The 288,358-nt window shown below is 38.8% G+C and overlaps 5 protein-coding genes across 27 annotated transcripts in view; 4 read left to right on the plus strand and 1 right to left on the minus strand.

The window, feature by feature from the left end:
- The first annotated feature begins 7,142 nt into the window (after positions 1–7,142).
- Frg1 (FSHD region gene 1) lies at positions 7,143–26,888 on the plus strand. 2 transcript variants are annotated; one of them, XM_027391170.2, is made up of 9 exons: positions 7,143–7,284; positions 9,196–9,300; positions 12,551–12,676; positions 13,066–13,123; positions 15,486–15,600; positions 23,402–23,506; positions 24,713–24,804; positions 25,278–25,388; positions 26,757–26,888. In XM_027391170.2, the coding sequence occupies exons 2-9, from the start codon at positions 9,240–9,242 to the stop codon at positions 26,791–26,793; spliced, it is 705 nt and encodes a 234-aa protein (XP_027246971.1). In that variant the 5' UTR covers positions 7,143–7,284; positions 9,196–9,239; the 3' UTR covers positions 26,794–26,888. The 2 variants fall into 2 exon arrangements, with proteins under 2 accessions (XP_027246971.1, XP_027246970.1); XM_027391169.2 differs by having other exon boundaries at positions 7,149–7,284; positions 9,196–9,266.
- A 31,372-nt stretch (positions 26,889–58,260) lies between these two features.
- Positions 58,261–93,157, plus strand: Asah1 (N-acylsphingosine amidohydrolase 1). The gene is made up of 14 exons (XM_027391171.1): positions 58,261–58,518; positions 74,167–74,213; positions 78,635–78,725; positions 79,598–79,684; positions 82,574–82,652; positions 85,285–85,359; positions 86,145–86,190; positions 87,214–87,358; positions 88,271–88,325; positions 88,435–88,516; positions 90,223–90,354; positions 90,442–90,565; positions 90,979–91,035; positions 91,966–93,157. The coding sequence occupies exons 1-14, from the start codon at positions 58,276–58,278 to the stop codon at positions 92,053–92,055; spliced, it is 1,353 nt and encodes a 450-aa protein (XP_027246972.1). The 5' UTR covers positions 58,261–58,275; the 3' UTR covers positions 92,056–93,157.
- An 8,684-nt stretch (positions 93,158–101,841) lies between these two features.
- Positions 101,842–187,312, minus strand: Pcm1 (pericentriolar material 1). 19 transcript variants are annotated; one of them, XM_027391176.2, is made up of 41 exons: positions 186,985–187,312; positions 177,205–177,322; positions 175,293–175,538; positions 173,951–174,121; positions 172,023–172,193; positions 171,700–171,816; positions 169,749–169,937; positions 165,517–165,694; positions 165,265–165,354; positions 162,565–162,674; positions 161,128–161,344; positions 159,252–159,450; positions 158,367–158,540; positions 157,734–157,888; positions 157,399–157,628; positions 155,505–155,656; positions 155,247–155,376; positions 154,329–154,469; positions 153,328–153,518; positions 150,398–150,595; positions 148,569–148,788; positions 148,317–148,462; positions 147,615–147,805; positions 146,193–146,364; positions 142,554–142,912; positions 132,809–132,973; positions 126,029–126,201; positions 125,511–125,642; positions 123,234–123,354; positions 121,679–121,837; positions 121,148–121,287; positions 118,231–118,365; positions 114,775–114,972; positions 113,435–113,497; positions 113,046–113,181; positions 112,484–112,644; positions 110,014–110,086; positions 108,440–108,696; positions 105,287–105,379; positions 105,092–105,206; positions 101,842–103,838 (listed from the first exon to the last, which is right to left on the minus strand). In XM_027391176.2, exons 2-41 carry the CDS (start codon positions 177,298–177,300, stop codon positions 103,813–103,815), a joined length of 6,390 nt encoding a protein of 2,129 aa, XP_027246977.1. In that variant the 5' UTR covers positions 177,301–177,322; positions 186,985–187,312; the 3' UTR covers positions 101,842–103,812. The 19 variants fall into 19 exon arrangements, with proteins under 19 accessions (XP_027246977.1, XP_027246974.1, XP_027246975.1 ...); XM_027391173.2 differs by having other exon boundaries at positions 121,148–121,284; positions 173,951–174,220; XM_027391174.2 differs by having other exon boundaries at positions 110,020–110,086; positions 173,951–174,220.
- A 19,821-nt stretch (positions 187,313–207,133) lies between these two features.
- On the plus strand, positions 207,134–222,452 carry Fgl1 (fibrinogen like 1). The gene is made up of 7 exons (XM_035452350.1): positions 207,134–207,196; positions 207,721–207,907; positions 211,752–211,911; positions 212,149–212,246; positions 216,594–216,682; positions 216,851–217,038; positions 222,293–222,452. Exons 1-7 carry the CDS (start codon positions 207,134–207,136, stop codon positions 222,450–222,452), a joined length of 945 nt encoding a protein of 314 aa, XP_035308241.1.
- A 41,805-nt stretch (positions 222,453–264,257) lies between these two features.
- Mtus1 (microtubule associated scaffold protein 1) overlaps positions 264,258–288,358 on the plus strand; it is a 143,254-nt gene continuing 119,153 nt past the window's right edge. For 3 of the 4 annotated variants that reach the window (XM_027391193.2, XM_035452665.1, XM_027391196.2), the window contains exon 1: positions 264,258–264,582. The gene's annotated coding sequence lies outside the window, so the exon portion shown is untranslated. The remainder of the gene's footprint in view (positions 264,583–288,358) is intronic. The other variant, XM_027391195.2, reaches the window with a different exon arrangement.

A 288,358-nucleotide genomic window follows, 5' to 3' on the forward strand; every position in this document is an offset into this window, starting at 1 on the left:
GACAGGATCGCCTAGAGCTCTTGTTGCCTCAAACTTAAAGCAATCTGCCTGCCTCAGCCTCTGAGTGCTAGGTTTAAAGATGTGCGTAGCCACGCCTAGCCGATGCTCATTTTTAATGTACATCATTTTTTTCAGGATCCAAGTTAATTTTCTACAGTGGAATGAAGGTGGGAAGCAGGGGAATATGAGGGAGAGTAAGGTGACAGGAACACATTCTATAAACAGAGCCATGCAAGAAGACAGAACATTTGTTCCAGTAAAGTCGGTCATCCAGCAAATCATCTCACATGCCAAGTTAGTGTTTTGTGTTTGGGATCAAAATTCAATCACTCAGGGCAGTGTTTGTCAGAGGGTAATTCATCTTGCTTTCTTCAGAATTCCCTAGAGCAGTTATTGCAGTGAAACTCTAGGCCCAAGTCCCAGACTGATAAACTTCCATCCCCTAGGATGGACCTTGGGAATCTTCACTTTGAATCTGTTAACTAACTAGGTGAGTTTTAGACACATATTTGAACTACTGTTTGTTCTGGCAGACTGAGAGCTGGCAAAAGAAAGTTGCAGATGAAGGCTGAGGGCAAGTTTCACACCCTTGGCATTATGGGCAATTCTTCAGTAGGGAAGAGAGGTCCAGCATGTGGAGGGATATTAAGAAGCAACCCTCCCGCTCTTACTCTGCCTCCCAGTGTTTCAAATGAAAGCACATCTAGACACTGGAAAAGATACCTTGGGAAGTGGAAGAGTCCCCAGAACAGAAGGAGAGCCACTGTTTTGGGAGGTCATAGGAGTGAGGATGCTGCCAGCCCAAGAACTGGAAGGCAAAGTAAGATGGGAGAGCTTCCAAATATTGGAACTGCCAGCCCAGGCTAGGCTTGGACCTCCAGCAAGAGTTTTCGAATAAGCTTGAAGCTTATTGCTTATAGAGGGCCTGTTGACTGTGAGATTTTGTGATAGACACAATAGAAAGGATAAAACCATGCAGGGCCTAGCAGAACAGGCCAGGCCTGTATCCTCACTAACATCAAATTTTCATTTTCAGCTGGTGGAAGTAGAAGCAGACACCCACAACTAATCACTGAACTGAACTGGAATCCAGTTGCAGAGGAGGAGTGATGAGCAAAGGGGTCCAGACCAGGCTGGTGAAACCCACAGAAACAGCTGACCTGAACAACGGGGAGCTCTTGGTCCCCAGACTGATAGCTGGGAAACCATCATGGGACTGATCCAGACCTCAGGAATGTGGGTGTCAGTGAGGAGACCTCAGAAATCTATGGGGCCTCCTGTAATAGATCAGTACTTATCCCTAGCATAGATGTGGACTTTGGGAGCCCATTCCACATAAAGGGCTACTCCCTGAGCCAAGACACATAGGGGTGGGCCTAGGCCCTATACCAAAGGTTATGATAGACTCTGAAGATCCCCTATGGAAGGCCTCACCCTCCCTGGGGGCCAGAAAGAGTATGTAATAGGTAGGGTTTTAGTTGGGGGGTTGGTAGGGGAGAAGGGAGGAAGAGGGAACTGGGATTGACATGTAAAACAATCTTGTTTCTAATTCAAATAAAAAATGGAGAAAGAAAAAAGGAAAAACTTTGTTGGCCACAGCTAACATAATTAAATTTTGTAATTTCTTGCATATTTTATTTTATGTACACCTACACACGCACGTGCGCACACATGCACACGTGCACACACACACATACACACACACACACACACACACACACACACACACACACACACACACACACAATGGTGTACATGTGGAGGTCAGAGAACAACTTTCAGAAGACAGCTCTCTCCTTCCATCATGTGGGTCTCAAGGACTGAACTCAGACCAGCAGGAGTCACAACAAGCATCTTTACCCACTGAGCCATCTCTCCAGCCCCTGAGCCAGAATTTCCAGTGATAAAATCCCAAGCATCTGCTACAAAACCTGGATGGGGTGCAATCACTGAAATTAACATAAAACTGTGTCCAGAACTCAGCCACGATACAGGCTTGTGCAAAGTGGACCTCAGAAACCATTAGTGTCTGAACCTGTGGTAGCTCTCATTCCAAACTGTAAGTGAGGATGAGAGTATCACACACAAATCTGGTGTGGGTCCCAACCAAGGAATTTCTCCAACTTCCATATTCCAATAGTAATTTGAATTGTCTGATTTGGGAACAATTAAGGAGAGAAACAAAATCCTTATTAACGGATTGGATTAAGAGTTCCTGACTTCCTTCTAGAGGTACTTAGAAGGCTGAGCATCAATTGTAGCAATAGAAAGGACCCAGCAGTAAGACAGATGCCATGAGGATCACAGGAAGCAACAATTCTTAGAGTAGCACTTCGTGCTTTATGACAAACACACACATACACTCACACAAAGACACACACACGTACACACAAAAAGACAGTCACAAACATATACTCATACACACACACACACACAAAGACACTCATATACATACACTCACATACACACATTCACACATATACTCACACACTATATTCACACATGCACACATATACACACAAAGACACATTCACACACATACACTAACATACACACAAAAAGACGGTCACACACATATACTCACACACACACCCTCATATACACATACACACAGATGCTCATATACATACACTCATATCCACACAGTCACACACACACTCACACAGACACACACTCAGAAATACTCATTCACACACACCTACACTCTCATACACACACACACACACACACACACACACACACACACACACACACGCACACACACACACACAAAAGAAAGGGGGATTAAATTGAAAAATTAGTTACAGCTTCTCCATAGGGCTGGCTTGCCCTCCTGCTAATAAGTGAGTGTTTTATAAGTAGCAGCATGAGATGACTCGGTGCTCTAGAGGTGCTTGTCCATAACTTTTGTGGCATGCACTCCCTAGGGCAGGTAATACTGGCCCATTCCTGGCTGCCTAAAGGAAATCTGATTCCACAGAGCCATGGTCTTGAGCAACTTTACCAGGTATTACAATTCCACAATTGTCTGCTGTATTCTTTCACATGAGTAATGAACAGGTCCATTATGTAAGTATATAAAATAATTAAATAGGTACCACAAGTGCTACAGTAACTTTGGTGGCAATTGACCTTGAAGATTCATTCATGCAGTCTTTCTGCATAGGTTGTGACCTGCATAAAATGTATCAGAAACATGAATGAACACATTGTGCCTTTCCACAATGTCAGAATCTATGGAATAACAAATTCACAAACTGTAACCGTTTCATTGCCCACAATTTGTGAAGCAATCCCAGTCTTCCTTGATAGCTGTCAGCAAGCACAAGTTCCCTTTTTTTAAGAATAATGAAATAAAATACAATTATGATAAAACAAAAACTATCACATTGAAGTTGGACAAGACAAACAGAAGAGGAAGAGCCCAAAAAGGCTCAAGATTCAGAGGCCCACTCCTTGACACACTCAGGCATCTCATAAAAACACTAAACTGGAAGCCATAATGTAAACACAGAGGACCTCGCTCAGGTCCTGAAACACAGATTCTTTTATTTTAGTCTCAGGTTACACTTGTAGTCTTGGGGACTCGTGTGTGTGTGTGTGTGTGTGTGTGTGTGTGTGTGTGTGTGTGTGTGTGTGTATGTGTGTGTATGTGTGTGTAACTATGGTCAACAGTGTTAGACGGCAGCCCCTTCATGAGATCAATGTGGGTATCCTGCACCCTTCTTTTTCCTAGTGTGGCCCATAAATTATCAAGTCTGCTCTTTCCAGTATGGTTTTTATTGTGCCCATGTGTTTATGTAGTTCCAAGCTACTTAGATAACATCATGGGGTAGTTAGTATCTTTACTATAGGATTAAGTTATCTATTAGTTTGTGCATCGTGGATACCACTAGGCTGGTGATAGTGTCTACATGTGTAGCAAGGTGCAAAGTCATTCTGCCCCTGCATTTGCACTCAAAAATGGAGCCAAATGTTCCTTGTAAAATGGAAAAAGCATAGCCTGAAAGCTAATGTTTTGCGCAATTCAGAGCAGCTTAGAGCAGAGCACAGCCTGATCTCAACAAGCCAGCCTTGAGAGGCACTGTTCCAGAGGAAGTCACCTGATACCTGAAAGTCAGAGAAGGGGTGGGAATGCTCAGAAAGCTTGGCACCTTACACATGCTACTTGCAACCTTGCTCTGTATCACCTGGCTTTTAAACTTGTAGCAGAAGTATTCACACTCTTTCAATGTTCTCCTACCCCAGTCCACTCCTACTTTTATTCAATATATGGTTGTTCTGATAGCACTATGACCCTTTGTCCAAGTGTAAATATGACAGAAATATACAATGTACTATAGTACATATATAGACACATTTAGCTAGTCATACAACTCTCTTGTACAACTACATTTTTACTCTAAACAGGAAATCTGAAAGCTACCTTTAGCTGTCAGTAGTAAAAGAAGAAGTTCTCCCTGAGTATTTGCTTAAATGTAAGCATCTTTTAATCTTATAAAAAACTGCATATGCCCTGTTGTCTTCTAAGATGTGGATTCTCTCTAGGTGAGGAGCCTACCACTGGTGTCTACCATGATTCTTATCATCAACAAGCATTGAAAACTCCATTTGGATCCTTGTCACTAACAACCTTAAAAACTTGGAACAGTAACTGGGGAGAAAACAAAGATAAAGAACAGTGTTCTAGGCAGAAAAAGCAAAACTGGGCATTAAAATTTTCCCAATAACTGAGTGTAATGTCAAGGATTAAGCATGGGAAGAGAGGGGAATCACCCATACAGGCTGGAGAGAAATGGATCAACAGTTGAAAACATTGACTACTCTTCCAAAAGACCAACTCTCTATTCCCAGCATCCATATGGCAGCTCACAATCTCCTGTAACTCCACATCTAAGAAATCCAATGCCTTCTTCTGGCTTCTCCAAGCACCAAGCACATGATAAACAGACATGCATGTAGGCAAAACATCTATACATATAAGAATATTTTTAAAAAACTAAAAGATTACAATAGTTATTAACTAATAATAGGATTCCCTCCATATCTGTCCAAGGGAACAAGCTGCCTTGTATAAATAGGTAGGAGAACATCAATCTAGGAGAGAGATTAAGGTGCTTCAAAGCATTTTACAGAGCATAGTGTAACAAGACTCTGGGTATTCTCAAGGAGGCTGAGACACGGGCAGTTTTTACAAACAAAAACAACAAGGATAGGTGCCAGGGATTTAGCTCGATGGTAGGACACTGGTGTTACCAGAAATTTTGGGATGCTACCCAGTGAGTACCATAGGTTACAGGGGAAACTGATGTATCCTTTCAGGGTTCTCAGTCTCCATGATAAAAGCATGTAAGAACAAACTTAAACAAAAACTCGAGGACAATTTTTAAAAAGAAAAACCCCAAGGCAAGAAACATTACACTTCTTCATACATAACATCTCAGGAGAAGAGAAAAGAAAAAAAAAAACTATGTTGTTTGTAAACAGCCACATAATGGAAGTTGGGATAGTTTTAGAGGAAAACAATAAAGGGAAAAATTTTTAATTTTTTTTAAAAAGCACTGAGTGCCTGAAAAGCATGCCCTTGATTTTAGCCAGTAGCTGAAAGAAATGGGAAATTTGGAAATGTAAAGTTACCATTTTCTGAGAAAATCAGGTGGACCTCAGCATAGCCCGGACTGCAGCTCCATTAGTCAACTGCTCTTAGAATGCAGTTTACAGGAAGGAAAAATATAATGGGCTTCTATTCAGCTGTGATCAAGACTACTGTGGCATTTCCCTCCATGAAGCAATAACCCTAACATCATTGAGGAGATGGGCTAAAATTGGGGAAGAGATAAACCTATTCACACCGTGAGAATCCAGAGATCCAGTTCCGGAAGAGATCACTGTCTGCAGCTTTGATCACATCCTTAGGATCCTCTCCAGGCAAGGGTGCTCTTTTAGAAGGTGATAAGAAACCAGAGCTCCCTTCTGGTACTCTTGTGAAAACCAAGGACATTTCTGTTTGTGTGGTTCCCTGTTCTAAACTGCATGCCCAGTTCCTATCTCCCTTTCTTATTACAAGGCCAGCACCAGAAAAGACACATTTTCAATACTAATCCTTGGCTGTGTTAGCAATAATAGACCCCATATTTGCAGGATAGGGAGAACTCCTTGCAAAAGTGTTTCATGCATGAGGTTGTGGCAGCTTCTTTGCAAACTTGGGGTACACTCACTGCCTCACTGCCTTTCGTGATAGTTCCTCGCAAGCAACAACAGGTAAGAACCATTCCTTCATAAATGTACGGTTTTATGTTTGTAAACATTGACAAGGCCATTCCATTTTGATTATGACAGCATCCATGTTTCTTTTTACAGGACCAAAAGGGGGGTTGTTTTGTTTTGTTTAAGAAAAAAAAGTCATACAGAGGCTGTGCCTGCGGTGGGTGGTTTGGAATGGGAGAGAGTTATGACATCGTGGGAAAGATCGGAGGCAAAAGAAATATGTACCTTGCTGGATCAAGAATCTACACAGAAATGGATTACACGGATTACGGATTAAGTTAGTCTTCCATGTCAAGACCAAAGTTTCTACACCGCTTTTAGTAGGCGCCAGCATTTAACAACCATACGTTATGTCATTCCCTATTGTTTCCTGTGCATTACTCAAGGCTCCCTAGTGAAACAACACAATGAACAAACTGGAACTGAAGTGTTTTGACAAAGTTGCCTGAGGCTAAGGCTCTTACCCACGCCTCCATAGAACACAGATCCTGGTTCCTCTGCGCAGGCCCAGCCCTGGCCATCTACCTCGAGCATCGGGCTTTGTCCGCTGCAAAAAGTGTGGGCAAGCAATTTTAAAATTTCAACATTTGGCTCATCAAATCCCAAGCCCGCTCTTTGCAGCCTCGACGGCAGGAAGCTGTTAGACACCTCCTCGTCCACCAGGGGGCCGCCTCTGCCTGCTTTACCTGTTGGTTTGAAAAGCCCCAACATCCGGGACTTCGCCGCGAGAATTAAAGCACGCGGCGCGGTTGGACCTTCCGCGGCCGCCGTAGCGTCTCCACCACAGTAAACAGGAAGTAGGAGATTCGTGGCGCTGAGATGAAGAAGGCAGAGAGTTCGTGAGTGACTTTCAACTCGCGCCGTTAGAGCCACTCGCTGGCCTTCTCCACTTCCTCCCCCCGCCCCTCGGCCAACAGGAACTCCGCCGGACCCAGCTACCTCTGAGTGCGGAACCATGGCCGAATACTCCTTTGTAAAGTCCACCAAACTCGTGCTCAAGGGTTCGAAGGCCAAGAGGTGAGCGGGGCTTGGGCGGGAACCTCGCTTCTCGGCGCTTCCCCTCCCGATGATTGCTTGCTTTAGGACCTCGGTGTGGATGTGGGCTCAGATGTGGACCGCACCAGTGACGAAGACTGGTGGTTCATCTGCTCACTTTTTCAAAGCCCAGATATTTTTTTATGTTTCCTGTATCTCGAGACTGTCAACGAGTTAGGAGAATTGGAAGAGCCAACCAACGCGGACCCCTAACAGCCAAGTGAGGGCGAGCTGATAATGATCAGCGAGCTCGATCTTTAAAGAAAACTACCTGCCCATTCGTACCTCCGCCCTCCTTTGAAAGATTTGGCCAAAGTTGAGCACTTTTTTCCTGGATCACTGGTGAAGCAGTTTCAGTAGGTACTTGTTAGGGAGCTTCGTGCCTTTGAGAACCTTCTTTAATCCCACCCCCCGCTTGAGAGGGAGACGCCGCTGACATGTGTGCCATCGAGAATTTATCCTGATTGAAGCTGAAGCAGCTGCAGGGAGGACAGAATTAGCTTCTGAAAACTTTGTAGTTAAGATGCAAAGAATTCAAGACAGGGTTTCTCTTTGTAGCTCTGGCTGACCTGGAACTCGCTCTGTAAACCAGGCTGGCCTCGGACTCAAGAGATCTGCCTGCCTCTGCCTCCTAAATGCTGAGATTAAAGGCGTGTGCCACCATCGCCCAGCTCAGGATTTGTTCTAAGCACTTTGGATAATCACTTTTCCCCTAAGATCTATCTCCCTTTTTGTTTTTCGTTTATGAAGCTGTAATTCATATAACACAAACTCCTTCTTTTTATTAAAGTGTATAGCTAGTAGTTTTTAGTATATTTATGAGTTCACCACTATCTAGTTGGTAAGTATTTTCCAAAAGAAACCCCTTAACCATTAAATAACCATATCCATCTGTCCCTCTAGGTTTCTGTCACCTGCTTTCTGTCTACAAGGATTTGCTTACTATGATTATTTATGTCGTTGGAATTATACAATATATAACCTTTTGTGTTTGGCTTCTTTCACTTAGGTTGTTGAGACAGGGTCTCACTGTGTAACCCTGGCTAGCCTGGAACTCACAGAGATCCACCTGCCTCAGCCTCCCACGTGCTGGGGTTGAAGGCATATGTCACTATACCTGGCTTATTTGACTTAGTTTTGAGGAGCATCCGAAGTGTGGTACAATATAGTATTCATTCTGTTTTGTGGCCAAATGCTTTGCTTTTGTATGTTGTTAGCATCTTTTGTTCCTTCATTGAATGAACACTTTACACTAGTGATAACTGCTCTCAATAGTCTGGTTTTTGTGGACATACTTTTTTCATTTTTCTTGGAGCTGTATGGGAGTAGAGTCACCTAGGACTTATTTATAGTAACTCAGTATTTAGCTTTTTGAGAGATATTTTCCAAAGAGGTTGTGTGATAACACAACCTGACCAAAGGTGTGCGAGTGGAGAGAGGATTCGTTTCAGCTTACATCTTGTATCCATTCCATCATCCGGGAAAGTTCTGGAGGCAGGAACCAATGTAGAGGCCATGGAGAAATGCTGCTTTCTGGCTTGTCATTCTGCTTTATTACACAATGAGTTATGCCCACCTGTATCAATCACCAATCAAGGAAATGCCCCCACAGGCTTGCCCACAGGCCAAATCTGGTGGGAGCATTTATTCAATGGAAGTTCCCTCTGCCTCTATCTTGTGTTAACTTGACCAGAACACTAGCAAGCACAGAGGCTGTACCATTTTTCATCCGTCAGCAATAGAAGGTTCATAGTCACTCGTAGTAAATTTTTAAAAGTCATTTATCTATACATCAATATATAGCTTGAACAACTCCTGAGTGTTCATCTTGTCATTTTAAACACATATTTCAGTATTTCCAAACTCATATATGTATCTTTTTTTTTTCTTTAGTAAGAAGAAGAAAAGCAAAGATAAGAAGAGAAAACGTGAAGAAGATGAGGAAACCCAACTTGATATTGTGGGTGAGCCACTTCGGTTCACTTTATCGAATGACAAGTTAGTGTCTGTTGATGGTTGATGCCCCCGTTCGAAGAGTTGTCCTCATTAGAACTGATGACCTGCTTGTCAGATCCTTCACTTCAGAAGAAGCTCACTAGATGTCACTGTTGTTCTTACCATCAGAACTACTAAGTAGAACAAAAACTCCTTAGTCGCCAAAGCCTGGTCTATAACTTTAAATGCCTATCATACAAAAGTATTGCTTAACCAAGTACATGTTATTTTTCTTGGGAAGTGCATGAATTTTAGTGAAAAGTCCACAATTTTTGTTCCCAAAGGAAGTATAATCTAGTAAACTGATTGTTTTATATCCTGAAATGAATGAAAATTCTAAACAAAATTGTGCATCAAGCTTTCTCTATAAATGTTATAGAAATAGTCTCCCAAATGCATATCCAGATGTTGGGGGGGAGGGTTGTCCTTTGTATACCTATACTTTAAGTCAAATTTCTTGTCTGTCAAAATTAAGCAAGTTAAAATTTCAAACCTTGACAAAATAAAACAACAGGTAAAGGCATTTGTGGCCAAGCCTGACAACCTGATATAGATCCATGGATCCCAGGTGGTAGAAGGAGAGCAGTGACTCACACAAATTGTCCACTGACCTCTGCATGCATATGCATTTACACACACACACACACACACACACACACACACACACACACACACACACACAAAGGTAATAAAGGATTTAAAGAAAATAGGCAATGGTGCACAAATTATGTGGGAAACTTCACATCATTTGAAAAAGTAGTTCTAAAATAACAGAATTCTATTATTAGGGTCAGGATTAAGAGTGAGATGTATGAGTGTTGATTAGCAAATTCTTAGGATAGGTATTTAACAATATTAGAATGTGCCAAAATTTCCTAAATGTTCTTGCTGTTACACATCCGTGGTAGCAAGTAGCCCTTTCTCCCACCCTGGTGCTTTTGTTTTCTTTACAATGCTTTTCTGATGAGTTGGTCACTAGTTTTCTTCAGGCTTGTTAATTGTTTCTCACATAGTCACTGCCTTTGAGATCTTTATTTAGCTTATCCCAACATCATGAAAAACTTGCACTTTTCCTTTTAGACACTCTAGATTAGGGTTTCCTTTCTTCCTGGTTTTATCATCCACCTAAATTGGTTGTGCAATATTAGGTAGGATTCAGAGGTTGGATTTGCTTTTTTTTTTTCCTATTTACAACCAGTTCCAGCCTCTTTTTGAGTAGTTACCTTTTAATGTGAAATGGCTATTTAAAAAATAGTTTCTGTCTGTTGGTCAGTTTCCTGACTCCTGTTTCATGTACACATTTTTTCTGTTATTATATATTTGCCTTTATTACTTTCCCTTCATAAACTTTCCAGGTCCAATAACTGAGTCCTTCTACTTTGTATTTCTTTTGTCAAAATTAGCTGTTCTGAGTTTTTTTATATCCAAATTAATTTCCGAGTCAACTTACCATTTTATTTCATAAAGCCTGTTTAATTATCTGAGAGTATTGTATTGTTTCTGGATTATTTGGGAGATTTAATCTATTAATTGTATATAATTTATATTTCTGTATCAGCCTTATTCTTTGAGGTATTAACACTCGCTCATTGTCATCCTATTTTCATTTATATAAACATCTTCAGTCATGTTTTCTTTGACGATAGTTTTAATTTTCCTTTCTTCCTTGTGTCTTTTATTTCTTTTATCAGCGAGGACTTTGGAAATGTTGAACAGATATAGTGAGAATAACCATAGTTGTTGTTTCTAATCTTTAGCAAAAAGTCTGGAGTAGTCCCCCATATAGTGTAATTTTAGCTATAGGATCTTCATATAGGTGTTCTACCAAAATAAGGATTTTAATTGACAATTTTAAAAATAATTCTTAGTAAGTTGTAGAATTGGTCAAAGAGTAACAAAGATTTGAACATGTATCCCACTTGCCAATTGTTCTGACATAGAAAACAGTAACTGACAACTGCAGAATACATGGGTTTTTTAATTGTCCATAGAAATAAACCAAGAAAGTATGTTCTCCAGTCATACTGTAAATGAGACTGCACAGCAATACCTTTTGAAAGTATCAAAGTGTAGAATTTGATGTCCCTTGTTTTGTTTAAGAAAGAACAAAGTGTTGCAGAGGATCTCAGATTCCACTTTAGTGTCTGCAGCACTGACACCATAAAGCTGTAAGGGAGGTGGTGAGTTGGGTCCCCCAACCACCACCAAAACAAAACTGTGATTGGTTGGTGATGGCCGGCTTCAGTGAGCCCAGTCCATGGCACCTGCTGCTTTTTTGACAGCTTAGCCCTGGGGTGATCCTGTATCCATGAAACGTGTAAACATGCCTTTGAGTGGAGGCAACTTGAATCCCAAGAAGAAACATAAATGTACTGTGGATAACTTTTTAGGCAGTGAGGATTTCTAAAAGAAATGTATCATTTTCTCTACTTTGGCAAAGAATGAAAATTTTGTAGTTCATCAGAAATGTATTATTTTTCTGAAATCCACTATTGAGGTTCTATGTTAAAAGTATGTACTATTAAATGTAGACTTGGGTGTGGCTCAGTGATAGGGTAGTTGACTAGCATGTATGAAGCTTTAGCATGTTTGTGTGGGGAAAGCATTAGTGTGTGTAGGATTTGGCATTGGTCTCAGGCATCCTCTGAGGAAAATGAAAGGCTGTTGGCTGGAAAGCACCTCTGTCTGTGGGCCTACATTAGCTTGTGGTAGTCAGAGAAACTGCTCTCTTACCCTTTTGGTTTGGTTTTGTGGGGGTGTATTTGGTTGGTTGGTTGGTTGGTTTGGTTTGGTTTGGTTTGGTTTTGGTTTGGTTTGGTTTTTGGAGAGAGGATTTCTCTGTATCCCAGGCTGTCATGAAACTCACTCTGTAGACCAGGCTGGCCTCCAACTCACAGAGATCGTCCTGCCTCCGCTTTCCAAGTACTTTAAGTGCTGCCTGCCCTACCCTTTTGCATCTCTGCAAGTTTTAGAGTGATCGTCACTGTGATGTTAGTCACAGGAATCCACCCATATAAACAAACAAGTTTGTACAAAACTGCTAAAATATGAGTAAGGTTTGGGATTCTGTTAATGTTGACTGCTAAGGATTATACAGGAGTTATGCAGGTGGTACGATTAGGAGTAACTCAGTGAAGGGTTGATTCTTACAATTGTCAAATACAGGCTTTTAGAAATAAGTTATAGTAAAAACAACAGAAAACCTTAGGTAATGCTGAAATAGAATGGTTAAACCTTGATTTTTATCTTGTAGGAATCTGGTGGACTGTTTCCAACTTTGGGGAGATTTCGGGAACCATTGCCATTGAAATGGATAAAGGAGCCTATATCCATGCACTGGACAATGGCCTTTTTACACTGGGAGCTCCACACAGAGAAGGTTTGTGTGGGGGACAAACACTGATGGGGAGGCCCCGCCAAGTAAAACATTGCCAAGTTTGTGGATGAGTCTGAGGCGTGTTCCAAAGCAAGGCTGTCATCACAGAGCTCCTCCCCATTTTTCCTTCCTCATTCCCGCTATTGAGAACTATCTTTTCTGATTATATTGAAAGTGGCTAAATAAGTCATGCCGAACTGTCTTGCAAAACACATAAATTTACCATGTAACAATGTCTTGATAGTATAGATAGTGTGTATTACAGTGTGTTCAATTATCTTAATATCCTTACTTGGAATTTCAGGGAGGAAAAGCTAGTTTTTAAAGCATAACAGTCTTTGTGTATATGTTTCTAGCAAATGCTGTTTATTCTCCATTTTTGTTTCCGCTAGTTGATGAGGGCCCCAGTCCCCCAGAGCAGTTTACTGCTGTGAAACTGTCCGATTCCAGGTAAGCTGTAGTTGAACTGTATTTAAAAGCCTTAAATTTTAACTTTAGTTAACTATGCATGCTAATGCATGCCTTTCATACCAGCACATTGGAAACAGAATCAGGAGGAGCAGGTGTTCAAGGCTCTCTTGGCTATATAATGAGTTTGGGACCAGCCTGGACTACATGGAACCCTGTCTCAAAAAATAAAAATTTCACGTAACTTAAAAAAACAAACAAAAAAAAATCTACACTATTACTGAATACAAGATCAGAGAATAGTTTTAATTGAAAGACTATTTTGAAACAGAGTTTTGTCTTTTTGTTTTGTTTTTTGTTTTTTTGAGACAGGGTCTCCCTACAGAGTACTGGCTGTTCTAGAACTCAAATCTGTAGACCAGGCTGGCCTCAAACTCAGAGAGATATGCCTGCCACTGCCTCCTGAGTGCTGGGATTAAAGGTGTGCACCAACATGCCTGGCTTGAAAATGATATTTTTCTGGTGTTCAGAAAACATATTATTTATATTCAGAATTTTTTTTATTTCTGGTTTGGGGAATGTCTACATGTACATTAGTGAAGGGGCACATAATGTTTTATTTACATCAGATACATATTGTCCTGAGTGTGATTGTGAATAATCACATGCAGCCATCTGTAGCATTATCCACATGTGGCCTCATGTCTGTGCTCAGGAATTTGGGATTTTGGAGGTTTGGGGATTAGGGTTACTTAACCTGTACTACTCATGTAGATAATCCCAATATATATCACTTGTCTAGAAAAAAATAAGAGCATAACAATGAAAATTAATGTCAAGAGACCAAATTAAAAAGATCCTAAACAGCATGAGAAGAAAATAAACATGAAATAAGATCTGCCAGTGCTACTATAATATATGGATTTGCCATCAGAAGAGAAATTAGGCATGGTGGCAGACATTTGTCATTCCAACACTTGGGAGGCTCAGAAAGGAGATTACAAGTTCAGGCCAGCTAAGGTATGTAGTGGTGACAACCTATCTCAGAAAAAGTCAAGAAATAAAAAGGCAAAAGAAAAGAATATTGCTGAAACTAACAAAGTGTTCCATGATCACACAAAAAAAAAATTGACCATTTTTGTTTTTACAGTGCAAAAGTGCAGAATGATACTTTTGCGTAGTAGAGAAATTGAGTGTGGGTGTTTTAGTAGTAATTACAGCAATATAATAATGATTTATATTATCATCAACCCCCAACTGAGTATCAAGTCAGTTCAGCATCCCTGGAAATTGGTTGTCAAATAAAAATCAGAAATTGTTATTTTTTTAAATCACATTTAAATAATGGCTTTTATATTTCTTTGAAAGACTTAGGAGTAAAGCAAAGGAACAAATGTCAGTCAGTAAACTTTTTATAGTTACAGACAAAAATATTATGAGCAATAAAAATGAGGAAAGTATTTGCAACACTCTCCATATGCAGTGAGTGGTTACTTGATGGTGGTATATGTGCAAAGCATTCATAATGCTGATGACATCAGTAGAACTTGTTATGGAGATCAAGGTGGCCTCTGACTCACAGAGATTCACCTACTTTTGTCTCCTCGGTGCTAGAACTAAACATACATGCCATGTCCAGGGTATACTTCTTCAAAGTAAAGGATTAAAGTAACTTTTTTTAGCTAGGTGCATAGCTTAGGGCAGTGGTTCCCAACTTGGGGGTTGAACGATCCTTTCACAGGTGTCATATCGTCTGTCCTGCATATTATTACAGCTAACAACAGTAGCAAAATTACAGTTAGGAAATAGCAACAAACTATTTTTATGGTTGGGGGTTACCACAAAATGAGGAACTGTATTCAAGGGTCACAGCATTAGGGTGAGAATTGCTGGCTTCTCCTCAATAAAAATCTCTCTTGAGGTGAGAACCTAAGTTGTTCGAGCCTTTCCTTGAGAACATGTTAACAAACTGTAAAGTTTGAATATCTAGTAGGAGTCAGCATGGGCTATTAAAAAAGACCCTGTTTTAAAATCATAAGTTGATAACCTTCAATCCAGTGGTTTCCTCTTCTAAAGATGAATCAGCAGTTTTATGTATAACAGAAAAATCAGTAAGACTGTGTAATAGCATAAAAGGTGACTTTCATATATCTATGCTAGGACAGTAATGCATTTGGAAAATGATTGCTACATAATGTAAGATACTGTATAATAATATTAGAAAGCAAAATATAAGATTATAGGTAGAGTATATATAGTGTCCACTGTAAACATGTCTAGATTTTTTTAATGTATATGCATATATATGTGTATACACACACACAAATACATAAGTATACTCTTTATTTTATAGTTAAATTCTTATTCTCAGTTTTTAACATTTATCTTTTTTATTAAACCATAGAATTGCCCTGAAATCAGGCTATGGAAAATACCTTGGTATAAATTCAGATGGACTGGTTGTTGGGCGTTCAGATGCAATTGGGCCAAGAGAACAATGGGAACCGGTGTTTCAAGATGTAAGTACTATTTCTTGGAAGGGTACTCTGCCAGTTTCATTATCAGTGAAAGCACATTCTATAAAATTAGGAATAAAACAGTAAAGGGGTAGATTGTAATAGTGATATGAAAACAAATTAGAATGAACACATACACCTATAACAATGTCAAAACAGTGGAACAAAAAGTACCTTCCCTGTTCTGGTTTCTGTCCACCACTGAGGCCTTGTTACCTTATTTTTGTTGAGAAGATTTGGACTCTTACATTTAAGTGTTGGGTTTTTAAAAAGAAGCAAATCTCAGTGTTTCAGGAGCATTTTTTTTTCACATTAAGTTGGTTTAGAACCTTTAGAGACTGACAAGGGGACAATAGAGGAGGCTAATGCTGCATTGTGATAGTTTGTGCATAAAATAGTAAATCATGGTATGGTTCATTGAAATAAATACCCTTTGTAGAGCTCTAAGTTTCCGTTTATGAGAGAAAATCAGTAAACAAGTTTAATTAAAGATACATCAGGTTTAGTAAGTATTCAGTTGTAACATATCAAAAACTATAAAGAAAAACAGAACAACCCATAAGAGAAGTTCAGTAGCTGCCCAGCAACCGTGGTATGTACATTTCAGCATAGCATTAGGGCCAGAGAGGCAGCTCGTTAGAAAGAATATTTGCAGCATCAGTATGAGAACCTAAGTTCAGATTGCAGCAACCACGAAACAGCTGGATGAGGCTGTAACTTCAAGGCTGCAGCAGAGACTGCTGGCCGCCAGCCTGACTCCAGGTTCAGGGTTCCCTTTTTCAAAGGAATAAGACAGAGAGTAATGAGTAGAACATCCGGTGTCTGTTATTTTTAACAAACTTTCGATCGTTCAGTTTTACCAATAAAGAGTGGGAGCCAGCTGCTGGAATTAAAGCCTGATAGCCCAAAGAGGCAGGGCAAACACCCAGGTGATCTTCCTCTTCTGCTGACATCCCAGAAACCTCCCTCTATTCCTACTTCTCAAACCAGCCTCCTGAAACTGCATGTTCCTCCCTCCTATTTCCTGTGTGTGTCTCTAGCTGTCCTGATTCCTTCCTACTCTCTGGTTTAATAATCCTTTGTTCACTTCCTGTCAACTGGTTGCTTGCTCCACCTCTTGACATCTGGTTGACTTTATTTAACCCTGTTGACGATACTCAAGCTGAAAGCTCTTGGATTAAAGGTGTGTGCTAGGACTGAACCACACCACAGCTAGAAACAGGTTTTTCCAGTAAATAATGCAATCTGGGGGTTCATAGTGTGGTCAAATATCCTACAACAGGTACTCTCCAGCCTTTACATGTACTGGGGCACTCGTGCACGCACACACACACACACACACACACACACACACACACACACACAACACTTAAGCACAAACAGACCAAAAATAGTGACATAATAATAATACAATGCCTTGGTGCTTTCCAAGGTGATAAATTAGCTATTCTCCCAAGATGAGCTAATTTATCCTTTTCTTCATCCCCTAGGAATACAGTCTTGAGTTGGTAACTTGTAAAAAGTTATGTCCATATTGTTGTGAGAAACACATTTTGACATCTCATGAGCAAGAACTGTATTCAACAGTACTTATTTTTTTTTCTTTTGTTGGAAGTAGACTTCTTTTCATACAATATATTCTGATTATGGTTTCCCCTCCCCCTAGTCCTCCTAGTTCCTCTCTAGGTCCCCTTCCATCAGGATCCTTGCCCTTTCTGTATCTGCTTAGAAAACAAACATCTTGGGAGCAATAATAAAATATAATACAGTAAAAAACACCAAAAACAAACAAACCTCAGAATAGGACAAAACAAAAGAAGAAACAGAGCCAAAGAACAATCACAAGAAACATAATAGAGACACATGTTCACACACACAGTAATCCCAGGAAAACACAAAACCAGAATCCATAATATATAAGCATTGGATCCATAAGGTTGAGACAAAAATTCTCTGACTCAGCATTGTGAAACAAAGAACCTCCAAAGATGCCATTGAGTTTGTTTTGTGTTGCCATCTACTGCTGGGCATGTGACCTACCCTTAAGAGTGGATTGTTTCTCCCAGTGAGACTCCCTTGGAGAAAACTAATTTTTCATTTACAAGTGGTTACCAATTAGAGATAGCTTTTGGTTTAGGGATGGGGGCATGTGTCCATTCCACCTTTCAGCTCTAGGACCCCTGGTGCAGACCTCTGCAGGCCCTGTGCATGCTGCCAGTCTCTCTCAGTTCATATGTACATTGGTCATACTATGTTTAGAAGGCCTTGTTTTGTTGGTGTTCTCCCTCTGGCTCTTACACATTTTCCACTTCCTCTTCCATAGGGTTCACTGACCCCTAAAGGGAGGGATATAATATTTAATATTTAATATCCCATTGAGTATGTCAAGGTGTCTTGCTCTCTACATATTGTCTGTGGGTCTCTCTTTTTTCTTATCTGCTGCAGGAGGAAGCTTTCTCTGAGATGGCTCAGCAAGGCACTGATCCATGAATATAGCAGAATGTCATTAGGCATCATTATAATGCTATATCCCTTTAGCTGAACAATAGTATTTGGTTTTCCCCTAGGTACCTGGCCTATCTACTCTCAGGTTCTTGGCCACTAAACAGCATCGGGTATAGGTTCCAACTCATGGAGTAGGCCTTAAATTAAATCAGATATTGGTTGTTTACTACTCCCACAAGCTATGTGCCACTGTTGCACCAGTGTATCTTGTAGGCAGGTCACCATTGTAGATAAAGGGTTTGTAGGTGGGTTGGTGTTTACCTTTCTTCTTTGATAGCATACAGAGTGCCTTCCAGTACCATGAACACTGATCCACAGGAGATAAGGCGCAGTGAGTTATGTAGGTGTTGTCTTCAGTAATAAAGTCCTTCCTATCATTTTGTGAAGAGCCACCAATAACCCTGGTGCTAGCCTGACTTGTTTGGGGGTTCTCATGGAACCCCATTGACCAACAACTTGATTAGATATGTAACCCATTCCTGGTCTCAGAAGCTTTCTTTGATGATGAAAGATGTCCAATTGGAGTTTTGTCTCCCCTGTTGTTTGGTGATTTCATTTAGATCTCCTTCATATATGTGTGTTTTAGTAAGTTTCTATGGTATTAGGTTTCCATATGACCCTTCAAATGGCCCTTAGTTTTAGAAATCCCTCGCTGAATTCCCTCCTGTTCCCCATTCCAATCTCCCACCCCTCATCCATCCATAACTGTTCTGTTCTTAAGAGTCCATAACTATCCTGCCTAGGGAGATGTGTCTCTCCTCCCAGTCCCTTACTCCATACCTAACCTCTGTGGTTATATAGATCATAGCTTGCTTATCAATGAATTAATAGCTAACATCCATATGTAAAGGAATACTATGTTTTTCTTTCTAGGTCTGTATTACCTCATTCAGTATGATTTTTTTTTCTAGTTCCATCCATTTACCTGCAAATTTCATGATTGTATTTTTTCATTTTATTTATTTATTTATTTTGGTTTTTCAAGGCAGGGTTTCTCTGTGGCTTTGGAGCCTATCCTGGCACTTTCTCTGGAGACCAGGCTGACCTTGAACTCACAGAGATCTGCCTGCCTCTGCCTCCCGAGTGCTGGGATTAAAGGCGTGTGCCGCCAATGCCCAGCCATGCATGACTGTATTTTCTTAATGGCTGGGTAATACTCTATTGTGTAAATGTACCACATTCTTTTGTTGAGGGGCATTTGGCTGTTTGAACAGCAATGAATGTGGTTAAGTAGTGTGTCTGTAGTAGGATGAAGTGTCCCTTTGGGTATGTACCCAAGAATTACACAGCATGATCTTGAATTAGATTGATTTCTACCTTCCTGAAGAACCACCACACTGATTTCCATAGTGGCTGTACAGGTTTGCACTCCACCAGCAATGGGTGTTTCCCTTACTCCACATCCTCCCAAGCATGAACAGTCATTTGTTTTACTGATCATGGCCATTCTGACTGGTGTAAGATATACTATCTTTTGTGTTTGGGAAATACCTGCTAGTCCATTGAGTTTATGACTCAGCTAGCTCCAGCGATTCTGCTTAGTTTTTGTTTGGATGACCTGTCTTCCACAATCACTGTGTGAGGGTTAGTGTGTGATTTAAGCTATAGTAGTGTTTCTTTTATGAACTTGGGTGCCTTTGTATTTGGTGCATAGATGTTTAAACTGCCTTATCTTCTTAGTGGATTTTTCCTTTGACGTAGTGTCCTTCCCTCTCTTATCTGATTAGTTTTGTTCTGAAGTCTGTTTTGTCAGATATTAAAATGACTACTGTCTTGCTTCTTAGGCCCATTTGAAATGGCCTCAAATGAAATACTTTTTCTATCCTTTCACCCTGAGGTGATGTCTATCCTTGATATTAAGATATGTTTCTTAGACGCACCTTAATGGTGGATCCTGTTTTTTAATCTGTACTGTTACTGTGTGTTGTTTTACTGGGAAATTGAGACCATTGATGTTGAGTGTTATCAGTAAGCCATGTTTGTTGGTTCCCATTATTTTGTGTTGTGTTTTGGGGTTTTCATGCCATTCTTTTGATTTTCCTGGTTTGATTTATTTATTCTTTGTGTTTTCTTGAATGTGGCTAGCCTCTTCAGGTTGTAGTTTTCCTTCTAGAGCCTTCTGCTGTACTGAATTAATAGATAGATATTGCTTAAGTTTGGTTTTATCATGGGATTTCTTTCTTTCTCCATCTGTTGTAGTTGAAAAGTCTTGATGGGTATAGTTGTTTGTGTTGGCATCTGTGGTCTCTTGAAGTTTTACAACATCTGACTAGGCCCTTCTGGCTTTTAGAGTCTCTATTGAAAAGTCAGGTGTTCTTCTTATATGTCTGCTCTATATGTTACTTGGTCTTTTCCTCTTGTAGTTTTTAATATTCTTTCTTTGTTCTGTACATTCAATGTTTTGATTATTATGTGACATTAGGAATTTATTTTCTGGTCCAATTTATTTGGTGTTCTTTATGCATTCTGTACCTTGATGAACACTTCCTTTAACTTGGGGAAATTCTCTTGTATAATTTTGTTGAAAATGCTTTTCAGTGCCTTTGACCTGGGTTTCTTCTCCTCTTTTTCCCTTATTTGTAGATTTGGTCTATTCATAGCATCCCAGATTACCTGGATGGTTTGAATTTGGCTTTTTTTTTTTTTTTTTTTTTTTTAGATTTAACCATTTTCTTTGACCAAGGTATGCAATTTCTTCTATCTTGTCTTCAGTGCCTTCTTTCATATTCTGTTGTTGAGGCTTGCCTCTAAGATTTCTGTTCAAGTTCCAGTTATCCCTCAGTTTGGCTTTTCTATATTTCCACTTTCATGTCTTAAACTGTTTTCATTTCCTTCCACTACTTGATGTGCTTTTATAGATTGCTTTAATGGATATATTCATTTCCTCTCTAAGGAAGTGTAACATATTCAGAAAGACTATCTTGAAGTTCTTTTCTTGTGTTTCAGCTACATTGCATTTCTCAGGGCCTTCTGAGCTAGGGTTGCAGAGTGTGCCACCTGGATCTGCTTAGTCCTCTGGGAATAGGAGCAGTGAGGCAGAAAAGGCCACAACAGAGCTGGAGATAAGACTGGGGAATTTAGGGGCTGGAGAGATGGCTCAGAGGTTAAAAGCACTGGCTGCTTTTCCAGAGGCCCCAGGTTCAATTCCCGGCATCCACATGGCGGCTCACAACTGCCTGTAACTCCAGTTCCAGGAGTTCTGATACCTTCATACAAATACATATGCAGCCAAATTCCAATACATAAAATGTAAATAATGTTGTGACCGTAAATAAATAAAAAAAAATAGAAAAACAACTGTGGAAAAAAAGACTGGGGAATTTGATTTGGAGGAGAGGAGAGAGAATAGAGGTCTGAAGATTGATTGCCTACTTGCTTCCTTGGTGGGCATGAGGTTTCCAGAAAATGGCAATGGGAGTTGGGGCTAAGACAAAGAATAACAGTAATTATTTAAGCATGTATTATGCACTCTGGCATTTTCTTTGCTCTTCTACCTCTGTCTAGTTTGGGTGGTCTTGTTTTGCTTTTTTCCAAGACTGATTAAAAACAGTAGTTATACCAGGGCCTGTGAGGTTGCTCAGCACCCAATAGCCTACATTTGATTATCAAACCCATGTAAAAGTGGATGGAGAGCAGTGACTCCACAGAGCTGTCCTCTGACCTCTGCCCACACACACCATGACACGTGCACACATGCATGCATCTTATATCACAATAACTGGAAGTAAAATAAAAATTACACTAATAGGGAAGAACAATCTATCATATGTTAAAATGACAAAGTGCAAGACCATTATTTCATTTTACTTTTAGGAAGCTACTTCCCAGAGTTATCCACAGCACATGTGGATTTTGGTGGAGGGTGCGGCTGCATACAGTGAAATCCCTGCCACCTTGAATAAGACACCAAACAAAATCCACGTAATTCATACTGTTTCATACATACATATTCATACATACATATGAATCCATGTGTTCGTACTGGATATTTCAAGTTTATTCTGTAATTATTGTGTTTGTGAATTTTTTTCCTGAAAGTTTTCTAGAAGAATCATCCAAATAAAAATTATAACTAAACCTTACCATTATTAGGAAAACTTAACTATAATTCACATTCAGATCCACAAGAAAATTAGTTTTTGAGGTTTTATTTAAGAAATCAATACAATCATAAACATTCAACTTTTAAAAGTCTGTCATGCCAGTTTAGATTTTTCAGAGAAAAATGAGATTGGTAATAAGAAAATGGGACAGATTGTGAGATGGAATCATAAATCATAATATGTAAATGTCATCAGTCATAGACTACAGCACTCTTATGTATTGGTAGGGAACCATAAAAGTATTAGCAGTTCTGATTACATAGTGACTCAGCAGCAGGCCTGAAGCTTGGAACTAAAGTGGATGTGTCTGTACTCAGCAACTATCTGTTGAGTATTCGGACATTTATCTTCAACAACCCTTACTTTTAACATTTATCTGTCTGTCTGTCTGTCTGTTTATATATATTTATCTATCTATCCATCTATCTATCTATCTTTGAGATAGTGTCACTATGTAGCCCTGGCTGTTCTGGAACTCGCCATATAGCTGGGCTGGTCTTGAACTCAGGGATCCACCTGCCTCTGCTTTCTGAGTGTGGTGATTATAGTGTGTGCCATCCTGACTGACCCTCAACATTTATTTATTCCAAAGATATTTATTGCTGCTTATAGGACCCTGAAGAACGTATAACTGCAATTAAATTACCCTTTTCAGCTCATGTTGATTCAAAAAAAAAAAAAAAAAGTCTGTCATGCTACACAAAATTCTCTCTAGGCCAAAGGCCAGCTTTTTAATGCTTTTAATTATGGAGAAAAATTAATTTCACTTGAAATGCCAGTATTTCAATAAATTACTGCATGTTACTCATAAGTTTTATTTTCTTTAAAGATAATTTTTAGCTTAACTACTGAGTTGTATCTTCAGAGATAGGAATTAAAGAAAGAAATTAATTTTGTATAGGTAGAATGCTGTCCTGATAGAAGAAAGTAAAAGGTCATGTAAGTGCTCTACCACTGAGCAATAGTCTCCAGCCCAATAGAAAAACTCTAAAAATGTTTATTGTGATAAAGTTTTAATATCAAGATTTGGGGTGATTTTGGTTTCCCTTATGTATGCTTTTGTATTTTCCAGGATTTCTCTAAATTCTTTTTGATTTTAGAATTGGGGAGAAAATTTTAAATTAGATAATGACCTATGATTTCTCAAAGTATTCATAGTTTGATTTATTTTTTTCTTTTTTCTTTGTTTTATTTAGGGGAAAATGGCTTTATTGGCTTCAAATAGCTGTTTTATTAGATGTAATGAAGCAGGTGATATAGAAGCAAAGAATAAAACAGCAGGAGAAGAAGAAATGATAAAGGTAAACATCTCCTCCTGGCTAGTAGTGATGTCTGGACAGCTGCTGACTGTCACTTTACAGATGTAACACCATTTTCTATGCTGATCCAGGTGTGCCTTAGCTATCATAAATCCCGTGATGTCTTGTTTGTACAATGCAATTGAGAGATCACTGATCAGAGCTTCTCTACAGTTTTCCAAATACTTAATTTTTAAGATAGATAGGATGTTCACAGTAGAAACATACAAAGGCTTGTGTCTCCCAGCTGCACTGCTTACCTGGTTCCCATCCTTTCCCCTGTCGTTTGCTTCATTTGGTTTTACTTTGCTTGTTTGCTTGCTTGCTTTATTGTCTTATGTAAACATATCATATAAACTCCTTTCCTGCTTTTCTTTCCTGTTGTATCTTGGAGATCCCTATCAGTGTAAATCTATACTAAAAGTCTTCCCCTTCCTCACCTACATAGTGTTCTATTTTAGGGATGTCCCTTACTTTATTCAACCAGTCTCACATAAATTGAAATGTAGATTGTTTCCTGGCTTTTGTCCTTAGAAACAATGCTATAACTGACATGACCGAATCTGCAAAAGCAAAATTATAGGGCTAACCCTAACCCTTACCCTTTATGATTTGTTAGCTACTGTGAAGTTGCCTGACAGAAAGGCTGTATTCTTGTCAACAACTTCATTAGCACCCTTGATGGTAGTCACTAAGTAAACATAAACGTCTTAGAGCTTTTGGGTCTTTGGCCCTCAGATGTTGCTCTCTTAGTGAATATACACATGTTCTGTACATAAGGAAAAGCATGAAACTCATTAAACAATTGTTAGTGTTACTTTGATGTAAGTCACTAACTGGAAAGGGAAACCACCTTTTTCCTGACAGACTTCCTCAGTGCTACTCTTTGCTTTTACTTAATTGTAAAAGTTACACAGGTACCTATATATCACATTAAAATTCTCACTATACTGCCAGGATCATCAGGTGGCTAAGTAGAATCTAATGAAGCTTTGTTTCAACTTACATATAATTTCAGCTATTTCTGTAAATGATAAATGTATACGAAATCAAAACACATCACACGTCTTGAGCTTGTCTTTTCCTAAATCTTATTGCTAAGTTAATTGTTTTCTTGGCTTGCATAAAAAATCACGTGGAGTGCTCTTGCCTAGCAAGTGGGGAGAGGAAGATACATGTGTAACCTGTTGGGTCCTCATCAATATCTAGATTAGATCCTGTGCTGAAAGAGAAACCAAGAAGAAAGATGACATCCCAGAAGAAGACAAAGGAAATGTGAAGCAGTGTGAAATCAACTATGTGTATGTATTCTCCTTTCAGACTCCACTCTGACAGTAGGGTTTCTCAGGACACCTAATAGCAAAGTTTGTGAAGGACCGGAAAGCCAATAATGGGAACTCAAGGACACAGTGATGAGTTGAGAGCTTAAAGCTAAAGACACTTGGGTTAGTCAGCTCTCCCTTTCTTTAATAGAATTGCTATCACACCACCCAGGGGCCATTCATGTTCTAGACATGAGGACTGCAACCAGCCAACATCCTTAGAAGGAGGCTTGGCAGAGCTACCCAGATGATAGCCCTCTTGATGGATCATAAGAAATCATCTTTGTGAGATGAAAACTCAATTTTTATAGAAAATGTCAATTTTTGTAGAAATACAATTACGTTCGTTAAATAAATCAGTGGGGAAAACTTTTAATAGTATTTGGAATTTGGTAAGGAAACACAATAAAAGTTTGAAATTTGTTTTTTCAATGACAAATCTTTCTTCACAGAAAGAAATTTCAGAGCTTCCAAGACCACAAACTCAAAATAAGCAAAGAAGATAGTAAAATTCTTAAAAAAGCTCGGAAAGATGGATTTTTGCATGAGACACTTCTGGACAGGTAATTGTATACTTGCATAATTATAGCAGTTTTCAAAACTAGTGTATTTTTATATTACTATTGTTTTAGGATTTTTGCCTTCTTCTCTAATTTATATAGTAATATTACCTAAAGAAGACTTAAGTCTGGGGAAAGTATGCTAAAAACAAATTTATAAATTATAACCAGAATATAAATATTTAAATTCTTTTAGATTTTCAGGTTTGTTTGAAACTATTTCATAAATTTACTGAACCACCAGTGTAGTAATTATCATGCAACCACCAAGCCAGTTTCCATGATGTAGTAGTTACCATGCAGCCACCAGGTCGTTTCCATGGTGTAGAAGTTACCAAATTGGGGGTGGGGTGGGTGGTAGGGGAGGAAGGAAGGGAAAAGTGAACTGGGATTGTCATGTAAAACAATCTTGTTTCTATTTCAAATAAAAAAAAAAATCTGAAAAAAAAATAAACAAAAAAAGAAGTTACCAAATTTGCTTCCCATTATCTTCCCTTAAGAATTAGGAACAGAGCTAGAAAATTGCATGAGTAATACCAAGATTCTATGTGTTCTGTTTGAATAGTAGAGGTTCCTAAAACTAAGATAAAAATGTATGAATTTGTATCCAGACTAAAAGTTCAGTGAGGGAAATTGACCTATTTTAGTAAAGTTAGATTCAGCAGTGTGCAAGATATTTACAATAACATTATTGATATTTGTTCCAATTTTCTTTTATTTAAATAAGTAACAACCTACAGTTACTACCTGGAAAAGCAGGCAGTAAAGTTAGCTGCGGGCTTAAAGTGCCAAACTGAATAGGAATACACTGATAATCTCCTGTTAGTCATAAAGTCTTCTGTTGTAAATCACTCTTAAGCCTTCCCATTATCTGATAAAATAATACTTAATTGCTTACTTCCTGTTAAGTGTTTGGTAAAGATGAAATCAGTTAATGGGAGAGTTCTTTTCAAACTGGAAAAAGCATTATGTGTGTAGTTCTGAGAAGTCAGAAAAGGACATAAAATATAGTCGGACTGTGAACTCTAAAATAGAATAAGCAATTTGTCTAGTAACTTTAAAACCAGTTTAAAAAAAAAATTCACCATTGCCACCCTGTAGAATCTTAAGGCAGGCTTACGCCGATGAGTGACTAATGTTTCTCTTGTGACCTGAAAAAGCCCTTAAGCCACCTCTGTTAAATACTACAAAATAAGTTTCCTAAGACTAGAATCCATTTTACATGGGTAAAGCTTTAATAAAAATCTTTTAAAATAAATGTTTAATACAGTAATGAAAATAGAAGAATTTCCAAGCATAAATTTTCTACTTAGTAGCAATTGACTCTATATGATATGTTTTACATTGTTCCGTTCTTTATGTCTTAAACAGGAGAGCCAAATTGAAAGCTGACCGATACTGCAAGTGATGGAGACAGTTTTGTGTTGTTTTGGTTTTTTGTTGTTTTGCTGGGACCATTTGTTTTTGTCTTGAATAAAAATATTCATTATAACTCGTCTTTTAGTTCATTAGTCCTTTTGAAATTCTTGCTTAAATTATCTAGTTTGACCAAGACTGATCAAATTTAATCCAGGTTTTTCATGGGATTTACTTTTAAGGTAAGTGTACCCACTTAAAGAATCACAGAACTTCTTATTCTCTGAATTCCCTGTCATGTTCCTCCAGAAGAGGCAATACCTCCCCACTCCCCACCCCCACTGCTGTGGGCTCTTGCTGTACTGCCTCTCTTTATCTTGGTCCCAGCTTGATCTCTACATTGAGAGGACAGTAGAGCCTTAGTAAAGCTTTGCTACTCTTTTCTTTCTTTCTTCCTTTCTCTTTCTCTCTTGTTTGTTGTATATTTTGGTTTTTTTATGATTACGTTTTCTCTATATTTATTTTCTTTTTTTCATTTTAATTAGAAAGAGGATTATTTTACATGTTAATCCCAGGACCCTCTTCCCCCTCCCCCACCCCAGCTTACACCCTACCTATCCCATACCCTTTCTGCTCCCCAAGAAGGGTAAGGCCTTCCTTAGGGAGTCTTCAAAGTCTGCCATATCCTTTGGGATAGTGCCTAGGCCAACCCTCTTGTGTCTAGGCTCAGGGGGTATCCCTCCATGTGGGATGGGCTCCCAGAGTCCATTCCTATGCTAGGGATATGTACTGATCTACTACAGGAGGCCCCATAGATTTCCGAGGTCTCCTCACTGACACCCACGTTCCTGGGGTCTGGATCAGTCCCAGGATGGTTTCCCAGCTATCAGTCTGGGGACCAAGAGCTCCCCATTGTTCAGATCAGCTGTTTCTGTGGGTTTCATCAGCCTGGTATGGACCCCTATGCTCATCCGTCCACCCTCTCTGCAACTGGAATCCAGTTCAGTTCAAGGTTTACCTGTGGGTATCTGCTTCTACTTCCACCAGCTGCTGGATGAAGGCTATAATGGCATATGAGACAGTCATCAATCTCATTATCAGGGGAGGGCATTTAAGGTAGCCTCTCCTTTGTTGCTTAGATTGTTAGTTGGTGTCATCTTTGTAGCTCTCCAGACATTTCCATAGTACCTGATCTCTTTAAACCTATAATGTCTCCCTCTATTATATATCTATTATCATGCTCTCTTCTGTTCTTCCCCAACTCAACCTCCCTCACCCCTCCTCTTCCTCCCTTCTCATTATCCTAATTCCCTCTCCCCTCCGCCCATGCTCCCAATTTGCTCAGGAGATCTTGTCCCTTTTCCCTTCTCCAGGAGACCATGTATGTCTCTCTTAGGGTCCTTTTTGTTTACTAGCTTCTCTGGCAGTGTGCATTGTAGGCTGGTAATCCTTTACTCTATGTCTAAAATCCATATATGAGTTTGTCTTTTTGTGCCTGGGTTACCAGAATGGTTTATTCTACGACCATCCATTTGCCTGCAAAGTTCAAGATTCCATTGTTTTTTTTGTTTTTTTCCACTGAGTAGTACTCCATTGTGTAAATGTACAACATTTTCTCTATCCATTCTTTAGTTGAGGAGCATCTAGGTTGTTTCCAAGTTCTGGCTACTTATTACAAATAATGCTGCTATGAACATAGTTGAACAGATGTCCTTGTAAAATGAATGTGTTTCTATTGGATATATGCCTAAGAATGGAATTGCTGGACCTTGTGGTAGACTGATTCCCATTTTCCTGAGGAATCTCCATACTGATTTCCAAAGTGCCTGTACTAGTTGGCACTCTCACCAACAGTGGAGTAGTGTTCCCCTTTCTCCACATCCTTTCCAGCATAAACTGCCATTGGTGTTTGTTATTTTAGCCATTCTGACAGGTATAAGATGGTATCTCAGAGTTGTTTTGATTTGCATTTCCTTGATGGATAGGGATGTTGAACACTTTCTTTTGTGTCTTTCAGGAATTTTAGATTCCTCTATTGAGAATTGTCTATTGAGTTCTGTATCCCACTTTTTAATTGGATTGTTTGGTGTTTTGGAGACTAGCTTCTTGAGTTCTTTGTAAGTTTTGGAGATCAGCCCTCTGTTAGATGTGGGGTTGGTGAATATCTTTTCCCAATCCGTGGGCTGTCGTTTTGTCTTGTTGACTGTGTCCTTTGCCTTACAGAAGCTTCTCAGTTTCAGGAAGTCCCATTTATCAATTGTTGATATCAGTGTCTGTGCTACTGGTTCAGGAAGCAGTCTCCTGTACCAATTCGTTCAAGGGTATTTCCTACTTTCTCTTTTAATAGGTTCAGTGTGGCTGGATTTATGTTGAGGTCTTTGATACATTTGGACTTAAGTATTGTGCATGGCAATAGACATGGATCTGTCCAAAGCCTTCTACAGGCTAGCATCCAGTTATGCCAGCACCATTTGTTGAAGATGCCTTCTTTATTCCATTGTATAGCTTTAGTTGCTTTTGTCAAAAATCAGGTGTTCATAGGTGTGTAGGTTAATGCCAGGATTTTCAACTAGATTCCATTGGTCTACCTGTCTATTTTTGTGCCAATTCCAAGCTGTTTTCAGGACTACAGCTCTATAATAGAGCTTGAAATCAGGGTTGGTGATGCCTCTGGAAGTTCTTTTATTGTAAAGGGTTGTTTTGGCTATCCTGGGTCTTTTGTTTTTCTATATGAAGTTGAGAATTGTTTTTTCAAGGTCTGTGAAGAATTGGGCTGGGATTTTGATGGGGATTGCATTGAATTTGTAGATTGCTTTTGGCAAGATTGTCATTTTTACTGTTTTGATCCTACCTATGCAAGAACATGGGAGATCCTTCCATTTTCTGGTATCTTCTTTAATTTCTTTCTTTAAAGACTCAAAATTCTTTTTTTATATAAAGGAATTTTTTTTTATTTGAGTTACAAACATGATTGAATTACATGACAATCCCAGTTCCCTTCTCCCTCCCCAAGACTCAAAATTCTTATGATACAGGTTTTTTACTTTTTTGGTTAGCATTACCCCAAGGTATTTTATGTTGTTTGTGGCAATTGTAAAGGGTGGTGTTTCTCTGATTTCTTTCTCAGCACATTTATCATCTATATATAGTAGGGCTACTGATTTTTTTTTTTTGAGTTAATCTTGTATCCTGCCACTTTGCTAAAGGTTTTTATCAACTGTAGTAGTTCCCTGGTAGAGTTTTTCAGTTCACTTATGTAGACTATCATATCATATGCAAACAGTGAAAGCTTGACTTCTTCCTTTCCAATTTGTATCTCCTTGATCTCCTTTTGTCGTCTTATTGCTCTAGCTAGAACTTCAAGGACAATATTGAAGAGCTAAGGAGAGAGTGGACAGCCTTGTCTTGTCCCTGATTTTAGAGGAATTGCATTGAGTTTCTCTCCATTTAGTTTGATGTTGGCTGTTGGCTTACTGGATATTGTTTTTATTATGTTCAGGTATGTTCCTGTTATTCCTGATCTCTCCAAGACCTTTATCATGAAGGGGTGTTGGATTTTGTCAAAGGTTTTTTTCAGCATCTAGTGAGATGATCATGTGGTTTTTCTTCTTCAGTTGGTTTATATGGTGGATTACATTGATGGATTTTTGAATGTTGAACCAAACTTGCATCCCAGGGATGAAGTCTACTTGATCATGGTGGATGACTTTTCTGATGTGTTTTCGGATTTGGTTTGCCAGTATTTTATTGAGTATTTTTGAATCTATGTTCATGAGGGATACTGGTCTGTAGTTCTCTTTCTTAGTTGTGTCTTTGTGTGGCTTGGGTACTAAGGTAATTGTAGCCTCATAAAAAGAGTTTGGCAATGAACCTTCTGCTTCTATTGTGTGGGACAATTTGAGGAGGATTGGTATTAGCTCTTGTTTGAATTTCTGGTAGAATTCTCCAGTGAAGTCATCTGGCCCTGGGCTTATTTTGGTTGGGAGACTTTTGATGACTGCTTCTATTTCCTTATAGGTTATAGGTCTGTTTAAGTTGCTTATCTGTTCTTGATTCAATTTTGATAAGTGATAACTGTCCAGAAAAATGTCCATTTCCTTTAAATTCTCCAATTTTGTGGAGTACAGGTTTTCAAAGTATGATCTGAAGATTCTCTGGATTTCCTCAGTGTCTGTTGTTATGTCCCCCTTTTCATTTCTGATTTTGTTAATTTGCATGTTCTCTCTGCCTTTTGTTTAGTTTGGATAAAGGTTTGTCTATCTTTGATTTTCTCGAAGGAGCAACTCTTTGTTACATTGATTCTTTGAATTGTTTTCTTTGTTTTGACTTTATTGATTTCTGCCTTCAGTTTGATTATTTCCTGGTGTCTACTCTACTCCTCTGGGGTGAATTTGCTTCCCTTTGTTCTAGAGCGTTGAGCTGTGATGTCAACTCTCTAGTGTGGCTATTCACTAGTTTCTTCATGTGAGCACTTAGAGCTATGAACTTTCCTCTTAGTACTGCTTTCAAGGTGTCCCATAAGTTTGGGTACATTGTGTCTTCATTTTCATGAATTCTAGGAAGTTTTTAATTTCTTTATTTCTTCCTTGACCCAGGAATGGTGCAATTTTATGTTGTTCAATTTCCATGAGTTGGTAGGTTTTCTGCAATTTGTGTTGTTTTTGAATTCTAACTTTAAAGCATGGTGGTCTGTTAAGAGGGGGGGGCGAGGCTATTCCAATTTTTTGTACCTATTCCAATTTTTTGCTATGTTGCCGAGTGTGTGGTCGATTTTAGAGAAGGTTCCATGTGATGCTGAAAAGGTATACTCTTTTCTGTTTGGATGGAATGTTCTATAGATGTCTTTTAATCCCAATTGGGTCATAATTTCTGTTAGTTCCTTTGTCTCTTTGTTAGGTTTCTGTCTGGTGGTCCTGTCCAATGGTGAGAGTGGGGTGAAGTCTCCCACTATAACTGTGTGAGGTCTTATTTGTGATTTGAGTTTTAATAATGTTTCTTTTAGGAATGTTGGTGCCTTTGTATTTGGGGCATAGATGTTTAGAATTGAGTCTTCTTCCTGATGGATGTTTCCTGTGATGAATATAAAATGACCTTCTTCATCTCTTTTGATTGATTTTAGTTTGAAGTCTAATTTGTTAGATACTCAACTCATTAGGACCCAACTCATTTCTTGGGTCCATTTGATTGAAATATCTTATCCCAACCCTTTACTCTGAGTCTGTCTTTGAAGTTGAGGTGTGTTTCTTGTATGCAGCAGAAGGATGGATTCTGTCTTTGTATCCACCCTGTTAGCCTGTATCTTTTTATAGGCAAGTTAAGACCATTAATATTGAGGGAAATTAAGGACTGAGTGCTTGTTCTTGTTTGTTTTCTATTTGTTGTTGGTAGTGGTATGTGGGTTTACCCTGCTTTTTCTTTGGGGTTTTCGTAAAGTAGGATTATGTATTACCTATGTTTTTATGAGTGCAGTTAATTTCCATAGGTTGGAGTTTTCCTTTCAGTACTTTCTGTAGGGCTGGATTAGTGGTTACATATTGTTTAAATCTGGTTTTGTTGTGGATTATCTTGTTTTCTCCATTTATAGTGATTGAAAGCTGGGTATAGTAGTCTGGGATGGCATCTGTGTTCTCTTAGAGTTGGTAGAATATCTATCCGGGTCCTTCTGGCTTTCAGAGTTTCCATGGAGAAGTCTGGTGTAATTCTGATAGGTTTGCCTTTTTCTTTTGCTGCTCTTAATATTCTTTCTTTATTCTGTATGTTTGGTGTTTTAATTATGTGATAAGGGGACTTTCTCTTGTGGTCCACTCTATTTGGTGTTCTGTAGGCTTCTTGTACTTTCATTGGCATGTGTTTCTTTAGGTTGGGAAAGTTTTCTTCTATGATTTTGTTGAATATGTTTTCTGCACCTTTGAGTTGGGTTTCTTCACCTTCTTCTATACCTATTATCCTTAGGTTTGGTCTTTTCACAGTGTCCCATATTTCCTGGATATTTTGTGTTAAGGGTTTGTTGGACTTAAGATTTTCTTTGCTTGATGAATTTATTTCCTCTAGTTTATCTTCAGCGTCTGAGATTCTGTCTTCCATCTCTTGTATTTTGTTGGTTATGCTTGCATCTGTGGTTCCTGATTGTTTACTTAACCTTTCACTTCCAGCATTCCCTCAGTTTGTGCGGCAGACCACTCAAGGAGAGAACCATACTGCAGGAGAATCAGTGTCTTGGTACTCTGGTTGGGACGGATTCGGTGTGACAGACATACACAAGAGAGGTTTGATGCTGCTGCAAAACTCTTTACTTCATCACCGTGGTTTATACAAGCAATACAGGAGCTTCATTTTTGGCTTGAATACAAAAAATGTGTATCGTAGATATTATTAGCTCTAAGTAAGTGTTAAACCGAAAGTACATGACAGTAAGCAGTCTTAGTCAGAATTATCTTGGCCCCAGACAGTGGTTAAGTTGTTGAGCTAGCTGTGATTTTGAACTTGCTGAACTTTAAGGTCCTTTAGGCCAATTTATAAATTTCATAAAGCAATCAATAAAATCCTTTTTTATCCCCTGTATGTCTCCATACTAAGTGTTCTGGTTTATAATGTAAATATCTATGCACTTGTCATAAAATATCTCTCTTATCAGCTAAAGACATGGCACACTAAGGTGGTTTTCCTCTTTTTAGTCTCTCCCACCAGCTTAATGATACATACAATCTCTTTCCACCCCCAATGACAACCCAGCAATTAAAGTCTTTATCATAAGCTCCTGTGTATGGCAAAGGGGCAGCTGTTGTCTTATAAAAATATGGACCTTTGTACCTTAGGGGCTGCCACCACTTCCCATCAATCTTGTAATAAGTTTTGCCTAATTCAACCTTTATAGGAATTCCAAGTTCCCCTAAGTTTTCAGCATTATGTCCTTGAGCTTCTCTTTTACTTTTTCTAGACATCTGATAAGACAACTCTGCTTGCTGAAATTGATTCATAATTGATCTGAAGTTTTTATTTTCTGTTTTAAATATTTCAAGTAGAGTTCTAACTAACAGGGGGCTTCTAGTAGAAATGTTCATATCCTGAGCCACCCTAACAAGGAACTGTTCTGCTCGGACCACAGGCACAAACTTCAGTCGTAGCAGTCTATACAGAAATTGTTGGTGAGGTGCTTTCAGTTGGAACCAAAATATCTAGAGGTATTCAATCTTTCTCCAAAGCAACCAACACCTGATCATCTGCTGATGCTGAGAAAGTCAGACCATCCATAAGAAAAAAGGAAAAAGCAGAAAACAACCCACCACAGATGGCGAGACACATAGACCATCTTATTCTTTGGGATCCTGCCAGTGACCTCCAGGAGACTTGGCTACAACAAGCACACGTCTAAGGCCTGGACATGTCTTTAGCAGTATCTGCTTCATGTCACACAGACTCCATTGGAGTGGGTGTGGCAAGTTTGTGTTTTCTTTATTGTCTCTATTTCAGTGTTCTCGTCTTGAACTGTTTCCTCAGCTGTTTAATTGTATTTCCTTGGCTTTTCTTGATTTCTTGCATCTTTTGCTTTGTCTTTTCTTCCATTTCTCTGAAGGATTTTCTCATTTCCTCTCTTACGGTGTCTATCATCTGCATGAAGTTGTTTTTAAGGTTGCTCTCTTCTGCTTCATCTGTGTTGGGATGTTCATGTCTTTCTGGTGTAGAGTCCCTAGACTCTGGTGGTGTCATATTGGTTTTCCTGTTGTTGGATGTGTTCTTATATTGTCTTCCCATCTCTTCTTCCAGTGGATGCAGGTGGTGTCTCTTCCTTTCCTGGTGTGTATGGGTCCAAGGTTCTCTTCAGGTGTGTGCAATTGGCTCCGATACTCTAGTGGGTCTCAAGGTGGGTGCAGGCAGTTTCTAGTACTTGCTCTCCAGGTGGGTGAGAGTGTGACTGGCACAGAGATGTCAGCAGCCTTTGGGTTGCTTGGTCCTCAGGGGCCGAGTAGATCTGCCTGCAGACCCAGGTCGGGAGTTCCCAGAGTGGACAATCGAAAGTTGGGCCCAAGGCAGGGGCCAAAGCAGCTCACCTCTGCCCTATCTGGGGGTGGGAGTAGCCTAGCAATCTCAGCAGAGTCAGGGTCGTTTGGTCCTCAGGGGCCGATTCAATCTGCCTGCAGACCCCAGGTCGGGAGTTCCCAGAGTCTATTTTGGTTTTTTTTCCGTCTATCTTCATTGTTTGTTTGATTGCTTACTTGGTTATTTTGTGGTCTTGTAACATAATAGGGATTGTCCTGTTGTGTACAAAGGACATTTCAAGGTTGCATGAGACCTCATCTTAAAAAAAAACAGATGAGAATGAGGAGGGGGGTGTAAAATAATGATAGCTATATCACCCCGAGACACTAAGCACCCAGTATTCAGTTCTTGAGACTGGCTGGGTACCTCAATAGTTGGAGTAGTCCCAGAATAGCTGAGAGTAGCTGTCTCACTATGGGGGCAATAACCCACAGTTACTCATTTCACACATTGGGATGCCTCAGTAGTCCCCCATCTGGCCCCAGAAGCCCAGGAAATTCCCATGGAGCCTATGCCCCCTGTTCTGTTATGAAGACTTGGAAATGCTAATAGTAGCTAGTAGAGAAGGAACCAGCAGCGTGAATCAACTCAGCCCAAGATGGAAAGACAAAAGACAAAAGGAGACTGCTGACAGTCAGGGGGGACATTCCCACATCTAGGACAGTTCTTTAGGTGAGGCTTTGTAAGCTGATTTGTGGCAAGTTGACGTTAAAATCAACCATATAGAAAAGAAAAAACTGCTAGCCTGCCAAACCCTGCCTACTTTTGGATTTTGTATTCTGGGCAAATCTAGTCTTGGTGTTCAGGACCTAGTGTGTGCTTTACATAGGAGCTCTTGCAGGAGACTTAGCCCACATTGTCCCTGTCATAACAGCTGAGCATTGCTACACACTGTCCTCCCAATATCTGAGCTTTGGATTGGGAACCCATTCTTACACTCAGTTCAGGCTGTTGGGCTTTGTAAGGGACATATTTCAGTGATCCGCAGGACGAGGGTAGGGGTACTAGTAAATGTATTTCCTCACAGCAGCAGTCTGCCACAACCAGACATTGTCTAACAGAAAATACCAACATTTCAAGGCAAACTGGCATGATCATCTGCACTTTGCCTCCCAACACCACAAAATAATAGCACAAAGTTACAGAATAAAATGGTAACCCATCTGTAGTCTTCAGTATAGAAGTCCAGAAACCATCCTTAGACACAAGGCTTAACAAGTACATTAGACCCAAAGTTTGCATTTTAAGAAAACCTCCAAGTAAATCTGAAGCAAGTGATAGAAACCACATTGAGGGTAGGGGTGAAGACATTAAAAGATGGTAAGGTATGTTTTTAAGGGATTGACAGAATTAATACTGTTTAAAAAAAAATGCTGTGTTACCCAATGCAATCTAGAGATTCAGTGCAATCACCATAAAAAATCCCTGTGATTTTTTTTACAAACTTAGAAAACAATTACAAACTTATATGAAGGCATAAAAGACTAAATTATACAATCCTTAGCAACATCATAAAACCAAGTCTCACATTATGGAACCATAGTAACAAGAACAAAGTGGTACAGACAAAATGAAAGACCACCAACAGAAGAGTAGAGCATTCAGATGATAAGTCTATGTACATTGTTGTCAAAAACACATTGGACAAAATACTGCCTCTTTAATAAACCATTCTGAGGAAACTGGATTTCCACACACAGAAGAACAAAGTTAAGATTCACATCATTTATCTTGCATAAAGATCAAAATGAATTAAAGATGACAATGTAAGACCTGAAACTGTAACCACTCAGGGGAAACAAGTTAAAAGATTTTCTGAAAAGGATTCCAGGACCACAGGAAAAATCCCAAGAATTGATAATGGAATTACATAAAATGTAAAATTCTGCACAGCAAAGGAACAATCACTGGGGAAGAGGAAACCTACTGAATGAGGGGGAAGAACAAAAATAGCTCATTAATTATTCTAGGCTTAATACCTAGAATAATAAACTTCAAAATTATTCAAGTGATATATTCAATAAATGGAATGATCTAAATAGACAGTTCTCAGGAAAAGACATGCAAGTGGCCAATAAGTACTTGGAATTCACTCAACATCCTGAGCTAATAGGGAAATGCAAATTACAACTGCTTTTGAGATTCCATCTCCTCCAATAAAGCTTATCATTAAGAAAGCATGCTGCAGAAGATGTGAGGAAAGAGAAGCCCTTATTCACTGATGACGGGAATGCAAACTTATGCAACTACTTTAAAGTATCATGGGGTGGGAGGCAGGCTGGAGAGGGATCAGTGGTTAAATGCACTTGTTGCCCTCAAAGAGAACCGGGGTTTGGTTTCCAGCAGACACATGATGGCTAATGACAATCTAACTCCAGTTACAGAAGATCTGACACCTGGCCTCTGACCACTGCACACTTTGCACAGACAGACATGCAGACAAAACACCCATGCACATAAAAAACACACTATTCCAGGTGTGGTGGCACACACCTTCAATGCCAGCATATGCAGAGGCTGGTGGATCTCTGAGTTCGATGCCAGCCTGGTTTACAGAGTAAGTTCCAGGACAGCCCTGTCTAAAAAAACCATTACTAGTAATAATGAACCTGTTTTAAATATCAGTGTATAGGTTCCTCAAAGAACTGGAACTACCATATGACTTAGCCATACCACTTGAGTATATACACCAACAACCAAGCAACATGCCACAGAGATACCTTCCCACCCATGCTCATTGCTTCACTGTTCACCATAGCCAGGAAACTGAACCAGCCTATGTCCTCATCTACAGATCAGTAGATAAATGTCGTGCAAAAACACTATGGAATCTCAAACAGCCATACAAGAAAGTGCAGTCATGGTATTTATAAGAAAATGCATCCAACTGGAAATCATTAAGTTTTTAAATAAGCCAGACTCACATAAATACTACATGTTTTATAATTCTGAATTTAATTTAGAATTAAGTGTGTGTTTATATTTTGAGGGGGTGTGTCATATGGGAGGAAGAGACCAACAGGGAGGTGGAAAATTAATGGAACTCTTGTAATAGGAAAGCAGAAAAAGGAGACTAATAGGTTGAGTGAGAACAAAGCAAATTATGCATGAAAATTGCCATGGTGAAACTCATGCCTGTGCTAACCTAAAAATTACTTTTAAAAAAGAAAACCATTCTGAAAAACACTACCATCAAAAGACAGAGCCTTGATTTCAAATGCTTACTTGGTACTAAAGACAGTGCCTGCCAACTGACTTTCCCAGAACAAACATTCGTTCTGTCTGCATTTGTGAACATAGTGTACTCTTAGGTCTTTGGCAGCCTTGTAGTCTCCAGTTTCCTGCCCTTATTACAATAAGAAGACATAGTTACAGGTCCTGAGAAGATAAAAAACTATGTATTGTGTTATGGAGTAAATATGCCAGTGAAGGTGGTCAATAAATGTAGATAACAGATCCGCCCAGTTATCTGCATCAGTGCTGCTAGAGTATCAAAGTCAGTCAAAGTCAGTCTGGGAGAGTGGCAGAGGTTGAATCAAGTGTCAAAGAGCACTACCCTATCATGCCCAAGGCCTAGGATTCAACCCTACTTGGTGGAATGGAATAAAGGCATCTAAATGTTGCCCTCTTTACATCTCACATCTCAGGTTATTGTGAGGAATCCTGCTTAAACCATTGCAGAAATCTATGACTGCGTATTTCCCTGAAGTAGCAATCTAGTAGCCCTATCAAAAATAAGGTTATACAAGATAAAAACACTGACCTGAGAAAAAGTGCCCACATTTTTCAGATTAGATCGTGTCTAACTAGAAGTTCATTGAGGTATATAGACTTATTTCTTAGAGGAAATACATTTATAATACAAAATATTGCTATTGAAAACAATATTTTATGAACTCTGAAATCTCTACAACTAATGAATATCACATATTTTAAAAACTAATAACTTGCCAGGTACAGTAGTACATACCTATAGTCCTAGGACTTGAGAGGTGGAGCCAGGAGGATAGGGAATTCAATCTGGGATACATGATTGTATCCACCAACAACCAACAAAAACTAACTTTGAGGGTTTGTTGTTGTTGTTGTTGTTGTTGTTGTTGTTGTTGTTGTTGTTGTTGTTTGGAAAAGGTCTCAAGTAGCTCAGACTGGCTTCAAACTTGCTATGTGGCTTAGGCTTGTCTTGAACTCCTGATCTTCATGCTTCCATTTCCCAAGTACCAAGATTTCAGGTGTGCGCCACCATGCCTGGCTTAAAGCGTCTAATATTAAGATTACAGTAATGTGGAAACTGAAGTCAATAAAACTGAAGATGTGAGGTAGTGAGAAGGAAGAGTTGGGGTTCAGATTGGTGTGGGGTGCTGTTTTAAGATTATTTCAGAGATGTTGTGGTGATGGGTCTGGATGATATCCATCCTGATAAACAGGGACAGTGGGGCATTTCAAAACTAGTATTTGGCATCTTACATGATTCTTACATGAATGAAAGTTGAACTCACACTAGAAAAAATCAAAAGGGGCATTATGTGGGAAAATCAAAGTATTTCTTTTGAGTATTTGTCATTTTCCACTTATTCTCCAGGCTAGCTTTGAACAGCTGGAGGTAAAGGGCCTGTTTTCCAGGTAGCTGGCATTAGAGGTCTATTTATTCTTTCTCCTGCGGTTCTGTAAGCACCCTGCTGTAACTGTACTCAGGAGCTGAGAGGAATTGTATTTGTGGACCTTCTATTTCATTGCTTAGTATCACAAACTAATACTAAATGCATTGACATTTTTCTTTTATGGGATTCTCACATCAAATCAAAATCTAGAGCTGAAGTTTTCACAGTCAGGTCTTCCATTCCCAGCTATACAATAGATTTTATACCATGTATGACACTGCGCTGGCTAGTTTTATGTCAACTTGATACAAGCTAGATTCACTAGAAAGGAAGGAAACTTGATTGAGAAAAAGCCTCTAAGATTCAGCTGTAAGGCCTTTTTCTTAATTAGCGATTTATGGAGGAGTGCCCAGCCCACTGTGGGTGGTGCCACCCCTGAGCTGGTGGTCTTGAGTTCTATAAGACAGCAGGCTAAAGCTGGGTGGTGGTGGTGGTGCACTCCTTTAATCCCAGCACTCAGGAGGCAGAGGTAGGTGGATCTCTGAGTTTGAAATCAACCAGGTCAACACATTGAGTTCCAGGACAGAGAAAGCCTATCTCAAAAAACCAACCAGACAAACAAATAAATGGAAGGAAGGGAAGGAGGGAGAAGGGAGGGAAGAAATGAAGGGAGGGGAGGGGAAGGGAGGGGAGGGGAGGGGAGAGAAAGCAGGTTGGGCAAGCCAGTAAGCAGCACCCCTCCATGGCCTTTGCATCATCTCCTGCCTTCAGGTCCTGCCATGTTTTCGTTCCTGTCCTGACTTCCTTCAGTGATGAACAGTGATATGCAACTGTAAGACAAATGGACCTTTTCCTTCCCAAGTTGCTTTTGATCATGGTGTTTCATCACAGCAATGATAACCCTAACTAAGACACACTCCTTATTGAAACAACTAGTCTATTGGATTAAGTGTTTAAATGTATCTGGTCCCAAAGTATAGGACATATAGAAGCCAAAGAGAAAACAGGAACACTTAGGGATGAATGAATCCTAACTTAGCTCGCACCTGAAAGCCTCTACCAACACTAGGAGACTTGATGCTTAAAAAAAAAAAAAAAAAAAAAAAAAAAAAAAGCCGGAGTTTTTTCAAAAGAAAATCCGAGTACAATAGCTACATTTCTTGGAAACAGTGAATAGAGTATAAATCTCAATAGGAATCATAAGAAATTCAAATATGAAAAACAGCCAGACACGGCGGCATATGCCTATACACAGCCTCGGTCCTAGAGAGGCTGAGGCAGAGTCTTCCCCTAGGTGGCTGGCCTATCCAGCCTCAGGTTCTTGACCAACTTAAGAGGTTTATTATTTATTTAAGATATGAAGGATTGAACCCAGGACCTTACACATGTTAGGCGAGCATTCTACAAAAACAATAATGATGTGAGTTACATAAACAAAATGTTTTACCTAAAGAATTGAAAAACACTGCTAAGCATTTAGGCAGTATCACTCACTTGAAAACTGGACAAAGCTACAAGAAAACTTTGTACCAATATCCTCAAATAACATAGATTCAAAAATCATCAAAATAATATCAAACCAAATTCTAACAAAGTATTAAAAGAAGTGCACATAACAACCAAGTAGGATTTATGCATGAGATGGAAGAATGCTTCAACATGCAAACCAGCTAATGCATAGCTATATCAAAAATTAGTAAAATGAATAAAGATTACATCATAATTCAATATATGTTTTATAAAAGCATTTGGCAAGCATCTTTTTATGATGAAAATGCTCAGCAAACAGAAACTCCCTCGACAGCAGGTCATGTGTGCTAGATAGCTCCACGGGTAACAGAATACGCAAAGACCCAGAAAACTTTACCCTCACCACTTTCATTCAGCACAGCACTAGAAGCCTTGCTCAAAACAATTAAGAAAATCAAACAGGAGCTACCCAAATCAGAAAGGAAGAAGTTAAAATGGTAGGGGAGGTGTCACTGCCTCAACCACTTCTATAGCTGCTGCAACAGGGGAAATGCCCACCACTTTCCCTTCCCCCTTCAGTTGAGAGGACAGTTCCCCCACCACAGCTGCCTGAGGAGGGAAAGCAGGAAGCCTTCACTTCAAAGTTGGAACTTGGTCCTTGAGGAGTTCATGCCAAGATCACTAACCTCATTAAACCCCTCAACCATAATTACCCAGCACCCAAAGGGACTTACAGCAGCATAGAATATTATAAAACTCAATCTGTTCTTATGCTGCTATCTTTATTCAACAAGGTAGTAATGATATCTAACAACTATGTGCAGTTAGAGACAAGGCAGTTTGGGAAATCATGCCACTTGTGGGCATAGCTGCTGGCCCCTTTTTGCAGTTAAGACTGCAAAAGGCTTTGTGGGACTGAAGTTATAATCCTTGGTCTTTTAAATGGGCCACAGTCTTGCCCATAAATTACCAGCAGGAGGGACTGCAGAGGTGGCTGGAGGGATTAAAAGCATTTGCTGCTCTTGCAGAGGAACCCAGTTTGGCTCCTAAAGTCCACATCAGGCAGAATATTTTTAGTAGTTATTCTATTGCTGCATTCCTATAGTAGAAATATTTGGTTTTCCTCTAGGTCCCTGACCTATCTGGTCTCAGGTTTTTGGCCAGTTTAAGAGGTTTATTTACCTATGGTGCTAAGGGTTGAACCCAGGAACTTACACATGTTAGGCAAGCATTCTACCATTAGACTACATTTCCTGCCAATATATATGTATGGTCCACTGTGGTTCCTAAAGTTTCATGTTCATGAAATATGCAAAATTCATTTAGTCTAACTCTAAAAGTTCTTAAGGCCATAATTGTTCAAAAGTCAAAGAATACAGTCTCAATTGAGACTTGGGCAATCACTTAACTATGGGATTCTATAAAATCAAATAGCAATTTACATATTCCCAACACACAATGACACAGAATACATATTTCCATGCCAAAAGGAGGGATGGGGCACGGGGGCATGGGTCTTCCACCTGCATGTATTTCTGTGCACCAGTTCATGACTATTACCCATGGAGGTCAAAAGAGGACAACTGAGCCACTGGAATTGGAGTTATATATAAACAGTTGTGAGCTGCCATGTGGTTGCTGGGAATTGAACCCCAGTCCTTTGGAAGAGCAGCACTACTTTTAAATGCTGAACTATCTCTACAGCCTCCAATTTAAAAAATAGCATGATACAGATAGAATGCCCAGAAATAAACCCATGTACAATCAACTGACTTTTGACTATGCAATTGAAGGAAATAGTTTTTTCATAGATAGTGCTGTGAAAACTGGTTATCTACATACAAAACATGTCCCTGTATCTCTGCCATACACAAAAACACAATGAGGCTATATCTCAAAATAATTACAATGATAACAACAGTACTACTAACAATGAAATCTTGCATATTTGTAGTATGGTGAAACCTGGAGGATTTTATACCAAGTTAAATAAGCCACATACCGAAGGACAAATGGTACATGATGCTATTCACATGATGAATAGAAACAGATCATAGAAGCAGAGTAGAGTAGAATGGTGGCTGCCAGAGATTGGAAAGAAAAGATAGTCATCAAAGGTTGGGGGAAGTATTCGTCACAGGTACACAGTTCCAATGGTATACTGTAAATAAATCTTATCTACTCTAAATAAAGGGTCCACTGTTAAAAATAAATATTTATTAAACCCTAAGGTCTTCTGAAAAGAGGTGTCCAAGCCTGAACGCCTCCTTCCAATCCCAACCATAAACAATAGGAAGCTATCCCTAACTAGGCTTACACTACCCTAATAGACAATAATGGGGCGAGGGGGTGTAGTATCCTCCAAGTTACTTCCTACTGAAATGGGACGATGGTAGCCTTGTGGGGTCCTGTGGGAAGAAAATGTTAGTATAGTGACAGTCTCTAATGGATTATATCCAGTCCAGGTTAGATGGGATTCGCTTGATTGAAGATCTAGGTTGAAATCCTCAACTTGATTGAAGTCAGTACCCAAAGCTCTGGTCAGAGTGTCAGTTGAAATGGAGTAAGGTGGATCCAGTGCAGTCTAGGAGGTATGGCCCAATTTCCTTCTGAAGCGTCCAGGGATTGCTGTCAGACTGGTCTTCATTGGCTGTGTGGGACTCAAACATAAGTGTTAGCAGAGAAATGTTTGCTTGTACATATATGCATGCTGGGAAAGGCAACCGTGGGAAATTAATGATTATGAGACAGTGTACACCTTGAAGGAAAGAGCCAAGAAAGACAAAGACATTCCTCAAATTCTGTTTTTTATTCTGTATTACATCAGTTGGCTTCTTGATATAGTACAGAAACTCTAAAGTTTAGTTAAACAACATGCTTGAATTTTAGAGGAAGAAAGCCAAATCCAACTCTAAATCCAGCATTGATTTACTTGAATAGGGACTAGAAAAATAAAGAGAAATAGAGTTATTTGAGAGACAGCTGTAAAGTTTACCATATGGCAGATTCCTTTTGTTTGATGGTTATAGCTACCTTCTCTTCTTAAGCATCTATCCATGTAGTGTTCTTGGACTTCTGGAGATGAGTTTTCCTGTGAAGATAGAAGCAAAACACTTCCCTTTCCTTTGGGAGGTTTCTATTTAGTTTATGAGATATACCTCAGTAAATACCTGTCACTTGTCCTTGTCGAGAGGTTTCTTTTTCACCTAGAATCTTGGTCAACTTTGATGGAATCCAAAGTTTTTCTTCTCCTGTGGAAACAAATGCAAAATCCCTACCCCAATGTAACACATGTTCAGGCTTCCATACTGAGGTTAGTATATCTTTGAAGTATACTGGTTGATTCCGTTCAGCAGTTTTTTCCATAGTCCAGTGTCTTTCTGCAGCTTTATGTCCTTTTTCATTAGCATTAAGAAAGTTTAGTGTCAACAAAGCATTATGCAACCTATGTTTGAGGGGGTTTGTCTTCCCAGCCTGTCTATGGAGTATCTCCTTAAGAGTTCTATTACATCTCTCAACCATTGCTTGTCCTGTAGGATTGTGTGGTATACCGGTGACATGTTTTATGTTATGATATTTGAAAAACTGTTCCATTTTTGTGGAGACATATGTGGATAGAGCATGAGACTCTTAAACTCAGGGTCCTGGGTTCATGCACCACGTTGGGCTCCAGATACTAAGGAACAAAAGGAGCTTACAATAAGGTTATCCTTTTATTAGAAAAACACCAGCCAAACCCAAGCCAGAGTGTGCCAGGGGCAGCAAGGCAGGCAGGCCAGAGAGAAAGGGCTCCCATGCGCCTTCCAGCCCCTTAAAGCCCTACCATGCATCATCCTGACCGCACCTTGACCACTCCCTGACAGGTGTGGTCAGGCACACCTGTAGCCAGCTTCTAGCAAGCATGGCTTACACTGTCCCCTACAATCCCTTAAAGAAATAGAAGGAAAAAACAAGCAAAAAATTACATGAGATGGAGGAAAAGATACACCAAAATATTCAAGAAGTAAACAAATCTCTTAAAGAATCTAAAGAAACCCAAGAAAAAACAACCAAACAAGTGAAGGAAGCACTTGAAACAGTTCAAGACATGAAACCTGAAATAGAAACAATAAAGAAAACACGGAATGAGTCAATGCTGGAAATAGAAAGGCTGGATAAATGATCAGGAACTAAAGATGTGAGTATAACCAATAGAATTCAAGAGATGGAAGAAAGAATCTCAGTTGTTGAAGACTTTCTAGAGGATATACAGTCATCAACCAAAGAAAATCTCAAGTCCAACAAATCCCTAACACAAAATATCCAGGAAATATGGGACACGGTGTAAAGGCCGAACCTAGGAATAATAGGTATAGAAGAAGGTGAAGAAATACAGCTCAAAGGTACAGAAAACATATTCAATAAAATCATAGAAGAAAACTTTCCCAACCTGCAGAAGAATATGTCTATGAAAGTACAAGAAGCTTACAGAACACCAAACACACTGGACCACAAAAAGAAGTCCCCCTGACACATAATAATCAAAACTCCAAACCTTCAGAATAAAGACAAAATATTAAGAGCAACAAAGGAAAAAGGCCAAGTAACATATAAAGGCAGACCTATCATAATCACACCCAACTTCTCAATGGAAACTTTAAAAGCCAGAAGGTCCTGGATAGATATCCTACAAACACTAAGGGAGCATGGATGCCAACCCAGACTACTGTACACAGCAAAGCTTTCAATCACTATAGATGGAGAAAACAAGATATTCCATGACAAAACCAGACTTAAACAATACATATATATCCACAAATCCAGCACTACAGAAAGTTCTGGAAGGAAAACTCCAACCCAATGAAGATAACTACACTCACAAAAACATAGGCAATAGATAATCCAATTTTACCAAACACGAAAAGAAACAGGAGGGTAAAATACACACACAATGACACCAACAACAATAAATCCAAAACAAACAAGAACCAACAATCAATGGACATTAATATCCCTCAATGTCAATGGTCTTAACCTGCCTATAAAAAGATACAGGCTAACAGAATGGATACGAAGACAGAATCCATCCTTCTGCTATATACAAGAAACACACCTCAACTTCAGAGACAGACGTTGCCTCAGAGTAAAGGGATGGGAAAAGATTTTCCAATCAAATGGGGAATGGAGGTTGGATGTGGTGGGGGGCAGGTGGGAGACTGAGGGGAGGGTTGGCGGGAGAGCAGGGGGGGAGGAGGGATTGACATGTGAAGCAAGCTTGTTCCTAATTTGAATTAATAAAAAAATTACAAAACAAAAAAATGTTAGACACTCACCATCGATGTCTAAGGATGGTTTTTGTCTTTTCTGACATGACTCTGACCAAGTGACATATACAATTGTGGTAGGTTTGGTCATGTCTGTATATTTCTTAACGATCCAAAAACAGACCCCTAAAATTTTATGTTAGAGCCTAGAGAACAGAGGAAAAAAAAACTCACCAGCAATATTCTGAGATGCCCAAGGTATTATACATATCTATAATTCTCCCAAGGCCTAACACAAATTGAAGAGTTTCCAAATATGGCTTGAACAGTGTCTTTATCACATCTACCTGCATGAGAAAATAAGACACAGAAAGTGAAAACTGAAACAAGTGTGGTTGAAGAGACAAAAGAACATGTGAATAGAATCCAGGGTAGAGTAGAACTACATTTGCCCATGAATCTTCAGCTCTATAAGTAGTCAACCAATCAGTCATGTAGCTATTATGCATCTTCACTATGCCAGGCATTACACTTGAAGTTGCAGATATGATGCAACCATCAGACCAATAATGAAGTTATTGTTCAATAATTAGAGTGTGTAAAGTACTAGTAAGGAAAAATACAAGATATTTGAGAATGATTGACAGGAGGAGCAAACTTGGTAGAGAGATGTAGGTCACGGAAGCCTTCCATGAGTACACACGTTAAGATGAACTCTCAAGGATGAGTAGAAATTACATGAATAATGACTGGCACCCAAAAATATGCCATGCATAGGAGGAACCTTGTGAGCATTCAGAACACTGGGATAGGATGGAGCCATGCTCTTAGATGAGTTGCTTTCTGACTGAGAGAGAATGAGTCAGGAGTAATAAAAAGAAAAGGCAGAAGCAATGGAGCTTCTGATGCGAGTCTTCCCGGACATGTTGAAAATTCTGGACTTGACTACACTGTTATTAGGAGACTGTTGAAAGACAGCAAGTAATGTCATATTTTCATTTTTAAAAGGTTATTCTGACCAGGTGAAGCAGTGCGTATTGGGAGAATCTTAGCACTTGGAATACAAAGGCCAGCAGATCTCTCTGAGTTCCAGGCCAGCCTGTTCTATATGAGGAGTTCCAGGCCAGCCAGAGCTACATAGTGAGGCCCCGTCTCAAAAAAGAAGCAAGGAAACATAAAAAGGAAGGTTACTATGGCTGCATTTTAGAGTCCACATCATACTACCTTGAATGTGCCAGGTCTCATTGTCGGATTGCATTTTAGAGGTTATTGTGAAGAAGAAAGAAAATGATGAGTCTGCATAGGAATTCATCACAGAGGCCAGAAATTAGAGCAGCCTGGACTACAGTGTTGGCAATGAGAAGCGATGGGATTGTTTAAGTATGACAAATTATCTCAACCCTTAAGAGTAAATGCAAGAGATCAAGGAAACATGAGTCATAGCAACTCCTAAATTCCCAGCATTAGCATTTGATTTAGTAAAAGAAGATTTGGAAAGTGGAAGAAACTAATGGGTTCAGCTTTGCCTTGTTGTAAGTTAGGTATGAAATAGCATTTGGCAACAATATACAGAATCTGGAAACAGAAAAGATGGCCAGGAATGAGATCAACCTGGAGGCAGGAACTGATGTAGAAGCCATAGAGGAGCACTGATTACTGACTTGCTCCCCATGGTATGCTCAGCCTGCTTTCTTACAGCTCTCAGGAGCATTAACCTAGGGGTGGCATCGTCCACAGTGAGCTGGGTCCTCCCACATCAGACATCACAGAGAAAATGCACCATAGGCTTGCCTGCAGGCAAATCTTATGAAGACATGTCTCAGTTGGTAGGTCCTCATCCAAATGACTCTAGTTGACATAAAACAAAGTTTTGTGATCTGGTTTGGCAATTTAGTGGCTAAGTGTACATGCCTCAGAATTTGAAGAATTAGGCATAACTACTCAGTACACAATTCAGTATACAACCTATAAGATGGAGACTACAGTATCTACTTCATATCTATATTGATCTTCAAGTCAACTTAAAATTGGAATGCCATCTATCAGTGATCTATTATTCTTCATATTATTGTAGCTATCACTTGGTATATGATATGAATATAATTATTTTACAATTATTTTAGTTAATGTATATATTAAATAACTATTCATAACCCATGCCAAACATTGTACTAAATACTGAGAATATAACAATTTTAAAAAGTCTGAGCTCATGGATCTTACATTCTGGCTACAGGGTGACAGACATTGGTCAATTAGAGGAAAATTGTAGGTGGTAATAATGTTTAGGATTAGGTCCATCAGTTCTGGCAACCTAGAGATTATCTATGGGGTGATTGCTATCTTATACTGAAGGGACCAGCTCCCCATTTCAGCAGCCATGACAGTAACACGTGCTTGCCATGACCTTGCCTTGGTCGCTAAGAGGTCAGATGCCTGCCTCGTGGCAAGGAACCAATCAGAAGTTAGCTAGTGGTGCTATGCTTTACGGCTCTGGGTGTGCTTTACGGACAAGTGCACAGCAATGACGTGCAGAGCATAGCAACCACCCTGGGAGGACCTATGGGCCATAACAACCAGTTGACCAATCAACACAGGACAAGCCCTCCAAGCCTGGAGCCACACCAATCCTGAGCCTGTGCATAACCTTAGACACTCCCCTTAAGCTGCCCTACAAGATCTCTATGCAGCCAGTTTGAGCTGTTTTTTCTAGCCATCTGCCATGGCCGGTGGATGAAAGACCTGAGCTAGCATGGGGTTAGCTCGTTAAACAACTTTAATAAAGCCTCATGCAGTTTGCATCAAGCTTTCGACTCCTCATGGTGATTGGGGTGGCCGAGGTCCTGGACTGAGATCCTGGAAGCCTGAGCTTTCCGGGGGTCTTACAATACATGACTCTGGGTGGAATAATCCATTAAAGGTGTTCAAACATTTGAGTGAGCCATGTATATATCTAGATCAGAACATGCTACAAGACTGAACAGTAAGTGTTGGAGTCCTCATATGGGCCATCACTAGCATGCCTGAGGCTCAGAAAGAAGGCTGAGAAGCTGGTGTGGCATGAAAAAAAAAAAGACAAACTGGTGGGGTGAGAGATCAGGGAAGAAACAGGGGTCTAGCCAGCCCAGAATGGTTTTATAGCCTATGGTAAGAGCCCTGGCTTTTATTCTGAATAATAGGTAAGTATTTGGGTGGTTTTAAGGAGAGAAGAGCATGATGGGTGACAGCAGGAATAATTCAGGTAAGTATCACTTGGACTAAGGCAATGGGAGTGTACAGAAATGTCAGATTCTGGATACCATACAGATTGAAGGTAAATCCAATAAGATTTGCTGGTGTCATGAGAATGTATCAAGAAAGATAAAAGTCAAAGATGACCAAAAGACTTTAGTCCTAAGCAAGACAGGCAAATTGAATTGCTGTTTACTAAGAAAACAGGAAAAGTGATGGTGTGTCATGTCATACTTTATTCATCCTGTAACAACAACAACAACAACAAAAACTGCTTAGGACTAGTTAATGTAGCTCAGCATTGTGGCTTTGTTCTGTAATCCCAGCATTAGACAGGCAGAGCTGGGTAAACTACACAAGTCTAAGGCAAGCCTGGTCTATATAACAAGTTCTAGGCTAGGCACGACTACATTCTAAGACCCTGTCTCAACACACACACACACACACACACACACACACACACACACACACACACACACACACACACACACACACAGCATGTCTCAGCCCCAGACCATGGAAGCTACAAGGTTCAGCCTGAGTGGAGGAGCATGTGTGCACTTGGAAACTCCTAGCAACCCAATGGCGATAAAGACCATCTTTAGAGAGCTCTCAGTTCCATGCTGCAAAACTGGTGTCTCTTCTTTATTCAGCATCTTCCTGGCTGTAATCTAACCATTTTTTCCTGATCCTGAGACCATTTCTCTTCCATCTCCCTAGACTCTATCAGCAGATCTCTCTCAACTGTCTCTCCTCCTGTAGACGGCTACCTCCTAACTAACTGTCCTCAGTCACGCAGAACCTTTTCCTCCGCTCTGGTGCAGGCCTATTCATATGCTTAGTTCTGTAGAGATGCAAAACTAAGGGACATTGTCCACGGAGGCTATGCCACTCAACAGCAAATCAGCTAGCATCAGCAATACAATGCAGACCGGAGCTCCAGAGCTTTGGACCCCAAGAAATCCTCTAATAGCACAATATTCAGCTCCTGACAATTCCCCTCTCTGAAATTAATAAAAAGAAACCCGTGCTTCTGCAATGGGACAGATGACTGTGCCTGTCTTAGGTGGCTCCCTTCAACCTACCAGGGGGGCCCGTCATGGAACCACACATTCCATCATGTGTGTTCTGTCTTAGGATCCCTGTAGGCAAGAAAAATCGTACCCGTCTCTGGCTGGAATCAGTCTCTGTAGAAAACAAGTTTAATAGGGGATGGGTATGGTCCAGCTCCAATTGTTCCTGAATCAGAAAAATTCACCAGGAGGCAGCACCTGAGCTCTTGTGGCTGCAAGCATTCTCCTGTGGGAAGGAGAGGTATAAAAATTAAAATGACCTTTTAAAACCTGCATGGGAATGTCTCCAGTACCTCTGCTACAGACACAACTTAAGTTTGCTCTCTTAAACATACTTCTATCCTAAGGCTTGTAAATTACAGTTTACATTCCTGGTAGAATGAACTCTGACTTCTAGTTTCTAATAACATTTGCATAACACATATGGCAAGGTTACAGTCATTAACAATTTCATCATGAACATACATTAGAGTGAGTTACAATACAATCAAAAGACAATGTTTTCACCATCTGTGGGGTGTGAACAATTTCACAATTCTAAGCCCTTTTCATTTTTCCCCTGCCTGGGGCTCAATGCCCTTTGAAACTTTCTATTTCTTGCTGAAAGTCCAAAGTTCTGAAATCAGGTTTGTAATATCATACATAGTCTTTGAATGTTAACTGAAAAATAGTCTTTTGTCCATGTCTCATTTAAGTATTGTGAAGGGGCTTCTGCCACTCTGGTTTATACCAGTATCCAACTGTCCTAAATGGGTCCTTTTTCCCAGTGGGAAAACTGGCAAAACAGTTTTGTGTGCCTAGATATGGCAAGAAGGCAAGCTGTTTCACAATCAAAGATTCAACACCTGTATCTCTGACCTTTTTGGATAATGTTTACACAGGCCTAGAGGCAAATTCTGAACTAACTCCCTAGGCATGTTAAAAAAAATTTTAAATTGCCTCACATTTAGAGATAGAAAGTTCACTATCAGAGCTCCAGCCTCCAATAAGAGCTTCCTTACTTTATCCTCACATAGCTAAAGGCAAAGGACAGGAGAGGCCAAAAGTGGCATGAAGAGCCTCTTATACAGGTTTCAATACTATCCATGAGAAACAGCCTACATGAAAACACTTCTTAAAGGCCCTACCTCAATATGCCAGTTCCTATGTTCAATCTAATCAAAACCACAAACTGGACATGGATAAACTACTTGAGTGAGAGTTGAATATGGATTATTTTCTTCTTAGTTGTAAACTTGAGGTTTGGCATTTGTGTTACTTGTGTGTATATCTTTGATAGCACCTACTCTCATGCTTGTACATATAGTCAATTATAACTTTTTATACATATAGTAGTGCCACAATTGTTGTAATTAGTTTTACTTGTCAATGTGACCATCATACTTCTCACTTTTCTGAGAAACATACACAGATGTTAGATAGGATTAAAGATCAGTTTTGTTGCTGGCATCAGCATAGGCCTCGGGCCAAAATAAGATTTTATCTTTTCCTCTGGAGTGAATATGTATATCCAGTTGTTGTTGCTTTTTTACTCTTTGTCCCTTTGGGGGCCTGCCACCCAGCTCCCAAATAATCACAAACAGGGAATTAATTCTTACTTATAAATGCTCAGCCTTACCTTGACTTGTTTCTTGCCAGCTTTGCTTAACTTAAATTATCTACTTTTGTTTTTTTGTTTTGTTTTATTTTGTTTTTGTAGGCTTTTCCCTTTTCTTACTTCTGTAATCTTACTTTCATTCTTAGTCCGTGGCTGGCTGTGTAACTGTGTGGCTGGGCCCTTCTTTTCTTGCTCCTTGATCTCTCTTACTTACAGATCCCTTTTTATCACCTTCAGTTTAGTCTCTCTGCCTGTCACCCCCACCTATGCTTTCTCCTGCCTTGTTATTGGCTGTTCAGCTCATTATGAGACCAATCAGGCATTTTAGACAGGCAAAGTAACACAGCTTCATAGAGTTAAACAAATGCAACATAAAAGAATGCAACACATCTTTGATCATTAAATGTTCCAAAGCATAAACAAATGTAACACATCTTTTAAAAAAGATTTATTTGTTTATTATGTACAGTGTACCTCCTGCATGTATGTCTGAACACCAGAAGAGGACATTAGATCTCATTATAGATGATTGTGAGCCACCATGGGATTGCTCTGAAAGAGCAGCAAGTGCTCTTAATCTCTGAACCATCTCGCCAGCCCCAACACATCTTAAAATAACATTCCGCAACATCCAGTTACTTGACAAACACAAACTGCATCCTGGGCACACAGCCAGTTTCTAGGATAAGATGGTATTATGGGTGAAGGGTGCAGCCTGGTGGCAAGGTCTTATAGAATCCTCCCCTCCTTGACTGCTTTCTCTATACATCTTTAGGAGCTCTCCTTTGGAGGTGCTTTCTCTGGAATTTACAAGCTGTCATGATCCAACTGTATTTTGAAGATTCTTCAGAGATTTGACAATTTGGGAAAACATGGTCAAAGGCAGCAACTATTTCTACTTCAGGTCTTATTATCTAGGGCTGTATGCAGTGAGCATCTTGCTGTGAACAACAGATGTGAATGAGACAGCCAAGGAAAGCTCAAGTCATGCATGTACTATGACTCTTACAGATATCTACCTATTAGATAAATCACTCCTCCCTTAGAGAGATATGAAGGGAAGAACTCGGAGGGAAAGGTCAAGTTCTCGTTCCCAAAATATCTGATGTATGTCTTGGTTTTGTGAGGCCCGAAGCTCATGAGATTTGGGCGGTTCTTTCTGAAGAAATGAATACAAAATTAGAAGCATAAAATTGAGTAGAAGACCAGCAAACTTAAGGAGTGAAGGAGTAAGCACCATGGTTTTACAGTAATCCTTTTCTGCTATTTAGAAGATGATACACATTTTTTTCTGTGGATGTCAGGGAGGTTGCTCTCCACCACAACAATCCGCCTTGCAAGCAAAGCAACTTATGCTTTGTAATAAGGCTTCAGCAATACAGTGTAGTGGCTCATGGAAACATGGAGTCCAGTTGTCAGACAGGCTCTGGGTTGATTGACCTAACATCCTAACAATGTCACCAATGACCCAGTTTCTTTTAATCTTTCCACTGCTCTGTCCACTGTATCTATTTGATCATAGGTGGCTCCCTGAAAGTTTGTGCCATGAATGCCAGCAGCATTGGACTGCAAACTTCCTCTTTTCTGCCAGAAGAGAGAAGGCAACTGCTTTGACTATATAGCACACTGAGCTTCAAATCGGTTTGTTTTATACAAGCATCTGGGTAAGACATAAGCCAAGAATTTCAGCAGGTGGAACAGAGTAATTGTAGATGTCATAAACCATTCAGGGCCCACCTCCAGAAGGATGGGGTTATGTCTCATTCAAATCCTGGAGCTGCTACAGGACAGGAATTGAGATCTGTGAAACAGCCACGAGATAAGCCAGAGTAGATTCTGGCTTCATGGGCTAACTATACTGAATTTTTCAAGATACTCATTGGATTTATATTTTGCCTTCCATTTTTACTTTTTTCTGCTGGGAGGCTGAAGCCTCCAAAGGACAATGCTCATTTATTCACTCTTTTCCTAGCACAAATGTTAAGTACTCAGACTTTCGGAGAGAATAAATTTATTACATACACTAGAAACAATTTGTTGAAGCATTAAATAGCTGATTACAATCATTTATGTAATGTAGGTGATATATAAAGTTAGAACAATTTAGCTACTGTAGGATATAAGTTGAAAGGAACTTTCAGGGACAGGACTGTTGCTCAATTATAGGTGAAATTCATGTTTAGAATGTACAAGACTCTGCAACATAAGAAAAAATAAATAGCATAAAAATATCCTGGTCAGAAATATATCTCATTAAGGAAAAAAAAGTAAAACAGGACAAGGATTTTTTTTTTAGTGGCTCTTCAAAATGTAACATTTGGATTATCATTGATTCAATAATACCACAATGTTTCACAAAGAAATAGGACTTAGTACAAATGGAAAGATAATTATTGTAACCATTATTTTGACATTTATAGAGGGACAATTAGATTAATCATGAGATCTAAATTTTTAGTTTTGTAACAGAAAAAGTATCACTTTGTCTCAGGCTGAAGTAATATTTCACAGTTTTTAACTCTAAAAGCTAAGAGAAAAAAACAAGTAACAGCATGGCATGGTAAAGCAACAAGAAGAAAGAAAATGTGATATGACCTTTGGGTTTCTATTTTTCCCCTCTTACCACCTGTATTCATTCCTGAAAGATAGACAGAAACTTCTCTTAAAACACATATAACATTTTAATTGTACCAGGACTTTTAAAAATAAATGTAATTGCTGGGCAGTGGTGGCACATACCTTTAATCCCAGCATTTGGGAAGCAGAAGCAGGTGGATCTCTGTGAGTTTGAGGCCAGCCTGGTCTATAATGTTCCAGGACAGCCAGTGATACGCAGAGAAAAACTGTCTTGAAAAACTAAAAATATATACATATATAATTAATTTATTTGAGGTTGTGGCAGGGTTCTCACAGGCTTACTATAAAGCTACAATCCTGAAGTTCTAGGATTTCAGGTATCTAAAAACATACCCAGCTTTTTTTTCTTGTAAGAATATAGATTTTTAAATTTGGTAAATTATTCTGTTAAAACACTTATTTTCAAACTGTAGTATTACCTCCATATTTCTTACCTTCTAGTGAAAACTGTTATATACTCGGTATTTATTAAATCAAGAGTAAGTGCTACATTTCATTTAGGGTGGGCAAATTATTTTTAAATCAAAGCTCCACTTGGGTAACCTAGGCATGCTAGGTAGGAGATTTGAAAGTCTATGACTTGCCAAGAACTTCAGCTATTCCTATAAACAATTTAAATATGATGACTTTTGCATGCTAAACAGGTTATCCAATTCTCAGACTTGATATTCTCTAGAGAGTTTGAATTATCACCCTTTCTACACACATAATCATTCACATATACATTTCAATATCATCTCTATAAACACGTCAGTATGCTTAAATGGATATAAAGTTTCCTGTAGTTACATCTTGCTCTTAGCATTGGAAATTGATTGATTTGATTTTTTAAAAAAATTAGACACCTGTACTATTAGCAACTTGAAAGTTTGAGTTCTAATCCAGCCTGGTGAAGCCTTGACTCAAAAAGTAACAGAAGTCAGGAATACAAGCCTCATTTAGCATTTGCAAAACCCTAGGTGCAGTGCCCAGCACTGTACACTCAAACAAAGATGAGTGTGTGTGTGTGTGTGTGTGTGTGTGTGTGTGTGTGTGTGTGTGTGTATGGTGAGGGGAGACATACATAATATGCTGTACTCCCAAGGAAGTAGATGTAAATTTTAAATTCATCTGAAAAGAAAAATCAACAGTATAGGGTAGGTTTTGAATGTTCTTTAAATGAAGATTGTACACATGCTTATCATGCCAGTTCATGTGAATTTCCTTTACATGGCATCTATGTTTGTTAGATCACCTAACTACCAAATACTATTTCGTAAGGAAAAGCATGTCTGGTGACATGCTAAATTGCTCTCAATAGTAATTAAGGTGAATTAATCAAGTGGCCATTTGCTCCTTAAAAAACGGGATTCTCTACTTCTGATAGACACATTTTGAGCTTTGTGGTAGGTCAGCAGATTCAACACTGAACATGTGTATTCAGCGTTATTAAAATTCCCAGAGTGAAGCCCCAGTCTCTACAATGGCTCTAGTCTTTAATTTGCTGCTTTCCTTTCTTTACCTCTGACTTCATTTATTTCTCCCACATGCCTTTGCTCAAGCCACACTGGCTTTTCTGGTATAGATAAATATGCTGAACTGAATTTTCTGGTATAGCTGAATATGTTAGTTAAAAAATTAACTAACAAAAAGGGCTGGGGAGGTGGCTCAGTGGTAAAAAAAAATTAACAATCACACTTCCTGATTTCTTTAGTTTCTGCCTAATGTCCCTGTTTTTGTTTGTTTTGCTTTGTCTTTGTTCTGTGAAATGCTTTTATTTTGAAAGCATTTATATGGATATACATTATTTCTTCAGTTTTGGTTAGCATGAAGAAACGAGCTTGAAAGTCCTGAAGTGGTTGAGCTTAGCACTACAAGTTTTAAAAGCAAGTTGTAGCATTTCACCTGTTAAAGACGCATTTTTAACTTGTACATAAAACATGAGACTGCACAGAGATGCAGTGCAGCATAGTGCTCTGCATATGTAATATGCAACACGTGATCTTCACATCAGGTTACGCCTGTCTCCCCAAATATTTCTCATTTTTGTGATCAAAAGGCTTTATGTTCCGTCTCAGTTTCACTATTCAGCCTTTGCACCACAACTGCCTTAGGCTTCCAGGATCCTTTCCTTGGCCTCCACGAGGCTGATTCCCACCACCTACTGTTCAGAGTCACCCTTCTCAATAATGCTCATCCTGCCTGGCTGCTAAAATAATTCTAACCCCCTTCCCAGACTCTACATCCTCCATACCCCTGGCCCACTTCTGCTCTGTAGCATTTACAGCCTTCTGCTTGATTTTATGGACTATGCTCACATGCGTGGTGTTTACTGTCTATTTCCCATCTAGTAAGTTTCATAAGGGAAAAGACCTTTATGTCTTTTTGATGCTTCCTCAGATCCAGTGTCAGAAGAGAAATGTGTGTGGCAGCAGCATTCCCTGTTTTGCTCTGTTTTTGGAGGCGAAGTCTTGCTTTGCTGTCTAGACTGGTTTGAAAGATACAATCAGTGACTGAAAATAGGCTTCTGCCTCAGGCTCCTGAGTTTGGTGCCTTCAGCCGCCCTTAGTGTCCCCATTCAAAAAGTGAGTATTTTCCTGGTGTCGATTACCTAGGCAGGAACCCAAGTATGTGCCAATTCTGTGCTGTGTTTCAACACCTAAACTTCCTCAGAGAATACAATTTATCATGTGCCTCCAAATATAGGTGGTGAAAACCACATCAATTTCCAATTTCCCAATCTTCAACAAGGATTGTTTGCATTTTCCAAGGAAGCAATACAACCGGTAAAACTACCATTTCATCCACACACACACAAAAGAAAGGAGAAATACACAGATTCCCAGCATCGGGGTATGGTGGGGATAAAATAAAAATTTAATGGTTCTGAATGAGTTTTAATGCAGCACCCACCCACCCACCCCCAAATAAAACCCCAAAACTTCTTGGGAAGTCTGTCGTTGAAGCAGAAAATGAAAATCCAGAAGGCAAGTTTTCTTGTTGGATTCTAGGTAACTCACCTATTACAGCGAGCCTTGTCCAAGGATGGTGCAAAAGCCAAGCAAATATACTTGTATCGATCTGCTTTTCAGAAGTAGACTATGAAGATACCTGTCCTAGGTTTAGGTCAGCTCTGCTAACCTGAAGTCTCATGAGCTAAACTAAAACACTCAACAAATTCTTCGAGGAAGGTCCCAACCCTTCGACCTTTCCAACCCCGGACATAAGAGCGAGAAATTAAACTCCAAATTTTAGGATTCAGCAGTGCCGTGAAATCCCAGGCAGGTAATTCACAGCCCAGAGTGCTAGAGTGCTGAAACATCCCATCCTGGTCCTTACACCTGCCCCTCGGGCAGTGACCCCCTTGGGCAGGAAGGATCGGGTGATTCACTTGGGGCCAGCCTTCCCCGGAGGGCAAACTGGGTCTGACGTCATGCTCTGAGACTCTGGGTCCGTTTGGTGGGCTTAGGAACCAGGACACCTAGGAGCCGACCTCTCCCGAGTCAGTGGGGTCCCGCCCTTGGCACCTTCCAGCACCCGGAGCCCAGCCCTGGCAATCCAAGAGGGTCAAGTCCTGGGGAAGCGGGAAGCCACGCCCCGGGGCGGGGCTAAGTTTGGACGAAACCACTGCCTGGAGTGCGGGGGGCGGAGCTTCTCTCTGGCCTTATGCGCGGACTCCTCTTTGGGGCGCCCCGTCTCTGGCGTGTCCCCCGCAGTGTATGGTGTGGCCCGGGGTCGCTGGTCACGAGTCGGGGGTGCGGCCTGCTCCCGGCCGAGGTGGTCCCCGCCGCCGCTGCAGAGTCGCCTGGAGCTTCGCGGGCAACTGGGAAGATGCTGGGCCCAAGTGTCCTCACCTGGGTCCTCTTGGCCGCGGGTGTCACCTGCGCCCAGGCACAGCAAGTGCCACCGGTGGGTGAGCTCCAGCCGAGGCGCAGATGGGGGTGCAGGTGCAGGCGCAGGCGGGAGGCAGGAGCAGCTGTGGTGGCGCGGGTGGGGGCAAGGGACACCTGCTCGCCGGCTGCATCTTCCGGGGACCTGAGGTTCACTCTCGCGGAGCGTGGATGCAAACACGTCTTGTGAGTCCCGGACAGAGTCGCTTTGGTGTTCTCTGGAAAGAGAACACAATTTAGGGAAGTTCTAGCTTCCATGAACGACTGGGTAGGACTCACTCATTCTCCAATCTTGGTGTTAATATTTGAACTATTCTGCCTGGTTGCCAAGTGCTTTCTCCTGAAGAAGCCCACGGAGGAAGCCGTGGGTCACAGGCAGTCTTAGCCCAGATGGTGGGAGTCGCTGCTCCCCCCTCCCCGCCCCTGTCGCTTTCACGCCCAGTCATGGAATTCCGGTCCCGTGGTGCTGTGCGACTAAGTCCCAAAAGTCACAGACTTTATTCCCTAAAACCGCAAGAGACAGTGAGGAACTAGCGCATTTAAGTACAAGAGGAAGGAACCCTAGAGTAATAATCTAGCCAGAGGTCAGTCACATCATTAGTCACAGAAACATTTCTAAATTCAGGCTCTTGGCTGCAGTCTCAGCCTGACACGGACACTTCATAAATTGATATTCTCTCTCTCTCTCTCTCTCTCTCTCTCTCTCTCTCTCTCTCTCTCTCTCTCTCTCTCTCTCTCTCTCTCTCTCTCTCTCTCTCTCTCTCTCTCTCTCTCTCTCTCTCTCTCTCTCTGTGTGTGTGTGTGTCTTACAAGCTATAGACCTGAAGCTGTTTGTTTTGCTTAGTTTTGTTGCCAGCAGATTTGATAACTAGGAACCTGGATGTACCGTTTGTTTACCTGAGGCAGATAACATGATGTTGAAAAGATGGAACATTGAAAGTGGGAACAGTAGGAGTTTATTATTCCTGGAAGGAGAAATGCTTTTTTACTTAAAAAGGGGGGGGGGCAGGATATTATCCAATCACCAGAGTAAATGAACACTTAGCAGATAAAAGTAGAATGCAGAAAAGCATACATAAGAGTAACTTAAGTGACCTAAAACCATATAGTATGTACAAACGATTGAAAGATGATAATGAAGAACTGTTTGCTCTGGTGTGGGTAGAGAATTAATTTTCTGAGGTAGGTTGGGATTCAGAGAATTGTTACAGGTTGTGGTATTTTGGTAGCCTGTGCCTTTTATCCAAAGATTACCAAAGGGACATACTAATAGTTGAGCAAATTAGGTTTAGTGTTGAAGGGAAGGACCGAGAAAGAACTACAGGTTAAACAACAACAAATTAAAAAAAAAAAAACTTGTTAGAGAATTTGGATTTAATCCAGGATTGGTTCTAGATTGGGTGTCTTTAGAATGCTGAGGAATTCCTGGATAACAAGTAGCATTCTTTTCTCTTAGCAGTGGAAGGGCGTGTTGTGTTTTGAGCTACATGCTGCTCGTTATTCATGTGTGGACAAGATTGTGACCCAAGCTCACTTTGTCTCATTTTAATGTCCCTGAGGAATTTAATTCTCTGAGTGTATTTGTGTCCAAGAGCACAACACAAATACCAGGGGTCCCACAGGCCTGCCTGGTGTTAATTAATGTCAACTATGAACCGAAGAGTAGTTTCATGTACTGAGAGCTGGTTATTATTATTTTTTAATACTTTGTTTTTAAGGTAAGACATCTTATTGTTTGTTTCCTGATTTGTTTTTTCAGTTCTAGAGTGCTCACCCTGGACAAGGTGAAGGCAAGCTCTTCACACCGAGTTACATTCCTAGCTCAAGCAAATATTTGAGCCCTTCAATTGTTTTAATAGGTTTACTCAGAACTGTAGGTGGAACTTTCTTTTGGCCTCCAGCTTACAAATACAGAGACTTCTTATTAATTATGAAAGCTTGGCCTTCAGCTTAGGCTTGTCTCAACTAGCTCTTATAACTTAAAGTAACCTGTTTATCTTAATCTATGTTCTGTCATGTAAAAACCTTTCTTCCATCTTGCACCGCCTCTTTCTTCTCTGGCTAGCTGGTGACTCTCACCGTCCAGATTCTCCTCTTTCTTTCTCTCCCCTCAAGTCCCACCTATATCTCTTGCCTAGCTATTGGCTGTTCAGCCTTTTATTACTCCAATCACAGCAATACACCTACATACAGTGTACTAATATCCCACAGCATTTCCCCATTTTATCTAAATATGGAATGGGCTTTGGGAGCCTTTATATTTCTCAACCTTATAAACTTTACATTTCTTTTTTAAATAAGTTTTTGTTTAAATTAAAAACAATCTAACTTTACATACCAATCCCAGTTCCCTCTCTCTCCCATCCTTCCATGCCCCCCCCAGCCACCATTCCACCCCCCCATCCACTCCCCAGGGAGGACAAGGCCTCCCATGGGGGATCATCAAAGTCTGTCATATCATTTGGGGCAGGACCTAGGTCATCCCCCTTGTATCTAGGCTGAGAGAGTATCTCTCCATAAGAAATGGGCTCCCAAAGCCCATTCGTGCACTAGGGATAAATACTGGTTCTACTGCTAGGGGCCCCATACACTGCCCAGGCCTCCCAACTGACACCCATGTTCAGGGGTCCTGGTTCAGTCCTATGTTGGTTCCCCAGCTATCAGACTGGGTTCCATGAGCTCCCACTTGCTCAGGTCAGCTGTTTCTGTGGGTTTTCCCAGCATGATCTTGACCCCTTTGCTCATCACTCCTCCCTTTATGTGGCCTTTTTCTTTTATATTATTTTACTCTCTTTAAAGACTTTATTATTATTATTATTATTATTATTATTATTATTATTGTTTTTTCGAGACAGGGTTTCTCTGTGTAGCTTTGGAGCCTCGCTCTGGAGACCAGGCTGGCCTCGAACTCACAGAGATCCTTCTGCCTCTGCCTCCTGACTGCTGGGATTAAAGGCGTGCGCCACCAACACCCGGCAAGACTTTATTATTTTTAAACTATGTATTTTTTATGACTATACCCGTTTTCTTTTCTTTCTTTAGCATCTAAGTACATTTTTAAGTATACTATATCTGTTCAGAGGCTTTCTCAGTCTAGACCTGACTTTCTGTGGGTTTGCAGTGTTCCCTGACCATGTGAGCCAAACCTTAAACTGATGAGCAGCACCTAGGCCCTCCACTGCATGGCTCCATTTAGCACATGACCTGGCAACTGGCTCTGCCCACTTCAAGCTGGTGAGAGTGGAGCCTCATGCCTGTGGGCCCCAGCCTGGAGCTGGTCTGTCCACCCCAGCTCTGGGAAGTTTTTGGGTCCACACTGCAGTAGGCATTTCTGCCTAGTCTCCTGTCACCTAGTAGTATGCTGTTGGGTGCTCATAAACCCCATTTAAGTCCTAGGTAGCAGGTCATTTTAAAGGAGCTGTGCCTGTGTATGCTGCAAGCACCAATTCTACTCAGGACTTTTTTTTTTTTTCAGTTTTCTCAGTCCCTATGTTGATTTGTATGTCCCACTTTGGGCGCCAAATGCAAGCGGATTTTTCTTTTGGCATCCAGCTCACAAATAACGACACAAAGACTTCTTATTAATTATGAAAGCTTGGCCTTTACTTTAGGATTGTCTCAACTAGCTCTTATAATTTAAATTAACCTGTTGATATTAATCTACATTCTGTCACATGGCATTACCTCTCTTCCATCTTGTACATCATGTTTCTTCTCTGTCTGGTGACTCCACCCTTCTAGATTCCTTCTCCTCTTCCTTTCTCTTCCCAGAAATTCCACCTATACCTGCCTAGGTATTGGCCATTGAACTTTATATTGCACCAATCACACCAATACACGTTCACACAGTGTACAAATATGCCACAATGCAGAACAATGAATATCAAAATCTAGTCAGTCTACTGGGTACTGATTGGGAAAGTGTTTCCATGGGTCTTCAGTGAATGAAAAGAAAATAAGGTTAAAACAAAAATCAGGAATTTTCCATTCTGGTCTTATGGCCACTTTATTGTCATTTAACTATTCTCTCATTAAATTAATGACAAAGACAGGTGTTATGTAGAAGGGATTTATTTTGTTTTAAAAATCTTTACTTACAGAATAAAACCTGGGACCTTTTTATGCTGAGGCACTGTTAAAAATTTTCACTCATCTTAAAGATATTGGGACCCAATTCCCAAAACACCCTTCAGAGCTGCCTGGAAGACTGGTGACTTTATTCTTTGACAGAAAAGAAGGCAGTTGTTTTTTTGGGTTTTGTTGTCTTGGTTTTTGTTGTTGTTGTTGTTTAAATCATTATATGAATGATAAACTGTATGAATTATAGCCAAATATATTTTGGGTGGTTACCAAACATATTTCCATGTGACCAAATATATTTCAACATACATAAATATGGATGAGGGCCAGTTTAAAAAGACAAATGAGTTATTTGGTTTGAAACATCAGCTGGGCATTTTAAAAGTTTTGTATTTGAGGCTTTTTTCAGTATAAGTAACTGAAAGTCATCTTAAGCTATTCTTCACTATTGCTTCTATGAAGATTCCATTAACATATGGAGCCAGGCAGTGGTGGTGCACGCCTGTAATTACAGCACTAGGCAGGTGGATCTTTGTGAGTTTTGAGGCAGCCTGATCTACAGAGTGAGTTCCAGGGTAGCCAGAACTACACAGAGAAACTTTTGGACAAAGCAAATGTCTGTGTGTGTGTGTGTGTGTGTGTGTGTGTGTGTGTGTGTGTGTGTGTGTGTGTGTGTTTGTATGGTCTGATGGAAATATTGGGGGGTCTAGGAGTAATGAGCATGTTTGAAGCCATTGGAGCAGACAAGCTCTTCTACAAAGAGTATAAATGAGAAGATGAGAAGCTGCCAAAATCTAAGTGAGTTTCCCATGTGTGTGTCAAGTAAAGAAGAACCCAGCAAAGCTAACACAGCAGCCCAAATGGGAGAGCTCAGCATGAAGGACAGGCAAGAAAGGGAAGGAGATGGGTTACTGCTTTGAAATACCATTGAGCATAAAATTTCCATTCTGCTTACAGACAAGAGGTTATTGGTTGTCTTGTTCTATGTGGTATAGGGACAGAAAATAAATAACAGCAGAATGAGGAGTGATTAGAAGGAAAGGAACCAGAGTTAGTGAAATGACTGTTCTTAGTAATAAATCTGATCAGATGGGAAGAAATATGATAGTGAGCAAGTAATTGAGCAAGGGATTGCTAAAATGAGCTAAAGTTGTATGTCAGCATCCAGTGTGTGTGGTGAAACTGTTGGCATTAGCAGTGATGATCACAAAGCTTCTCTTAATCCCATAAGCCCTAGATGGTTTTGGATGTTATGGTACTATGAAGGAAAGAATACACAGCTATAATTTGTTCTCTTAGTTCTACACCAGAGTTCTTCCTAAATACTGGCATTAAGTTGGCCAGCGTGATAAACTAGGCTACTGCCCTCCTAAGTGGCTGATTCACCTGCTATTTATTTAAATATCAGTGGCTTACTGGGGTGCATCCAGTTAAAGGTCAGAAGACATGACAGTAACCATGTTTCTCTCCATCTGAATTGTTTGTAAGGAACAATAAGTCTCCATCATGGAGTTCTGACTGTCCTCCAGCTTGAGCTCCTTTCTCCTCCAACTTTCTGATGCTAGGCTTTTAGGCATATACTACCACACCTGACTTAAAATTTTGTCTGTATTATTAGATTCATATATTTCATTGAGAGTCCCATTAATCTTGAAGGATTCAAATAATAAAGGACGTTTGCCATTGTTTAAAAATGTGGAACATTCCTTGATTACTTAGTGAAATATTTTTCAATGGATATGTTACTTTTATTTTTTAAAGCCATCTTTAAATGTGTGTGTGTGTGTGTGTGTGTGTGTGTGTGTGTGTGTGTGTGTGTGTGTGTGTGTATGTATGTATGTATGTATGTATGAGGAGGAGGAGGAGGAAAAGGTCAGAGGGGTATCAGATCACTTAGAACTGGACTTATAGGCAGCCATAAGCTGCCTGACATGGGTGCTGGAAAAAAAAACAAAAAACAAAAAACAAAAAACCTTAGGTCCTCTGCAAGAACAGTATGTGCTCTTAACCACTGAGCCATCCTCCAACCCTGGTATATTATTTTCATATGTATGTTGTATGGCTCTGTAATTTACTTTTCCTAATTAGTATGGAGGACATAAATACTGAGTAATTTTGAATGGATTTAAGTTACTATAAAAAATAAGTAGAAAATTTTGAAAAGCATTTATTTTTCTTTTTGGGGTAGGTGGGGTGGGGTGGAATTGATACATGGTTTCTCTGTGTAACAGCCCTAGCTGTCCTGGAACTCACTCTGTAGACCAGGCTGGCCTCAAACTCACAGAGATCCACCTGCCTCTACCACTCGAGTGCTGGGATTACAGGCATGTGCTACCCCATGGCTCAGAGGTTAAGAACACTGGCTGCTCCTCTAGAGGTTGTGATTTCAATCCCCAGCAACCACATGGTGGCTCACAATCATCTATAATGAGGTCTGGTTCCCTGTTCTGGTGTGCAAGCATACATGCAAGCAGAGAAGCCATTTCTAAACAGATGTGGTGATGCATGGCTATAATCCCAGTACCCAGGAGGCTGAGGCATGAAGAGCATGAATTGAGGGCCAGCCTGGACTACATAGCTAGTCTCTTACTCAACATTTTTTGGTGGGTGGGTGGGTGGGTGTGTTTTTTTTCCAGGTTCAAATACGTTGAAACATTGTTTCTCTTTGCCTTAGGCAGCAACATAAAAGAGATGGGCTTCTTGGGGTTGGGATGGGAAACAGTGAGAAATTGAGATTCTTAATCTGATTTTTTTTCTCCCTATGACAAAGCAGCACGATAGACTGACAGACTACTTACTCTGTCCACTTAGGATTTGTTTATAATATTTACTAATTATCTATTTAAAATTTCCCTACCCTGATAAGGTTGTCTGTTATTAAAATCATGCATAGTTAAATTTGGGAATGGTCAGAGAGTTCACACAGCAAATGAGATGATTGTGTTTCTATTGCAGAGCTGTGCACAAGTCTTGTAGGTGTTTTTCCTCGATGCTGAGGCTGTGCCTCTCTCTTCATCCTAGGCCCCAAACTAGTCTGTTTAAATGACTTCCAGGCGGGTGCCTTCTGAGGGACTGAGATACCAAGGCCTAGTGGCTGTTGCCTTTACTTATTTTTACTCATATTTATGTATTGTGCTTACATCTGTACTCTGGTTTCTTTTCAAAGCATATAAATCATTGGCCTTTTCTTTTTAGAGCCAGATTGCATGCCATTTTCATGTCTCATTATTAGATCCAGTATTATTTAGCTCTCAGCAGTGACTGCTACATGTAGTGGGGACCTAGTTGCTTTTCAGTTCAGGGTGTGTGTGTGCACGTGTGTGTTCAAAGGCTAACATCTATTGTTAACCACCTTATTTGAGACAAGTTCTTTCCTGAACCATTTTATCTGTATTGGTTGGACAGGAAGCCCCCGGGTCTATCCTGGATCTTCTGGGCTCTGGGATTACAGATGTGTGCCACCATGCCTGGTTTTCTTTGTGTGAGCTGGGGATTCAAATCCAGATCTCATGTTTGAGCAGCAAATATTTTATTCACTGAGCTACCTCCTCGATGCCAGAAGCACTGATTTTATTGTTATGCTATAAGAAGCTGTGATAGAGCAGGTGAAGCCCTGGACTCTGATTCTGTCACCAGCTGTGTCACCTTCTATAGAGCCCTAATGGAGCTGAGCCCCACATTCTGAACATGAATATACAATACCCAGTCATCTAAAATTGATCAAAAGGACAGAAATGGGATGTCTGTAAATGGAGCCATATTTTTTAATACTTATTTTTATTTGTGTGTGTGTGTGTGTGTGTGTGTGTGTGTGTGTGTGTGTGTGTGTGTGTGTGTATGAGTGTGTGCCATATAAGTGAGGATGCTCTCAGGAGCCAGAAGAGGGCCTTAAATGTCCAGGAGGTTCAGGTGGTTGTGAACCATCTAACATGGGTTCTGGGAACTAAACTTGTGTCTTTTATAAGAGCATTGTGTGTGCTTAACTCCTGAGCCATCCAGCTCCCACGTCCAATTAAAAACCTAAACAAAAGTTTGGGTATTTAAAAGAATTTTATGTTATTCATATTAAAATAAGCCAGAATTGCATTTATAAAGTTAGTAATTATTCACCTTACTAAAAGAATTGCTTTTATTTTTATTTGATTATTGTATGTGTGTGGGTGATTTGCCTACATATATATCTATGAACCATACGTGTGCAGTGCCCACAGAAGCTAGAAGAGGGTGTCAGATCCCCTAGAAATGGAGTTACAGATTGTTGTGAGTGGCCATATGCATGCTGGGAAGTTGGGTCCTCTAGAAAAGCAGCCAGTTCTTCATCACTGAGCCATCATCCCTCCAGCACCCACTAAATGATGTTTTGAAAATGTGTAGTTGTAGTTGAAGACTGACTTTCTTGTACTTCTTTTATGGTGACCATCTTCAACTTTATTAAACAGGCACTAGTCTCTCTCTCTCTCTCTCTCTCTCTCTCTCTCTCTCTCTCTCTCTCTGTGTGTGTGTGTGTGTGTGTGTGTGTGTGTGTGTGTGTGTGTGTGTTTAAATGTAGCCACATGCATGCCGCCTGTCATGTGGAGGTCAAAGGACAATCTTACACCTTGTTTGAGACAGGATCATTTTGTTATCTGTCCACTGCATGTACTAGCAGCCCACCAGCTTCTGGGGATTTTTCTGCCTTTGTCTCCCATCTCCCAGTAGGAGTGCTGGAGTTACAGCCTCTTGTGCTGCGTTCTATGCTTTTATAGGGTTCTCAGAATTCTTACTCAGGTCCTCACAGTTGTGTTTCCAGATGGTGCTTTTACTCACTGACTCCCCCTTTTTGTTATTTGTGACAGGGACTCAAGTAGTCGGCTGGCTTTGATCTCAATGTGTTCTCAAGATGCCTTGAACTCCTGACCTTCTTGCCTATGCCTCCCAAATGCTGGGAGTACAGGGTGCACCATCTTGCCATGTTTGCAGGAGCTTTTATTGCTTTAAAATAACTTTAGGTAATGATAGTTTCAAACATTTAAAAATGCCAGAGAATAATTCTCTGAAAAAATCCTTCATACAATATAAAATAAAACCATACAAGTCAAAGAATTAATATTTGGAAATATGTATTAGGTGTACATGGATAAAGAAAATGGAATAACATGGACAGGCTTATGAAAAGTTAGCCTCCTAGTCCATTCCTTCTCCTCCAGACCATACACCAGAACAGCCACCTTCAGTTGTTTCTGTTCTTAGTTGACTAGACAATTATAAAGACACTTGACCTGCTCATGTATCAGTTCATCCAGAGCTGGTGTCTTCTGGCATGCTAACTGTTTACAACTGAGCTTCTTTGATTGCTTGCAGCCATGATATATGGTGTATAAAATTTTATGTTAGCTTTATACAATGCTGATATTGATGATGAAGCTAGACCATCTATGTCAGAATTAATTTGGTTCAGGTGTTGCCTATCTCATGTGCAGTGATGGATAAAGAGCTTATTTTAAACACCCAACTGTCATGGCTTTTCTGATTGCGTTATGGAGATAATGTTCATGAAATGCAGTTCACCATTAAAAATTTATAATTAGGAGGACTAAGGCAATGGCTCAGTGGTTAAGCACTTGCTAGCAACTGTGAGGACCTGTTGTGAAATATTACTTTATGTAAAGATGTGTTACTTTATGTAAAGATGTGTTACGGTTGTTTATGTTTCAGAATATTACTCTATATAAAGATGTGTTACATTTGTTAATGTTGCAGAATATTACTTAACTCTGTAAAGATATGTTACATTTGTTTATGTTGTGTTCAACTAGGCAAAGATGTGTTACATTTGTTTATGCTGCATTTGTTTAATTATGTAAAGATGTGTTGCTGTTTTACCTTGCCTGCCTGAGGTGCCTGATTGGTCTAATAAAAAGATGAATGGCTACTAGCTAGGCAGAAGAGGGATAGGTGGGACTGTCAGACAGAATAATTAGGAGGAGGAATTTAGGCTCAAGGAGAAGAGAACAGAGAAAGAACAAGGAAGAAAGAGAGGGAGATGCCTAGAGCCAGCCAGCCAGACACAGAGTAGGATAACAAACTAAAAGAAAGGTAAAAAATAATCCCCAAGGCAAAATGTAGATGAAGATAAACAGGTTAAATTATGAGCTAGCAAGAAATGAGCCTAAGCTAAGGCTGAATAGTCATAATTAATAAGTCTCCGTGTCCTGATTTGGGAGTTGGTTGGTGGCCCAAAGAAAGCCTGCTACAAGGACCAGAGTTCGGGACTCCAGAAATCTATGAAAATGCCAACTGGGTGATATAACCAGCCTACAGTTCTTAGGCTCAGAAAGTGGAAATAAATGTTGATGGAAGTTTCTGTTCAGCCAGATCCCGCTGCCCTTCAGCCCAAATAAACACACAGAGGCATATCTTAATTATAAACTGTTTGGCCAGTGGCTCAGGCTTCTTATTTGGCTAGCTCCCTCTTAATTATTAACCCATTTCTATTAATCTGTGTATCTCTGCTTGGTCTTGGCTTACCCATGATGTCTGGGCCCCTTTCTTCCTCAGCAGCTACATGGCATCTCTCTGGTGACTCACTGTGTTCCTCCTCCCAGAATTCTCCTAGTCTGCTAGCTCTGCCTATACTTCCTGCCTGGCTGTGTCATGCATGTCCATTAGCCAAGACAGCTTTATTCATAAAACAATAAGAGAACATATATTCCCAGCATACAGAAGAACCCCCCATCAGATAAGGGATCCCCAGAACAAGCTGGCCAGCAAGATTAGCTGTATCTGTGAGCTCTGAGTTTGATTGACAGCCCTGCCTCAGTCAATAGGTGGAAGAATGAATTTGATTCCATACACCTGCCTCAGATCTCCACATGTGCCATCCTCACACACATGCACACACCACACACATGAAAAATGGAAAGAGAAAAAATATTTCTAAAAATAATAAAAATACACATTTAGAGGGGCGGGGAAATAGCTCTGTGGGTAACAAAACTCACTGTAAAAGCATGACGACTAGAAGTCAGATCCCCAGCACCCACGTAAAAAAAGCCAGGTGTGACCATGTGCACCCACAATCCTACCAGGGTGGTGACAGGAGGATTGTTGGGGATGGCAAACCAAGCCAGCCCAGCCAAAACACAGCTTTCCACATTCATTAAAGACATTTTCTCAAAAGAATAAGTGATAGAGCAGGGCACATAGTGTCCTCTTCTGGCCTTCACAGTGCACAGTGTGTGTGTACTTGCACAGATGCTCATGTATACATCACACACACACACACACACACACACACACACACACACACACACAGCTTCAGCATGGTCACAGAATTGTTCAGTCATCACTGCCATCTAGTTTAGGAGAGTTTACTCCCAACTCCCAGCCCTAAGCAACCACTAATAGAACCTCTCTATAGATTTGCCTGTTCTGGGTATTTCAGAGGGGACTATACAATGTATGGTCCTTTGTAACTGGAATCTTCTATATAGTATAGTTGTTTTATGGCTTATCCTTCTTGTAGCATGTGTCAGTTCTTCATTTCTTTTTGCCAAATAATATTCCATCCTAAGACATACCTCATTTTGTTTATCCTGTAGTTGGTGGACAGTGGGCTCTCCCACTTTTTGGCCAGTATGAGTAACACTGCTGTAAATATTGAAAACATGTTTTTGTGGGGGTTTATGTCTTCCTATCTCCTAGGATATCATATATATATATATATATATGCTGGATTTTATGTCACTGTTTACCTGTCTGAAGAGCTGCCAGATGGTTTTGTAAAGCAGCTGTTGTTTTGTATCTTGCTCTCAGTATGAGTGATCCCAGTTTCTTCATGCCCTTAGCAACGTTTGCTGTTACTGTGTCTCATCACAGTAGGTGGTGATGCTGGGAGTCTCTTCTGTGTTTATGGGTCATTTGCATATCTCCTGGAAAAATGTCTACTTGGATATTTTGTCTGTTTTAAAAAATAAGCTTTTTATTATTGAGTTGTAAGATTTTTTAAATTATGTTATAGATGTATATTGTCAGATATATGATATGCAAAGTTGTAAATGTAGACTTATTTCTGGGCTCTTGGTTGTATTCCATTGTTTTATGTATTTATACCCATGAAAGCACTCACTGTCTGCATTGTGTTCTAGATTTATTGTTACTATAATTCCTATAAGATTTCCACTTTCTCATTTAAGGATAGGATCATCATATAAACTTACCACATTTACTATTATAGTAAAATTTTAACTTCATTTTAATTAATATTTTTAGCAACCACAAAACAATAGGTTTCTTCATGAAATTTTCATACATATGTAGCATTGTTCTTTTCTCTTATTTGTACCCTAGCTCCCCTTTATCCCCCTTCTCCCTCCCACTGGTCCCTCTGCACACTCAAACAGCCCCTGTCTGCTTTCGTGGTGTGTGTGTGTGTGTGTGTGTAAATGAGAGTGAGGTTCAATGAGAACACATGCTATCTACCTTTCTCTTTTCTCTTCCATCTCCTGTCTTGTCTTCTTCCCCTCTTCCTGCAGACCCCTTTTCCACATAGTCCCATTTCTTATAAGATTCAGACTGAGTCTTCCAACTTTGTTCTTTTCCAAGATTGAAACCTGTGGATTAATTTTAGGAATCTGGCCATGTTAACAGAATTAAATCTTCCACCCATGAACAGGATAGCTTATGTTTACCCATATTATCTTTAATTTTGTTGATTAGTGTTTTGTAGTTTTAGGTGTTGGTGAAGTTTATTTCTAATTACTCTTTTGTTTTTGTGTTTGAGACAGTCTCCCTGGCTTGACTTTATGATCCTCCTGCCTCAGCCTGTGGAGTAATGGAATGTGATTGTACATGTCTACTTTGTCCATAGGTATTCCTTGGATGATTTTGTAAATGGGACTGTTTTCCTTTATTTTAGCTTTTTGTTATATAGATATATGGTTGCTGATTTGGTAGATTGAGGTGGTGTCTTGCAGACTTGCACTTAATATTTCTTGTAAGTTTTTAATAGATTCCTTCAGAGTTTTGTATTAAACATTACCTCCTGTCCATTTCAGGTGCTGCCTATTTCATTTTCTTGCCTTATTGCCTTGGCTTTGATTTTATTTATTTTCCTATGGTTCTGAAGTCCTCTATCACTCAGCTTTGTGTGTGGCATTATTGGTGTTGAGCCCAGAGTCCAATGCATGCTGAAGAAGCATGCTGCTACCACTGCTCTGTGTCCCCAGCAACACTTGAGTCTTATTCATGTTCATTTTGTGCCTTAATTTTGTAGGCCTGTCCCCTGGAGTTTGTAATTGATTTCTTCCTTTTTCTTCTGCTAGAAGAACCCAAGCTAATGTCATCCCTGTGTCCCCCTCTATGTTTTGAAGTTCCTGGTTTGTTTTCTTAACATATATTTTTATCTCTTCTTCCTGAAATATACTGAATTCCTAATGTAATTATCATCATGTTAATATTTGCACCATTTATTCTAATTGCCATTTATATGTCCCTAATATACACACTACAATAAATAATTGTAAAAAGCAATTTTTAAAAAAAATCTGAGTAAAAAAGTTTATTTAGGAAAATTTATAAAACTTTTTTAAAAATGCAGGGTATCACTGGGCATGGTGGTGTGTGCCTTCATTCCAGCATTTAGGAGGCAGAGATAGAGGAAGCTCCATGAGTTCAAGACTACCCTGGTTTACACAGTGAGAAACAGGCTAGCTATGTCTACACAGTAAGATCCTGTTTCAAACAAACTGCACTGTGTTTAACAAAAGTTATAGTTGTTACTTGAGTTTTCATTGTTAGCACTGTAGACTCTGATGACTATGTCCTAACTCTGGACATAGTCATCAGAATTTCTGTGAACTTTTATAGAAACAGAAGCAAGCAGAAATCCCGACATTTCAACATGACCAAACCTAACAGCTGTGTAACACTAAAGCTTTGTACTGTTTTTTTGTTTGTTTGTTTGTTTTGTTTTTTGAGGTCCAAGGTGAGGTTGAAGCATTTTTGAGCAAGAACTTTTTGCAATCAGTATTATTTAGCACAAACGACTTTTTTTGCTATAGTCTTAATATTGTGTCTTAGGGATTTCACTGGAGTCATGCTTAAACAAGAAACCTATCCAATAGTGAAGGCATTTTGGTAAGAGAGAAATGGCTCTATGTGCTCACCATATTATCAAAAGTTAATTTTGAGATCTCAATTCCTGCATAAGAGTTCAGCAGGTAGTCTGAGCTCCACCTACAATCTCAGTAGTTTCCTCCCCTACTCTACCCCCTCTTATTGCAGATTTGTACTGTTTAGTTTACTTTCACAGTATTAGGTCACTAGAGTCGAGGAGATGAACATATTTGTTACCTGGAAGAAGTAACAGAAGTCATAAATCTATAGGCACATCTCTTGCCTGATTTTGTGTTAGAAAATGCAGTTTTGCCACTAAATGTGAACAGTTATCCCTGAAACAGTCTCATTCACTCATTGCCTCCAGTAATGACCTCAGTGTTAGGGCTGCCTGCCCCCCCTATCAGGGAACACAGTATGGCATTGAGAAGACACAGACAATTAAAGGAGAATGTGTATTGTAATGGAGATGAGTACCAATACAGAAATATATAGGAGGAAATGACTGTTTATACAAGAGGTAGATGAGACTTCACAGAGAGGGGTGGTGGGGAAGTGGGAAGAGAAGTAAGTGTCTGGGTTGGATTTTAGAAGTTAGACCTAGAAGTTTCCCAGGTCAGAGAGTGGACATCTGGGCAGAGGACACAGCACATGTACAGGATGGAAGTGTGGGAGGTTTAGGAAGTGTTTGCTTGTAGCAATGGTATTAGGAGCCGTGTCCAGAACAAGGATAGGATGGTAGGCTATGGCCAGATTATTAAATACCTTATGCATTTGCCCTGCAAATCTGGTTTGATATGCAAATCTTAGGTCAGGATGCAAAAGCTACATCCTATATTAAGCCATTGACATGCTATCCCATCTCATAGAAATATTTCCCATCTCCCTTGCTACATTTCTTTACTCAATACAATTATTTTTAAAAGCCAAATTATAATACCTAGCCTTTGTGTAAACTGAACTGAAACATTCATTGTTTGGGGATTTGAGAGGCAAGACTTTTATCTTTAAAGTTATTGAATGCTGGTACCAGGAAGATAGCACAGAAGTTAAGAGTACATACTGCTGTCACAGAGGATCTGGGTTCAGTTCCCACCACTGTGAGGTGGCTCACAACATCTGTAGCTCCAGGGCTCTCCAATACCTTTATCTGGTCTCCTCAGGTACCAGGTATGCATGACGTGCCCATAAAAATATAAATATTTTTAAAAGGTATTGAATTCTAAGTGGTATTGCACATACCTATAATCTCAGTTCTCAGGCAGCTGAGACAGGAGGATTGTGAGTTTGAGGTAAGGATGGGTGTGCTATTTAATAATAAATTTGAAGCCAGCCTGAATGACACAGAGAGGGAACACGTATCTCAAACAAAGATAGTAGAATGGCCTAAAAGGATGCTTTTGTCTTAATAAATAATGCTTTTTAAAAGGTTGCTTCAATTGGCAAGCATTTGTAATTTTCTGAAATGTTCATTTTTCTTTGTTTTTTTTAGTGGACAGAAGATTGCAGAAAATCAACTTATCCTCCTTCTGGACCAACGTGAGTGACCTCAGCTGATCAAACCATTGTCTTGTGCACAGACCCTATAATGATCTGAGTACTGATCTGTTCAGATCTATAATGATCGTCTAGAAGTAACAGCAGTAAATGAAACTTAAGCCACGTCTTCTACCTGGAGACAAGGTTTGGCTTCCCTATGTGTATGACTCAGGCAGATATGAAGGTTATCTGATTAAAACGTCCATTTCCTGCCCATGAAACTAATAGGAAAACAAAGGGTTTCTGCCCATTACCAAGCTACTCTATCTCTTAACAAGCATTTTTCTGCTCAGTGACAACAGAGGCATGCATCCCTCCTGAGCTCCAATACTTTGTAGTGCCTGGGTGTAAGCCCTCAGACTGCATTGGAACATATAAGTAATCTGTATATGAAAGAGTCTAGAAATAAACCCTGACTTGATAAAGCTTTCATGTAAAACTAGATCAAAAGCCATAAGACAAGGACCAAAGCCATGCTTTATTTTAGTCTAATGGTGTGTTTTAGTTCACATTTTTGTCTTTTCAAATCTTAGTGAGGAAGTAAGCCTGAGAAGCATACAAGTTTAGCCCAGGGGCACAGAGGGAACAGAATGCAGGATAAAGGAAAGGTGTAGGGAATGTTCACCTTTGCTCCTTGTCCTCTCCTGATGCAAGTAGACTGCTGGGGTGGGAGGAAGCAGACTACAATTGAGACTTTGAGTTTTTGTAACACTACAAGGTCTTTCCTAGTCTATGTGTTCTAAGTAACCTCTGTTCCAATACCTTTGGACAGTATACGTCCCAAGTATATGTGTTCTAAGTAATGTCTGTCCCAGTACCCATGGGACACTGGAGTGTCACCCTGTGTCCACCCTCTTAAGCATTTCTGTTGCTCATTAAGTCCTTAGTATCTGTTGTGTTGTTTGTCTCTGTGTGTGTTCTGTCCTCTGGATTAGGTTACAAACAACCTGCGAGCTATGTGGCACAGGTGGCATCATTATGGAATGGTCTGGGCATAGGGAATGCCAGGTTTCAAAGGATGAAATGATATTGTTTGTAGTAAAGTATAAAAATACACTAAGGTAATTAGCACTGATTGAGCATCAGTTACTGCTGGTTGAGAGGAACTGTGATAACCCAACTTGTCTTGATTCACCCACCTTTATGGAAAGATTTAAGAGTAGCCAGCATCAGTACTATTCTCCAGCCAGGGCCATTCCAGCTCAGTCCAGTGAAAGTCTTTTCCATTACTACTGATGCCATCTTGGCCTTCATGATTGTGTCTCTTGGCTGCCCAATTCACTGAACATTGAGCAAGTAATTTCTATACTAAAGGCCATTTTTTGTTTGTTTGTTTATTTGTTTTTCTAAATCTACCTTCTTCTAAATGTATCCTATATATATCTGGGGACATATTTCCTTACAAACTGTAACCATTTCCTGATTAGGCATAACACAACTTGTTACCATACGTGTATGTGTTTGTATGTGTGTCCATACCTATATGTTGTGTGTGTTTCCTCTCTTTGCTTGCTATTTCTACTGTATTTCTTCCAGTTTCACTATCCCATCCCTCAACACTGAAATCTCCTGTCCTATTCTTAATCTTTTTTTTTTTTTTTTTGAATTGTACAGCAATAGCTCTTGACATCTGGGAGATAGGGTGACATGCACTTTAATTGATGAGTGTCTTCCTAGTCCTGTGAGGTCATCGTTTCCAATCAAGTGCATGAATCTTGGTGGGATACACCAGCAAATGTGAGGGAGGAAAAGGACACCTGTCTGTCTGGCCTGACCAGTCCCATCAATGCAGATATTGAGAGACTTGACTGACAGCCACATCACCCTGCATCCACTGGAATCCCATTAAGCATTTCTTTCCTGCTGCTCATTGGCTGCTTTGCACCTGCTCTTATTTGTATATGCATGTATTGTGTCACTTGGACTAGTTTGCAAGCCACCTGGGAAGGCAGATATTATTATGATTGATAGTACAGTGACTGGGCATAGCAAATGCGGAGTCTCAAAAATTGACATGATATTTACACTGATTGTGGTAAAGTAGAGATATCTATTGATGACTAATGCTAAGTGCTTTCTACATCTTTCATGTAATCTCCATTGCCCTCCTAGGGTAGGCTCTTTTTATGTGTGTAGGAAATGAGTTGCAGTTGTTAAATACAAGAATATCTTAGAGAGATGTTTAATGTGAAATAAAGTATAAGACTAAATTAAGCTTTCATTGTGAAAAAACTTCCTTCATCAGATTAACCAGTTCTCCAAGAATTCTTACTAGTAGAGGGTTCATTATCAAATGCTGATCCTCTCTGATAGTGGACTTCTTTCCTCTCCATTTCCCCTGTTAAATGCTTGGGCCTGCCTGTTCCATACTCAACTGAAGAAGACTCAGGAACTTATGGAAGATGTTAGGGATGCGCTGGATCTGTTGGATGCTGAGGAGGGAGGAGCTGGTTGGAATTCACAGGTAGAACACCAGCCACCAACATGCACAGATAGCCCCAGGAACACTTAGTTATTGCATCCAGACACCCAGCTTGGAGGAGGAAAGGTTTAGTCCCATCAGCCCATAAATGGGCTAATAGATTACTAAACCATGGAACACAATTTAGCATGGTTAGTCAAAAGAAGAAGCAGAGGAAAATTAGAATGAAAAGGGGTTTCCCACAAAGATTTAAGTATACAGTATTCATGTAGTTATCAGCTTCTAAGGAACTGAGGAACTTGAAAAGAACAATTAATTATACATTTTATATACAGACAATAAATATACATACAGTGTATTCATATAATAAATGTACATTTAAACAATTATAATTCATTGTAATAATAATAATACAATGAATTATAATTTTGTTTAAATGTGTATTTCCAAAGTTGAATACACTTCTCCTGCATCCATATCACAACATGAGTGGGTACTGGCTAACACTCTCATAAAACCTTACCCATATACCTGGGTCCCAAGTCCAGCAACATCATTTAGAAAAGCAGATATTCATGGTAGTAAAGTAAACACAGAGGCCCAGTAAATGACTTTCAGGAAATGAATTATGTCTGGCTCTAAGTATAAGGGCTAGATGATCTGTTAAGAGCCGGGTAGCATTGCAACACATACCAGTATGTACCCTACCCTCTTCTTAAAGTAATACACAGCTCAAGTGATGGATGCTTTTAGGTTTAGCTTTAATCTGATAAACCCTTGAATGCCACACCCTTGAAAGCTATTTCAGTTTGCTTAAAATTACTAGAGAAGAGCTAGTGTGGTGGTAACCCTTGGTGGGTGGGGCCAGAAGGATTGAAGGTTCCCGAATTCAAGGTAATCCTTAACTACATAACAAGATGAAGGCCAATCTGGACTACATGAGACCTTGTCTCAATCCCTGCTCCTTGAATAGATGAGAAAATGAAATTGTTGTAGCAGTGGAAGTAATTGTAGAGCTTGTCCACCAGAAATATGCTCCAGCTCCATTAATATGGGATGGACATCGCTATATCCTCATAGCAGAGATTGCTGTGGGTAAGAGTTGAGAATTGAGAATGTATGTGACAGATTAGTGCTTGGGCTTTGATTTGCTACAGGCAGATAAGAGGAGTCCACAGGCATATGGAGGGTCAAAGAGTCAATCATGGGAAGCTTGCGTTTGTTGCCACTGTGGGCCTATGAGGTGACCTTACTGAAGCCATCACGAGAGACACCAATTTGGCAATATTGTTAGACTGGCTGACAAAGTATTTCAGACTGGGAAACCAAGTGGTGAAGTGTCCTTGTGTCTAGAAGGGTCTAGTGGCCAATTGTCGTAAATCTTTAGAAAAAAAAAACAAACCAAAAAGTGGACAATTTCTGTCAGCAGTATTTTAAGTTGTAATTCTTGAGCCACAATTGATTCATATATTACCAAGTTATATTAACATTCCAGACCTAGTAGGTATAATTGTTTATTTGTATGGCTTATTTTTTGTTGTTGTTGTTGTTTTGTTTTTTTGTTTTTCGAGACAGGCTTTCTCTGTGGCTTTGGAGGCTGTCCTGGAACTAGCTCTTGTAGACCAGGCTGGTCTCACAGAGATCCGCCTGCCTCTGCCTCCCGAGTGCTGGGATTAAAGGTATGCGCCACCAACGCCCGGCTTGTATGGCTTATTCTTTGAGGCAGGGCTCAGAATATAGTCCAGCATCCAGAGCACTGGGATTATTACTATGGCCGGCTCACAGTGTAGAATTCTCTTATATGATTGCTGAGTCTACTTAAGATTGTATGTGCAATCGCTGAGGCACTGGGTGAAAACTGAACTTCCTTTGCAGGCTTTGCTTGAGTAACCAACTGCTATACTGTTGCCATGGTTATATGTCTAGTTCACCCTTTCAGTTCCATACACTCCTCCTGAAAGTCAGTTTCCTTTTTCAAGATGGTTCCCTCTCATTGCAGCTATAGAGGAGCAGTTCCATGGTACACCATAAACCTTGATTTACCACCCTACAAAAGATGGCATGAAGTAGTAACTCAGAAGGCACCAATGGTATGTTGCAAGTCTTAATTCTTCGTGTTCTGACTTTATGGAATATAATTCTGCTTTTCAGGAAGTACTTTATATGTTGGGTATGGAAGCCCACACCCATAAAAACCATGCCGGGACAACTGTTAGGAGTATAGAGGCCAGCCTGGTCCATATAATGAGTTGCTAGGCAGTCTTGGCTATCATGATACACTGTCTCAAAAATACTACCAAAGGGGCTAGAAAGATGGCTTATCAATTGAGAGCACTTAAGGGCACCCAGGATCAGCATTTTAGTGTGGCTCACAATCACCTGGAACTCTATTTCAAGGAACTTTGATGCCCTCTAGGACTTGTTGGGTACCAAGCATACATGTGGTTCACATACATAAATGTTAATACTCATATACATAAATAAAAATAAATAAGTTTAAAGGTGTATTTTTGATACTCTTCTATAATGCATAGTAATTGATAGAGGAAAATATATCATTTCCCTGTAGCTTTTTGTGTGTGGGGTGGGGGGGAGTAGAATTTGTTTTTCCTTCCCTTCGTACTAAATGATTAAGAAGCAATGCTACTTTAAGGAGAAAACTGTTGATATAGTTGAAATACTTTCAAATTGAATGGTTGTGCCATCTTATTTGTTTGTTGTTTTTGAAGACAGGGTTTCTCTGTGTAACTGTTCTGGCTGTTGAGGAACTGGTAGACCAGGCTGGCCTACAAATCAGAGAGATCTGCCTGCCTTTGCCTCATAAGTGCTGGGATTAAAGGAGTGTGCCACCACTGCCCAGCTTGCTATCTATGAATAAGTCTACATCTCTTTTCATGACACCGATATTCATCTTAAATCTCAGTACTTTCTGTCTTTTTAGTGTTGTATTTCTTTTTTTCAGGTGAGGATTATAGTGAATTCCCTCAAGAATTTAGTAAACGCATTTGTGCCAAGTGGAAAAATAATGCAGGTGGTGGACCAAAAGTTGGTAAGACATATTTCCTGCAGTTAATTTTAAGGACACAAATATAAACAGACATACATAGTTAAAAATAAGTTGTGCTTGGGTGCAGAGAGACTGAAGCAGCAAGCACAGGTCCTCTGTGTATATATTATAGCTATTGGCTTAGAATTTTTTATGGGACTCCTGACTGTGAGAATGAGTGGGCCTCTGACCCTTGTGCCAGATGTTGGGACTCTTTTCCTCCTCTTGGGCTGCCATGTCCAACTTTGATATGGTAGTTTTTGCTTCATCTTACTGTATTTTCTTTTGTCATTTTTGGTTATTATCTCTTTGAAGCCTGTTCTTTTCTAATGAGAGACAGAAAGGAGGTAGATCTGGAGGAGAGGGAAGGTGGGGGGGGCTGGGAGGCGCAGAGGGAAGGGAAACTGTAATCTGGACATATTGTGTGAGAAAAGAATCTGTTTTCAATAAAAGAAAAATGTGCATGAGATTTGTTTAAATAAGAGAAACTTCTTTGACCTTTTCTCAAGAACGTTAGGGATATTTACATTTATTCTCAAGCACTGTCAAACTTGAGAAAACCTTCAGTTCTAAGGATTAGGTTATTAAGAGTCACAGGATACCAAGCATGGCAGGTTTGAGTAGTTAACTGCTCCATGATTTGTTGGCAGCGTCACAAAGCAATGGGAAAAATACATGGATTTCATCATGAGTATGGGATTTCTTGTTTTCGAAGTTAGATATGCAGGCATACTACTGAAAGCCTAGTTGTCTGCCGGCCCCCCAACACCCTGAGAGTAGAGCTCAGTGGTAGAGCACCAGGGTTAGAATGCTGGAAGCCCCAGATTTGATCCCAGAACGAGGAAGAAAATGTTCATGTTTTAAAAGCACTTTCTACAAGAAACTCAGAGATTTCTCTAACTGAAGATGAAATGACATGTTCATTATAACTGTGTATTCTGTGGAGTCCGATGGTATCTGTGACCCTTGAAACTCCACTGTGTTGAATATTTCTTGTGCCTATGCAGTCACAGAAGTATTTCTTTCCCTGATCCCCAGCCATGCAGGAAGATTTCTCAATACCTTTTCAAATTGAGGTAGCACCAATGGAACATCATCTAGGGACTGGTCCCCCAAGCCCGCAAGGTGTCATCATCTAGGAAATGGCCCTCAGATCAGGTGTCTTCATCATCTAGAGACTGGCCCTCCAGACCCCCAAGGTATCCTCATCATCTTTTGGATGTGGCTGCCAAGTTCAGGTCATGGAGAGGATGGTAGGCTCTAGAGCAGATTTGGGGAACTAGTGACTTGAGGGTCAAATACTTTTTGCTGTGGGGCTGGCCTGGGTAGTTTAGGGTATTAAGCTGCAAGTCTGGCCTCTACCCACTGTGTTCTTTGTTGTTGTTTGAGACAGGGGCTCACTTCGGAGCTCTGGCTGTCCTGGAACTCACTGTGTAGACCAGGCTGACCTCAAACTCAAGAGATCTGCCTGCCTCTGCTTCCTGTGTGCTGGGATTAAAGGTGTGAGCTACCACTGTAAGGCTACCCACTGCTTTCTTCTTCAGTTGTAAAAACCAAACTTTTATGCAACACTGCCATCTCTTCCAGGACAGAACTGCCTTAGTCCTAGGTACCGGATGGTCAAAGCACTTCCTCCTTCCATATAACCCCTGACTTCCCAGCCAGCAAGTCTGTAGGGTTATGTTTGTGTTCTCACCTCTTTACCAAAGTTATCATGTGGTGAAACTACGGATTTACCCAGAATAAAAGTTGGTAGAAACAGAAGGGGATCGAGTCCTCACATGCCCCTGTACCTAAATCCCTCCTCTATCCTGAATGTCAGTAGGGAGGCAGCAAAGCAGTTTTTGATGCTGTGATTTGGAGTCCAGTGTTACTGCATTTTAAGTCTGCCATGCACCTATGAAACTTTTGTTTTCTTATGTGGAAGCATAATATTTACTAATACATATTTCATATGGTGGCAGTGAGGACTAAATGGCATATCGCTATATTGAAAGTGTCATACTTAATGTGTGTTCATTAAGTGGTATTTGTTAAATTGACTGGAACATTTCACTCCATTTGTTCACGGGAAACAAATAATATGCTTAGTTAGGTCACCTTATGCAGATGGTGAAAACAGGATGTTGGGGCAGTGAGATGGCCAAGCCTGATGACCTGAGTTCCATCACCAGAACTTTCATAGCTGAAGGAGCACACCAACACCAGCAAGTTGTCCTTTGACCTCCACACGTGCCTTGTGGCATATGTGTACACATACCTTGTATGAAAAATAAATAAGCAAATGTAAAAAAAAAAAGTGTCAATACAGGACTTGTGAACTTTAAACACACTGTCTTAGCCGGAGAATATAAATGTGTTCTCTGTATTTGTGCTTAAGTTGAGGTTGAGAATCAGATACACTGTCCATCTTTGGATTGTTTACTTGTTGTTTGCTAATTAAATGCAACTGATGCCACTTAGGTCAGGACCAGCCATTAACCCTCACGAACAGTTCTGTGATGTGGTAGAGTACTATTTGTTTGTTGCTGAGTGTTGCCAGTTGATAAAGATTGAATTAGCAGAACTTTGCTCTTTATAAAGCTGATCTAGATAGTGGGTCACTTTAAGTCATGTAGGTAAAATGATTCCTGTTCCCTTCTCTCTGGGACAAAGATCAGTAGGAAAACGGAATCTAAGAATCACAGGTTTCTTAGATTAGTTCAACACTGAGCATTATATAGAATCTTTTAGAAATCAATGTTGTAAATCTTTTAGAAATCCATGATGTAAAATGCATTAAAAATAACATACTTACTGCATTAACAGTATCTAAAGAGTTGTAGTCAGAGAACTGGCTCACGAAGCATGGGTTTAAGTTCAGTGGTCATTCATTTCTTTTTTTTTTTTTAGCCTGGTCTAATTGGCAAGATTCCTGGCCCCTTTGAAGAGGAAATGAAGGGAATTGCAGATGTTACTGGGATACCTTTAGGTAAATTTCACCTTGCAATGTTGAAAATATTTGATAAAACACTGTGGCATATCTGAAGTCTAATGTACTATATGCAGTGAAAGGCACAAATTCTAGGTTTTAACAGCTCATTGAGGGATGACATATGCATCCATGCATGCACATCTCACTCATAAAAGGTGAAGGAATTCTAGTCCTTCAAAAGTTTCCATCTGCCCCTTCACAGACAATAACCCTGTTCTGCCTTCACCACGTTAAACATAAAACCTAACAATTGAATTACTCTTCTTCCTTAATCCTATCAGTACAGGTTGTTGACTGTCTGGGTTGTTTTCAGATTTTATATATTAACAATGGGGCTATTATTGATATTTGTGTGCGTGCATTTTTGCATGTTTTTTAATGGATATATACACTAATTTCTCTTGAACTTTTGAGCCATGGGGTAGCTAGCTATGTACTTAGCCTTGCAAATTCTGCAAGACAATTTCTAAGATGGACAGATTTATTGACAAGCATAGAATGAGAAATATAATTTTCTCTCATTGACACCACATTTCTCTGGTGAGTTACTGACTTTTTTTCAGTTTGACTTTTCTTTATTCCTCCATTTTGGGGGAAGAGCAAAACACTAGTCAGAGTCTCTCCATATATTTCTAATGGATGAGGGACCATTTACTAAAATTGTTTATCTTTCCCTCCATACATCATAGTGGTATCTTTGATGTAAGTCAGATGACTCCATGTATCTGGTCCTATTTGTGAACTTGCTTCTGTTTTCATTCTCTTTGCCTTGTGTCAGTCACACGCTGTCTCGGATTCCAAAACTTTACAGTAGGGGCATTTTAGCATTGTAATTCTTCACCTATGCCTTCCTTCAGCATTCTCTTGTCTGTGTTGTCCTTCTGCATTCCCATATGCTTTATAATCAGCCTGCCACCTTCACAGTCTGTCTGTTATCAATGAAGTTAATATGTCCTTGAATACAGTGTAAGTCAGCCTTTGATTGGGTAGTGATTTCTCAAAGGCATTTTTTTTTTTAATTGGGAGAAAAGGTCTTCTATATTACTCATTATTGTTGGGTAGTGATATATATATGTACATACATGTATGTATGTATGTATGTATGTATGTTTGTATGTATATTTGCTTTTCGAGACAGGGTTTCTCTGTGTAGCTTTGGAGCCTATCCTGGCACTCGCTCTGGAGACCAGGCTGGCCTCGAACTCACAGAGATCCGCCTGCCTCTGCCTCTGCCTCCCGAGTGCTGGGATTAAAGGCTTGCGCCACCAATGCCCTGTAGGTAGTGATATTTTGAGCAACTAATTTCTATCTTCTTGTTTTTTCCTTTTCAAGGCAAATATTCACTGCTATGCAGCCATGCTGGCTTCCTTGTCCCCTTATGGGGTGATGGGATTCTGAGCATGTCCAACCTTGCCCAGCTCTTGAAAGTTTTTAGTTTCAGTTTTCAGTTTGTATCATTTATTGAAAAAGGCTTTTCTCACTAATCTAAAAGCAATAGAGTCACGACTTACGTAACCAGTGGTACTTTTCACAAGAGACTGAAAATTTTTGTTGCTTTTGTTTCTTTTGTTTCACTAAATGATTTTTTTTTTTTAAGGGCTGGGAATATGGATTGACAAGTAAAGGGGCTTGTTGCTAAGCCACACAACCTGAGTTCTGGATTCCTGGGATCCACATGGTGGATGGAAAGAACCAACTTCCACATTTTTTTCTCATTACCACACATGCACCATGACAAACTTACACACACAGTGGCCAACCTATGCACACATGTTGTTGTATGTGAACACATGAATAAATGCACATATAAATAAATATAAAAATATTCTGTCACGCCAGGCTTGGTGACACACGCCTTTAATCCCAGCACTCGGGAGGTAGAGGTAGGCGGATCTCTGTGAGTTCGAGGCCAGCCTGGTCTCCAGAGCAAGTGCCAGGATAGGCTCCAAAGCTACACAGAGAAACCCTGTCTCGAAAAACAAAATATGTGTGTGTGTGTGTGTGTGTGTGTGTGTGTGTATATTCTGTCAGGTGTTGATTACACACACTTTTAATCCCAGCACTCAGGAGGCAGAAGCAGGTGGGTCTCAGTTCAAAGCCAGCATTGTCTACAGAGTGCATTCCAGGACAGCCAGGGCTACATGGTGAAACTGTCTCAAAAAAGAAAAAAAAAATTCTAGCTGAAAAATAATTTAAAAAGATAACATACCTGGCCAGGCAGTTGTGGCACATGCCTTTAATTCCAGAACTCAGGAGGCAGAGGCAGGTGGATCTCTGTGAGTTCCAGGCCAGCCTAATCTACAGTGCTAGGGATGTTACATAAAGAAATCTTGTCTCAAAAAAAAAAAAATCACAACAAAAAAGATAACCTACTGCAGATATATACTTGTCATTTACATGAGAAGATGATCTTGGTATAAATACAAAGAGTCCTCACAAGTAATTACCAAATATAAATATCTTTAGAGAAAAGGGGAGTAACATAATTTAACTGAAAATAAAGTATATTGGGGTAAAAATGCATATTAACCCCAGCATGTTAGCATTTAACAAGACAGGGGTTAAAAGTGGAATGATGTTTTCCTTATACTGTCATGGTTATTATCAAAACTTTTCCTGTTTTTCACAGGAGAGATTATTTCATTCAACATTTTCTATGAATTGTTTACCATGTGTACATCAATAATAACCGAAGATAATGAAGGTAATCTTTGTTAAAGGAACATGTTAAAGTGCAGAGCACAGAATAAAATAAAACTTTTTTAGAGTAGAATTAGAACATTTACTAACAAGGTTTGCTATTTAAATTGTGGTGTGTATGTTGTATATACTTTAGTTAATCCTGGTAAATTTTTCTAAGCATACTGAAAATTAGCCTGAAGACAACTGGGATGCTTATTAAACTTTAAATCAGACATATACCATTCCCTGATGACTAAGCATCCAAATATATGGACCTATGGGGGCCATTCTTATTCAATCCACAACAGGCAGTGACAGATTTGTTTCTGGAGACCCAGCACAAACACCCTCTTATAATTTACCAGTCAACAAGCACTGTGTATGGGAGCCTCACTTTCCTGGCTGGTGCCCAAGCTCTATGGCACAAGGTGACTTGTCCTTCATTCACTCTGACTTTTGACCTACATGTAATATTTGAGATGTTCCACTATAAGTGGTAATTAAGGAATTGGGTAAGTCACATTAATAGAGGTTAGGATAACTATGTCCTGGTAGAACTGTAGTTGTCCAAGGAATAAGGATTGGCCTCTATAGCTGATATGGAGTCTCCAGATCCCAATTGTTACTGTCCCAATGTGATAGTGACACTAATTTGAACTTGTTAAGGCTTATTCTGGTTGCCAGACTTCTTAATTATTATATATTGCTAGGTGATACAGTTGTGAATAGTCTCATCTGTCCACCAGTGATTAAGAATCCATTGTACTTTAATTGTGGATACATGTCTCTGCCACTTCCTCCTAATAGGTCATTTACTACATGGAAGAAACATGGATTTTGGAATATTTCTTGGGTAAGTAAGTAACCTGACATACTTTCACTCCAAAAGAAGTGTAGACTGTAGTATTACCTCGATGAAAAGCAAGTCCCCCCTCATATGTAGAAGATGGCCATGGGTGAAGATGACTGGATCCCTTAGTGTTGGAAAGGCAGGCACACTGGGTGGACTTCCCAGTTACTTAGGAGTTGTATCACAGGAGTTATACTTGCTGAGCAGAAATTGGGACCATGTTTGAAGGGAACAGGTGCTTATTTTCATTTATTGCTTAGAGAAATCTTTCATCTTGACCTTTACGAAAAATATTGGCTTTGTAATTAGAGATCTTCATTTGAATCTGTGTCTCAATAGTTATGTAATCAGAGTTAATCAACTTTTCTGAGCCTCAGTCTTACCACCTGGAAAAGGGATGGAACCACCCTATTTATTCTGGCTCACAGTTTAGAGGTTTCAGTCCATTAGCAACTGACTCTTCTATTTTTAAGGCTGGTAAGGCAGAGTACCATGTTGGGGGAGCAGGTATTGGAGGAGGTTGCTCACTTTCTAAAGTGAGGAATGCATTAAAGACAAATATAGCCCCCAAGGGTGTACATCCAGGGCCCTGCTTCTTTCATATAGGACCCACCTCCTAAGTTTTTATCATCTCCCAGTAATCTCTCAAATTGTCAACTCATCCGTGGATTAATCCTATCACCGCACAAAGCCTCACCTCTGAACATTGGTGCACTGGGGACTGGGCTGTTAGTACATGAGCCTTTGACAGACATTTCAGATCCATCCCATAGCACACTCATAAAGATCTTGTTAAAGCTGATCCTAAGTGACCAGGCAGAAAAAGCACCTATAAGGCAGACATGGAATCTCAAGCCTGTAATTCCAGCCCTTGAAAGGTTGAGGTAGGAGGATTGCAAGTATGAAGTCATCTTGGGCTCCATAGCAAGACCCAGTTACAAACACACAACATCAGCATCTATGTCATGTCTCCTGTCAACTCCATCTTTGTCTCTAATGTCACCAATATTTATTTGTCTTTTTTAGGTGGAATATAAATAACAACACTTGGGTTGTTACAGAAGAATTAAAGTCTTTAACAGTGAATTTGGACTTCCAAAGAAACAACAAGACTGTTTTCAAGGCTACAAGCTTCGTTGGATATGTGGGCATGTTGACAGGGTTCAAACCAGTAAGCCATAAGTTACAACTTTCTAAGTAGCTCTGTGTCCTGCTTTTACTGTCTGGAAGTCTCAGAAAATGAGGACATGTAAAGACTATGAAGGTAGGCATGATGGCACACTCCTTCAATCCTAACAAGGCAGACGGTGGTGAGTTCAAGGCCAGTCTGGTCTACATAGTGAATTCCAGGCCAGCCAGGACTACATAGTGAGACACTGTCACAGTTAGACAAAAAGAATTTGAAGCCCTATTTTTTTTTTTTTCAAATTTGAAAACTCAGGCATCTCCTGCTACCATTCTCCTTTATTGGCAAACATAGGTTGGCTTTTCTAACATAGCATTCTACTTTCCAGAGCTATCTTCAGTCACCCTCAGCAAGTTTTCCCCAAGCTCTGGTGTTTTTCCAGATGTTTCTCTTCTAGCATATTTTTTTCACACATACATGTGTGTGAATATATATACATATGTGTGTGATATAAACTACCACTTGAAGCCCTATTTTACTCCCTCATCCTTATCACCTTTGTCAGTATTTGACCCCACACCACAAAAGAGAAAGGAAATGGTTTCTGTGCCCATTGAAGATAAGGAGCATGTCGCTGGCTGTCAAAGTCTCAAAGTAAAAGTGGGGTCAGGCCTAGGTCTACTGTTCACTTAGGCGTCATGAGTTCAAGCATGGACTCTGCTCTTCGTTTCTTTTACAGTAGTTTCCCACCTACCTCATCTCACACATGTGACATGTTTTGCATGTGAAGTGTTTTGAACTCAGAAGAGTTTCTAATGTTACTGTGGTTTTGATTTCTCTTTGCATTCTCTGGTACCTAGTTCAGGTCCTGCTACACCACTGCCCTGGTAGAGAGACGGGGCCTTTAAGAGTATGCTGATATTTCTGACTGCATTGTTTTGTTTTTATTTTCCTCAGGGACTGTTTAGTCTTACACTAAATGAACGTTTCAGTCTAAATGGCGGTTATTTGGGTGAGTGAAATGTCTGGTGATGGACTAGGAATCTCAGTGTTTGTAAGGGAGGGCAGTAAGCTAACCTCCTCCTGGCCCTGTCACTTTGTCTGCATTTCATCTCTTCCAGGTATCCTAGAATGGATTTTGGGAAAGAAAGATGCTGAATGGGTCGGGTTTATCACTAGATCAGTTCTGGAAAATAGTACAAGGTGAAGATTTGTTGCTTTATTATCAAATACCTGTTAAATAACCCATGTTAAAATACAAAAATATTTGCCAAGACCTAGCTTCACATCCGTTGAGGAACTGTTATATTTCTCAGGAGATTCTTTGACATTCACATGGGATTATTCCTGTTTTCTGTGTATTCTGTGCTGCCATAGCAGAGCAATGAATTGAATTATTAGTATAAGTATTAGATATTGACACTAGGAAAGATATCTAAGTTTTTGCTATACAAAAAAAAAATCATGTCTATAGGAAATGCTAAACAGTCAAATCTTTATTCAGTTTCTTAGCACAGGAAACATACATAAATTGTTAATACATAACCTAGAAGTTATAGTCTCTTGTAGTGCTGAAATTATACCAAACATACTATGTTCATATGACTTGAACAAAATGAGCATCAATCTTACTTTTTAATACATTCAAGGGAATAGAAGTTGGTTGCCTTCTTTATTATCCATTTCATGTTCTTAATAGTCTTCATTTCCAAAGTTACTTTCTGTTCCCCAAGTCTTGCAGGGATTTTTGTGTGTGTGCTTTTGTTGTTTCCTTGAGGTAGAATCATTGGTCTCAAACTCACTATGTAGCCAGTGAGTTCACTATGAACGCCTGATCCTCTGGCCTCTATTTCCTGGATGCTAGGATTAACCGGCATGTCACCATGTCCAGTTTATATGGTGCTGTGGAATGAAGCCAGAGTTTTGTGCATGTTGTCAAGGACTCTGCAGACTGCAAACTGAGCTACTGCCCCAGCCCCTCCCCAGCACTGTAATTATGTTTCCCATTCTTTTGTTGGATAAAAGACATAGAGAGAAAGGCTAGAGGATGACTCTTGAGATCTCCTTCAGATTAGGGGGTCATCCTAAAATTCCCACATTGATCCTCCACCACCCTAATTGCTCATCACCCTAATTCACAAGCACCTTCCTTAACCACAGGCTTCCTCACCTTTTCCCATTCAGCCCCCTTTTGTCTAAAAATGCTTTATCTGATGCCAAAGCTATAGGTATATAAAATATTTATACAGATCAAACATTTACTGTAAATAAATTTACTTTAAAACAATTCTTTGGTATACATAGGATTTTACCATTCATTAAAGACAAAAAGCAAATGTCCATACTAACATGGGATGTACTTGTTTATATGAAGAATTAAATCCTGACTGAATATTTGTTACCACAGGTTGTAAAGCATCTTCATTTTTCAGAGTTGATTGTCAACATTCAGAATGCCACTTGACATAGTATAAAATGGCAGAAATATATTTAGGGGCATTTTGGAAGTTCTGTCATAATCCCAAGCCAAATTTCATTTCACAATTTTTTTATGAAATTCACCGGCAACTCAGGTAGTAATTTTTAAAACTAGATGTTCTTTCTAGAAGCTGAAGCCAGGGCAGTGTGAAGCACACGTTCAGAACCAAGGCTGCAGAGAAGCTGCACATGCAGCTTGGGAGAGCACTCCCAGAAATGCCTCTGAGTCAGTTCACATTTATGTGATTTACAACTAATGTTTGGTCATTGCTCATTCAGAAAGCCTTTACTGTTGCCAACTGTGTGTCCACATTCAGTTAAGTAACTCCATTAAGGGGCCTCACATACCTGTTTCCCTTTAGTTCCTACAACAAAAACACATCATTCAAAATCAACTAAAAATGCTCACTTTTCAAACTTTTTCTGTATAGTTATGACGAAGCCAAGAATACACTAATCAAGACCAAGCTAATGGCCCCAGCATATTTTATCCTGGGAGGCAACAAGTCTGGGGAAGGCTGTGTGATTACGAGAGAAAGAAGAGAGTCTTTGGATGTATTTGAGTGAGTACATTTGATAAAAAAAAAAAAAAAAAAAAATAGCCTAGGCACACATGAAGCCTAAGAGGGAAACTCTCTTTCTGTATCTAGACTCGATCCTAAGCATGACAGATGGTATGTGGTACAAACCAATTATGACCGGTGGAAAAACACCTTGTTCCTTGATGACCGCAGAACACCTGCCAAGATGTGTCTAAATCGCACGACACAGAAGGTACAGTTGCATTGTCACATACAAAAAGACACTGTCTCCATTATGGATGATTAGTGCTAGTGTTTTCTTTGACCTTGAAGAATCTGTAAACCTGAGTATCTCTAGACAAACCTCACAGAGCTTTTGCTGTTGAACTTAAGGAGCAAATTCTTGCTGTAATTTTCCTCCCTTACACTAATGCCAGATACCATTCTATAAAGTGAAATAACAAATTTTGAAATAAATTCCAATTGGGGAGGAGAGAGAAAGAAGTGATATATGAGAACTGTCACCTTTGTTTCTAGCGGTGACTCCAGGGGAGATGCCTTAGGAAGACTGAAAAATATTTTAGTTCCTGATGGCCCGATTTTATGCGTAAATGCAACTGAAGGTCTGTGTTTAATCTATTGAACACAATTATTTTTGTGTCTTAGAATCTCTCGTTTGCAACCATATATGACGTCCTATCAACAAAGCCTGTCCTCAACAAGGTATTTATACACACACACACATACATATATACTGCTTTCGGGGAAGAATGTGCTTATATATTTTGTCTTTCTCTGTTACTTTAGATCATTTGGCCATATTAGTTATGTCCAACTTCAGGTTTATTATTTATTCATTCATTGATTCATTTTTTAAGACAGAGTCTCTCTGTATCCCAGGCAGGCCTATAACTTACTTTGTAGCTTAGACTGGCCTCAGACGTGCACAGTCCTTATGCCTTAGCCCTCTGAGTTCAGGGATTAGACAGGCACCACCCAACTCAGCTTTAAGGTCTCATTTTTGAGAAATGCCTGCAACTACAATTTTAGGAATGCAGTAAGGGTTTTGCTCACTTGGCAACACTGTCAATGTTGTTTCAACTTTAATGCCCCCCTCACTGTAACTGAGAAACCTAACTGTCCCATGTGCTTATAGTCATTCTTTGTAGAGATATGTTCTGGATATATTGCCTTAGACTATTCCATTTTCTTTGTTCTTGTCTGAGTCTCCCTAAAATAAACAGCTTGCATTACCCCTGCCAGAACAAAGTACTCCTTCCCTCTAGCATTTGGAACTAACCAGGGAGTGGCCTTCTTGATTCATCTCAGCCAAGCTACCATCTTTCTCCTTTGCACAGTATCTCCATGTGGCTTCACAGTGTGTGTGCAGGTACCCGAGGGTTTGGGTGTGTGCTTTGTACTCCATGTGCCTACAGTTTCCTTACTGTAATGGAGCTGCACTGAGAAGCATAGGCCTGCCACCTTTGAGCTTTGTATGTGTGCTGGTTATACACTGGAGAGGGTTAACTGTTCCTTAATTACTATTAAGTATCATCATAAAACAATTTCTTTGAAGGACACAAATGCTAATATGTACAAGAAAATCTTAAACTTGAAAATATCTTTAAAATAAAAATAACTTTTTCTTTTCAGCTGACTGTATTCACAACCTTGATTGATGTCACCAAAGGTCAATTTGAAAGTTACCTTCGGGATTGCCCAGACCCTTGCATAGGCTGGTGAGCACACATGGCCTATAGGACATACTGAAGATGTGTTCTCTGGCGTGTCTGATCTCCTTCCACAGGCTAAGACTCAAGGCCTGTTGTTCAGTCATAAGATTATCCTCAGTGTGTCTGCAGTTTACAAACTGTTTTTGTTGTTTGTTTTTATCATCATCATCATTCCTATTTACAGGTAAATTCTTTAAGGGATGCACGCCATATAGAATTCGCCAGTTCATTTCACTTTGACATTGGGGAAGGGGCAACCCTGACCTCTATGGAATGTATCAAGGTTCTTAGCTGGTGTTAAATCCAGTGCCCTGTGTGATTAATGTATACCTTTATGCGCCTTCTCTTTTTTACCTACATATTTATGTTTCTCCTGGTTCTCTATTAGAATCAGCATGTCATCCACCTTTGCTGTTGGTAACAGCAATGTGATGTCACTATGCCTGGCTGGGGTTTCTGAGATGGACAACTGACACTTAGTGCATAATAAATAGACCTTTGACTCTGGAATTAGTATTTGTGAGGGCTACAAAATAATCGTTATGTAAACAGTATTTTTTTTCTTTCTGAGACAGGGTTTCTCTGTGGCTTTGGAGGCTGTCCTGGAACTAGCTCTTGTAGACCAGGCTGGTCTCAAACTCACAGAGATCCGCCTGCCTCTGCCTCCCAAGTGCTGGGTTAAAGGCATGTGCTACCAACATCTGGCAACAGTATTTTTTTTTGAAAGAATAAAAGTGTTCTCTTTTTCCTAATTATATTACCTTCCAGTAACCCCAGGAAGTTTCTAGCTTTAAAAACTTGAGTTTAAGATCTCAACACAAACTAAATTCCTGTATGTATAATTCATTTAATACTTTTTTCATTTTTCCTTCTAATCAACATATTTTTTTAACTTTTCATATAATAAATACTTATTAATATTTTTTAGAAATCAATCTATTTATGAAAAAATGCTTACAGAACTTGTTCATCTTTCTCTAACTTTCATAACTGACAGTGAAATGTATGCTATTTGTGCCAGACTGTATCCATTTCATGTTGTACAATCTCAGTTGTATCATGATGCTCAATAAACAGTCACTGGCAGTCATGTCAGCACTCATGCATGCTGACTGGGTGTGTGCCTGTGTTGCTTTGAGGGTGGGGGTCATTATCAAGAGATAAAAGCTGAACATAATATCTAGATTAAACAACAAGGGTTATGCAAGTAGGTTACTAAACATATGACTTAAATGGTCACAGTCTGTCATGACTAATACTTCTTAACCTAGTCGTGTCGACCCAGTTTGCAGGTATGCAAACACAGCTTTTCCCCCAGAGACTACACACAGGTGCTTCCACAATGCTGACATCTGCAGGATTGTTTTAGAGAAGGAATAGGAATTCACTAGAGGGTTTGTATTACAGTAAGATTCTAAGGTGGGCACACGGTAGTCCGTGGCTATAATCTGAAGTTGAGAGATGTCAATAGAAGAATCAGAAGTTCAGGGACAGTCTCTAAACACCAAAAGAATAAAAACAGAATAAGATTCAATTAATGGGGAAAAAAGATTACAATTTTGACCCTCTCTTTCCTAAGAATGAAATGAGATAAAACCAACCCATGACATGCAGTAGGCCTTGGTAGCATGTTAATATGAGACATTCTGATTGCTGCAGACTGCTTACTTAGAATGACTTGGAATAACTGGCATGGAAATTTTAGTAGCATTGTTTAGTGGTGAAGTAGTTTATAGACAGTGTATCTAGTCAAAGCTTATTTATGCAGCTGTTTACACACAACTATATACCTAGACTAAAAAGCAATAGCTGGGAGGAAATTAGCCAAAATGTTGACAGTCATTTCCCCTGGTTAAAGGTCAGGGCTACTAAGACCCAGGTTGGATCCAAGCAGCCCACCTGCTTAATATTTAGGAACATGGTTTTTTGTTTATATTTTGAGGCACAGTCTTGTAGCCCTGGTTAGCCTTGAACTTGTGATCCTCCTGCCAAAGTGCTGGAACTCAGGCATTGAGCATCAAACTGGGTTTAGGAATATGATTTGAAATGGAGTTCCACACTTAACTAGTATGCACTAGGACCTAGGTTCAATTCCCAATACCACAAAAATTATTAAAATAAGAGGCTGGGTAGTTTAATGATTAACAGCACTTGTTGCTCTTGCAGAGGACCCAGTTTTATGACCCAGCTCCCACATGATGGCTTACAAACTGTCTATAACTCGTTTTAGGAGATCCAACAGCATCTTCTGTCTCCCTCGGTACCAGGCACTCAGAAAGTGCATACGCATACATATGTTCAGGCAAATACATACAACAATATTTTCTTATAAAAAAAATAGAGCCCTGGGATAGCTCACCTTGGTAAAAGGTCCCATGCACCCAGAACTCAGTGTCTCAGGCTTTGTAACAGACAACAGCTCTATATGCAGCAGCCTGCTTTCTCAACAAACCCGTTATGCTTGAAGTCCTACTTGATGGTGATAAAGGCTGAGTTGCTCAGTTACACTAACAGGAGGGATAAGAGCTGGGATTTGAGTTAGAGGTGTCCAACTCTTGGGCTCTTATCATGGCTCTATTTCATAACTACAAGTAGCACAACAAGGAGGCCTGACATGGGAGACCTCAGCTTGAGCTCCTGTCTCCCAAGCCACCAGGCTAAGCGTGCCATTGCTTTGGCTCTGTCATCTGCTAGTTCTTTGTAAAACACTTCAGCTTCCATGGGGATCAGAAACCTTTTGAGATCAGAAACTGTTGACAATGTGTTGTCCAAGAGGACACATGTTCTTTACTTCTACAATCTCAGCTGTGCTTAATCTTGGGGATTTAGAATTAAAGAATCTGTCTTTCTGTGACTGACAAGGCACTACATTAAAAACACCAAGTTCAGGTTTCTTAAATCACTGAAGTGCAAAGCCCAGGCACGTGTTACTATAGTAACAGTATGTAAGTCCTCCTTAGTTGATATAAATTTACTTATATTGGGTGTTGGACATGGCCAGCAGGTCCTAGACAACCTTGTACTATGCACTGTCCCTGCCAGCAAGCTAGAGAGGTGTGGCTGGCCCTGAGCCGTCAACACAGCAACTTGTCAGCCTTCGGGGATGCCCTCCCTCTTGGGTTGGGAAAGCAGGGTTTCCTAGCCAGTTGCCACTGAGCAGACTGGTTTGCTTGGGCAATTTTCCATGGCATTTCTACATACCATGTGAAAAGTTTACATCAGACTCTGGAAGGATTTGCTTTGAATAATAAAGATTATTGTCTCTCCATGGACAAAAGTCGTCAGTCAAGCTGATTGGGAGAACAGCTCTTCATGTATTTCTGGTAGTTTCCTAAGCGTGAGATGCCACAGTTATTGCAGGTCATGTGGAGTACAGCATCCACTTGGCCTATCTATTACCTCCTTGGGGGACTTGGGAGGGAAAGCAACAGATGCAAACACACAGAAGTCCCTAACTCTGTCTAGGAGTGCCAACAACCATTAGGCTGTGTGGCAGGCCAGATGGTGAGCTTGCAAGTAGGGTAAGATCATAGACCATTCACGGTTCTTGTGACCTCGTGTTACACCCGTGCTATAAATAATCCTTGAGATACTGATCACTGCGCCTTTAGAGCAGCCAGGCTGGGATCCAGGCATGTAAGTCCTTGGGACAGCTGCTTCCTCCAAGGCTTCTTTGAAGGTAGGTCAAAGTGAATGATGTATAGTACATTTCCTCAGGGTCTCAGCAGACTGGGTAAGGAGGGACATACAAGACATGAAGTAAATTGATGTAAATCATTTGCCGTGTTGACTAAAGGGGCCTGAGCCAACTAGGATTTAGGTGTCTGAGGACCTGGCTTCCTGCAAATGTCATCTGAGTCCAGCGAAGCCTCTAGAAGAGTGTAGGTTCCAGATCCCATGGAGCCCAGCACACAGCCCTTTTGAGAGGTGAGTGGGAGGTGCAGAGGCATTGGATCTTTGTGGATTCAGCTCCAGACCGTAACTAGAACCTTTGCAGCTGACATGGAGGCGTCCAGACTGATGGCCCTGTTTATTCAAAAAATGCATCTGCAGTAGGGCATAACCATTTATTAGTAATCAATAAGAACTGAAGTGTTTCCATTTATCAATGAAAAAGAAGCCACTGATTTTCACACGTAATTTTAGCTTCTAAAAAATTGTTGAATATTGCCTTAAATTTATCAAATAGGTTGGGAGTGTAGCTCAGTAATAAAGCATATGCCTAGCATATGTGAGGCCTTGTAATTCAACCTCTGGTCATCACAAGATAAAGGTAATTAAAGAAAAAATTACTACCCAACACCAAGAGATGGATGAATGGCTTAAGGTCCAGATAACTTAGCTCAATCCCTGCTATCCATGGTAGAGGAACAGAGCAACTCCTCTGATTTCCACATGTGTGTCATGGTGTACACAAATACACACAATAAATACAATTTTAAGTATTACCACCTGACTATGCTTATAAATTTATTCAGTGCCTAAAACATTAAGGCCAAGTTTTACATCACATTTATAATCCCAGTACTTGGGAGGGTCAGGAGTTCAAAGGCATCCTCAGATACATTGCTAGTTTGAGGTAAGCATGAGCTATGTTGAGACCTAGTCTCAAAAACAAAAGAAACTGAATATTTGATATGTAACTTTCCCTGATACTTTTTGTATTATATATTTGTAATTTAAGGGAAATATAATGAATTTTTCACTATGTTCTCTCCAGATTACCTCAACATGTCTTAAAAATACTATTACTTAATATGTAGGGGTGTGCTATTTCACATGTGGTGGTCAGTGGACAACTTTGTGAAGCTGGCTCTCTCCACCATATGGGTTTCAGGGATACAACTCAGGTCATCAGGCTTGGTGGCAAGTACCCTTTTTCCCACTGAGCCATGCCATCAGCCCACAAACATGCCAAGGCATGCAAACAGGCTGGAAAATGTTGAAATTCTGATTGCTTCACCAGTGGGCTGACTGGAGACTTAACTGTCTTGTGGTTTCATATTTGCCTTTGTAAAATGTTCAACAATGATTTTCTCAGAGTTCCTCTGGGTTTCGGAATCTAGATTTAAATTATTTCTCAATGTTGCAGGCAGCTCAGCAGAAGCCAGTAGCCAGGTGTGACTAGATAGCTCCAGAATGTTGTAGTGTTACTCACTCTGATGCATGGGTGAACCCAATAAATTTTTTTGTCAAGTATTTAAAAGTGGTGTTGCTCTACTTGACTGGAATCATGTGAACTGCCAGTCCAGAATGGTCTCTATATGTGCACACCTGAGTATACTATACACACAACCACACAAAAGTAACGTGGTTAAACACATTAAAAAAAAAAAAACTTGTATGGTTAATCTGTACATTAATTTTTGTTGTTTACAATACATTATCAGTTTTAACTTTACATTCTTTTTTATTCATTTGATATATTATATCCCAACTACAGTTTCCCCTCTCTCCTCTCCTCCAAGTCCCTCCCCCTAAACCCAGATCCACTCCCCCTCCTTTAGAAAAGGGCAGGCTTCCTAGGGATATTTTGCCAGGGTACGGCCTGTATCAGTCCCATGCTACAGAGGCCATCTATTGCAGACTGATGTCTGTGGGGCTACAACTGGAGCCAGTTAAACAGCCCCAGGTCCATCCCTGAGTGGGGGAATGTGGACCAGGAAACTCCTAGCTATGACAGTGTTAAGGACCAGACAGAGACATCCTGTCATCTCAGGAGGGCTCTCAGTTCATACTGGAGTCGATGGTTTATTCAAGCATCCTCTTAAATAGCTATCCAACAGTGGGGGTGATAGCGGGAGACATCTATTATCATAAAGCTGATATCAAATATTTCCTTTAATCCCAGAGTCAGTCTTAGAACTGCATGTCCTCACCAGCCTCTCACCAGTCCCTATGCACATACACAAACCCTCTGACATTCTACAAGGGCACATCTCGATAGTAGCGTACTAGTTTCTATGCATGTTTCACCAGCCCCATGATGGGTGTGTGTCCACCCAGGGGCCTAGGCTTATTGCTAAAGAAACTATGAACCATTCCCCACCAAGGCCAGGCATCCAGAGGTAATCACCAGGCATCTGAAAGACAGTGGGAGATTCAAGCTCCTGGAATCGAGCTGCGATTTGCACCCCAAAATATCATAATCGATATTTTTAGGGCCCTGACATCAACTAAATGTAGCATATGAAGTTATAATCAGTCTAGGCACATCCCCTCATATTAAGGCCGGATTAGGCAACCCAGAAAGAGGAAAAGGGTCTCAAAAGCAACTGAAAGAGTCAGAGACAGCTCCTGCTCCCACTGTTAGTACTCCCACAAGAACATCAAGCTACACAACCATAACATATACGCCCTAGGTCAGACCCATGCAGGTTCCCGGATTGTCACTTTAGTCTCTGTGAGCTCCTATGAGGCCTGGTTAGTTGAATCTGTGGGCCATTTTCTTGTGGTGTCCTTATTTTATTTCACAAACTAGGTAAAATCTATGGTACAATGTGGAATGGAAGTTGTAGTTAATGGTACTCATTTTTCTTGATTTTGATAGAGTAGGTGTCTTATGTTTTCATTGATAAGAATGCTAGTAAGGTGCTGGAGATAACTCACCATTTAAGACCACTGTGGCTGCGTTTCCACAGGACCCAGGTTCAATTCCCAGCACCCACGAGAAAGCTCACAACTGTCTGTAACTCCAGTTCCTAGGGATCCAACATCCTCACACATACCTACATTCAGGCAAAACACCAATGCATATAAAAATAAAAAATCCTTTAAAAAAAGAATGTTTGTAGGTTTGGAAGAAATCTCTGGTTAGAATTAATTTAAGAATTACCTTTTTGGGGGGCTGGAGAGGTTGAGAGTACTGGCTGCTCTTCTAGAAGGACCTAGGTTTAATTCCCAGCACATACACGGCAGCTCACAAGTGTCTATAGCTCTGGTTCCAGAGGATCTGGCATCCCCACACAGACACACATGCAGGCACAACACCAATGCACATAAAACAAAAAATTTTAAAAATTACCTTTTCACATATGAACTCACAGACACTGAAGCAGCAAGCATAGGGCCTACACGGGTCTGTACCAGGTCCTCTGTGTATATATTATAATTACTGGCTTAGTATTTTTATGGGACTCCTGACTTCAGTGAGAACGAGTGGGCCTCTGACCCTTATGCCTGCTCTTGGGACTCTTCCTTCTGTTGGGTTGCTGTGTCCAACTTCAATTTGATAGTTTTTACTTTGTCTTATTTTATTTTGTCATCTTTATCATCTCTTAGAAGCCTGTTCTTTTCTAATGAGAGACAGAAAAGGAGTGGACTCAGAGAGGAGTGGAGGTAAGGAGGAACTGGAAGAAGAGGGAGGGAAAACTATAATCTGGACACAGTGTATGAGAAAAGAATCTATTTTCAATTGAAAAAAAATAAGACAAAAGATTTATATTCTAAAAAATTGCCTTTTAGTGCCAGTTTTATTGCAGTGGTCTTAAGGTTTTTATCTTCTTGTATATACAGATTGAGAGTCATATTAGTGGGTAATTTAGTGTTAGTCTACCTTAGATAGATGAGATAAATCCAATAAGACTCATTTTGCTAAATGAATAAACCTGAACTATTATTTCCCCTCTTCATATTGTTCTTAGGTGGCCATGACATCCAGGCATCAACTTGACAGAACTGAAAAACACTCCCCCTATTCAGTTTTAATTATCTTTATTAATGTTGAATTCATCCTCTTTTCTTCCTCCAGTCCTTTCTCCTTCCCTTCTTCAGAGCTGATAATCATGGGACTTTGTGCATGCTAGACACTTTGCTCCTGAGAGACACGCCCAACCCCGTCCATTCTCTTAAGCGGTTACACATACTTGCTATCTTTTCACCCTACAATTTAAGAAATCATCATAGTCATTGTTACCAGTCATGATCACAGTTCTCAACTCTTATTAGTTCGGTTGATCCTTGACATGCTTTCCCCCTAAATGGTTATTTTAAAAATGGGAATCAAAGTTTTCTCAAATCAAGAAGGGCACACCATGTGGGTTAATAGTGATAAACTTCATTCATTTTCTCTAGTGACTTTTTTCTATCATTACCCTTCTGAACTTACCCCTGTTTTAGATTTTACGTTTAGATGTACAAATGTAACAGAATTTATGTGTACCGGGTGCATGCAAGTACCTATAAGAGTCAGAGAGCATCAGATCCCCTAGAGCTGGAGTTGCAGGTTGTGGGCTGGGAACTGAAGCTTGATCCTCTTCAAGAGCACCAGGCACTCAACCGTCAAGCATTCTTTCTAGCAACTTACTCCTATTTAAAAAATAAATTTGAGGCTGGGGAGATGGCTCAGTGGTTAAGAGCACTGGTTGCTCTTCCAGAGGTCCTGAGTTCAATTCCCAGAAACCACATGGTGGCTCACAGCCATCTGTAATGAGAGCTGGTGCCCTGTACTGGCATGCAAGCAGAACACTGTATAAATAATAAATAAATCAATTTAAAAAAAAATAAATTCGATACCACACTTTCTACTGAGAGTGGTATTGAAAAAAATCCATTGAAGAGGTATTGACAGCTAGTAAAATATTAAAGGCCTTTAATATTTATATTCAATAAAATGACAAATGAACCTTTTCCTCTGCCCAAACATGTTTGCACAATTTCTTCTTTATCAGCCTGCTACTTCACTAATTGCATAGCATTTTTCATTAAAAAGAAAAAGCTTCATATTTGGCCTAGAAACATACAATTTAGAGGACTTAACAAAATCATGGATTTAATCCTTGTAGCAAAAAATATATTATATCATCAGGAAGTTGATGGAAAATGTATATTAAAACCTTTGTCTCATCCCACTGCTTAAAAACCTAGAAATGAACAATCTGGGAAATGTCCAAAAAGACACAGTACTAAAAAAACATATTTGTTGGGCCAGTGAGATAGATGGCTCAGTTGGGTAAAGGTGCTTGCTACCAAGGCTGAAGACCTGAGTTCAATCCTTGTGACCCACATGGTAGAAGGAGAGTACAGACTCCTACAAGCTGTCCTCTGACCTCACATGTCTACCATGGTGTACATATAAATAAATGTAACAATTTAGTGTATAATAATTATTATATAAATATAATAATTTAATGTGCATGTTATTTAAACAGGCAGATATTTTGGTTTACTGGTTTGATAGTACTGCAGCCTAGTTCCTGAGCCCCCTTGATCAGTACATTCTCTGAGTGTCCTACTCAAACCCATTTCATCACTACCAGGAAGACATTTCGAATAAGAGTCTACTGACCTTAAGGTTAGCACTGTTGTTCAGGTCAGAGGTAGGTAGCTAGAGCAGAATTCCAACTGCTCTGAAGAATTGACATACAGTTGCTTTACTATGTCTCATGCTGGATTCAGTTACTGGGAGTAAATGGCAGGTGATTTTACAGTACCCTTCTTCTAGATCAATCTTAAGAAATATGTTTCCTCTTCAGTCCATAGACTGTACTGTATCACACTTAACATTCATATCTCTCAGATATTTCAAATCAGGGAAGATAGATTCAATCTCAAAATATTTTTTATGTATATATCAGAGGTATTTATAAGAAAAAATCAATGGAACTGAGAAGTAATAAAGAATGTGTGCTTCATAAGAAAAATACTCTCCAGTGATACTTTTCAATAGTGTGTATCATTACTTTTCATGTCCTGAGTTTTTAAACATTAAACACTGCCAACTAAGACACAATTCTGAAATGAAATCTAAAGTGCAGTGAGTACATCAACTTAAATAAAAATACAATTCAGAGTTATATGTAGGATATACATTTATTAACAGTGAAAAAAGCATTTACCCAAAGTGAATGTTACAAAATACAGAGTACCTCCACAGTCTGGGTAATTCATTATTGTAGCATTGGTTATCTCTAACTACATAGAGCTATATCTTACTGGAATTTTTTTTTCTCTCTATCACTAATCAAAGTTTTAACTTACAAATTAAGACAAACAGGAATACTTAATTTAATTAACTTTTGAGCAAAACTTACTAGGAAAAACATATTACACATATTATCTGTTTCAATCTTTGGGTATGTTAAAACTAAATTATCTACTAAAATATAAAAATAACAGACTAGATAGCAGCTATAACATATGTCAAAAAAACTAGCTTGATAAAGTTCATAGGAACCATGGTAATAGCTAACATATTCATTACAATTCTTCCATTGTATGCATGCAAAGAGAGAGAAAGAGGGGAAGGGAGGAAGAATGCACTGCAATATGTAAGGCTTGGCTTGAGGATTAAAATGAAGTTTCTTGCCTTGAGTCTGGAAAATACGTTAACTTCTTTGTACCTATAAATTATTGTTCTAATGTCCCTGAAGTCAGCCCAACTGGGTAAGAATCCTTGATTCTGGATTGGAAGTTTTCCAAATAAACTTGAATGAAGTTCAGGATATATGTTCTTAATTTAAATGAAGTACCAATTCAATAAAAGTCCTCAAAGGGAAATCATCATTTGCTAGTCCCTGACTGGACATTTATATTAAGCTATCAGGCAAGTGAGAATTTTAAAGGAATACCAAACAAGTTCTTATAGGGCATTTTATACAACTACTAAAAAATTTAAGCAGATACTTGGAACTAACCTTCACACTATTACTTTTCAAGTGAAAAATCTAAGACTGACCTACTCATGGTTAACTGGCTCTGTGATAATACCATATCAGGGCAGTGAGTAAGCATGGATGGAATCAGGAGAGACAGCATTTTTTTAAAAGTTGGTTTACTAAGTTATGAATTTACAAAGAGACTCTCTTAACACTGGAACTTGCTCCTCTCTCTCACAACACACAAAATCAACTGTTAGGCTTTGGTTTTAAATTATCATCTCAAAAGGCATGTTTGTCCAAAGGCATTAAAATGTTCTATTACATAAATTTAGTTCTATTTATCCTATTTGAGTTTAGTTTTTCATTTTAAATTAATTAGAATTCTACTTGTCTATACAGAAATATTCCCTAAATTTATATAAAGCTTGTTTTTTTTTTTTTAATTTTTAGAATGAGGCAACACAGGGCAAGATTTGCAACTCTGGAAAATATTAATCTAATAGATTACAACTCTGTAACATTCTAGGTAGTAACATCATCCAAACTTTGTACACAATCTGGATTATTAACGTCCTATGACCACTCCACAGATTCTTGGTTACCTTTATAAAAGCTACTTTGTTCTTACCCAGGACCAGGAGATAACTACAAGAACATCAGACCCAACAGTAGCAACAAACACTGGCATTATTCTGAAGACTGATCTAAGGCTGGGATTTATAATAAATAATGTATTTCTCTAATTCTTGACCACTGCTGTTTCTGAGTATTAAGTTACATAAACAGCAATTTCCTGCATAGAATTCAACAAAATTTCCCAAAAGCATACTTTACAGATAAGTTCAAACTTTATTTAAAGCTACATTTTAAAGTTAACATACCAAACAAACATCACAATGAAGGGAGGGGGTCAAGACCATAACAAAGAAAGAAAAGAAAGAAAAAGAGAAAGAAGAAAAGGAAAAAGAAAATCCCACAGTGTGTCAAGGTTTGAATCTGTCCAGGATTCAGATTCTGATGTTTTAAACTGCCATGGGCAGAAATTAGCACACCCATCAAAAATGCAGTGTCAAACTAATTTACATTTATACAGATCAAAACAGACCTTTATTTAGTGTCTTTATATGCACTGACTATGGAAGAGAGTTAGGTGAGTCTCTGAAGACATTTCATATACTCTGGGCTCCCACTGTTTCTGAAAAGAAGAATAATGGTTAATGGTTTATAAATTAGTGAATTAAAATATTACTAAAATTTACTTTTAATATTCTCTTTCATAAAAGCTTTTACTTTATATATAAGATTACACACACACACACACACACACACACACACACACACACACACACACACAATGTGAATTTAGTTCAAATTCCCTGACAAAACACAGAATGAGAATTTGTTTTTCATGATTGGAGACGAAGCAAATATTCTCCCTAAAATTTCCACTACAAGAAAAATAGAGTAACTATAAAAATGATTAAATGTACACAAAAGAATAGTGGCTGGAGACAGATGAGAGCCCAACCATTTCCTTGAATGCCCTGACTACATGAGGCTGTATGAAGAGAGTTGCAGCTTAGCCCACGACGATAGGCTGCAGCTGAAACAGATGCCATGTATTCAGATGGGCAGAACTGAGCTGAAAAGTAGAGTTCTGATATATCTAAATGTTCTGTTTCACATCTCATTTCCAAAAAAAAAAAACAAGAAAAGTAAAACTTACATGATTTTACCTCTTGATAAGAGAATAATAAGAAAATGCTTTGATTTTGGTACAAGAATTACTCTGAGTAGCTCAGAAGTTGTACCATTACATCATAGGGAAGGAACTAGAGAATACTGAATGACTCTCTCTCTCTCTCTCTCTCTCTCTCTCTCTCTCTCTCTCTCTCTCTCACACACACACACACACACACAGTGTTTCATATATATATATTAATATATGAAACAAGTATAAGGTTTAATTATTATAATTGCAAAAACAAACTATGCTTATCTGCATAAAATTCATAAAGTAAGAATAGGGTTTTTTTGTTTTCTGCTTTTTTTTTTTTACTTTCTACAACAAAGGAGGGTAAGGAACATTTAAAATAATAAAGGCAAAAACCCAAAAATAAGGTGGACACAATGACAGGAGGGGAAATGGATCTTAATACATGCGTTTTACAGGGGAGATGAAAGATATTGTATTTTAAGCATTAAGAAATCCAAAATATTAGCATTAGAGGTACATCTAGCTCTTTATTAAAACTAAAGAATTTTTAAAAATAGAAAATACAATCTGATATAATTTGAAAAAAGTCAAGCAGCTGAATTAATTGACAGATTGTTCCTTTTCCCACTACTAGCCTTAGAATTTCTAGGAAGTAACAGTATATTTCAAAAACAAACTCGACTGGTATGATCATAATTTTTCAATGCAAAATTAAAATTGGCAACTTTTACCAGGTTCTTTCAGTATCTGAGAATTTCCAGCTAATTCTTCAGTCTGCATTTCACATATTTCATCAGATAAATGGTTTTTCTGTTCTTCTTCTACCATTTTCTTCCTTAGCTCTGCCTTTGGAATGAAAATTAAAAGTATAATCTTTCATCTAGCATTTGTTAAAAAGACAAGTTTAGTTAAAGAGAGCCAAATACCTCTGAATAGACGGTCAGTTTGAGTGGCAAATCCTCAACTTTCACAAAATCTTCTTCATCGGACTTTTGACTTATGTTTCCAGACTCTGCCTCCTATAAGGTAAGTTATAGTTAATGAACAAAACAAAAGGCACAACACCTCTGCATCAAAATCTAAACATTTAATGCCTAGAAATAAGGTGGATTTTTATATAGTAATACTTACATAAATGTAAAAATGTTAGCACACTGTTGGAACTTTTCTCCCTATTGAAAAGCCACATTAGGGACATTGGTGGCACACGCCTTTAATCCCAGCACTTGGGAGGCAGAGGCAGGCGGATCTCTGTGAGTTCAAGGCCAGCCTGGTCTCCAGAGCGAGTGCCAGGATAGGCTCCAAAACTACACAGAGAAACCCTATCTCAAAAAACCAAAAAAACAAAAAACAAAACACAAACAAACAAAAAAACACCACTTTACAAAGGCTGAATGAATAATAGTTACACCAGGGAACAAATAACTAACCAACAGTTATTTTCTTTCTATCTTTTTATTTTTTATTTTTTGTGGTGCTAGGAATTGTAACCCTCACCCTTGCTGTTTATGTTCATACCACACATCAGGATTATATTCAGAATATAACATTTATAAGCTTTTTAACTTTAAGTTTGTTAAGGCTCATATAGAAATACTATTTGTGAATTTAGCAATTTACTTTTGTGACCATCTCAAATTCTTTTTCTTTAACTTAAATTTTCTTCTTTCCTTTATGATCCCTTGCTATTTTAAAAGCTATTACCTTTCTATTAGCTACCCAGGTAAAAACCTGGGGTTGTTTTCTCTCTGGCATCATCATCACCATCCACATTCTTCTTCAGTTGTACACCTTCCCTGACAACATCTTTTTTTTTTTTAACTAAAACCAAAAATTTTTATGTGCATGAATGTCTATGTGAGGATGTCAGATTCCCTGGAACAGGAATGATAGGGGATGTCCTTCTGCATGTATGTTTCTCTTATTGGTTGATGAATAAAACACTGATTGGCCAATAAGCCAGGCAAGGAGTATTGGCAGGGCTACCAGATGAGAATTCTAGGGAAAGAAGGCAGAGAGAGGCCACTAAGAGACACCATGCTGCCCAAGGAGTAACATGCCATATTATGGGTAAGACACAGCCTCGCAGCAATACATAGATTAATAGAAATTGGTTAATAATTAAGACAAAGCTAGCCAATAAGAAGTCCCAGCCATGGGCCAACAGCTTTATAGCGTCCATGTGTTTATTTGGAGCAAAGTGGCTGTGGGATCAGGTGGGAGAGAAACTTCCATCATCACTGCAGTTACAGACAGTTGTGAGCTGCTATGTGGGAGATGAAATTTCAATGTTTGGAAGAGCAGCCAGCTTTCTTAACCACTGAACCATCTACCCAACTCCCAGACAATACTAGATTACTCTTCAGAGAACACAACACTGACCATTTCACTGTTTTGTGAAAAAAAAAATCAGCATGGATCTCTGCCTAAAAATTGAAAATCAAAAAACCCTAAAATCTAATTATGAGGTATTATTAATAGCAAACCTTCTATTGTGTATTTATCAAATGATAATAAGAATGAACATGCCTGTAAGTACAGCACTCAGCAGGCAAATAAAGGCAGAGTTCAGTAGGTTTGAGGCCAGTTTGCTCTATATGGCAAGCTCCAGGCTTGCTGGATAAACAAGAGAAACAAATAAACAAAGAATAAATTGGGTAGGGGGGAAGCAAGATGGCTCATCTGGTTTAGACACTTGCTGCTAAGCCTAAGTTCAATCCCCAGACCCACAATGTGGATGAGAGAGCCTATTGAAGCAGGCTGTCCTCTGACTTCCACACGTGCGCTGTGGTGCATACATGTGCATGTGCTCTCTCTCTCTCTCTCTCTCTCTCTCTCTCTCCTCTTCTAATTAATATAATAAAAGATTTTTGAAAGAGTGTGGAGAAATGGCTCTGGTTAAGAGCATTGGCTGCTCTTCTAAAGGATCCAAGTTCAATTCTCAACACTTCTTTTGGTGACTCACAGCTATCTGCAACTCCAGTTCCAGGGGATCCAATGCCCTCTTCTGACTTTTATGGGCTCTTGAACATACATTGTGCACATACATTCACTCAGACACATATACATAAATTAAATACTGCACAAAAATGTTTAAAGATTAAATCAAGCAATTTTCAGAGCCTTGAATGCTTAAGCAGACACAGCAAGAAAAACCAAGCAGCTTACAAGAGTAGGTGTCCATTGATGTTTTTGAAACATTCTCAATTCCCTTTCCAATCAATCTGTAAGTCATAACTATACAACTGTCTTTAATAACACAGTTTTAATTTTTAAAAAATGAACCAAAGGCTAGCAATGACCATCACCTGTAATCCCAGAACTCAAGAGGTAGAGGCAGGAGGAACCCTGAAGTTCCAGGCCAGTCTATCTACCCATCAAGTTCCAGATTGGCCAGATCAAAGTAACAAACTCACAAAACTAATTAAGAACAAGAAGAGGAGAGGGATACATTGTACCCACTGAGGTTCAAATATTACCCTACAAATCTCTTCATTTTTGCTAAGAAAAATTATATTAAAAATACACAACCAAATCATCCCCGAGATAATGTGTTTGCTATTCACTTTAAATGAAATCAAGGTTCAAAGTGAAACTAAACATACATACTTCGTATTATAAGTGTAATTTCCTAAGATACTGTTAAGCGATTTGCCATATACAAATACTGACTCTGTCAAGCAGTTTTTTGCCATACCTCAAATTTATTACCTTCAGATATATCAAAGAATTTCAAAATGCCCCAAATAGCAAAGAAGTAAAAAATGGAAAGTGTAAGAGATTAATTGATGTTATCATGTATCATTAGCACTTCAGATCTGAACATGAACTCTCGTCACCATAACTAATTTTTTTGGTTTTCAAAACTATAAAACCTTCAGGTTTTGAGATGGTCACTTAATTTACTATCACTTTCCTACCAAACCAAGCATAAGTAAAAAAAACTGTATGGTCTGACGGGTTCTGAATCTAACCACAAAGTGGAGTTTGATTTATATGATCAATGTGTTACTCTCAAAAATGAAATATACACAGAAATGAAAAAACAAAACTACTTTGGAAACATAAATAGTACATACATAGTCATTCACTAACACTGGAGATTCAGTATCAGGACTTCCAGCCAGAGAGCTCTCGGGAGTCTCCTGAGCAGATTTCACTTCCTTGACTCTAGGCACTACAGTTTCACTTGCAGTTAAGGGTAATGGCATAGGGTCAGGCTCTTTAGATGAATCAGCAGTAGTAAGGGAGTCCTTCTGGGTAGTGCTACTTAAAGGTTGTCCATTTTCCAAGATATTGAGATAACAAGGCTTCACAGGAGAGCTGTCTTGATCATCTGTCATCAAAAGAAAGTCTCTGCATTAGAGAAATGAAGCATCTTGTCAACTTTACTCCAAAATGCTAAGTAAAGACAGTATGTATGAATGAGAGTAATCAAGGTATGGAAGACCCAAAAGATCCCTTTCCAGATTTGCCTTATCATGGTCCCCAAGTTTAGTTAACAGATTTAGCTAGGAACATTTTAATTTAAGGTCCTGAAGGCCAAAGTGACTTCAGTGAATTATGAAAAATGAGTTAGTTACTTTAAAACAAACTAAAACAATACAAATCCCTTTCACTTTTCTCTAAAGAAGCTCTGTGGGTAAATTTTCTGTACAGGTAAATATTTGTCAAATATAAATTAAAAAAAGATGGCAGGAGAGCTGAAGAGATGGCTTAGCCATTAAAAGTGCTTGCTCTTTTCACAGAGGACTGCAGTGCATGACCAGAACCCACATCAGGTAGTTCACCATCACCTGCAACTGTAGTTCTAGAAGATCTAGTGACCTCTTCTGGCCTCTGTAGGCACTACATGCACATGATACACATGCATGTACTTACACACACACACACACACACACACACACACACACACACACACACACACACACACACACACACACACACAAATAAAGAAAAATCCTTGCACTGGGCAAGGGTCCCATGCCTTTCATTCCAGAATGGAGGAAGCAAAGGCAGGCAGACCTCTCAAGTTGGAGGCTAGCCTGATGTATATAGGGGGTTCCAGAAGAGCCAGGGCTACATACTGAGAGCCTGTCTCAAAACAAACAAACAAACAAACAAACAAACAAACAAACAAACAGAAAATAATTGTAGTTGGAGATACAATATGGGTGAATGCACCTGCAATTCAATGACTTGAGAGATGGAAGCAGAAGGACCTGAAGTTGAAGGTTATTTTCAAACTACATAAAAGAGTTCAAAGCCAACTTGGGCTACATGAGGCTATTCTTAAAAACTTAACAACAAAAATCAAAGCAATCAACCACTGTTCTCTTACATAAAATATTTACCATGCTGGGCAGTGGTGGCGTATGCCTTTAATCCCAGCACTCGGGAAGCAGAGGCAGGCAGGTCTCTGTAAATTCGAGGCCAGCCTGGTCTACAGATCGAGTTCCAGGACAACCTCCAAAGCAATACAGAGAAATCCTATCTCGAAAAACAAAACAAAAAATACTTACCAGGATAATAAAAACAGGTATTAAGTCCAAAGTGCTTTAAATTTACATTAGCTAATAAAACTTTTTCTAGTTTTAAACACACTGAAAATACTTTAAAGAATCTAAAAACTAGGGTTATTTAGACTTCTTACTCTTACTAGTTGGTTCTTGGTCTGATGGTACACTCGTGCTTTCTGATGTTTTTTCAAGATCATGTTGCAGAACCTAAAAGAAAAATATGTTTTAATAGCAAGACTTAAAATAAATGGTCCCTATAGAAAAGTTAACTAATACTGTGTGGTTATTGGCCAAAGCCAGAGCTATAAAAAGGGAAATATAACAGTCTTTTCTAAAAGTGTTTCAAATAGGGTTTAGTTAACAATTAAAAGATGTGTAGTTAAAGAGGTTTCCTTCTTAGACAGCGCCAAACAAATAACAGAATACAACAGATCTCACAAATTTATTTTTCTCAGCATCATTCACAAATAGAAGCATCCGATGCTAGGGAAGGCTATGATGGTAGGACAAGGGTTTGATGATTATCACAAGGGGTACACTGGTGAGCTGTTTTAGTCTTTTAAGGAAGTAGCGACTCCTAGTTTTTCATGTGTAACCTCACAGAAAATGAAAGACTACGTTTTAGAGAATTGAACTAGCTTCACAAAGGTTGGAATAGAGAAAGGTAGAATTAAAAAAAATGCATAAATGAGGACATGGCAAAAAAAAAAATACCGAAAATAAGGGTTTAATCTAAGTCTACATAATGATAGAATACCTAACTCTACCCAGTAAGCTCAAGAATACCAGCAACAAAGCTTCTATGACCCAGTGTGGAGAATGGAAGAAACCTCTCTATAGAAACCACTCCAAGGCAAGTCCCAACATAGTAAACTGACAACTGGGACTTTCTAAAGTCAGAAAGTGAGCTGCCTATAAAAATGCCTTAAGAGAAACTCCAAAGACCCAAGCCATTTTTCAAAATATTGTGTGTATGTATATATCTATAAATCTTTAAAGCAGCCAAGGTTCAGCAGATATAGATACCCACAGCTTTTAATACAGAAGAAAATATATGACATTATAAAAAATAATCAGAAAAATGTTGAAGGTGTTTAGACACAGTAGGTAGGAAAGTTGAAATAAAATAAAACTAATTAACACAAGTATTAAGACCCAGGATACATTCCAGAAAGTAAAGCAAAATGATAAAAACAATGGGACAGAAAAAGGAACAGAGGGAAAAAACGAGATTATCAACCAGGGGCTAACTATGTTATAATATATAATTTCCAAAGAGAAGAGAAAATGGTGGCAAATAAAGAAAATTTAACAAATGTAAGAAAAGAATATAAAAAGACTAAATGCATACTCAGACAATAGAAAAAAATCACAACAAAGTGGTAACTCCAAATTTTGTTGGGTTTTGAAAAGTGCAGGGAACAGGACAAAGCTAACAGGGTTAGAATGAAGAAATCACAGGACATCAGCAAAGCAGCTCTGTAAGCAAGACGATGAAGCAGTAAGATCAATATCTAAAGGAAAATACCTTCAACACTTAAGAATTTTTTAACCTGTAAACATTAACCTTTGATGCATTCTTTCTCAGAAGGTTACTAGAATATTTATTAACCCTGAAATAAGTCCACAAAGCACAAATGAGAAAGACAAAGGACTAGATTCCATAGAGAGAGGCTGATGAAGATAATGTGGAAAATGGGTTCTTAGGTGGGCAGCTATTCAATAGGTCTAAAGAAGAGCCAAATCTAGGATGCATCAGAAAGGGATAATTCTTGACAAAGGGAAACAGAACGAAAAGAAACTCTCCAAATTATGCGGAGAGGCTTATATAGACAGCTACTAGGAGAGGGCAGGATATTCGGGATGTATATGTTCAAAGAATACTAATAAAAACAGAGACAATTACTAAATTCGTTAGAAGATGTACAAGGGAACAGTAACAATATTTACTTAGTTCAGTGACTGGAAATATTTATATAGTTTCACTAAGTCTAAATATTAAATATAGATTTAACCAACACACACACACACACACACACACACACACACACACAGAGAGAGAGAGAGAGAGAGAGAGAATCACTCAAAAAAACAGAAGTAAACAGCAGAAGAAACTGTATCAGGGATAGCCTTTGGGGCTAGATAAAGTAAAGGCTTTCACAGGAAAACAAATTATTTTATGTTATATATTATTTTGTGACTAGGAGAAAAATAAGAAACTAAAAATTCTTATCTTCTAAAGTACCTTACTGTTTTACAACTTGTTATAAAAAAAGATTAAAGTGTTTTAAAGATTATTAAATACAAAACTAGTGCTTGAGACTTTTTTGTTTTTCAGACAGGGTCTCCTTTTATAGCCCTGGCTGGCCTTGAACTCAGAGAGATCTGGCCACTTTTGCTTCCAGAGTGTTGGGATTATACACATATGCCATATACCTGACATGTTTCAGATCTAAATAAATACACAAATTTTCTAATAAATATTTTTTTAAACATGAAAATGAGAATGGAAAAAGGCACACACTTCATTGGCTTTCAGAAGGCACTTGCTTTCAGTGGCTGAAACAGGACTGGTGGGAGGTATACTGGTTTTTAACAGAATACCTGACTGTCATGTTCATTTTCTTCTGTAGTTTCAATGTTAGCCTGAAGTGACGTCTGAACATCCACAGGACTCTCTTCAAAGTCTTCCATTTCTTCATCCTCATTTTCATCTTCTCCACTTCCATAATTAGTTAAGGCTTGACTTTCAGCTTTAGACAGATCTAAGGTAATTACATACAAATTTTTAGTCAGCTCACAAGCTAATCTTCAGGATGGGGGTGGGTGTACACAAGAGTCTCACTATGTTGCTGGTCCCACTACCTTAGTCTCCTACTGTTGTGCATCACACATTTCCCCGTTCAATCTTAGTAATGGTTACTGTTTGCTGTGTCACTGAGTTCACAGGTACTGTACACACTGTATTTGAAGTATTCAGATCAGTGCACACTAGAAACTGTGTGCTGAATGGCAAGGTAATTTAATCAGGTCACACAGATCATTCAGTCAAAATGATACTGGGTTCAAATCCAGGATTTGATACAGTTCTCAGTGCATCCCCACAAACATTAAGCAATCTATAGAAAATGGATGTATAACTATGTCTTTAAGCCTTTAAACTTACTAATAGACACTGGACACCTTTCACTTTCTTCATCTTCCTCTTGATCAGAAACATCAGATCTTACATTTTTGGGACCTTTGGCATCATATACCTCAGAAGTCTGAGTCTGCTTAACAGTTTCAGTCTCATCCTTGTCCTATAAACAATATAAATTATTAACTCCTTGGAGTACTTTAAAAAGGATTATATGGTAGAGCTTACATAGCAACAATAACCACTGTGTAATAATATAAAGAATTACTTCTGACATCCTAGTTTTGTTTTAAAAGAAAAACTAAGTTTGTCTGAAGACATTTAACTATATACTTGTAAGAAAAAATTAAGATAAAAGCTGTTAAAATTTTGTCTTGTTCTAAAAGCATTACTTATAGACACAAATTAGCACATACTTTGTCTTCATCGTCAATCTCTCCAGCAGGTGAGCCATGATCTCCTTCAAGAATCCTTTTGGCCTAATGGCAAATCAATTATGCAGAATTCAGCAAGAATATTTATGTAATCACAGTATTTCTATTCTTAATAAATAAACCAGTAAATCAGCTTTTGTTGCCTGTCATTATCCACATCTAAACCACTAGAATAGCTTACTCAACTATCAAAATTACTCTTGTATAGTGTGTGTGTGTGTACAAGTGCACCTATGGCAACCAGAGAATAACCTCAAGTAGAAGTCCTTGTCTTCTTGAGTAGATCCTAATTTTTGATTGCTGCTATACACCTAGGCAAGTTGGCTGTCGAGCTCTTTACTATCCCTATGGCCTCCGTTCCTACATTCTTAGCACACCACTCTCTTTGTAATAGTTTGGTCCAAGACCTACATGTATGCCAGGCAAAGACCCTATCACCAACCTATACCACCAGCTTACATTTCCACCCTATTTTGTATACTTTTGCCTTTATGGCCCTATTTTGTTCAACTGCTCAACACTGGCTTCGAATCACTATACTGAGTTTTCTCTCTATAGAAAGCTTTCCCCCTTCATCATGATGAATTCCTGTTTTTTCGGGTCTATCTCATATTTCAGCCCCTGGGAAGAGCCTCATAAAACTGCCTATCTAAAGTATCTTACTATGGCATTCTGCTGCTTTATTTTTGGTTACATATTTAGGAATGGTTGAAATGAACTTCTGTCTAGACAAAATAGGAGCACTGTGGAGAGGATGGCCTAACTCTATTTTAGATTTAAGTTAGAAGGCTTCCCCTTCTTGTGGTCAGAGGGTAAGGAAAGGGTGCCTATCTAGGAAAACCTCCTAGTAAGCTTTCCATTACAACAGAAATAACTGATCTAGTTTCACATGCAGTCATGACTGACAAGGCAGAAAAACTAGAGACAAAAACTAAAGCCCTAGCCAATGGACAAATGCTTGCTGGCTGGAAGTAACTTCCTTGTGACACATATCTTAGAGACTCTGTGGCATTTGGCAACATCCATTGTAAGAAAGCTGGCCAAGAACCAGATATGGGTTCTCTCTTCTTTGGAGTTCTAAAGTAACTGGACACCCTCACAATTCAGTTAGCATCAACTCCTGTCTGCACTTTTGAGCTCATCTTTGTGGTGGAATCCTAAATTTAGTATGTAGCCCATGTACTGATTTACAAATTTGACTATCTGGTTTTACTAAAAATAACTCGTCTTGCTGAGGTCAAATGAGAGTTTATTTACTAATAATGATCAAAAACTGCATTTACAGGCTAATTACAGCTATTCTTAAAAGCAGTGAAAGTTACCTCTTTTGCATAAGACTGTATCACTCCAGCTGCTTCAATTTTCCTTTTACATCTCTGTTTAACAGCTATACTATTATTATCCAAGTCTTGCATGAGCTTAAAGAAAGCCAACTCATTAAACAACACTTCAGATATCTCTACAAGAAGGTCTTCTCCACAGTCTTTCAGTTTTCTGCCTGCAAATTTTGCCAGTGAATCCTAAAGATAAAGCAAATAATTTTAAGATCATAGTAAGCATCAACTGTGGATAAAACAATATAGGTAGTTTAAAAGATTAAACTACAATACTTGCCTAGAGAAAACCAATATTCCTAATATTTTATATGTATACATATATACATGTAGATTTTTGGTTTTTGAGATTTTAATATATTTCTCCTTTCCTTTTCCTCCCTCCAAACTCTCCCACATATGCCTCTTACTTCATTATATTGTTACATATATGTATTGGGGGAGAGAGAGAGAGAGAGAGACAGAGACAGAGAGACAGAGAGACGGAGAGAGACAGGCAGAGAGAGAAAGAGAGAGACAGAGAGAGAGACAGAGAGACAGAGAGACAGAGAGAGGGAGAGAGAGAGAGAGACAGAGAGAGAGAGAGACAGAGAGAGAGAGAGGGGGGGGAGAGAGGGAGAGAGAACCTACTCAGGCTGTATAGCATTACTTGTATTTATGTTCTCAGCTACCCAGTCAGTGTTAGCTCTTTGTGTATGGGGCTCATGGGACTCCCCTATCCACATTAGCATGTGTACTGTTGTTGTCCTTCTTCCTAAATATTTTCAAGGGACTGGAAAACTTGAAACTAAAGCCATGGCTATGCAAAGACAGATTAGAATTACTATGAAATATTCTATTACAAAGCAGGCATCTTGCTAGCCCCACTTAGAGTATACACAAGGGGAGGAAAAGAATATATAAATATAGTACTTTCTGATCATTCTTGGGCACAAACGAGTAAAACAGACTCTTAATCTCTCAAAAGTTCCCAGAGAGTACATGTATCTACTAGAGTAATAAATGATTAAATACTATGTGAGGATAAACTGTCTTCCTGCTCTACATGGTGCCAAACATTGTTAGTTTTTCCTTTAAATTAGCCAACTAGTCATTCTCATTTAAATTTTCTTCAGTATAAGTAAGCATTAGCTCTACTCAAATTGAAATACAGCATCATCAAATAAGTGACTGTGCTACTTCACAGAAAGGACTTCCCCTTTTCTTCCTTGCAAAAAGATGGTCTATGCTACTTAGAGAAAAGGTAAACTACAATGTTGTGTCACATTCCCTACTGCCCCAAAGAACCCAACACAGGAACACTGTCTATACACTCACAGAAATAGCATGTATGTTAAAGATTCGTAACGAAACTTCTGAACAGATTTCAGAAGGGAAAATTAGAAGTCACTACTTTAAGGTCTAGGTCACAAAAGAAAGTGGAGACAGAGAGAGGGAAGGAAGGGCTGCACAGACATTGATTAAAAATACGATTTTTAAATAATTTCTCTTTTAACTATACTCTAAAATAGCTATTTCTTTTTTCTAGGAATAAGCTAACTGGTTAAATTTATAAAAATTCATTATCTGTAAGCTATCTTAAATATTTTTAAAACTTCAGGTATTTCCATAAGAATACCTTATTCATAATATATTTTATGCTAATAAATCCTATTTCTACAAAGTACAAGATTATTGATGAATTATATACCTAATAAATTATGTATTAAGCTAGAGTCAGAACAATTTTGAGATTATTACTGAATTTGTGCTTTAGTCTTAATATTAAAAAAATGGAGAATTATAGGGAGGAAATTAGTATCAGAACAATTTTGAGATTATTACTGAATTTGTGTTTTAGTCTTAATATTAAAAAAATGGAGAATTATAGGGAGAAAATTAGTATCTAACCAAGATTTTAAATTAGCTAATGGGAGCAAAGTGATAGTACTACACCTAAAAATTAGTTTAACCTCTGCAACAGAGAGCAAGACAAAATTGCATAGGAAAACTTCACATTAAGATGAAAGAAAAATGTACTAGTTAATTTAGAGTAACAACACCCATCACTGAACTATCTCAATGTGATAATATTCAGGTGATCATAATGGAAACAATTTTTGTTATAGAGAGTAAAGAGTACTTACTTACCAAAGAATATTTCAACCTGGGCATTACTGACATTTAGCACAAGAAAATTGTTTCCATAAACATCATTTAGGTTTAGCAGCATGCCATGCCTTTGTCTAGTATATCTCTTTCTCCTTTTTTCCTTCTTATCTCTCTCCTACTTTATCAGCTATATGAAACAAAACATCTACAGATACTGTCAAATGTCTCCTGGAACACAAAAATCTTTTCTAGCTAAGAACCAGAGACTCAATATAACTTAAAGTTGCAGTTTATCTGAGCATTAGAAAGTGATTACTAGAGGCTAGGCAGTGTGGGAGGGAAGGAAATAAAGGAAGCCAGATAATAGGTATAAAACAAATAGAAGGCTCATTGTTAAGTTCTGTTTTGTCATAGTGGCATGACCATAGTTCACAGTAACCTATAACCTTCATCTATTTTATGAATATCTAAAAGAGAGGCACTTAAAGGCTCCAAATAGAACCGATAGAGAGTGAAATGCCAGATACTGAACACATACTAATGGTTAAAAAGAAAAGTTAATTATGCTTTAAGAAGTTTAGAGGGGCTGGAGATATGGCTCAGTGGTTAAGAGTACTGACTGATCTTCTAGAGGACCTGGATTCAATTCCCAGCACCCACATGGCAGCTCACAACTGTCTGTAATTCCAGTTCCAGGGGACCCAACACCCATGGCAAAACACCAATGCACATAAAATAAAAACAAATAAATTTAAAAAATAAAGTTTAGAGGCTGGTTTCTAGCTTCTAAAATTTACCAGGTTATTTAAAATTAAACCAGAGCATGCTTTCTAAAGCATTTCAGTTTTGAACTACTCTTATTGGTAGAATATCAAACCAGTTTTAAAAATTTTTTATTCATGTGTATGTGTATGTATCTATGTGGGTATGCCAAATGTGTAAAGATGCCAAAAAACAAAACACCAAAAAACCAAAAACCAAAACTAGATTTGAGTGGCTAATTCCTAAATCCCTAGAACTGGAGTCACAGGCAGTTATGAGCCACCTGATATGGGTGCTGAGAACCAAACCCAGGTCTTCTGGAAGAGCAGGAAGTGCTCTTAACCTGAGCTACCTCTCCATCGCCTTCAAATCAATAATATATTATTGGAGTTAGGATAGGCCTTGGAGATAGCCATGATAAATAAAAATACAGAAGGTATTTTTCTAATTTTTAACTAAGTAGAGATAATATTAAAATGCCATCCAAAATGAGTATTAGGATGGATTCTTGGATAAGTTGTGTAATATCAGAAAATGACAAAAGAAACCTAACAAATAGTTATAGAGGGAACATAAAAAATAAACTCTTACCTGTAATATACTTCCTAGTTGTTTATGAAAGAACTTGACAAACTCTTTGCTCTCATCATTTTGTTGGGTAAGGGTCAAAACCATACGTCTTACTGAAGTGAGAAGTTGAGAAGAACACACTTCATCCATATGCTCCTAAGGAAAATCCTAGTAGGTTAGGATAGAAACTCACCTATTATCTAAAAAATAATAATCTACACAATTTGAAATTAGTTTCTCTTGCATAGTTTCTTATTTTCCAGAGAGACATTTGAAAGATCCCTAAGAGTGGCCAGTCTCTATAGTATACACAGTGAAAGGTTTAGCAATTTTAGCCCACATACCAGAAAATGACTAATAAAAGAAACTTCCTGTTCCAATACTTTCCATCACTTCCCTTCTGTACTAAGAATTATTTGCCTTCAATTTGCCTGTCTTATTTATATAGTTCATAATTTCAACCATGTTTACAATCTTATCTACCTTCTACCTAATTTCCTCTCTATATCTATGGTGGTTTAAATAAGAATGGCTTCCAGAGACTCATTAATTGAATCTTAGTCACCAGGGAGTGAGCCCCTTTGACAGGATTGGAAGGTTTAGGCCTTGTTGGAGGACAGCATTACTGGGGATAGGGCTTTCAGGTTTCAAAAGCCCATGCCAGGCCCAATCTCTCTCTGCCTGTCGATCAGGGCTCTCAACAACTCCAGCACCACACTTGCCATGCCTGCCATCAAGCTCTCTACCATCATGCTACTTGACTATCCCTCTGAAATTGTAAGACATCCCTCAATTAAATGCTTTTTCTTGTAAGAGCTGCTGTGGTCATAGTGCCTTCCTTTCATAGTGTTACAGCTTCTAGGAACTCCACCAGCAACAATTGTACCCTTACCAATAACTAAAAATGCCTCTAGATATAGATGTCTTCCTAACTTGTTTTAAATGCCACTTAGGGCAAGTCTCTTAACTGTACCTTAGGAACTTCATGAGAGACAACCAAGTGTGGTGGTATACTTGTGATTCTAGCACATTGAGGGGAGGCAGGACTGTTTTAAGTTCTAGGCTAACCTGGGCTATATACCAAAACTCTGTCTTAAAAAAAAAAAAAAACCACAAAACTATATGTCAATTATGAAATCAACCTAAGTCTGGTTAGCTTCTTGAGGTCAGTCTAGAGTAAACATGTAACAAGTAATCTCAAGGTTCTCTTTCCTTTTCTGCAATTAATTCACTTAAGCAGGTCTTGTTATCCTTTCTCCAGGTCAAATTCCACTCTCCCACTAAACATGAGGTGGCCAAACTATATGATACCAAAGGTTGACCTAAGTACATAAAATATAAATAAATAAGTTCATGTGCCAAGGCAGTTCCTTTCTGCAAGGGGCCAAAGACAGTACGTGACTATGGTGTTATTTGTATGTCTTAAGATAGTGTCTCACTAGGTAGCTCAAGCTGCCTTTCACTCTTGATTCTCTCTTGCTTCAGCCTCCTGACTACTGAATTACAGATGCATACCACCATGCTTGCTTTCTGACAAGTCAACATATTAAAAAGTTATCTGCCGGGCAGTGGTGGCACACGCCTTTAATCCCAGCACTCGGGAGGCAGAGGCAGGCGGATCTCAGTGTGTTCGAGACCAGCCTGGTCTACAAGAGCTAGTACCAGGACAGCCTCCAAAGCCACAGAGAAACTGTCTTGGAAAAAAAAAAGTTATCTAACATTAAAATATCATCAACAAAATAAATATCATCAACTAAAATATCACTTTCCCAGCACTGTAATCATTTAGCAAAAAAACAAAAAACAAAAAAAACCACTTAAAACATTATTCTAACATCTGGAAGGACTCCTCACGCTTTACCCTTTCTGACTCTTCTTCTTTAAAATTGTATGTGTATGTGTGGGGGCCTGAGTGTATGTCCATGTACCACACTTGTTCCCATTGTCTGAGGCCAGGAGATGGCAGAAGACCCCCTGGAATTGCACTTACAGATACTTGTGAAACATGTTAGTGCTAGGAACCCAACTTGGGTCCTCAATAAGAGCAGCAAATTCTCTTAACCACTGAGGCAGCTCTTCAAAGACAGGTGAACCCTACTAATAACACACTACCAAATACACAGATGCCAATTAAACCCAAAATAGCAGGCAACTTCAATATCCTACTCTTACCAAAGTCTCATCATTTTCACAAAAACTAGACACATCTGAGTCAAATGGCATTACAGACCAAGTGTATCCAGCATAACACTTCGGTAATTTTTTTTTAACCTTACTGGTTTTTTGCTTAGATATTCTGTTTTCCTATTTTTATGGTGTGTGTGTGTGTGTGTGTGTGTGTGTGTGTGCGCCTCTTGTTTGTTTTCTGTTTGTTTTGTTCTATTCTGGTTTGTTTATTTGCCTGTTTTCTAAAGAGAAAAAAAAAGAATGCATGGAGTTAGACAGGTGGTGAGGATCTGGGAGGACATGAGGAGCATAAACAATGATCAAAATATACTATGTGGAAAAAAAACTATTTAAAAAGAAAAATGGGAATAAAACTTTAAAATGAGCCAGATGACAACGCATTTTATAGTTTTTTGTATCTGGGTAAAATGCAAATTATGTTTTCATTTCCAATTTTTAAAATTTCCAACTTCTAAAATTTTTACTTTAGATGAAAACAGAGTGCAATTTTAAAATTCTTATTTTAGATGAAGACATAGGATGCAATTTCAGAAAGCAATTCATTTCTATAACTGGCCTAGAACTCACCATGTATACCTCAAACTCAGAGACCTGCTGTCTATGCCTCCTGAGTGTTAGAATACTGTGCAACAAACACTACACCCAGCCATATTCCACTTGCACAATTTTTTCTTTGCCCTGTTAATATTAACAGCACTATTTACAATTAAGTATCATATAGTTACCATTAGTAATTACATGAGCTGTTTACCTTCAAAAAGGGAATGACTTCTTTCATAATTGCTTTAATTTGGCGGTCCAGTTGTTGAGTATCAATTCTAGGACACGGGACAGCAGAAACATCACTTACAGATTGTGGCGAAATGTGATTCTCAATAATGGGAGTTTCTACTTTTTAAGAAAAATGATATATCAGCCAAAATCAATGACATTATATACATAGATATATACACATTTATATAACATTTTATAGAATGTTATGATAATTTAGTGTTAAAATAATACAAAGGGAAAAGCAAGTAGTTTTAGCAGTCCTTATAATTAAAAGAAAGCAGTAACAAAACCACTAGTATTAAAAAGGGCTTCAACTTTTTTTTTAAACACAGAGTGGCAAGTATATAGTTCAAACTGGTCCTGAAATTGCAATGTAGCCAAAACTAGACTTAAACTATAATCCTCCTGATACAGCCTTTTGTGTCCTGAGATAATAGCTATGCCCAGCTAGCTTTAGAGTTTTCATATGCAACTCTGATTATTACTTCTGATCACTCTAAAAACACACCTTCTAAATTACTGACTGTGGTAGTGGCAGCAGCACCATCTTCATCCTCAATAACCCTGCAAGTACATCTCATATTTGAGTTACTTTCAGTCTCAGTCTTCATGCGTTCATATTCTCTCATTCTGGCTAATGCTTGATCCAAGTGAATCACAGTGTTACCTGAATTTGGAACAGAAATATTCCTAGAATATGTAAAAGCAAATCTTTTCCCATACTCTCAAAAATATAAAAATCTGAACACAAGGAAGGAAAATTAGCGTTTTTAAAAATGTCTCTGAGTGTGTGTGTGTGTGTGTGTGTGTGTGTGTGTGTGTGTGTGTGTGTGTGCATGTGTACATGAATGCCAAGGGTAGCCCACTGAGGCCATGAAAAGATGTTGGTCCCTTGGGAGCTAGAATTACAGGCAGTAATGAGCCACCTGATGCTTGCTTGCTTTCTTCTTTCTTTCTTTCTTTCTTTCTTTCTTTCTTTCTTTCTTTCTTCTTCCTTTCTTTCTTCTTTCTTTCTTCCTTTTTTCTTTTCTTTCTTTTTTATACAATTTTTTAATTTAAATTAGAAACAAGCTTGTTTTACACGTCAATCCTAATCCCCTCTCCCTCCCCTGCCTCTACCAACCCCCTATCTCATCCCCTTTCTGCTCCCCAGGGAGGGTGAGGCCTTCCATGGGTATCATCAAAGTCTGTCACATCATTTGGAGCAGGTCTAGGCCCGCCCCCATGTATCTAGGTTGAGAGAGTATCCTTCTATGTGGAATGGGCTCCCAAAGTCCATTTGTACACTAGGGATAAATACTGATCTACTACCAGAGGCCCCATAGACTGCCCAGGCCTCCTAATGGACACCCACATTCAAGGGGTCTGGGTTGGTCCTATGCTGGTTTCCCAGCTATCAGTCTGGGGCCCATGAGCTCCCCCTTGTTCAGGTCAGCTGTTTCTGTGGGTTTCTCCAGCCTGGTCTTGACCCCTTTGCTCATCACTCCTGCCTCTCCACCTGATGCTCTTAACTGCTGAGCCATCTCTCCAGCCCAGAATTAGCTTTGAAAGAATTTCCATTTACTGTATTAATGAGGCACTTCATGTACATCATCATCAGTTATTTGTCTAATCCTTAAATGACCCTAGGAATGACAGCACATAAGTAGCTTGCCTCAGATTGCAAAACCAGTTAAGTAAAGGGATTGAAAATATGTTTGAAGAAACCATGAAGAAACCAATAACTAAGTAGATGATCTTTCTCCTTAAGGAAAACTAAAGTTCCACAAAAAACAAACAAACAAACAAAAAAAACAACTTCTATTATTCATATTTGAAGGTTCTACGTTTTTCCCAAGAAGATATGGAATTAGACATGGGACCTACTTCATCAGCATTTGCATAAGCTATATATATAGAGAGAGTGGATGATTTGCCCCAGGTTAAGGAATAAACAAGTCATGGTAAAAGACTGATGAATTATTTTTGTGTTCATCCTAGTTATGTCCTTATTCAACAACTCAAAGACTGCCAAGAGATCATCTTAAAGTCATATGCAAGATTATTAAGAAAGCTCTGCTTACCTAGATCATCTGTTGCAAAAGGCTCAAAGTTGGAAGATACAGACATGACACTCACATTATCAGCATCGTTTTGTTCACTTATTTTTTGTGTTTCTCTTTCAAAGTTCTTCTCAAAAGTTTCCTAAGTTAAATAAACAAAAAAATCACTATGTATTACATCTAAAGCATTTCATAAATATAAAAGACCTAACAGAAACTGTTACTTCCTTAAAACCATGTATCATTTCATAAATATTAAAGACCTAACACAGAAGCTGTTGTTTCCATAAAACTATACATCTAAAAGGATACTAAGAAGTTGCATGATTATTCTACCCAGACAAGACCACAATATAACCCAAGTTATTAAAGAGCCATAAAAGACATTAAAATATTAAGAAATTTTGTAGAACTCACTTGCTAAACAAAAATAAGAAAGCCAACTCTCATTAAAAACTATTAAATTGATAGCATTTTAAATTATCTTTACATTCTCATAGACACTATTATCTATAGATCCTTACTATATATATCTCTTGTCTTATATCTGAAGAATATGACATTCATAATTTTATAAGATGACTTTATTTGGTACAATTAACATACAATAATGTACCCATTTTAAGTGTATAGTTTGATGAGTTTGGACAAATTAATACACTTTATATAATCAGCTTCTCTAAAGATAAAAACCATTAGCTTGACATGGTTTTAGTCACAGCACTTAGGAAACAAAGGCAGACGGATATCTGGGAGTTTACCAGCCAGGTCTATATAAGAAGTTCTAGGTCTATACAGTGAGACTTTCTCTCCAAAAAGTAAGATACATATCACATATATAAAGACAATTTCCATCAGTCAAGGTCCTTTTGCATCCTATATAGTGAATCACCATCATCTGTTATCCATACGATTTCTATCACTTGACATAAGTCTTTCCCAATAATCCTTACTATAATCTAGTAATTTCTTCCCCTTTCCCAGATGATTGAATACATAAATATATAGACAGTTGTATCATTTTCATTTCCTGCAAAAAGGAACATATCTTTTTCAGTTAATTGTAATAATTTACCAAAGTACCAAGTACTCATTTCCTAACTTATATTTAACATAAAAATGAAAACTATGGGACTGAGTCTTTCCCAAGTTACCACAATGTCTAGTAATCAGCAAGCACCAGGTTCAATGAGACATGCTGTCTCAAAAGATAATATAGAGAGCAATCAAGGAAGACACTCCATGTCAACTTCTTGCCTCCATACACAGGTGCACAAACACATATACCACACACACACACACACACACATTACACATGTAATATACACATTACAACAATACAAATATACTATATGTGCACAAGCACAATAAAATATAAGCTATATAATTTTTAGACACAGTTTGTTTTACAGTAGCATAAGATTTAGAGCATAGTGAAGAAAAGTAGGAAAGGTGAGTTAAGGAGGCATTGTCTTCAACATGAGTTTAAGAGTAAAAAATAAGAGAAAATCCTCTATTGCTTCTAAGCAAATTATTATCTAAAAAAAGAGTCAAAACATCCTTTTGGAGAAATACCATCTTCAGAACACACTTTTAACATTACAATAATGAGAAAAATCACAACAATATTATTCTAACCCTTTACCTATAAGCAGATGTCTACTAATCAATTATTCTATTCTTACTCAGAGATCCCTAGATGTTTACGTGATTTAAAAATAGTATTTGATATACAAGAACCATAATCAACATCTGAACCTGTAAATAGGCCATACCTAAGTATCTAGCATATAAAAGTATCATTTTCCATGTCCTTTATACTTTATTCAAAGATTTGTCTAAGTAGAAGACATTAAATTAGACTTTTTTCTGGATGATTTTCTTTTGTTCAGCTTTTTCTGTGATCTGACTGCTATTTGTCCTAATAAATCTTCTGAAGAACACAACAAAGACTTATTAACACCTATTAAAGATATGTGTGGCTATTGCAGGCTTTTTATTTGTTTGTTTGTTTGTTTGTTTCCTAGACAGGGTTTCTCTGTATAACAGTCCTGGCTGTTCTGGAACTAGTTCTGTAAACCAAGCTAGTCTTGAACTCAGAGATGTGCCTATCTCTGCCTTCTGAGTGCTGAGATTAAAGGCATGTGCCACCACAGCTAGAGTTCTTAATCTATCATTTTTCAAAAGTTCAACATCAACTATATTAGCTATAGTTACAATCTGACAATAATTTCAACTTTTGTTTATTATACATTGAAAGTATGTCCGCATTTAGCATATTATATCATATCGGCTTACATCATCAGTAGTAGCAAGGCTTTCACTTGGAGTAAGTTCTGAGTTTGATGCTACCCAAGTACCAGAATTCACAGACTTTACATTTTCTCCTTCTTTTTCGTCACTTTCAGAAATATGTCTGGATACAATATCCTAAATAAGGAAATAAAGACATTTATATATAACACACACATATATACATATATACACATGTTTCTTCACTCAATATTTATGTTAAATACTTAAAAGAGGGAGATAGAAGAAAAATTAAGTACTTTTCATAGATTAAATGAGGTAAATACTATATATACAATATTTTGTATTTATATACTTATATTTATATATTTATAAAGAACAAGAAAAATGCATGTAAAGATAACCTAAAACATACTGAAGTCATATAAGAAGTTTAAATAAAATGCTGCAATAAAGCAGAAAACAAATCTAAATACATAGCAAGCAAGGATATGACTCACTTAAGAAAGTAACCATACATAAGCATAGAGTAAACAGCTAGAAAAATATAAGGTACCAGATACCTGCAATGCATATAAAGCCCTCTGTCTCAAGTAGTCTGTATTAAGTAGCTGCAGCTCATGGAAAAGTTCAATAAGAAAATGTGGACGAGACTCATTTTGAGAAATTAATGTAGCTACTTCAGAATAAATAGTATCCCGTAAAGCTTCAAACATGGAAAAATCACTTCCAGTTTCTGGAAGATAAAAAGAGATCAAGAAAATAACAATATAATAATACATACTAATCTGTACCACTTTCTAAGCTTTAACTGAACACAATTCTATTTCAGGGCTTTAAAAAATAATCTTAAAATATCAAGGTAAATAGTATTTAAATTCAAGAGTAGCTATATTATCTGATGCCACAAAGAATCACGCTAATTAAAACTTAGTATTATAATACTCTCAATTTAAAAAACTGACCAGGTGTGGAAGAGCTACATATAATCCCAGCAGTGTGAAACATAAAAAAGGGTCACAAGTTAAAATTAGCAGCTTGGATCCAACAATTCCACTCTTAGGTATATACCCAAAAGATACACATTCATACAACAAGGACATCTGTTCAACCATGTTCATAGCAGCATTATTTGTAATAGCCAGAATCTGGAAGCAACCTAGATGCCCCTCAACTGAAGAATGGATAAAGAAAATGTGGTACATTTACACAATGGAGTACTACCCAGTGGAAAAAAATAATGGAATCTTGAAATTCGAAGGCAAATGGATGGAACTAGAAGAAAACCATCCCGAGTGAGGTAACCCAGTCACAAAAAGACAAATATGGTATGTACTCACTCATATATGGATTTTAGACCTAGAGCAAAGGATTACCAGCCTACAATCCACACCACCAGAGAAGCTAGGAAACAAGGAGAACCCTACGAAAGACAAACACGGTCCCCCAGAGAAGGGGAAAGGGACAAGATCTCCTGAGTTAATTGGGAGATTGATGTCTGATTTACATGCTATCCTAGAGACTTCATCCAGTAGCTGATGGAAGCAGAAGCAGACACCCACACTGAGCTGAACTTTGGAATCCAGTTGCAGAGGACTGATGAGCAAAGGGGTCAAGACTAGGCTGGAGAGACTGACAGAAACAGCTGACCTGAACAAGGGGAAACCAGCATAGGACCGACTCAGACCCCCTGAATGTGGGTGTCAATTAGGAGGCCTGGGAAGTCTATGGGTCCTCTGGTAGTGGATCAGTATTTATCCCTAGTGTACAAATGAACTTTGGGAGCCCATTCCACACAGAGGGCTACTCTCTCAGCCTAGACACATGGGGGAGGGCCTAAGACCTTCTCCAAATGATGACAAATTTTTGAAGATCCCCATGGAAGGCCTCACCCTCCCTGGGGAGCAGAAAGGGAATGGGATAGGGGACTGGTGGGGAGGCAGGGGAGGAGGAAAGGGAGAGGGAACTGGGATTGATGAGTAAAACAAGCTTGTTTCTAATTTAAATTTAAAAAAGAAAAAAAAAAAGGAAAAAAAAATCTAGCAACTTGGGCTATGTAGCCAAAACATGGTCTGAAAACTAAGCCAAACCCAAATTAAAATTTTATGTACTTCATGGGACTAATCACTGAAATCTATAAGCACTTGAATGCAATAGCTAAATTAAAATAATTTTGGTTTCTTTTGGTAATATGAACTTCTTAACAAAAAAGGAAATCTATTTATTAATGTTGAGAAAAATTACACTGTATCTTAACAATGTACAATTATGCCATAGCTGGTCAATTTCACTACAATGTCATATTTATATAACTGGTTCAAATCAGAGCGAAAGGTGCCCAAACTATAGTTGCCTGTTGTACAAACATCATTGTATTACTTAACTAAAATAATACCCCATAATACTGCCCCATAAAATGTTGACAACACTTTTAAAGTCATACTCTTTTTGTATGTGTGTAGTGATGGAAACCAGTCCCAGAGCTTCTCAGACACTACCTTTGAACCATATATGCTTAGCCCTAAATTTTTCTCAGGGTACAAATAGGAAATGTTATGTTCTCTCTAGAAACAGAAACACAACAAAAATAAAAGCAGCCCATTCCCAAGTGATTCTGTAATCATTTACAACAATAGAACTGCAAGTATCTGTTAAATACTTTTTTTCTTCAAAAAATAATGATTCTATGAAAAAATTAATGTTTCAATATGTCATTCCTTAAAAAGCATGCAAAGAACATAAAGATGTATGCATTTTTGTAGAATAGGGATAAGATAATGCAGAATGTACTCCAGTGAAAACAAAAAATAAGCTTTGCACTAATTAGTTAAGTTGCATGAACCAGGTCTTAATTTCAACAAATATCAAATGAGTAAAAGGCATACAGTCTATCCTACCTTTCAATAAGACAGTTACACATTTTAAAAGGTGATATGTTAAAGTTATCTTAATAGTTTGAAAATGTCCATATGCAACATATTAAAATAAAAGTAACATTAACTAAAGTAGGAATAAAATCAAGAAATCTCCGCTAAAAGGAAAAAAAAAAAAATCCAGACCAGGAGGTACTATTTGCTATGTAAACTTTCAACCTACATATGGCAACTTAATCATAGTTTAATTTTTTTTTTTCAAGGCATGGTTTCCCAGTGTAGCTTTGTAAACCAGGCTAGCCTCAAACTCACAGTGTTCCACCTGCCTCTGCCTTCGGAATGCTGGGATTAAAGGCATTCACCACAACCACTCAGCTAGTTTAATTTTTAAAATGTTTTGGAGCTCTAAGAAAGTAGTGTATTAGTGGCTTAATAAAATTATTATTCTACAACAAAATATTCTGATTTAATTACAAACTTTATCTCTTGTTTTATTCAGTTAGGAAGTTTAGATTTCATATTAGACTTTCCTTCTAAACTAAAATTAATGCTAGAAAACTCCTTAATCTCTGTCAACCTAATCCTGATTGTACTACTGTAAATCCAGCTTTGTCAGGTCCAGTCCTTGTTTTGCTTGACATTTTGGTTATGAACTGAACCTTTAACAGCTCAGCCAACTCCCTTGCCTTTGTTTAACTGTCTTTAGAGACCCCCTAAGGATTCAAATAGGACTTTACTTTCCATTCATATATTGCTGCAGAAGGAGCTAAAATGTTTTTATAATTGTAAATCATGAATCATATTAAATAAAAAAAATCCCTCTCATTACGGCTACAGTAGGAGGTACAATACTTTTGTAATTCTAACTCGTATAAAACCATATCTAATACAAATATGTATTTTGGAATCAAAACAGCATCTTGGAACATTTCTAAATTTCTATGATCTTTACTTATTATAGTCTATGCGTATCATAGATCGTTTTGTTTGTTTTTTGCTGTTTTTCAGATATTGACAGGTAGCAAAAAATAGCTATGATATAAAAACACCCATATCTACTTAAAAATTTATGCTTTTCAAATTTGAGGTATATGAAACAAATAGCTTTCAAATACTATCACAAAAAGTTTCTATTACTTTTACAGATGTATTGGCTAGGTTTTATGTTAACAAAACAAGAAAGGTAGCCAGTTTTATCAACAGTAAATTATAAATGAAAGACTTCAGAATACGAATTTTTTTCTAATCTTTGTAAGTTTAGTAACATACATACACTATGTTTTCCAAAAAAGAAAAGAAATTCAAGGGTTGGAAAGATGGCTCAACAGTAGAGTACTTACTGCTCTTCTAGGAGGACTAAGATTCAATTCAGACATATACGTAGGCCAAGCACCCACACACATAAAACTAAACCACAAAAAAACAAGTTGGGTCTGGTAGCACATGCTTTTAATGCCAGCACTCAGGAAGCAGAGGCAGGTGGTTCTCAAGTTCTGGTCTACACAGAAAGCTCCAAGACAGCCAGCCAAGGCTCTGTACAGAGACCTTGACTCATAAAACAAAACCAACCAAACAAAAAATTCAGGATAATATAAGGATTTTAAGTTCAACAAAGAAAGGTAAGAAACGTGGACACCAGAACTAAGCATAGTGTTACCTGATACTTCATCATATGCATTTCTATTAGATTTGCTAGATTGCTCTAGCATTTTAGCATGTGCTGTAGGATAAACATAGGATGAACATAGAATGTGTATGTTTTGTAAAGATAACATTTATAATAAGCAAATGAAAAAATAATTAATTAAAAATGTGCCTACAGTGACATGTTATTGCAAGGAATTGTTTATGCTATATTTGGAAATATTATTCTCATTAGATGGCCTGGAGAGAGGGGTTAAGATAAAGTACTAGGTGCTCTTCCAGAGGACCCATGTTCAATTCTCAACACTCACATGGTAGTTCACAACCACCTATAGCTACAGTCCCAGTGATCAAATGCCCTCGTCTCACTTCCTCAGGCATATGTGGTACATAAACATACAGGCAAATGAAACATCTATAAACATAAATTTTTATTTAAAAATGGTACATAATCTCATTAAAGAAACTTTGCTATAAACTAAAGGTGCTGTGACTAATGATGGCAGCCATAGTGAAGTACTGTCACTTTTTTTTCCCCCCCAAGGGAAGGGAGTATGAAAACACCCTGACACTCCTATAATTCCCGTGGGATAAGAGGAAAGCATAATCCAATAATAGCAATAAATGCTGTTCTCTAATTATCATGTTATAGGCCAAGTCACAGCAAGCATCAATAAACAATGTAGAGACATTTATGGTCACAGTAAATGAAAAATATGCCTTTTAGAATATTAATGAGTAGCATATTTTTACACTCAAACTATTTAATTCACCAAAAATTCAGTAATTTTGAGACAGGTTGTTACTATGTGCCCCTATGTTATGATATTGTGCTGGTAGACAACTCAATATGTGGACAAAACTGGCCTCCATCTCACACAGATATGCCTCTCTCTGCCCTCTGAGTACTGGGATGAATGGCATGTGCAACCATGCCTGAACTATATATATATATATATATATATATATTATATATATATATAGTATGAAAACAATAAGATCTGGAATACTAGCTTTCAATGGAAATAATAATACTAAGTTTTTACCAAGCCATTCAATTTTGTGGCCTTTCTTCATTCCCACCCAACTCTTTGACAATACTACTGCTGGATAAAAATATAGTGAAAGGAGATGAAATTTAAAAATGTTGCTGGATCTAGTACAATAGAATTGTTATTTTTTTCCAAAAGAATCCTGTACTAAAAGTTCAGGACTACTAACTCCTAGCAATATGAGCTTGAGAAAACCATTTCAAAATACAAGCAAATGTGAAGTTTCTTATTCTTATCCCAAAAACATAGATGAGTTTATAGTTCATAAAAAATACTACAAATATTTTGATATAGTTTCTTCTATCCTTGTTTTCCCTTACATTTTTATTCATACATAGCTAGAATTAGACTGTTCAGCCAATACTAAGCCCTAATTTTTTTTTTTTTCACTTCTGCTCCCTTAGAGTGAATTCCAAAGAATTCAGATACTAAGTTAAGGGCACCGTTTCCTAATTTTACAAGAAACTACAATTTCACATTGTCAGCCTCTCAAAAGTACTAGAAGAAAACAGGTACCTTCCTTGTGATTCCACAATTAAAAAATGAAACAACATTTTTTAAGAGGCTGAAATGACATGTATAAAAATTCCCTAAAACAAAAATTTGTAGATAATAAAGTATGATACGATTGGTAGCTAATATCATTTTCATCAAAGGAGACAATGAATCTGTATTTACCGACTCCCTCTCTCTATGCATTTGAGATGTTCCTATCCTCTATAACCAGTAAAATATTGGTGCTGACAAAGTAAAATGGTGACAGTCATTACTCTATTCAATGAACATGTACTGTGAGCATACCACCTATCACGTAGTATACCAACATTTAGTGTAACACTATAAAAAGTAGTTTTTTGCTACCAAGCACTGAAAAGGGTGACACAAACACCTAAAATCATTTCATATTCTGTGACGCAGATAATGGAAAAGGTTTATGCAGGCAAGAATGGAAATGAAAGGGACAGCTGGCCAACCTTAGACTCAGATACAATTTCAGGATTCCAGAATTATATTTCATTTAAGAACGAAAGGAGCTTAAGAGCGGGGGCAGATCCAGGCAAAAAGGGGTGGATGTGATGTGGAAGAGTTAACAGCTGATGACTGGTGAGCTGAGCAATAACATAAGGAAATGCTCTAATTCAGTACAGTAAAAGGGAAGAGTTTAAGGAAGAGGAGTGTGAGAATACACAAAGACAAGAAGCAACCACTTCCTTGATGGCTACATCTGTTAGAGTAAGGGAGGCATGCTTCAGCACAGGCATGATGCAGCAAAAGTTTTTGTTTTCTGTTTTCTTTTTGTTTTGTTTTTTTGTTTTGTTTTGTTTTTTGAGACAGGGTTTCTCTGTGGCTTTGGAGGCTGTCCTGGTACTAGCTCTTGTAGACCAGGCTGGTCTCAAACTCCCAGAGATCCGCTTGCCTCTGCCTCCCGAGTGCTGGGATTAAAGGCGTGTGCCACCACCGCCCGGCTGCAGCAAATGTTTTAAGAAGGGTAATAATGAGATTTCATATCAAATCCTATTTAGGTAAGATTTTTCAGAGTTTCCATCAGGAATTCCGTATTACTATCAATTATTTGTTTTAAAAGAATTTTTAATGTGTTAGGAACATGAAAGAAATCACAGCAACAAAAACTATTTCCAGTTTACATTTCTCTATGATTAAAACCTTTCACATAGAAATCTGTGGAAGCCTTTTATTAAAACTTGCTTTAGGATAGCTTTTCAAATTTAAGGTGAATTCCTTGGATTAAAATAAACAAAAAAGAGGAACATACCTGAAGATATTTCTGCAGACCTACTATATTTTATTATTTTTTCCAGCTGATCATGATTCTTTCTGCTGAATAATTTTGCTTGAACAGGCTCTTCAGTCTGGGCTGAATGTCTGTTCCTACTTTTGCAAGGTTCACATGTGCTAGACACACTGGCACTTTCATACCCTCGGGTAAAAAAAGTGACAGCTGTTATCAATTGCAACTAACTTTACTGAAAGGGAAACTGATTTCCATAGTAAAATAGTACAAGTAACTCAAATTAGAGTGCTATAATGGCCTGATATAAATGGAATACAAAATAATGCCTTTGAATATCTTCAGAATAACCTTTAGAAGGACAGAATAACAAAAATCTATTCTAATAGTTCATTTGACATCTGATATTCATTGTAACACCCTCAACAATTAAGGGAAATCTCATAAGATCTGAATTCTCTACCAAGTTATCATGTTTTCAATGTTATGAAATACAAAATAGAAACACTCTACTGAGTAAATTTTCTTTCTAAAGTCCTTAAATTTCATACTCATTGTGTTATATGGTACAACTCAATTTCTTTTATTCTGTATGGATAGATGGTTATATCTAGCCTCTTCCCACTGAATTAAAATTAGTTATATTAGCAAGGCGATGGTGGTGCATGCCTCTAATCCCAGCACTAGGGAGGCAGAGGCAGTTGGATCTCTGTGAGTTCAAGGCCAGTCTGGTGTACAAAGTTACATAGAGAAACTCTGTCTTAAAGAATCCCAAATACCCTGCCTGGGGAGTGGTGGGTGGATGGGGGGGGTGGGCTGGGGGTGGGGAGGAGGGTTGGGGGTGAGGGGAGGGAGAGGGAGAAGGGACTTGAAATAAGCTTGTTCCCTAACTAGAACTAATAAAATAAAAATAAATAAATAAATTAAAAGAATCCCAAATAAACAAATAGATAAATAAGTTACATTGATCAGTATATTAACCCTCATATTTCATTGTGTCTTATTTTTGACAGTGTTAGTTTCTATTCCAAAGTCAGTTTTGTTCTTTTGGTCACAGAAATTATCCAGTATGTTTAATAATTTGGTAAGCAAGCCTCAATTAGCTTCTTTTCTTGACTATTCTTAGGTATTTATCTTTCCATATATGCTGAAAGCCTTTCTGTTGTTCAGTTTCAAAAACAACCCAAGGCCAGCCGGGTGCTGGTGGCGCACGCCTTTAATCCCAGCACTCGGGAGGCAGAGGCAGGCGGATCTCTGTGAGTTTGAGGCCAGCCTGGTCTCTAGAGCGAGTGCCAGGATAGGCTCCAAAGCTACACAGAGAAACCCTGTCTCAATAAACCAAAAACAACAACAAAAAATAACCAAGGCAATGCAAAATATACTAAAATTAAATGCACTTAATTTGGAGAAGATTTGTATTTAATTTTATACATTTTCATCTCAGAATTAACTATGTTTTTATACTTAATCTTTTTTATATTATCCAAAATATATAGCTTTTTATAAACCTACTATTTTTCTTGTTAGCAAAGAAAACTACCCACTTATTCAGTTTACCTTGTTAACATTAGTTATTTTCCAGTATCTTTAGGAACTATCTAATATACCAAAAAAAAAAAAACTAATAGAAACACATATTTCTCTTTTCTAATAGTATTACAATTATTTCTGATCCTAAGTTTCAAAAAAAAAAAAAAAAAGCTAAAAAGAAGCTCCCTCTTTAGTTTCTCATTTGGACAGAAATGTCTGTGAAGTGTTTCCATTCTATGGTACAATAGGCACAGGCTAATGGCTTGATTGTCCTTAACTGTTTTTGTTTTGTTTCATTAGGAATGACTTCAAATCTAACCTAACACTATGAATATGATTTTGTTCCTTTTGATTTTTTCCTTTTGATTTATAGATTTTCTGGTAACAACTCATGAAAATGTTTATGAAATTAATTATAAAGTCAATTGACTAATATTCTTTTGATATATTAGCAGTTGCTAATACTTTATTGACTTTTTCTTTGATACATGGTTTTGCTCTAATAGTTTAATCTGCCCTTGAGCTTGTAGCAAACCTCCTGCATGAACCACTTTACCTCTGAATTATACACTGAGATTGGTTTGTGTGTATGTGTTTGTGAGTATACCTCATAGCTAAGCAGTGGTGGTGGCACACACCTTTAATACTAGCACTTGGAAGGCAAAGGCAAGCAGGTTTCTGAGTTAGAGGCCAGCCTAGTCTACATATTGAGTTCCAGGAATACACATAGAAACCTTGTCTCAAAAAACAAAACAAACAAACACCAAAAAAGTGTGCATGTTTTTCTTATTTCCTCCTCTCCCCATCCCCGTCTGTCTCTTTTTGGTTATTTGGGACATGATCTGGCCTGGTGCTCACTTTGTATCTCAGATACTCGTCAGATTCACAGCAATGTTCTTGACTCAGTCTCCCCAGTACTGGGATTGCAGGTTTATGCAACCATGCCTAGCTAGTGTACTGTCTTCTTATCTTTCCTTAAAACTCTATTATGAACCATATGTTGTTTCCATGGTTTGCTTCAGATAGAATAAGTCAGCTCACTTAGCTGAATACAGGATTCTTAAATTGCAGTCCCAACCTACAGTAACTTGCACCCCCTTTTTTGTTTGTTTGTTTGTTTGTTTGCTTGGATTGTTTTAATATACTGGACATGGGTCTGGATGGCTTTAAAGATGGAAGTCCTCCTTGGCCTCCCAAATGCTAGAACTATAGGGATTTGCCTCTATTCATGTATTATTATATATTATTCATCTTTCTTTTACAGAATATGAGATTGTTTGACATCAGGCTCCTTTTGTAAAAAAACAAAAAAACAAAAAACAAACAAACAAACAAAAAAACTTAATTCTTTTCTCTAGAAACATACATTTTTACTCATCTTTGACATTCAGGAATTTGATCATCCTGCACATCAATGTATACGCAGTGTCCCATTCCTTCCTGGATGGACAAAAGTTGGCTGTTCTGAACTGTACTATTGTCAAATCCTTTATCACTTCATTGTGTGTTAAATATTGCTTCTTGCCTTTTACTTTAAAACTCTATCAAAAATTTTCTCTTAAGCCTCTAAAATAAGTCTAATTGATTCTATCACCTACTACTTTTTAGTCTATAAAATGACAGAATTCTTTCTTTGATTTGGTAAAAAATTGGTAATTTGATTTAATAAACAATATTGAGTTTAATAAAACCATTTCTCTAGTCTTAAAGAATTTATATATTATATTCAATCTGCTTATATGCCCTTGTTATTTTGTTCAACTGTGTTTCCTTCAAAAAATTCTTTTACTAGATTTTGCTTGTTCTGGTAGTCTGCTTCTATGAACTCTACCCTGGTTGCTAGTTTTCTTTTTATAAGCACTGTTACATCCACTGGCCCAATTACGAATTTTAACCTAAGGCTAAACACAAATGCTGGTTTGCTTTAATGGTGACATTCTAAGAGTATAGAGCAGACACTTTTTTTTTCCTCTGGAAAAGCCATATTCTAGCTGGCAATATAAAACAAAGACTATCTTCTCCATTCTCAGCTGCAAAAGCTAATGCTTACTTATGGGCAGGTAGAAAGGATCACCACATAGCTGTTCACTAGTGTCTCTGCCTATTAGTATCTCCAGGAGGCATAAGATCACAACTCCTCAGATAAGAAGGGCCGAGAAGGATGGTTGCAGGCATCTCTTCTGCCATAGCTTTCTTTAAGACTAGAGCTTTGATTTTACCCTTGTAATTCTAGATAAGAGAGAGAACAACCTTTACTACTAGATCAAAGCAGCTGCTCTGCTAATATCAAATAAGCTCCCCAAATATTATGCTGTCTTTGTAATATCCTCTGTGGTTTCAAACCTTTAAGTCAGGATTTCTTTACCTAAAAATTAAGTTTCTGATTTCTTTACCAGTTTTTCAGAAAGAAGCCTAGTTACAATTATCAATTCTGCATGACACTTACTGGGAAGAGTTCTCTTAAAAGCTAGTTTATTACTGTTTGTCATATTACAAAATAGGTCCACAAAAAGGAATGTCTAGCTAAAGTACTGTGGAAAATGATGAGTACCATATATATGGTCATTTGATTAACACAAATTGCTCTCAAGTTAAAAAAAAAAAGTATGGGCTATGATGTGGAGCTTTAAGCTGAAATAAACCTTCCCTTCTCATGTATTTTACCACAGCAACAGAAACTCTAATGAAGAGGGAAAATATTTGTCTCTCATAAGTAGGTAAGATTTCTTTTACTAAAGACACTACACATGATGGATGTAAGGCATAACAAAAAAAAAAAAAAAAAAAAAAAAAAAAAAAAAGATTGAATGACTTGAAAACATCCTCCCTTCTGGCTTTTATAGTGCTTAAAGATGCTATGTAGGCCAGTGAGGAAGGAAAGCCATCATCCCCACCTAGTGGTAGCCCCTGCATGCTGCAATACCAATTTGTGAAGTCACTGGTAAAACAGTGTGACATGACTGTTAAGGGGTAACTGATTTTCTGATTGGACTCGAAGCCTGCTAGAAGATCACAGACCCTACATGGGAACCTACTACCAATGTTTCCTAAAGAACATGCTCTCAAACCGTCTTCTAAATATTATGATTATTGCCACAGATTTATGCTGCTCTAATCAGTTAAGCTTCTTTTTGCAGTAGGCACAGGTTAATGCAGAGACTCATAGTTGGTCAAAGTTCTACGAAAGTAACTGTTAGCTGCTTAGCACTAAATGGGACATCTTATGTTAAGTCTCGAAGAAAGGCCCAGGAAATATTGTAGAAAACAAGGCTAAGACACTGTAAGAGCTAGAGATCAGGAAGGACCACTGTGGAATGCTGTCTTTTGGACATGACATCTTCACTTAATAACTCAGAACAACTATAGTTTCCTGTATATGTTGTACATAAAATCAAGCCAAGCCACCTATCCATAATGGATGGGATAAGGGACTCATGATGCTCCACTTAAGCTGAGGAGCTATATGCTGTGATTTTTTTTCTGTTCTGACAAATAAAGCTTGCCTGGAGATCAGAGGGTGGAGCTAGCCACTAGTTAACCATAGTTAACTGATAATGCCAGGCCATGTAGACAGGATCCCTGCCCTTTTCAGTCAGAGGATTCAGAGAGGTAAGGAGGGACTGTGGCTGCTCCTCTGCTTTTCTGATCTTTCAGCTTTTACCCCAATATCTGACTCCTTTTTTTTTTTTTTTTTTTAATAAGACCTATTAGGGTCATGCTCAGGTACGGATAGTTGGTAGTTGCTGGGAAAGGGGGAGGAACTTTTCTGGAGGTAGGGAGTAGTCACTGGTAGGTTGCTCTTACTCCAGTGGTTGGTCCCATATCTACATTAACAAAGCCAGTACTAACTGTATTCAGTCAGTGTTGAGTGTGCTGGTTTGAATGAGATGTCCCCATAATCTCAGGCATTTGGTACTTGATCCCCAGTTAATGGCACTGTTTGTATGTAAGCTTAGGAACTGTGGTACTGATGGTATGTCACTGAATGCAGGTTCTTGAGAGTTTAAAGATGAACACCATTTGAGTTTATGCTGTCCTCTGCTTATAGCTCAAGATGTAAAATAAACTCTTAGCTTCTTAATCAAGCTGCTATGTCTGCTGCTTTCCCACAATAGACTCTTGTCCCTCTAGAATCGTAAGCCCAAATAAACCCTTCCTTCTATAAGTTGCCTTAAGTCATTGTGTTTTAGCACAGCAATAGAAAAATGACCAAAACAGTGAGCTGTTTTAAAAAAGAAGAGAACATGAAGAAGGATGCATTTGGAGAAAGAGTAGGAGAGGGGAATTGGTGTTGGGGTTCAAGAATGAGTAATATTCTTTAAAAGAGTGGAGGACTAGAGAGATGGCTCAGTGGTTAAGAACATTTGTTGCTCTTCCAGAAGACCTGGGTTTGGTTCCCAGCATCAACACAGTGACTCATAACCATCCATAACTCCAATTCCAGGGAATCCAATGCCCTCTTCTGACCTCCAAGGACACCAGCCATGTGATGCACATACAAACATGCCAACAAAACACTCATATATGTAAATTAAAATCTAAAATTATTTTTTAAAGACATGGAGACCAGAAACATGGCTCAGCCTAAAGGCACTTACTAGGTTAGCCTGGGAACTGGAATTTGATCTTGGAACACATATAAAGGTGAAAGGAAAGAACCAACTATATGGAGTTATCCCCTAACCACACACATGCCAAGTTGCATCTACCTGGAGACTTTGACCCAATATTCACTAACACACACACACACACACACACACACACACAGAGAGAGAGAGAGAGAGAGAGAGAGAGAGAGAGAGAGAGAGAGAGAGAGAGAGAGAGAACAATTAATATATATAATAATAAATAATTTTCAAAATAATATTTACAAAGAGGGAGAAAAAGACCCATCAATCTCAAATTAAAATTATTATGGTCAAGGGCTAGGTTTCTTTTTAATTTTTTATATTTTAAATTGTATTTATTACGTATATGTGTAGCTGTGTCAGCATGTAGAGGTCAAAAGAAAACTTTGGGGGCTCTGTTCTCTCCTCCCATGATGGGGATCACAGGGATGGAACTTAGGTTACTAGGCTTGGTGGCAAGCATCTTTACCTGATGAGGCATCTTTCCTATCAAAGATCTGGATTTCTAAGTTAAGGTACTAATATGTAACTAACAAGTTGTCTCTGGGGCATTCTGGGATTGTTGTTGGATTTTATTTTGTTGAGACAGTATTTCACAATATGCCCAAGCTGGCCTCAAACTTGCAATCTTGCAGACTCAGCCTCTGAAATAATTTCAATTATAAATGTGAGTGACCAGTTCAAGTTTCTTCAAGGGGAATAGCAGAATTAGTAAGGGTTAATATACTTCATATTAACACTGGCCAACTGAGACAGTATTGTGAAACATAAATAGCACTCCTCCATGGTCTGGGCTTTAGTTTCTGACTCCAAGTTCTTGCCCTAACTTGTCTTCATGATAGTTTACAACCGAAGGCTAGATTAAAACTTTCCCTCCCCAAGTTGCTTTTGGTCATGGCACTTTATCACAGAAAAAGAAACCCTACACCCACCATAACACCATTGCTGAAGACACTACACACTATGATTGTAGGCCAGATAGATATCAATCTCAAACCAACAGGGAAAACTTCCTTTCTGTTGATTAGCTTTCATAATGCCAGGCAGAGCTATGAACATTGTGGAGAGAGAAAGACACCAATGATCTTCCCCAGTGCTGGATCCTGCACACCACAATACAGATGGAATGGCAAGATGTGCCCACTGGTGCAATACTGACAGTATTTGAGCCCGGCTCCAAAGGAGGGAATTTCATGCCTGGTACTATAATCCTGATCAAAATCCCAGGGCTAGGGAGGTCTTAGGCCCTAGAACTGAACCTGCTACTATTATTTTTCTAAATGGTCATTGTAAAATTGCCTTCTAAATATCTCTGTTTATATCCATAGATATGGGATGGTCTATCTTGGTCAGAAAGGCTCCTTTTTTAGTGGACAGCATTCATTGCAAAGATGCAAAATTAGTCAAAATGCTGAGAAGAAACTGAGTATTCAGTCCTAAATAGGATATTTTTATCAACAGTGTCTCCTAAGTCCCAAGGCTCTGGGTATGTTCTGGAAGAGGTGGTAGCAAGAACATAAGAGGGAGAGGATGGAGAAAAGTGCAGTGACATGCTATCGTTTAGATATGACATGGTTATAGAACTCAGAAATCCACAGCAGCCATAGTTATCCTACACAAGATCAAGCCAGCCAAACTCTGGCATAGATGGATGAGAGAGATGCTCTTCAGGCCTCGATCCTTAATTGGAGTGACTGGCATTTGATAGCTGCTGAGGGAGAAAGAATCGGTCTGTTTTTGAGGGTGTTTCCATTGGCAACACTTCCAGTGATCCAGTGGATGACCCTACAGATAAATTTGCAGTACTAACTGGACTTGGTGGGTTATTAAAAAAGATAGTCTTTTCTCTCGTTGGCCATCTGAAGGAGAGATGGTCACCAGCAGCTCTACCAGAGTTGCTCACAGAAGTCGGGTGTGGTTCTTGTTTTTTTCAAGCCTACTCAAACAACTATGGTCTGTTCCAGAATATGAACTGAATAAGTTTTGGCAGTGTTTCCATCAGTATGCAAAGGACACAGGTTTCACAGAGTTGAACCAAACAACTTATCTTGAATGGATTATTCAAAGCCATCTACCAGTGAAAGAGATCACGCAACTCTCTGTACACAGAAAAATAAAAATTTTAGACCTTCATAGAAAAAAGAAAAAAAAGACAAAGTTGGAAAGGTGACTTGTTGGAGATTATGTGGGCAGCTGGATGAGGGAAATGGGGTTGAGTATGATATTTCATTTTATATAACATTAAATTCTCAGGAATAAAGAAAAATATAACTAAAAAAGAAAAGTGTTTCACAATATAGATTCCTTCAAGAACAAATAAACCAGGATCTATTTTCTGTTTGTGTGTTTATTAAAAAGGATTTTAGTAGGGGTAGCCCAGTCTGACCCAGTCTCCATCCTTCTGCCTCAGTCTTTTGACGAATCAGAATATACTTAAAACAGTATTCTGTGGCAGTCCCATATGAGCTTTAAAAAGTTGAAGGAGTACTGCTCCCAGCATATCAAATTATCTAGTTAAATGAGAGAATGTTACAATAAAAATTACTCACATTCCTTCAGTTCTTTATCAGAATACTTGTGGGGACAAAGCACCAGGAAATTAGAAATTATGTGATTATTCATAGGGTCTATCTCAGAGAAAAACAGCATTATCTTCTTGAAAGGTTCTCTGGTTTAACCAAACTTAAGCATGTGACCTTTATAATATTCCAGAGTTTAACTAATTAAACTGCTTTAAATCTAGTACTTTGGTAAACTTTTAAGAAAATTACAGAAGACCCTACTTTTTAAAAGCAAGTACACATAGCAGTGATACAAAGAGAACTTTAATATGATATTCAATAACAGAATTCAAAGAAACACTAGTTTATCTACAAGTAAGCCTGTGTTTAAAAGTGGTTTTATTTGTGGTAATAAAAACCAATGTATTAATAATTAGAAACCTATTTTTGATGAATCATCAAGAATTTAGGAAGAAGACTTGATTAAAATTCAATGCAGTGCCTGGTGTAACATTGAAAGACAAAAAAAAAAAAAAAAAAAAGTAAAATTTGGGAATCTAGGCAATTTTTCAATAACTAGAATTTGGAGAACATCTGTTCAGCTGAGTATTGACAGTGGATAGCTGCTGGGAGAGAACCATTCTTTTTTCAAAGTGTTTCCACTATCTGCATGTCCTGTACTCCAGTGTATAACTACACACACACACACACACACACACACACACACACACACACACACACACACACCACACACACACACACACACACACACACACACACACACACGGGTTGCCTTAATTGAATATAGTGGGCTATTAAAAAAAAAAAAAAGAGCTATGACACTGGAAGGGGAAGCATTACACACACACACACACACACACACACATATGAAATGAGAAAGTTTAAGAAGCACAAAGAATAAATGCAATATTTTAAAATACATTAAATGCTACTTAGGAATATAAAACTGTAAAGATAACTAAAAATGACTGATGTAGGCCTCAACAACACCTGTACATCTAGCTGTGCAATAATGTCAGCATGTCAAAGGAAGAACAGAAACATTTATCGAATTTATACTATAAATGCTCAACAAATTTCAACACTTACCAATATTTTTAACTCTACTTTTTAGCTGAGCAGAATTCCTCTTCTTACTCTTCGATTTGGGAGTTTTGTCTTTAGAAGCCAGGCTAGCCTGGGCAGATGCTTTTCTTGTTTTAAATGTCTTAGTTACTGTTGTTGGATCTATGGGATCAGGCATACTACTAAAGCTTTCCAACGATTCTTCATCAAATTGGCGTCTTCTCCTGCTTGTATCTGGCTGATTTTTGCGGTTACTATTTGCAGCTTTCTCTACAGACACCGCAAACCCAGTCTTGAAAAGTGGTTTTTCTACTACCCCTTCTTGATCATATAACCATGGTGTCTTGGTGTTTTCAACTTCTTCTTCAGGCTGTTTCTGACTCCTTACCATTAAAAAATAAATAAATAAATAAAATAAAAGTTTTAAACATCACAATTAACATTTATTTATATCTGGCCTGGAGAGATGGCTCAGAGGTTAAGAGCACTGGCTGCTCTTCCAGAGGTCCTGAGTCCAATTCCAGCAACCATATGGTGGCTCACAACTACCCATTATGAGATCTGGTGCCCTCTTCTGGTGTGCAGATATACATGAAAGCAGAATGTTGTATACATAATAAATAAACAAAATAAAATAAAAAGATTTATTTATATCTACTGAAATAGATTTAGACGAATAAAATCATCAGACTAGGGAAATGTTCTCATAAAAACATGAATTCAATGTGCAAATACTACATATTACAAATTACTTTTATCTTGGACCCTGTACTGGCAAGGTTTAAATCAAAGATCTAACATTTATAATGTAAAGAGTAGGAAAGAAAATATAAATTCAAGAATATAAGACATAACAAGCAAAGCATATTAGAAAGGCTGTGGAAGAGTTGAGCTGATAGTGTGTGAATATACGAATTGCTCAAAACATTTCAAACCAAACTGGAATTTGTGAAAACAAATGGCCACTCAACTAATGTATTCCATTACTCAATGAGTGTAGTTTCTGTTGGTCTAATGCCATTTCTCAAATTTTATCTGCTAAATGCTGCCATTACTTACTTTAAAAATATACAAAATAATATTAAATAGGTCTGCAGATTTCTCACAACATTTTATATGCCAGTGTGCTTATAACTGTCTTAAGAATAAGGGTGAAAAAGAAATGTGTAACTTTTTATCATAGTGCCTAGCAAATGTTTACAAAGAATATTTTTAAGAGACACTGACCTATATATTTTAAAACAAGTCAGAAATTTCTAGCTTAGAGAACAAATTCAGCTTATAATCTGTTTTAGATGACCTGTGAACTAGAAGTTTTGTTTGTTTCTATTCTTAAGAGTTTTATTTAATTTTTAATCAGAAAAATATTCCACATGTGAAAGTTATACATAAAATTTACATTTCTTTTTTCTTTTTCGGTTTTTCTAGACAGGATTTCTCTGTGTAATAGCCCTAGTTATTCCCACTTTGTAGATCACGCTGGCCTTGAACTCACAAAGATCCTCCTGCTTCTACCTCGTGAGTGCTGAGAATAAAGGAATACATTACCAAGACCAGCGAAATTCACATTTCAATCCCTCTAATAACATATAATGAGCGCACAGTCACTCTCATCTTTATAGGCTATCTATAGCTGTTTTTTTCTTTTTTGTTCTTTAGTTTTTAAAGACAGGGCTTCTCTGTAGTTCTGGCTATCCTGGAAATCATTCTGTAGACCAGGCTGGCCTTGAACTTAAAAGAGATCTGCCTGCCACATGTGCTGGGATTAAAGATGTGCACCACCAGTACCTGGCTTTTTAAAAAAAAAATTATTTTAATAATAAAAACTACATAGATGATTGGCTATGACAGAGTATGGTCTGTCTGGTTAGAATATTTACTAGCTAGCACTTTACAGTAAGTTTTATGACTTCAATAAAGACCACTAGGTTTTAACTCCCTTATTATATTTAGTCACTGAACTCAGGTTATCTATGATAGTTCAGATATGGTAAGATGAAGATACTGAATTTAAAATACTTCAAGTAGCTAAAACATGATATGCAGTTCTATTCTAAACAAGACATACTTAATGTAAAAATCAGAGTAGTTTCCATATCGAGGGTATCAAAAACATGGATAATAAAACAGAAAATCACAACAGGAAGCCTGGTTCACTGAAGCACTGAATAAACAGTCATTGCTTGTGACTCACTCGATCTCTTTTCTAAATGGCCACTGAACTAAGCCTTGTGTCAAGCTCTGATGAAAAAATACTTTCAAATGAAATAAGGACTTTAAAAAAGGCTATGATAGCCAGGCAGTGGTGTTGCATGCCTTTAATCCCAGAACTTGGGAGGCAGAGGCAGGTGGATCTCTGTGAGTTTGAGATCAGCCTGGTCTACAGGAGCTAGTTCCAGGACAGCCTCCAAAGCCACAGGGAAACCCTGTCTCAAAAAACAAAAACAAAAAACAAAAAAAGGCTATGATAAATAATAAGGAGTTAACAATGTCAAGGAGATGAAATAATTCCTAGAGGTGACTATAACACAGGAATTCTAAGATTTATCCATCAATCAAGTGCCCCTCCAAAGTTCATGATTTAGTGAAAAGAGGCAAATGCTAATTTAGAAAGCTGAGACATGCCCAATCATATTACTAAGTGGGGATATAGTGTGGATTATATATTTCTAAAGGGCTAAGGTAGAAAAAAAAAATCACAAAGATACTTCTAACAGAATACTGAGCCCAGCTGATACCTAAGTTTTCCATTCTTCTATGTTTTTGTTGTTGTTGTTTTTAAGTAAATAATAACCATGAGACTGCAGGCAGTATTCTTGTAAGCTGCCTTGCCTACTGTCTGTTACAGCATGCTCAATTTGCCTATTTTCTTTGAGAACAAACAAACTAAAAAAGGTTATTGGGATTTTTTTCAAGTCATCCACCAAAATAATTTTCTGGATTAATGTAATTATAAAATGTAATCTACATGGCTGTAAAAATGCCTAAAGAATGATGGCCTGAGCCATACTTCTTTTACACTACTGTGTCAGAAATTACAGCTAAAATCATACTAAAATGTGAGAAAGAAAGAATATAAAATCCTAACTATGACTGATATCATGTAACATCCAAACTTCCTAGATAAAAGTTTGTTTGACAGAATTTTAGTATGTAGTCTTCATTGGCTTGGAATGCAGTATATAAACTAGGCTGGCTTTGAACTACAAAGATCTGCCTGCCTATGCCTCCTGATTGCTGGGACTTAAGGCATGTGTCACCGTACCTGGCTAAGAGTTGTTTTTATAATCAAACAATATTCAGTAGAGTAATATTTGAATGGTCTTCATCAGTTCTTAAGCTCAAGGGATATCTATAAGATGTATGAATTTCATATAACCAATACTTTATCAAATGACACAATCACAAAAGTTCTCCCTAACTGTGTTGTGTCACAAAGTGAATCATGTTCCACCAATGTAGGTCAGCATGTAAGTGCTGCTGAGCCTGATAACCTGAGATTGATCCCATACGGTGCAAAGAGAGAACCTACTTACTCTCTCAAATCGTCCGTTAACACACACACACACACACACACACACACACACACACACACACACTCAATACTAAAAAAATTTTTTTTAAGTAAATGGTAAAAGCATCAGACTTTGATACAATCAGTACCTTTGCTTTTCTGTTCCAATAGAAGAACTGCTTTCAAAGGGTTTTGGAAAAGCCATATACTCTGCTTTCCCTGAAGAATTCTGGGCTAATGGCTGCTGCTGTTCAGTAGGTGTTGAAACATTCTGAGAAAAATCTCCAAAATTAGAAGGAAATAAAGGGCTGAAATTCATTCCTAATAAAAACACAGGAAAGAAAAGAATGAAGAAGTACCTTAGCCGTAAATGAAATTAAAATTTATTAAGAGCTGTAACTGATGAAATCTCCAGTCCAAACTTACCATAACAAAGTCAGTTCAATAAATTAATGCTCATTTACTCATTCTATAGTTCAGCCTACTAGTCTGCGATATTTGTGATACAAAAATAATTAATGGTTCTCCCTCAAGAACTAGAAGTTGAGGCTGGAGAGATAGCTTAAATACTTCCTAAAAGCATTAGTTGCTCTTCCAGAGGACCTGGGTTTGATTCCTAGCACCTACTTGAAAGCTCACAGCTGTTTGTAACTCAAGTCTCAGGGGGATCCTATGACCTCCTATGGCCTCCATGGGCACTGCACACATGTGATAAACAGATACACATGCGATTAAAATATATGTAACAATACTACAGTCATTTACTCATTTGGCATGGGTATGAATATTATTAATACAAAAATGAATAACAGATAGCTTTGAAGATGGGGAGAGTCACTTTTCTTTAAGAGTGCAGCCCCTAGTAAGTCAATCATGCTCCAGTGGACAGCCCTACACTCAGGAGTTTATGAGGAGCTAGATTAGACTTGGTTATTTAAAAAAATTCAAAAAGTTGGGAGATGGTGGGCAGTGAATATGACCACAATACATTTTATGCATGTAGGAAATTTCCAAAGAATAAAGGTATCATGTATTTTAAAACATTCATGTAATATAGAGGAGGAAGGTGTTCACAAAGTCCAATCCTTCTTGAAAAGCTACTGTTAATTGATGGCTATTAAGGGAGAAAGAGAGAATGCTGTTCATATTCCAGTAGATTGCCTACATCCACTCACATATTAGCACACTAAGTGGACTTGCTAGGTATAAAAACCAAACAAACAAAAGAAGAGTAGATGAACTAGGGAGGGAAAAGTGAAAATGGTAGTATAAGAAGCTGGGGGGGGGGGCAATGTTGCTTAAAACATATCATATGCATATAAAAATCCCCAAAACAATAAAAAAGGAAAATCAATACAATAGATAAATTCTAATCTCAAACTCTTTTTCTTTTTGAAGACATCTCATTTAGCCCAATTTGGCCTCAAGCTCAGCATGTATCTGATACTGGCCATGAATTCCTAATCCTACTGCCTCTACTTTCTGAGTGCTGGAATTTTAGGCATGTAATATCATGCCCAGTTCAAAATCTTTGCATTAACTTATTTTTCCTTCAGGTTTCAGTGACCTACCTGGTGCAAATGATGGAAAGTTAGTAAATCCAGGCAGATTCAACAGATTTACAGGCTGTGTTGGAAAGTTGAAAGGACAAAATAAATTGGGAGAAGAGGGGTGTGATGCACTACTGCTTCTTTCTTTGCTTCTAGTTTTTTCTGGATGCTGACTTTGTTGGCGCATAAGTTCAGTTAGCATTTGTTTTAACCTACAAAAGTTAAGCAAGCAATTTAAAAGTCAGTTGGAAAGTACCATCAACAAAAACAATCAGTTTTAAAAGTCAAACAAAAAGTCAATTTACAAGTGCCATCAACAAAGTAAATTCAAAAGCAACAGCACTCAAAATAGACAGACTGCATTGACCCTACAACAAATACCTGCTTGCTCTGATGGACTAATTCAGTAACTTAGCCATTGGAACAAGTACTGGACTTAGTTCTAACAGATATAGATATAAATGTCAGAACCTAGATTTTTGCTTGCTCACTGTTGTGGTATCATTTATATACTATACACTTTATCCAAGATTAAATATAATTCAATACAAATTTTATAAACAAAAGTCAGGTCCTCAGTAACAGATCATTGTTTGTAAGTTTCAGCCAACAGATATACTGTAGTTTGGCTCATGCCTCTTTCTCCTTGAAGGAAACTGCAAAACCCTCCTTTCATTTCAGCACTCGCTATACAGGATTAATACTTTCAATCAAGCATGTTACCTCTGAACATTATTCTGCTGCCATGTCAGTTGTGTGTAACACTGGTTCAGCTGGTGCATTATAAGGTGTACTTGAGGAGATGCCACATTGCTTGGCATAACACTGTAAGGACCTGTTAGAAGAGTCTGCAGCAAACAAGACAAAGTCTGTTGGAAGAAAGTTTTGGCAACAGTTAACCAATGTGTTGAGGAAAATTTATATGGCTCCAAAACTATGTAAATTTAAAAATTACATTTTAAAGATAAAATGTACCTGCTGGTCTTGCATCAAAGTCTGACAGATATTGACACTGAAATCAAGTTGTTTCTTTAGCTGATTAATTTGTTCCTGCCACTGTTCTTTCTCTTCTATGTAAGAGAGCTCTGACACCCACCGAAGGTTTTCTTGTCGTTGCATGCTGATATTCTGTTGCCTCGTCTTGGCTAAAGGACGGTAATTTCCATCTGCTGAAATAGGACGATTGTTCTTCCACCTAATGCAGAGTTTAGAGCCTTAAATCACCACATGTGATAAGCTGAATTGTAAAATACAGCAACAAACATCAAATCCTAGTCTATAGACAAGTATTTTCTCAGTATTAAACACGAAAAAATAAAAAGGGGAAAAAACCCCACAATTTCCAGGTCATCCAAATATTCTTTAATTGCTTTCTAGTCCTTCTCATTTGTATTCTTACACTATAATCCAACTTTATTCTACAAAATAAAAATAGTTACCTAGATTACTTTTCCATTCTTCATCAAGTGTCACTGTTACATGTAATTAACATTTATTCATAAAGTTTATCACTACTAGAAGTAACAATGGAGACCAGAGATGGCTGAAAAAAAAAAGGCACTTGCCACCAAGTCTGATAAGCTGAGTTCAATCCTGAAGGCCCACAGAGTAGAAGGACAGAATTTACCCCTGCAAGGTGTTCATGAACCTCCATATGTGCACCATGACACACATGCATATACAAATAGGCACACACACAAAAAAAATGTAACTTAAAAAACTAGCAACCTGTAAATAACAATTAATATTGCTTCCTGTGGTTTTTGCTTTACTTTGTTTTAAAGACAGGGTCTCACTACATTGTTCTGGTCTTAAGTGATTGTTTCAAGCAGCAGTCAGGACTCTGGGGATATACCACTGCTGCCAGAAACACAATTAGTTTATTAACAGAACTTTTTCACTATCTAAAATTCTTCATGTTTTGCTTAATTCCCCCAAATAGGAGCAAAGATGAAAGCTTAGGAATGGTTCTTGATCTGGTCTAGATGGGATCTACTGCAGCAACATCTTTGTGTTAGAAAAAACATATATATTTGTTTTAAGAAGCACCCGTGTTCCCTGTACTCTTACCCCTAAAATGTTAGAATCTCCTAAGTGGCAGATTCTCTTTTGTTTTTCAGAACAAGCCCCTTTGAACCAAGCCAAAACTTATAACAAAGACTCAATTCTTAGAAAGCCCTTCAGGATGAAGAGAGAGGTTTCTAGAAAAACCAATTATGTCACTAAAGGGTTGTTACTTCCAGACCTACCCGCTGACATTTACAGAAGGAAATGGAACCAGAGATTGAGTCTGACTATCAATGGCCTATTTATTTACTCAAACATGGTTACGTAATGAAACTTCCATAAAATCTCTTAATTAATGACTTCAGAGAATTTCAAGGGTGGTGAACAATCAATCAAAGTGCTTATACCCAAAGAAGGCATGGAAGCTCTACACACTTGCTCACTCTAGACATTGCCTCATAACGATCCCACTTTAAATGACCAAGTCGAATACTTCAGAATAAATTGGTAATGTGATTTCCTGAGTTATAGCAAATTATTAAATATAGAGGCAGATTATGGAAACTCACAGTTTAGTCAAGACAGGAGAATACAGTTAAGCTGGCACCTGCACTGAAAAGATCACTCTTGTGGGACCAATCTTTAATTTGTGCGATCTGCATTACCTTTGAGTGGTTGGTACCATTACTGAACCGAATTTCAGGGTACCTGGTTAGTTGATGTGAACTACAGAATTGTTTGGTGTCATAAATCCTGAGATACCTAAAATCAAGTAAAATTTAAACACTGAAACTAACCTGTTTTTAGTTTCCTTTACATTATAAGAATTTTGATTCATACTAGGATGATAACTAGGGAAGTTATCATTGGAACTGGCATCCTGCTCTTCTTCTTCTTCCTCATCTGTCCGAACAATTCCTTCTGAAAGATAAACATCTTCATCTCCTTCTTCATCTAATGCACACTGAGTAGAACCTCCCCAAGTTGCCATTGTTCTAGGGATAATGAGACATAAAACAGCATCATTATGGAAATTAGCTAGATACTTTAAGAGCTATAATGCTCAAGATTTATATATATATGCATATATGAAAACATACACATGAAAATTTCACAAATCATACTAATTCTATGAGATGTTATCTTCTGTTGCTGTCATACAGAATGCATAGTTTGCCTTCCACAACTAATATGTCAAAAAAATTAAAATAAACCATTACATTTTCTGAAACTAAACTTCCCTCAGCCGTTCCTTAAATGACAGGTATCTATTTCAGTGCAACCTAACAGAACTTTCTGCAATAGTGGTAGTAATCCATATAGGTGCTGCCCTATACAGGTACACATGAATACTAAGCACTTAAAAAGCTGCTGCTATAACTTCAAGAAAATGAAATTTTAATTTTAACCTGCTTTAAATAACTACCATATCTATTGGCTATGATATTAAAACAAACAACTATAGACCTAGACATGCTAAACTGTACTCTCACTATCCCTTTCCATTCAAGAAATTTTTAAATGCCCTGAGTATAGAGAGATATCAAATAGTTATACAATTTAAACATCTTCTGATAGTCAAAATTTATTTTTAAAAATTCTTAGGCATACATAATTTCATCATTTATTAAAAAATACTAAGGGAGTGATATGTTTATTTTTATAAAAAGAATTAAATCTTGCCCAGGAGGTGGTGGCACACACCTATTTAATCCCATCACTCAGGAGACAGAGGCAAGTGGATCTCTGAGGCCAGCCTGGTTTACAGAGTGAGTTTCAGGACAGTCAGGGCTACACAGAGAAACCATGTCTCAAAAAACAAAACAAACAACAACAAAAAAATCTTTTGGGAACTAGAGAGATGGCTTATCAGCTAAGAGCGCTTGCTGCTCTTTTAGGCAACCTAAGCTTATTTTTCAGCATCCACATGGAACAAGCTCACAACCAGCCACAACTACAGCTCTGAGGTGATCGTATAGCCTCCACTCATACATACACATACATAATTGAAAAATACAATAAAAATGAATTAAGAGGGAAGGAATATTTGAGACTGAAGTACACAGAACATCTTTATTGTTTTTCAGAGTTCATCAATAAATATTTTGATCTCAATTTTAAATGCTTAGAATTCTACTTTGCAAGTAGAATATAAAAGTAATATAAAATTTCAGAAGGGTATTTAAGATCATTTTGGAAATTCTGTCCTAATCAAGCCAAAATTCATTTCTTTTTATAAATTCAAAGTTCAACAACTCAAAGTACAATTTTTTATATTAAACACTGGAACAAAATATAATCCAAAGATAGACTAAATCTGACACCAACAGAATGAGGTATGATAGAAAAACATTAAATGTTTTCACAACGAAACTTGTGTGCAATACAAACAGTAATGCATAACAAACGTTTGAAGCAGCCTATGTTGGGGTGGGCTTGTAGGCAGTAACAAAGTACACATGTATGTTTCTCAGAGCCAAGGCTATAGTTAAGTCACATGCTGCAACTCAGATTGGCAATACAAGAAACACTTTAGATTCACTATGCATTTAATTCTGAATATATTTTTGGCTGATTATATTAATAATAAATTAATTCTGAATATATTTTGTATATTTGAGATAACCAAAAATTTTTTTTGCAAGTCCTACCCCAATTCAGCTGCATTCAGTCACATGAACCCATAGGAGGGGTCACAGCCCACAAGAAGTGAGGCTCTACACCAATGCTCTGGACTCTGGCCAAAGCAGAACAGAATATGATGTAATATATTCAGTAAAATGCACACAGACTCCATGACCTAAGAGCAAGAGAGTGCATGTAAGTCTGGAAATGCCATCTGAAGATATGAAAAGATAAAGCTGAAACATATCTAGGTTTCAAATTTTTAGATTAAATACTACTATACAGCTAATTACATATCTTACAAGTAACTAATTCCTTTTATACATATTCCAGATATAGAACCTTCAAACTTATTTCTAAAAATTTAATGTTTTATATAAAAAGGCTTTATGATTATCCTCAGGAACCTTACAAATGATGAAAATACAATTTAAGATAAAAAGTATTTCAACTGAGCATAATGGAACATGCCTATAATCTCAGTCCTGAGGAGGTGGAGGTAGGAGCAAGTTTGAGTTATCCTGAGATCCATATAGAGTTCAAGGCCAGTCTTAGTTATATGAGACTCTGTCACAAAACAATAGATCATTCTAGTCTGAAAAAAGTACCATAAAATATCATATATTTTTCATTTTATAAGAATAAGACTTTGCAAAGAAAGGAAGTTTTAAAGATGATCTGTATTGCAGGTGGTGGTGGTACATGCTTTTAATCCCAGCACTCAACTCGGGAGGCAGAGGCAGGCAGATCTCTGAGTTCGAGGATAGTCTGGCCTACAGAGCAAGTTCCAGAACAGCCAGAGCTACACAGAGAAACCCTGTTAAGAAAAACCAAAATAAAAAAATAAAAAAAATTAATGGGGCGGGAGGGGGGGGTGGATTTGTATCACCATTTAATCAAATACCATAGTAACTAAATAGAAAGAAAAGCTGCAAAACAGAAAATGGCTGGACTGAGTGATATTTAGCTACATATTGAAAAATACCTGCTCAGTGAAACAGCTGACTTGTGCTATGCTGTGCTGTGCAGGAAAATGAGGCTGCCTTGTTTTTAAGTTCTGGGCAAATTATATTTAAAAAGATGTTTTAAATAATTTTCTTACTTTTCTGTTCTACTCTGCTGAGGAGTACACAGGTTCTCAGATCCATCACTTCTCAACGATATGGCCACTGGAGAAGAAGTCTCAGCTAGGCCTTGCCTCCTCTGGTGTTCAGCCATTAGAGCTTCAAGTTGCTTTCTTCTCTGTCGAAGCTCTTCCCTTAACATTTCATGTCTTCGCATGTCTGACCACAACTATTTTAAAAATCAGAGTCAAGTAAGTATTTGGATTTTCTGAAGCCTTAAAGAATAAAAGTCTTAATGATATTGCCAGTACAACAATATTCTATTTTCAATGTTTCCATTTTCACTCTAAGATATCCATAAAGGGAACTAGAAAAATCGCTCAGTGGTCAAGAGTGTGTGCTGTTCTTGCATAGGATCCAAGTTTAGTTCCCAGTACCCATAACAGGTGACCCACAACTGCCCATACCTCTAGCTCCCAGAGATATATGACACCTCTGATCTCCATGGGTACCTACACTCACTTGTATACACTTCACCCATAACCCACACACAATTAAAAATACTAAAATTAAAATCTTTTAAAGATGTTCATAAGGGTTAAATAGGGATAAGAAATAGGTAGTCATCAACTGTTCATGAAAACAAGAAACAATATACTTCATGAACTATTTGAGAAAAGCTATAATATTTTTCTGAAAATCAAATATAAGTAAAATATCAAAGAATAGGCCCTTCTAACTGAAATGATTAGTGTTTATTATAACTGCTCCTCATATTTGCTAATAAAGAATATGACTATTTTCAAACAATACCAGTATAATTTGGGGAGAGGGGGGTTTTGGGGGAGGGAGAAAATATACTTCACATACATCACCCATCAAGTAGGTCAAAGGTCACAAAGTCTCATCCCTAGTGTACCTCTTTCCCCATCCCTCCTCAAACAAACAAACAAACAAACAAACAAACAAACAGAGAACTATTTTACAGATTCAGGAGTTAGGATTCAACCCAGGAGCAACACAGTAGACTATACTATACCTCATTATCTACTACTGAAGAATCTTCAGGCTCAACAACAGATTTGCTTGTGCTGGTTTCATTTTCATTAACAGTTGGGGTTGAAGTAACAGCTGGTATATATTTTTTGGTGGGACCACTACCCATACTAGTGGCTGACAACTAAATAAACAGAAAACAAAACATATGCATATATGAATATATATAAATACTACTATACTACTATAAAGTACTAAAATAATTGAATTTATTTAATTATTTTATACTTCTCTAGAGCTCTAGTGGCATATTTAATGTTATTGAGACTAAAACCACCACCATGATCCAAAGACAACAGAAGAAAACAAAGATGATAGCAGGCCAAAGGTGATGAGAAGTAACAATCAGGAACAGCAAAAAACGTTAGGGATTAAATATGGGGGAGGGAGAGAGTGATTGTACACTCAACCCAACCTTGGCACATACTCTTCTGGATATAAAATATTGAGGCTAAAAGACAAAAGGATCAGAAAAAAATGGAAAAAGTAAAAACTTAGAAAATAGTTGTATTAGAAACATAATTTGATGTTCTCATCTTTCTTCAAAAACAAATTTTAACAAAGTGTAAAGTTAACTAGAATGAGGACAAATGGAATGTTGACCTATAACTGCTAAATGTAAGCTAGAATATCTTAATGTGATAATAGTTGTAAATTTTCAAGTCATGCATAAATTGCTAACTAGCCCAATACAAAAAAGTAATCATTTGATTCCCATGTACTACCTTTCAAAGTAAAAACAGCTCAAATCCATGTCACTATTAATTCAGTCATTTCAGCAATCACAAAATTAGCAAATATAGCCTGTCATCTCTGAAGCAGTAAAGACACACTACTTTAAACTGACATTAGGTTTTAAACATTTCTCAAACACACTGAAAGAAACATATTTTATAATTACCTGAAGGTCAGGGCAAGCCTTTTGCACAGCTTGAATTTTTTCTTGAATTTCAATCAATTTCTTTCTTTCCTCCTGCAATTGTTTTAGTTCTCTCTGTTGCTGCTGTAGTTTAGCCTCATAAAATTTCTCTCTATAATTAAATTGACATATTTGTGGACTTCAATGAAATAATGATACTAAGCAAAATACAACACAGTAAGTACCTAGCTAAGTAGCTGGCTCTGAATTTTTGTTATGAAAGCCAAAAGCTTACCATACCTTGTTTTTTCATTTACTCCAGTATCTTTTTGTGTTTTATTAGAATTTTCTCTTGCATTATTTGAATTTTGCTTGGTATCTTCTTCTGCTGCATAGAAATCACCCAAATTGGATGTGTTGGCAGAGACACCCACTTGAGTTGCATCATCATCCTAAAACAGCACAATTATATAAAACTATTTGGAAATCCAAAGACATTATCAACTTTATATTTTACATAATTTGCTAGGCTATAAAACATAAAACAATACAATACTGGATATAAACAAATTTTACAGAAAACTGAAATGTATACTCCCTCAATGTTAAGAACTGAAGTGCTAAAACTAAAATGAGCCCATTAAAAATTTGTATTCGTAGTGCTAAGGATTGAATGCTTTATATGTTGAAGGCTCTAATATGTCCATCTTTTATCACGTGCTGTCATCTTACATGGACTTACAACACTGAGCCAGAATGTGGACCCTTAACATCTCCAAAACTGTACACTAAAGAAGCTTTTATCTCTTTAAAAATTACCCAACCTCAGACATTTCATTACAATGTTATGAACTAAGACACCTTTACAAAATAACTTGCTTATTGAGATAATGAGCAGCTTTGTGTCAAATACAAAGAAGCTTAAAAAATACTACAGAGCAGGAAACTATTAAATTTTAAGATGCAACCTTTACGTTACTGCAAATAATCCATGCCCACTATCCATTTAAAAATCTCCCTCATTGACTCACTCACTTTTGTCTTTAATTTGTTAAACAAGTACCAATAGTTATGATACAAAAAATATCAAGATGGACATGGTGGCTCATTCTTATAATTCCAGTACTCAAGAGGCTAAAAAAGCAAGAGGATCTTCAAGAGTTAAAGACCAGCTTGGATTATATATAGTGAACTTCTGGACAGCCTGAGATAGGATGAGACCTTTTCTTTTTTTCTTTTAAAGAAAGAATATCATATCTAAAGTCTGTTGTGATTACTCAAAAAACAACCAAAGTTTTTATCTTACTAACAGTAGATTTGTTTTTACTGTTGTTGTTGTTAATGATTAGTAGAGTTGAAATTGAGCTTGTGCATTTTCTTGGAAATATTTACAATCCATGTTTTTTTCTGAAGATTACATATGAAATTCTAACTTTTGGAAATAATAGTCTAATACAGTCATAATGAGTTAGAACTGATTCTTATTAATTATAGAACTACAAAGTGATGGCAATTCTATTGGAGTCTTTGTATCAATCAAAAGACTAACCTAGCCCAGTGCCCACAGGAAGAAGAGATTAGCAAGAACCGGTACGTAATTTAATAAATCGAAAAGCCATCCACGAAGTATTTTCATAAAACATTACATGGAAAAAATAAAGTATGAGAAATAATTAAAAAAAAAAAAGCTTACTTCCCATTCTTCAGTTTTTCTATGACCTTTTTTTTGTGATCTTAAAGCAGTGGTTCTCAACCTTCCTAATGCTGTGAGCCTTTAATACAGTTTTTCATGTTGTGCTGATCCCCAACCATACAATTATTTTCATTGCTACTTCATAACTATAATTTTGCTATTGTTATGAGTCATAATGCAAGTATATGAAATGCAGAATATCTGACCTGTGACCCCTGTGAAAGGGTCATTCAAAACACCAAAGGGGTCGAGACCCACAGGTTGAAACCACTGTCTTAAACAGTATCTGATGTATAGCATGCAAGTTACTAAACTTTTAATAGTAACATCTAAGACACAAATACAGGGCTAGGGATCTAACTCTCGGTGGTAACATGCTTGCTTAGTATGTAAGGGGCCTCAGTTCAATATAAGAAATGGAAAGGAGTCATACCAACATGATTATCAAACACACACAAAAATTCCTCTTATATGACTATATTATTTTAACAAGTAACTTACCTGCACCATAGCAACAAGATCTTGGAGCTGTTTAAGTTTCTCTTTTGCAGCCATAAGTCTACTGATTTTCTGTTCAAATTCTTCATCTTCTGGTGCCTCATCAACCAGACTGCTCCTATGACTAGATAATGAAGCTCCACTGGCTCCTTCCTCTTCAACTTCTTCCTCCTCCTCATCTTCACCTCGTGCTACACGCAACCTCTGTTCTCCTTCTCTATTGTATCGACAGTCTGTTAAAAACAAGTATCATTTAAGTAAATGACTTTAAAGCATTAAGAGTATAAAGCAAAGATAATCTACTTCACAATAATTTCTATAAATATTGAAGGTTATACCTAATGGAGGCATGTTTAGAGCTCTGATGTTGGCAGCAGATCTGTTGTTAATTTCACAGTTAGAATTAACTGATCTTCCATCTCTATTATTAGAAACACATTGTGTATTACTGTTACTATTCACTTCATTCCAGGTGGAAGCTACCTGTGGATTTCTGAAAGAAATTAAAGTCAAGTTATTTAGAAAAATAAAAAAAAAATCTACCTAGAGCTATAATAAACTAGTTTCAAGCTAAGAGCAGCATTAACTAAACCATTTAAGCTCAAATTCTTAGTAACAGACTACTTTTTATTAACTTTTCCATAAACTTCAAAGTTTATGCATAAAAGCATCTGAAAACTCAAAAACTACCTAAAGTATAGCAATAGGAAAATAAAATGCTAAATTTTATACTTTTTAAATTTACTTGCACATTCAGTAACAAAGAGCAATTTTACTAAATGACTGCTGTCAATAATTCCTTCTTTTTCTTTATAGGGCAAGCATGATTGTTACACTAACAGTTAACGTACACGGAAAAGCTTAACTAAGAAGCTAACAATAAATACTTCACTGTGTTTCCCTCCATCCCAGCCCCACACAAGCTTAAGTTGAGATGAGTACATTGGGAAAAAGACACTTTGTGTTGTCACCTAATGTTAGTAACAGGTTCACAATTTTCATGCTCAGAATCATATTCTGACTCTTCAGTTTCTTCATCTTTTGTATTTTCATTTACAGCATCTGTCATCATATCTGATGTTTGTTCATAATAATGAACTAATTCTCTCAATTCATTCAGTCTCTTTTGAACTTCATTTAACTTCCTGATTAAAAAAAAGTAACACCATTTTAGAAAAAAGTTATTTTCGATTAATAGCAGGTGGCACATAGGAACACACACACACACACACACACACAAATTGATCAAGTTAAGTATTCCTGGCATCTATTGATTTTAAAAAATACAGTTTCAGCTGAACATGTTGGCACATTCTTTTTATCCCAACACGGCAGAGACAGGCACATCTCTTAAAGTTCAAGGCCATTTGGTCTGCACAGTGAGTTCCAGGCCAGTCAAGGCCCACTACATAGTGAGATCCTGTCTCAAAACAAATAAAAACAAAACAAACAAAACCCCTGTTTTGCAGTTGAAGAAGCAGACACTGAGTGCTCTGCTCACACTGACACAGTCTTGTATATCATCATCTCAGGACTATGAGTCTAGAGCCTGGGCCTTATTGTTTGACTATTAAAACATTTAAAACATTTTACATATAGCTCTTGCTATATCTAACCCTCTCTTTGAAAAATGATCAATTAATAGCAATTTACAGAAACTACCAATGCAATTACTTATTTCTGTTAGCCTACTAACAGAGTTAGTTAGTTAAGATTTATATTACACGCTCTCCTTCCACCATATATCTTAAGAATGTTTATCTTATTAACTTCAGTTTGTTACAAATTTTAAAAAAATCAGTATTTAATTCTAATTATTTAATAGGTATGAAGAATGATTGCAAAAAGTATTTTACTGTAGTTTTTCAGCTGGATTTAGATGACCTTCATTTTCACTCTCATTCTGAGAAACTAGAGAAGTGGCAGGACAAGGAACAGATGATATAAGGCTATTGGACTCTCCATTGACAACTGGTGCAAAGCCTGCAGGAGCAGAGAGAGCTACAGTTGAACTTCTCTTATCCTCACTTCTTTGGAGAGAAGTTGAAGGCACAACTAAAAAAAGAGAGAAAAAGATATATAATTACCAAAAGTAAACATGGTATGAAGCATACATACTGACTGTTTGGATACCTACAAACAATAGAAAATAAAATTCATTAACATCTTAAAATCTGCAGATTTAAATCCTGAAAGCTTATGTACATACACAGACCACTTATTAACACAGTTCACAACTAAACACATCAAAATACACAAGAAGAAATATTTTTACTTCTTCCAGACAGTCTAGCACTTTTACATTGGGTTAAAATAGAAGAAAGAGAGAAAATAAGACAGAAATTGAAAAGAATTACAGTGCTATATACTAGGAAAAAAAAAAAACCAACAGGATAAACTTGTCTCAGATTAAGTTAAATGGGCTCACTATGTATGATATATAGAATACAAAAGGCCAATCTTGGCAGGTAATTTATAAAGACTTTATATTCTTCTACCTCCTACTACTTCAAAACTTCCACTTATCTTTTTCTCAATGTGACTATCATTGTTTCCTTCTCATTTTAATGCCACAATTATTATGGCTAGTTCCCAATTATCTCTTTTTATGCTATTCTTTAACCATTCTTCCTTTAACCATTGCTCTTACACTGTTTTCTAGAAGGAGTAGCCTTTTAAGTCAGTTGTCAATAAGCAAAATATTACTTTCTTTGTATATGAAGCTGACACAAAGTCATAAGCATACCTTTCAAATTCTGCTTTCCTTAGCTGTCTTCTAACTGATATTATCCTCTATAGGAAGAAGAAGGTAGCTGAGGTCAAGAGGTGGAAAAATGAGTGTTTCAGGGCAGAAATGGTAAGGTTTCTCTGAAAGTGGCAGAGAAACAGGAGATATGTGAAGAGTAAAGGACAACTATTCCAAGCTGGATGTGGCAATGCAAGCATATAATCCCAGCCCTTGGGGAGACTGAGTCAGGGATGTTCCAAATTTGAAGGAAGCCTGAGTGCCACTGTAAAATCTTCTCTCAAAACACACACACACACACAAATAACAAAAGAGAACATCTGATTCTGTTATTTTCAATGACTTCTTTTTTTTTTTTTTTTTTGGTATATATGTACCTGCATGAATTTATGTGCATCACATGCATGCAGGTGCCCATAAAAACCAGATGGCATTGACTCCTCTGGAACTGGAGTGATGGGCAGTTGTGAGCTGCCTAACGTGGGTTCTTGGAACCCTAGGTTCTCTGAAAAAGTGCTAAGTGCTTTTAACTGCTGAGCCATCTTTCTAGCCCAAGAATGAGAATTCTAAAAATGGTGTTCTTATCCACTATACTTTCTTATCCAGACAAAAACTGGAGTGCTACAACAATAATGGCCAGCTGGAGTTATCCCAGGTGATTTCAATTTCCACCACTTGAGCTCCTATTACTGAGGGGCAGGAACTGGGAGAAAAACTTTCAGGAAAACAATAAAGACTAGAGTCTAGATTTGAATTATCCCAACTTTTTTTTTTTTTTAATGAATAGACTTAACATCTATTTGGTTCTTATCACGTATTGGCTTATTAGGAGCTTTTCACAAATATTCAAGTTTCTTTCTCAAAACTTTAATGTTTTTGTGGAACTGTATTTATTAACTTATCAAATCGTTACTAAGCAGCTGCTCTGTGCCAGCATATATACTTACATCCCCTTTACATAACACTGCTGAACCTGATTTACTCACATGATGAATTGTTCAGATGCTGGTCTCGAAGAGTATGGAGTTCTCCAAGTAACTTGTCCATTTTCTGCTTCTTTTCCTGTAGTACTCTCATTTTGCTAAAAAGCTGGACTTTTTCATCAGGTAAATGTTCAGAAACTGAGGGATTTCTGCTCTGAGAAATCTCTCTAGTTAATGAAAGGCTTTCTGCCTGTCTTCTGTTATCTGGAACAGTGGGAGGCTTGGTTTAAAAAAGAAAAAAACAAAAAGGAAAGGATCATTTAAGATGAAGGCAACTAAAAGATGCACTTTACTATATGCTGACATTTATTTTGCTATTAACACAATGCTTCCATCAACAATCTTATTCCTATTTCCTGTTAGTATCTGAGAGCTTAAGTAGGTTCATTAGAAAACTTAACTAATTTTTGTTAGGTAACTGCCCAAAATGGTTGGCCATACTCATTTTCTTAGTGAGCAAGACAAGAGTCTGCGCCTTCAATCATACATCCTTTCCCAGTATGAAGACAATGGTTCAACTCTTATCCAAATCTCACACTAAAAATTCACACAGCATCTTTACAAAGTCATAAAACTGAAATACTTATTAATTCTAAAATTGTTTGTGACAGATAATGGGGGCAAAGCTTATAACCCTAGTGCTTTAAGAGGCTAGCACAGAAAGATGGAAAATGTGAGGTCACTATCAAATCAAGTCAAAATACTACCCCTCCCTAAAAAACCTTTCTTAAAACTGTCAGTAAGATAAAAATAATGCAAGGACATGGACTTAAAACTCTTTGTTTTTGTTTTTGTTTTTTCTTGAGTCAAGGGTCTTTCTAGGTAGCTCTGGCTATCCTGGAACTCACTATGTACACAGGCTGGTCTTGAATTCACTGAGATCCGCATGCCTCTACCTTCCAGTGCTGGGATTAAGGTATGCAACACTATAACTAACATAAGTATTAAAGGTTGTAATTACCACCTAGTACTTAAAAGAGATAAAAAGAATGTTTATCTAACAGCCTACACAAGGTAACCTTACACTCAGTACATTAAAAATAGCTTTTCTGGGTGTGGAGACATGGCTCATCGGATCAAAGCACTGCTGCTCTTGAAGAAGACCCAGGTTCTGTCCTAGCACACACATTAGGCAGCTTACAACTACCTGTAACTCCAATTCCAGGGGATCTGACACCCTCTTCTGGCCTCTGTATGTATATGATACACACATACAAATAAAAAATAAATCTTAATATTCTTCTCTAACCTAGAGTTTCTCAAAGTGTCAAGAATAAGCAATGGGGCTCACTCAAATCTTAAGAATCATAATTTTGGAGGTTGAGGGGCTTTGTGTATTTTTAAAAAAAATCAAACCAGGTGATATTTATGTTTAGTAAGGTTTGAGACCCCCTGGGTTAATTAACATGATTTATAAACCTAACTATATAAACCAATTACCTGAGACTCACGAAGCTGATTATGGAAACGCTGGATTAAATCATTCAGTTCTTCATTTAGTTCAGATGTGATGCTGACTCCAGATAAGCTTCCAGTAGTTTCTGTAACAACTGAAAACAAAATTAAATATTATATTCGATATACAGAAGCATCAAAAGTATAAATTTTGGAGGGGGGAAGATCACTTTTGAAACTTTTAACTATCTTACATCTCCATCAGCCAATCATTTCATTAGAAGTTTATATCTGACATAGAAAGAAAGGGACAACTGCTAAACTCTAGGAACGTGATCCATGTTTTCAATCTCAGCACACAAGGAAGGCTAATATTGTAATCCCAATGAACAAATATGACTTGTTAGGTTAAAGCTAGCATGGCTCTACTAGTTGCTTTAGGTAGAGGGTACAGTGGGCAAATTAGTATCCTAAAAAGGCACAGCTGACTCTGACTGGTCTCTAACTCCACCTCTTCCAGGAAAACTAAAACTATATTACAGAAATGGGCAAGTTTTTCTACAAAGTACAGACTGAAAATTAGCATGGATCTCTTAATGAAATACAGTTCTTGTCTACCCATTTCTGCCATTAAAGGGCAAAAATCAGCAACATGTAAATAAGAATGGCAGTGCTCCACAAAACCATGTCAATTACACTAAAAGAGCATGGGTTTTATCATCTTCATTAAAAACAACAACAACAAAAATCCCTCATCCTAAAGTATGTTTCTGAAGACAATACTTATTGTCTACCACCCAGTACCCTATCATGATTCTCACTTTTAGCTTTCCAATTTTAAAAGAAGCCACAAGTTACAAACAGCCTTTTTTCTTTTCTTTTCTTTTCTTTTCTTTTCTTTCTTTCTTTCTTTCTTTTCTTTTCTTTTTTTTTTAAGAAAATACCATCATTTTCTGCTGGAAACAAAACAAAACAAATCCCTAGCATTTGAGAACTGAGAGGAACCCTTTTCTAGCCTAAACTTTCTGTGGAAAACACCAAAATTACAATCCAGATAACTAACGAACAACTTGCTAAAAGAGAAAGAAAAACACTCTTCCCCAAGGCTGATGTGTTTCTGAACAGATGAGGAATGCTAACCCTTGGTTTCATCAGTTTTCTTCAGTAAAACTTCATAAACACAGTAGCAGAATTATTTTAAGATTATTATGCCAAAAATCTTGTTGAAGAAGTATAAAAAGTTCAAATTCAATCTCCTATGGTCTTTTATTGTAATTCCTGATACTACATTTTTGTAAAAGAAATCATTTGTATATTTTAACCTAAAATTCAATTGATTTTCTACTAAAATTCTGTATGTAGCCTAGCCAAGCCACAAACTGTGTTTGACCTCCTTCTCTATAAAGCCTTACATAGTAGCCTACAATTCTGATGATCAAATGAGATGATGCAAATTCAACCACTCAAGATTACAGAAATGAGATTGGGAACTTTGGGAGCCCCATTGCTCTACGAGGTTTGCAGGCAGCTAATGGGCAAGAGCGAGACTATGGTTAGTTGGCCATAATCATGCAGATAACCCCTTACCTGTGCACTCACATTTCTGTAAGTAACACTTATTAAACTTATGTCACCAAAATAGCAAATTAAAATGGCACAATTATAGTGCTCAAAGATAAACTATGAGAATAGATGTGAAAACAACTAAGCCATGGAAGAGGTTATTGTATCTATCACTTTGTGCCCCAAAATATATACAATTGTTATTTGTCAATTAAAAATAAAGCTAAAAAGAAACTTGAGTCTTACTGAGTTTTAATAAGAAACAATTTTGCTTTTATCCTAAAGAAAACAAGACAGGTTTGAAGACAATAATACAAACTACAAAATTAAATTCCTATTAAGTAATTCAATGGTCACTTAAATGACACCTCTGAGGGAAAGAGGGGGGAAAAACAACATTTCTGAGTCTCACAAAAACTGAGTAAAGTATAACAGCAGCCGTAAAAACTCACATATAAAAATGGATATAACAAAAATAACAGAACTACTAATACTGAATACTAAAGATGCTCTATTAATTTTCTACCTTACTCGACTTCTTTTTGTCTGTTTTTATATTCTCCAATTACTAAGGACTGACCCCAGGGCAAACTTAAGCATGCAAACCTGTAGCCCCTCCACTTATTTTATGAGTCAGAGTCCCACTATGAAGTATTGGGGGAGGGGGGTCTGTGTACACACAGGTGTACATCAGAGGTTGATGTGAGCTATCTTCCTTAGTCACACTCCATATTATTTTTTGAGACAAGATAACTCACTGAAGCCAAAGCTCATCAACTGGCTAGACTACTGAACCCCAGGGGTCTTCCTGTTTCTCTCTCTTCCAGTGCAGAGGTCAAAGATGGGTACCACTGCACTTGGCTTATATGTGGTTACTGAGGATCTAAACTGAGGTCCTTATGCTTATGGAACATGCATTTTCCAACTGAGCCATCTCCCTAGACCCTAAAAATTCTTGATTCTCCAGCCTCAGCCTTCTGAGTGCTAGGATTACAGGTATTATGCTACCATGCCCAGCTCACTTAAGATTTTTTTAAACTTTCCCTGAAAACAAACAAAGAACAACAATCTTAGCTGAGTGAGATAAAACAAAGGAACAAACAGTAACCCCCCAAACTGGAAACAAAAGCATCAAGAGCCCTATCACTGAGGTTAACAAACATACAGGCCTATCTCTTTTACCTCTTAAAGGTACTCCCTGATGAATAGGAGAGCGAGCTGTCTGTCTGCACGGTACAGTATGATAGCCAGGAGTTGTTCCTGCAACCTTTTCTGTATAACCAGAGAAAAGCACAGGACAGAGTAAGCCTTGCTTGCAGGTTGCTACACTAGTCAACAACGGAGATCTGATTATATAACAGCAGCATTCACTTTGTAATACAGATATCGAATGAGCCCTTCTTATAAAAGTAATATTCTGAGATGGTGGCATACCAGAGTCATCCATCACTGCTATAGCTTGCTCCGCTTTATGCTGCAAAGCTAGAAGAGCAGCTTGTCGTCCCTGCAGAGCTCGAAGCTGCTCCTGCTGTTGTAACATCCTTTTTAATAAATCATGTTGTTTCTTCAAATTTTCTGTCTCTTCCATAGGCTCCTGTTGAGGATCTCTGGCCTGAAAAATAGACCAGCAATACTTAAACCTGACTGTTGAAATCCATGGTCCTGAGTCATTTGCCAGTGGCAAAGTACAGCACAGATAATAGTTTTGATTGAATATGCAACTCTAGATAAGTTTTAAAGGTTTAGAATATTGATTATGTCTCACATTAAGAATTAGGTACTTTCACAATGAAAAACTATGATGAGGAAATAAAAGAAAAAAAAACTTGCTTACAAAACAGAAAGCTGAAAGTCTATGAAGGCAAAAGTAGCTCCACATATTGCAAACAAAAAGAATAGGGGAGCCAATTACAGATTAGACAGAGTTAACACTCCGTTAGATTTTTTTCTAAAAACACTAGGTAATAAAACTTTCTACTCCATACTAGAAGATGATTTTTCACATATACAACAAAAGCAAACCAGAATGTGAGTGACAGAGAAAGAGAGGGGGGAGAGAATTAACATACCAACTTCTAACCAAGGTCAAGATTTCTTAAATACATTTGTTAATTATCTTACATAAAAAGGCCTAACTGAAACACATTAAGTATGTAACAAAGCTGAAAATTTTATTTTGTATCAGATATCTTTATTAGTTTTTTACTCTTAAATTATGTCTATTCAGCTGAGTTTAGAGCATAAAACACAAAGAAAATACTTCCAAACATCCCCAATACACTAAGAACTTACCATCCCCTCTACATGCAACATAACAGATTTAAATAGGGACTACTTAGGAGAAACTAACAATGGGATTGGAGAGATGGCTCAGCAGTTACATGCACTGTTGCTCTTGCAAAGGACCCAAGTTCAGTTCCCAGCATTTACAGAGGCTCGAAATCATCTTAACCCCAGTTCCAAGGGATCTAACACCATCTCTGCCTCCGTGGGCATCAGACATGTACAGGATGCACACACATCCATACAAGCAAAACACTAACACATATAAAATAAATCAAACTTTTAAAAGAAAAAAATTTTAAAAAGAAGTAATGACCAAGTGGGCTGGTGGTATGACTTAGTGGTAAAGCTCTTGTTTAGTATGCATAAGGCCCCGTATGTGTTCAACAAAACAAAACAAAACAAAAAAAACACCCCCCCCACACACATATACAAAACTAAAATTTAAAACACAGCTGAACAAAACTAATCAAAGACAGAAGTGTAAACACAGCCCCCAAATAAATTTTAAGCCCAATTATATATAAAATGAATATTATAATGGTATTCATCAATAATTTAGCATCAAAATATGAAAGTTCTATTATTTTAACCCATTGACATAAAATATTCCCTTTAATGTATTGATTTGGTTTTAAATTTTCAACACTAACAAATTTTGTTGGGATAATAAAGTTTTAAATTATTTCCCCCCTAAAATAACTAAGGTAATTCAATTTCTTTTGAAAGTAAAAAGAAATGCTCTGATTTACTTTCCCTGGGCAAATGTGATTTCTAGAGAAACCACAGGGAACACAGACAGCTCAAGACGTTTTCTTCTAGATGACATCCTTCACCAGTGCTACCTAATGCCTCTTCCATTGACCTCCTCCCAAGTAGAGTCAGCAATATTGTAAAAAAGAATGGGTAACCATGGCAACATTTTACATTGTGACTTAGAAAAGAAAAAAAAAGTGAACAAAAAAAAGCATATAGCCTACAGTTAAGTGCTCAGAGAAAGTTAAGATAAAATTGGAAGTTGGTAACTGCTAACAACACTGACATACATATAATTTACATTTCAGATTGGTATTTATAATCAATTATAAAAAATATGATTGTTTATAATCAATTGTGAAAAAAGTTGAGAAGCTGGATGTGGTGGTACACACCTTTAATCTCAGCACTTGAGAAGCAGAGGCAGGTATGTCTCTGTGAGTTCAAAACCAGTGTGGTCTACATAGCACTTTAGCTACAAAGTAAGACCCTGTCTTTTTAAAATAATAATAATAATAATAATAATGAGGAGAGGAGGGAGGAGAGACAAATTGAATTATTGAATTACTTGCCTTGTAAGTACAAGAACTTGATTTAGATCCTGAGAACTTGTATTTTTTTGAAAAAGGGGCCAGGCCTGGTGGTCCCACATGTAAACCCAAATCTTGGAAAGTGGAGATAAGTGGATCCCTGGAACTCACTGGACAACTGTGCTAGCTTACTTGGTCCAGTTACAGGCCACTGAGAGATTCTATCTCAAAAAATGGTGAGAAAGTACCTGAGGACTGGCATCCTCTGAAACATGGGTATACATAAAGGGCCTCTTTGTTATGTAATACAAAATGTTATGTCTATAAAATACCCCCAAAAAACTAGAATCAGCCTTTGTAGATAGATATGGCTTTAATATCTATCATTTCATATCAACCTGTAACTCAGGTTGTTCTCAGCTCCGAATCTAAGGTAAGACCTCAAACCTTTTCCTCTATTCTTCAAACATAATATATTTCCAAAAGTTTCCTAGAGGGTAGAAGCAGAAGGGATTTGGAGAGTAACAGATTCTGTAAGCAGAGAATTGAAAGTCAGGTGGTAGGAATTAAGGTTTTAATTAAAATGATTTTATGGATTATGTACTAGGGTAAGCCTCATTGTGATGACCTTAAGAATCAAGATTAAGTTTAATGTCACACAGCATTAAACCTGATGGCCTGAGTCAATCCTCAGGACCCACATGGTAGAGGGAAAGCAATACAGGTTGTCCTTTGACCTCCACATGCATGTTGTGGTCCACCACAGGCATCCACACACAAAATAATGAAAAAAAAATCAAGATTAAGGATAGTTGAATTGTAACAAATCCCTGAGCAAGTTTAATTCTTGCTGGCATCCTCTGAAACATGGGTATACATAAAGGGCCTCTTCGTTATGTAGCAACAATAATTCTCATCTGTAACAATACTTAGAAACAGAAGGGCTGTTCTTTTTTTTTTTTTTTTTTTTTTTTTTTTTTTAGTAAATGCAACACTGTAGGGGAAAAGTAGATTTGGCCAATGTATTGCAGTCAATTGAATAAAGAAAAAGACAGTTTTAAAGGATACCTGCTGTAGCTCACATTCATTTTCTCCCCTTCAATATTATTAAGTCTAAAGACAACCAGGTACTTTTCTGCTCAGAAGGGAATACCTTTAGCTTAATACTTTGAGTAATTAAAGACCCCTCCCCAAAATGAAAAAGCACAAACTACCAAAATATCTGAGGTTAAATTTTGTCATTTTAAACACCAAAAAAGGAAAAATAAGTACAAAAGAAAGACCGATCATTGGTAACAAGCTAGTAATAAAACTTACAAAATTATTCTTGTGTACCCTAAACTATTAAAATGGTATTTTGCTCTTGCTAAAAAGACACACATGCTTTTACAAATGCTATTTTATTCAAATGTATTAGAAGAGTTACACAGTTTTCTTCACTTATCTTAAATGCCTTTATACGAACCATGGGAAACTAAGAGAAAGAACATTTAAATCAAACACTGAAGAAGGAAACTTATCAAAACATTAAAATATCAATGAGCAAATCAACTAACTAAACCGTTTTTTGATTTTTTTTTTTTTCCCCTGAGAGGGAGAAAGAGAAAAAGAGGTTTTAAACAGTACACAAATAAAAGCCAAAACCTGGAAAAAAGAAATTTCTTCTGTTTAGGACAGAAAAATCTAACAGTTTGTACTATTTTCTTTTTCTCTAATGAACTACTATAATAATAACACAAAAATTTAAAGTATCATAATTCATAAGCAATACTATTACAAACAAAAGCAATCATCAGTCAAGGTTTAAGAATGTTTTATATACTCTGAATTTCCAATAGCAAAAGAACAAATTATGATTCTAATCCTTTATACTTGTAAATCAAAGTCAGCTACCATATTTTATCCATGCAGAGGTATATTCTAAAGCAAAAAAGGAAATAAAATCATTTAGCAATAGCATTTTCTAAAGCAAATTACAGTATATTGTTAATTTATAGAGTTAAGAGTAATAGCAGTTAACAAAAAAGCAATTAAGAAAGAAATAGAAATAAGAGCTGCTCATTTAAAGACTTCCCAAGTCAGCATTGTGAAGTATACCTTTGAGGGAAATCCACGTTTTCGGCTATATTTCCTATTAGGTCTCAGTTCCCTGTCATTCTGAGGAGCTCTGTCACCTTTCCCTTTTGGACTTGTAGTAACGTCAATGTCTGAAACCTGTTCTTGTGAAGCTGAATTCCCTAGTTTGTCCTCAATGCAGGGCCGAATTCTCAGACTAAAAGATGCCTCCTTTATTAAATAGTGTAGCATATTAATTTCTTAACACAAACTCCTGTTTAACATATAAGCCAGCCTTGTAAATAAATACAAAAATGTCTCAGTCCACCTTTTTAAAAAAAAATTTAACCCAAATCCACCCCCAAGAGGCAATAAATTTAATTATTCTTAAGTTTCTGTAAAATTAAGTTGCTTATTAAATTCAAGTAAGCATTACATTCTTAACAAGTTCCAAGTATGCAAAACTGCTAACACATATCTTAACATTTATTCTGACACATAACAATTTACCAAAGACCATGATTTTACATGATTATAAAAGAAATTCCCATCACAGTTAACACTTTGGATTTCAGAACATAAATTACAATCAACTGTATCATTTCCCATACCTCTCCAATAAAATCCATTAACCAGCCTGCCCCAACGTAAGGGAGAAATTATTCCCAGCACCACTATGAATAGAAAACAATTTCCCACAGCAGAATCCGTTTTTTCAACAACTGTTTGTATCAAGCCCCCTGAATATTTCCTAAATACAAAGAGAAACAGTTCAAATTTCCTTTTTAAAAAAGTTTAAACAGGAAGGATAGGAAGGAGAAAAGAAGCAGGTACATTTTGCCAAGCAGTAATAAAAGGAAACAAACCCTCAAATTCCTAATGCTGAATGGTATTTTGAAATATACTACAAAAATCAAGGCATGGGTACTTACACTTTCAAAAGAAAGGGCTTACTAGCACTAGGTGTTTGTTGCATGACTATAGTGTTGTTTCCATAGTGTAGTGGCTGTCACATGCACTTCAAACAAGTGTGTGATGACAGGCACTTCTGTTCAAATAAAAATGCTTAAAAGCAAAGCAGTTTTGAAATCTACAGCATTCTATGAACTAAATCTATCTTATGACCTTTTCTTTCTTTCTTCCCTTCTTTCTTTTTTGCTTTTTTGTTTGCTTGTTTTTCGAGACAGGGTTTCTCTGTGTAGCCCTGGCTGTCCTGGAACTTGATCTGTAAACCAGGCTGGCCTCGAAGTCCACCTGCCTCTACCTCCCAAGTGCTGGGATTAAAGGCATGTGCTATCACCACCCGACAACCTTTTCTTTCTTTAAAGTTCTATAAATTACTATTTTTTTCCAAAGGAAAAATGTTTTTATTAATTTTACTTTATAATCAGAAACCACATTACTTTTTCACTGAAAGGAAATAATGTCAATATTATCCTGTCTTATTTATTAGCCTTTATTTCAACTTTTTGTCCATCCAGCTTTGATATAGTACTATAGTATGAAAAATTAAAAAACAAATCTTAGCACATTTAAAATGAGTCTTCATCAGCAAATGAATGTGGAAACTTCTCCAGCTTAACACACTTAACAATCATGAGTATCTCTAGTACTATTAACAGCTCTTAGACCTACACAAACTTATAACTTTGCCAATGCTCCTTAAATTAGGAAAGCTGTGCTGAGCAAAGCCAACTACATAGATATTTCTGTACACTGACATTCAAAAATAACCAGATTCCCAATTCAATTCAAACTTTTAAAATTCTTTAGTGTTACTAATAAAGCTTTCAAACCATATATATATATATATATATATATATATATATATATATATAGTTTCTAAATGATATATATATATCATTAACAATTTGAGGGTTTCTTTCCTGGGATATACTTTTTATTAAAGAATGCCAAATCCTGTCATCTTGAAAAATGGAGGAAACCCTTATATCTTCATTTCCAGCAGTTTAATTACCAAAAAGCCGCTTACCGTGGTATCTGAAGCCTCAGACTGCACATCTATGTTTAGCGATGTGCTCTCAGCTACAGAACCAGATCCCACAGCTGAGTCTATAGTCCGAACATCCTCCTCCTCATTTTCTCTAGCCTGAAATATTGTAGTGGTATAAATCATACAACTATTAAAATGGGCAATAGAAATGTTATAATGGATGGCAACGATTTTTGAAAATATGTTAACTCCTGGCGTGGCATCGGAATGTCATCAATATTTGTACATAGTACATTATAAAAAACAAAAAAACAAACAAAAAAAAACCTCAACATATATCACTTTAAAAGTCCAAAACTTACAAGGATTTTCTGGAGAAATTTCATGTATGACTTTTCTTGCTCTTTGAGGTGTTCTATTAGATGAGAAAGGCGCTCAACATTAGCAGATCTTTCATTTTTTTCTACAAGATCTTCTCTCATAGAACTAGCTTTAGTAATATAGTCACGAATTTGAACAAGTCTGCTTACAATCTGCAAGGAAAGTATTAAAAAGAAAAATAAGAATGACAGTATACAACATAACTAACTACATAACAATAGTATATGTTTTTAGTTCAAATGAAGGAGAATCAAGAATGTATCTAGGTTTATCATAAATTTGTATATCCAAGAAAATTTAAAATTAAAACATAATGGCCTATATAAGCTTCAATCACCAATTTAAAAGTAATTTCAAAATTATGTTAATTTAATATCTGAAAAAATGTATCTTTTAAAATTTTATTTTTGTTGTAGAGAGATTCTGTTTGGTTTTTATGTCTGTGTAGTTGAGTGCCATGGTGCATATGTGGAGGTCAGAAGACAACTCCCATGGAGTTGGTGTTCTATTTTATGTGGGTTCCAGGTATTGAATCCTCAGGCTTGCAAAATGTAGACAGCAGAGGAAGCCCCAAGTTAGTGAAGTCCTGAGAGAATATGTACAGTTGAGAACAGCACAGCCATACATATGACTCCAAGATCTCAGACCCATGAAACATTGGCAATGTCAATGGCAAAGCTCTCCCCAGAAGCCCAAAGTATGAGTGTTTATGAACGATTGATCAGTGTTTACAAAGACTAGCAACTGCAGCTTCTTTTTCCAGATAGTTACAGCCTGAGCCTGCTCACCTATAGAGGCCTCCTATGAAGACTAGTTAGTAATCCCCACCCTGTGCTGTACACACACGCACACGCACACGCACACGCACACGCACACGCACACGCACACGCACACGCACACGCACACACACACACACAGGTTCCAGATTACAGCAGTAGCAGAATTCCACCTGATTCTGCTTTACTGTGCATGTGTCTGACCTTTCCTCATTCCCTCACCACCCCTACTCAGAGTTCAAAGACCCAAGCAATGCAGGTTGTTCCACTAAGCTATCTCTCCAGACCCCAAAATTTTATTTATAAAACACAATGCTGAGGGGGGCACTCATGTCTGCACATGATATATTATGCATACATATGTCAGAAACACATGCGGAGATCAGCAAGTGGTTCTCTCCTTCCACCTCTACATGGGTTCTAGATATCACATTCAGGTTGCCAAGCTTACACAGCAAGCACTTTTTTTCTCTGGGCCATCTCACTGGCCCTAAATATTCTGTCTAATGTATATGTGTCTTTATAAATAACTGGTAGCATTATAAAAATAAAATTTAAAAGTAGGATACTTTTCAAAGTATTTTCCAAAAATTCCAGCATTGCTTTATTTTTTTCCATGATTTTTTTACTTGTGTACAGGTGTGTAGGCAGATGCATGTGAATACAGAAGCCTGGGAAGACAAGTGGCATCTGATCTCCTGGAGCAGGAGTTTCGGGAATGTGAACCAATGTGTCCAATGTGCATGCTGGGAACCAAACTTGGGTCTTCCACAAAAGCAGTGTAAGCTCTTAACCACTGAGCATCTCTCCAGCCCCAAAAGCCACATCTGAATAAAATGCTTTAAAAAAAAAACCCTAATCATACTGATTCCAACCCCACTTTACTAAAAATTAGCAACTTCGTATTTGGCAATTAGAGAAGCTTTAATGAACATGAATATGCAATTTCACAATCATCTAGGGAAGAAAACATTATTCTATTTAAAATACATGGTACATTTTTGAAGAGGATTAGAAGAGATAATTCTACTTAACTGAAATTCCTATATGCATAGTCTAATACTTTTTGAAGATCTTATGGTTTACACTTTGAAATCTGCAAAGCAACCACACAAATAATCCCATTTTATTACCTGGCTGCTCTCCATAGCAGGTTCTCCTCGCCCATCTTCTTCAGAGACTTGACAGTTTTGCAAAAGATCATTACTTAAAGCAGAAGCAAACAGCTCTTTGCATTGTGCTGATGCAGTCATTTCTCTTTTTGGAAGACCTGGAGTAGCATCCTTGCTCTTGTTAGTATTAATCTGCATAGGCAAAAAGTTGAAGGGCTTTCGGTTTTCACTAAGCTGACGTTTGTTGTTAGCCGCTGTTGCTCTACCTTGAGAATCACTTCCAATACTTCTCTATACGCAAAAAGGAAACCAAATCACACAAACATTAATCTTTCAACAATTTTATAAGATTCCAACATTCTTAGTTGCATCATTAGATGATGAGAACATGGTTTTGTAAAAAGTTTTGAAAAAGCTTCAGATCTACAAAATTCTACTAAATTATCAAAATTTGTTTACTCTCTTATTCTTTTTGGAAGTAATTCAACTGATGAATATGAATAAGGCTAGTCTAACACTAATACTGTGGGCTATATTATAATTCATATCGCTATTTTTTACTTACAAAATTTTTATAGGCTTTGGCTCCAATAAATCAGTATTAATTAATAGAATATTAGCATACTGATTTATCTACATAAAAATACCACTTGAAAAAGCATTCAGTTTACAACTGGCAAAACAGATGAGGCAGACTGTTTACAAAGTATCTCTAAGGCCAAGAATTTAATTTCCAACAACAATAACAACAACAACAACAACAACAACAACAACAACACACACACACACACACACACACACACACAATCAGTTTAGTATCTGACATATGTGTGTATATGGTACATTTATATAATATATGATCATTTATACCATCACTGTCATATTAGACTTGAATCTACTTTTCTGCATGTTTGGAAACCTCCTTACCTCCACAAGAATCAAATACAACAATAAAATACCAGTAAAAATACCAGTATAAAGAGTTTATTATTTCTACTTGCCTTTAGATCTAAACTTTATTTTGATGATTATAAGTCAGTTTTAGTCTAAACTTTAGATAACCAAGCTCATTCACATTTATCCAATAAATGTAGTAAACTTAGTAGCAATTTTATCTAGTTAGCAATATCTAATTTGCTAATGAAGTTATCTTAAGCTAGCTATTAGAATAGTAATAGCCCAGAAAGAAATACCTTGGCAAATGTAAAAATATGACTATTTCTCTCCAAAGACAGTATTTAAAGTTCTCCCCACACATACAGAAACGTGTATTCTTCCCAGTCTTTTATTCTTAAGACATATTACTTAATCCATTTTAAGTATTTCCCACAGTTATAATTTAGTTTGGAAAGAATTCACAAACCTGATCTAAATCACTGAAGTTTATCCGCTGTTTAAGTTTCTCTAATTCTGCCTGCTCTGGAACAGACATCTGAGTCATATATCTACTGTGTGGAAACGTATGTGGAATCTTTGTTCTTCGCCTTCCAACTCCTGGTGATGACTCCGGAGAAATATCATTAGTTACCCTCTTATCACTTGCTACACCAAACTTTTTCTTATTCTTTTCTGATGATCTATTGGCCTTCTTCTGTTGGCCACCCCACTCCTTTAAAAAAGTAAAATCAAAAGTTAATCTGGCCTATATTAAACCAAGAAAGTAATTTGATATGCTCAAAAAACAAGAAACTTTGGTCTGGATATTAAAGTACCAAGACATTTTTCACATACAAATACTCTTAGAGGTTTATTTCTGTCAATCCATTTTTCTCATTATTATTTCTATCTATCCTAATATTGCAGCTTGGCCTTTAAAAAGTTTATTACCATGCTATTACAGATAACAAATATTAAACTCCAAATCCCAACCCACAAATCAATTTAAATATTTTCAGTCATTTCTTTTTTTTGTTTGAGATAGGTTTGTTCTAGTTTAGACTGGCCTTGAATTCACCATACAATCCAGGTTAGCCTTGAATTCATGATTTTCCTACTCCAGCCTGTCAAGGCTATAAGACTACAGGAGATGTTCAAAAGCATATCTAAAAACTATTTTTCCTAGCTACCTGTTATGATACATGTCTGTAATCACTCAGGATTACAGCTGAAAAAAGAATCTGGAGAGTTCAAAGGAATTCAAGGGCAGCTTAAGCTATGTAGTGAAACCTTGTCCCAAAAAGATAAAATATTGTTTTTTTCTAAATTAAGTAGTGAAATAAATACATTTTTAACTGGCCTCCTTTATATTACAATCAATTTGTGTAACAAAAAGAAGATATAACTAGAGTTAATCTAGGTTCTAAAGCAATTACTGCTTCCTACAGAAACACTAGGCAAATCATTTCATTTCTATGGTTTTGGTCTCTTAATCTTTAAAATAAGATACCTTAAAAATAAGATTAAAAATAATATGTATGAGTATTTAGAACAATGCCTAGCACCTGGTAAGTATTAATATTACCATTATTGTACTCATTAATATTTTGTAGGCAAAAATCTACTACATACTATTCAATACAGAAATGATATTTTAACTAGAAAAATACCTTCATTTACTCATACCTACATACTCTAATTCAGTCAACAAAAACAACTATGCATTCCTACATTATCCACATTGGAAGACTCTTAGTTACCACTATAAAAAAACTATTTAGTAAACTGTCCTTATTTATAAGAAATCTTGTGTAAGAACTGTTTCTCCACCCCATTCCAAGTATGGGCATTCCTGTGAACTTTTTATACTATTTAGCCTGACTTTTCAGGCCCAGATGAATTAAAAAGAAATTTGCATCCAACACACATTTAGCTAGCTCATCATAACTTTAAATTGGTCACTATGTAATTTCCTCCATGACTGAAAATCTTCAAAAAAGGCAGCCTTAGCATATGACACAATCCAGAGAAAGAGAAAAGGCAGATCTAGAAGGGAAAGCTGGGTTAGGCAGAGGTTCTGAGAAGACAGGCACAATGAGGAAACGCAATTTTTGACAATTTCCAGTTTCTTTTTTTTTCATTACCTAAAACTGAATTTACTCCTTTAACCTGGTTTCCATAAAGCACTTTTACCTCTTGCAATAAATCACTATTTTTAGTTTAAGCGAACTCATGCTTATTAACTAAAACCAAGGTGACTTCAACCAATAGTAAGTAGCACAGAGTCCCTTAGTATATTTGCCTGCAGTTTTTGAAGTGTTTTGGTGAATACAATTGATGGGAAAACCTAACTGAACATTAGTGGTCAACCATATACCATCTACAGAAAGATATCATACCATATTGTTGAGTCGGTCATCCACACTCTCACTGCTCCAGTTTGGTAAGTCCTGATCATGCATGACTTCTTCAAAAGGACCTCCTCCTGTGGCCATATTGGCGCTAGTAATTAGTTCTCTGCAAAATAAATAAAAACTAAGCTTTTTAACACATAAAAACAAACTTTTATTTTAAAATTTGTATTTATATTGTATGTATGCAAGTTTTTGTATGTAAGTGCAGACATACATGCACCACAGTATATGAACAGAGACAACTTTCTGGAGTCAGTTCTCTCCTTCTACTGTGTGATCTGGGGATGTAACTCAGTCATCAGGTTTGTATGACAAACATTTTCATAGCTAAAGCATTCCGCTGGCCCAAACTTCAGATCTTAAATCATTCCATCAAACTCAGTAATATAAAGGAATCTCTGAAACACTAATTTTAAGAAATACACTGCCAATCATATGTCACATATAAGTTGATTTCCCTGCTATACACGTATTAACATGAGATAAATAGCAAGAGTGATGGATATGGTAGCACATATAATGTCAACAGTAAGAAGTAGGAGAATCACATGGTCCAGACTAGGCCGAGCTACATAAGATCTTTAAGACCTTGCTTTAAACAAATGCACTAAACATTTTTCAAAGAGTGTCCATTGTCTCAAAATGTCGTATTAATCTTCCTGAAGTCTATCAAACTCATAAATCCTGCCTGCAGAGGTTTTTGGCTTTTGATGTTCTTTTTAGTAGTGTTGTTTTAGGGCTTTAAATTACATCTATTTATTTATTTGTTGTTTGCTTGTTGAGGGGGTGAGTGCCACAATTCAGGTATGGAGAACAAAAGATAACCTGCAGGAGTCAGTTCTCTTCCCCCACTATGTGGAACTTGAGAACTGAACTTAGGTTGTCAGGCTTTGTGGCAGCATCTGTTTCTGTGGCAGCATCTGTTTCTGATGACCATCTCCCCTGTTTTATTTTTTGAGACCAGTCTTACTATGTAGCCCAGCTGGCTGTGTCTTAACCCCCCAAGTGCTAAAATTAGACTCATGGACCACCAAACCCAGCAAGATACCTCATGAAGGTTTTGCTTGTGGACATGAAAATAAGGACTGAATATTATATGTGGGTCAGAGAGGAGAAAAAGAAGTAACAGAGTTGGAACAAAAGTGGAGGGTCAGAAATAGAAATGACCATGAGAAAAGATTCTAGATTTCCACATGGTCATACTGAAAGAGGGGCAGATGAAGGTGGAAAAATCAAGATAACTTTATCTAATACAGGAAGTTACTAACTACAAACAAAAGGAATAAACTACAGGTAATTTTACCAAAATCATTCAGTTGAAGAGCAAAAATTATAAATTCAATTTACTCTGACTCTTAAGATCCTAACTTATTCCATTTAATAATACCAAACATCATCCATGGTAAAACAGGATTTATCTCATGGATATTTTGTTTGTTTGGTTTTAGTTTTTTGAGACAGGGTTTCTCTGTGGCTTTGCAGGCTGTCTTGGAACTAGCTCTTGTAGACCAGACTGGTCTCCAACTCACAGAGATCCACCTGCCTCTGCCTCCCCAGTGTTGGGATTAAAAGTGTGCGCCACCACGGCCGGCAAGGATATTTTAATGTTATAGTATCTATTAGATTAAATTATACAGCACATTAAAAGTTTATCTCAAGATAAAGTGACATAAAATTTCACCCAATAGTAACTTGAAAAAACATTTTAGAGACAATGTTTCTCTGTATTGCTTTGGAGCCTCTCCTGGAACTCACTCTGTAGACCAGGCTGGCCTCAAACTCACAAAGATCCACCTGCCTCTGCCTCCCGAGTGCTGGGATTAAAGGCGTACGCCACCACCGCTGGCTTGAAAAATCTTTTAAAAAAAAAAATACTCGATTACAGTTACATTTTTATTTATTCTGGTTTTCTTGTTTTGGGGGAAGCTGGCTCTATTTTTGGTGCTGAGTAGGAAACCTGAGGCAAGTGCTCTCTTCTATATCCCATACCATTTATGTTCTTTTAAGGAACATATGTTATTTTAACAATTCTTTAAAACACTGGAAAGGAGCATATCATATTCTTATTGTGTGTGTGTGTGTGTGTGTGTGTGTGTGTGTGTGTGTGTGTGTGTGTGTGTGTGTGTTCATCTGTGGGAGGGTACATGAAGAGACTGAAGACAATGTCAGATGTCACCTTCAGTAACAGCAACCACCTCGTTTGAGACAGGTCTCTCATTAGCCAGCTCACCAATTAGGTTAGACTAGCTGACTAGCCACCAGCCCCAGCTTTTTCACCACACTCAAGTCCTTGTACATGTAATGCAAGCATTTAGTGAGCCACCTCCTCAGCTCAAAAAGTACACTGTAAGCAGTCAACATTATTCTTTAAAACACAGAGAACAATCTCATTAAAATCATACCTGTTACTGGGCACTATCCAAAAATTCTATCAGGCAGAAAAATATGAAATACAAGGGGAAAAGAAAAAAGGTGGTATCTTAAACAATTATAGAACTTCAAAATATCACTTTGGTGGTTTGAATATGTATGGCCTGCACAGAATTGTGTTTAAAATCTTCGCCTATAGGGAGTGGCACTATTAGGAGGTATGGCCTTGTTGGAGAAAGTGTGTCACTGTGGAGGCTGGCTTTGCAGTCTCATATATGCTCAAGCCATGCCTAGTAACAGTTCACTTCCTGTTGCCCTCAGAGCAAGATATAGAACTCTTAGCTTCTCTGCCTGCAAGCTGCCATGCTTTCTTACCATGACAACAATGGATTAAACCGCTGAAACTGCAAGCCAGCCTGAAACTGCAAGCAAGTCCCATTTAAATGTTTTCCTTCATAAGAGTTGCCATGGTCGTGGTGTCTCTTCACAGCAAAAGAACTAAGACAATCACCAATAACAACTTTAAAACAAGAGATTTTTAATACTTACAAAACTTTTGCTCCATTAAAAAAAAAAAACACTATCAAATACTATAGGACAGTATTAGATAAAATATTACTATAAAAACAGTCTTCTCTATTGACAAGACTAAATATTATAAATGTACCATTTTTTTTCTAAATATATATAAGTTTAATGTAATACACCCCACCTTCCTACTCCCACCACCACCCCCCGGAAAAAAAAAAAAAGAAAAAAGAAACCAACCCACTGCTACTTTTCTTGGAACTGGACAAAATGACTCTAAAATTCAGCTGGAAGAATTAAAAAGTCAGAGACAATACAATATGTATTACAAGGTTAGTGGTAGATGATAGGCCAAGTGAGTAGAAAACCAATCCAGCATAGCAAGCATGAGGGTTATCTACATAAGACTCATTCTAGCCCAACAAAATATATACAATTAGAAAAACGTAGTAATAAATAGTAATCATGGTTATATTCCTTACTACTGAACAAGTACCCCATTAAGAATCTTCTCCTTCATAACTTTGCCATGTATGATTATTCAACCAGCAGACAATCTCCTATTTGCAAAAAGATTTAGAGCCTTAGCAGATTTCCTTAGCTGGAACTCTTATTAGTCTTAAGCACAGCACATAGAAACAGTATTTAGCCTCACTTTATCCATGACTCCCAAAGATATATCCAGTATCTTTCTACATCACTAATTCCTACAAGTGAACAGAAGTTAATGCTTTTGTCACTAGAGCCTCAGCCTCTTCAAATAGAGAAAGGTTACTTTACCCAACACCAAGATAAAAAGAGATTAAAAATGGAACTGTTGATAAAATAGGACTTTTAAAAGCCAAATTAAAAAAACAGAAAAAGTACTTTTTTGCTTTTTTTCAAGACAGGGTTTCTCTGTATTGTTTTGGAGGTTGTCCTGGAACTAGCTCTGTAGACCAGGCTGGACTCGAACTCAAAGAGATCTGCCTGCCTCTGCCTCCCAAGTTCTGGGATTAAAGTCATGAGAGTGGTCACTGGCTTGGTATTTCTTATAGCTGGTGAAGGGGACCTAAGCAGAAGAGAATAAAAGTAAGATCTGTGCTAAGTACACTAGGAATGTGATCCTCCAAAAGAGTACAAGGATACCCCTAAAATGGCTGATGCACTAGAGAACACACTGCATTGCCTGAAACTAAGGTACTTGGAATAGAGTTGTAAGGAAGCTGCAGCAGCAGGTAAGAAATGTAGTGATGATGAACTCTCTGCTCAGGGGAACTTATCCATGTAAGGGAGAAACTGCATTAGAAAATAAATACACAGCTAGTGTCCTCCATTTTAGTCTCTGCTTTGGCAGCTAAAATGGATCAAGATGATGATGAGAGTGGGGCCTAAGCAGAAGAGAATAAATTAAGATCTGTGCTAAATATCCTTCTTGGGATTAAGAAAAAAAGCAAAAACAAAAACTTGAAAAAAATTGCAAGGTGGCAGAAAATGAGATATGAGAGAGGTAGTGTATGGTACTCACCTGACTAGACTGGATTGCATTAACTACAGAGTTAAGAAAGAAGGCAATTCAGCAGACCTCGGTTCTGCTGTGGGTCTGTTGTAGCTTTGCTGAACCTAATAGTGGGTCAGTATCTTTAAGAAATAGGAGAGGCTCAGGCAAATATGTGTGACTTAGATAGGCATGTAAATCAGGTTCAAAGTATAAAAAGAGGGGAGTAAGAAAATAACAGCAGAAGGTATAAATGTAGATGAAAGCAAGTGTGCGAGATTTGTGTCATGAATTTCTAGGGAGTAAAAAAGGCTGGAGGACAGCCAAATGCTGTGTTACTGAGGTTTTGGAAGGCTTTAGGCCTAAACAATTCACCAAAGGAGTGGAAGAAGGGTGGGTGAGTTCCATTGTGCCCACAGCTAAAGAGTACAGTGACTTACTAGGGTGAAAACTACTCTAACAGTGACCCTAACAAGTGGCCACTGTTGCCTACAAAAGATGAGGACTATACAGGATGATTCAAAGGAAACAATCTATTGAAGATTTAGTAGTGCTCTGCTACTGTGTAAAATGTGAGGCTCTAGCCAGGCGTTGGTGGCGCATGCCTTTAATCCCAGCACTCGGGAGGCAGAGACAGGCGGATCTCTGTGAGTTCCAGGCCAGCCTGGTCTTCAGAGCAAGCGCCAGGATAGGCTCCAAAGCTACACAGAGAAACCCTGTCTCGAAACCCCCCCCCCCAAAAAAAAGAAAATGAGGCTCTAATACAAGTTGGGGCCAGGTTGCCTTGGTTCCTGACAGTCCCTAGGAATATCAGGTCAACACCACCCATAGATGGATATGAAGATAGAACGGTACACTTTATGAGAACTAAGATGGGCAGTATCTCTCCAGAACACACTGTGCATTTCTCCTGAGATCTTTTTGCAGCCAGTGTGGCTAATGGAGTGGAAATGTGGTGGCTGCAAAGCTGTCCCAGATTGTTAGGCCTGGAAAGCCCAACACAGACAGAACAAGCCTGAAATCACTGCACCTTGCCACTCCCAACTTCCCCTTTGCTCAAGGGGTGGGGAAATGTGACCCATGCCCCAGGATGAGGAGGTGGAACAATCCATAGAGAATGATTGTAGATCAGAGACCTAAAGTGCTTCCTATCCAACAATGCCCAATTGATACAAACACAGGATCTTTTTGTGTTGTATTGGATCTTAGATACTGTATCTCCTTTGGTGCTGAATCCCAACACTAATTGGCACATGCCTACAACAGACTATGGCGGTCCTTCAGAGATCCTACCTACACTCTATTAAAAGGTCTTAATTATATAATGCTAACTTGAGTACCTTCCAGATTTAGAACAGCATTTGAAAATACAAACAGAACTAAGGGCACAAGGATGGAAAAATATTTGCATAAGGTACAGAGGCCAGGCAATCTTGAGAGGTTTTTTGTTTGTTTGTTTGGTTGGTTGGTTTGGTTTTTCGAGACAGGGTTTCTCTGTATTGCTTTGGAGCCTATCCTAGAACTCAATGTGTAGACCAGGCTGGAACTCACAGAGATCCGCCGGCCTCTGCCTCTTGAGTGCTGAGATTAAAGGTGTGCACCACCACCGATGGTTGGATAAGACATAAATGACAGCGCTGACAAAATGGTGGAGAAAAAGCCCCACAAACAGCCTGTGCCTATGTAAGCAAAAACATTAGTTAAGGAATCTAAATGAAAAAAAAAAAGCCACCACAGGACTACTAATAATACCAACACCATGGGCAGGTTACCTCTCTATGATGTATAATGCCATCTATTGATCTATTGCCAGTGATATTGGTTGTGTGTCATACTGGATGTTAAGACCCTACAATTCAAGACAGCACGTTCTGGATCAGAATTTGGAGTGAGCTCTCTCCTTGCTGGCTAGCATTGTTAGTACCAAAAACCATTATGAAGGTTGGGGCTGGGAATTATTGTCTATATACTATTTAAGTATGGTCACAAAAGTGTTAATACCATATGCATGACAATAAAGATGTACCCACTTATAAAAGAGCGATGATTTTTCTGAGGTAGAAACACTTTCTGATAGGATGTAAGACTTAGCTCCAGAAAGAGGGAGTAAACTTTAAATCTGATACTGTAAAACAAACATCTCTGGCTAAGGAAGTCATAGACCCTAATGAGAAAGCTATATACATGATACACCTTTCAAATTCTTCCCGTCAAAGTTCTTTTCAACGTTTACATTTATGCCCATAAACTATTGCTGTTGTCAACCGTGCTTGGCTCAGTAAGCTTCTTTTTGCTTTGGACAGCAGCTACAGAAGAGACTCATAAACAGTCCAAGTACTGAGAACAAAGAGGCCTAATGCTCACCTCTAAATGGGAGAAAATAATCATACATCTGTATGACCCTCTCCCTATTTACCCTCACACAAGGCTCAGAAAACACTGTGGAAGAGAGGGCTAAAAGTGTACCAGACTGTGGAAGAGTTGGAGTGTGGAACTCTGTGCTCTGGGCATGACACAGCTGTGTCATCTTGAAATCAGAGCATGAAACCTACACAACACTGGGACCACTGATAGTCCCTCATGGAAAGAGAGGCTCCTGAGGTGCACATGGCCACTCCACTGTTAAGAATACACAACACTTAACAATAGGTGAGAGAAAAGACACTGTTCTTTAAAGGTGTACCTGCCCATGCTCTTATAAGCAACCCTAATTAAATTTGCTAGTTCACCAAGCTCGACTTGGATGGAATCAATTCTCTGGTCTATCCCTGTCCTCTTTACTATTTTACTAGAGTAAATTAGTTTTCCCAGAAAGTCATATGACAATATTTAATAACCTAATTATATAAAATTTTTTAAAGGACACACTAATATGAAGGTAAAATTAGCATAAAGGTAGAGCTGGTTATGGTGACTCATGTCTGCAATCTTAGCATTTTTTTGTGAGGCAGAGACAGGCTTTAGCAAGTTCAGTGCCAGCCTAAGCTACATGGGACCCTATCACAAACAATGAAGAAATATATAACGCTGGAACTGAAGAGATGGTTTAGTGGTTAAGAGCATACACTGCTCTTGCACAGGATCTGAGTTCTATTTCCAGCACTTTCGTCAAGTGGCTCACAACTACCTGAAACTCCAACTCTAGTCAATTTGCCACCCTCTCTGGCCTTCATGGGTACCTGCACTCACATGCACCTACACACATGCATGCGTGCACCGAAAATACACAGAGAGACAGACAGACAGACAGACAGACAGACAGACATAATTGAAAATAAAACTGTAAAAAGAAAAAAGTATAAAGCTAAGTAAGTGTATATGAATCAATATATTAACATTCAGTTAATTTCTCAAAGGAACTAGTATCTCCTCCTATGAAACCTTTCTGAGTGGAGCTGGGGAGTCAGCTCAATTGGTAAAGCCCTTGATAAAGGGTAAGGATCTGAGTTCAAATCCCCAACCCAAACATAAGCAGCTGACCAGAGGTCTGTACCATAATCTTAAGACTGGGGGAGCACAAGCATTTAGATAACTAAATTAATGTCTATCAATTGTAGGTATAACAATTTTTTTAAAGCAGAAAAGAACATGAAAGAAAAAACCAACTAAGAATTTCAGAAGATCATAACTTGAGAAATGAACAACTTGGGAAGAAAGGCTAACCAAATACTTGTCATACGACAAATTCAAACTCAAATAACCCAAAGGAAATTTCAATATATATATATATATATATATATATATATATATATATATATGGAATGGCATGGCTCTTTTCTAACAAAGAATGAAGATACACCACAATAGCATGTCAAAGGCAGAGGGGTACAGAGAGACCCTTCAATCCTGCACCAGTTTCTAGCCAGCAGGCCCCAGCATAAAGAGTTCCCAACTTTAATACAAATGAAACTAACACAGTAACATGTCAAGTAAACTGTTTAAAAACAAAAGTTTCAGAAAAGCCTTTCTGTTCCACAGTTCAAAGCAACTATCGCTTATCAGAAAAAAATCACCAGTAAATTCTTCACTTTTAAGTACAGAAAACAAACACTAAATTTACGGCCTAATGTTTCAAATAACAACAACAACAACAACAAAAAGTCATTTATAAACAATTTCAAACTCAAATTTACCTTAACATAGACGTTTAAGTACCCCAAATCTCTTACGATCCTTCCAAACAAGGTATAACATCCACTTTGGAATATACTGAAAATAGCCCTGGTTACAATTTAAAGACCCATGAATTTTCTCTCCTGATTATTAACACCCTATTACTCAAAGTATTCAAGAACTCGTTACTCTCTGTTTTTTTAAAGTGTCATGAGAAAATAATTTTTCATTACACTAATGAGGTGTACCTTCAACTTCAAAATTCTGAACTAACGTCGGCAGTCAATGGCTCTGACCAGGAAGGTGATGGGGAAAGGCAGAAGCAGGTGCACCCGCGGCTCTAGTAACCAGAGAACACAGAAGGCGGGGTCTGGAAAGCGGTTATGGGGCGGGAGAGGTAGGGGCACCCAGAAAGCCCGCTTCTTCTAGCGCCAAAACACGATCCGTCAACCCACAGTTTACACAACACATATCTCATAACAGCCATGGGGGTTCGCTTTGCTTTGTTTTTCTTTGGGGGGGTAATAAGGTGAGCTGCGCAGGGATGAAAAGTTCGTTCTAGCAGGCACCCCACAGGGGCCTGTAACATCTAGTCCCTAAGAGCAGTTTCTGCAGAGCAAGCAACGCTGTGTGAATCCCACCCGACCTCTCGGTGCCCCCTATTCTAGATACCAGAAAATGGATCTGCGGGAAGGGATGGAGAAGGGGCAGCAGGAGGGGCGCGGAGAAGGGTTATTAAATTAACCTTCTCTTAGCGAGAAGCCACTAGCTGGAGTCAGAAACGCTTTCTGCTCCAAGAAAACAAGCTGGGGGACAGCAGGAACTGCGCGGATCCCGGCCGCAGACGCTCTCCACCCAGGATTCGGGCCGCGGGGGGCCCCCGCAGAATGGAATTTGGCGGGTGGGGTGGGACCGAGGGTGGTCACTAGGCCTCAGGCCGCCAAGGCCTGCTTCTTTGAGAACTCATCACCCCAACTACAGCCCAGGTGCCCTGCACCCTGAAAAGGGCACGGCGTGAGGGGGTCCTCGGGTCTATACAAGAGCCGAGGCAACCAGACTGTGCAGGCGCCGGCGTGTCCCCAAGACGCTCAGCAGAGACGGTGTCAGTCAGTGCTGAGAGGACCCATGTCAGCCTAGGGGGCGAGAATCGCGCGGCTCCGGACCCCAGAGCCCTAAGGGCAGGCGTGGCCCCAGGCTCGGCCCAGCTCGACCCGGGCCTGGCACCACCCTGTCCTCCGGCCCGCGGTTGCCAAGGGCCGCAGATGCGCAGGCATTACCTGTAAACGAAGCCGCCCCTCCTGCCAAGGGCGGCGTGGCGGTCTGCCCCCTCAGGAGCCTCCCCCAGCAGCGGTTCTCCCTCGAAGACCGCGGCAGGGAGGCCCACAAGTTCCCTGACTGCCCAGAGCCCAATGGCCGCCTTCTCTACATTAGCTACCAAGCGCCAACCGCCGCAGCCACCGCCATCTTAGGACCTCATTGTGGTGGGAGAAGAGGGGCGGGGGAACTGCAGAGGGGGGCAACGCTCGGCGAGACGTGCGCCGTCTCCTCGGCAACGGCCGCGCGGGGGCGAGAACTCGCCGGGGCTGGAGCCGCAGTGCGAACCCAGGGCGCTCAGGGCCGGGGTCACGTGACGCTCGGGAGCCTGTGGTGTCACTGACGGCCCTCTAGTCCGGAACGGATTTACGCAAACGAACAACCTGAAACTACATATCCCAGAATGCCAACTCACCCGGGTAGCCGAAGGATACAGAACTACAAGTCCCAGCATGCCGTGCGCCTCCCCAGATGGGGTCTCAGTATTAAGGCTCGTGGCCTGTTTTGGAGCTTATTGAGTGCTTTAGTTCATTGGGAGAGCTGGCTTTCTGATTTTGCATGGAGGCGTGAGCTCCAGATGGAGACAGAAGGACTGGGAAAGCTTTGGATCGCTCTTGTACTCCATTCATACCCACAATTGTGTCACGAAAGAGACTGTCGGGTCTTTACAATCTAACCCCTAATTTTAATGAGATTAAACACACAGGAATTAAAGTTTGGCCCTCCTGAGTCATTTGGGATTAGTCCGTGGAAGACTCACAAATATTTTCAAAGGTCATCGCCTCTCCGAAGGCTGTGCCGCTTCTTGGTTGGTAGAAACAGGTGGTTCTAAGCAGAATTTAATCTTTCGCGAAGTTTTCTCTGAACCTGGGCCTCGAACTCACAGAGATCCTCCTGAGTCTGCCTCCCGAGTGCTGGGATTAAAGGCGTGCGCCACCAACGCCCAGCCGAATTCTTTTTTAATTTATATTCATGTTAACAGCTGTATTAAGGTTAGTAAGTGGACAAATAATGGCGTTAAAACAGCACAAAAATTCAATAAGCTTGCAAACTTTTACTATGAAAGGCTCCAAAGTTAACATACCTGTCAATTTTAGTTCCGTACAAGGATGTTTTAAAAGAATTTGTAATTACAGGATGGGTTTTTTAAATTTAAGATATGTAACTGGGAAAGAATAGGCTTCTGGGTTTTCACAATAAAATTTTTCCCTCAATTACCAACAAATTGTTTACAAAACTGAATAGTACAGCTATCTCTCTCAGAGCATGGTTCATAATAATAAACCTCTCCACCACATTTCACTACTTTGTCCAGGTTCACGGTCAATGTAATGATCCTCGTGTATTCATTTTACTTCATTTTTGAGGCAATGCCTCATGTATCCCAGGCTGGCCTCTCTCTGATTTCAGATCAGATCCTTCTACCTCTGGAATTCTGGGTGGGCATGACTGGAAATTCATACATCCTGGGCAAACATTCTATCAGCTGAGCTACATAGCCAGTCTGGTAGTGGATATTGAACCCAGGTTTCTTCGACATGCTAGCCAAGCACTACTCTACCACTGACCTATATCTTTAGGCTTCTTTTTGCTTTTCATTTGGATCTGGATCTCCCTAAGCTGCCTACACTGGACTTGAACTTGGACCCTGTGGGCTTCTTTTCTTTCTCTTTTTTTTTTTTAAGAGAATATGAAATTGGGAGAAGTGGAGGGTGGATCTTGGAAGACCTAGGGGGAGGAGTAGAGATATTTATGAATGTGATCAAAATAGATTACATGAAACTTGCAAAAAATTAATAATGCTATATAAATATATATATTGTCTTTTCTTCTTTTTTAATTATCATTAACTATATATTTAAAAACTTTGCTCCAACTAAAATACTAATATCACCAATTTTTGTAGAGAAAGAGAAAAAAAAAGCTGAGAAACTGTAACGTTATTTTGACTTCCAAAAACTTAGCTCATATCGATAAAGTTATACCTTAAGAAAATGAATCAGTTTGGTATTAGTAGTATCTGACTATGCCAAATAAATGTTATAGGCTGAGAAAATGCTCTAGTAATTCAGGGCTATGTTATCTCAAAAATAATGGTATCTCTAAGATTTCTATGTAGGATGAAATAAGGTGAAGCCATCTGTAAAAATGAAAGGGTAGGGGACTAGGTGGGGGGACTGAGCTATACTTGGAAACTGAATTTCAATTTTCAGAATTTAGGAGGGAAAAATGAACATGTTTGTTGAAATATTCAGGAGTATAAATGGCTGATGTGGGATGAAATGGATTATGCCATGAATACACAGTACATTCGGAACAAACAATGACCAACACAAAAACCAGACTGGTGGAAGCAGAGATTCATGTTAGTGAGGCATGGCGAAGGCTGGAGAAGGTAAGGCTGGGTCCAAAGTGTAGAAAGCCTTCACTACCCATCTGAAGAAGTTGGACTTCGTTCTTCAGGCCATGTGAAACTACTGGAGACTTTGGAAGAGGTTTTATTTGGTTGTTTCTGAAGTTCTGACGAGAGAACCTAGGGCTTTGCACATGCCCCCAGATCTTGTCTTTCTTTCCTTTTCTCTTTTCCTTCTCCTTCTTTTGACAGACTGGCCCTGAACTTATGGTTGCCCTGTTCCCACCCTTTGATTGTGGGGGAATTACAGGCATTGTCTTTCAGACTGAACATGAAATCAGACACCAGAAGGGTGGTACTCATAACAATTTGTGTTTATATTGTTTGTATTTTAAAATTTACTTTGCTTGTTTACTAACAACAGATTATTCTATAAGTGAAACTTTGCCCTTTACAGTCTACATAGTCTCAGTTCCTTGCAGATTTCATTTTTTTAGTACTCCTTGATTTACTTTTATTTTTGTTATTAAAAGAAGGTGTGAGGGTTGGGGGGGATAGAGAGATGGCTCTATGGTTAAGAGCAGTGGTTGTTCTTTCAGAGGTCCTGAGTTCAATTCCTAGCACCACATGGCAGCTCACAACTGTCTGGCACCAAAGGATCTGGCACCCTCACACAGATATGCATGCAGGCAAAACATCAACACACATAAGCTAAATAAATAAATAACTTAAAAAAGAGAAAAAAAAAAACCAAAAACAATTTTCTGCAATACCTAGTTTAACCTGAAGGTGGTAATAGAATGTAAAGGAAAAAAAATCAACGATTTCATGTGCCTACAAAATCACTCCTCTTTACAAACATAAACACTATCCGGAACTGGTAATTATCATTATTTCACTTTCCACATATTATTATGTATATTTGTGAATAAATATTGTTTCATTTTTTAATTTAAAAATTTGATATAAATGGTATCATACTGAATATATTCTTATTTGACAGGCTTTGTTTATTCAACATTATCTCTCTGAGATTTATCCATGTTGATACGTGTAAATGCAAAGCCTAAGTAGAATGTAAAAGAAATTTTGAAATGTACTTAAAAACTACAACTTGTTGGGTGGTGGTGGCACACACCTTTAATCCCAGCACTCCCCAAAGTTGCCCTCTAACCTGCACACATACACACACATTCCAAACAAACAAACACAAAATCAATCCCAGCACTCAGGAGGCAGGGGCAGGTAGATCTCTGTGAGTTCGAGACCAGCCTGGTCTACAAGAGCTAGTTCCAGGACAGCCTCCAAAGCCACAGAAAAACCCTGTCTTGAAACCCCCCCCCAAAAAAAAAACCAAGCAAATGAATAAAACCTACAACTCATTTTAAATTAGCTTAGTGGATAACTTGATGAAAGAAGATATTGGTCATGCTATGCAAGATACTGATGACCTGTGACCTGGTTCTTAGGCTTTTGTGCAGGTCATACACTGTTACTTCTCTGCTTTAATCTAGCTGCAAGTTTCTTAATCATATTGACATATTGGACTTAATGATTCTTAAGGTTGGCTTTTGATTTTGTGTTTGGTTTCGGGGGACATTCGAGGCAGGGTTTCTCTGTGGCTTTGGAGGCTGTCCTGGAACTCAGAGAGATCCACTGCGCCATCTCTCCAGCCCTTTATCTACATTCTTACACAAGGCTTATTAACTCATCTCTGTACTGCCCATCCTGCTTCCTCTGCATCTGGCTGGCAACTTCGCCTTTCTTTTTCCCAGGGGCCTCTCTCGCTCTGGAAGTCCCACTTGACCTCTTTCTGCATAGTTATTGGCCACTCATCTCTTTATTAAACTAATCAGAAGGCACCTTGGCAAAGACACATCTTCACAGTGTAAACAAATAAATACTCTGCAACAAACCATGTTGTATATTCATCTAGTAGCTGGCACTTTATTTGAAAGATATGCCAAATCTAAAAATCTTATTTATTCAGGCAAAGATACTTTTCTAGACTAAATTTCAGATTTTTAAAAACCAAACTACTCTCTTACAACTATGGCAGAGTCCTTATTTCATGTAGTTTTGTTTTCAACAACAAGGTCTTAACGATAAAAACAGAGGACTTACTTTCATATCCTTAACACTTTTTTTTAGGAAACAAACTATCAGCCCTATTCTCATACTTTGTAACCTTCTCATCATTATCATATTAAATTAAATTAAATAATTAAAGTTTTATTTTTAATTAAATTTTAGTTTAAAATCTACATTTAGTTATAACACATATTTTCATGCTGTACAGATGGTTAGAGACTAGGAAAGAATTTACTTTCAGTGTCGTCTTTTGTTTACTGTCACTTGTGTCCCTTTAGTTTGATCCTAAGAAGTGAAAATTCCACATACTTCAGACCTGACCAGTGTTGCAACGGGTAAGTAGAAGGCATATAACCCCTTACCCCAAGAATACATACAAAGAAAATATAAGAAATGTATGGTAGTTACAGCTCTGCAGAAGTAAAGCTAGGGAAAAGTTGGCAAAATGAAAACATGGCTGGAATTATTAGAATCACAAGGATTATTTTTGAGAGGAATGGATACAATAAGTCAGTAACACAAACTGGTATAAACATTAGTATTCTATTTTGAGAAGAGCAGTCAGATATTTTTGAGTTTGGTGATGAAGAATCTGAACCAGGCAGTAATGAGAGATGCCGTAAGTAACCTGATAGAAGGGAAACAGAGAAGGGTTCAGGAGTCTTGAAACATTAATTATACATGTAGATCAGATCTAATTAGCCAGTATAATCACATAATTGATTTAATTAGATATGTTAACAGAGTTTTATTTTTTTACCACAGGAGATAAATAAGAAAATCATAATTAATATAATTTTCTCTGTGCAAAGACTAGACCTGTGTTTCTCAGCTAGGAGTGATATCTCTGCTCTAGGAGACACTTGGTAATTAGTCAGAAAAACTTTTGCTTTCCATCACTGGGAAGGTAGTTGTTCTACATACCTTGTGAGTAGAGGCCAAGTAGTATTGCTATATATTCTGCAATATATGGAATAGTTACTCCCACCCTTAAAACAAAACAAACAACTAGGGAAACAACAAGCAGAACTCTAAAAGATCCAGATCAGTGTAAGGAGTTGACAAGCTTTCTAGAAAGGCCAGGCACTAAATATTTCTGGCATTGTGAGCCATACCAAACTCTATGATGATGGAATGAAACCATCCACAGATAATATGTAGATGGCTATGCATGGCTAGGTCCCAATAAAACTTTATGAACAATGAAATCTAGGTTTTAATAACGCTTTTACAAGTCTCCAATTATTAATCTTTTGGTTTTGCCAACCATGTAAAAATGTAAAACAGGTATTAGGGTCTATTCTAGCCTTATGGTTGATTCAGGATCATGGACGATTGTGGTAGATGAGATATGTGTTTGCTAGACATTGTTATTGAACCAAGCAATTTTCAATTTAGCCAGATACATTTGTCTTTCTCTTTTCCTCAAATTTTCTGAATGCATTAAAGGGGATACAGATTGAGGAGACATTCTGGCATACAGCAATTCGCCCACCAGCCAAAATTATTAAAAGATCAGGGGGATAGATCTGATATCTAGATTGACACTCACATACAGGTTACTAGGCTAATTGGATGGACTTTTATCTCCTGGAGATTTGAACTTTACATGGAAAATTACAGAGGCTAAATTTCCACTGAAATTCAACCATTTTTAATGTGCTGCATGCTAATGCTTATAAAGTCCAAGAACTCTTTTTTGAGCCATTCTTAAGTGCTGCATTTTTGCTTGTCTGTGTCAGTCTTTAATTGGATCTGTTATTTGTCTAGTGTCTCTCCAATAAATCCAACATATTTTTACTCCAGATGTCAAGATGATGCCTGTTATCTTATAACAAAAACAAAACAGTCTAAGTGGACTGGGCCTCAATATTTCAGAGTCTTTCATTGCTGATGGCAGGCACAAATTGTATTCTAGAATTTTGAATTATGAGGGTTATAGAATTTCCCCTTAATTCCTCTACAGAGGAAGTAAGAAAAAACAAAACAAAGAACAACAAAAACCCAACTCAAAACACTTTAATTTTAGAGGAATCTCTCCCTTTGTGTATACTCTTGGTCTTTCACATGTGCAGCAGGTAGCCTTGGTTTCTCAGAGAGTTCTAGTTATTGGTAAAGCCATTCAAGTGTAAACATAACCTTTTGAAATGAGAACATCATTTTGTTTTTGAAACAGAGTCTCAACTGTGTATCCCTACCTAGCTTCTTTGGAATTCACTGTGTAGACCACGCTGGCCTTGAACCCACAGAGATCCACCTACTTTTGCTGCCTGAATGCTGGGATTAAAGGTGTGCACCACCATGCCCAGCCACAAATTTATATTTTAAAAAAGCAGACATATCATTATTGAGTAGAATGAAAACATAAGTCGCATTTTCTCTCTTATCCTCTTTGTTTCTACATTGTTCCATGCATGCCTTTGCCTCTCTCTGCCTCTCTCTGCTTCTGTCTCTCTGTCACACACATACACATATACACATACATAGACATTTTTTAAAAAAAAATATAGATGACCATAAGACAGTGGCTTTCACCTGAGGGCTGACCCTCAGGGGCCCACTTGGCAGCATCTGGGTTTATTTTTGGCACAATAGCAGCCAGGATGTGGGAGCCAGGAGCACTGTTAAACATCCTACCATGCACAAGACAACCACCATGGACTGATGACAAAGAATGGTTTAAACCCAAAATATCAATAATACAAGGTTAAGACTCCTTAATGGGCAATTAATGTAGACATAGAGTAGGTTCAGACCAGTTTTGGCTTGTTTAATTTTGTGCTTTTAGCACATTTGCTGACATGTGGTAAGTGTGAAAGTATTTGATAAACCTGTGTATTATTATTATTTTTAATTATATAAGACATTTTAAATATGGTTTTACTTACCATGTGCTCTTGTTTTCTTTTTCTCCCCACAGATTTTTTTTTTTACACAGAACAGATGAATTTCTTTTCCAAGTGTTAAGTGTAAGAAAAAAATCTGTTTTTGATTACAATTGAACCTTATTCAGTGGAAAAAAATAATGGCATATGATCTTATGAGGAGAAAAATGGTGCTGTGCAAAAGCATAAAATATACACAAATATATCCCAAAGCCCTTTATACATAGTAAGAAAAACAAATATTTTCCTTGATTAAAGCTTGTTTATGAAAAGACTTTTACATTTTTTTTCTGTCTAGATAACTAATATGTTCTCGGTTGCATAATCAGCAGTTAAACAGAAGATTCAAAAAAGTGAGAAACTACAGTAGCATGTAATCATTTCATTGTATCTTAACTAGAACACTGGAGAGGACACAGACTTTATGGAATGTGAAGTTAAGCGTTTCTTGGAAACCTGACAAGTGTTTATCAAACATTATGTTTTTACATTTTTTTCTACAAGCCTACAGGGAGAATCAGGCAGAATTTTCTTTTCATTTTTCTTTTTTCCTTTTCTTTTTTTGAGACAGGCACTCTGACAGACCTGAATCTTAAACTGATTACCCAGCAAGCATCAAGGACCCACCTGTTCCTGCCCTTCCAGTGCTAGGATTACAATAACAGGTCACCATGCTCTTTTTTTTTAATGTGCCACTATGTCTGCTTTTTTGTTTTGTTTATTGTTTTTGTTTGTTTAATACCTGATCTAGGGATCATACTCTGGTGCTTCATGCTTGTCAGACAAGCACTTTGGGGACTAAATCATCTCTCCAGTCCTGAACCCACTCTTTTTTTTCCCCCAAGACAGGGTTTCTCTATATAGCTTTGTAGACCAGGCTGGCCTTGAATTCACGGAGATCTGCCTGCCTCTGCCTCCCAAGTGCTTGGGATTAAAGATATGTGCTACCACCACCCGGCTGAACCCATTCTTTATCATGCACGTTTTCATTTTTGTTTTTTCTGATCATGTCTTATTCCTTCCTTCCTGGGAGCTGTAAATGAAAAAGCTTTGCAGATCAAATTCTCTTATTCATAAGAAAAGAAGGGAAAAGGGTTAGCAGTGTCTGAATGAAAAGGGCAGAAACTACAGCTGAGTGAGGAAAGAGTATTGATTGAATGATGATTGATTGATTGATTGACCGATCGATCTGCTGCCTCCATAGTGTTGGGATTAAAGACTGTACACCATGCACAGCTGAGGAAGGAGTCTTAAAGTTGAACTACACATAGTATTCCCCCAGTCCTTCTATTTTCTGCCTTGACTATCGTGTGTGTGTGTGTGTGTGTGTGTGTGTGTGTGTGTGTGTGTGTGTGTTTTGAACTCTCTTCTGCAAGGCATTCGTAATCTTTTTTGTTTTGTTTTTCAAGACAGGGTTTCTCTGTGTAGCTCTGGCTGTCCTGGAACTTGCTCTGTAGACCAGGCTGGACTCAAACTCAGACATTTTTTACCTGACTCTGCCTCCCAAGTGCTGGGATTAAAGGCCTGCACCACCATGCCTAGCTACCACCTATAATCTTTTAACTCATGTATCATTTGTGTTTTCTTTGGTACTGCCAATTTATGTCTTTTTGTTTCATTATTTCATTATTTATACACATATAAAAGTGTATAGTTGATATCTCATATTTACTAGGAGGGTTTGATGACAATTTAATATTAGGGGAAGAACCGTATCTCTTTTAAGGAGAAAACTTTTCTGGTTTTTGGTGGGTGGCCTTTTTAATAAGCCCTTATTATATGAATGTAAAGTCCAGATTATTTTCTGAAATGGAAACCTTGTGGAAATAAAAATCAGTATTCCTCTGTATAAGTCTGTAAGTGTTTTTTTCTTTGGGCTGATAATGATGCTACTAGTTTTTTTTTTCCTTTTCTTTTCTTTCTCTCCCCCCCCCCCCCCCGACTGGATTTCTCTATATTGCTTTTGAGGTTGCCCTGGAACTCCCTCTATAGACCAGGCTGGCCTTGAACTCACAGAGATCTGCCTGCCTCTGCCTCCCGAGTGCTGGGATTAAAGGCATGCACCACCAACATCCGGCACTAGTTTTTATTCTTATCTTTGCTGGGGAGCTAGAAAATTTGTCCGTTTTTTATATGGCAAGAGAGGAGGTAAGGCTAAAGCATGTTCACAAACACCTCATTCATGGGAGACTTGATCCCTTGTAACCTCAGCACTTGGGAAGTAAAGCAGGAGGATCATGGGAGTTAGGGGTTGGGGGTTGGGGTTGGGGGTAAGGGGGTGGGGAGGGATTCAGGCCATCTCAGGCTTCATGAGACCTTTTCTCAAAAGGAAACAAAACATCCCCCAGATGCACCAGCAGCACATTCAAGGGGTCAGGGAATGAGCTCCCAGAGTGACCCAGAGCAGAACAGAAAACTAGGCTTTCAGACAACAATGTAGGGATTTTGCTTGGGGATTATAACAGCTCTATCATTGCCTGCATAGAGCACCAGGGAGCAGTGGAAAGATTCATCTATTGGATTCTGTATCCAATCTTGGATTTAACCTTGATGACTTACACATTAAAACTTGTCATTGGGGTCTGGAGACATGGCTCAGAGGTTAAGAGCACTGGTTGCTCTTCCAGAGTTCCTGAGTTCAATTCCCAGCAACCACATGGTGGTTCACAACCATCCATAATGAGATCTGGTGCCCTCTTCTGGCATGCAGGCATACAAGCAGAAAGAACAGTGTATAATAAATAAATAAATAAATAAATAAATAAATCTTAAAAAAATTGTCGTTGCTGTTGGTTATCTATGAAGATATATATATATATATATATATCAAGAAAATCCTCCAGAAAATCATATTATAGGCAACCCTGTGGAGCATTTTCTTATTTAATGATTGATAGAGGAGGGCCCCTCCTATTATAGGTAGTGCCACTCCTGAGCAGGTGGTCCTGGGTTCTACTGGAAAGCAGGCTGAGCAAGTCAGTAAGCTGCATTCCTGCATGGCTTCTGCATCAGCTTCTGTCTCCAGGCTCCTTCCCAGTTTGAGTTCCTGTCCTAACTTCCTTCAATGACGAACAGTAATGTGAAAGTATAAGCCAAATTGACCCTTCCCTCCCAACTTGCTTTTGGTAATCACTGCAAATAGTAACCCTAACTAAGACAGTAAGGTAGGTTTTTTGTTGTTTTGTAAATAGTAACAAACAATAAATAGGAAACAAAAGTAGATCTTATGTTTGATTTGGTTCGATCACTTAATTTTATAGATGAGAAGACTGATGTTCAAAGAGATGAAATGACTCGCTGAAGTGAGCAATGATGGATCTTCTAAAACAATGGAGATATCAGTCTTTAGTAAAATGAAGCAATGATCCCTTAACTGTACAGCTCATATTCACAGGAGCTGAGATGAAACCAGTCTCTGTATCCATCAACAAATGAGCTAATAGGCATCACACACACACACACACACACACACACACACACACACACACACACACACACACACTTTATTCAATAGTAAAGAAGAATAAAATTATTAAAATTATTCGAGTTGCAGGAAAATGGAGAGAGCTGGAGTCCCTCATCTTAAATAAAACATAGAAGAAGGGAGAATGAATAGATCCATTGTGTATCAAAAGCACTACAGAAATTCAACTTTCAATAATGGGTTTGGATCAAGGCCTCTCATTGGATCCTACAATCAGTATTCTCTGCTTTTTCCTCATACCAGTGATGATGTTTGTTATTTCTACCCAGCTCTGCTGTCTGAAGCCTCTGCTTACATCCATACTGTGTGAAATAGAAACTTAACTGACATTTGCTATAGCTACCAATTAATAAAGACCTGATGCTTTTCAAAAGGTTTAAAAAGACCTATATACACCACATGGTATGTGTTGAAGACGACTTTGAAGGAAGGAGGAACAAGAGAGCTTGGGGGGGCACACACAAAGAAAAATGTTGCATTTCCCCCCTTACGTGCAGACTCTAGCTTTGGCTACACACACATGATATGAAAGCAGAAGAGGGGTTCTTTGGGAGGAAGAATGGGGCCATCAGGAAAAGGAGGGGGAGTAAGTGAAGGTAATGGGTGGTGAATATGAGCAAAATACAATGAAAATATTAGTGAAATCCATTATTTGCTATGCTAAGAAAAGTCAGTAGAATTTTAAAAAGAGAACCAACCTTTTCCTGGGAAAATACACTAACAGATAGATCAGTTACCTGGGTCTACTTGGTATAGGGCTGAGAGCTATCACTGCTGTAGTTTGAGTCAGCAGGAGAAGAACGACTGAAATTAAACCCTCACACTGGGATTTGCTCAAATATCACATACCAGGCAGGCATCCAATCCAGTAGGCACAATGCAGGGTCCAGCAGGTTCGGATGACAGTACCCTGTGTCTGATGTGTAAAATGAAGAGTTCTCTGGGTGAGGTATTTCCAAAAGAGAAGAAAAGTATTTGCCACTGCTTAGCTGACTCATCCCAGAGGCAGAAAATCATAATCTTGAAGGGCCTGTACTTTCTGCTCAGTGAAAATGTTCTTAGACCAGAGAAAAACAGTGAATAGGGCCATTTCTTTTTTTAAAAAAAAAAGCCCTCACCAGGTGGTAGTAACACATGCCTTTAATCCCAGCCCCCAGGAGGTAGAGACAGGCTTTCTCACAGAGGGAGTTCCAGGACAGTCTCCAAAGCTATAGAGAAACCCTGTCTCGAAAAACAACAAAAAACAAACAAAAAGAAAGAAAGCCCTCAAGATTATCCAATGTCCTTTGCTCTCCAAGGCTTCTTGTTTGGTTTTTAATTCGGAGCCACAGCCCACAGTGAGTAGGTTTTCTAGGTAAAATACATCAACGTGTTAAAAGGCAATTCTCTTTTTTCTATATTAATACATTAGCATTCCTATTTCCTATAGTGCTTGAGAAAGAAAGTATTAAGTCACATAGTCCAGAGGCTCTCTAAGGGAGCCCACATAAATCTGCTTCTATGAAATGTGAATCTTCATGACCTCACAGTTCAGTGAAGCTTGTCTTAAAACCTACGCACTGGGAGCGGGGCATAGTGGTGCATGCCTTTAATCCCAGCCCTTGAGAGGCAGAGATGGGTGGATTTCTGTGAGTTCGAGGCCAGCCTAGTCTACATAATGAGTTCCAGGATATCAAGAGCTCCATAGTGAGACCTCTGTCTTGAAACAAACAATAATAACAATCAAACCATGCATTGGCAGGGCTATAGGTGCTCATCTGATGAGAGCACTGACTGATCTTCCAGAAGGCCCAGGTTTGATTCCCAGCACCTGTATGGTAGCTCACAACATTCTGCAAGTCAAGTCTCGAGGGATTCAAAACCTTCTTCTGGCCTCTATGGACAATAGTCACACACATGGTGCACAAGCATACATTCAGACAAAACACCCACACATAACATAACCCATTAGGTATTGGGACTGAAGAAACAGCTCCATTGGTAGAAAGCTTATCTGGCATGCATTAGTGTGGTATTGAAAAATCCCAGCACCCTGGGAAGTGGAATGGAGGCAGGAGTATCTGGAGTTCCGGGCCAGCCTGAGATACATGAGATCCTATCAATAAACAAATACTCATGCCTTACGTAGGCATCCCAACCTTTCTGTTTCTGGTCCATTGCCTCAACACTGGACCATCCTGCTCCTTGTCTTAAAATTTTTTCTTACACTTCTTTCATTTTCTCAGGTCTAATTCTCATTTCCAAGGTTTTATACAATCACATGATTTTGACAGTTTTATTTTTATTTTTATTTTTTTTGAGCAGTGGAGTAGATCTAAGGTCTTGTGCTGTGCTAGATAAGTGCTTTATAACCTTGATAACTGAGCTGTAGCACTAGCTTCCTCCCTCCCTCCCTCCCTCCCTTCCTCCCTCCCTCCCTCCTTCCCTCCCTCCTTTCTCCCTCCTCCCTCCTTTCCTCCCTCCTCCTCCCTCCTCCCTCCTTCCTCCCTCCTTCCCTCCTTTCCTTCCTCCCTCCCTCCCTTCCTCCCTCCCCATTCTCCTCTTTCCACTCTCCCTGATTCCCTCCTTCCAATATATGCCTAGGCCAGCCTTGAGCCTGAAATCTTCCTGCCTCAGCCTCTTGAGCGCTGATAATACAGGCTTTGTGCTGCCACAGTCACTGTTTCTTATCTTTCTTTATGACCATTCTTCTACTATGTTCTGCTCGTGCCCCTCTCCCCCTAATTGTCTGGCAGAACTCCTAAAAACTGCAGTTTGGGGTATGTCTTCACAGGACATTGATCCTAAATTTTGTTCTTACTGTCTGGTTATTTTTTCCTGGGTTTCTTTCTGGACAATGATCTGAACTAAGTCCTTGACTGACAGTGTAACTATCTCTTACGGTAAGGGTCATGAATTCAGAGCCATATTGCCTTTGAGTTCTGGCTCCTCTTGCTAGCTATGCCAGCTTGGGCAAATCACTTCAACTTCTGTGCCTTATGTCCTCACTTGTGAAACAGAGACAGTTGACAGACCAGTAGGATGTTGAGGCTGAGTGAATGTAGTTACTGCTGTGGCAAGGGGCACACAGCTCCCTGGTAAAAACAGGTTCTGAGTATGTGCTCGTCCATAGGTTTAATCCTCAGCATCACCAAAAGGCAAAGAAAAAAAGTTCTTACTATATTTGGCACTTAGAAAATGTCTCGAGTGTGATAGTTGTTGCTATTGCTACTATTGTGCCCTCCTGTGAGCATGCTGTGACTTCAGATCCGAGCAATTATTTTGAATGGGAAGAAAGCAATCCAGATACAAGGAAGAAAAATAAGTTCAAAATATCACACTTCACCATGTTGTTTAAAATTCCATGTTTTCCTTTTGATGTCAGCAGCTTAAATTCTCTACCATTTCAAATGTTATAATTCCACTTCTCCTGCACAGGTAGATCACTTCAGTCTAAATGACATTTTTTTCCAAGTCATCAGGACTAACTTTTCTACAATATCGTCCAAAATTTCAAAGTAAATCATAAGAAAGTGTTTAACCGGAAGGTCAAATACAGGTAATGCTTTCACTCAGTAAATAACAAAGGACAGGAGGAAAACAATGTACACTTTACCGGAATCTGAGTTAAGAAATCGGGACAACAGAACAAACAGCAAACAACTACTTGGGTTACATCAAAGTGAAAAGAGAAGCGATGACCTGGGTTTCCAGTCTGAAACTGTTACACAACATGATTAGTGGAACTGGAAAGTTACCTATTACATGTTAGCAACTGCTCCAGAGGCTTTGAAAACAAAAAGAACAGTGTGCTGAGAGTACAGCTGATGCTTACAGGTAAGTGTCTCAATTTCACACATCAGAGATGCTTTTGTCAGTGGATAGCCCCGTGTCCATGAACATAAGGGCAGCATTAATGGAACTTTAGTGGTTTAGCAGAAAGAAAGAAAGAAAGAAAGAAAGAAAGAAAGAAAGAAAGAAAGAAAGAAAGAAAGAGAGAAAGAAAGAAGGAAGGAAGGAAGGAAGGAAGGAAGGAAGGAAGGAAGGAAGGAAGGAAGGAAGGAAGGAAGGAAGGGAAGAAGTGAAATTGGGAAGGGAACATGCTGTCAAGGACATGGGGGAACTCAGAGGAAATTGGAGATGGATATCATGTTTTCATGTCTGAGGTTGTCAAGAATAAATAAAAACAATAAGATCAAATAAACTGGCCATTTCAACTTGGCTATTATAAACTGGGGATGATGATATTTTATACCTAAGAAAAATGTGACCTCTATCCCTGTCTTAGCTGAAATTATACTTTAGCTCCCCCTTTTGCAGGTGGCAGTTTATTAATTTTAACATCTATAAGGCAGTTTCAGATGCACTTTGACTTTAGAATAGTTAAAGTACAAAATTATTTGGATGAAGACAACTATAAAAGGCTGAAATGAAGATATGAAATCCAATAAAATTGCATGTAAGAGTATTGGGGTTTGCCCTTGATTTATTTTCTTGTATTCCTTCCAGTTAAACTGATTTCCTCATGTTGTTTCTGGATTAGAGCCAGAATCAACTTTGCCTGTTTCTAATCAAATAATGGAGAAGGATTTAGAGATTCTGACTTCAGTTAGAAGTTCCTGGGAGGCTGTGTCTGGACTGAGCCTAGCTGAGGGCCGATTCATCTTGACTTGAGGTAAGTTATCTACACTCTTGACTGCACTGTAGTAATGCTGACTTTTTTCATGAGAATGAATGACAGTGGTCATTACTGAAAAAATAACTATGGGCCTTTGAGAGATATTGGAGTGATTGACAATAAGGCAGATCTGCACTTTGGAGGAGAGATTTCAAATTTAAGTAGCTTCCAGTCATTTTATATTTTGAGTGAGTTGGATGGCAGTTCAAAGTAAAACTTTCTATTTCAACCTACAAAAGAAAAACCAGAACAGACCACATTGTGATCTGGGTTTCCCAAATGCTTTTTCTTTGCTTCAGCTATTCAGAGATCAAATGTGTTTATATTTTTTAAGCTTTTTTAAAAATATAAATTCTTAATATAAATAACAAGGATATAGTTCTATTCCATTTTCAGAAAATGATGACAACTCTGGAAAAAGCAGGATAGCAAGGGTATCTCAGGCTGTGCCTAGGGGTAAAATTTTAACTGTCTATATCAAGGTTGTAGCTCATGTGTGACTGCTAACTTAGGGAGGCAGAGGCAGGTGGATCTCTGTGAGTTCAAGGCCAGCCTGGTCTACAGATTGAGTTCCAGGACAGCCTCTAAAGCAATACAGAGAAATCCTGTCTTGAAACTCCCACTCCTCCCCCCCCAAAAAAAAGAAAAGAAAAGAAAACACATTGCTGCTGGGCAGTGGTGACACATACATTTATTTATTTATTTATTTATTTATTTATTTATTTATTTATTTTGGTTTTTTGAGACAGGATTTCCCTGTGGCTTTGGAGGCTGTCCTGGAACTCAATCTGTAGACAAACAAACAAAAATCCCACATTGCTTTAAATAACTTTTCCCTTCTTTTAAATTTATTCTTTTTAATTTCATTGAAAGTACCCTCCCTGTACTCCTCCAGGTTGCTCCCACCTCCCTTCCCATCTGGATCCACTCCCTCTCCATCCTTCATTAGAAAACAAACAGCCTTCTAAGGATAGGTATAGTATGATAAAACAAAAACGAACACATTGGAGTTGGACAAGACAAACAGAAGGAAAAGGTTCCAAGAGAAGGCACAGGAAACAGAGACCCAGTTCTTTGCACACCCAGGAATCCCATAAAAACACTAAACTGGAGGCTATAATATATATGCTAAGGACCTGGTGTGGCCCCATGCAGGCCTTGTGCATGCTGTCTCAGTTTGTGAGCTCATACATGCTTTGATAGCATTAACTTTAAAAGACACTCCTTCCTTGGTGAACTCCTTGCCCTCTGGCTCTTACAGTCTTTCTGCTTCCTCTTCTTCAGGGTTCCCTGAGCTCTGAGGGGACAGATTTGTTGAAGGCATCCCATTTAGGGCTGAGTATTCCAAGGTTTTTCACTCTCTGCATACTGACTGACTGTGGGTCTCTACATCTGTTCCCATCTACTGCAGAAGGAAACTTCCTGATGATGGTTGAGCAAGGCACTGATCCGATTCACTGGCTGGAGTCCCTTCTTTTAACTTTATTTTACCTTCTATCCCCTCATACTGGCCCATTCAAACATAGCAGTTTAAAATCTTTATAGGTTATTAACATAATTTGTTTTACGGTTCTATTTATAAAAGGCATGTATTAACCATAGCACATTTTATTTCTAAAGTTAAACATTTTGCCTTTAAGTTTGATGCAACAGAATTCTTTAAGTTTTAAAACTGCTAGTCAGAAATGGGGCAAGATGGGTTGGAGAGATGGCTCAGAGGTTAAGAGCACCGACTGCTCTTCCAGAGGTCCTGAGTTCAATTCCCAGCAACCACATGGTGGCTCACAACCATCCATAATGAGATCTGGTGCCCTCTTCTGGTGTGCAGATATACATGGAATGTTGTGTATGTAACAATTAAATAAAATCTTAAAAAAAAAAAAGAAAGAAAGAAAGAAATGGGGCATGATGACACATGCCAGCAATACAGCATTTGGGAGGCAGAAGCAAGAGGATTATTGCCAGTCCAGTCTAGTTGATACTAGGAGTTCCAGGTCAACCAGAGCTATGTAGTGAGACCCTGCCTCAAAAAAAGTCACACACACACACACACACACACACACACACACACACACACACGGGGCAATGAATTAAAATGTATAGCCTTAAAACTATTCTGGGAACTGAACCAAGAGTCTTCTTCATGCAGTGCATATTCTACCACTGATCTACATCCCTACCCTCAGCAAAATAATTCATAGGGAATAATACAGGCTACCAGAGAGCAGCTTTTTGGAGATAATTTCAAGGGATGATTAATTTTATAATAAATTGAAAGTATAATGATTTATAATTCAAAATACCTAAAGCAAAATTACTACAAAAGAAATTCAACCAATCATGATAAGGGACCAATGATGATAAGGGACATGGTACTCAACATGATATTGGTACAAACTAGATGTGCAGAATTCAGGATGGTTTACTGTCATAAATAAGGAAGACTGGATTTTCATTTAGACTATTTATTTGTGTGAGAGAGACATATATACACAGAGAAAGAGTGACAAAGTCACACACAGAGAGAGACAGAGGCTAACAGAGAGAGAGAGAAAGAGAGAGAGAGAGAGAGAGAGAGAGAGAGAGAGAGAGAGAGATGCAGAGAGAGAGGTATGCAGTTGTGTCTGTGGTTATAGGACAACTTTCTGAGAGCCAGTTTTTTCCTTCCACCTTGAGTTCTGGGAGTGAAATTTAGGTACTAAGGTGTATTGGTTACTTTTCTATTGCTGTGATAACATGCCATGACCAAGGCAACTAATGGAAGAATTTATGGTTCCAGAGTTAGAATACATGATTGTAAGGCAGAGGCAGTAGGTGTAGCTGGAATAATAGCTGAGAGCTCACATCTTGAAACACAAGCAGGAAGCAGAGAGAGCAAACCTGGAATGCCTAGAGGCTTTGAAACTTCCAAGTTTGTCCCCAGTGACACACCTCCTCCTGCAAAGGCACAACTTCTAAACCTACCCAACCAATGTCACCCAGTAAGGACCAACTGTTCAAATGCCTGAGACTACAGGGAGACATTTCTCATCTAAATCATGAATCATGACTTTTTGTAAGTGCTTTTATTTGCTAAGCTATTTCCCTGCCTCAAGGTCATATTTTCAAAGAAAACTCTGTAATATTACCCACCCCAAATTCTTCCATAATGGGTAGAATTACAAATCAGGGAACAAAATTTACAAGACTTAGCATATTCCTGAGAATATGTTTGATAGTCACATTAATATAAACCTTTGAAAAAGATATAATGACATTCTGAAACATCTTTATCTAAAGATCTGCCAGACAAGTGGCTGCTTTTGAGTTGGTAACACTAGTACACCAGAAGACAGAAACCTGTCAAAATGTTGTCATTGGCTTTTACAATGTTTACTACTAAATATTAATGCTAAGCAATATTCCTTTAATTTAGAAGTCCTTGTCTTTTTTTAATAATTTATTTGTTTGTTAATTTATTTTGTGTGTGTGTGTGTGTGTGTGTGTGTGTGTGTGTGTGTGTGTGTGTGTAGATATGTGCATACCTGCATGTATATAGGTCAGAGGATCTCAGAAGTGGAAGGCATTAAGATCCCTTTTGGGTATTCATTCTCTCCTTCTTTCATGTAGTTCTGAGGATGGAATGCCTATCCTGTGCTTCTTGGCAAGTATCTTTTACCACTGACACATCTTGCTGGTCCCCTAAGCAATATTTATATGAGTTATACAATAAATAATATAATAAATAGTTATATATGCATATAAAAGTATATATGCTGTGAATGCTGGGAATTGAACCTAGGTCCTCTGGAAGAGCAGCCAGTGCTTTTAGCTGCTGAGCCATCTCTCCAGTCTCTTAATTGTTTACATTTTTTAAAAAAGCAGTTTTATCAAATCCATTTATCATTCTCTATACTCTCCCCTCCAATTCCTTTCTTATCCCTTCCACCACTATTCTCTCCCACCGTTATGTGATCTCTCTTTGTTAAACACACTTTTATTATCCCTCTGCTTCAATGTGCCCTAGCCAGGGCTACACAGTGAGACCCTGTCTCAAAAAAAAAAAAAAAAAAAAAAAAAAAAAGAAGAAGACAGAAAGAAAGGAAGGAGGGAAGAAAGAAAGAAAGTGCACACCAGCTTCCTAATATAACTTTCTTCTTCTAAAAATAAAAATAGTCCTCCACTTAGAAATTCCACATCATTTATCTGGTATTCATCCAGCACATGAATGCCCAGAGATCTAGAAATCTAGAAATATTATCTCAAAATTTCTGCAGTGTTGTAAAGTGGGTAGGAATCTCATCTCCACTTTTCAGAACCGGAACTCTTTGGTAAGTTGCCTAAAGTCATACAGTTAAGAACTGTATGACTGAGCCAAAACATGGCCCCAGGTCTGTCTTCCTTCCCTGTCCTTTTCCGCACTCCCAGGAAGCAGCACATTCAAGCCCTCTATGAAACTGGAATCGCTTTGTGTGTCGGTGTTACTGAGCAGGTTCAATTATTCCTAAGCTTTGATGCGGTAGATTCTCATCATTTCGTGTAACAGAAGACTGAATGGGAAGTAGTTGAAACGTTTCTGGGTAGCCCTCATGTCCTTTATCTGAACCCGTTCAGTCTGGTCTCGTGACGAATTCTTTCTCTTGTACTTCTTTCAGTGGGAAGAATGGGGAAGATTCGCAGCTTCGTCCTGGTCACCATTGCTCTGATAATGAGCAGGGAAAGCTGGGTAAGCATCTTGTGCAAACTATTATTATCTATAAGGTCTGCTTAAAGATATTTTTTTTTTTTTTTTTTTTTTTTTGTTTCCAGAAAACCGATATTAACTTGCTGCCAAGGAATGGAAAAGTTCTTTGGAAACATGTGGCACATAGTAACACTTAAACACTTTAAAAATAAAAATCAGGATTTACAACAAATCAGTGTTATTTCCTTTTTTACGCCATGTCAGGTGTTCAAAACTGGCCATGGTGGTTAGTATTGGTCTTAGGACAATATTGAACATAATTGGCATACACGACCAAGATTATTTCAATGAGCTTGTATCTCCATTTAGCTATCCCAAAGGACAAAAGACTAACTTACTCAAAGTTCTGAGGGGAAAAAACACACACACCAAAAAAACACAAAAAAAAAACCAACTTTCTGGTTGAAATGACATTCTGATGCAGGAGTGGGAGACATAGTTGAATCAAGGATTTATCCGGATTGTTAGTGACATTTCTTTCCTATGAACTGCACATTGCCTTGCAGGCCCTGGAGAATGTGAACTGTTTGCGGGAGCAGGAAAGGCTTCGAGCTCAGGTGCACCAGCTTGAGACCCGCGTCAAACAACAACAGGCCATGATTGCCCAGCTCATGCATGAGAAGGAAGTCCAGTTCCTTGATAAAGGACCAGAGGACAATTTCATTGACCTTGGAGGCAAGAGGCAATATGCAGGTCAAAACTGTTTTTTTCTTAAACGTTTCAACCAGCCGTATCACACACATCTGTATGTAACGACGGTACTAGGTAGTCAGTGACTTTGGGCTTTTTCTTTGTTCAATGTTGTTTCTTAGTTTCTGTTTTCAACTCAGAATCTCACTATACAACTCAGGCTAGCCTGGTGCTTAATTGTCTTCCTCCCTCAGCCTCCTCAGTTGCTGGGATTTCAGGTGTATCCCCCAACCACCCACAATTCACATCTTGCTAAAAAACAAACAAACAAACAAAAAAAAACAAAAAAAAACTATGCCTATTCCAGTTATAAGCGGCATAACTCACTCCAACAATTTAAAATGTCTTCTTCCATAGCTTACCCTTTTTTCTCTAGTATGTGCCCAGAGGGTGTTTGATATGAATAACAAATATCTGAGAATTTTCATATCTTAATAAAAAAACAGGACAACAGATTGTTAAATATTCACCTAAAATGGCAGATTATAATTGAGAATATTTATGTTTAAACTTTGTCTTTACTCCTTATATGTATGTAGTTTTCCCTTCTGTTTATTTTGAGCTGGACTACAGATGTATATTACCATACCTCGTTTTCCCCTCAATGAAACTCACAATGAAAAATAAATTAATAGAATGAAAGGATAGGAAAAGAAAAACCTCATTTTAACAGAAAATAAGAGTAGTTTTTAAAATATGTCTATTTAATGGTTTGGCTTTTTACCCCTTTTGATTAGGCCAATATTTATGTCCTAGAAGTGAAATGATATTGAACTGTGAGCACAGCATAATTACCACTGCACACATCGCTATTCCCCACAGAAAAAGTCTTTTGGTTTCCTGTACAGATGAAGGGCTTCTGAAAGAGTGAACAGAGACAGTTAGAAACAAAGAGAATGGCCAGGCGGTGGTGGTGCATGCCTTTAATCCTAGCACTCGGGAGGCAGAGGCTAGATCCAGGACATCCTCCAAAGCCACAGAGAAACCCTGTCTTGAAAAAAAATCAAAACCAGAAAGAAAGAAAGAAAGAAAGAAAGAAAGAAAGAAAGAAAGAAAGAAAGAAAGAAGGAAGGAAGGAAGGAAGGAAGGAAGGAAGGAAGGAAGGAAGGAAGGAAGAGAATGCTGCCTAGAACTCTTTGTTCACAGTCATCTCTGTGCTGCACATGGATGATGTGTTCTAATTCCTCTGCTTATGAATGTAAGTCTAACTTCATCAATGAACTGGTCACTGTGTAAGGTTTAAAAGGATATCCAATGCATTTAAAATATTTATTACTACAACTAGGGACAAAGGGCTGGGAGAAACCAGTTCTAATAACTGGTGAGCTTCTGAACTTCATAACTGAGAAATATTGTGAGAAAAATACATCTCTGTTGTTACCAATAAGTTAGCAGTATGTTCCTCTGAAGATTTAGGAAACTAATATGCCACAAATGTGATGGAAGTCAGCTTTGGACTAGAAATGTGATACTTTTATATGGAAAAAAATGAACTGAAATGTCACTTAATCTGAGTTTCTCATGTCACAGGATTAACCAGTCTATTTTCTGTCCTTGGTGAGAATCTTAAAAATCTTTTTAGGAGATTTTCAATGTGTTTAGACTTGATGTGAGAGATAAACAAATAGGTTCAAGAAGCATATGCAGGGTGTGTTTTGGGTGGTGGAGTGTAGCCAGTTTGAAATGAATCTATTAGTAATGAGATAGACCCATCCATTGGCAGATGGTATTGTGAAGTAGATTCCTATACCCCTTGGTCATTCATCTGGGTAGTAGGAAGTGAATAGATGAATTTGATAATTTGGAACTTTCATTCTAAATCTTAGAGACACACTGAATACATCAGTCATCGTTGTGTGGCTTTAATGAATGGTAGAAGATGACCATGTTAATGAATAGATTGATTATAGAGGAGGAAACTCAAAGAATTAAGTGTGTCAACTTCAATAATGTCTACATAACTAGAATAATAGATTTTGTTGTACATGTGGCGCATTGAAAGATGTAATTCAGGATAATCCTTCCTCAGGGGCCCTTACTGGTACCAGAGGATCACAGAAGAGTAGTATAGTCTGCAGGACAGCAGAGAATGCCTTGCTAAACAAGGCTGAGTTATGGTTTGCTTAATGTCACATATGGAAAGTGATAGCCATGATTTTGGTTTTAAATGAATGAGTTTCTTAGGTATATAGTAGGTAAAAGTAAAAGATCAAACAGCAAGCAGCATATAGATAGAAGCAGCTGTTTCTGCTATCACAGTGCAAGCCATGACTCTCCCAACAACAAGCTCCTTAAATTGTTCTTTATAAGCTATTTGCTTTTTTAATGTATATTTATGTACTTTTTTATCTGCTTGGTTTCTCCCCCAGGAGTGAGTTGTTTGCTTCTTTGTTTTTTCTTCCATTAAAAGCTCTCCTCAGGAAGTTTAGTTGTGTTTGGCACTTTCTTCTGGAGAAAAAGAAATTTAAAAACCCCAAACTGAAGATGGCATGAAATAAAAACAAACAGAAAGTGTTGGCAGATATCCCCATATTCATGAAGTTTTTCTAAAGCAAGTTAGTTAATCGTTTCCATATTTGCCTGGAAAAGAGTTTGAACCTTGTGCATCTTTGCTGTTCGATCTTTGATAGATCAACTATAAACAAGGAGCTCTTTCCTAATGGAAGGGAAATGTGCTGACTTAAAGTCTTCCACAATATACTTAACCACAAAACATAAGCTTTTAAATAACATTGAGTTGACTGGACATGGACATTTTCTTCTTGATCCCATTTATAATCCACAATGCATAAAGAACACTTTGCTTTTGAATCTTGAAAATAAATGCATGAACAAAGCCTAAATTACTAAAAAGACCAACAGTAGTGCACAATTGAAGTCAGCCTTGTGAAGTCTATTTTTTCTTAAGATTCCCACTGCCCACCCAACTTAATTAATATGATATGTGTTTCATTTGTTGACAGTTTGGCATCAAAACAATGAACTGAAAAAAGAACTTAAAAACACTCTGTAAAACTTACATAATTAAACCATAAGACAACTTATAAAGAGGAAATTAACAAATGATAGAAATAAAATGTAAAAGAGATTTCACATATTATTTTTTCAGAAGTTCTGTGCCTGGCTATTCCTGAGACTACTTTTCTGTAGTGTGGTCCCTGCTCCAATCATCCAAAAGCTCTCTGGGCATCTATGTAATACTTGAGCATACTCTACAAGTCTGCTCAAATCAGCCTTGAGTGAGTCACAGTGGGTATTAGCTTGTTGCCCTCAAGCAGCTTAAGAAACTAATATTACTTTTCATGGCAAACTGGTAGCTATTTAACTTTAATTTTAAAGGCCAAACAAATACCATAGAGAGGATGAAAGAAAGCATAAACACTTTTAATTTTTAACAAAAACATCCAAGAATATGTGGACTATTGGAAATTTCAGTGGATCTGGATGGTGGTGCATGCCTTTTATCCCAGCACCAGAGAGGCAGAAACAGGTGGATCTCTGTTTGAGGCCAGCCTGGTCTACAAAGTGAGTTCCAAGACAGCCAGGACTTTTACCAAGAAGTCAATGATAATTAAATTGTAGGAAAAAAATTCTGGATATCCACTACAAGATGGCATTTTAAAAATATTTTTATTAGTTCAATTTGGGAACAGGCTTGTTTCACATATCAATCCCTTCTCCCTCTCCCTCTCCCTCCCTTCACCCCTCCTCCCCCACCCCCGACCTACCCAAGATGGCATTTTATGAACTGATTATGTATTCCATTTGTTTGATCTGTCTCCACTGATACTGAATTTCAGGAACAAAGACATATAACAAGTGTCGTATTACCCTGTTTTGTAAATAGATTGTTCAGAGATTTACAATGATGGATTTAAGCAGAGTGGATTTTACAAAATCAAACCTCTCCAGAGCCAGGCAAGCTTCTCTGTTTATTGTGACATGTCTGATGGAGGAGGATGGACTGTAATTCAGAGACGATCTGATGGCAGCGAGAACTTTAGCAGGTAACTGCTTTTACCAAGCAATTATTTAGAATAGCCAATGTGAGATTTGTGAGTGAAGTCTTCTTATGCCTCAAATCTAGTAATATCTCAACTTTATGTTCTCATCTTCAAGTAAGAATATGAGAGTGAGCAAGCTAATCAAGAGAATATTGGAGATGAGAGAATGAGGAATGCCATAGGCGTTGCAGGTATCTATTTGTATTTTGCTAAAACTAACTTTCAACTTAAACTTTTTAGGGGTTGGAATGACTACGAAAATGGCTTTGGAAACTTTGTCCGAAGCAATGGTGAATATTGGCTGGGTAACAAAAACCTTAACCTACTGACTATGCAAGGTAAGTTTTGTGTTTGCATACAGGAGGCAGGAGGTCTTAGATTAAGTCCCCAGTGCTAAAAACAAACAAAGCCCTTGTAGTATTTCCCACTAAATCATAGGCCATAGAACAAATTCAGTATATATCATAATTTTTCAGGTGTAATGATACTTGCTGAGCCATAATTGCATTTTAAAAATGTTACTTAAAACAGGTATGAGAGGCAAAGAAACTAGGTTGGTAGGGAATATATATTTTCTCATGTATGTTTTCTATTCCTTGAAAGAAAATGTGTTGTCAAAATAATTTTTAAAGACTTGAGTGACTGGCAAATATATATATATATGTGTGTGTGTGTGTGTGTGTGTGTGTGTGTGTATGTATGTATGTATGTTTAAATGTGTATGTATATATTATAAATATGTATAGCTTATTACCACAATAATACCACGTGATAAGCCACTTCAAAACAGTAGTATTTTGGGACTAGAAAAATGAGTCAGAGTTCAAGAGTTCATATTGCTCATCCCACATCAGTTAGCTCACTGCTGCCTGTAACCACAACTCCAGGGGATCCAGTGCTCTCTTCTGGCCTCTGAAGGCACCCACACACATGGTGTTACTCACACAGAAACCCACATACGCACATAAAAAGAAATCTTGAGAACACAAAATAGATAATTTAACGTAAATTATGACCCTCTTTACAATTCTCTCTATACTTGTTCATGTGAATGTCTATAACTGGAGTTCAATATTTGCCTGAAATTTTATGTTCAATAACAATTTTCAATATTTTATTTTTCATAGCCTTTTGCTCCCATCTATCATCCTCCTTAGCTTACTTGTAGCCTGAGACTGCAGTCAGTTCCCTTGAGGTCTGGTACTCATTGTCTCATAAATCACAGTTGCACTGCCCAAGAAGACAAGAGATCACACTGGCAATACAAAGGCTTATTCATTCCAGCCAAGCTCAGGCAGCTACTGGTCAATCTATACTCAAAATAGTCAGTAAAGCACGAATTACCAGGGTCTTTGAGCCATAAGAGTGTTAGCTAGAGAGGTTGCATAACTCTGGAATGTCAGAGTTTCCCCTGTGATTAGTGTTGTTGAAATCTACCTAAGGCTTCCTTTCCCTCAACATAGAAATAATCCTAGTTTTAAGAGTATTTTTGCCGGACGGTGGTAGTGTATGCCTTTAGCCCCAGTACTTGGGAGGCAGAGGCAGGTGGATCTCTATGAGTTCTAAGCCAGCCTGGTCTACAGAATAAATTCCAGGACAGGTCCCAAAGCTGAAACAAAAAGAGTGTTTTTGCCAAATATGTAATTTTTGCCAAATATGTAAGTTTATTATACTACTATGCCTCATTCTGTTTCTTTTGTATATTGGTATTTTTCTGGGTCATTGTTTAAGCAATGAAAATCCCATTATGTCATTCTAAGCATACACAATTCAAATGCATTTCTCAAGTTGTTTCTATTCATATATTTTTGCTTGGGTAGACATTTTCAACAAATCTGATTCCCCTTCATCGTTTCTTGTTTGGTGCTGAATGTTGAAACCAAGCCTTTGCACATGATAACCATGTGTTCAACCATGGATTTACATACCCACCCGTTTCACTTTCTCTTTCGGTGTTCAAGCTGGTTACTCTCAAGTAGTATAGTGAAATGTACCTAGGGGCTGGAGAGGTGACTCAGTGGTTAAGAACGCTAGATGGTCTTCCAGAGGTCCTGAGTTCAATTCCCAACAACCCCATGATGGTTCAAAATCATGTGTAATGAGATCTGGTGCCCTCTTCTGGCCTACAGGGATACGTGCATACAGAACACTATATATACTAAACAAATAAATAAATCTAAAAGAAAAGACACATACCTATTAATTCCATGCCTTGCAACATATCATAGCTCAAACAAAAGAAATTGCCTGTCCTTATATTCTTCAGTTATGACAGCAGTTAAGGCTACTTACATTGGCTCTGAAAATAGCTTTATTCCTATTACCTAAGTTTCTTTTGGAACTGTCTGCATTAAAATTAATCTTGAAATTATCTCTAATTGCAAGTTTATTCATTTATTGACCAAAAATTTAGATAGTTTTCTTTTTTAAAATACGTATTATTGTCTCTCTACTAACATGTACTTTTGGGGATAAATAACATATCCTGTCCTACTGTGCCCATCATCCATCTTACAGGCTTGGCACATATGAGCTAAGTTGATGCTTTCACAGAGCTCCAACTGGAGAAAACCCCTCTCCACACTTGCTTCAGAAATGAGACTCCAGCATTCTCTTGCAAATGGCTTTGAATTTTGTTCCTAAGATCTATTCAATGCTCTTCTTTTTCTGCCCCTCTGCTGCTAAGCCAGGGGAAAAGGTAAAGAACAGCTTTTTCAATAAATGTAGACAGAGGTAGGATATACTTTGGACAAGGTACATCCAAGGCCCTTCACTGCATATCATTTGATGGAAATGGGAGATGGGGTGCCAACCATAGACTTGACTGAAGGGCTCTGATTATTTGGACTTGAAACTGCAAGGAATCTGAAACTCTAAACTCCACCTGCTTGTGGAGTTAATGTGGCATTTATTTTATTTTATTGTGGTATTTTATTGAACTAAATAGGAAGGTAAACTACAAGTTACCTAGTCATTTTATTTCTAATTTTCATTTTGAGAGAGACCCACTATGTATCCAGGCTAGCCCAGAACCTGCTATACCAACCAGGCTGGCCCAGAACTTGTCATAATCCTTCTGCTTCTGCCTCCCTAGTGATGGGAACATAAGTGTGTGCCACAACACCCATCTAATTTGTGACATTTAACAAGAGTTCTGCTTCAGGAGGAAGACCAGTCTGTCATTCACAAACAGGGACAGCAGAGAAAGGGAGAGGGGGTGACTTTATGTAGCAACTACTTCACTAATTTGTTTCACATAATTTTTTTATCACTTAGAATCTTAACAGTCATCATAATATCTCTTTTTATATTTAGAGATCAATATATATAATTTTAGCATGCATAGATAAGAATGTATGCATAAATAAATAAGAATGTATGCCAAATACATTAAGTTTGTTTTAATTATTTCCCCATTGGCAAGGAACTCCATAAAACCCTCATGACACAGAGTCACTGATGTCAGTGTGTTTTCAATAATAACCTCCTCCTATGTCATGGGGCATAAGGTAGAATTCTCTAGGTACTCCTCTACTCTCTCTCTCTGATACTCTCTTCCAGTGGTATCTGTTCTCCAGGCTTTGATGCTAGCCAAGGAAGGTTTTCATAAAAAAAATTCAGGATTCTTGTTTCTTCAAATGGTTCTTAGACAATTTGCTGGCTAATCTTTTATTCTACCACAAAAACCAACCAGGTTCATGTATAAGCAAGTGATGATGATTATATTATGAAATACAGCCCAGCTACTAGGGGTTATAAGGTGTTGGTAATAGTAATTATTCTTAAAAACTAGAATCTTATTGAAGTGAAGAAAAAAATAAAACTATTTTCATCCCCCCCCCACCCCCGAGGTTTTTGAAATAGGGTTTCTCTGTGCAGCCTTGGCTGTTCTGTAACTCACTCTACACACCAGGCTGGGTTTGAACTCAGTGCCTCTGCCTCCTCAGTGCTGGGATTAAAGGTGTGCATCACCACCACCCAGCTAGATTTTTTTAGTCTATTAATTAAATAATAACATTTTCTGTTCTTTAAAAAGTGAATTGTAGCCGAGCAATGGTGCTGCACATCTTTAATCCCAGAATCAGGGAGGCTGAGGCAGGAGGATCTCTGTGGGTTTGAGGCCAACCTGGTCTACAGCCAGGGAGATACACAGAGAGACCCTGTCTTGAAAATCAAAAACAAACAAATAAACAAAAAAAGTGAATTGTACACTATTTTTAGATTTGTTTTTATTCTTTAGACAGAATTTTTCCACTTTACTATGTTACTGTCATTTTCAAGTAAAATAAACAATAAAATTCTCACATTGTATTACACTGGAGTCACTGTTTATTCATTGAAAACTGATTCTTGGTGGAGGAAATTGTAAAAGCAAAGTAAAACTGCTATTTATTTTTAACCTTAAAAGTCAATGTCGCCGGGCGTTGGTGGCACACACCTTTAATCCCAGCACTCGGGAGGCATTGGCAGGCAGATCTCTGTGAGTTCGAGGCCAGCCTGGTCTCCAGAGCGAGTGCCAGGATAGGATCCAAAGCTACACAGAGAAACCCTGTCTTGAAAAACCAAAAAAAAAAAAAAAAAAAAAAGTCAATGTTCTGTCATATATTTAAACAACAACAACAATGGTTTCTTATTTGTTTCTGTTTTTGTTTTTGTTTTTGTTTTTTTGTTTTTGTTTTTTTTAGGAGACTATACTTTAAAAATTGACCTGACAGATTTTGAGAAAAACAGTCGCTTTGCACAATACAAACATTTTAAAGTTGGAGAGAAAAAGGTACTAAACATTTTATATAGGCAATGTCTTGGGTTAACACTAAAACTATACAAGGAAGCCTTGAAGTCTGTAGAAATAAAAATATATAATATAACCTGTGTTGTTTATTTTACATATTTTTCAAATGCTTCCCACTGATAGTGAAAATGCCCTTTTTTCTCCCCGCAGTCTTTTTATGAACTGAACATTGGAGAATACTCTGGAACAGCTGGGGACTCCCTTTCAGGGACTTTTCACCCTGAAGTGCAGTGGTGGGCTAGTCACCAAAGAATGAAGTTCAGCACATGGGACAGGGATAATGACAACTACAACGGGAACTGTGCCGAAGAGGAGCAGTCTGGCTGGTGGTTTAACAGGTTTGATGCTTTACACACACAGTTGTGAAGGCATTAATGATTTCTCACTGGCAGGCATTAATTATAACAAGTGAGGTAATGTTGACCTTATTTGTGTGGTGCTTTTGAGGACTTGTTCATTGTGTATATTAGTAAACTCTGAACAATATGCAACAGAAGCTGGTGTGATGTCACATTCTAGCAATCCCAGCACTTGGAGGCAGAGACAGGAGGATTACAAGTTCAAGGTTCTTCTAGTCTACATAGCGGCTTCAAGGCTAGCCTGGGACACTTAACAAGATCATCTCTCTCTCTCTCTCTCTCTCTCTCTCTCTTTCTCTCTCTCTCTCTCTCTCTCTCTCTCTCTCTCTCTCTCTCTCTCTCTCACACACACACACACACACACACACACCCCAAAAAGAAACAAAAATTTTCCAATAATATGTCTGCTTTTACAAGGATTTTTTTTGCAAACTGAATTACTATTGAGTTATAACAAGAAGGTCACAAATTGACATGAGGAAGTAGAGAGCATGCACACCTGTCATCCTGGCACTTGGGAAAGTGAGGCCATCATGGGTTATTTGAGGTCTAGGCCTGTAGGACCATGTCTTAAAAAAAAAAAAAAAAACAACCAGGCTGTGGTGGCACACGCCTTCGATCCTAGCACGAGGGAGGCAGAGATAGGTGGATCTCTGTGAGTTCAAGACCAGCCTGGTCTACAAGAGCAAGTTCCAGGAGAGCCTACAAAGCCACAGAGAAATCCTGTCACAATAAATAAATAAATAAATAAATAAATAAATAAATAAATAAATAAGTGCATCATGCATTGACATTAACTAGACCCAAAGTGATGTTTTGAATTTGCATGTTTTTATAATAAAGTTTATTTTTCTAAAAGAAATTTTAAAAAGAAAAGAAAGAAGGAATGGAGGAAGGAATTCGCAGCACTCCATCACCCACTAGCTTTTCATCCTCTCACCTCTCACAAGATAACCCCTGTCACTGCTGTAATTTTAGTACTCCTTTTCATTCATTGTGACTTTTATTAGTTTATTTCACTCAAGCATTCCCAATGTAAGAAAAATTGCTATAATACTCTTGACATTGAATCCTACCCCAACTGCTGTTTGAATACTTCAATATTAACCTCAAGCTCATTCTTTTGAGTGTGGAGAGGCTTGGGGGCTGGGTTCTGGGGATCAAATCCTGGGCCTTGGGGATGCTAGTCAAGCGTTCCACCACTGAGGTACACCCTAGCTTCATTTCATGTTTGATGATACAAAGGTCTTCATTTTGTGAACCTGAGATATGCTTCTTTTTTGTTGTTGTCCTCCCTGCCACACACACACACACACACACACACACACACACACACACACACTTTTTTTGAGGCAGAAACTCATGTAGGCCAGGTTGGCCTCCAACTCACAGTACAGCTGAGAATGACTTTGGACCCCTGATACCACTACCTCCCAAATGCTGGAACTGAAGACCCGATATGTAGCACTCACTGTGGCTAGCTGAATCTGCCTTCTTGATTAGGTTTCCTTTCAGTAGCCATAGAGCAGCTGCAACGCCATTTCAGCAGAATTCTTTAGGCCTTGAATGAGAAGTAATGCATCGTATCATTTAGAGTTGTCTTGTCTCTGAACCAAACGTCCCTGGTTCCTTTAACTGTTTTCCAAGCTGCATTTTTTATTATTATTGTTGGATAATCCAGTTAAGAAGGGGATGGAAACTTTATGCAGTTTTTCTTTAAAATGATCCAGTTGGCCTGCTACATCTGCAGAGCAGGTGTGGGACAAAGAATGTTAGACAAAGCATCAGCTTTGGAAATTTTCTTTTTTCATTAGAAAACAGGAGCCACCTCAAAATGCCTGGACAATTAAACTTTCCATTAAGAAATCATTCCTGCTGGGTGGTGGTGGTGTGTGCCTTTAATCCCAGTACTTGGGAGACAGAGGCAGGTGGAGCTCTGCCAGTTTTGTCTAAATAGTGAGTTCCAGGACAGGCTCCAAAGCTACAGAGAATCCCTGTCTTGAAAACAAGCAACAAAATCTTTGGCAATTTTGGGATGTCATATTTTCCATATAACTGAACTATCCATGTAAATCCCATAATCTTTATATTTTTTCTTAGTGTAAATAAGGGATCTTAGAGTCTATATGCTATTGAGTGAATCTATTCTATTCATGCCAGAATTAGACTCTATATGCTATGAGTGGATCTATTCTATATATGCTAATATTACTTAAGAACATGAGAGCCTTCATTATAACATCGCTTGCTGTGATGTGTTGGATTTTAATTATTATTTTTTGGTTTGTTTATTTGAGACATAGTCTTACTATGCAGTGCAGTCTGCAATCTGTCCTCAAACTCATGCATGGCAATCCTCTTGCTTTAGCCTCCCAAGTGCTGGAATTACAGGCGGAAACAGCCATACCTGGCTGGTTTTAGAGTGTTAGATTTCAATGCACATACAATGAATTCAAGGTATTTCCATCAATTAAGGTAAATGTATGCGGTTGTAAAAAATATTAGGCTTCCTGCTGGGCTTTACTTTTCCAAAATCTCAGTCTACTTAACAGTTGGCCATTTATTAAGGAAATGGAGTACACACAACAGTGTGAAGGGATGGAGAAGGAAAATCATTAAATCATTTTCTCCAACTGTGCTAGCATGAAACATGGTGATAATCTTTTCCCTCTTAGCTTTCTTGTTCTTAAAAAAATTATTCCCTTTTCCTCCTCTTCCTTTTTTCTTCCTCTTCTTCTTGTAAGTAAGTATCACGTAAGCACTATTTAAGACTTACCTATAATTAACAATGTCACCTGTGAACATTCATTAATATCTGATTTTGAGCAGACTTAAAGAAATCACCCTTGATATTTCTGAGATCTAAAGGGTGTACATCATCCAGTTGTTTGGATTGTTTTACTCCTGAATAGCAATTGCACACATATTAAGGAAGGCAAATAATTGGTATAGGAGTTGGGGAGAACAAAAAAGACAATTCAGTAGCAGGAACTACCCAAGAAAAACAAGCCACCCTAGAGAGAAAGTAAATTGTTCCAGAAACCTAGTCTTAACTCTTTGTTTTCCTGTGTCACATTCTAATTTACTGGAATTGTTGGCACTTCTCAGTGTTTCTCACTACTGAGGCTGGAACTGCAACGCCCCTTACAGGTCTATGTATTTGTAGTCCAGCCCCACCCAGGCAGGAGCTCTCCGTTTCCTATTCATAGTCATCTAAAGATGCTTAACACCCTATGCTTTTTCCACCACAAAAGACTCTAACCCACGAGTCATGAGCCAATATCAGTTCTTCTTCCCTTAAGTTGTTTTGTGTGGTATTTAGTCACAGCCAAGGGAAAAATAACTAAAACACTCATTGCTGCCTCCCTTGCCTTTCAGGTCTTGTGCTTTATGTGTCATGTCCCCCACCCCCATCCCATCCATACACACAGCCCATCCCCCCACAGCATGATTTTACCTTGGAACACCAATCTTTAATAAATAGTGTCAAGTCCAGGCTAGAAACTTTTAGGATACTGGAACACTGGTCTCAGAATACTAAGTAGTAGACCTTACAACACATTTTTCAACTAGCTCCAAATCAGACCGAATGTAATAGTTTCTCTATGTAAAGATATTTATTCTAGGTATTAGGGGGTGTTTTCTTTTTAAATGTTACTTCTCGTGGTACTTTAAGAACACGGTGGATACTGAATCCCTACAGACTTAGCTTGCATGGTTTCAATTAGTCCCAACTATTTAAATTAGGAGGACTGCCAGGATGGTTAATGAGAGCAAATCACAACTTAGTGATCCAAGCCTGCTACTTTGCATTGATAAATGAAATATGTGCTTTTCTGATTCAATGATGTGGTTTTTTTATTTTCCAGAACTAGTTCTGAGTAGTCTTCTCATAGCCTCCAGTCTGATATCTTTTCATTAGTTACAGCAATAAATAATATATGGTGATTAGTATCGTAACAGGAAAATGACTACAAGCTGTTACATGAAATGTATGCATGCCAAAGACAGACTAGTGGGCAGACTCCAAAGGAGGAAGAAGGAAATGTTTAAATTTTACAATAACCTAACAGACCTATCTAGATTGTGCAGTATATGTAAAAAATTAACTTGGCAACTCAGACAAAAGATTATTTGCCGATAGCTAGCAAGTTTTTAAAAGGGGGGTTAGGTTCTTTTTGCTTATCTTGAAGATTCAAATAATTGATATGCTAACAATCAAAGAAGGGAATTTGGATCATGAAAGCCACTTGACTGTAGATTGGTGAACTTGGAAGCACAAACTCCCCAGGAAGCTGTAATAGAGCCACTTGCCCCCACTTCTTATTTTGCTAATCATGCCATCTTGGCCAACCAAGCATGAGGTTAACACTATCCAACTAGGAGGATGTAGGTGAAGGTAACAAAGCAATTTTTCTTTGCTTCTTTTTCTTTTTTGTTTAAATGTTTCTTAGTTAGGGTTTCTATTGCTGAGAAGAGACACCATGACCATGGCAATTCTTATAAAGGAAAACATTTAATTGAGGTGATGGCTTGCAGTTTCAGAGGTTTAGCCCATTATCATCATGGTGGGGAGTATGGTGGCATGGCAGACATGGTACTGGCTACATCTTGATAAGAAGGCAACAGGAAGTAGTCTCAGCTTCACACTGAGCAAGCTTGAGCAAAAGAAGACCTCCAAGCCCCACAGTGACACACTTCCTCCAACAAAGCCACATCTCCTAATAGTGCTACTCCCTATAGATTTATGGGGGCCAGTTACATCCAAACTATCAAAAAAGGCTACTAAGAACTGAAATGCACTAGGCAGTGGTGGCACATGTGTTTAATCCCAGCACTTGGGAGGCAGAGGCAAGCGGATCTCAGTGAGTTAGAGGCCAGCCTGGTCTACAGAATGAGTGCCAGGAGAGGCTCCAAAGATACACAGAGAAACCCTGTCTAGAGAAAAAAACAGAAAACAAAACAAACAAATAAATTTAAAAAACTGAAATGCTTATTTTTCAACACACGCCAAGTGGTCTGGGATGGATCCTCACGTTTACTGTGGGACCAAAACTCACCTGATTAAACGATAACATTTGTTTATATAAAGGTGTTAGGTTTGGGAAAATGATATTTTTCTGGGAAATGGCCGAAGTCATCCTCTAAAAGTTTTGATCATTTTTTAGCAAGATAAAGTTTCTGGCATGTACTTCCCTTCTAATTGTTCTGTTTTCTTCTGTTCTCCCACTAGGTGTCACTCCGCAAACCTGAATGGTGTGTACTATCAGGGCCCCTATACAGCAGAAACTGATAATGGGGTTGTCTGGTACACCTGGCATGGGTGGTGGTATTCTTTGAAATCTGTGGTTATGAAAATTAGGCCAAATGATTTTATTCCAAATATCATTTAGGTTTCCCCATTGGCCTCTTCTTTTGGCAGTTCATCTTGGTTTGAAATATTTGAGAAATACAATCCTGAATAAATATATTCATGGTGATGGCAATTGTGTGTGATTTTTCATTCTTCATACTGACTTTATTACTTAATGAACTTTAAGTTCCACCAAATAAATGTAGATTATGTTAGTGTTCACTGAGTTTTTATGGGCATAGGGGTATAAGAGTTCAAACTGTATAGAAAACAAACAGCATAGACTAACATAATTAAGTAATAACACAAGCCTAAATTTGTAATAATATATCATGTATGGCTGGGTATGATAATGCATGCCTTCAAACTCAGAACTTGGGGGGCAGAGTCAGGTGGATCTGAGTTTGAGGCCAGCTTGGTCTACAGAGTGAGTTCTAGGACAGTCAGGGCTACACAGAGAACCCCTGGCTCATAAAAACCATAATAAATAAATAATGTATGGTGCAACTGACAGAGCATGAGACAAAACACAACTAATGATGGATATTTTGGCCAAATCTACTGCACAGATAAGTATTACAAGTTGGGCTTTGAATTCAGGTCTCTGGCCACAGAGTTAAACTATTAACTATAATCCAGGTTCTTAAATAATATAAACACTATTTATGTCTTTGGGATATTTCTGTAGTTTACACCTTCCTTCATAGTCCTTAGTTTACACTTGATGCTAGTCGATAATGGAGAAGCAACCAGAGGTCTCATCTTCCTTTATGTGGTATCCCTGGGAAGGTACTACTATTGCCATCTAACTGACCTGGGAATTCCTGAGCTTTGGTTAATGCTTGAAGTTGTAAGATTAGTAAAGATGCAAAATCTCAGATCCAACTTTTGGTGCTAAGTGAAATTATTTGACACCATCCTGTGGCTCCTTTGGAATGAATCTCGATTGGTGTTTTTACCAGTGGATAACAGAAAGATCCTCCAAAAACTGTTTGCATGCCAACTCTGTGCCAGGTCCAGAAGATGCAGCTTGAGCCCAGTTAGGAGGGAAAGGCATACACCAATCATATACCCTAAGTATTTTTGCCACTGAGGCCACCATAGGCCAGTAAGCAAGATGGCAGCCTCCTGCTGGTGCCAAGAGAACCACTTTCATAATCTTACTGCCTCTGAATAATTTGGCATCTTCACCCTACTGGGCCTGTGCCAAGAATACCTGTCCACTCTGCACTGTGCCCTGTTCATTTTGTACATATCCAGCTAGCAGTGCTGTCCTTAACTCCCAGACTTGCCACATCTGTCAGAAACCTAACATGCAGACACACTGCAATAATCCTCAATACAGTGTCCCTCTTGGTCCAGCATCCCCACTGCCAGTCGGAACTGTAACATACAACCTGACATGAAAAGGCAAGAGAAACATGGTAAAGGCAGCCTTCTATCAGTTTCTCCACCTTCATTCTGGCCTCTGGCTAAGGAGGAAGCCTAATTATAGGAGAAATTACAGAAAAAAAAATCAACTGCAAGAAAGAAACGCTTGGGAGTGGGTGTTCTGCAACAAGACCCATAGTAAATTTTTAGATGAAATGAAGATGACTTTTTGGAAGTGGGTAACTGACTTAATGATGATCTTTACTAGAGGTCTAACGCACCTGAAGGTGTAGTTCAGAACTCTCGCAGTTTCCAACTTGTAGAATGTGGATAATGTATACATGGTGTTGATGCAAAAGAGATGTGTGCTAAACTTGGTGTAAATTGTACCAAGTGATGGGTAAATGTAGGCTACTAACATTGTACTTATGAAGGTTTTAAACTTAATTGGAGTAAGAAGTTTCTGTCCACCCAATACTGCAGCCATTTAGTCCCAAATAAAACACAGAGGCTTATATTAATCATAAACTGTTTGGCCGATGGCTCAGGCTTCTTATTGGCTAGGTCTTTCTTAATTATTAACCCATTTCTATTAATCTGTGTATCTCCACATGGTCTTGGCTTATGGGTGATGCCCAGGTCTCTTGCTTCCTTGGCAGCTACATGGCGTCTCCTTGACCCTGCCTACTACCTTTCTCTATCCATGTTTGGATTTCCTGCCTGGCTAAATCCTGCCTGTCCATTGGCCAAAACAGCTTTATTCATCAACCAATAAGAGAAACATGTATTCACAGCATGAAGAAGGACATCCCCTATCACTTAATAGTGTAAATATTCCTAGAGTCAGTCACAAATCTAAGACTCAAAAGAGAAAGTATTTTCAAAAGCTGATAAGCAGAAAGTAGAAATGTGAGCCTTGATGGCTGTGTGATGTAAAGCAGGGTCCTGACCTAGTGGTGGTGGAGGTGGAGTGGCAATCAGAGATACTTCTTAGAAGTTTTGAGCTGAAACCTAAACTAGATATATTTGGGGAAATCATTCACAGGCTAAGGGAACCCTAATGCAAAACACATAAAACAAGGATATGAAGAGAAAAAAAGGTGAAGGTTAAAGGTAATATAGTTTACTGACCCTTAATTCCATATGTTATAGCAGGTTTACAGCCTCCACTCTACAGCACAGTGACCTTGGGTAGGCTGCTAACATCTCTAAGTCCTAGTTATCCCATCTATAAAACAGAATGTACCTCACAGGGTTGCTTATAGGGTTCTATGAGGGAAACAGCATAATATGATGCATGAGGTTGGCATTTAATAAGGGCTGATGGTGAGGATATCCAACGAAGTAGGCATTAAAGAACAATGCTTGATGCTTTTCAAAGATGTTAACATCATCCCATGTTATCCCCTAAACAGTGCTTCCCAAAGTGGCACTTCTTTGCCTTCAGTGCCGTCCAAATCATCAGGCCTCTTGTAGACATGTAAATTCTAATTCAGGGCAGGGATGAAAATTTGGGCTTTCCAATCCATGGTTGTACTCACCTATAATTCCAGTACTCAGGAGCTAGAGGCAGTAGGGTTATGGGTTTGAGACCAGCCTGGGCCACACAGTGAGATAGTGAATGCCAGCCTGGAACACATAAGGGAAATACTGTCTCGAACATTCTGAGTTTCTGACAAGCTTCCAGAAGCCACATGTGTTATTGTCCATGAATGAAGTTCTGAAAAATAAGAGTACAGGGAAACCATAGTTACTTGGAATGTTACAGTCTAGGTGCAGGAGAATAGGCCACTTAAACAAATTCAGGCGACATAAGAACACTCAACAGACCAGCCACACTGAACCTATTAGAAGATAAAGTGGGAAATACCCTTGAATTAATTGGTACAGGAGACCGCTTCCGGAACATAACACCAGTAGCACAGACACTGAGATCAACAATTGATAAATGGGACCTCCTGAAACTGAGAAGCTTCTGTAAGGCAAAGGACACAGTCAGCAATACAAAACGGCAACCCACAGCCTGAGAAAAGATATTCACCAACCCCACATCTGACAGAGGGCTGATCTCCAAAATATACAAAGAACTCCAAAACACCAAACAATCCAATTAAAAAGTGGGGTACAGAACTAAATAGACAATTCTCAATAGAGGAATTTAAGATAGCTGAAAGACACATAAGAAAGTGTTCAACATCCTTAGCCCTCAGGGAAATGCAAATCAAAACAATTCTGAGATACCATCTTACTCCTGTCAGAATGGCTAAAATAAAAAACACCAATGACAGTTTGTGCTGGAGAGGATGTGGAGAAAGGGGAGCACTCTTCCACTGCTGGTGGGAGTGCCAACTTGTACAGCCACTGTGGAAATCAGTATGGCGACTCCTCAAGAAAATGGGAATGAGTCTACCACAAGATCCAGCAATTCCACTCCTAGGCATGTATCCAAAAGAAGCACATTCATACAACAAGGACATGTGTTTAACGATGTTCATAGCAGCACTATTTATAATAGCCAGAAACTGGAAGCAGACTGATGCCCCTCAACCGAAGAATGAATAGAGAAAATGTGGTACATTTATACAATGGAGTACTACTCAGCGGGGGAAAAAAAACATTGGAATCTTGAAATGTGCAAAAAAATGGATGGAACTAGAAGAAACCATTCTGAGTGAGGTAACTCAATCACAAAAAGACAAACATGATATGTACTCACTCATATGTGGATTTTAGACATAGAGCAAGGGATTACCAGCCTACAATCCACACTGCCGGAGAAACTAGTAAACAAGGAGAACCCTAAAAGAGACAAACATTGTCCCCTGGAGAAGGGGAAAGGGTCAGGATCCCCTGAGCAAATTGAGAGCATGGGAAGAGGGGGGAGGGAGCTATGAGAATGAGAAGGGAAAAAGAGGAAGGATGCAGAGGTCATCAGGGAGCAGAAAGGTTGAGTCAGGGGAAGAATAGAAGAAAGGGTATGCAATATGTAGGGTTTTAGTTGGGGGGGTGTAGGGGAGCCTGGGAGGGAGAAGGGAACTGGGATTGTCATATAAATCAATCTTGTTTCTAATTCAAATAAAAAAATGATTAAAAAAAAACAAGAGAACGCTCAACAGACTGTCCTGATCCTTAAATATGCTAATGTACATTCTGAAGTTCTAGTTTAGAGTAGCTCAGCTTCAGGATATAAGTACCTGATAATAGATATCCAAGCAAATAGAAATCCACCCTTCTTCTTTTTTTTGTAGAAAATAGATAAATTTATGGTATATTTAAAGTATCATCTATCATACATTGTTGGTTAATTACATATCCATTAAAAATAAACAAAAGAAAAATCAGAACTAATGATGATTCAAAACATCTTTTGTAGTCCACTCATTGAATAATTCAGGTAGGAGTAGGGATGAGAAAAGAGGTACTTTTTTTTTTTCCATTATTAGTTTTTCGAGACAGGGTTTCTCTGCAGGTTTTGAGACTGTTTTGGAACTCTCTTTGAAGACCAGGCTGGGATCTAACTCACAGAGATCCACCTGCCTCTGCCTCCAAGTGCTTGGGTTAAAGGCTTGCGCCACCAATGCCCAGCTGAAAAGGTACTTTTTAAAAATCTTTTTTTTTTAATTTTAAAATAATCATTTCTCATTTTACATACCAATCCTAGTTCCCACTCTCTCCCCTTCTCTTACTCTCTCCACCTTTCCCCTACTTCACCCCACCTCCACTCCTCAGAGAGGGTAAGGCAGGAATCCATTCTTATCTAACAAGACCTCAGAGGGTAGTTGGTTGCTAGCCTAGGTTCAAAGGACTGTAGGACAGAGGCTGATTATCTCTACAATGCACCTGTCCCCTATTCAAAGCTCAGTTTGTCCAGTTCTGAGTTTGAATGTTAAAAATGATCAGACAGGGTTAACACTTTCAACTTTTGTCTTATTGGCTAGACTTGAGCCACATTGTTGGGAAAAAATAATCTAAGTGTTGAACAAAGGAATACATGAACAAACAAAAAATAATTGGCAAGGTGATTTCTTTTTGTAAAAAGTGTGTCCCAGAACCCAGACCAGGCTAGTGCACTTGTCAGAATGGCCTCCTATCTATATCCCTGACACAGGCAGTAATTGTGTCTCATCCTATTGGTGGGAGCTCAGTTCCTCAATCTGATGTGATTGGCTAATGTGAGCAAAGGAAAACGGGTGGGGTTCAGGAAATATGGGCCCTTACAGGCTAACTACCTTTAATAGAAACAAAGAAACAAAAACCCTGTTTTTCAAATAGGTTCACGCCATCTAGAAGTAAAGACCAACATCAAATCAACTACAACTGTACCCCATGTTACCATAATTTGAGTTTTCTAAAGGAATAGAATCAAGCAGACATTCCTATTTTGAAAGAGAAAAATACTACAAGTCAAAAACCAAATCCAGCAAAGAAAATTCCAAATCTTGCAGCTCTAATGACGAGCATTGTAAACTTGGAAGACAATCTTCTGGGTTCCGATGACCTTGAGGAGTAACATCCTTTGGAGAAAGTTTCACCCCATAACTTAAATATGATGATATAGATTTACTACTCTTGACTTCCAATATTATCTCAATTGATATCACACTAAAATAAAACCATGAGTATCTACTTAATGCACAGGCATATTACTAACAAACAGAACAAAAACACTTGGGTTAACTATAATTCTCATCTCTGCAGGTTATGTGGCTTTAGCTGCTATTTATAAGTAACGTCCTCCGCCCTCAGCAAGCACTTCAGTGACTGTTTACCTGGAGGAGTGTCCCATACTTTCATTCTTGAAGAGTCTTGGTTATTTGTCATCTGACTTGGATTAGGTTGTTGCTTCCCAGACACTTTAATCACAGGACACAGTGACACCACAAGATGCCCTAAAGGAGTTCCTACATTCTACAGGGCTCTTCCTTACCTCTGTTGTGGAGAACAATCCAATGCCCTCCTGGTAATATGGATCAATCACACCTCCTAACATAGTTGCTCCTTGTTTTAGTCAGTTGACTCAAGGGTATCTTGAGCCCCAAAGAACCAGGAAGGGATCGTAACTCCCAACTCAATGGGATATTTGTTGTCCCCACTGGCAAAATGGTGACTCCTCCCAAAGCTAACACTTTTTAGGCCTGAAGAGCACAAGACTGAAGAAATAGAAAACATTTTTTTTCACTAGTGGGTCACTAGGGGTGATCATGATTATTTCTTTAAATAGTAATTTATCAAAAATGTTCCATAGGACACACTTTGTTCGGTGAGTCATAAAGAACTGAGCTATGGACAAGTCTAAATAGCATATTACTTGCTCAAATAGTAGCCTGAAGAACTCATCCAATTAGGAGATCAAAAGAGGGAAAGCTTTTAAAAAGACTACTCCACAGACAAGGGGAAGGGGAGCTTAAGGAAGAGTGTTACAGAGATCTCAGTGGACTAGTCTCCAGGGCAGAAAGGATGAATGAGCAAAGGGATTAAGGTGTCACAGACAGACTGAATCGAGAGTGCAGGGGAATGACTGCTGGACTTGGTGAGAATGCTGTATGTGATAAATCCATTTCAGTGGTATGGGAGGGAGCCAGAGGGTAGGTAAGACAGATTTGTCATTGGGGAACATGAATGTAACAGAAACTGGGCTGCTTTGATCTGAAGCCTGTGCACTAGGAAGACCCATACACTAAAATTCCTCAGATGGGCGTGGTAGGCCAAGTTTGTAATCCCAATATTTAGGAGACTGAAGCCTGAGGAGAGAGAGGAGTTAAGAGTTTAGTTGAGGGTCTAGTTGGTAGTTAGACCCTGTCTTCAAACAGAACAAAACAAAACACAATTAGGAAAAAATAGTGAAATAGATTTTACCATACTAGAGTTATTTACTAGACTTTACCACTTTTTGTGTGTTTGTATGATGTACACGCACATATGTGTGAGCCCACATGTTTGCACGGGTGTATATGTATGTGTGTGAAGGCCTAAAGTTGACATTAAGGGTATTTCTTTTTTTTTTCCTTTTTTAAATTTAAATTAGAAACAGGCTAGTTTTACATGTCATTTCCAGTTCCCTCTCCTTCCCCTCCTCCCCTGCCTCTCTCCATGAGGGTATTTCTTGATTGCTTTCCATCTTATTCATTTACACAAGGTCTCTCAATTGAATCCAGAGCTTATCCTATATATATGTATATATGTATGTATGTATGTATGCATGCACTTGTGCTCACACACACACACACACACACACACACATTGGTTTTGGTTTTTTGAAACAAGGTTTCCCTGTATAATCCTGGCCGTCCTATAACTCACTCTGTAGATCACACTGGCCTCAAACTCAGAGATCTCTGTCTCTTGATTGCTGAAATTAAAGGCATGCACTACAATTTCCCAGGGATTTTAGCAGTTTTATCAGGATTAAAGAAAATAGAAACTTGCTCTGAAGGCCTGTTTCCTAAGCTCCATAAGAGGGGCATGTTCCTTATAGCTGGGTGGTGGTGATGCATGCCTTTAATCCTAGCACTCCGGAGGCAGAGGCAGGCGGATCTCTGTGAGTTTGAGACCAGCCTGGTCTACCTGAGCTAGTTCCAGGACAGCCTCCAAAGCCACAGAGAAACCGTGTCTCGAAACCCCCCCCAAAAAAATTGTTTAGTTATGGGGGCAGAGAGAGAAACAACAAGAACAAAGTTTGCTTGAAAAAGGCTGTAATGAAATTTTATTCTTTGTAAGCTCATAAAAATGAAGCTGAAAGAAATTCTCATAAAAATGGTTTATTTTTTTATTTGATAAGAAAGTAATCCAGTAGAAAACAACTTAATGCAGAGATGTTCAATGAAAATAAGGAGAGAGCAGATTGGAGGTTAGCTCATGCACAGTGCTTGCCTGACCTTGCAAGAAAGACCCTGGTTTCAACTCTACATCAGAAGACAATGATTGAGGAGGAGAGGAGAAGGAGGGGAAGAGGAGTGGGAAGAGTTTATGGACAAGAAAACACTAGCCATAAATTATCTGGCTTTGTTTTTCTCCTGCTTTGTCACCAATAGCCAAGAACTCACAATCAATGAGAACTGTGCCTCCCCCCACCCCTTTGGTGAATACTGTATTTTAAGTACATCCTCAAGTTATTAAAATGTTTTCCTACACAAAGCCTGAAAGTTGTACAAAATCATCAACTGGTTTTAGTGCCACAGTTTTTCACCAAACCCTTTTCCAGATATTTAAGCAGTTTCCAAGTGTGTTGAAGCACATGCCTTTGTAACATTTCTGCACAAAGGTTTTAATTTGCTCATTTTGCTTTTGAGTTATTTCCCGAGGTAACTGGCAGACACAGAATTGCTGCCTTCCCTTTCCAGGGATGTATCAGTCTGTCCTCGTTTTTTTTTTTTTTTTTCATGGAAATCTAGCTTTTACCACAGGGATGCCTTCATCCTGAAGGCTAAGGGGCAGTGTTTTCCTTTGGGAATTATGTTTTCAAGTTAACACCATGCTAAACTCTCTTTGGCCTTCATTCTAACACACTTAACATCTTACTCTTCTGAATATGGGAAGTTGTTTCATCCTTTTAGGAAAACATGCTGATAGTTTGCGCATGTGACAGTTGTTAAACACCTACTGTGTGTCAGGCAATATGCAAAGCTATAGTAATGAGCCATGAACATTGACAGAGTTCCTACTCTTTTGTGTGTGTGTGTGGGGGGGTGGAGTTTGAGACAGGGTTTCTCTGTGGCTTTGGAAGCTGTCCTGGAACTAGCTCTTGTAGACCAGGCTGGTCCCGAACTCACAGAGATCCTCCTGCCTTTGCCTCCTGAGTGCTGAGATTAAAGGCGTGCACCACCACTGCCTGGCTCAGAGTTCCTACTCTTGAAGAGCTGACAAGTGTATATAGGGAAAGAGACATGCAAACAAATAGTCTATACCAAGAAATACACCACACAATGTCGGGTTTATCTTCTGGCCAAGATTACAGTCAGAATGTTTGGGCTTGCCGACTGTGAAATTTGGGGTGTGTGATGGAGCATACAAAGTTTCTTTACATGTCTCTGACAAATGTTTTCCCTTTGAAAACATGAATGAGGGGACTGGTTAAGAGCACTGGCTGCTTTTCCAGAGGACCCAGGTTCAATCTCCAGCACTCACATACATGGCAGCTCACAACTGTCTATAACTCCCATTCCAGGGGGTCTGACATCCTCACATAGACATTCGTACAGTCAAAACACCAATGCACATAAGATAGAAACTAAATAAATCATTAAAAAAGAAAGAAAACATGAATAAGATTTGTTTTTTTCCTATTATAGCATTGTGAAGCTTCAATGACAATAACACTTTGCTTGCACAAGGTAGGTGCTCCAGAAATACTGCTATGATGGTGGTGACAGTCATGAAGAAGATGAGGATGCTGGTTATAGTGAACTGATATACTATGTGGCCCTCACCATGACTTGAAATGTCAGAAGATGGGATGGAAGAGAGCATATAAAATGAAACTGAGTTGCCAGGCAGTGGTGGAGCATGTCTTTAATCCCAGCATGCGGGAGGCAGAGACAGGTGGATCTCCATGAGTTCCAGGCCAGCCTGGTCTACATAGTGAGTGCCAGGGGAGGCTCCAAAGCTACACAGACAAACCCTGTCTCGAAGAAACAAACAAACAAACAAAAAAACCAAAAAGAAGAAGAAAAAGAAGAAGAAGAAGAAGAAGAAGAGAAGAAGAAGAAGAAGAAGAAGAAGAAGAAGAAGAAGAAGAAGAAGAAGAAGAAGAAGAAGAAGAAGAAAGAAAAAGAAAAGAAACTGATTCTGGGTAAACCATATTGATGAGGGTCCCGCAGCCTGGGTCTTTAATGTCACCCGCATCTGGACTACTCAACTGTTTGATGATGAGATGTGGTTTGGGGATTATCTGGTACAGTGATCAAAGAGCATGTGGACCTGACCACAAGCACCAGGGTCCTTACAGGGATCAGAAAATCTCCCGGGTCCATCTCACTCATCACAGCTCAGTTTTTGTCTCTTTTATGTACTTTGGTTTCACTCCACCCTTTGTGTTTTGTCTGGGGGAAAACAAAAAGTCTTTATCTCTAAAAGAATCCATTATCTGCTCTATCTTATAAAAAAGGAACATACCTGCATTTTTGAGATGTCAAGCATCTGGGCATGGGCTTTCTTACTCCCGTGGCACCTACAAATTAACCAACATTGCAAACTTAAGGCTGTATGGACCGTGTGTTCTGATGCATGCCGGCTCTGCATTTCAAACTCTGGCTTGAAAAGCACATCCACCCAGTAAAAATTACTCCATGATAGGCAAGTCCAAGACAAGCTTCAACTTTTCAAGGAAGATAAAAGAGGGAATTAAGTATTCAGTCATAACAACAAGCTGACTGAGTCTCAGGGAGAGAATGACACAGAGTATTGTCTCCCAAACTTAACTCCTGGGGTGTTGGCATCAGTTGAAGTTTCTAGGTCTTTCTAATTATAGATGTGCTGTGTAACATTGCTTCCACCTGCACTTGTAACAATATTCAACACTTAGCATTGTCAAAGACCTTCCCAGCTTGAAATAATTAATTCACACAATTCCAGCCACCTGGGACAGATAGTATTATTATCCAGGTTTTATAGATATAGAAAAACTTCAAAAGAGATTCCCTGAGGTCATACAGTGACTGGACCTGGGCCAGGAGTAGATTATAAAAGTGCTAGATTTTTTTAATTTCACTGGAAGATGACAGCCTTTCTCAGACTGTTTGGATTTGGAGGTAATTTGACTTCTTTTTCTTCGGCATGCTAAACAGATACCCTTTGTTGGGAACGAGTGCACTGCTGTGTTTCTGCTGTGGCTCTTGTCCCAGAAGGGATGATTATGTCCTCAGGAATTGCCACGAATGTCATAACACTTTGGGATGCCAGGTAATTTTGGAGCTCTTCAAGTTGGCTACCATATGCTAGCTATTTCATCTTTCTTGCTTTCCCCTTCATCATATCTCATTTAGTTGAGTGACATTTGAATTCAGATCTCTTTAACTGTAAAGTGAAACCTAAGACAGTCAACTAGGCACACAGTGTCTTTTCTTTTCTGCAGATCAAATAATTGAGGTTCCTAGGAACCAAATACATCTCAGTGAAGGTTCCTTATAGATAACACTAGACTTTTTATCATTTTTTTAAAAAAGATTTTCTGGGTGGTGGTAGCACACACCTTTTATCCCAGCATTCAGGAGGCAGAGGCAGAGACAGGTAAGTCTCTGAGTTCAAAAGCAGCCTGGTCTACAGAGTGAGTTCCAGTACAGCCCAGGGCTACATAGAGAAATCCTATCTCAACAAACAAACAAACAAACAAACAAAGGATTTAAAGATGGCTTACATAGCCGGGCGATGGTGGTGCTCACCTTTAATCCCAGCACTCAGGAAGCAGAGGCAGGTGGATCTCTGTGAATTCGAGGCCAACCTGGTCTCCAGAGTGAGTTCCAGGATAGGCTCCAAAGCTACACAGAGAAACCCTGTCTCAAAAAACCAAAAAAAAAAAAAAAAGATGGCTTATATTGTCCTAGTTATAAGAAAGTTACATTTCAAGCACTATTAAGTGGCTCACTGGAGGACAATCATAGTCCCCTTTTGACTATTGCCCTATTCTAGGGCTTGTACCTTGAAAGGCTTATGATTTCACTCATACAGAGCTGGCAAAAAAATCTCTTTTTAACATCCCCCTTTTTCAAAGCAAATAGGTTTTTATGTAGGCAATAATTGTGCAAAATAAAACAATGCCAAATTAAGTGTAATATTAACAAGAGTTCCATGTTGACTCAGAGACCAGTAGAAAGGACAATTTGGAAAACTCAGAATAGGAAAGGAATTTGGTGGGTATGATTAAGAACTTTTCAAAATGTGGCTCTTTTGAAATTGAGGTTGAAAAAGCATCTCTCTATTGTCTGGGCATGAGTCACTGAGTAGAAGTAGAGTGAGTAACTCGAAAGAACTAAGAACGAGAGGCTGCTTGATGTACTCTCAAGGCTAGTTTACATATATCAAGTTTAGGCCTGACTCACTTTGTCCTTAAACACTTCCCCCAAATAGATCTTCTCGCCTCAAAATATAAGGATCCTTGGTGTCATTCCTCCAAACACTGGTAAATCAGAGAAGCAGAGTAGTTCAAGAGTAACCCTTGATGACTCTGATGATGATAAATGTTCACATGATAAACTTGGGTCTATATAAAGGAGCAAAGCAGTGGAGAAGTCAGCCTGCAGACAGCTATAAGCTACACCCCTAATGCTTCATCAGTCAGTTGACTACCAGTTACCCCCACAAAGATGCTCAGGCAGTTGGTGAGTTCTCCAAACTCATTCCTTCAGTCAGAAAGCTTAGATTAGACTACCCGCCAAGAGGGCATGTGTGCCAACTGTTTCATAATTTAATAAAAAAAATTAATCCTTTGAGCTCAGTGAGCTCTCTAATCTTCATAGGAAAATATTCATCAAGCTCAAGTTAGGACAACACCCCATCTTTATTCCATCTTCACCATCATCCAAAACTTCCTGAAGGAATCTATTTAGAGACCAGAACTTTTCCATCCTGAATTCTGATGAGGCATAAAAAAAAAGAAGAAGAAGAAAGAAAGAAAGAAAGAAAGAAAGAAAGAAAGAGGGGTTGGAAGTTTTTTTGTGAAGTGTACAACACTTTGGCCATTTCTAGTTACTGTTTTCTTAGATCCATAAATAAAACCTGCTAAAACACTGACCAGTGTTCCATAAAGAATCCTTTGTGAGCCATAGAGCATTTTAAAATATTAGTATTTTCAAATAAATATTTATGTATTTTACTGGAAAAATATTTTGTTCGGCCAGGCTGGGTGATTTATTTCACCAAACCTCAAAAAACAAAAAAATAGACTTGAAAAGAGCTAGAAATTGAACATTAACAGTGCAACAATCCAGATGAATTAAACCCCCCAGGTATTGTTCGATTGTGTTCAACATTGCAGCTGTTAGCAAAGAACATGGAATAACCAAAGACCAATTAAGGAAGGCTGTGCTCCTCATCTAGTTTAAGGTCAGGCTCACTGCACTCCTGAAAGGCATGCTTGTTCCCAAAATAAATTCTCTTGTTCCAGACTGCTGGATGGCATGTCAACTGCCATGGCAGCAGAATTCCCGGACCGTTTCCAGTGTCAGGTTTCCTTGGAACAGGCTTGTGTGTGGCCTTGGTCTTCTAAAACCTTTTACTTTGCTGTAGTGGTGCTGCATGGTAACCTATCTGTGTGCTTGTATAAGACTTGCAATGATTGGCTGGAGGTGAGCAGAGCTAACATGCTTACTGAGCTATGGGGTTTAGTAAGCTCTCTTATGATGTTTATTGGGCTTCAGTCCTTCAGCTGGTTGGTTTAACTATAAGCAGCCTCTAGAAAGGAGATAGGTTTATTAATCTCTGTGAACTTGATATGTATGTTGGGGGTTTATGTTTGTGTTCATATGAGTGTGTGGATGTGTAGAGGCCAGAGACCAACATTGTATGTCTTCCTTGATCAACTTAAAACTTACTTTGAGACAGGGTCTATATTAGTTAGAGTTCTCTAAAAGAACAGAACTGACAGAAACATATGTAACATAAGCCAGAAGGAGTTGCTATAAAAGAATAAGAATATCTCTTTCATTTTTTCTCTTACAACAGATATCAAGCCATGTAAAACGATACAGAATCTCTGAAGAATGAATTACTATTGTGGTATCTCTTAGAATGGAGAAAAAGTCAACTGGGTAGAAAAAAATATAAAAATATTCAAAGACGGTAAAGCTGCCCCAAAATCAGCTAATCTGGTCTCAGAGTCCACTAACAGAAGTGTGGTACCTAGAAGCTGTAATAAGATGTAGGCAGTCACACTGTGAACTTAGCTATATGTAGAACATGGGCTTTGATTCAAAACCAACATTAAAGGCACATTAATAAACTCTGAGCTCATTCTGGAGACCATCCATTGGAGACCACTCCATTGGAGAAGATAAATGATATTTAATTTAGCTCAGCTAGAATATCCAGAGAAAACTCTAGGAAAAAATAGAGTTAGCAGTGAGCAAATAGATTTTTGTTTTTGTTTTTGCTGGAAGATGTGTTGGATTTAGTTCTAAGACTTCATGATTCAAATAAATAAATAGCCTAATGGGTGGCAGCTCCATGTTGCTAATTTTTATTAATGTGACTAAGATCCTCCCAAGAATCATGGCTATGGAAAAAGCAGAAGAAGCTGCTGCTTTGATGTTCATGGCAGAGTTTGCATAATTGAGCCTGAAGCTTTTTTTCCTTTGTGACCTTTGGGTCTCGGGTGTGCTGGGCTGGCCTCAAACTCAGTATGTAGTGGAAGATGGTCCTCAACTTCTGATCCTCTGGCTCCCACTTCCAAAGTCCTGGAATTTCAGGTGGTTGCCACCTGTTTATTCAGGTATGGGGGGTGGTCTAGCCTGGGCTTCCAGCAAGGCAAGCACTTTACCAATTGAGCTACAGCCCCATCTCAGGGCAGTAACTTTTGCAGAGTTCTGCAAATGCACATAAGAAAGCACTTGGTGGTTAGAATATTTGGTCATTTAATTCTTTCCAACTTTAGGCTTTATAATTTGGGGGTCCGATTTTAATATTTTGTGTTACTTCCAAAACAGCAATTAAAATAGATGTTCTGCCCTGACCATCAAGTGAACTCAAAGATCTTCAAAGAATCAGAAAGAGGGGGGAAGAAAGGCAAAAATGAGCATGTAGGTAATACCACTTTTGGTGAAACTGTTAACATGTTAGAACTGCTCTTTCAGCCAGAGTTCTCTGAAGTTACTTAATAGTTGACGAGATCCCTGGGCTAGTCCAGTGTGGGGGCTGCAGCTGCTAATGGCCATTACCTCATGACATTGTGGCATTTTTCACTCAGACACACTGATATACACACACATAATATATATGCATACATATATATGTATATATGCATATATGCATATATACATACACACATATTGCTAATGGCCACCAACTCATGACATAATGGATAACATCCATGGCGGTTCAATGGAATTCCCAGCTAATTAAGAAATGCAAACATTTTAGTAAGGGCTCATCAAGCACCCAAAAATAATTGAGAATAAGTAGATGAGTGTCCTTTTTATTTTCTTCTCTTAATTGTCTTATGAGCTAATTTAACTGTCTTATAATCAGTGAATCATTTACAAAGTGGCAGTTGTTTTCTTTTGCTTCTTTTAAAAATTAATCTTTTTAGTTAGCATACAAAATGAATAATTCCATTGTGGCATTTTTCATACATACACACACAGACAGACACAGACACACTGGCACACACATATAATATATGGGGAGGCACTGAGACAGGATCTCACTATGTAGCCTTGACTGGTCTGGAACTCACTATATACAGCAGACTGGCCTCAAATTCAGAGAGATTCTCTCTGCCTTTGCCTCTCCAGAGATGGAACTAAAGGCATGCACCATCACACTTGGCCCTATCATTATATCGTATTTGTCTGTCTCTAACTCTCCTCTCTCCTCTCCATCCTCCATACTACATCATTTCTTTCTGCATGAGTGTACCTGTTTGTGTGATGTATATATGTGGCTGTGGGCATGCAGGTGTGTTTGTGTGCATGCATGGACCCACTGGGAGTTGACATTTGGTGTTTTCTTTAGTCATTCTCCATCTTTCTTTTCTTCTCTCTCTAACCCTGGAGCTCACTACCTGGCTAGCCTGGCTGGATTCTCCTATCTCTTCATTTCTGGTGCTGGGTTACAGGCCCCTGGGTAAGCACATCTTTCTTTCTTTCTTTCTTTCTTTCTTTCTTTCTTTCTTTCTTTCTTTCTTTCTTTCTTTCTTCCTGTAGGTACTAAAAAAATCCAGACTCAGGTTCAGTCCTTATTTTAATCAAATCCAAATGCCTCAGGTTTGCACCAAAATCACTCTACTGCCTGAGCCATCTCCCCAGCCACTACCTATTTATCTTACTGGTCCCCTTCATTTCATAATAGCACCCTCTTTGCTTCCATGACCCCAAATTCCATTATTCTCTCTTGTTCTCCATATACTCCTTTAGACCTCATCATCCCATCTCTACTTCCATGACTCTTATACCTGTCACACACACACACACACACACACACACACACACCACAGTAGATTCTGTTGTTTTTTTCCTCAAATGACAGTCTAACATACTAAGGTATCTTCATAGTTACATAATGAGTATCAATAACAGTTTCTTAATTTTCTACCATGCAGAAAATTTTACTATTAATAAATAAATAAATACCAAGGTACAAACAAATCAAATATATTAATATAGTACAAAGTCTAGAGTTAAAATTGGCAGAGAAACTGCTTCAAAAAGAAGCCATTCTGGGAGGCAAAATGTACCAGGAAGTAATGCAGTGACACCACACTCCTGACACCTAAGGGTTTAACTAATCATGGTAGTATGTTTCTGTAGGCGAGCACTCTCAGACTGTAAACCTCCAAGAGGAAGAAGCCACAGTTGCTAATCTCTGTGCACATTGATCAATCATCTAAAAACATAAATACTAACACTGCCCAGGAAAGCTTTGTCATTCCTCTTGAGCCTGATCCATATTGGCAATAGCTTTGCCAGTTTCCCATAGGTCAGTTGGCCTAGGATATGGCTGTGCTATGTCAAAATATATTTTCACTCAGAACTTCACTTACATAGGGCTTACTCTGCCAGAATAAAATGAAGGAAACACCTCTTATCATCATCGTCTCTGGACCAAAGATGGATGAAGCCTCATGTGTCCACAGGCTCAAAGCATTCAGAAAATATATCCTGCATGTATCTGGTGTAAGCCATAGAGAACTAGGTGCAATCACTAAATTGATGTTCTACCATGGAAGTAAGCTAATCTGCAATAGATGCTGATGGTCATGATAATATAAGGCTCAGTCCTTTCCCAGGATCCTAAATATTTCTGTCCCTCTAATCTGGCATAACTAATGCTGAGTGATGGAAGAACTTATGAATACCCTCTACTAGGAGTTTGTCATGAGCTGGTCTTGCAGAAACCTTACCTTGCACAGAGCCTCTATGCAGAAATTTTAGCTGTTCCCTCTGCCCATGCAGCTGGAAATGTCCTTGAACCTGAGGGGTAGGATTTGACTGAATGCTGTTTATCAGTTGCATTGTGTTCCAGTTTATTTTACAGAATGCAGAATGAGGTACACTGCACTGGCATCTTGTTAACACATATGGAGATTTCAATGCACACATATACATACATGTGGTGATATATTTTTTATGATTTATTAAAGCTTGCCTGAGGATTCAGAAAGCAAAGTCAGCCTCAAGCTATAGAGATCAGGCAGTAGTGGTACACACCTTTAATTCCAGGACTCAGGATTAAGAGGCAGACGGATCTCTATTAGTTTAAGGGTTAAGGCTTACACAAGAGTGAAGAGTAACAGAGCTCTTACCTTTGATCCCAGCAATTGGGCTCACACACCTTTAATCCCAGCATAAGAGAGGTATATAAGACAGGAGAAAGGTCTCAGAGCTGGCATTCATTCTCTAGCCACATTTAGGATAGGAAGACATTGAAGTTTCAAGATTCTCCAGCCATGTTGAGAGGCAGAAGTCTGAGGTTTGGTGGAGCCAGGATCGCCTTCCAGTCTGAGGTAGAGTAAGAGCTAGTGACCAGCTGTTTTGCTTTTCTGATCTTCATCTTGAAGTTTGAACCCCAATATCAGTCTCTGTGTCTATTATTTTTCGTCACACACACACACACACACACACACACACACACACACACACGGTTGTTTTTCTGCTTCCAAGTATGCTTCTATGTGGCAGGTCACATTGCAGGCTCTTGTTACCACAGAAAGAGCCACGGCTGCCACACCTCCCCTGCCAAGAAACTGTGAGCCAAAATAATGATTCTTCCCTGAAAAATTTTCTTGTTTATTGCTGCTTTATTTAGTATAGCAAAAAATTGGAATCAATGTCGCTCAACAGATGAATAGATAATACACACACACACAAACATGTTTATATATACTATTTGGCTTTAAAGAAAATGAAGTTAAAAATTCTCAGGAAATAGATAAACAATATTCTCTCCCATATGCATAATCTAACCAATGATATACACAAATATGTAAACAGGTGTACATGGGAGGTGCAATATACTTTGAAGAAAAGAAAACAAGAAAAGCTAAGTAGATGTGTGAAATAAAGTACTGAGCACAGGTAACAGATGCAGATTATGAAAGAGGATATAAAGCTAATTGCTTTTTTTTTATTTTTTTCATTTTTTTTTGTTTTGGTTTTTTGAGACAGGGTTTCTCTGTGTAGCTTTGGAGCCCATCCTGGCACTTGCTCTGGAGACCAGGCTGGCCTCGAATTCACAGAGATCCGCCTGCCTCTGCCTCCCGAGTGCTGGGATTAAAGGCGTGTGCCACCAATGCCCAGCCTCTAGTCCTAATTCTGTCATACATTTTTGCATTGTTTTGGTGGATAAGTGCCCAAAATATATTCAACACTGAAAGTGTAAAATTTCATGTGAAGTTCACAGCTTCCTTCCCAAATGACTATTCTAACTGTATAGAAGTTCATTTAGTTGTAGAGACCTTAGGTCTAGCTAATTTGGGTGCCTGATATTTTTATTCACTTGCAAATTTTTAAATAATAAAGTTTATAAAATAATTTTTCTTTAAAATATTCATCTAATATTTTATTCTGTATTTTAATATTTATTTAAAAATTTCATATGTGTACACAATGTATCTTGATCATATCCACCCCTCTCTTCCAACTGCCCTGGGGCCTTCCCAACACATCTTTCTCCCAACTTCAATGAAATTTCAGTTTCTAAAAGTTTATTAATTATAGTCCTGTGGGATGTACCATAATCAAACCCCACCTAGAACCACTGCAACCACAGACAAATCAAAGTTGAAAGTAAATATTCCAGCTGTCTGCCTATTAATTCAAGTCCAACTGCCTAGTCTGTATTACATTATGAACAGACAGAGTTGAGCATCAGAAAGTAGGAGAAGTGGCCCACAGGGAAATCTGAGGAACATCTAATGCCTCAGAGAGTCTTAAGTATATGTCATTTATTGAAACAACTTGTAGTTTAGAATGTGGAAAAAACATAAAATCTGACAGAAGCCCTAAATAAGAATCAAAGGGGTTGTGGTCAGTAGACATGCTGGGTAGGAGTGGCAGGGGTGGGGGAGGATGGTTCCATGCCCATTTCCTCCAGGGTCTGACTCACAAATTTAAAGCCACCAGAGGCAAGTATTTCTTAAGAGACAGAGTATTCAGTATATAAAACTTATTAATTATGCTCCCAAATGTTCCACTGAGTATCTGTGGCACATGAGCCATGAGTAAAGTATAGTTAGTTTTGCCATGTCATTTCCTCATTTAGCAAAGTCAGGGGGCTCCCTCTGCCTGGACTAATGCTCAGTACTTCTCATTGTTTTTAACCAAACCAAATTTGCAATCATTTACCATAGAAATATGTGTTTCGCAGTATTAATTAGAAAGATTGGCTTTGCTGCTTGTTTTTATTGAGGTATAACACACACAAATAAAATGCATAAATTGCACCTGTATACCTGAATATGTTTTTATTTGTACCTACTTGTCTAAACAAAATACAGAATATTCCAGCATCTTAAAGGTTCTGTCATACTGTTACCCAGGGGGCTATTGCTCTGGCTAACTTTGGAGGGATTTCATCAAGGTTATGTCTGTTTCTATAAATGGCAAAAATAAAGGATGAATGGATAGGTAGGTAGATAGATAGATGATGAATAGAATCATCTATTTAGCTCTTGATGTAACTATATACAGATCTAAAAATTCAACAAAGTAATGAAATTATTTTAAAATATTGTGTAGCACAAAACACATACAGACTACTTTGTTATTGTCTCCAGACAATATGGAGTTAACGAGTGTTTACATGACGTTAACATTCTATTACATATAGTAATTTAGAGGTGGCAGAAGTACACAGGAAGACGTAGGGTAGAAATGGGGGGTCTGCTTGAATTCTACTGCTAAACCTTTTCTCTGTAAGATCCATATACTTTGTTACATGGAACCCTGCAGGTGTCCATTCCTCGTCATTCGTTTACAGCATATTTCATGGCCTGAATACACCTCAACGTATTTAACTCTTTTATCTGTTTTATTTTTGTATTCCTAAGAATTAAACTCAAGGTCTCAGCACCTGCTATGAAAGTGCCATACTACTGAGGTACATTTCCAGCTAATTGACTACTTTTGATATCCATTCGGGTTGTTTCCAGTTTTGTTTTTATCATGAATATGACTGCTTTGAATATTTTGGGAACATTCTTCTGCCTGCTTTTTGATGGATGAAAGCATCATTTTTGCATATGAACTTGGGTCCCAGAATAGATATATACGTGGCTTTAGTAAACCTTGACAAACAGGTTTTCAGTGTGTTTAACATAATATGTAACCCCATTGGCAATATATAAGAATGCTAGTTACTGTACACACTACCAAGTTTGTTTCATTTGGATTCTTTGTTTGCTTGTTTTTGTTTTGTCTTTTGAAACAAGCTGTTGTGAAACTCACTATATAGGCCAGGCTGACCTCAAACTCATAGAGCTCTACCAGCCTCTGCTTTCAAGTGCTGAGGTTAAAGGTCTCATGATGTCCTCTGTTGTTTGAAATCACTTTGTTGTGTAGGCTGTCCTTGAACACCTGGCCCTCCTGCCTCCATTTACCAAGTGTGAGGATATCAGACACACACCTTCATAACTAGGTAAGGCCCCTCCTTAAATCTACACCAGTATTCTTATGTTTTTAATTCACCATCTGGATATTGTAAATTGTTTACTAACACTGATGGATCTAAATTTGAGTAAAAGCTAGTGAGAAATAAATACAAGGAATATCAAATTTGTTCAAAACCTCCTACACAATTCAGCCCTGGGACAGACATTTAAATGATCACCCATCAAGAAGAAAATTTGATTTTTCAGATCTAGAGTCAAAGCATGCTGGTGGCAGAGCAGCATATTATACTCGGGAGTATTCATAATAAATAGTGGAGATGGCATGGTGTCAGCTTACTGACCTTCTGGGAGGCAGTGTGAACGATCATTGAGATGCTATCTTCAGATCACACTACATTTCAGAGTTCAACTTTGGCTTATGTTTCTTACGTCATGGTGGTTCCTAGTTGATCATGCATTTTTATTTCTGCTCTGGGATCTGGAATTCTTTCTCTGCATAGTCTTGGCTGTCCTGGAACTAGCTCTGTAGTTCTAGGCTGGCCTTAAACTCACAGAGACCCACCTGCCTCTGCCTACCAAGTGTTAGGATTAAAGGCGTGGGCTGTCATCACCATCTCTGCCACCACCACTGGGCAGAATTTGAACTCCCTTCCTTCCTTCCTTCCTTCCTTCCTTCCTTCCTTCCTTCCTTCCTTTCTTTCTTCCTTCCTTCTTTCTTTCCTTTCTTCTTCTCTCATACATTGCATCCCAACTAAAATTTCCCTTCCCTCCACTCTATCCAGGCCCTCTCTCCCAGATTCATTCCTCTTCCATTTCCCTTCAAAAAAAAGGAGCCGGCCAGGAATATCAACCAAACAAAATTCTTGATGGAGCTGTATAGATGGATTGTGCTGTCCCTCCTGCCAGCTCCCTAATCATGGCATGAAGACTTATTATTAAGTATAAAAGCCCAGCCTATAGCTTAGGCTTGTTTCTAACTCTTGTAACTTAAATTAACCCATTTCTATTAATTTACTTTCTGCCTCGTGGCTTTATTACCTTTACTCTGCCCAGGTTGCTTTCCTGCTTTCTCTGTGTCTGGCTGGTGACTCCTCAAGACTCCACCTCCCCTCACCCCCCAGCATCCTCTCTGCCTTGGATATTCTTACCTAGCTATTGGCCATTCAGCTTTTTATTAAACCAAACTTCATAGTGTATGAAAAGATTATTCCACAACAGACCTATGATTGTTTGTTGCTGTAACTATTATGACATAGTTTTTAAATTTTTTGATCTCCAAACCACCACCACCACTGCAGGGAGACACTGTAGCCCTGCCTCCTAGTAGCCCCTACAGGTGTGCCTGGCCACGCCCATAAGGGCGTGGTCAGGGGAGGTCGAAGATGAAGCGGGGCAATTCTTAAGAGGCTACCAACAGGTGGAGGCCCCTTCTCTCTGGCCACGCTAGCTTGTGGCCTCTGGGTACGCTCTGACTTGCCTTTGGGCTGGTGTTTACCTGAATAAAGAAATCTTAGCATTATGGCCTACGGATCATCTTTGAGCACACAATACACCACCAGCAGCAGCAGCACATGAGAACCTTTTTGACATAATTCTTAGCCTCTGCCCCCCAGACTTTCTGAGCCAGAAAACCTGGTCAGCAAAGTCAGCCAGTCATTTTAAATGTATCTCCATTAATTGTGATGCAAGCTCAAGATTGGAAAGATTATCCCAGAGAAGGGTTATTGCTTGGCACTGGAAGTATGTTGACTTAGTTATCAGTGATGTGAACTTTGAACCTCAGAAAGTATACTGAAGATAACCATTATATTTGAGAGGGATTGATTTGTTTGTCTGTTTGCTGTAGTATGGCAATCCACTCCTACAATTTAAATTAAAAGAATGCAAATGATTATACAACCCCCCTCCAAAAAAAAAAACAAAAAACAAAAAAAATCCTCCCTCCTTTGTCTTACATCCCAAAGACAACCAGTTTCCCATTCATCCTTCCAGGGTTATTTTGTAAGTTATTTGTTTATTAATTAATTAATTTAGTGTGTGTGTGTGTGTGTGAGCATGCAGGTGCAAACACATATGCTCTCCTGCAAGTGGAGGTCAGCAGACAACTTGAAGGACACAGTTTTTTCCCTCTACGATGTGGGCCCTGGGGATTGAACTTGGGCTGTTAGGTTTGGCAGCAAGTGCCTTTACCTGCTAAACTGTCTTGCTAGCCCCCAGGGTTATTTCATGCATCTAGCCCCAAAAGCATGTACTCTTATTACAGTGTAGGCTATGCCCTTTCCAAAGGTAGCCACCCTTAATTAGATTGAAATACATACGGCTGCCATATTTAGTTTTGTGGTGTTTTCTGTGTTTTGTAAAGGAGATTGCTTTCTAGAAACTTCTTAGAGATCTATTTTTACATTTAAGCTCTTTGATTAAACAAATCTTAATACTGTGTATTATGCATTTTAGCTTGGTTTCAGATTTCATTGAATAATCTAATATATAGAACTGTCATCACCTGGCATTATAGCCCCTACATTAGCAAGCTCAGAGTGCCAGGGATATCACACTTCTTTCATATAGAACGGGTTTAGTTTTCAAACTAAGATTTGAACCATGTGGTAGTAATCCAATAGTGGTGAGACTTACCCTTAATTATGCTTTAGCCACTTGCTTCCAGCCTTCTACAAAGAGTTGTATTGAAACTCATTTTGGAGTTTGCTTGTTCTTTCCTGAATCTGGCATAGTGCCAAAGAAGTTTTCACTAAAAACATACCTTCATTATTTCCTTCTGTCTCCTGTTAGCAACATTACCATTCTGACACTTGGTTTCTGCAAGCAATTATCTTGTTTCTCCAAGACTCCCTTTAACATCCTTTAAAGGAGCTGAAGTGTTTTAAATGGCCCTTTAGTCTGAAGCAAAATGTTCCCAGCTATTTCAAAACATAAACCAAGTTATTCCAAGGGACTTATCTTTTTAAAGTAAACCTGCAGAAGTGATTCTAGTTCCCCTAACTTAGAAAGAGCTTAAGGCACCATGGTATTCTGTTTCTTTGGCGGGGGGGGGGGGGGGCGACTCTTTTAGCTGGACTTACTGCTTCAGATGATGGTTAGTTTTAGTACCTTTATCTTTGTGGTATATACTTTTTCTTCTAGACTTCAAAATAACTAATCCTAATGTTCATCTGTCCATTTCCTACCTCTATCTTGAGGTTCCCCAATGTGATTAAAACTCCTCTTATCATTTAATGAAAGCTAGCTCCTATTTATATGTATTTTACTTTAGGGTGACATATCCCCTCCTGAAGAAAACCGGACTATTGTTATTTTGGGGGCTAGGGAGCCCCATCATTCTGAATTCTTCAGTCTAACACTCCCAACTGAGCTATTTCGGCACTGTCTGAATTCTTTGTTTGTTTGTTTGTTTGCTTGTTTGTTTGTTTTTCAAGACAGAGTTTCTCTGTGTAACAGCCCTAGCTGTCCCAGGACTAGCTCTGTAGACCAGGCTGGCCTCAAATTCACAGAGATCCAACTGTCTCTGCCACAAGAGTGCAGGGATCAAAGGTGTGCACTACCACCACTCAGGCCATCCTTCTGAATTCTTACAAGCGGATCTGCATAGCCTGTGCTCTATTCTGTCTCCAAACACTGTCTTCATATGTATATAATTTGTGACAATTTTCTCTTTTAGTTGGTTTTCTTGTTGCTACTGGCAAATATCTGACTTGAAGCAGCTGGCTTACAGTTCCAGTTGGGCACTATCCATGGCAGGGGTGGGGCGGGGAGGCACGGTGGTGGAAACACTACTGCTTCTTCTAGGTGGAGCAGGGAGAGTCAGAGATGAATGTTGGTGATCAGCCATCTTTTTCTATTTCCTTTATAATCCAGTCTCTAGCCCATGGGATAGGTATCACTTGCTCTCAGTAGGGTGCTCCTTCCTCACTTGAGCTTCTCTGGAAATATCTGCAGAGGGACAGCCAGTAGTGTGTCTCCTAGGTGATTTTAAATTCTGTTAATCAACAATGAGGATTAACCACTATCTTCCTTCTTTCCTTCCTTCCTTCCTTCCTTCCTTCCTTCCTTCCTTCCTTCCTTCCTTCTTTCATTCTGGTGCTGGGAATCAAAACCTGGACTTCTTACGTGCTAGGCAAGGACTCTACCACAGATCTCTAAACCTCCACTCTACTACCCAGTTTCTTTAAAGGCAGACAGTTTATCTCAGTGTTGCTGTGTCTTAAGCATGACTTAAAAGTTAACTGTCTGACTTGTACAATGAAAGAATTATACTACATTGACCTAAAAGGGAAACTAGATCATTCAATGGATACTTGATTGGGTAGTCTAGTTATCATAGGTACAATCCTATTAATATCTTTTGTTTTTTTGAAACAGGGTTTCTCTGTAGCTTTGGAGGCTGTCCTGGAACTCACTCTGTAGGCCAGTCTGGCCTCCTATTAATATCTTATTAACATGAGATACAGTCACTCTAGTATTAAGTAAACACTAAGTATGCAATATCAAATAAATACAACAGCCTGGAATGCATATTTAAACTTTAAAGATGAACCACATTACAATTATAAAAAAATGGAACATGAATTTTGAAAAAAAACAGCATGGAAGTTATCAGACAGGTAGGAACTGTTACAGGCTATCTAGATTTCAGGCATTGGGGAACTGCACAAATGAGTGGATTTCACCACCCTCCAGTTGGTGCTATATCTGTTGAAGGGGCTGAAAAGTTTGAGTGGATCAGCCCACCTCCCATGTTAACTCAATTTGCAGTGACACACAGCCTGACACTAACTGCAAACATTAGGACTATCAGCAAAACAGAGAAAGGTGTTGCCCTCAGAGAGCTGTCCATAAGTAAAAGAGCAGAGTCATGAAATTAATAGGCAGTATGCAGACATTTAGAAATCACTCTACTCTGTTGGTTAGCCCAGTAGAACAATCTAAATAACAGACACACAAATTGTTATTGCAGTCTTCTAGAAAATACCCCCAGAGAATCTGTTCTGATTCTGCCACAGAAGATCTTTAACATGTTTGCCCTGCATTTTACATTTCAGAATTTCCCTTAGCAGCTACTTATTGTTAACTGCTTTTCACAACCTTCTGACTGACTCCAGGTCTCAGAGCTCTTAGCTCTTTCACTTCTTACTCTGTTCCCTTGCTTTTACCTAATTTTATTTGCTTTTAAATTCTTCAGTTGGATTTTTCTGTCTGGTTTTGTTTTGTTTTTGTAACAAGCTCCCTCCACTGCTACCCCACTCACAGCTATAAACTTCACTCTTAGAACTTCTTTTATTATATACTCAGTGGGAGTAGAGGTGTCTAGGGTTCCCATTTTATTTGATTGTGGAAGTATGTGAGAGACAGACAGACAGACAGACAGACAGACAGACAGACAGACAGACAGAAAAAGAGAGAGAGAGAGAGAGAGAGAGAGAGAGAGAGAGAGAGAGAAAGAGACAGAGAGAAAGGGATTACTTTGCCAAGTAGAAGTGTGTGTGCATAACCCAAACCAAGTAGAGTCCCAGTTACTAAACCATACCCTATGCTCAATTTTGTGACTCACATATAACAGCAGACTTCAATCCCAAACCAGTTAGAACAGTCAAAGAAAGTCTGAAGACCAACGCCCAGCACATGAAGATCTTCTTAAGAAAGGATGTCCTGGTGGGTTATCTATAGTCCTGTTCAGAGAGGGGAAAACAAGTGAAGTAACAATGATGAATTAGCAACAATAAATAAACTGCCAATATCAATAGAAAAGAAAGGGGCAAAAATAATGGAGGTAAACTATAATATGAATATTATTAATGATATGATTAATAAATATAAGATAATAAAAAGGAGGCATAAGAAGGGAAAAAGCAAAATGTCTAAAATGAAAGAAAGGAACAAACAAAAGAGAAATGAGAAATGAAGTAATTGAGAATGGGAAAGGAGAAAAGAGGTAACTGTTTAACTAAAGAATAAAAGTAATTATATAAAAGTACATAAGACAAATGTGAGTAAAGAAATCCTCCTGGCAGTTCTATTGAACTGAAAAAGCTTCCTACCCTGTCATTTGGTACTAGATTTTGCCAAGTGTGTTGGGGAGGAAGTGGGTCAAAGCTGAAACGTGCTGCAATTTCTCTCTTACCTCCCAGCAAACAGGTCGGTGCTGTATGTTGGCTGAGTCTTGCCTGTGTTCTGCCAGGTGGGTTAAGGGTATTTTGCTTTATTGACTGCAGAAACTTCTTACATTCACTCCAGAATGGTCTGGGTGATATGTGGGCCAGGGGGGTACTCATGCACTCCAGAAGTTCTCTTTCTTTGTGCCTAGAGGGTTTGGTAAAATTTGCAGCCACCATGTCGTTCAATGAGTTTTGGCTGTACGCAGATGAGACAAAAAAAAAAAAGACTTCAGGGGCCCTGGTAATCAGAATCCATCACATGACAAATGGCTTCACCAGAGAGTGACTCAGAGAGAGGAGGGAAGCAAACAGATCACTGAATCCTGTATTTTAGGATAAGAGTTATGGTAAATGAGCAATCCATGGGCCTTAGTCTACTGCTCTCAGCCACCACTCCTGTCCTAACCCCCTTACAATTGGTCTCCCTCTTCAGCATAAATGTGACAGGGCCACTACCACTGTGCCCTTCTTACTTATGTTCCTCCTTTTTTAATTCCTCAGTGAGTTTGTGACAGACTTCCTCTCTTGGTCTTTGATGTGGCTGTCTGCTCCCCCTACTGAAATCGTTGGAGTGGGATGTCCTCAGGGACTCTGAATTGTGACCCTTTAACACAGTTCTTTGTGTTGTGGTGACCCCCAACCATAAAATAATTTTTGTCGTTACTTCATAACTGTAATTTTGGGATGGAATCATAGTGTTAATACCTGTGTTTTGTGAAGGTCCTAGGTGACCTCTGTGTAAGGGTTGTTGGACTGTCGAGGGGGTTGATTCCTACAGGTTGAGAACAGTTGTCTTAGTTGGTTCAAGGTCCTTTCAAGATGATTAAGATTACTCACTAGCCGGGCATTGGTGGCACACGCCTTTAATCCCAGCACTCGGGAGGCAGAGGCAGGTGGATCTCTGTGAGTTTGAGTCCAGCCTAGTCTACAAGAGCTAGTTCCAGGACAGCCTCCAAAGCCACAGAGAAACCCTTTCTCAAAAAACAAAAAAACAAAACAACAACAACAAAAAAAGATTACTCATTCATTTCCATTTCTGTTTTGGTTTGTTTGTTTTTCTCCTGTTTTTTTTTTTGTTTGTTTGTTTATTTGTTTTTGAGACAGGGTCTTACTATGTAGCCCTGGCTGGTCTGGAACTCACCGAGATTCTCCTATCTCTGCCTCCTGAGTGTGGGATTAAAGTCAAGCACCTACCTTCCCCGATAATTTTGTGCTTCTCACCACACTGGCTCAGACTTTTGTACCCTGTAGTAAATAAATAGCCAAGGGAACAATTTACAAAGAGGAAAGGTTTATTTTAACTCATAGGTTTGGAGGCCTCAATCCATGTCTCACATATCTTGTTCCAGCAAAGCTGCTCACCTCATGGCAAACGAGGTAGGGAGCAAGGTGGGGAGGAAGGGTCCCAGAGCAAACTACCAGGGACATAATTCCTCCAACTGTGCCTACCTCTGAAAGTTTCTACCACCTTTTATTAATGCCATCAACTTGTGAATCATTGATAGGTTACCTCATAGGTAAAGCCTGAGCTCTCACAAGCAACCAATAGCTCATCACATCAAGGCCAAGCCTTTAGCACATGAGCCTTTTGGAGAACACTCCATTCTCAAACCTCAACTTCGACAAATAGGACTCAAAGCTTCTTTCTTCTGAGTACATTCCTTAGTTCCATTTCTTGTCTTTATAATCCACTTCAGACTTCCAGAAGAATAGAAACTGTAGGTGACTGCATCCATTTGTCTTGGTGTCAGTCCTTTCTCCATGTAACACTGCAGGTCTCTTCACTGGGCTGACTCTATTTTATTCCTCAGTAGCTGGGTTTTTATTCTAAGTCCATCTACTGAAATTATCATATGGATTTTGTTTTGTTTTGTTTTGTTTTGTTTTTCAAGACAGGGTTTCTCTGTGTAGCTTTGGAGCCTATCCTGGCACTTGCTCTGGAGACCAGGCTGGCCTTGAACTCACAGAGATCTGTCTGCCTCTGCCTCCTGAGTGCTGGAATTAAAGGCATGTACCACCAATGCCCGGCTCACATGGATTTTTTTTTTTGTTTTCTCCATATGGTAAATCATGTGAGCTGATTTTTCAGTCTAGATCATTTGCATTCTCAGGAGAAATCCTATTTACCAATATGGACTTTAATGTGTTTCTAAGTCAATTGATGAATACTGATGCTCAGAAAATAATACTTAAAATATCCAAAGTGTAACAGCTTTTTTTCTCTTTATTTTTATTTCTTATTTAGGTTTGCTGAGTTTCTCAGATATGGGTATGCATGTTTTGGAGAAATTTTGGTGATTGTTTTTCCAAAAAAGTTTCTATTTCTTGGACTCTAAGAATGCCTGTTTTAATCTATCTGACTCTGTTCCAAAGGTCCTTGAAATTTTACTCTTTCCATTTTACTGTCTTCTATGCTCTTCAGATTGGGTTTCTGTTTATTGTTTCTCAAATCCACTGACTTTCTCAGGCTGTTCCTACTTTCCTATTAAACCCTCTTAAAAACTTTCATTTCTTGTAATTTTGCATTCCATGTTTGCATTTGGTTCTATTTTCTTTCTGTATTCAAAATATCATTTCAATTCTTAAATATGTTTATAGAACATCTGCTTTCAGATATGTTTCTTTTAGTTTCAACATCTGGCACTTATTTAGGCTAGTTTCCAATAAGGGAATTGCCTTGGCTTTGGGTCCAGAGATGTGTAGCCTCTTTGTCTGAATACACTGGGATTCCAGATCGTGTACCTCACAAGTGATGATGTCCTCTAAAGACTTCTGACTACTCCATACTTCTCTGCCTAGTTTTTGCCCTACTAGACAGTCTGGCTTCATTCAAACTATAAACTGTCTAGCTATTGTCTGAAATTTCTATTGGGTTTTTTTTTCAGCCTTTTAGTTGGGCTTCTTGGAGACTCACCCACACCCCTTCACACAGTGGGGACGGGGAACCCTCAGACAGAGGTTTGTGGAAATGAGGGGCATTTCCACACACACAGGTCTCAAGGCTCCCATCCTATGACTCTTTTTCCTGGGATTTCTCCCCCCAAATCCAGCCATTTTAGCAATCTAAAATGGCATTTTCTACTCCAATTAGGATTGTGTTTTCCTGCCAGAGTTGGAGTTCCTTGTTCCCCAGGGTTGGGTAGTCTCCTCGGTTGAGAGACCATGCATAGGTTCTTTCAAGTATTGATTCCCTTCCAGTTCCTGCCTGCTTTTGGTCACTCTCCAGTGCCCTCAAATAGATGCTGTTTGTATTCTTCTGATAGTGGACAGTTGTTTTCTGCAGGGGTTTAGTCTAATACTTACTACTTTTCACTATCAAAAGGGAAACTCCAGGTGACCACACTCTGAAGTTCTCTGTTGTATTGAGTGCAATTGATTAAGTACTGGAAATATGGTTTGTTTCATTGGTGAATGACAATCGAGTTTTCTAATCAATGGCTTTTATTTGGTCAGAGAGGGGGCTTGTCTGCAAACTTGGATAACTACATAGAAATAATTTGAAGTACTGTGACATTCTTTTTGTTTGTTTCTTTTGAGACAGGGTTTCTGTATGTGGCCCTGGCTGTCCTAGAGTTTACTACGTAGACCAGGCTGATCATAAACTCACAGAGATCCTCTGCCTCCTGAGTGCTGGGATTGAAGGTGAGGGCCACCATGTCTAGTTTGACTGTGACATTCTTGTGTGATTAACCAGGAGAAAGTTCATCAAGGACAATGTTCTTCATTCAAATAATTTGTTGAATCTCTTAAAGGAAATGTAGCAACCAAGGAAAATGAAGGCTGTTTTAAAGTTAAATGCTATTTCAGATTACAACCCTAGTAAGAAAATGTGTATGGTGTCTAAATAACATAACAAACTAACAATAAAGTAGAACTCTGTGTGTGTGTGTGTGTGTGTGTGTGTGTGTGTGTGTGTGTGTGTGTGTGTGTGTGTATACAGGTCTTGTTATATAACCCAGACTGGCTTCCAGTTCACAATCCTCCTGCCTTAGCCTCCTGGATGCTGGGATTACAGTTTGTGTGACATTATACCCAGGAAGAAAATACATCATACAAAATTTAAACAATTATTTCTTAGCACTTTTAGGGCAGAAATTGCATTTTATACTTTACATAGTGGATTGCTTAGAGTATCATCACATGGTGAAGGAGCATGTAGGGAGAGATAAAATCAGCTTAGCAAATAGTTTGTTATAGTAAGTAAATACATATCACACATTACAATACATTTTCCAGAACAATAATTAGCCCCTCTTGAATATTCACCCCATCAAATATATAACTAATTTGCCTCAGATTGCAGGGTACAATGTTCTTCTTAAAAATGCTTAATGAAAGGTAAGATATATCAGATGCTTGCACCAAAGATGGCTTGCTCTTAAGGGCTGGAGATGGCTCAGCAGAGAGCATTTATTGTTCTTCAAGAGTATCTGGGTTTGATACTCCCAGCACCCACATGGGAGCTCACAACCGTCTGTAATTCCAGTTCCAGAGTATCTAATGCTCTCTCCTGGACTCCAAAGATACCAGGCACACATGTAGTGCACAGAAATACATGCTGGAAAAACACTCATATGCATAAAAATTTGAAAAACAAACAAAAAGAAAAAAGGGGAGAGCCAAATCTGTGATAATTTCCTTGAGGTGACACCAAGGTTCCCTGGAGAGTCTGCCAATCACAGCCTTGGGTTTAAAACACTTGTAATAAATCTTGTCAAAGATATTTATTATTATTAAATAAAATGATCCAGTTCCTTCCCCATCATAGGACGAAAGTGCTGGTACCTTTAGCTTCAGGCTACTCTGGTGACACCACTCATTAGCTGAATTATAGACCTTTCTTTAAAGGCAATTAAAACCATGTCTGGTAAAAGCACTTGAGGATTCCTTGTTTTAATATTCTTCTAAATAAATGTGATAGTTGTGAACACGAGTTACCTGAGGCCCTTGTTGATAACGATAGCACAGAGCCGGTTTAAAAACAAAACAAAACAAAACAAAAAAACCACTCTGATCTATGTTCTAATATCCTTCGACAGAAACATGAAGGAAGTCTTGCTAGTCGTGCAGTAAATGTGTGTTATTGAAAGCACACTTCTAAAAGCTTCTTCTAAAGACAGCCCAGGAATCAATACAAAACAGTAAAGTGGCTGCTTTGTTTGTCTTCCAAACAGCAATGTAGACAATAAATATTTAATGGCGGACACACCAATATGCTGAATGTAAGGAATAATGGCCTGCAGAGTAACTGGGTGGATTTGGTTACATCAGAGGATCAAGTGAATTACAATTAGTCTAATGATGAAAGCTTTTAAGTCTTTGCTTCAAGACCGTTGTCCTGGGCTTGTCATAAATCCCACGTGCATGGCCCACAGGACTGTCATGTATGCACACATCACATACTCGTTGTCACACTGGATCCATGAGGCCAAGATCGGATTTAACTGGATTTTCCCTGCCTTGTCATTTTTACTTGGACATAGAAGGCATGCTGGTAGTCCTTGGGGTTTTATGTGGCTTTTTATGCATGGAGTTTTTGGAATGGGAGTTAAGAAGCAATCAGGTCAGGCATTAACAAAGGAGCCTGACCAGTCAGACTAACTTGAAACAGTTGACCTAAAGAAGATTTGGAGTTACTCTAACTGGAAAAATATTCTCCTTTACCATCAATAGATTAGTCAGTCATTTTCTGAAATGAAATGGCCACTCTTTCTATTCCTTGAGAGTGTTTTCCCCTAAGAGCCTCTAACAAACAAACAAACAAACAAAAAAACGCAAAACAACAACAGTAACCAAAAACCAATTATTTATTTTTTTTATTGAGGTATGTACACTGGTGTATGGATATCAGGGGACAGCCTTGTGGATTGGTTCTTGCCTTCTGAGAACTGACCTCGGGTTGTTAGGTTTGGCAGCAAGTACCTTTACTGCCTGAGCCATCTCACAGGCCCAAGAGTACTAACTCTTTTATGAGAGGATGCAATTTTGTTTGTCTTAGTATTGTTGAGGTCCAGTGTGTGTGTGTGTGTGTGTGTGTGTGTGTGTGTGATGCTGAGTATGGAAATGAGAAAAGATGACAGGGATTGTGTGTGTGTTTGTGCACGAATGTGTGTGTGTCTGTGCAGGTGACTGTGAAAGGCTGTCTTTTAAATCTAGATCATGCTTACTGTAACCTAATTTGCTTTCTTTTTTTTTTTTTTTTTTTTTTTTTTGTGTGGTGTGTGTGTGTGTGTGTGTGTGTGTGTGTGTGTGTATGCAATGTGCATGTGTTCGCATGCTAGTGTGATTGCCTATGCATGTACACATGGAGGCCAGAGACTGATGTGGAACTGTCTTCCTCTATTACACTCTACCTTATTGTTTTTAAACAGGATCTCTCACAAACTGGAGCTCACTAATTGGCTGGGCTGGCTAGCCAATGAGCTTCAGGAATCTGTCTGACTCCATTCCCCAGTGCCTAGATTATAGGCATGCAGCCCATGCTTAGTTTTTACTTGAGTAACAGGAATCCAAACTCACCCAGCCTCCTAAAGACACACACACACACACACACACACACACACTCCCTGTCTCTGTCTCCCTTCCTCCCTCCCTCCTCCCCTCCCTCCCTCCTCCCTCCCTCCCTCCCTCCCTCTCTTTTTTCTTCCTCTTTTTGGATTTTCAAAATGGTCTCACTGTGTAGCCTTGGCTGTCCAACAATACTCCCTGTAGAGTGGGCAGGCCTTGAACTCAAAGATCTGCCTGCCTCTGCCTCCCTAATGCTGTGATTAATGGCATGTGCCATTGCTCGGTTAATTTTTTTTTTTTAATTTGAGATAAAGTTTTCACTTTGTAACCCCGGCTGGCCTGGAATTGTTTCTTGCTACCAGGAGGCAGCTGGTGAGATATAAGAAGAAAATATGAGATACACCTATTTACCTATCTATTTGAAAATATTACTATTTTGTATTTTGTCTCACTTTACAGTATGCATACTACACAAAACGCAGCGATATATACAGCTTTTTTAAAAAAGATTTTAACTTATTTATTTATTATGTATACAACATTCTGCTTCCATGTATATCTGCACACCAGAAGAGGGCACCAGATCTCATAACGGATGGTTTTTGAGCCACCATGTGGTTGCTGGGAATTGAACTCAGGACCTCTGGAAGAGCAGTCGGTACTCTTAACCTCTGAGTCATCTCTCCAGCCCCGATACATACAGCTTTTACAAATTATTTTTTTTTCAGATTAGGAAGTATAAGTGAAGGGATTTTGTTTGCTAACTTTAAGCAGGACATGAGCTGAAAGTTTGAAGGGAGACAGACTGGAAGCTTTAGTGAATTTCAAGGAATGTTGTTTTGGATAAATGTGAATCTTTCTATAGCCCTGGGTCTGTAGACCAATGAGAATGGCAAAGAGTGAATTAGTAATTCAAAACCTGAAATAATGCACAAACAATAAAAATGAATATTAATAATACCTACATTTCACCCTCATGGTGATCCTCTGAGAGCTAAAGAATTTTATAAGAGAAATTAGGATCAAGAAAAATCAGTAGACACACATCTGCATGAAAAAATAAATTTTAGATTTCCATTGTTGGTCTTTAAGAATGATAATGATGTTTTTCTATTTGATTCTCCTGTTTAAGATTTGTGGATAATTGGTTTGTAAATGAGTGGGGATTAGTCATAATTTTGTAGGTATTTAAAAAGCTATCACAAGTAGGCCCGGCGTTGGTGGTGGTGCACGCCTTTAATCCCAGCACTTGGGAGGCAGAGGCAGGCGGATCTCTATGAGTTTGAGGCCAGCCTGGTTTCCAGAGCAAGTGCCAGGATAGGCTCCAAAGCTACACAGAGAGACCCTGTCTCAAAAAAACAAAAACAAAACAAACAAACAAAAGCTATCACAAGTATATTTTTCCAAAAGAGATAAATCTTTGGTGGTGTTCAGTTTATGCACTGGATTAACATCTAGCCTTCTCAATGTTCTAGAATCTCAAAGCTATGATCAACTTACTCTCTGCTAACTCATTTGGCACTAATTTATGAAGCAGGTTCATTTGCATTTTAATTTAGGCAAACATAGTCTGTATTTATGCACACAGAAAATAATGATGATGTTGGGATGGTTTGGCCCAACAGGCTCATATGTTTGAATGCTTGCTCCCTAGGGTGTGGAACTGTATGGGAAGGTTAGGAGGCGTGGTCTTGCTGGAGAAGGCCTGTCACTGTGGGTAGGCTTTGAGGTTTCAAAAGCCCATACTAAGACCAATCTAGTCCTCTCTGCCTCCAACCTGGGAACAGATTTAAGCTCTCAGCTACTGCTCCAGCACCACATCTGTCTGTCTGCAGCCACATTCCCCGCCATGACGATCATGACCTACCCTCTTTAATTGTGAGCAAGCCCCCAATTAAATGCTTCTTGTTTATGGTGTTTTGACACGGCAATAGAACAGTAAACTAAGACAGAAATTTTCTTTCTTTTTTTTTTTTTTTTTTTTTTTTGAGACAGGGTTTCTCTGTGTAGCTTTGGAGCCTATCCTGGCACTCACTCTGAAGACCAGGCTGGCCTTGAACTCACAGAGATCCACCTGCCTCTGTCTCCCAAGTGCTGGGATTAAAGGCGTGTGCCACCAACACCCAGCTACTAAGACAGAAATTTTCAATGGCTCTGTTCTGAACTGCCTGCCCCATGTTTGGAAGTAAAGGAATCGTAGATAACAGCATGTGGGTTAATTGTTGCTCATTGCTGTTTCTGGATCTTCCTATATGATTTGCTAAGACATAGACCACTTTGGTCCACCTGACTGAATACCACTTGTATAGGGAGAGGGATTTATAGTCAATAATGTAATCAACAGCTATGAATCCTTAGGGGCCAGCATTGTATATGGTATTATCCTGCATTCACCTGCCACAGAGAAGCATGGTTGAACTCACTGTGCTTCATAATTGCTTAATACTATTTTCAGATGATCACTGATGTAGCAACAGGGCCTAGGAAGGTGGTTCTCAACCTGTATGTTGAGATCCCTCTTGTATGTGTTGGGGTGGGGTGTCTAATGCCGCTTTCATAGGGGGCACCTAAGACCATTTGAAAACAGAATTACTTACATTACAATTCATAACAGTAGCAGACTTACAGTATGAAGTAGCAACGAAAATAATCTTATGGTTGGGAGTCACCACAACATGAGGAACTGTATTAAAGGGTCTCAGCATTAGGAAGGTTGAGAACCACTGGCTTAGGGGTTTGAGGCAAGTTAAAAGGTAACCCTCAGCTGTCTAAGAACTTACATTTGGTGGTGGGCAGAGGGGGGAGAAGTTTACAGGTTGAGCAAATTCAACAAGTTTAGAATAATCTTAAAGGTATGAGACTTCAACAGCATAGATTTCCTATCAATATTTGCCATAAAGCAGGAAATACAGTGAAACTAAGAGTAAAGCTTCTTTTTTAAGGGAACACTCCACCTGAAGTGTAGGGAAGCCTGAACAAGCTCTAGTGTGACACAGTTATGACTCATTGTCAAGAGTGGATTTTACAGAGCAGTGTTTTCTTAGTCACGCCATTTCAGGCATACAAAGTAAACATCTTCAACGGGTTTGCGTAACAAACTGGTAGTGCTATATTTTTCCTAATTTCTTCCTAATATGATGAGGTTCACAGCAGAATTATGGCACAGCTTGTTTGTATGTGAACTAAAATAATTTTGGCATCTTGTTAAAGGAACATTTCCTTCTGCAGGGTCTATAAATGGCAACCATTGGTTGGGGGAGAGGAAAGAGAATTGGAGACTTTAGGTCTCAGATAGTTTGGATAAAAAGGAAACATGTTCCCTCAGTATTGCTGTGGCAAAACCCTTCCCTTGAGATGTTTCATTTACAAACTGGCAGAAGTCTGCAAGAGAAGACTGACTCTGATAGACACCATTCGAGAACATGCAGGAAGGAGTCCAGCTGAATTTGCAAGTCCATTAGGAAAAGGTCAGCAGAAACCCACGAACTGTTAGTTATTCAGGACATTTCACAGTTTTCATGCTCTCATTTTCTTCCTATGTAGCAATTGCTATAACTGGTCAGTTTATATATCAGGCCATCTAGCTTGCCATCTCAAGACACAGGAATTAGACATTTGTAAGGTACATTTTCTCTAGGTCACTAGCACTATCACAAAATCCAAACATACTTGGGCTCTTTTATTATTATTTTTTTTAAGCAGTTGCTACAACTGCTAACATTTCTTCAGCCACAATGACATGGCTGTCTGGCAAGTTTGTGGAATGTTGTAGAAAGCCACTGTTTACTTTTGAGGCAAGAGATTGGTGGTGATGTTATAATTCTACTATGAGCATGTCAGAACTGAAGTATACGTGAAGGAGCTGCTGCCCCTAGTCATGTCTATTTATAGCCAACCTCTGAACATCTAATACTGCTCTAAGGCTGGGATGAAATTAGCCTGGCTCCTGAGTGGGAAACTATCATTGTCCGTGTGTGTGTCCTGGGGATTGAACTCAGGTCCTAGGGCCTCATACTTGCTAGGTAAATGCTCCACTATTGGGCCACAATATATTTCCTTTTTCTCCCTGGCCATCCTCATTCAGTAATCTTTAACTAAAAAAGAAAGACTTTTTGTTTTGTTTTGTTTTGTTTTCTTGGACTTCAGTGCTGGACAGAGTTTCCCTTCCTTAGATAACACCTTTTGAAAATAGCAATTATGAACTGGTTAGGACACTTGGATACCTTAATTTGTTGCTCAACATTCTGTTTGCCGCTTTTCCTGCTTTATGACAAAAATATGTATCTTTCACGATAGTCAGTTTTAAGAATTTGCTCTCCCTTTTAGAGTTGTTCAAGTCCCTGCTCAATGAAATATCAGTGGAAGTTTAAGAAAGTAACAAAAAAAGGGAGCTGAATTGGAACAAAGTGAAAATGACTCCAAGGGATTCCCATGGTATTGCTTCCTCACTACTGAAATGAACTGCTGGAGTTTCCCCATTGAGAATTAAGCCCAGGCTCCTTTCCCCTTTAATGTGACCCTGGGAAAATGCTCAAGCTTTATCCTGTGAAATGTTAATACTAGTAAAAGGAATTTCCAGTCCCACCATTTTCAACCCTCTCACAGCGCATTTGCTAGGCTTTGAGTGCAGAAGTTTTTATATATAAATGCACTGCAGAAGAGGCAAGGTTAACAGTAGCAATTGAGCAGTTTTGCTTCCCCATTGTTAGAGCACTGGAAATGTGACCATGTATCATATATATATGATACATCATATATATATATATATATATATATATATATTCATTCTTTATAGCAAATCTCAAGTGGGGAAACATCTTTAAAATGTCTATTATTATTAACTTGGACCAAAATGTAAAATGTGTGAACTTATATTAAGTAAAATCTTTCTTTTCAAAATTACCCTCCATTTTCTGGACTCCCCAAGATACTTTAAATATACCATGAGCCATATAAGTTTCTGGAAATTTAGCCGGGTGTTGGTGGCACAGGCCTTTAATCCCAGCACTCGGGAGGCAGAGGCAGGTGGATCTCTGTGAGTTCAAGACCAGCCTGGTCTACAAGAGCTAGTTCCAGGACAACCTCCAAAGCCACAGAGAAACCCTGTCTCGAAAAACCAAAACCAAAACAAAACAAAAAACAAAAACTATATACCAGGCATTGGTGGAGAACGCCTTTAATCCCAGCACTCGGGAGGCAGAGGTAGGTGGATCTCTGTGAGTTCGAGGCCAGGCTGGTCTCCAGAGAGAGTGCCAGGACAGCCTCCAAAGTCACAGAGAAACCTTGTCTCGAAAAACCAAAAAAAAAAAAAAAAAAAAAAAAAAAAGTTTCTGGAAATTTATTTTGGGAGTTTATTTTGAAAGTGTATTTTTACACGCTATTTTGTTTACATGAACCAAAATATGGGTTCAAAGTAAGTATATGGATTTTATCTGCTTAGTGGAAATGGCAGCATACTATTAGGTGATTTTACATTTAAAATTATGCATGATGCATTTTAGAAGATTATTTCATAATTGTACAAAGATCCTTCTCATTCTTTTTTGTGGGGGTGGGGGGTAGGTTTCGAGACACAGTTTCTCTGTGTAGCCCTGGCCACCCTGGAACTCTCTCTGTAGACCAGGCTGACCTCAAACTCAGAGATCCTTCTGCCTCTGCCTCTCTCTGCCTCTGCCTCTGCCTCTGCCTCTGCCTCCCGAGTGCTGGGATTAAAACAGTGGGCCACTACCACTGTTTTTTCATGTTTTCATGAGATTTGTTTAATGGCTATGTCATAATTTTTAATTAATGAACATTTATTCATGAGTTCTTCACTAATCAGCATGTTGTTTTTCAACCTGTCATTACTACTAGACACAGGGCTGAAACAGACTAGGTTTTATACAGATGCAATTTGTTGGGTGTAATATAAGATAAATTCTCATATGTGGAGTTTTTAATAAAGCAATCTGTGCATCTATAATTCTGTTAGTCTTTTGAATTGCCCTCTATAGAGGTCACTATAAGATACATTCACAGCTGCTTTGCGACTGCCTGCCTTCACATTCACTAATATCCCGTGACTATCAAGTGTTCTAAGCTTTGACAATGTGCCAAACAAAACAGAGATTTTGTAAAATACAGTCTTTAGCTTTCACATTTCCTCCCAGAGGAAACAACATTCGAACTTTTTTTCGGAACACAGGATCACAAAGTTATGCTGTGCTGTTATCTGGTCCTTACTATCATTCCCGGAGTCCATAGCAAGTCAGCATTAGAGTTCAGAGGTTAGGAACCTTGCTATGTACCCAGAACCAAGAGGAACAGAAAAGCCAATAGGCCTTATTTCATGACTATTTGGCTGGACAGAGTCTCTGATGATATCCCTAGACCACTTCTCTTTTACATGAATGCAATTAGAAGCTAAGTTTCTGATCTCCACACCCACAAAAATATCTCCAATTACTTTAGTGGTTTTTTTTTCTTTTTCTCAATTTGTCTTATAGAAATAAAAAGTAAAAGTGGCTCTCTATAGATAGAACTAAGTCACACAATAGAATGGAGTCTTTGTGGGAGTGTGGGGGTGTGTGGAGTAGGTTGGGCCAAAACATCTGGGTCACACGTGGGTTATAAAGGCTTAAATGATATGTTTAACACAAGGAATAGTCTCCCTCCTTGGGGAGGAGGCCTGTTGTTAATTAGCATAATCATCTCATGACTTGTCAGAAAAACATCCGTGGCCTTTTTGGTTTTGTTTTGTTTTGTCATGTGCCTTTTGCATACGGAAGAATTATCCAATGGTGTTTAATGGTGTATCACTTTAAAATTAGTCACATGATTTTCCTGCTAGACGGAGATCATGTTACAGCAGGGATTTCAAAGATAAATTACAGGAGTTATCTGCTAGGATATGGAGGAAAAAAAGTTGGGAGTTGGGCCTGCCTTGCCCTCCTTCACAGTGTGACCCTCTGCAAGTCACTTGGCTTTTCTGACTTCACTGTTCTCACTTGAATAATAGAGATAATAATCTAACCTATTTACACCAGGCTCTACTTGTGAGCAAAGAATGGATCCTTGTACACGTGAAAACACTTTAAGTTATAAACAGCAATGCTAATAGCTGTTCATCCAGCATTCACAGCACAGGCAACTTTTGAAATGCTTCTTCCCTCCCCCACCCCCGCCCGTCTGCTGCACAGCTTCATCAATCCCATGCCAGGTATTTTTATATGCATATATTAAATTTAGAGCTCTGATTATCTGACATTTAATAGTTCAGGAATGTTTTTTTCTCTCACAGGTAGACTATCAATCTGTAGAAAAAAATCTGTATTAAAATATGCTTAGTTGAGGCTGAAAGTTGCTCAGTTCGTCCAAGAACAAGGATTTTGTCTTTAAAGTGGTTGGATCTAGCTTCTCCGAGTCCCACTATCTTCCCATTTTTAGCTTAACATCTAACAGCTGGAGTGCTCGTTTCTTTAATGTTTAATAGGTGCTCGCTAATAATCTGCTCGCTATATTGTCTTTAGACGACAATATAGCGCTCAGGTGGAACTCACTGAGAGCAATCAGTGCTGGTTCTTTACAGGCAGCTTCCCCACCTTCCAACCCCCAGTCAAGAGAAGCAAAAGGATAGAGAACTCAGGCTGCGAGGAGACGTAGGAAGAGCCGATTCTCTGGCTAGCTTGTCTGGTCCTGGGGCCCCAAAGCTGGGCACCGCAGTTTGGCTCGCCCGTGGGGACGTGAGTAGTCTGGAGACGCGCGGTGCAGTCAGGTGCAGCAGTCACCCGCATTTCGACCCACGTGGCAACAGGTGCAGCCGGGTCCAGGACCTACGCCCGGGGCTTCCGGTAAGTAGACATTTAACCTGGGAGCCGGACCAGGAGGGTGATCGTAGAGGAGCTCGGTGGGAGTCTTCGTGACCCAAGGAACCCCGGCACGTCTCACAGGTTAGTTTTCTTAGGCGCCGCCCTCTGGGCCCCCACTTGGCCTTTGTCTGGGCTCCAGAACCCGCCGCAGGCTAGGGGCGAGGCTCCCCAGCTCCGGACTCTCCGCCTTCGCTCCTCCCCCTGGTGACCCAGGGCGGGTAGGCTGAGGCTCCCGAGCTCCGGGGTCCCGGTTCTCGCCTGGCTGCCTTTGCCAACCGGGCTGCGGGTGCGGATCCGGGTCCAGCTGCGAGCCCCAGGTGTATACACACGCCTCCCAGGCTGGGCCCGCCCAGGGTGTGGAGGGAGCCCAGCCCCAAGCGGTGGCTCCAGGGAAGGCTCAGGGCAGGCTCCCAGGCTCTGCCCGCAAGTGCGGAGTGGATCACATTCCGCCCATCCTGGCCGCGGTGGGGATCTCAGGAGAACGTAGAGCTCAGACCCGGCGACTGCAACTTACTCACGGTGACCGGAGTGGCTTTCGGGAGGAGTGGGCGGGTATCCTCGGGGTTTCAAAGTTCGAGGAGTGAGTGGGGAGGCTGGGCTCACGTGGGGCCCGCGCAGCTCCTGCAGAACAGCGGGTTGCGGCTGCTGTCACCTTGAAAGTGACGGAGGTGGTGGGTTTACAGGAAATCAGGCGAATTGTCAAGTTTGTACCCTCGGCCGAAAGCCGCCCACCAAGCGCCGGACCCCGACTTAGGGCCTGGCAGCCTCAGGATTCCGGCTGGGCGAGTTGCCGGGCCCTTTCCCAGCTTAAGCCGTCAGGGGAGAAAATGTGGGAGAAAGGGAATTGCTGTAGTTCCCCAGGTCCTTATGCAGGGTTACTCCCTGCAGCCGGCGGGTATTTATAAGCTCTATGGAAAAACGATCGGTTTTGGTCACCTTAATCACTGCTCAATAGTGAATTTAGCTAGAATTACCGGAGGTCTTTGCCCTCCTCCACTGGGGTCATTTGTTCACTTTTGACTTGTAATGACGAATTTAATTTTTTAAGAACTCAGCTTGCCTAGTGATACCCATTCTTGCAAAACGCTATTTTTAAATTGTTAGTGTTCTAGGAAAGGAAATCCAGTGTATTTTGTTTGTCTAAAACCAGAGTCTTAGGCAAAACAGGAGGAAAGAGAGCTTTCATGTTTTGCCAGGTGATTGGAGTTCAATCATGGTATCAAATCACAGCGCTGTGGGGGTGGTGGTGGTGGTGGTGGTGGGAGTGGATTCCGGGGAACAGGAGACAACTTGGAGGGAGGAGGGCAAAAAGAGGCGGGGTGGTGCTCCCCTGAACCTATGACCTCGATATGCTGTGACCTCCATATGGAATGCTTTACAAATAGGTTACAATTTAAATAATTCATCATCTCCCGTTTGCTCCAGCAGTTCCTTCAGGGCAGTCTATATAGTCTGTTGTGTGGGTGTGCTTAAACTCATTGTTTACAGGTTCATTTCTGTTTCTCTCTCTCTCTCTCTCTCTCTCTCTCTCTCTCTCTCTCTCTCTCTCTCTCTCTCTCTCTCTCTCTCTCTTCTCTCTCTCTCTCTCTCTCGTTTTCCAGACAGGGCTTCTCTGTGGCTTTGGAGGCTGTCCTGGAACTAGCTCTTGGGCTGGTCTCGAACGCACAGAGATCAACCTGCCTCTGCCTCCCTACTGCTGGGATTAAAGGCGTGCACCACCACCGCCAGGCATACAGGTTTATTTTTCAAGAACTCTATTCCATAGGAAAAGTTAATGCAAGCAAAATAAAGCAAACCCCTATTCTTACCTTGTTTTTTTAAAAAAGCATAGAATTTAGTTTAAAATAATTAAAAAATGTAAATTCTGCGTTGATTTTTCCCCCCCACCTGTGCCCCACCCAAGTGTACCCGAGCCAAGAGTTAAAATACCAAGCACCTGGATTATCACAGGTGTCTGCCCCCATCCTCACCTGTTCCTTTTAAAACTAGATTTATGTGGGGGAAAATAGTGTTTGGAAGAGGTCTATGTCTTTTAATTAACCGTTAGGAATTGAAGGGCAATTGTTGTAGTGTTTAATAGGGTTGTGAAATTCTGGACAACTATTGAGTAGAATTTTTGGAAACTAAATTTGAGTTACACAGATTAGGTGTTTAAAGAAGGATGTCACTTAGTGACCCCATTTGCTCTGACTTCAAAAGGAAAGAATGGTGTGTACAATTTGGTACATTCAGAAAAGAGTCAAACTTACCATCTATTTCCTTTGTAAAACTTTATGAAAAGTCCCCCATTGTATTGGGCCTTTAACATCTTAGTTTATTGTTACAGTGTATTCTAGATGTATCAATCTACTTAACCTTGTCTTAGAAGCTGAACTTTTCATTCTCAGACTGTTATTAGATATGCTGCTGCAACACTTATCTCTTTTAAAAAATTTGTATTCCCGAGTTATGTTTCTTCAGGATAATGTCCTTGAAAATCACAGTTGGTGGTTCAAAGTTTCTTTTAAAAATACTGACATTTGGTTTCCAAAACTATTTAGGCAAGCTAAGTTGACCAGCTCTGAGGTTTTTGTTACATTTTAACTCAGGTTATTATCCTTAAAAGGAAGTATTGTTGTCAGCTTTATAGGTGAACAGTGCTATCGCAGTATTTAACTTTCCATTCTGTGATTGCAAATGTTAGCCTCACCCATGTTCCCAGTTTCTTTTTTTTTCTTTAGACAGGGTTTCTCTGTATAGCTCAGGCTGTCTTGGAACCATTCCCGTAAACTAGACAGTCTTTGAACTCGGAAATCTGCTTGCCTCTGCCTCCTGAATGTTGGGATTAAAGGTGTGTGCCACTATGCCCAGCTGGTTTTTTTTTTTTTCTTTTTAATTCAGTGTAGCATATTTTCTTTTTGGGATATTAGTGCTTTTTTACTCATTAAAGCCTCTTTCGGATTGTTGGCATATATCTGTTCATATTACAGATATTTTCCTCAATTTGTGTTTGCTCTATAAACATGTTGATGGTTGTTTTGACTTACAGAAGTATATTTCAGTGTTGTCAAACATGTTGGTTTTCTCAAAATGGAATTTTAGTAGTTTGAATCATTGTTTATGAGCCACACATGGCTGTTATTTCTTGAATTCTGAGCTAAATTCTTTTTTACATCTCTCACTACAACTTCTTGTGTTCTGGAGTAGCCTCTGTTGTGCAAATTTTGCACATTGTTGATGAGAATTTGTCAAGTGTGGTGTATGTCCTTAGGACTGGAGAAATGGCACAGTTTGCTTCTTCAAGAGGACCTGGGTTTAGTTTCCAGCAACCACATCAGTGTGCCCACAATTGCATGTAACTCCAACTCCACGGGAACTAGTTTGTTTATATTTTTGGTTTTGGGAGATAGGCTGTCCTGGAACTAGCTCTGTAGACCAGGCTGGCCTTTGAACTCACAGAGATCCACCTACCGCTGGGATTAAAGGCATGCTCCACTACCACCTGGCCTGAAACTATCATTCTTTTGGAGCCCTTTGTAAGCACCTGCACTCAATCAGAACAGAACATTTAGAGAAAGTCTGCATAAACCTTGGGTGAGAATTTTCCTGGTTCTTTGGGATGTGAGGAATCTTAAATCACTTAAATCTCTAAGGCTTTTTTTTTTTTCTCCTAGAAATCCTGCAATTACCCTAACACTTGAGTTGAACACATACATATAATGAAACTTAAAATGTGTAAGCTTGATGTGTCTTGCATTGCTCCACCCTAAAGCTAAAGAATGTGACAAAGACTATCTAAATCCAGGTATTTTGTAGTGGTGGTAGCACATTTAATCCCAGCAACTCAGGCTTAGTTTGAGGCCAGCCTAGTCTACAGGACATCCAGGGCTGCACAAAGAATCCCTGTCTCAAAAAACCAATCAATCAATAAAAAACCAACCTCTGTCTGATGTTCCCACCAGTGTATTTTGTCAGTGATAAGAGTCAACATAGATCTATGCTTCCTAGTATTTTGAAACAAACCTTTTAACTTGTTGGCTATCTTATCAGTATGGCTATAATCTGAGCTTTTGAATTCATTCATGATATCGTAATATGTTATGTGCTATAATCAGAGCCAACAAGTCAGTATTTAGTGATGCCTTTGCAGAAACCTTTTAACTTGTGTTAAATAATTTTGAATTTGTTTTATGTGTATGAACATTTAGTCTGAATATGTGGATGTGCATCGCATGCATGTCTGATGCCCACAGAGGTCAGAACAGGGTGTTCAATCCCCTGGAGTTGGGATAATAGATGGTTGTGATCCAGCATGTGGGTACTGGGAACTCAGCTGAGGTCCTCTGCAAGAACAGCCAGTGCTCTTGAACACTAAGACATCTCTCTAGCCTCTTAGCTGGCATTTTTTATGGTATCCAAAGAGGTGAAATTGTGATAGCAAGGAACCTGAATGATCCAACATGAAGTATTTGTAATAGCATTAGGCTTGGGAAGAGGCAGCATCCTCAGCATTATCTCAAAGCTACATGGCATTGGATCATGTGTGTTTGGTTATATCATGACTAGAGCCAGGTTTGATGATGTATTACTGCAATTGTAGTAGCAGGAAGGTGATGCAGTAAGATTGGGGTTGTTTAAGACCAGTAGTGGCTACAAGTAAGAAAACATGGCCAGTTTGGGTTACATGAGTATCTCAAAAGTACATTGTCAAAGTCTACAGAATTCTACAGAGTTCACCATGTGATGTGATGGACCATTCACATGGACTATTTAGAGAACTTATCTTTAAGGATTTCTGTGTAACAGCTCAAATGTTCCAGATTTTATGATGACCAGGAAATGTTTATTCTTCTGACTTGGTTGCCTCTTGTTCAAGTGAGTTTATTATTGCAGTTGAAATCACATACTTACTAAGAAACTATGTACTATACCATCAAAACAAAATCTATGCCGGGTGTTGGTGGCGCAGGCCTTTAATCCCAGCACTCGGGAGGCAGAGGCAGGCAGATCTGTGAGTTCGAGACCAGCCTGGTCTACAAGAGCTAGTTCCAGGACAGCCTCCAAAGCCACCGAGAAACCCTGTCTCGAAGAAAGAAAAAAAAAAACAAACCAAAAACCCAAACAAACAAAAAACAAAACAAATCTATAGAAAAATTTAAATCCTTGGGATTGAAAGTCTGAGATTTGTGGTGCTGGGGATGATGAAGTCTATGTCTCTGATAGTCAATTTGCAGGGTTTTTTTTTTTTAAGTCAGAATTTGGTTTTGTATGAATTGCTGATACAAGTGTTTTCTTGATGTCAAACTATAGTTTATAATTTTCTCAAATTAATTTCCTGCACTATTAATAGATGAAACTATTCTTTTGAAGTGGACAAAGGCCTTCCCAAGCTTGAGCTAGCTCTGCAATAGAAGCCTGATTGTACTTGTAGATCTTTAAAGACTTTACTTGAAAGGGGCAAGTGTACTGTTCTTAGGCTCTGGGGGTGAGCCACCAAGCTGAGAGTAAGAACTGCCTGCTGTTCATGGTTTATGTTTGGGCATGCAGAGAAGCCTCCAATAGGAGGGAGGGAGGGAGAGAGTACACTAGTGACTGAAGACATGTAGTCCTTCTCTGAAGGAAGGGAGAGACTACTTGGAATGACTCAGCTAGCCTGAAGTTTCTGGGTTTTTTTTTTTTTTTTTTTTTTGACAGTTTGCTTTGACAAGCATGCAGACTTTGTTTGCAGTCTCCATCCTTCACTTAGGATGGTTCGGTATCATCAGGATTGAATGTGACTGTTTCTTCTTTGAAATGTTTATTTCTAAGCCAGATTTCATAAAAGATTGTCTTGATGGCAGTTTCAGGTTCTCCCCCCCCCCACCAACAGAGTTTCTCTGTGTAGCTTTGGAGCCTCCCCTGGCACTCGCTCTGGAGACAAGACTGGCCTTGAACTCACTGAGATCCACCTGCCTCTGCCTCCCAAGTGCTGGGATTAAAGGCGTGCACCACCAACACCGGGCCAGTTTCAGTTTTTGAAATGACTTCAATGTTACTTAAAAACAAGTTGCCACCTTTTGTGGGCTGTTTCCATGATGTCATAAAGTATGATTTTTGCTTGTTCACTTGGCCCAAGATAGAGAATGTACACTTGTGTTGATATATCTGAGGTTTGGTCTTTACTAAGTAGAAAGATACAGTGAAATTTTATTTTCCTGTACAATGAGCTAATTTGCTGTAGATTGAGTCTAGAGGCATCTCATTTAATAGCCTCCAGGCTCTAGAAGTATAAGCATGCATACAAATCTTTAACATAACAAATTTTGTTTATTAAGGCCAGTCAGTTTTCCTTGGATTACATTGTAAACTTCATATTGAAGAATAGTAAAAATGTATTATGTCTTGCCAGCAGGCCCATATCTAAGGATGCTAATATACATGCATTAGTTACACAAATAAGAATAAGAAAGTACACATCTTGTCTCCTATGTAATTTAGAAGGGATTTTGTTTTGAGGTTGTGAAACTAAATACAATATTAGTCATTTTAAGTTTCTCTTAAGACGCTATTGCTTGCTTTTTGTGTAGGCTTTGTTTAAAAACTGAACAGTCATACAATGAAGTTGCATCCCCTATTTATCGGACTAATTGGGAAGGAGGAAAGAGCTTGCAAGGAAATCGATTCACACTAGGGCAATGTGTGGAGAAATCCCTGAGTTCATGTTGGGAGAGTGGCAGCTGAGGTGCAGGTAGGCTGTTTAAGCCTCAGTGAGATGCTTTGGGCAAGATTTCTAGACTACCTTAGTGATTTGTACCTTGCAAATAAATAGTATTTTAAGTTTGATGCCAAACTCACTGTGTTAATTTGAGGTTGGGTTGATCACAATTACCCTGATTGCATTTCCTGAAAACATTTCAGGGAAATTTGTATCCTAAATTGGCCTGGAGAAAGACATTTTTCCCCCTGGGAAGTATCCATACTTAGAGTAGCAGCACAAAGAGGCAGTAAGAGGAAGAAGTATAAAGATACTTTTTTTTTGTTTTGTTTTTTTGTTTTTCGAGACAGGGTTTCTCTATGGCTTTTGAGGCTGTCCTAGAACTAGCTCTTGCAGACCAGGCTGGTCTCGAACTCAGATCCATCTGCCTCTGCCTCCCAAGGGCTGGGATTAAAGGCATGCACCACCAATGCCTGGCAAGATACATTCTTTTGTAAATAAACATGTTGCTTAAAAAGTGTCTACCAGTGATTGCTAAGTCTTGACTGGTGGGCTGCTAGCTTATCTTCTATGCCTTAGTACACTGGTAATATGGTAATATTTAACTCAGGTATTATTTACACATACAGCAATTTGGAAGAACAATCAATTTTTCTTCACTCTTTTTTTTTTTTTTTTCAGATAAGCAGTTTATAGATGTTAAATAGAGTTTGGTGCCACATGATAATTTTCTTTTAATGTTCATCTTGTAAATTTTTTAAAAATGTGATTTTATTTTCAATATTTTATTTGTGTGTGTGTTTGCCTGAATTTGCAAAGAGGCCAAAGGGTGGTGTCAGATTCTCCAGGGACTGGAGTTACATATGGTTGTGAGACACTATGTAGGTGCTGGGAATCAAACCCTGATCCTCCAGAAGGGCAGCCAGTGCTCTTAGTCAAGGAGCTATCTCTCCAGTCCCTGCTAAATTATTTTTGATTGTTAATGAATAATGATATTAAGTTGAAACTGTGTGTCTATTTAAAACATAACTCACTAGCTAGCTAGCCTTGGGGAATAAAAATAGTAGCCAGTATAGACCTAACCAATAAGATATGCCATTCAAACATAGACCTGCCCCATTTCCCACCTCTGTCAAACTGATTCAACTGTACTTACTAGAATACTAGCTAAATAATCTTATACTATAAAAAGTCTTATCAATATAGGAAGTATACTAGACAATAAAAGCTATCATACATTTTTAGGCATGTTAAATAGTTGAAAATCTGTTTGCCTAACACTACTAACTTAATCCTATAGGTATGACTTGAATGAGGATTGCAGAAGGCCCAACTTCCTTTTGAGTAACAAGGATTGGAAAAATGGAAAATGGATTAGGAGGAGCTGAGTCACCCAGGATCTCTTGACTATGAAAAATGCTCTTTGTTTTATATTATTATTATTATTATTATTATTATTATTATTATTATTATTATTATTATTATTATTATATGCTCAGTCTAGACTTCACATATAGAACCAAGGCATTTATACATGTAACTACAATTATGTTTCCATGTTGTATTCTAGGTAAAAAGGCATGAACATAATCCCTGCTGCTAGAATCTTGTATTTAGTTTTGGGACTCTCCCTGTCCTCAGAATGCTTTAAGGTAGAGGGGAGGAGATTTGGAAGAGCTTTGGCTTGAGTTCCCAGAGGGTGTTGGCATTTATGTTACAAGAAATATTCTCATGAATGTTAATACAAAATTTATTACAGACTCCACTACGTTGGAACTATGCCTGCTGTCTTGACCAAGTTGTGCTAAGAAACTTGGTATCTGAAGAATCCTCACTGGGCTTGGCCACCCAGTTTATTCGGGAGCCTGAAATGAGAGGCTTGTAAATTCAAGAACAGACTGTGCAAGTGAGCAAGCCCCTGCCTTGAAATAAAAAGTAAATTGAGAGCTGGGGTTATGGCTCAGTGGTAGACTATGTTGCCCAGTAGGCCAGAGATCATGGGTTCAAATCCATGAACCCCCACCCCCTGAAAATAGTTCTTTATTCCTTTTCTCTTTATGTTTTGAGGCAGAGTATCACTGTGTCATCCTGACTGGCCTGGAACTTGCAAGGGTAGTCCAAGTTCACGCTTGAACTAACAGAGAACCTCCTGATTCTGTATCTCGAAAGTGTTGGGATTAAAGCCACGTGCCACGAGCTGTGGCACAAATAGTTCTTTAAAATATTTTTTAGTCACTTGTACGATTTCCCTCATCAGACATTTACTGTGCACTGTGGCTCCCTTACTTTCTGTGAGTACTATTTTACATTTTGTGTTTTGACGAGAGTTAAACCCTTATGGTGCTGGGTGAATTTGTACTGTGCGACTAGTGTGACCTAGAATAAATTCTAGATGGCATGAGAATTTGAAGGTGCTTTTCCCAGCTACAGATGCTAGAAGCACTTTAAGCCAGATGTTCATTTCCTTGTTTTTTTTTTTTTCCCCACTTCATTTGCTTTTCTTGCCCTCACCCCTTGTTCAGTGTTACTCAGCAAAGAATGAAGCCAGGTTGGCCTGTCTTGGGTTCTGGAAAAGGATGCATTAGGAGCCAAGAATCGGAGAGCAGGAAGGCACAGACATTCATAGTCTGAGTTCCTACTTGGTTATGAGGAGCCACTCGGGCATCTGGCATGCCCCATGCAAATACTTCTGCAGAGTTAATTGCACCTGTGATAATTTATTGTCATCTCCATTTGTGCAGTCTCAAGCTGACCATTTCTTTTGAATAGAGATTTGGGCTGTTTCTCTCATGAGAACTTACAGAGGAATCCAGATGACTTTGCAGTCTGAGAATGCTCTCCCTCAAGTTTCATTTATGGGCTTTGTGTTGGGTAGTTTCCATTTCTGTGAAATGTTATGCTGGCTCATTAGGGTCTCTGATTATTGAACTTAATTTAATACTTGAAAATTTTTGTTTCATGTTTAAGAAATATTTGTTTTTTGATGTTGCTTTATGAAGGTCATAATGTAACTATGGAGTAGGGTTTACTAAGTGGTTTTTTTTTTTTTTTTTAAGATTTATTTGTTATGTATATAGTGCTGTCTGCCTAAAGACAGAAGAGGGCACCAGATCTCATGATAGATGGTTGTGAGCCATCATGGGGTTGCTGGTAATTGAACTCAGGACCTCTGGAAGAGCAGCCAGTGCTCTTAACCTCTGAGCCATCTCTCAGCACCCCTCCCCCCACCAGGTTTACTAAATTTTAAAATTTTACCGTGAATATAAGGGTCCAGCCAGTCAGTCAAAAGGGAATGGAGGCAGGAAAAAAGTCATATTTTTAGAAAAATATTAAACTATTTTATATCAAAGGTATTGTTAGAAATACATAAGAATGGCAAGGGCTTGTGAAATGGCTCAGAGGGTTAAAAAACATCTTTTTTTTTTTTTTCCAAGGCAGGGTTTCTCTATGTAGCCATGGCTGTCCTGGAACTCACTCTCTAGGCTAAGCTGGCCTTGAACTCAGATTTGCCTACCTCTGGTCTCCAAAGTACTGGGATTAAAGGTGTGTATCACCACACCCTGTTTAATATAGTAGATATAACTAGAGAGAAAATTCTTTTCTACTTATCCTTTTGTTTTGCAATAGGGTCTTGGGTAGTTCAGGCTGACCTCAAACTTGCCATGACCTTGATCTCCTGCTTTAGCTTTCCAGCTGCTGGGTTTGCACATGTATGCCACACTTCCAGGCTAGCACAAATCTCTTCATCTTGAATGGCAAGGCTTCTTAGCCACCGTTCAGTAGTATTAACTTTTCTTCCTTTTTTTTTTTTTTAAGAATTAGGACTAATAAAACAAGTCATTTCAGCAGTTAGCTAGTTTTTGTCACCTTGATGTCAGTGATGAGTGAAAGGTTCAGGCTTTGACGCTGATCGGCTCTACCTCTTTAAGAGACAGACCCTGCCCCCTGACAACAGTCAGGGCATGCGCAAGAAAACATGCTACATCATCACCACATCACCACATCACCACATCATCTGTCACAGTCACCCATGATGACTCTAGGCATGTGTGGAACCTCAGTGCTCATGCACAGTCTTCCCTTTAAAAGTCCCAACTTTCCTGCTTCACTCTCTCTCTCTGCTTCCTCTCTAATTCCCTTCTTTGTTTCTTCCTGGCTTTCTCTCACCTATGCATTCTCTCTGCCTCTCTATGGTGGTCAGCCATTATCCCTGTTCCTTTTCTCTCTTAGTCTTCCTACTCTGCCGGACCTTATAATAAACTAGTCAACATGTCTCATGTCTCAGCTTTCTCTTTTCCTCTTCTTAAATAAAAACATAACAATGAGACTTTGGAGAAACATTTTGTTAGAGTTGGTAAAAATGTTATGGGAGCCAGAACATTTGGAACAGGTATACATAATAGAACATATACACTGACTGGGTGGAAAATTCTGGGCTCGTGGCGCCTATAGTCTGTGTTAGTGGGTATCTAAGTTTTAGTAAGGTATCTCTTTCCCCTTGCCCCCCCTGGTTGTTGGTCAGGACCTGAGGGATAGTATGAATCTTCTGAGGTTATGTCACCACCATGCTGAGTAGTCAGAGGCTAATCAATAGGGGCTAGTAAACCTACCTTTGTCTTCAGTCTCTCCTGATTCATAGGTGGTAATTTTCCTGACTCAGCAGCTCTGGTGAAGGTGTTGCCTGGATTTGCTTATGCTTTTGTGGGAATTAAACTCCATGCTCAAGAGCCTAACCTTTCTCTTTGTCTTGAAAATAATTGGTTTGCACAGGAATTTTTAACCTTGTTTATAACCTCTTGGTTTTCTTTTGAGCATTCAACTTGGTGAACTCCTCCTGATGTTTTCTTATGTTTGAGCTCAATCTTTCCAATCAAAGCCGATAATTTTCTTTTGTACAGTCTGTAAACTGTGTTGCTGGTTTACTACCAGCACATTCTAAAAGTTCTTAGAACTGACTCATCTCTTTGAACTCATGTGAGTTGACTTTAAGGTACTGAAGACCCATCATCTCATTTTTAACCTTTAACTTAGTTCAAAATACTCATGTTAAAGACTTTCAATTGCAAATGCCACTGTTTTGGTACACATACACCAAAGGGTGTGTTTTGAGGACACACAGTCTTGTGTCCAAAGCACATTAAGATGGTTTCCATTTCTGGCAGTTGCAGACAATGTATTGCATTCCATTAAAAATTTCACCTGCCGCTCAGGAGGTAGTGGCAGAAGGATCTGAGTTCAAGGAAAACAAAACAAAACAAAAATCCCAAACAATAACAAATTCCCCTTCCTCCTTCCTCCTTCCTCCTCCTTTCTCATCTCCTCCAAAGCTTGGGACAGGGCTTTGCTATGTAGACTAGGGTAGCCTGGGACAAATGAGCCTTCTGTCTCGGCATCTTGTGTGCTGGGCGATATATTCCATTTCTATAAGATTTTGTAGTTTTCAGCTTTTTTCAAAAATACCTAATACAATATATTTTGGGGCTAGGGAGAGGATGACTCGGCAATTAAGAGCACCGGCTGCTTTTCCAAAGGACCCAGGTTCAATTCCCAGCTCCTACATGGCAGCTCACAACTGTCTGTAGCCGCAGTTCCACTCTCACACTGACATACATGCAGGCAAAACACCAAAGCACATAAAATAAAATTCTCTCTCTCTCTCTCTCTCTCTCTCTCTCTCTCTCTCTCTCTCTCTCTCATATATATATATATATATGTATATATATATATATAATCATATGTTATATGTTTTTTGAAACAAGGCTTCTCTGTGTAGCCTTGGCTGTCCTAGAAGTCTCTTTGTAGACCAGGCTAGCCTTGAGCTCGGAGATTCACCTGCTTCTGCCTCCTGAATGCTAGAACTAAAGGTATGTCCCACCACCGACCTGGCAAGAATGATGACTCGAGTCACTTCATTTTCCCAATTTTGCAAAATAGCACTCCAACATTTTGAATGCTAACTAAAGATTAATAGGTATTTTTTCCAGGACTATATTTTTTCTTTGTAATTATTGAATCCCTTTATTTTTGATCTGTGTGAGATGGTAATGAATGGGACAGAGGTAATCCCAGGTGAAAATTTAACTAGGAGGTGAGGCCAGGCGCCAGCTGGAACTGGAATAGGCTAATGTCCCATAAGCACCAGTGACATCTGATTTAGGTGTTGACTTGTGGCCATAAAGATGACGAGGCCTTTTTCTCAAGTGCCTGCTAAGAAATGTACATTGTTAGGACTTTCAAAGAAAGGCCTCTTTGAGAGACTCTAACTTGCTTGCATTGTGAGTTAGGTGTGTGCGTACCATTTATGACCCAAGGGAAATCTGACAGGTCATCATTTTCAAGAAAAGGGCAGGAAGTTGATGTTTAATAAAGGTTGGGAAGGATAAGGTGAGGTGCTGGTTTGCGTAACTACACACATATAATGACATTTTCCAATTGGCCTTGGTGAGATTTAGAAGGGAAATTATTTCCTTCTAACCAAGTGGAGTTGGCAAAGCTGTGACAACTACCCAAAGCTAAGTGAGAAGCTGTTCAGGGTCATTTAACACTCTCCAGAAGAGATTTTCGTTTAGTCTTAAGTCCAGCTCATCCTCCTCACTTCCTTGACCTTAAACAGACTGTGCTGCCTTTAAGATAATTTCTTTAATGAGCTGGATATAACTGACAAAAGCAAGTAGTTTTTACAGGAGTCATTTCCCTAGACAGACTACATAGCCTTTGACCACACTTGATAAGCACTGGGTATGAACAGGTTTGTTTTAATTTACTTTTGTAAGTATAGTCTAGTGGGTATTGGTTCAATACTGTCTTGGGACTTGATATGTTTTAACCCCTGCAGGTGTTTTCTGATTTTTTTTGTTTTGTTTTGTTTTTTGTTTTTCGAGACAGGGTTTCTCTGTGGCTTTGGAGGCTGTCTTGGCACTAGCTCTTGTTAGACCAGGCTGGTCTCAAACTCAGAGATCTGCCTGCCTCTGCCTCCCGAGTGCTGGGATTAAAGGTGTGCGCCACCACTGCCAGGCTGTTTTCTGATTTTAAAAGGCCTGTTTTGATGAAATCGTGAAGGTTTATAATATGATAGGATAGCATAAAGAATAAGATCTCAAACTTGTGTTGATTTTTTTACCAGGTTATTTAGGGCAGTGGTTCTCAGCCTTCCTAATAATACAATTCCTGTAATACAGTTCCTCATGTTGTGCTGACCCCAACCACACAAGCATTTTTGTTACTTCAAAACTGTACTTTTGCTACTGTGATGAATCATAATGTAAGTATTTGATATGAATGATAGTATATGCAACCCTGAAGAGGTCATGACCCATAGGTTGGGAATCACTGAGTTAGATGTTTTGTATTTACAATTGCTCAAGAGATTGTTGGAGAATGCCAACTTAGATTCTCAGAAGCCTATTGGCTGGGGATTCTGATTTGCTTTGTTCAGGCTCTGGCTACAAGGGGGGGAAGGGATGGGGGGATGGGGTCAAGGTGGAATTAACTGGACTGGAGCAGCAAAACTTCCAAGCAAAGAACAGTGGTAGTTCAAGTGGGTAGGAAGGATTAGTTGGAAAGTAGACTACAGAATGAGAGCCAAGGGGGGAAAAAAAACCCCTAAATCTGTTGGTCTCAACATGAAATAGTAGGTTCTAGAAACACACTGCTGCTTATTGGATGAATGACCTTTGGAAAAAAAATAAAATTAAGTACCCTGCCATTAGGTATGGTGGTGCACACCTGTAATCCCATCACTCAAGAGGCTGAGGCAGAATGAATTTTTTTTTTTTTTTTTTTTTTAAGATCCAGCCTGGGATACATAGCAAGACCCCATCTCTCTGGAACATTTTTTTTCCCAAGTATCATGAAGTGAAATGCCCCTAGTTTAAATATATAGTTTTGTTAAACACATACTGTGTAACCAACACACAAAGACTTAAAATGCCTCCCTTACTCAAGAAAGTATTGTTGACCAGATAAACAGATGTTGGGCTTTGGCCATCAGTAATGTGAGGTTAATAACTAAGTTTGTCATACAAGGTTGCTAAAAAAAACAGCAGTAGATAACCATCTGTCATAAAGTTTCCAGAAAGTTCATTTAGCTCCAGAACATTGTTATGAGCTGGATTGATTCTGTTCAGTCACATTATATAAGAGAGGAAAATGAGGCCAAGATTTTGGCTTCCTAGCATAATGCAGTTACACAGTCAGTTTGGTAGCCCCACAAGTAACGGCTGCCTGCCGTTATCCCAAAGCCATATCCGGTGGCTTTGGGGTCTGTGGCCATGTACATAGACTTAATCAAATGTTAGTGGAAGGAGATAATTATGTACTTGAGATGCCTGTAGTCCCAGTTACTCAGGAAGCTCAGGTAGGAGGATGGCTTGAGCCCAGGAGTTTAAGGTCATACTAGACAACAGCAAGACTTCTTTAAAAGTTCCACACACTTGAGCTGGACTTTACTGCCTGTTAACTGTGGATGTCTGGATTAAGAGGGGAGGAGGGATGAGGGAGGTGACTGTCATGTGATTTGTCTATCTAAGAGACCATTGGTGTGAGGATCCTTTGTGGACTTGGAGGAGCTGTGCATGGATGCCATCCCTGTCTGTGGAAGAGGTCTGCTGATTTCCCCCATCCCTGCCCCACATGCTGCTGCCCATGGGCAGATGAGTAGTGTGTCTCTGGGACTCCTACCTATCAGTCCCCTGCTGTGCTTGAACACTGTGTTTACCCAACTCTTTCTCAAGCACTTCTGACACTCAAAAACTTTGGGTCATATTTCAGAGACATATATCCTGATACAAAACAGTGCCTTTGAAGTGGGTGATTCCCTAAGGGATCCCAAAATTGGTGTTGCTGAGTTCTGGATCTGCATGGAATTATTTTGCAAGTGCCTCCTGAATTCCCGTGTTTGTCTGCTGTCATTAGGCTTTGTTACCTGGCCACACACATTTGGCTCCTTCATCTCTTGCCATTTTAGCAACTACAGAATCAGATTGAACACACATCTGTAAGGGGCCGTTTCCTGCATTATAATGGTGCCTGAAGACACCAAGATGTAAATTACTTCACAGGCGCTGGGTAATCTCCATTCCTTTGATCTCTGCCTATCCCGTGGCTCATTTTTGCCTGAGGAGCTGAAGCCATTCATAGGGTAACACGTCCCAGGCGGCTGGTCAGCCTTTATAAGGGATGGTTTTCTTGGTTTAGGTTCTCCGCTCTGGGAAGCTTATGCTCTTTCACTCTCAAGATGCATTAAAGCTTGTCTGCAGAAGGATCCGAGTGTCCCGTGTATGATTTCTTGCTGGCGAGAAATACAGAGCGCGCGGGACACACATCATTATTCTCCTAAATAGACTTTACTTTTTCTGTAACAGCTTGCTCATGAATATCCAGTTAATCCGTTTGTTTGTTTGCTTGTTTCTGAGACAGGGTTTCTCTGTATAGCTTTGGAGATTGTCCTGGAACTCACTCTGTAGACCAGGCTGGTCTCAAACTCAGAGATCTATCTGCCTCCCAAGTGCTGGGATTAAAGGCGTGCACCACCAACACCTGACAGTTTGTCCCTCTTGTAGAGAACACAACCACATGCGCTCCTCTCTATGCACTCCCCTCTCTGCACTCCCTCCCAATGCCCCCCCCCATGGACCCTCACCTACATGACTCCCCTTCCCTGGACAGCCCCCTGTGCACACTCCTCTCTCTGCATTGTCCTCTTCTGTGTGCTGGTGAGTGTGGTGTTGGTGGTAATGCCTGTTAGCAGGGTCAGTGAGCTGTTCTTCTAAGGGTCCATCAGCCTTTGCTCATGTCTTCCTTTACTTTAGCTCAGAGGTTCCAGATGCAGATCTGTGAGCCGAGGGTGTTTGGTACCAAAGTGTTTACCAGTATGGCAGACTTGGATTTACCATTCTAAGTGAATGTTTATAGAACCCAAGCTAATGGAATGCTTTTTATCTGCAAGTTGTGCACTCCATTTTGTGCCAAGATGTCCTTTATAGTGTGACAGTGGTTGACTTTGCTCTGGCATGCCCTTGATATGATGGTTTAAAAGCTAGTGCTCCTGTGTTGCCTCTCTAGAGTCCAGAAGGGAACATTCATGATTGATTACATGAGATGAGAGAGGTTGGGAGGACTCACTGTGCTCCCTCATCCTCAGGGAGACACCCTGACCATCCTACCCACAAGTGTAGCTTGAAGCTCCTCTACTAAGGCACCCTGGGTGCTGGTCACATCACTCTTGCAGGGTTTTTTTTTTTTTTTTTCTCCATGAAGGCATCTTATTCACCACTATGTCCCCAGTCGTGGCCAAACAGCTGGCACACAGACAATTAAGAAATGTTTGTTGACTGAACGAAAGCTGCTGCATAGAAAGGCTCCTCTGTTATGGGGATGAGGAAGCTGGCAGAATTGCTGTGTAAAGGAACCGTCTGAGTCCAGAAACCATTCAGCTTCTTTCAGACTGTTCTGAGTGCTATAACGAAGCTTCCTAGTAGGAGGCTGTTTAGTGTGGCAAAGTGACATAAGGTTTTCTCTCTTGGAAGTCCCTTATATTAAGAGAATAGTTCTAGGGAAATTATTGACTAGGTTTGGATCTTGAATATTAAGAAAAAAGCAACTACATATTTATGTAATCGTGGCTAATGAAGCCAGGTGTGTAGTGGCACACGAGTAATCTCAGCATGTAGGAGCCTGGGGCAGGATGATCACAAATCAAGATCCAGACCAGTCTGGCAAACAAAAGTGGAGAAGGTTGCTATTCTTAACAAATCCACAAGGCTCTCCAGGCCAGCTCATCTCTGACAGGTAATAGAAAATTAGTACACCAAAGGAGAAATAAGTTATTTTACTTCTGATGTAAAATCTTTATATAGGATCAGAGTCATTTGGAGAAAGACACGTGTGGATTATTTACTAAAAGAGGAGAGGTGAGCCAGGTGTTGGTGGTCCTTTATTCCTAGCACTCGGAAGGCAGAGGCAGGGGGATCTCTGAGTTCAAGAACAGCCTGGTCTATATAGTGAGTTCTAGGGCAGCCAGGGCTTCACAGAGAAGCCCTGTCTTGAGAAAAAACTGGGAGGGAGGATATTGCATGACCAAAGAGACAATCCATAATCTGTAAGGTCAACGTATCTTTATTGAGATAAATACCAGCCAAACGCAAGCCAGATCGTGCCAGGGCCAGCCGAGCATCAAGGCAGGGAGAAGGGGAAGAAGGTGCTTCCATGTGCTCACGGTACCTTAAGAGCCCATGCTGTGTTATCCTGACCTCACCTTGACCACGCCTTGACAGGTGTGGTCAGGCACACCTGTAGCCAGCCTCTTAACAGGCGTGGCTTACTGTCCCCTACTGGAGGGGGTTTAGAATTCTAGCGAGTGAGTTAGTGTGTGTGTGTGTGTGTGTGTGTGTGTGTGTGTGTGTGTGTGTGTGTGTGTGTGTGTGTGTGTAGCTCATTTCTCCCCTGTTTTTAACTGAGAATCCTTACTGCCTGCCTACATCTGTCTTTGAATTCTGAGCTGACTTCTCAGGTTTCCAGGTCCCACAGATGTGTAATATTAGTGGTGATGTGGCCCTGGCTTTGGTTTCCAGAACTCATTGACACAGCTGAGATTGCCTGTCAGCATTCTGTTGTTGTTTCTGCTGCAAACATTTTGATGGACTTCCATTGATCAAGTGACATTAAAGGCTGTCATGCAACTTGGAGATAAGCTCTAGGGCCATTTTCATGGAGCTGAAGACTTTGAGTTAAACCCTTAGAAATGTATATCAAGCCTACAAATCCATTCTAAGAATTTCCAAATTGTTCTCATAAGCTCCACAGCATACATGTTAAAAAAATATTTTTGCTTCATAAACTATTACATCATCGGTTCCTCCATGTCTTCTCAAGGCCAAATTCTAAGATAACAGTAGTTCCGTCTTCCTACTCTGAATTAAGAGATGCAAAAAGTAGCCAGTATTGAAGCAGTGAGAAGGGAGTGAACTTGGCTGGGCATTTTGCTTCCTGAGGCCCGCAATTCCTTTGTTCTCCTAGAATACTCCCAGATTTAGCAGTCTGTAGAAAGCCCCCAGTGCTGGAGCGGGATGGAGCACACCTGGCAACAGAGGTGTGCTGACTTCAGTGCCAGACTCCAGAAGCAAATGCTAAATTACAGGGCCAGCAATGACTCCAAGAACATTTTGCTACTAAAGACATGTGGGTTCAGAAATTTTATCATAGTTCCTTATAAAACCCAGATGAGGAAAAAAGAGGAGATCAACTTTTATATGTCAAAGTGTTCCTGGAGGAAAGACACAAGGTGAAATGTACCCTTTCCATATATTTGAATCTATTACCTGAGAAATTTTAGTTAAGCTATTTAATCTCCGTGCTGGAGAGATGGCTCCGCAATTAAGAACACTTACTGCCCTTCTCGAGAACTGTGTTCAATACACAGTGCCCACATGGAGGTTCACAATTGTATGTAACTCCAGTTCATGGGATCTGATGCTTCCTTGTGTCTCTTGAGGCCACCAGACATACACATAGGCAAAGCACCCATACATATAAAAAAGGAAAAGTGAAAGATAATGGTATTAGTTCTAGTTTGAGAGTAACGGTTTCTTGTGTACTTGGTTTTGGTTTTGCTTTGGATGTGGTGTAGTTCTGGTGGGCCTAGAATTCAATTGTGCTTCAGCTTCTCATGTGCTGGGAGTTGCACTTGTGTGCTGCTTTGCCTGATCTGAATCTGCTCTCTTCCTCGTTCTAGCTGTGAGACGGAAAAGCCAGCCAGTTCAGCTTCAGTACTTCATCTCATTATGGAGGTTGTCCATAGAGGCATAGTAGTGGGCTTAGTTTTCTAGAAGGCCTTTTCTTTCTTTCTTTCTTTCTTTCTTTCTTTCTTTCTTTCTTTCTTTCTTTCTTTCTTTCTTTCTTTCTTTCTTTCTTTCTTTCTTCTTCTTCTTCTTCTTCTTCTTCTTCTTCTTCTTCTTCTTCTTCTTCTTCTTCTTCTTCTTCTTCCTTCTTCTCCTCCTCCTCCTCCTCCTCCTCCTCCTCCTCCTCCTCCTCCTTCTTCTCCTTCTCTTTCTCTTTCTCCCTCTGTATTGTTTTGGAGACTGTCCTGGAACTTGATCTGTTGGCCTCGAACTCACAGAGATCACCAGCTTCTGCCTCCCGTGTGTTGGGATTAAAGGCGTGCACCACCGACTCTTGGCCCTAGAAGGCCTTTTGTAATTCCCAATGATAACACAAGTGGTTTTAAGTAGTGCAGTGGCTGGATGACTTGCCACATCATCTTGGTTGCTCTTCTTTTATCTTTGAAGAATGTTCTTTGAACTTTCCTTTTCCAATATTCCTTTCCATGGCTGATCCACAAATCTGAACTCTCAGCATCATCCAGTAATAGACATGTTTCAACAACAGGATCAAATCAGTGAGTTCTAAATTTTTTGGCAGGTAGGTAAGACATTTCTATCCAAGAGGTAATGAACTCTTTGAGCTTTGTTTTGATGAAATTCTGGGCACTGTTTGCACATTTGAAATGGAGACCCAGCCTCAGGTCTCAATGGCTGAGGGCAGAGGGAGTTAGACATGGCTGTCATCTGAGCTGGCTGTCCTAGGAGTATTCTCCTTTGGAGCCTGTAGCAGATTCTGGTGTTAGCTGGGTGTTCTGAAGGGTTTCTCTCCATACACTGCTTCTCAATCTAGGGGCAGCTCAGGAATTAGATGAGCCACTGGCCTAAAAATAACCCCTGCTTACAGCTAGGATTTACCTGGCACGGATCCACCTGCTGCCATACAGCAGTCACTGGGAAGGGAAGCAAGCACAGACAGGTGTGCAGGGGGGTGGAGCCTCTGTGTTCCCTTCCTGGTTCATGAAGGGAGAAGTGAAAGTTGTAATGGTCATTTTTGAAAAGAATATAGGAACAATGAAAATTTAGGTAATTTTATGTAGCTTATACTGGGATGTATTTCTAGATGGTTCTAATATGCAAGAAAATCTTTTATTTCAAGTTAATCCCAGTGTAAGTCTGAGGAGTTGAAACAGTGACTTGTCTTGGGAACACAGAGTGAAGCTTTGTTTGAGCCTTGCAGGCAATAGGATGTTTAGACAAAGATCCGCCCATGTGTTTGTGATGGAAGATTCTGAGGAGATTATTGGACGTTCTTTCTCAGTCTTTGGATGCTGTGTTGTACAAGTTTTCTTTTGAAGTCATATGGGTTTCAAGACAAATTAAGCAGGGCTTTAATGGCCACGAGCTCTCACAGCTGTCAGGGTAATGAAGTCTGACTAGGTGAGAGAGGGGGCCTTATTTAGGACTAGATGGTGATTGTTGGAGAATTCTGCCATGGCACTGTTAAGTGTGGGCAGAGCAGTCTTATTTGGGGACCCAGGAGTTCCCTTTCCTTTGGAGGTATTTCTTGTCACCTGTCGTACAAGGGTTAAATTTTATTAGTGTTGGTCAGCATTTCATTTCTACAAGGACATGCTTCAGGCAGTAAATCTAGAAAAGGCTTCTTTTGGCTCATGGTTTTGGAGGTTCCAGTCCAGGAACAGGTGACTCCTTATTTTGAGCTTCTGGCAAGCATTGGGGTACATCCATGGGTTGTGGCAGTAGCACATATCAGAACAGATAGAGCACAAGCCAGGAAATACAACAGAGATGGAAATGAGATGGGATCTCATAATCCCTTTAGGGCCATGAACCAAAAAACCTAATGTCCTCCCATTAGGCCCCAACTCCTGAAGGCCCACAGCACTTCCAAGTAGCATTGCTTTGGGGACTAAGCCTTTAATACATGGGCCAGGGTGGGTGGGTGGGGGAGAGTTCTCACCTAAACCATGTTTTAAATCAGCTGGTCCCTTTTTATGGGGAGTGTGATGGGAAGCCATGAGTAAGCTTGTAGTGTAGCCAAAAGGATTGGGTGAGTGATGAGGTGGATGGCATTTTGTGAGGAGGCACGGGCATGATGGCTAGACCCCCAATCTATGAGAGAGAATGGTGCTCTGGGCCAGAGGTTAATTAACAAAGGTGAGAAACAGTTACTGTTTGAGCATATATTAAAAAAATATTCTTTGGGGATGTATTTTGATTGGTTTTGGGGAAAAGGAAAATAGGTTTAAATCATAAAAAAAGACAATACTGCCACCTTTTTGGTCCTACCTACCTGGATCACTTGATCTACCTTGGAGCGTCTAAAAGAGGAGGAAAGTTGGCTCAGGTCCAATAGCCCAGAGGCCTCATTTAGACTTGAAGTTTGAGATGTCTTGTTACAATGCAAATTTGGATGTTAAATCACAGTATTGAAGTCAGGAGTGCTAGGAGAGGGTCAGGGCTCCAGCTATGTGTATGGGAGCCCTTACCAAACCAAGTATATTTACAAGAAGATGTGAAGATGGGGAGGGAAGGAGATGAAGGCGTGAGGCCTGCCATACTGCCAGCACCTGAAGGTTGGTGCAAGAAGAAATGTCGGGCATTTATTTGCCAAAGACAAATGTCTCTGTATTTTGGAGAGAAACAATAAGGAATCCAAAGCCAGGTGAGGAAGCCTTGAGCTTGGCCTCCATAGTGTAAAGGGTTTGCTTAGCCAGCTAGGGCTAACCTTTGGAGGGTGTCTGAACATATGCTCCTTTAGAACCTTGGACAGGCATGGAAAAGAAATCAAGGCCATTTCAGCCAAAGTAAGCAGTACAACAAATCTTTGAAAAAAAACAGCAGAGCATGGCATTTAGTTACGTTTAGGCAATCTCATTTTAGGAAAATACATGTATTTGGTAATTTTTTTTGAATACTAACAGTGGGTGCAGGAATGGTAACTTGTTTGGTACCTAAGAGCCAACACTACTTTGCATTTTCTGGGTACTACTTATTGGATGGTTATAAAGATCTTCATTCACAAGGACTCTTTCTGAGAAGGCCTCAAGAGGCATCATGATGCTGGCAATGGCTATTCTTGGTTTGCCAACTTGACTATATCTGGAACTAATGTAAAACCATACAGCTTTCAGGCTCAGGTAAAAACCTATTGCAGGGGAATCCTAGAAATCTATATAAGGATGACCCCAGCTCAGACTCCTAGCAGTAGTGATAAGTAGCCAGAACTGGCCATCTCCTGGTATTAGATTGGTTGGTTGCCTAGCCTATTATCAGCATCTAGCAATTGATGGAGGAAGATGCAAAGACCTACAGCCTAACATTAGGCAGATTTCAGGGAATCCTGCTGAAGAGGGGGAGAAAAGATTGTAGGAGACAGAGGGGTTGACACCACAAGAAAACTCACAGGATCAACTAACCTGCGCTCAGAGACTGAACTGACAACCAGGGAGCCTGCATGGGACTGACCTAGGCACTCTGTCACAGTTGTGTAGCTTGGTTCTCTTGTGGGACTCCTAATAGTGGGTATGGGCTGTCTCTGACTGTTTTACAGGTTTTTGGGATCCTACTCCTTTTACTGGGTCGCCTTGCCTAGCCTTAATACACGGGTGGTGCTTAGTCTTACTGCAACTTAATATGCAATGTTTTGTTGCTACTCATGGGAGACCTGTCCTTTCCTAAACAGAAATGGAGGAGGAGTGGATTTGGGGGGGGGGTAGGAACAGAGGGGGTAGGGGGGAAGGGACTGGGAAGAGAGTAGGTACTGGGAGGAGAGGAGGGGAAACCTTGACTGGGATGTTAAATAATAAATTAATTAATTAAACAAAACAAACCAAGCAGCTGGGCACACCTATGAGATTTTTAATCAGCTCATTTGAGGTAGGAAGACCCACTTTTAACCCATATCTCTTAAGGTGGGAAGACTCACCTTTAATCTGGGCCCCCGCCTTCTTGTGGCAGCCTATATAAAGGACAGGGAAAGAAGAGGTTATTGCTCTTTGCTTGCCCTCACAATCTTGACTGCCTATGTTTTTGAGATTCCAGCATTTACTGAAGTCCAGCTGAGACTGTCAATCTTGTAGACTGAACAACTACTGGATTCTTGGACTTTCCATCCAGAGACAGCCAATGTTGGAATAGTTTGACCACAACTTGTAAGGCACTCTATCTAATAAATCCTCTGTGTGTATATATATGTTTACACACATTCTATTCTAGTTTTCTAAAAAACCTTGGCTAATCTACCTCACTATGCTAGAATATTCAAATATAGTTGTGTAGCTAGTGACTGTTGATGGATGATGCATTTGGAAACCTTGACTTTATCTTTTCCAAAGGTCTAAGGTAAATATGTGGCTTGCTGAGTAGTTTTCCCTGTCCCTCACTTCCCTGGTGTCATCTGTGCAATGCTTTCCTGCTACACCAGAACTTATGTAGCTGTGCTTATTTTTGTTCATCTTTTCTCCCTGTACTAATTTCTGATGGAATGTTTGCCAAGAAATTGGTGGTTAATATATTTAAGAAGTAAATATAATGAAGTATTAGAAAAAATGTCTTAGAGGTACCCCAGAAGCCTTGGCTTAGTGTCTAAGCTCATTGCTGTCTTTAAGTCTCCTTTATTGATACATAATTGACATGTAGCAAATTTGTCCTCTTGTGGCATATAGTGCTATTCTGGAACTTAATATCTCTTCTTACCTTCTTTTCCTCCCCCCCTTTCCTTTGTTCTTACCTTTCAACATTGTTTTGCTGTTGCTCAAGCTACCTCAAACAGACTACCATACAT

The sequence above is a fragment of the Cricetulus griseus genome (genome assembly GCF_003668045.3).
Source record: "Cricetulus griseus strain 17A/GY chromosome 1 unlocalized genomic scaffold, alternate assembly CriGri-PICRH-1.0 chr1_1, whole genome shotgun sequence".
NCBI classification, from domain to species: Eukaryota; Metazoa; Chordata; class Mammalia; order Rodentia; family Cricetidae; genus Cricetulus; species Cricetulus griseus.

Excerpts from the sequence above, each read along its gene's own strand:
- Asah1 (XM_027391171.1), top strand. The coding sequence starts at position 58,276 with ATGCGCGGACTCCTCTTTGGGGCGCCCCGTCTCTGGCGTGTCCCCCGC. Across the intron at positions 58,519-74,166 it reads AGGCACAGCAAGTGCCACCG|TGGACAGAAGATTGCAGAAA; the intron begins GTGGGTGAGCTC and ends TGTTTTTTTTAG. Across the intron at positions 74,214-78,634 it reads TATCCTCCTTCTGGACCAAC|CTATAGAGGAGCAGTTCCAT; the intron begins GTGAGTGACCTC and ends CTCTCATTGCAG.
- Pcm1 (XM_027391172.2), bottom strand. The coding sequence starts at position 177,300 with ATGGCCACAGGAGGAGGTCCTTTTGAAGAAGTCATGCATGATCAGGAC. Across the intron at positions 121,838-123,233 it reads TTTTGCAACAGATGATCTAG|GTAACACTGTGATTCACTTG; the intron begins GTAAGCAGAGCT and ends TTCCAAATTCAG. Across the intron at positions 118,366-121,147 it reads AAGTCATTCCCTTTTTGAAG|GAGCATATGGATGAAGTGTG; the intron begins GTAAACAGCTCA and ends GATTTTCCTTAG.
- Fgl1 (XM_035452350.1), top strand. The coding sequence starts at position 207,134 with ATGGGGAAGATTCGCAGCTTCGTCCTGGTCACCATTGCTCTGATAATG. Across the intron at positions 212,247-216,593 it reads TAACCTACTGACTATGCAAG|GAGACTATACTTTAAAAATT; the intron begins GTAAGTTTTGTG and ends TGTTTTTTTTAG. Across the intron at positions 216,683-216,850 it reads TTAAAGTTGGAGAGAAAAAG|TCTTTTTATGAACTGAACAT; the intron begins GTACTAAACATT and ends TTCTCCCCGCAG.
- Frg1 (XM_027391169.2), top strand. The coding sequence starts at position 7,223 with ATGGCCGAATACTCCTTTGTAAAGTCCACCAAACTCGTGCTCAAGGGT. Across the intron at positions 13,124-15,485 it reads GTGAAACTGTCCGATTCCAG|AATTGCCCTGAAATCAGGCT; the intron begins GTAAGCTGTAGT and ends ATTAAACCATAG. Across the intron at positions 24,805-25,277 it reads CAGTGTGAAATCAACTATGT|AAAGAAATTTCAGAGCTTCC; the intron begins GTATGTATTCTC and ends CTTTCTTCACAG.